Source organism: Crocodylus siamensis, chromosome 10 (genome assembly GCF_052110815.1).
Source record: "Crocodylus siamensis isolate JL-2025a chromosome 10, ASM5211081v1, whole genome shotgun sequence".
NCBI classification, from domain to species: Eukaryota; Metazoa; Chordata; order Crocodylia; family Crocodylidae; genus Crocodylus; species Crocodylus siamensis.
In genome coordinates this window covers 19,015,278-19,299,420 of record NC_143404.1, presented here as the reverse complement: position 1 = coordinate 19,299,420, position 284,143 = coordinate 19,015,278, and the positions used below count along the sequence as shown (strand labels likewise).

The 284,143-nt window shown below is 50.3% G+C and overlaps 6 protein-coding genes across 12 annotated transcripts; 2 read left to right on the top strand and 4 right to left on the bottom strand.

Annotated features, from left to right (window-relative positions):
• Positions 1 to 39,410: 39,410 nt before the first annotated feature.
• IL17B (interleukin 17B) lies at positions 39,411 to 45,182 on the top strand. Its single transcript, XM_090020813.1, has 3 exons — positions 39,411 to 39,465; positions 41,563 to 41,888; positions 42,294 to 45,182. The coding sequence occupies exons 1-3, from the start codon at positions 39,442 to 39,444 to the stop codon at positions 42,541 to 42,543; spliced, it is 600 nt and encodes a 199-aa protein (XP_089876939.1). The 5' UTR covers positions 39,411 to 39,441; the 3' UTR covers positions 42,544 to 45,182.
• PCYOX1L (prenylcysteine oxidase 1 like) lies at positions 45,023 to 50,490 on the bottom strand. Its single transcript, XM_090020810.1, has 6 exons — positions 49,604 to 50,490; positions 49,184 to 49,390; positions 48,693 to 48,867; positions 48,306 to 48,520; positions 47,962 to 48,102; positions 45,023 to 47,150 (listed from the first exon to the last, which is right to left on the bottom strand). The coding sequence occupies exons 1-6, from the start codon at positions 49,695 to 49,697 to the stop codon at positions 46,492 to 46,494; spliced, it is 1,491 nt and encodes a 496-aa protein (XP_089876936.1). The 5' UTR covers positions 49,698 to 50,490; the 3' UTR covers positions 45,023 to 46,491.
• A 1,291-nt stretch (positions 50,491 to 51,781) lies between these two features.
• GRPEL2 (GrpE like 2, mitochondrial) lies at positions 51,782 to 67,283 on the bottom strand. 2 transcript variants are annotated; one of them, XM_090020811.1, is made up of 4 exons: positions 67,078 to 67,283; positions 60,500 to 60,656; positions 59,461 to 59,542; positions 51,782 to 55,930 (listed from the first exon to the last, which is right to left on the bottom strand). In XM_090020811.1, the coding sequence occupies exons 1-4, from the start codon at positions 67,152 to 67,154 to the stop codon at positions 55,575 to 55,577; spliced, it is 672 nt and encodes a 223-aa protein (XP_089876937.1). In that variant the 5' UTR covers positions 67,155 to 67,283; the 3' UTR covers positions 51,782 to 55,574. The 2 variants fall into 2 exon arrangements, with proteins under 2 accessions (XP_089876937.1, XP_089876938.1); XM_090020812.1 differs by having other exon boundaries at positions 60,500 to 60,635.
• A 180-nt stretch (positions 67,284 to 67,463) lies between these two features.
• AFAP1L1 (actin filament associated protein 1 like 1) lies at positions 67,464 to 118,448 on the bottom strand. 3 transcript variants are annotated; one of them, XM_090020808.1, is made up of 20 exons: positions 118,220 to 118,447; positions 93,794 to 94,002; positions 88,018 to 88,146; positions 85,913 to 85,996; positions 85,155 to 85,252; positions 83,865 to 83,976; positions 82,518 to 82,616; positions 80,947 to 81,158; positions 79,962 to 80,141; positions 78,036 to 78,119; positions 77,480 to 77,573; positions 76,923 to 77,075; positions 76,024 to 76,235; positions 73,985 to 74,130; positions 73,148 to 73,226; positions 72,800 to 72,911; positions 71,695 to 71,859; positions 70,504 to 70,682; positions 69,877 to 70,005; positions 67,464 to 69,327 (listed from the first exon to the last, which is right to left on the bottom strand). In XM_090020808.1, exons 4-20 carry the CDS (start codon positions 85,977 to 85,979, stop codon positions 69,304 to 69,306), a joined length of 2,145 nt encoding a protein of 714 aa, XP_089876934.1. In that variant the 5' UTR covers positions 85,980 to 85,996; positions 88,018 to 88,146; positions 93,794 to 94,002; positions 118,220 to 118,447; the 3' UTR covers positions 67,464 to 69,303. The 3 variants fall into 3 exon arrangements, with proteins under 3 accessions (XP_089876934.1, XP_089876933.1, XP_089876932.1); XM_090020807.1 differs by lacking the exon at positions 93,794 to 94,002 and having other exon boundaries at positions 69,824 to 70,005; positions 118,220 to 118,448; XM_090020806.1 differs by lacking the exon at positions 93,794 to 94,002 and having other exon boundaries at positions 118,220 to 118,448.
• A 2,269-nt stretch (positions 118,449 to 120,717) lies between these two features.
• ABLIM3 (actin binding LIM protein family member 3) lies at positions 120,718 to 224,062 on the bottom strand. 4 transcript variants are annotated; one of them, XM_090064871.1, is made up of 24 exons: positions 223,923 to 224,062; positions 223,323 to 223,445; positions 171,175 to 171,315; positions 164,284 to 164,467; positions 161,695 to 161,807; positions 156,222 to 156,348; positions 154,170 to 154,263; positions 145,856 to 145,943; positions 143,403 to 143,461; positions 142,418 to 142,489; positions 141,782 to 141,937; positions 139,280 to 139,309; positions 137,587 to 137,716; positions 136,476 to 136,574; positions 134,600 to 134,650; positions 132,032 to 132,166; positions 131,722 to 131,786; positions 130,851 to 130,998; positions 129,382 to 129,411; positions 127,344 to 127,402; positions 126,530 to 126,590; positions 125,155 to 125,162; positions 124,247 to 124,327; positions 120,718 to 123,476 (listed from the first exon to the last, which is right to left on the bottom strand). In XM_090064871.1, exons 2-24 carry the CDS (start codon positions 223,333 to 223,335, stop codon positions 123,363 to 123,365), a joined length of 2,058 nt encoding a protein of 685 aa, XP_089920997.1. In that variant the 5' UTR covers positions 223,336 to 223,445; positions 223,923 to 224,062; the 3' UTR covers positions 120,718 to 123,362. The 4 variants fall into 4 exon arrangements, with proteins under 4 accessions (XP_089920997.1, XP_089920993.1, XP_089920994.1 ...); XM_090064867.1 differs by lacking the exons at positions 120,718 to 123,476; positions 124,247 to 124,327; positions 136,476 to 136,574 and having other exon boundaries at positions 124,438 to 125,162; positions 132,032 to 132,151; XM_090064868.1 differs by lacking the exons at positions 120,718 to 123,476; positions 124,247 to 124,327; positions 134,600 to 134,650; positions 136,476 to 136,574 and having other exon boundaries at positions 124,438 to 125,162.
• Positions 224,063 to 246,743: 22,681 nt separating this feature from the next.
• On the top strand, positions 246,744 to 273,720 carry SH3TC2 (SH3 domain and tetratricopeptide repeats 2). The gene is made up of 19 exons (XM_090020390.1): positions 246,744 to 247,171; positions 252,893 to 253,012; positions 254,483 to 254,587; positions 255,423 to 255,550; positions 256,760 to 256,865; positions 257,279 to 257,422; positions 257,534 to 257,735; positions 258,998 to 259,071; positions 260,089 to 260,284; positions 261,144 to 261,280; positions 263,014 to 263,055; positions 263,140 to 264,849; positions 264,975 to 265,155; positions 267,533 to 267,683; positions 268,938 to 269,060; positions 270,733 to 270,883; positions 272,415 to 272,611; positions 272,851 to 273,069; positions 273,602 to 273,720. Exons 2-18 carry the CDS (start codon positions 253,003 to 253,005, stop codon positions 273,037 to 273,039), a joined length of 3,846 nt encoding a protein of 1,281 aa, XP_089876516.1. The 5' UTR covers positions 246,744 to 247,171; positions 252,893 to 253,002; the 3' UTR covers positions 273,040 to 273,069; positions 273,602 to 273,720.
• Positions 273,721 to 284,143: the final 10,423 nt, after the last annotated feature.

Here is a 284,143-nt window from a genome sequence, read left to right as displayed (position 1 = left end):
CATCCCAGTGTGGGCAGTGGGGGGAAGCTTAGCCAGTGCTGCATGGTTACACCTGCAGATGTGCTTTGGCAGCCAGCTGGGCTTGGTGCTTTAGTTTCAGAGCTCACAAGAGCCAAGGACTCACCATGGTGTTACATGGGGAGATGAGGCAGACAGAGCTTTGCCATCACTTCTTGCAGTGTGAAGCTGGGGCATCAAAATGAATGACAGCTCTGGAGATGGACTCCAGGGACCCAAGGTGTCATTTGAAGGTTACCACTCAAGAGTCATGTGTCTACCCCAGTTGTTCCCCCTCCAAGCCCAGGCTGCCTGATGGTCCTGACCTTGCAGCGACCTTGGAGAGGGGTCTGAGTCCACTTCCCTGTGGAGGGAGCTCTGCGGTTGGCACAGCTGGTAGGTCAAGGTATAAATGAGCTGTGACTAGTGCCACACTTCACGCCTCAGCCATTGGAGCTCCAAGGAAAATCGGTACTAGCTTCTAGTTAAAAAATAACCACCACAGGCTTTGTCCCAGGGAACCGTGGGACCCAGATACTACAGCAATATGAGAACACATGATTGATGGATGGCTAGATAGATAAATAAGGGTGATGTCATGGGAGGTGGAGGAGAGGGGAGAGAGCAAACAGGCCTGGGTGACGTCCTTCTGGGCTCCTTCCTTCCCTTTTATGGCAGGAACTCATCTCTCTGAAACTGAGCTGGTGTGGCAGTTCCCCTGGGCTGCCTCCTGCCTGGCACAAGCCTGCAGATGGCTAGCTGGCCCCCCGGCGTGGGGCGGACAGGTCTGTGGAGAGCAGTGTTGCGGTTTCCACTGGAAAGAAGCCCATCAATCAGCCCCTCTGAGGCAGACAAAGAACAGGGCAGGCCCCGAGTTCAGCCTGGAGCGCTGTAGTGTGTTTGTGGGGACAGTTGATCCCCAGATTAAGGCTTTGTATGACATTTGTCAAAGCACAGGGTGCAGCCAGGTTTATGCAGGTTACAGACTGAGACACCCCAACCTAAGCCTGCCGAGGTCCAGGGAGCGGTCAGCCCTACTAAAAATGAGCAGCAGGGGAGACAGACAGGACTGGTAGGACTCCCGGATTTGGAGCAAGGGGAGTGGTCGGAGCTGGCACCTGGGAAGCAGCGAGATGCTGAGAGCTCAAGGAAGGTGCTAGCTAGCAGGCCAACCCTGGTGACCCACACAAGCCAGTCTGCTCTGGATCCTGCAGCCATCCTACCGGGGCTTGCAGTGAGATGGCTGAAGGCGCAGACGTAGGGAGCAGGCCTTGGGCTCTCATCTTGACAGGTTAGAGCATTCGGAGACACTCAACGCTGTGAGAGCAAATGCAGTGTGGCCCTGCCCTGCCTGTTCCCATGCAGGCAAGCAGGAAAAGGCTCAGGCACACAAAGAGTTAAGGGAAGTTAAAGCAGCCTCTCTCATCCTCTCCCTGAAGGAAACAGCAGCACCTCTGTCACCCATGGGAATGCACCTTGGGGGCCCAGTTCTAACTTTATCCCCAAGCTCCCTGAGAGGACAAGCCATCCAAAACCTGTGCACTTGAGGGCAGGACCATCCCTGGATACACTATGGAGAACAGCCCCAGGCACTGATGTGTATAGAGCAAGGCCATAGATGGTAGCAACAGTGAGCACATAGTGGGGAAGAGGGAGGAGGGGAAGTGAACTACGCGGGGGTGGGGGAAGGGAGACCAAATCCAGCAAAGTTTTTGCAGACAAGCACTAACATCCTGTGCAATCCTGTGCAGGGTAAACAGAACATCCATCATTACAACATCCTCACGCTGGGATCCAGCCACCTCCGCCAGCCGGCAGCTAGGAACAGGCGCTCAGAACAGCCTGACAAGAAGCAGATGGCAGCTCTCTGGGCTGGCGTCCCTTCCATCCGGCACCCTGGAAGCCTCCCTCTCCCCTATGCTCCATACACAACAGTTGCTTCCCAGCTTCAGATCCACAGGGAAGGAACATACCTCCACAGGCAAAATGCAAACCAGGGTGTAACAGTGGTTGAGTTCTGCACCTCACCCCATGCTCCCAACCAGCCCGTGCTGCTGTGTCTTTCAGGGAATGGGGAAAAGCAAAATCACACCCAAGTTAGTGCAAAGTTGGAAGGACACCCTACAAACAGGTTTTCCCAGCCTTCACCATCAATCAGCAGGCAGCTCGCACCATCAATCAGCAGTCAACAGAGCAAGCATGGATGAGCCCTGCACTGAAAGCAGCCACCATTTTGGACATCAGAGACCCTCACACAACTGGTGAAACTCACTTTTCCCAACACCTTAACCCCATCCTAGCTGGCAACATCACAGACTTTGCCTCTGGTGTCTCTGAAGTCACCAGGCAGAGCAGACAAGACTGACTTACCTACATCAGCTCCTTCAGCCTCAGCCTTGGCATGGCTTGAACAAGTCACTCAAAAGAGAAGGCTTTTCGAACCATTTACAACCACAACATTATCTCCAAGCCCAGAAACAGCTAGGCAAACAAGCAGCATGCCAAGGCCAAGTTTGGAAAGGACCTGTAATGAGTCAGAGACAGGCAGAACAACTGCTGTGATCTAAGCAATTCCTGCCAGAGAGGAGCAAGAGGGAATCAAGGAGGAGACTCCACCAAGGCTCTGGTACCTCTGACACCTATGCAGCTAGGCTTCCAGTTGTTCATGCCACAGTCCTCTTGCCCTTGGCCGGCAGGGAGAACAGCAGATGCAGAGGGATCCCCTGGGTCTCCTACCCCCCAGGTACTCCATCAGGTCCCAGCTCTGCCATCATACGCACCTCTTCCAGGCCAGACTTAAGACTCAGACCATCTGAGACTCCCAGCAAACCTTCACCATATGCTATGATACAAGGCCCGTCGGTGCTGGGGTGGGGGATGCAGCTCCCACCTGCTGTGCAGTAGGGAAACAGATTTACTCAGAACACAAGCAACAGCCATCAGGAAATGCGTCAGCTCACTAGAGTAAACTGTACTACGACAATGCGGCCAAACAGCATACGGGAGCTGCAAGACAGGGAGCAGCGCCTGGTGCTGAGTGGGGGGGGCAGAGGCTGGTTTGGAAGGATGGAGCTTCAGGCAATGCGCAATGGTAATGCCTAAGCAAACATCGACAGGCCTCCCATTGAAACTGCTCTGCTCTGCCTAGGAGGAAGCCAACCTTCCTATTAGGCAGTGAATAAATATTCATAACCTTTTCATGCTTACCTGAGTGTGTCAACACCACATCCTCATTCACCTGCCCACACACAGAGCCGCCACACAATCTCTGTTAGTGTCTAACCAGACTGCACCAAGTATCTGGGTTGGGGAGAAAAATGCCCTTCAGTCGCCCCTCTATACTGGATGATATCACCCCACAGATCTCCCTGGCATACAGCAATGCCCCGCTTCACACCACTGTGCCTACCCATGTTGGTTTGTTGCATCATGCAGGGACTAGATAGCTTGAACAGAACAAAAGCCCCAGGACCCAGAGCTGGATGAGTCTTTCCCAGCATTTGGGAAAGGCTGGTCAGGGCTTCACTGCAGACTTGAGCTCTGAGCTCAGACCCAAGGGGAGCAGACAGATTCAGCTTTGGGCTAAGCTCTCATAAGGACGTGTGACTGGGCCTAGGCACACACAGTGAGGAATGGGCTATAAGCATGGAAACAACAGACTTTGCCTTCCAGTGAGGTCAGTAAAGTCTCATGATCTAAAGAGCAAATCCACAGGCTGGTAATGGTGCTTCTGCGTGTGCGTGTGTATGTCCACTGGTTCATGTGAAGAGGTGCTTGTTGTTTGCCTCTAAGTGTAAGTGTGTACATGTGTGTGTCTGTCTGTCCAAGGAGCATGAATGTGGCTGGCAGTGGGCAATGTGTGCTTTGCCCAGTGCTGGTGCTGTAATGGGAAATCACCATGTCAAGTTGGCCTGGCAGGCTACATCTGCCTGTCGTCAGTCACACAGGGGCTGTGCCTCGTAATGTGGCTGTTTGGTTGCCCCTCCAGGCAGCCTCCAGAAGCGGCTTCCCCAAAGCTGTCATCTGCATGGCCTCTTTGTCTCTGCAGCCCCAGTGGCTAAGCCTGCAAGGAAGAAAAAGAAACCGGACATCAGTAGCCGCCAGGAAGGAGCCCCATCGCACAGGCTCTCCACCTAGACAACAACACTAAGCCAGCTGGCACTCGTAAGTGCCAGGAGTTGGGCTGCTTCTCAAGTCTTTGGCCTTTTATTGCAATTTGCAGCCTTCTGGGCTGGCTGGGCAATACAGTGAGTAAAGGGTGACTCCAGGGAAAAGTCTGAGGGAACAGGAGCTTTCCTCAGTAGTGAGGGGGAATCATTTTTCCAACCAATTCTTAGACTGGCAGATCTCTGGGGCAGGCCTGGTTCCCTGCTCTGTGTCTGTACAGCACCTGGGGCAGTGGGTCCCAGGGCGTGGTGGGGGGTCCCAGGCCAATAGTGAGAGTGACAGAACGGATGGAACCAGGCATGGTAGGATGGCATCACCTGAAACAAGAGAGTGGGGCTGGCCAGGGCTCCCCCAAGGAGACAGAGGGGGACCACACAAAAGAACAAGACTATGAGGCTTTGGCCAGTCTCCATGTGAGCGTAGGGCTGGTCCAGTACTTGGAGGAGCAGACAGGGAGCTGGTTCTGTGCTTAGCTTGGCCTCTGACTCATTGAATAGCTTGGGCAGGTCACCTGTGACTCCTGTACCTCTGTTTCAGCAACCTGGGCATTGGTTGTGGGACACTGGCCAGGCTCCCAGGGGGCTGGGAGGTGAAACCATTCACTCAGCATCTTGGCATCCTCAAAGAGGAGGAGGACAAACAGCAGGTTATTGTTAGATCTGGGAGGTCCAGGACCAGGTCTGGATCTCCAGTCCAGTCTGGGAAGCAGATGGTGCTGCTGGCTGGGATGTGTTAAGGGGAGCTGCTCTGGCCTTGGGTGCATCTCTGAGAGGCTGACTTAAGGGCCCAGGGAAGTTTGCTCTGCTGTTCCCCAAAGGCTGGAAATGCAACAGCAGCACACATAGGAAACAGCCATTCTGGACAAGGGACCCCCCCCCCCAGTTTACAGGGTCCCCCCTCACTGCATATAGTAACACCCGCACAATGTCCACACATATGTAACAGCTGTATGCACACCTCCCACACGACCTACTTACCACTGCACATACAGACTTACACCACTCATACACTGGGTATGTCCTCATGCCTCCCCCTGCATGTATCAATGCACTCCAGTGGTCATGCACACATATATGCTAGCATACCAACACGAAGCATAAACACACGCTCTAAACAGTGACATATAAACACACATGCAAAGTACGTGCATATACTCATGGTACATTCCCACACTCATTTATGTGTGCACCAGTATGTACATCCATAGCGTATGTGCCAACAGGTACTTGTACACAATATAAATGCACATTGTAGTTGCTGACTCGCCCACATTCACAGTACACACCAGTGCATACACACATAGATGCTACCTCTGATCCCCACATCAGTTTAAAAGGAAAGAAGAAAGGATCAGCTCAGCTCAGAAGGACCAGGGCAGAAGAACAAACAGGCTAAGGAAGATGACGAGCCAGGTGAGGGGGAAGCAGCTGGCTGAGGCCTGATGTGGCAGAGCCACAGATTTTCTCCCGGGGCCACCCTGAGAAATGGGGTATCAACCAGTAACCTGGACTCCAGTCCCTGAGCTCCCCGTGCCCCTCAGAAGATGTTTTCCTTCATTTCCTTTTGCTTTCCCCCACAGCAGAGCAGGGGACGCTGCTGTGCTCACCAGGCCTCGCAGCCAAAGTACAGCACATGAGATCCCTCCTGTTGGTTTTCAAATGAAATGTCTTAACACTGAGGCACCTCTGCCCCTCACCATAATACTAATTGCTCCATGTGCAGGGACAAGCTTCAATAAGCCATCATTTGAGCACAGCCCCACAGTAGCACGCATGCCAGCCAGCCAGCCAGCCAAGCCCCAGTGCTTGTGAAGGATCTCCGTGTCTGGTGGGCCCAGCACTCACAACCAACCCTGGGCCAACCAACAGGGCCCATGTAGCCGGGGAAAGCACATCCTTCCTGTCCCCGCCCTGAGATGGCCCATGCAGGCCAAGCGAGCCATGAAAAGCACAAAGGATACTTTTTCTATGAACTCTACTCAGAACGCTCCAGCGTGCTGCAGTGTCTTGTACACAAGCGGCCCACATTTCAAAATGGTGGTGGTGGCACTTTGACTAAAGCCACTGAACAAGCTTTAGTTAAAGTGCCCCCGCTGCCATTTTGAAATGGAGGATGCTGAATAAACTAGACGCTGCAGGCATTTTAATTAGAGCTGCTTCTGAGAGCCACTCTAATTAAAACACCCCCTATCCATCCTGGGGCACATGCATAGGCCCCCAAAGAGACGGTAGGAACTGTGCTTCCACCGTGCTCCAATGCCCAGAGGATGCTCGAAGTCCAGCTAGCAGGAAAGCCTCTCAGCAGCCACCCGTCTCTCTCCTCCCACTGCGGCTTTTGGCCTGGCCCAAGCGATTCGGTGGGAAAAGCCATGGCAGAGCGTTCTCGTCATCCTGAGCCCAGGGCAGCGAGGTCCCAGCTGCTGTCCCCAGGGAGGGGACGGCGGTCGATGAAATGCAACAGAGCGCTCCTGGAATGCGGAGGGCCGCGGGTCCGGCGGAGCCGGGAAGTGGAACATCTGCTGGGAACCGTCTCCCCCCCGCGCCGGAGGGGACAGTGCTGCAGGAAGGGAGGATTCCCACCCCTCATCACTCCACTTAGAGCTCCCCAGTCGCTGAGGAGGGGCATGAAGTGGAAGACATGCCTGGGCCTCCCCTTGCCATCTTCTCTCAGATACTCATTTTTCTCCCTTGTGCCTCTCTGCAGGGAGGTGAGGTGCAGGCCAGGAGGTTCTTCCACTTTCCCTGTTTGCCCCAACTCAGGTACAAGGACAGTGAGCGACTTGGTCAAGGCCATCCCAATCAGCAAGGTCTCAGGCCAGAATATGAGACCTACAGGTTCTCTCCTACAGGGCAGAGCAGCAAATGCTTATCAGCTTGAGACCCCATGTCTCCTCATCAGCCACCGCTGACACCAGAGTGGCACCGGAGAAGAGTAAGGCCCTTTCTGGCAGAGCAAACACACTTATTCCTGTCTTAGATACAGAGATAGACCCAGGTGAGGGAGCTTTCCAGGCTAGAAGGACTTGCAAGGTAAGCAGAGCACTGAGCCTAGCCATAGTCATCACGTGTAGAAGCGCTGACCGTGTACATCATCAGTGATTCATCACATCCAAGGCTCGCTGTAGACAGGTTACAAATTGGGTGAGAGTGGACAGGCCTCTGGGTTGAGGGTCCCTGCCCAGGTCCATCTCTGTGGTGCCTTAAGGACTCTACCATGAATGATACAATGGTGGCACTTGACAGACAACAGCAGGGTGCTCATGATGTGGGGCAGACCCCACTCTGTCAGTGCCAGGGTGTAGGCTGTGAGGAAATGCCCCGCTTCTTTCCTGCGTCTTTCTTTTTCTTTTTAGAAGCCCTTTTCAAGATCCGTGTGGATAAACTCCCTAGGGATATTTTGGGGTGTCTCATCTGCTTTGATTGTGGGGAGAGGGTGACCGAGCTGTGCTGCTCCATCATGACAGGAACGGACAACACCAGCATCTGAGAACACTGTAACGGTCCTGTGACGCTCCTCCCTCTGCTCCTCTTAGCAAGGTGCATAGGTAGTATTGGGCCTGATCCTCAAAGGCACTTGAGCACATTGAAATAAAGGAGAGTTCAGTACTTAGACATTTCTGAGGAGCTGGCTAGCCCTGACACAGATGGGATCACTGAGGCAGAAGACTCACCCAGAGCAGAGCTGCAGGGCCAGCTGGAGTCCTTTGTTCGATCCCTTTCATCAGCAAAAGTGGCTTTTGTTTTCGGGAATGGCTGTCTCTCCGGGCCATGCCCATTGCTCTCATATGCCTGATCCCAAGGCCATGGGATTCTATGGAAAAGTGACCCCGGGTTTTTAAAACTATGGGTCCGTCAGGGGGACTCAGAAGAGCCCGGCATCAGTACTGTTTGCCTTGCCCATTCCCTTTTGTGGTAGCCAAAGAAGTTCTCTTTTGTGAGAGCATTTTTGAGAGGCCAGGTTGTTTCCCTTTGGAATATCTCTTCACTTGGAGTCATTGCTAATGCCAGTGGGATGACACAGAGTCTGCAAAACACCCTCTGATACTGCAGTCAGGAGACTGAGCCTAGGTCACCCCCACCTCCACTCCCCATGCAGGGCCAGGCAAAAGGAGCTTAGTGATGGAGGACCCTTTTTGTCTGTGGAAAACTTGGTACCAGGTGCCCCTTGCCTGCCCAGCCACCCTGGCTGCACCAACCAGAGAAAACAGCCTCTGGAACCAGCAACTTTCCCAGAGCGCAGCTGGCAAGCAGGAGGCGAAGGCGATCTTGCTGGCAGGCTCTCCCAGCTCAGCTCGCTTTCTCTCAGCCTAGCCCATAAAAAGACATTCTGGGCTTCATACAAAGAGATCCGGGATTTCTGCAGGACCTACACACGCTGAGAAACACTCCAGCCTTGCTGCTGACCCCACCGCTGCCCCTGGGGGTGTCTGGGAACAGGGTTGTGGAAGGGCATTTCCCTCACATCTGCCCCCACTCCCCTTTTAAATCAAAGGCTTCTGAGAACATGGAGCGAGAGAGCAAGATCCCAATCTGACTGCAGGCTGATTAACCCCAAGTTCAAACCTGGGCCCTGATGCTCACTATAAATAGCTCTGCCTTTCCTTTCCCATCCTCGATGGGGTCTGAGAAATGCCTGCCCTTTTATGGTCAAAAAGGCCGATTTGGAGTGGAACAGCCCAGCTCTCCCGCGCTGGGGGTGAGCCAAGGGGGCCCAGGCGACACAGCGCTGGGCCTTTGCTGTTGAGCCTCCCTCGCAGAGGAGCTTTGCTGGGATAAATTGTAATCCCAGGAACAAAGAGCAGGTCTGAGAAGTGGAGATCAGCGCACAGGGGACGGGGTGCTGAGGCAGCTAGAAGCAGTGGCTGGGAAATGCCTCTTGCTCCTTCCAAGGCACACAACACCATCTCTTCTCACACACACACACACACACACACACACACACACACACACACACACAGAGCACTGCTCCTCCAAGTGCCCTGAACTGGTGCCCAGGCTTCAAAACTGGGCTCCCTGGGGGTCAGGGCCAAAGGCATTTGCCTTGCAAGAGCTTCCTAAGAGCAGGCCACAGAAAGAACTGTATATGCGTGTGCACAAGTATGCACACACATGTTTGTAATGGGAGGTTTGTTGTGGTGTGCTCATGAAACACATACATGCATGCATGTCCTCTGTGTGTGACGGAGTGTAGGCTCACTAGGGCAAAGGCTGTCTTTCTCCTAGGCCCATCTCACGTCCAGCACACTGGGGACCCCAGTCAGGGCCTTCTGACAGAAAAATATTTGCTGCTAATAATGAAGTATATTTACATGTTGGAGCCCATGCTCTCTAGGAGTCAGCCAGAGCCCAGGCCTGATGAGCAGCTCTACAAAAAAGTAGCTTCATGCCCCTTAATTAGCTAATTTTGTAGATTAGCAAAGAGTTCTGGACCAGCCAAAGTCCTCGGGCACAGACAGATGACTACAGGCACCTGTGTAAATGACACTGGGTTTGGAGCTGGCGAAGACTTTTCTCACCAGTAAGTGGCAGGGCAAACAGCTACCCAAAGTGAGTGTAGACAGATGCCCCATCCTGGGCAACTATCAGGGTAGAGTTTTACCCCCAGTGCTGTCAGCGGTAGCTCCCAACAGACTGAATGAAGTGACCTTGGCATAGGGTTTCACATAATCTATCTGCTGTTTTTTACGCTGGCACGATGCTTATTACACCAATGTAAGCCCTGCCCCTGCTAAGAATGACACACAGAAAGAAAGGTGCAGAGATGTCACCTGCAGGGCTAAAGGTACATACGGGAAAATGGTGCCTCCCTTATGGCAAAGTAGAGAAATGCATCAGTGAGGGTACTGGTGAGTGCAGGGAGGGGAACAGCACCAGCAGGCAGTAGCTGGGTGTCCACAGGCACTTGCAGCTTTGAGGGATGGGCATGGTGAAGACAAAACCCAAAATTTTGAAGGCATGCATTTCGAGGGAAAGGTGGCCTTTGTCCCTAAATCTTAGCCTACCAGGACCCAACTCAGCTTGGAGAAAGACCTCTCACGAGGGCAAGTCAGAGAGGTTGGGAGTGGGGCACGAGGGAATATGCCATCTCTCCCGGATGGGTCCCATTTTTCGGTTTGATGTTTGGGGCCTACCAAGGAAGGGCAGGAATAACAGCAAACAGGATACATGCCCTGCTCAAAGCCAGGGGGCGATTCCCAAAGTGCAGCCACCAATTCGCTGCAGTGTGACACTGTCGCCCATAAACCCACTCCTACCTCCAGTCAGCCTGTTTCCCTTGCTCCCTGCCTCCCCGCCTTTCCCTCGTCTCCCAGCCCAGATGAGCCCCACCCCACCCCACCGTTTCCCACTCTGCTTCCTTTCTGCCCAGTCTGTGTCCCCTCACTTCTCTCGCCGTGCCAGCACATAACCTGTGCTCAGTACAGCCCCCCATAGGTGCTAGAGGGCAAAACCTTAGGGGAAACTTAGCTCTGCAACAGGGATTTTAAAAAGCTTTAGCCCCTGAGTGGGTCAAGGCTTAAGGCAATGCACATGCTGCCTCCTTCCCAATCCACCCCCACCTGCCCCGAGGGCTCTTGGGGCGTGTGAGCTGGGGGCTCCGAGATCAGCACTTCCTGCTCTGTTTACACGTCACATTCTTGGTACAGAGGAAATCACTGGGAGGGAGAATTCCCAAGGGAACGGCTGTGACGGCAGCGAGCTGGCCGGAGCCAGTCCTTCTGGTGGCTAGATCCATCTCACAGGAAGGACTGGAGGGGGAAGAAGAGGCTCAGAAAGGCAGAAGGGAGAGTCCCAGGAGGCCCATTCAGGAGGTCAAAGTCACTCTGATAAAATCCACGGCTATTGATATCCTGCTGCATGGGGATGGCTGAGGCCTGATGCAACTAATGTGCAGCTACTGGTGGGAGCTGCTGTGGGGTCCAGCCCAGGCTCAGCACTGAAAATAAAGCCCCGTGCTCTCTATGTGAAGAAACCTCAGCTGGAGGAAAGCAGCTCTGCCAGCCCATCCTGCAGATCTGCCGGCCTCTGCCCAGGCCTTGCCATGAGGTCAGAGCACAGCTCAGCCTTGACGACTGCTAAGCCACTCAGTGGGGCTGTCACCGAACAGTCAAGGTGGGAAGAGCAGGATGCTCTACCCTGAGGTGGGGATAATAATGCCTGTTACTGCTGGAGCTGTGTCTGAGCGGGACTGGGCCAGTCTATCACAGGGAGGGAGAGAGAACAAAGCAAGATCCAGTCAAAGGTCCCTGTCAAGGATGAGGCTGGTGCTCATTACACTTATCATGAGCAGTTCTTCTCTCGCATGTCTCCGCACTGGCAGGGCCAGCATGTCCAGGGAGAGCCTGGATTTCAGGAGCGAACCACTTCCCTGGTGGGCAGGGTGCTTACTAGCTCAGAGCACTGTGGCTCAGGGGCTTTCCCAGCATTGCCTGCCTGCTCTGGGGACTCTGTCAAGGGCAACGGGGACACCAGAAAAGAAGAGGTGTTGCTTTTGCAGCAGACCTGAGCCCAGAGCCTATCTTCTGCACCTGGGCTGCAACCACAGAGAGCCCCGGACACAGTATATGATCACCGACAGCAGGAAGCCAGAAAACAAGTCACATCTAAAAACCCAAGTTTGTTTTTTTTCCATTAAAAACCATGGATTGGGGGCCTTCTCTCCACCTTCTGGTTCTGAGTCTTCAGGATGCCCTTGGCTCACAGTTTAGGTTTTTTTCACAACTGAAGTGTCTCTCAGATCCAGGAACCGGGCACAAAGAAACCCCCCAAAACAGCAGGAGCTGACATCACTACAAATATCTTCACAGCACACTGTTATGCCTCAAAGGAGCTCTGCCCATGGCAGAAGGTGAACCTAAGACCTTGAACACCAAAAGGGAGTGCATACCGACACCTGGGGAAGCACTCCAAGAGCAGGGAACCAAGGGCGAGCTCCTTCTCCCATTTCCATCCCTCTCAAATGAAAACATGACTCAGACTCCACCAGCTCCCCCCTCCCACATCTCCACATGCCGAGGCTCTGAACGCAAAAGCCTCCAGCTGTCTTCTGTGGGTCCCAGGGAAGCTTGTTATTTTACCTCGCAAGCTAATTTGTTAGGAGGTGTGTGGTCTGCTCCCCTCTGCAATGTCTTCCAGGTCAGGCAGTGAGTTATTGAACACTCAGGCTAGGGCAGCTCATTCATAAACATTCATTCCCCTGACCCAAAGCAGGGGAAGCTCTTGGAAATGGCAGCTTCAGCTTAGTTTGATTCTTTGTGATTGATCCTCCACAAAGAGCAAGGCCTGACTCTATTAAGTTAAAATGATTCCTTTTAAAATGGCAGAGGTTTTTTTTTTTCCCTCCCTCCCTATCTCTATACCTACAGGAAGGGTCTTTATAACAAGGGAGAAGCCAACTCCAGCCCTGCTCTGGATCCTGTGCAGAGCCCCATGTCATCTGGGGACACTGCGCAGACACTACACTTGTTGATGGACTAGGGTCCAGCTGGACTCTCCAGTGGCAACGGAAAGCTGAACACCAAACCCGAGCGAATGGAAAGCCAAGACACCCTTCACTAACAAGGACTCCCAGTAGCAGATGCATGTGCAGTGGTTTCTAATGGGTTATGCTTTCCAAGTTGATGGGATTTCTACCAAACCAGGGATCTAAGGGTTCAAGGTGGTACTGGGAATTAACTGAGGCAGGAAGGAGCTTGCTCTTGCAAAGCAGAAGGCTCCTAAGGCAGAGCTGTTTGCTAAAACCTCCCACTTGCAACAAAAAGTTAGGGCTCACATGGCTGTTCAGCTGCTGTTTGGCTCCAAGAAGCTCTGAGAAGAGGCACAGAGAAGTGTCAGAAAAGGAGCAGAATCAGCCCAAGAAAGAAGCAGGGTTGGAACTGGGAAGGAGCAGCAGGGAAGAGCAGGATGAAACACACAGCTGAGGAAGGAGACTGGCCTGGGGAAGGTTCACACTAGAACCTATTCTGCAAAAAGCTGAGAACTGACAGCTCAGTCCTAGGGAAAGAATCTGGCCCCCTGGAGACCTCCGAGCACCCGCCTGGGCCCAGCGCCTGTGGCCAGTTCCACAAAAAAAATGCTGCTCACTGCAGGACCAGACTTCAGTCTGATGGACAGGCTTGCTGCTGACAGCCCTGCCTCTCCAGCCAGCTGCCATGTGTCAAGCAACAACATCTGGAAAGGCTAAGCCTCACTCACAGAAAATACGCTCGCTCACTGCCCTCAGCACAGGTTCTAGCTGGGATAAACGTCTGTGACCCTGCAAACGTGTAAGCACAGGCTGAAACTTCAGTAGTGGAAGTGGTCCCGAGGAAGTCAGTTAAACCCATGTGCGAGAGTCAGCAGCATTAGGGCCTAAGTGCCTGGTATTAGCATCCAGCTAAGACAGACAGCAAAGCTGTAATGTGAGCCCCTGCAGCCGAGAGCCAGCACAGATGTCTTTTAAAGAGGATACTGACAACGCCAACGTTCTGAACTGGCTCATTTGTTAAAAACTGCATTTCCTGATCAGGCCTCTTTAAACAGGAGGCGTTGAATTCCCCAGACCAACTGCCTGGGAGTAAAGGGGAACTAACAAAGCTTGATCTAGCCAGGTGCTGTCCAGTGCACAAAACCAACAACCCAGCAGAACTGGTGTCAGTAGGTTTCCAGAGCTTGGGTTGGTAGCTGCTACACAGCATTGCTCTTTGATGCTTGAATACTACTGAAGGACTAAAGAAGACCATATCCAATCCTTAATACCAGCAGTAGTTAAATCAGCATCTTCAAAATGAAAATGAAGAGAGAAAAGAACAGGTTAGTTCACCCAGACACACACATTAATAGCTACATATGAGGTATGTGTATGAACACCAATGCCCAAAGATATTTACATATGATGGGGACAGACCACATACACACAGGCTAATGTGCACCAACATTCAGGGTCATAAACATATAAGCAGGCAGATGCACACAAAAGCTTATCAATACACACAGCAGCATGGTGAGATCTGAACACACACAATCACATACACACGCAACTCTCCTGCACATACCTAGACACAGGCCTAGAAAGCCTCGTATAGTCACAGGACCATGCTCCTGTCTACAAATTCACGTGCATAATGTGGACATAAATTAAGCACCCATATGTCAGCATATCATAGATTTCATAGACATCAGGGCTGGAAGGGACCTCGGGAGATCATCGAGTCCAGCCCCCTGCCCAAAGGGTAGGTAGTCAGCTGGGGTCATAGGGTCCCAGCAAGATAAGCATCCAATTTGCTCTTGAAGGTGTTCAATGTAGGTGCTTGAACCACCTCTGATGGCAGACTGTTCCAGACCATGGGGGCTCGGACAGTAAAGAAATTCTTCCTTATGTCCAGCCTGAAACGGTCTTGCAGGAGTTTGTGACCATTCGACCTCGTCATCCCTTGGGACGCTCTGGTGAACAAACGTTCCCCCAGATCCTGGTGAACACCCCTGATAAACTTACAAGTAGCCATCAGATCACACCTGAGCCTGTGTTTTTCCAGGCTGAAGAGTCCCATAGCTCTCAGCCTGTCGTCGTAATGTCTGCATCCAGGCAGACACACAGCTCTCATTGCTCTTAGGCCCCACAGAAATGTCCTGCCCAATCCTCATGTGCAGTGAAAGCATTCACAACCAAGGTATTCATATTTTCCAATCAAAAATCCTGCTTTTTCCATCCAGTTACAGCTGAACCCATCTGGCGGGACTGCTTCCTCCATCTGTACATAAGGGGGTGGCTCCGAAGTGCCTTGCTGGCATGGTCAGCAGCACAAAACACCCTTTCCCCCCATCCCCAGGCAATTAGGGCTCACCCCATACTCCACTTTTCCAGAAGCGGGTACTGGCTCCATCCCAGCCTGCTGGACTTCAGCCCTGCTGCAACTTCAGCTCCATCTGCTATGAGATGGAAAGCTACTGAGCTGAGATTCCTGGCTCTGCCCAGCTTTGTTAGTGGGCAGTCTGAGGGGTTGAGAAGGAAAGCCAAGGCTCATTTCCTTTCTTCTAAGCAGGGTCAGTCACCCGCTTCCTTTCACGTGCATGCTTGTGATCTCCCTTGAGCTGTCTGACAGAGAAGGTCCCTGTCCTGCCTTGGCTTTACCTAGGAGGACTTTTTCATCCAACTCTCTAGCAGCAGCTTTACTAGCTCCTCCAGCTGCCCACCCCTGCACAGGGATAAAGAGCTGTGGGAATAATGAAGCAAATGTATTTGCCAAGGGACTAGTGAGCTGGGTGGGGGTTTCCTACTCAGCCCTGGAAGCTCTCAGGTGTGCAAGCCACCTTCTTGTGGCCTAGGAGAAGCCTGCTGTGTAGGGGAAGGCAGGGTACCTCAGGATGGCATGGCAGATATCAGCACCTCCAGGCCATGGCAAACTCCTTTCCCTACCCTTGCTGCTCCACGGGAACACTGACCTTTATGGAGCATCCTCTTTGGGCCCATCGGGAGCTGATCAGACAGAAGCACAGTGGCAAAAGAAAAGAGAGTTGAAGCATGTGGTGAGGACAGGTAGCCAGTGGGCAGAGCTTCTCACCACTGGGGCCAAAGGTTTCTCTGAACAAAGATACAACCCCAGATGAATGTCCATCCCACATCACAGTGGCTGGCTGCCACAAGACTGCTGCATGGGGTATGCATTTGTCCTGCGAAAGCCCTTGTGTAGGTCATCTCTGTTTCCCCTCTCTCTTCAGTCATGGTTGTGCTTGGTGGAACAGACCCAGACCCAAACGGGACATAATCCCACATTATCCCACCATCTCCAAACAGTATCGGCACTCTCCCTCCATTCACCCATAGCCAGAGACTCCTCCTACACATAAACCATGTAGGGGGGGAGATGGGGGAGGGGGAAGGAAAGATCCTGCAGAAGGCTTTATTTTCTGCACCATTTGGGGCAGATGTTCCAATTCAATGGCATTTTACAGGCATTGTAACCTGCATTGGGGAGAGGAAGAAAGACTGTCACCCTAAAGCTGGAGAGCACCTTCCTCAAGCAAAAGTCCCCCCGTTAGAAAGGAGCTGCTGGCAGGCAACCTGGAACCCCATGGCCTGCTTAAGAGAAAATCCTGAGTGCTGACCAAGTGCATCTGTCACTGCTGGGAATAGTTTATGTGATAGAAGCTGTCCCATGATACCCAGCACCTGTCCTGAGCTGGGGATAGTGAAGGAGTAGCTGGGTCCTCATGACTGAAACCATGACCCCAGCCCCCTTTGCTGTTTCAGTCCTGGCTTCCCAAGCAGGGAGCTCCTCCACGCCCGGCATCTGTTTCTCTTTCCTTCTCTTTGTATGTATTTTTGGCCAGGGCCTCCAATAGTGAAACAGCCCCAGAGTTCAGATTTCTAGCCTCTTGCCTCATTGTGAGCTATGACTCCAGTCCCTAGAGAAAGAGCCTTTCCTTCCTCTCCCCCCCACAGGTTACAATGCTTGTAAAATGCTGACAGATACCTTCTTTTCTCTGATGCCTTACGACGGGTGTTTGTACCTGAAAGCTTCCAATTAAAGAAATTTTTTTGCAAAAATCTTGTTGGTTTAATAAAAGATATCTCCTCTGTCCATGAGCCGGGATTGCTCTTGACAGATACCTCACGCCCTTAATGACCTCCACCACAAGTATACACACAGGGCTACATATTCATCGTGTAGTGCACTCTGCACACCCTACTAATACACACACATTGTACCAAACATAAATGCACATGAGACTATACTTCAACTCTGTGATACACTCTGCACACAATAGGAAAGCAAACATACTAACAGATGCACCCACTCTGCGAGGACGCATGCGGCCTGAAACAAATGCACACACATCCCAACACTTACACACCTGCACTGGCATTAACACAGCCTTAACTACTAATTAACAATTAAGCCATAAATCACACAACACGCCACCCAACATATATAATCTCCTTCCATCCCACATAACTCTTCTCAGTCTCCTTTCTAAAGAGAAGGAAGAGCTGGTGCTAGAAAGCCTGTAAGAAAGCGGGAGAGAGAATGTGGCAGGTTCTGCCTTATGCAGGCAGGGGTGGAGAGGGACATTTCCCTGCATCTCAGCTTTGGGGCTGTGCGCCAGCTTTGCAAGCTATGGTTAAAAAAATAAAAGTTTATTCATCTACAAACAACCCTCTTGACAAGACAAGAGGAAAATGCCACTCCGTCCAGGAGCGACTCAGAACTGCAGCCTGTCTAGACATAGTCTTCCTCTGAATTCCTGCCGATAACTGCTTGGGAAATCTTTGGCCGAGGTGCACGTGTGCCTGTGTGCATGTACTAGAAATGAGCTCACCTCTCAGCATCAAGCTGCAAAGGCGCTAACACCTGCTCTCTAGCACCTTTGGTTTTGAGCCAGAGTCTGCGGTCACATCCCAGTAAATCATGAGCAACTTCATAGACAGGAGTGGAGCTATACCAGGACACAGTGGGTCTGTGTGAGAGCAGAATCAGGCTGCGGCTAGGAGCAGCGTGTCCACAGCTCAGACTGCTTACTTGAGACACTGTCTGGGGGAGTACGAAAAGCAGTAGAAAAGGTTACTGTCTTTTCCAGAGTGCTGCAGCTTGTGTTGCAACATGCAGAAAAGGGATCCATGACCTTTTGAAGGAGATGGGACTCATAAGCTGGTTCCCACACTGAGCAGCAAGGTATAAGGGGGTTTTGGAGTACAAACCATTGCGTCTTCAGCCTGCCCAAACACTTCACTGGAGTGCGACCCACCCTGCCAGCCCCCTGCCCAGTGTCCACCTCTAGCCTATGTTCCAGGTATAGTTTTTGCTCTTATAGTCAAAAGCTCAGACCCCAAGACTGCAAGGCAGGATTCTCTCAGGAGACACCTCAGAGGCAGTCCTGTACCAGCCACTTCTCCCCACTACCCCATGCCTCAGTTCTCTGACATGGGATGCTGCTGCTGGGAGGGCTAGTGGGAGGTACACTGGCTGAAAAAAACACTGACATTTGTTTTCTGTCGACAAAAAGAGCAGCTTAATCAAAACCATTCTGTGGAACCAAGATCACCAAAGTTTTCAAAGGAAAAAAGTAGGAACAAGTCAGGACAACTGCCTCACTTTTACCTCATTTTACCAATATGAAACGGGGTAGAAACGAGTCATTTTGACTCATGCTTCAGCTCATTTTATTTAGACCCTTCTAAGTTATTAACAGTGTTATGCACAAGTTCTCACTGCATGTGAACCATTGATGCTGTAACACCACAGAAAAGTTGAAACAAAACAAATCAAAGCGACAAAGTCAATATGAAAGTCCTGACCTAATGAGAAGGGCACAGTCTTATCACAATGGAATTATGCACCATTAGCAATGCACAATCTTTTGACAGCCTTGAACGGAGATTTTTTGTGCTTTTCATTTTATAGGATATTTGGAATTTTTGGCTCCTTGCCCCTGCTGGGAATGATTTTCGTTCTGATGCACTGGAATTTCCTGAGACATGATAAGCCCTTGTTGGGAGCCCTGGTGTGGGCTGGAGGTAAGCACGTCCTGGGACTGCTTTGGTCCTACTGGCTGACCTTTGGCCTGAGAAACTGTTACCCTCAATGGGAGATGAGGCAATGTTTACTGGGGTTTGCACTTGGTCTCTACCGGGTGCATGACCAGCTCTGGAATAAAACTGCGTTCAGCAGACTCCCCCAATCTGGGAGCGAGGGAAAGGGGCCAGGCATCTTTGGACAGAGTGAAACCCTTTGGATGCTCTGACCAGGGGACCAGCTGTGATCTGAGCAGTCCTGATTGTTATTCCAAGTCTGAGGGGCCCTGCTTCATGTGGGCAAGGTAGCAGAACAGTTTGCTGATACCCTCAGAGACTCAACACAGGTGTGCCAGCCATGATTGTATAGGCACCTCAACCCTGGTGGGGCAACATATTCAGATTCTGCAGCTGGAAATGCAGTGACCTTCATGGAGCAGCCTCTAGAGCACCGGGTGCATTGGTATTTGCTGACCCTTTGACCAGACATCCAAGTGGAGTCAAAGACCATTCGGGGACAGAGAGATGCCCCGAGTCTGGCAAGCCCATAGCACTCTCCCAAACTTGCCCCATGGCTTATCCTCACAGCCCCATACACAGCTCGCCCACCAGCTCCTGAAGGCTGGTGGGTGGGGACAGGCACACAGAGGTCTCACACCTGGGGCAATGCACTCCAGCTGCACTGAAGGCAATAGGATCCCTCTGGATCCACAGAGAAATGGTTCTGCCAGGACAGAGCTAGCCACTCCAGGAACAATGCCCCAAGGATACAGACTTTCTGCCCAGTCTCACACCCCCTGGCCATGGTCTCTTGTCAGACAGTTGCCTACTGAGTTGCTAGTATAAGGGGTTCAGCCATGGCTGCCTTCTTCCCCTGCTGTAATTCTGCTCACCAGCAGCTAGAGAGAGCAGGGACCATCCACTGGGGCCATTGACCAAGGAGCTGTGGAAGCCCCTGCACTTGGGAGAAAGCCAGGACCGCTGTCTGGGGAGGAAAGCAATGCAAGCAGCTGTGGAGGGTCAGGCTGGTGCATGGGGCCCATCAGCCTGTGAGCTGGGACCCTGTTATCTACATACATTCAGTGGGGCACCAAGCAAGACCAAGCAAGTAGAGGCACAGGGGTCCTCCACAGTGTGACAGCAGCCCCCTTTCCTCAGAGGAGCTGCTCTCTGTGAAAACTGGCAGGTGTGTCGCTGGCCCAAGCAACCTGGACCGGCAGAGCTCAGTCTATTGTCATTTTCCACTTGGGGAGGCACAGCGCCAAGCATGGCTGGGATTTCAACAGGCTCCTTATTTTCCAACCTGAAAAAAATGTAGGGCAAAAAGCTCTGAGGAGACGCATCCTGCCTCACAGCAAGCAGCCAGGGAAAGCTGCCTGCAGCCCCAGCCAGGGGGGCTGCCAGGCTCCATCTGACTTCTTCAGAGCTGCAATTCCCAGCAGCTGTTCCAATGAGAAGTGGGGGAAAGGGCCTTCCACCCCAACGCTCAAGCTGCCGGTGCTCAGAGCTGCAGCGCAACCCTCCTCCCTCAGCCGTGAGAACCTCTCCCTTTGCCATAGGCTCTGCCATACCTGGGGCTCTGTTCGCCCTGACCCCCTGGCACACTGCAGCAGGCTGCAGGATGGTGTGGCTAGTGCAGAACTACAAGGAGTGGGAGGCAGAGCCCAGCATCCATCCCCAGGGAGAGAGGGGCTGCCCTGCCCAATCCAGGTAACCCCTGGGCCGTGTTCTGTGGAAAGCAGCACCACCCAAGACTGGCAGCTGCACAGCAACCCTCCCTGCTGCCCACCGGCCGACGCAGGACAGCGGGCAGCCCACCGCCCACCCCACCCCACAATCCTTGGCTGTCATCCGAGTGGGCAGGGAGAGGCCGGCAGAGCCCCCATGGCTTGCTAGAAGAAGGATCCATTATTATTTCCTCCCTACAACCTTTCCCTCCCTCCCAGCCTAGACTTTGGTTCCCCTTCTTGCCTCAGTCTGGGAGAAGTTTGTTGCACAAAAGATAAAACAGCAGCACAGAACAGCAAAACAGAAGCAGTCAGCCTAGGTGCTTTGCAGCATGTACCTGGGGACTGAGACAGCCTGGTATTCCCACGAGCAGAGAATTCAAGTATACGGGACAATTAGAGCTACTGGCTTTAGCTCTGTAGCTGCCTTTCTACTTGTAGCTGTGCAGATGCTGCAAACCCATGTCCATATATATTCACAGCTGAGCCAGTTGGAGACACGAGTACGCTAAAGTACACTTACACACGCACCCCCCCGCCTTGGTCTCAATGTGTACGTACCTGCATTGCATGGGGAGCAGAAGTATTCGCTCACACCTGTTGTATACTAGGCCCCATGGGGGCGTGGAGGGGGGGCTGTCACCTCATCTCTTCAAAATATAGCCTGCCACTGGGGCCCCGGAGCTGCCAGGCTCGGTTTTTTAAGTAGCTGGCATGGGGGTCCTTGGCGAAAACTCCTTCCACGCTGCTCAGAATCTGGAAAACCTTTTTCTTTTACCTTATATGAGCTGAAAAAGGAGGCCAGGCTGCCGACGGCCACATCTGTCAGGGGCGCCGAGGGGAGCCATTGGCTGCAGCCCCATCACGTGGGCCAGCTGCCTTGACCTGCGACAGTTCAGCTGCGTGTTGGTTTTACCCCCTAAGGAAGGAGCGCTTGACAATTTTCATATTTCTTCTAAATTTGGAGATTTCAGACAATGCTGGGAGGCTTGGCTCAGGATGCCAGAGGCCCATGTGGAAGTCATTAAGTCTGAGAGGGAGAGCAAGAGAGAGAAAAAGAGAGAGAAGGAGGGGTGGTGGGGAAAGGGGGGAGGAGAGGGAGAGAGGCCTGTGGCCGTTGCCAGCTAATGCCTGGGAACATAAATGAACTCACTCAGAGAAAGTTGTTTGTAATAACTGACTTCCTCTCCAGCCCTGCTGCCCCATATGGGAAAGCAGAAGAGCCCTGAGAACTGTGCGCTGGAAGGAATAAATTTTACCTTGCCGGTGACATGATCACAGGAGGGAAAAACACTCCTTGGGAAGAAACGAGGGGAAAGATTCCCTAATTCGATTTAGGGGTCGTGCTAGGCCGGTACCTTATGGCAGGCTGCAGCCCATCCTGCAGGGTACAAGGGGAAGAGGGCTGTCCCTGGCCTGTTGTTAAGGTGTCTTGCGATTCCCATTACCTTGAAAAGCTCCATTTGTCCAAGCTGGAAAGGGCGTTAGGGCATGTGAACATCAGGGCACAGGAGAAATAGGTTGACCTGTTCTCAGCATGTGCATATGCCTGTGCACGCCCGCGCGTGCATGTGGTTTCCCATCAGAATACCAAGGGTGGAGCAGGGTCCAGAATCCTCAATTTCCTGTCCAAAAAGGCTGCATCGTCCCTCCTAGCCATGTGGGTCCTTGAGGAGGTCTAGACCCTCAACATCATGCCAGCCACAAGCAGGTTGGGCCAAGCTGCTCTCTCAGTGCTCCAGCCAGCCAGCCAGTGCAGGAAGGTCCCTCCTAACACCCCTGCAATGGCTGCGGCCCACATAGCCTGGCTCTGGTCTTTCAGAAACTCCAGAACAAAGTGGACTGTTGTGAGGGGAGCCTATGTCCCAGAAAGAAAGATGGGGCTGGCTGTCGTGGGGACACAGTGGGGGACTCCTTTGCTCTTGGAAGTATTCACCCAGTCAGTGCTCAGTCCCAACCCCACAAGGCCACGCTTGCTGAGCCTCGCCAGCACACAGACGTGTAAGCGAGTCCATGTATGGCATGCGCTGCTCGCAGAGAGCAATTTCAATTAGCAACCGGTCAACAACTCATGAAAAAAACATTCAGCTTAGAAACAACCCCACACCCGTGAGTCCTGCATTCCCATTCCCCTTGCTCTCCCCATTACTAGGGCATCTGCAGGTCACAGTCTCTTGCATGGAGGGAAGGGGGAGTGAGGGGGAAGGAGAATCATTTGCTTTGGATGCTCATTCCCCCTCCTGCCCCAAACTCCTGAAAGCTATAATCCTATCTCCATCAGCAGAATGGTCGCCTCAGCAATTAGATGCAGCCGAGGATCATGACTCCAAATGAGCAATAAGTAGCGAGCACAGAAGGGCTCCTGAGAAGGGCCTTGGAGCGCTCTGCGATGCAGGGACTGCTTCAGTGGGCTTGATTTATACCCAAGGGCACCGAGACAGAAGTGGTGGAAATGGCTTGGCCCAGAGCCAGGCCTGCCTGACTCCCACCTGCATCACTAGACCATGCAGCCTCCCCTCTAGGTACCAGTGTCCTTTGGCAATTAGCAGGGATAATAAATGGGGAGCTGGGAACCAGAAATGATCTAATGGGAGGAACTGCTGCTTCAAGCTAATGTTTTTCCAGGTGGTGTCAGTAGCTTTAAATAGCAGAGGTCTGCTCTGTGGGACATCTACCACTCCCATTGCCCCCTTGGGATCAGGCTAGAAGTGACTGACAATTCGTGAGAGGGCACAGTTACACATGCTGCGTGCAAAGGAAACCAGTGAGATGCCTGGAAACACAGGTGCAGTGCAAACTACCTACCATGTGCAATGGTTTGAATCAGCTGGGCCCATCTGGACTCAGAGCCCTGCTAGGGAGAGTCTCTGTTCTCTCTCCCTGCCCTCTCCTGACTCAGCAGCCTTAGTAGCAGCTCCAGCAAAGGCACTAGGCTATGTATGTCTCATTGTGGAATCTGAGGAATTATAAATGGGTCATGGCTGCTTTTGCCTTTGCCTTGACACTTGGGGCTTCTTTCTTCACAGAATACATTCCTCTCAGCAAGGCACAGACCATAAACAAGAGCCTGCCGGCACCAGTGATTGAGGCTGGAGACCAAGAAGGAAATGATGGAGGGACTTGTTCATGCTTTCCACAATTCCCTTAGGGCCAAAGAGCTGTTCCTCAGGGCCCCAAGAGAGTTCCCAAGGGGCAGGGAGAGAGGCTGACCATGCACATGAGCATGGATCCCTTAAAGCAGCGTGGACTTCAGCTAGGGATACCAAACCTGATGTGCTGTCTCAGTCACAAGAGCTACAACCCAAAGTCCCAGCTCCTGTAGCGGGGGCCTCATGTTAGTCCATCTCCTGGGACATGTGGAGAATGAGGTACATGCCCTGGCACTAGTTGTGGGATGTGATACGCCCTGTATAGACTACTCGGCATGTGGTATGCTGCAGCGTTTCAGCACAATGAGGAACTGCATGGCTATTCTTCCTTGCCCCCCAAACCAGGTGACCATTTGCATGGCACAGTCCATTGTTTCAGTGTAAAGACCAGGGTTCACTAGCCAATCATGGACATACAACATACCCAGTGCATCCAGATTCAGATTTTCAAGGAGTTTAGACATGCAACAGTGTACAGTGTGTACCCAATTAGCACAACTGCATATGCAAATCAAGCACCCGTAGATGCAAACAACCTAATTTGGCATGACTATGCAAACTTGGCAAGTGTGTACCTGGCTACATGCAAGTCTGGGCCATAAAGATCTGTAAAACATGCCAAGTTTGACAGCTGTCCCTTCAGCTATGAGGCAGTTTCCTCATGCAAAATGATGAATCACAACACCCGGGGAAGAGTGTGTTTCATAGATTCATAGAAGTTAGGGGCTGGCAGAGACCTGATGAGATCATTGGGTCCAGCCCCCCTACTCTTAGAATGCCTTTTAATGAATGCAAATCAAACCCAACTGCTCTGATCTGCCCAATCAGCCTAGAAACATTCACCACGAGGATGAGCTGGGTCATGGAAAAATTCCTGAAAGGAAGGAATTAGCTTAATCAAGTTCTGAATAACTGAAAAAGGAGAGAGGGAGAAGTGAGCCTTCCAGAAGAGCATCCAGGAGCACAGAACTGGAAAGGACCCCCTGGACTACTCAGTCCATTCCCCTGTGCTCACAAGTATTAGCTATGTGAGCCTCCTATGAAATACCCTGCAGAGGCAGCATATTAGTCATCTGGACCAGTGGCAGCCAACCTGTGTGACAGAAATGTTACAAACTAGCTCTCCCATAGGGTGCCATTCTGATACCCTTCACCTGCCTGTTCTGCCTTCTGCTCCCTAGCTTGTGATCGTCTGCCACTGTGCTGCCTGCCTTCTCCTTGATCTGCCACATGCCACACACAGAGGCTGCTCATGTCACTTGTGGTGCATGTGCCACAAGTTGGGATCCCCTGATTTGGACCATCAGCTCGAGAAACACAGGCCTCCAGTGGGCAAAACCAAGGAGCAACCTCCCCAGCTGAGCCACTCAGGACAGCTGCATGTCAGGAGGTTGATCATTCCCTGGTCACAGCCAAGGGTACTCTTGCCATTTAAATAAGGCAAGAGAAATCTGTGGACCAACCTGGAGTCAGTAGTTTCACAAAGGACATATTTAGCTCATGCTGTCCCAAACCCTTCTGAAAGTTGCCCTTCGTACAGTGCTTTCTGGAGCAGAAGAAAGTCTGGAGTGGGCACTCTGCTGTTCATACTCCCCCCCCACTGCAAAGCACTGTGCAGGCCAACGGGACACCTGAATTTGCACTGCAGGGGAGGGGGACAGATGTTGCCCATTAGGTTTAGGTATGGGGGAAGCACTGAGCCTTCCATTTCTTTACTTGACCATCACAAAAGGTGGCAGACAGACTGTGTTTAAAGGTTAGCCCTCTGCTGCTGCAGCATCCCAGCTGTACCAGCTGTGGGGGTGACCAAGTCCTAGCAACAGAACCTGCCACCTTCTGCGTCAAAGAAGAGACCTCCGTCCCTCGAGTCACTTGGTCTGCCACCATTATGAAAACTATTTAGAGAGTCAGACCAACAGAGAAGCTCCCTAATTTCCCATTAACCCAGAGGTAATCCATGCATTTGAATCCTTGTTGACACAAATCCCTGCAGCAGAATAAACCATGAACCAGCTGCTAGCACAAAAGCAAGAATCTGCCACCAGCCCTTCTCTTTTATTCCCAACACACTGAGCCCCATCTCCCGTGTCTCCTTCCTTCCCCCAGGGAAGAGCTGAGCCCAGACAGAACAAATTGGGGTTGGAAAGGGATTTGTGGAGCCCTCTGAGCTGGGCCTCAGGGCTGTCCTTTCTTGTGCTGCTCATTAGCCTGAGCAGTGTGGGGCAGAGCAAAGGACACAGTACAAGTGCTACTGCTTCAGGTTTCCACAACTAATGTCAGCCCAGCTCAGGCAGCTCTCTGGGCTCCCAGACTGTCAACACAGCTCGTGCTTCAGCATCATCCTAGAGCATGGCTTCTCAGCCAGAAGCTTATGGCCTTGGGGGGTGAATGTGTCGGGGGAGAGGTGGCAGGAGGTTATGACCTCCCAGTCGTTTCCATGCCATTGAACTATGAGGGGACCTGACTTGGGCGAGGCTGGAACCACCATCCTACAACGCACTGGTGACAAGGCAGAAGTGGTTAGTGCTGGCGCTCTTCCTTAGGCCCTCCACACCCCTGGGGATGGGGAGACTCTGTTAGCATGAACCCCGGGCAGTGTCCTGTCCTTCCTAGCCTGCACTGCCTTGGGCCTGGCCTTCCCCTCAGCTCTGAGCCTAGTACCCAGCAGACAGCTCCCCTGAGCTCACCAGTCATTTTCCTTTCCTTTCCCTCCCTCCCCTCCCAACTCCTGGCTCCTCCGCAGCGTGGTGCCCACCCCCAGCACAGTCAGGCACACAGCCCCCAGCCTCCTCTTACGCCAATGGGTTGGCTCCAGCCGAAACACAAATAAACTCTGCCATTAAACAAACCCTATAATTAGAAACCAGGTTTCCTAAATGAAGTGAAAAATGTAACGTTACCCTCTGTTTGTTCGCTGGATGCTACAGGCTTGTTCCATGACCCAAGGGGTCGTGCCCTGTGGTTTCTAAGAAGCCTTAATAAGGTAATGTTTAGGAGGTTACTATCTTTACAACGCTCGTCTTATTACAACTCGATAAGAAAAACATTTGGGGCAAAGCAGGATTCCAAAGAGCGGGGTTGTTTTTTTTACTACTTTGCCGAGATGCCGTGGAACACGTCCTCTTCGCAGCAGATTCGGTTTCAGTATCCCCGCACAAACAATCCTTGTCTGCCTCCTTCCACCACTTCACGACCTCTGTCCCCACTGCTGCCTTCACTGGCTGTGAAGCCCTGGGTGGTCCCTATGGCTCTGGGCTCCAAGGCCAGCAGTGATCCCATGTTGACCCTTGAGCCCCTCCCTCTACCCCAGCCCCAGTTCTGGGAAGAGCCCTTCAAACAAAGCGAGGCACGGCTGGCCTGGCTGCAACATGGAAAAGCCCGTCGAGGTCTGTCTGGGAGAGGATTCCTCATTTTCCTTGTGTTTATGTAGCCACTGGTTCTCTGGCCTGTGCATTGCAACATCAGTGCTATGACCCATGGCACACTGTGCTCTTACTCAAGTGTCCTTCAGTCGTGGAGTACGCCCTGGCTCGGAGCATTACCGTATGACCTCCTACAGCCCCCAAACCACCTTGTGGAAAGTTCTTGCTCCTCTGTTTATCACTAGGGAACCTATTGCTGGTCCCACACCACCCATCTGTGCCCACGTAAGAGCCTGCTGCACTAACCATCAGCAGGGAAGGGCTCACATGGACCACGACACATAGCAAACCCAGACGCCAGGAAGGAGGGGTCTGGTGGACAGGCTTGGAGATCTGAGAAGACTGGTCATACCTTAGGGAGGGTCCTGCTTCTAGGTGACAAGCTCACAAGAACTGCCATTTACTGGGTCAGACCGTAAGTCCACTTGCCCCGTCTCTGATTCCCTCTCTGGGCAGTGTCCACTGGCTCCTTGGACTCATTCAGGGGGCAGTAGACACTGTCCAGTGTGCCCTGCTCAGTGCACTAGTTATAAACCTTTGACCTCCACTCCCATCCCTGTTTTGTTATCATTTGTCCCCAGGAATCACTTGCCACTTTCTCAGTAGCTTTCTTTTCTGAGGGGGGCTTATAGTTTCACTTGGTGGGCTTTTTAGAAATGGCAAATAGGTTTGTCTCGCACAAAGACGGAGAATGGATGCTGAAAGGGGGAGTGAACTGCATATCACAGGGGGGCAGAGGGGGTGGTCCCCACTGTTCCTCTCTTACTCGCAGCCTCCAGGATTTAAGGTCTAGGAAGTTCCAGTTCAGAGGCTGTGTCCCCAACTCCCATGCTCAATAGCTACTGATGCCCCTTTCCTCCAAGAACGTGTCCCACCCCTTTTTCAAATCTGGCTAAACCATCAGCTCCCACCACATCTGGTTTCACATTGTGTGAAAAAGGACTTCCTTTTGTTAGTTTTAAACTTATTACTTACTAGCTCAATTCCTTCCAGCCTGGAAATGCCTATAAAGCTCCTGCAAGCTGCGGACCCCTGTGTGAAACGGGCTGGCAGGCCTCTACCCTGGAGCTACTGGGGAACACACCCACCTCGCACACAACCTCTTGCTCCAGCAGCCTCCGGGTTGTCAGAAGCAAAGCCATGAGGAGCTGCTTGCCATCCACCACAAACGCCAAAGCAGGATGGGGGAAGCAGCCCATGCTGTACTTCTCCTGCGGTGTGGTGAAGCACTCATGCCCCTGGTAGAGTCCACCCAACTCCCATCCCCCGGGCTCTATTCACTAATCCTAGGAAACTGAAGAGAAGGCTTCCTGTCCCTCCGCCCCTGTTCCTGGTGAACGAGCAGACACAAGCCAGATGGCGAGCCTTTGAGCAAGGCCAAGGCAAACTCCTGTGTGAGAAGATAATCAGGCATCGGATACTGTGCGTGTGCTCTGAACCCTGTGGTACCTCAGACAACAAGCGCAGACGCTGATAACGAAACGCCCTCTCCAATAACCCTGAGCTAATACACAAACACACCAAATTTACAGCCTTTTAATCTACTACATGACATCAGATAGAGACTGCTTGGAGATAGACTGGAGTTTCTCAGCCCATATATTATTAAAAGCAACAAAAAGCAGAACCTAGCTTCCTTGTTCCTCAACTGCATGTGCCGTTTTGATTACGCTTGTGACAGCTGGCATGATTAATGTGCATGTCAGGGTCAGAGTGGCTCCACAGCGTCATGCTCAGAACAAGCCTGCTCTAGGTTCTAGCCCACTCTGCTCTCTGCAGCGCGCTTGGCAAAAAACATCCTTTCTCTGCATGGCCAGAAGGACATGGAATGGGCATGGAGCCTCTTGCCCTTGGGTCACTACCTTGAATTGTAAATAGCACCAGGCGAGGGTTTCCTGGAAGCTCCTATATAGGCAAGTAGGTAGTCTCAGTCCCATCCACAATCGGTGTCCACACCCCAGTTGATACCCCTTGGTGACTATTCAGCAGATGTTCGTCACCTGCACTGGTCCCAGAAGGGTGTCCGGTGGTATAAGAAAGTAATTTAGTACCTGAGTCTATGACACCTGTGGCCTCTGTTGGGTGTGAAATCAGTGGTTTTCACACCACTAGGAAACACTACAACTGCCCACTCACCCTTTTTCCAAGGAGGTGGCTGAACAGACATTGGCAACGGAGCCAGATTTGAAACAACTCCCTTCAGTCAACAGGCGTCTCTCCATGCCCAGCAGATGTAAACACTGAATGTTGCAAAGAAAGTCCTGCCAAGCTCTTGAGCAAGGGAGCATCACGCGCAGCTCTTCAGAAGGTGGGTGGCTTGATGTGAGGGCAACTGGCTTTCAAGAGAGTTGTAAACATAATGGGGAGAAGCATTGATCAGCCTTTCACATGGACAATCAGGTCCATCTACTTGGTCATTCCTGCCCCAAGGAATTTGTTTTTTAGGCTTCTTGCTTTGAGCCAAAGTCTTCTCACACCATGATGTTTGGCCTCTGATCACTACTCTGAAGGAACGGCTGTCCAGAAAGGGATTTCAGCTCCTTCCTTCTTTCCTGCCAAAGGGAAGACTAGGCCCTGGGGAATCTGTAAGGGTTGTGGGCAGTGTCTGAGGTTGGTTGTGAACCTGCGTTGGGGAAACAGCGGTTGGTAAGTAGAAGGCTTTGGGTCTCCTAGGATGTACAGGGCAGATGAGAGAGAACAGGTCATGCCTAGTGGGGAGCAAGGAGAAACACCTACAGCATATTACATTGAGCCTGACCTGAGGCCTGCCTCTGGAAGGTACTCAGTAGTTAACATGCTCCAGCAACTATCTTGCCAGACCCTGGGAAACCAAAGCTGGCTTGGGCATTGTCCAAGAAGCCAGGCATTGAAGCACTAAAGTGCAAACTGGCTGGGCAAGATGAGTTATAATTGGGACCACTAGGTACAAACCACTCATCAAGAGTTTGCGTGTTTTGCCTGGCAGTAGAAAGTTTAAATAAGAGTGTAACTGTCCATCTCGCAAGTCCTCATGCAAGAACTGAATGGTTTGAAGCAGGAGCCAGGTACAGGCTGAGATGTAAATGTTAGGATGTTTGCAGGCTATAAAATCCTCCTGCAGCCAGAACCTTGGCTGGCGTTGGCCCATTCCATCGCAGACAGCACCAATTAGGGAATGGCTCCGAGTCTTAAAATTAGAATGGCATCCCTGCTGCCTCCAGGGACAGTGCTGCTGGAGATGTGGGTGGCAGCTGGGCCTACATAGGAGCGTTTTAGAAGTAGGGCCACAGGGAAAAGCAAGAGAGCACCTAGCAAATTCCTACCTGCCTGGCTGTGTAGCCACCTCCCTTTGTGGAGGCACAGTACCCCGACACCGAGAGCTGCAAGGGAAGGGAAACTTAATGAGTCTCCTTCCAGTCCCTTGATGACAGGTATCCAAATCCCAATAATTGTGGCAAGCTGATGCCATCTGGCTTCCTAATTTACAACCTCAGTGAAGCACCCCCACACCCAATAATCTTTGAGCTGTCTCCCACTCAAGAGGGAGGCTATTCTGTACCATGCCAGAAGAGAGGCACTAGTGGGGCTGGGGGGGAAACTTGTGCTAATGCAGGGCCTGTTCTGGAGGTGCATAGACAAGACACATAGCACCAGGTACACCTTGCCCAGTGATCTGGGAGCAGGGCAGACACTGGGTGCACACATGCTAACTGCCAAGACAAATGCCTGCAGGATGCGTGGTGCTGCACTACAGGACATGGCAGCAGAGCTCTGTACTGACCTGCTTTGTGCCTTTGGTTTGTTTCTGTTCCCCAGGCACATCTACACATTAATTAATATGCAGCAGTTACTGCACATTTAGTTCAGTACTTGTTTAATAAAGTACTAAGTAAATGAGCAGTAATGAAGTACTAACTAAAATTTAAGCTAGCACTAACACTGACTTAATGAAGTACTAACTAAATGAGCAGTATGCACAGTTACTGTGCAATAGTGCCAGTAACCAGACTGGGGTTTTTTTGTGACACTTACTGCACAGTAGCGTACAGTAGTGTATTAGTACTTTTTTTGCCCAGCACGCTACTGCACAATGCTATTAGGCAACTGCACATTAAGTTTCTCATGTAGACACATCCTCTGTATAGCAGCTGGGTCTGCAGCTCACTGCTGACCTGGCTTGGATCACCTTCCATCCCAGTATCGTAGCACTTGCCTTACAGCCTCTGGGCCTTTCCCTGGGAAAGGGAAAATGGCCATGCAGCCTGAATGGTGCCTATCCCTGCTCAGACCTGCTGCAGCCAGACCAGCCATGCTTGGAGCTGCAGTGGAGATGGGGGCCTCTGCGTGGGTCTCTCCTGGAGATCAAAGCGAAGACGGAGCGCTTGGGGCCCCTGCTGCACTCCTGCCTTTCCACAGCTGCAGTCGATTATTCCCAGGGAACCTGTAACCCGTTACTCCTGGAGAATTAGACTGGGGCTTTGAGAGGAAACAGAACAATAGGCAGAAAGACCCTGCAGCCTTCCCTGTGCCCACACCAGAGAGCCTGCAGCCAGGCCTCACTCTGCATGGGGAAAGCTGATGCAGGGGACCCGAGAGAAACCCCCCAGCTCTGCCTGCTGTGGGAATGGCCTGGATTATACTCCGCATAGGCAGACTATGGGGGGTGATCACAGCATGGGCAGGCCTCCCCGATTCTCTGCCATCTGTGGATCTGGCTTGGTTGGAACAGCTGCTAGCTCCTGGATCAGCCTGGAAGTAGCTCTCCCTTAAATAACCCAAAGCTATTTGCAGTCCATTACCTCTCCCTCTGGGAGGCAGATTCAGGCAAGGACTGTGGTCTCCTTTGGCACTGTCCATGGGGTTCATTTCCTCAGGCCCTTTCTTCTGTCTCCATTGCCACCCCTGGCAATCTCTCATGAGTCTGGGCCCTAGGTAACAGCAGTCTCCCACTTCTTCTTGTGACTGATGGACTTGGCAACCTGCAGCTGCCAAGCCTAGTGCCAGACGGGCTTTAAGCATAACTGCTCTGCTCCTTAGGGGCGCACTGGCCTGCCAATGCTTTAGTGACCAGTCTGTGCTTGTCCAGGGGAACAACTGGGGCCCATTTCATTAATTCTACAAGCCCTTCAGGCTGGTAAGGGCTTCACAACAGTTGCTGTGGGTTATACTCAGCACAGACCCCAGCAACAGCAGGGGCCTGAAAGGCCCAGGCAAACCCCAGGTGAACAGGTTCTCCTTGGCAGCTGCTTGGGGCTGGAGAAAGGAAGGAAGCACAGGGTGTTTCTAGGAACAGGAGTCCAAGCAGGCTTTTTCCATCAGGTGCTCGGCATCAAAAAGCCAAAAGCAAAGGAAACAAAAGGCAGAGCAAAGCAGGGAACCTGCACATCTGGAATTTGTAATGGGCGACATGCTGTAAACTCTGCCACGGTGATGGATGTGCTAGAGCCGTGGCGGCAGGATGTGCTGCAAGTCCCACACCATTGGCCCCGCTCTGCTGACACACTGTTTACTGACAACAGAGACTGTTCATCTCCCTCCGGTTCTGAGAGCCCTTCGCCTGGCCCCCATGTTATGGGGCTGCCAGGCAGGCATGGGTCACGTCAGGCCTGGGCTCCAGTGGAGTTTAGGAGAACCTGATGCAGGGCCAAGATGGTGTCTTGCAGCTCACCCCATAGGAAAGCCATGCACTGGCTCTCGAAGCAATGAGACTTGGCTGTCACCTCACAGCCTTTATCCAAGGGTCTCCAAACAGTTTACAACAACTCATAAGTGCTAGGAATTTCAGGCCCCTTTTACAAGAAGCAGGAGTGCCACACTGACAAATAGAGGTATGGTTTTAAGTGTACAGTTATCCCCAGGGCACTGAGCAGGCTGAGACCCAGAGAGATTGGGCATATGATCACTTATAAAATAACAGAGCAGGAGGGCTGGAAGGGACCTCCAGATATTGGTGATACATTGGAGGTGGGGAGACGCATGCCCCCTGGATTTCTTCATTGATGGTGGGGCATAGGGCTGCAGTGGCATTGCAATTTCTGCACTGACAGTGGGCACAGGGCTGCAGCCCAGACAGAGCCAGCACCCCGCAGGAACAGGGGTGGAGGCAGTATGGAGCGCCCCCCCCCCCAAACACTTACGCAACATCAATGCCTCCAGAGGTCATCTGGTCCAACCCACTGCCTGAGGCAGGATCATCCCCATCTACACCATCCAATACAAATCTATAATCTAGTAAAATTACTGTCAACCCTGCCAAGACACAAGACATAACACCCTAACTTGCCACAGGTAACACAGGGCAACCGCAGCTTCCGTAAAAGGTAACAACCTATACATTCAGATCCTGGGGTAGAGCTGGGCGCAGAACCCAGGAGTCCTGGCTCCCAAGTTCCTCGTTCAAGTTACTAGGCCACTCAGGCATTGCAGCATAAAGCTCGGCCACTCAGCATGTATGCATTAACTAAACAACGTTCTCATAAAGGCCAGCAGTAAAGGAACACTAAATACCAGTGGAAATCACATGGGAACAACCTTCCCACTGCGGGTGGGAATCACTGGGGAATATGCCTCTGCATTCGACGGGGCTTGAACTCCTGCCCTCCACTCCTGACGCACACACAGGGGAGGGCACGGAGCAGACACTGGCCCAGCCTGAGTGCTAGTAACATATTCCCCTCCCCAAATGTCTCTGGATTTATGTAAGGCAGCGCGTCGGCAGAATTAAGTGCTTTTAGTTTTTCCCTTTTTTGAGAACGGGGAGTTCAATTCCCACCAAACAATGTTCTTTTCCAGCAAGCTTAAAATAAGCCTATTTGGCCAGGGCCTCACGCGAGCATGTCAGGCAGCAGTTTGTGCAAATATGGGCTTGAGCAAAAGGCCCCAAGGTCAAACAGGACGGGATAACTGCTACCTGGTAGGGGCAGGGCTAGATGGGGACTAGTATAGCAGAAGAGACATACCCTAGATCTTCCTGACCCCAGGCCCCTACTCTTCATGTTGTTACTCCTTTAAAAGAGCAGGATTTGCTCAGGCGATTGCCGAAATATAATTGTGCTGGCTGGTGGAAAATGTTATTCATGCAGCAGATAATGGGTCCCTCAGTCCCAGCTCTGCAGCCCACTTGGTTTCAGCTGGCTGGTACTGCTACAAGCAAGAGCGAGTTGGGGCCCCTTGTCTGCTGCTCCCTCCCCTGCTTTCCTTCTCATGCATCAGAAGGGCTGGTCTTTTTGGTGGTTTAATTCCTTTATGTAAGAATTGCAGGTTCAAATTTGCACTGGACTGCCATAATATTCAGCATCCAAAGGCCATGGGACAATTCCAGTGTGCTGTCTGAACGCCTCCAAGGGCTTGGGACAGTACTCACAAGAGCAAGGGTTTGCTAAGACTGCCTTAGCCAACACTAGCTCTCAGGCTGCCCCTGTTCTCCCCAGGCAGCCATGCTGGGTGCTGGCTGAGCAGCTCTCAAAGATCCTTCAGCACAACCCAGGCTGCAGAACTGAGGCTCTTCCCATTTGGGGCTGGTTTCACTGTGCTCATCCTGAACGTGGGAGGGCAGCATCTCACTGGCAGGGACACTATGGCAGGGGGCGCCCAGATAGGTACCCACCAGCCTTTTGGGGGAGTAGGGACAGGGGTCACATTTTTGATGGCACAGGTACCGAATGGATATATAGATGGGAAGGAGCCTGGCTTCAAAGGATCCACCCTGCAGTACAATAGGTGGCTCCTTCCAGTCCGCCCTGTCCTCGCTGAGATCTTGATCTCCTGAGACTTCGTGCCAGCCGTCACAAAGCAAACTGTTCTCATGGTGACCTTGGCCATGTCTTTCAAGGTCAGCCAGCAGCACGCTGATGCCTCTCCTCCCTTGTACACACTGTTACCAGTATTTAGTGCCAGTCATAAAACTGTGCATGCATCCCCTCACCTGGACCCGTGTTAACTGCTTGAGGGCTCTCATTAACTGTCTGAGTAACCCCAGTAACTGCACATAACATTTTTGCCCCTCAATGTGAGCCCTCATTACTAGTGCTAAGCCCCAGGCTGGCAGGCACTTGCCAGCCCTGCCCTCCGGTTCGTGCAGGCAGGCAGGCTGCTCCTCTGGGTTCTCTGGCACAGGCCGGATGCATCTGCTCTTCAGCAATACCAGTGCTTTCCTCTCTCGGCAGGTTGAACTCGTGGGCAGAATGAAGGCTATCAAAGGACTGAGAGGACCAAGCAAGGGTACTGCACCCTCCCATGGTGCAGTAAAGACCTTGACTACCCTGTGGTCAGCACAAGGGAGACCCAACAGGAGATTTACACCTAAACATCCCCAGAGCTGGAAAGCGCTCAGCCGGAAGGGTTTGCTTTGGGCCTGTCTCTAGTTGCCCATCACCTCAGACTTTGGTGAAGGAGCAGAGGCAGTGTTTTGTGGAAGAGCTGGGGGGGTAACAGCATGGCCTGGCAGCAGCAAACTGTCCCTGCACATGATACACAATGGCCTACCAGACCTTTCACACTGTGTGCACCCAGCGGCTGGTGTTCTAGTTACACAGCTAATCCCAACCCACAGAGCGAGAGCTCAGATGGGACAGGACCATGGACAATGAGCCAGGATATCACAGGGCAACCACTAACTAAGCCACCTGACCAGGAAGGAACATTCAACTTTCTCCCGCTCCTCCTTGAGGTTGGTTACCCATCTGCTCCCATCCACATTTCATCCTTTCCTTTCCAAGGCAGTGCTGGGCTGGCAGCAGTTTCCACTGGGAGGAGTGGGGCACTGGGAAATTCAGCAGAAAGGGGCAGGACCTGAGGCAGAGCAGGAGCAGGTAACAGTGGACACAGGGATACATATACATATAAACCAAGACCTTCAGAAGGGCGCTGACCCCCTGCTCCAGAGCACAGGCTGATCTCAGATGGGGCAGAGGGAAGCTTTCTGGGCCCTATGCCCCCTAACCAGCCATGGGTTTCTTCCTCTGCAGGAACTGGTACTAGCCACGGGCAGAGGCAGGAGGTCTGATCCAATCCAGCTAGTCCTTGGAGTGGGGGCAATGGAGGCTGTGGACACAGGACTAGGGCAGCTAAACATCTCCAGGGAAATGTGCTGTCATAGCTTGGGGCCACATCCAGAAAGCTGAGCGGACAACAGGTCTCAGCAGAGCCACCCACTGAGGGGTCTGGGCTAGACTCTCCACTGCCCTTAGCTCCGTATGAGGTATGAGGGCTGTGATGACAGAGCCCCCGGCAGATGAGAATACAGCAGTGGAGCAGGCTGTTACTCCCACTTCCCCGTTTCCTGACCACGAATGCTTTGCCCATCACATCGCAAGCCTGCAGAATCCCACCAGCTTGCCCCAGAGCCCCCAAGCCAAATTTAACCCTGGCAGAAGCTGATGCGTCTCCCCTGAATTAGCACTGGCTCCCACCAGCCCTGTCCCTCAGGGCTGGGGAGGGCTGGGGGCTGCTTGACAGTGCTGTAAGCACCGCTGCATGAGGCGCTGTTGACAGAGCGGCCCGAAGCCTGAAGCCACGGCCTCTTTCTCCCTTGGAGGGTGGGGCAGCCGCCTCACCAGCTTATCAAATTTGGCCATGTCTGTAAAGCCCTCACTTCCTTTTCACCAAAAAAGATCAAAACTGGGTAACTGGCTCCCAGAGCAAATGCCTCTGAGCCTCCCTCATGTGTAAACAGCATTTCCAAGCGTTGATACAATGCAGGCTGCAGCCCAGGCACAAGCATCCCAGGCATTCCCCGGGCGCACATGACCCCAGAGCAGGGGCAGCCCTGTGGCTCGGGCAGCGGAGGAAGGGGAGCCGTGGGCACACTCAGCTCAGAGAGCCCCAAGGGCCTTGGGAAGAGGGGATTTTTCCTACACAGTAGTGGGGCGGACCATGGGAATGACTCCTCCTAAACTAGTCTAGGTCAGGACAGGAGGTCAGGATCATGGGGTAGAGCCTCCAGGGGCTGGCCAGAGCCCCACAAGCACTGGGGGGTTCAACATCCTCTTGTCTAGGCCATCATTGCCCAAGTGACCTTTCTGCAACTGCTCCCCTCATCTCTCCTCAAGACATAGCAATTGCCAACACCCACAGTCTGGAAACAGGCAGGGTGCTGGCTGGGAACCAGGGATGGGCAGTGACACCTGATGTCCTGGGGACTGAAGACAGCTCGAGATCCAGATTTTGAAGCCCTCAGAGTCCAGGAGAGTTGGTGCTCAGGCCTCTGGCTCAGCCCACCGCAGCTACAAAGGCTGGTTCTGGTAGAGTTCAGACACCCCCTCCCTCCCCCAGACTCCAGCAGCATTTGAATACTGGGCCTAACGGTTCCCCCGGCTTTTGCGCATCCTGCAACGGTTTGGTACGAGGCAAAGGAGCTGCCCTAGAGTGACAAGGCCCATTTCCGGCAGACCTAGGTAACCACGGTGCTCCTGAGCGGTGCAGGAAGACGGGTCAGAGGCAAGGCCGCATGCCCTGTCAGTGGTGACACACTGCAGTCTGTGTCCCCTCCTTCCCAGCAGGACTTCGAAACGGGCCAGTAGATTTTGGTGACCATGCTCGTGGCTGTTGGGAGTAGCTGGTGCCCTCAACTGGTTGGCATTGCAGCTGCTCCATTTAGTGTCATGCTGTACAGCACCGGGCAAGAGGGGAGCAACACCAGTGCTTCTTGCGAGTTGGGCAAGTTCCACTGTCTTCGGTGGTTTCTCTAAAGCCCCGGCTCCTGGAGTCACATGAACACGAGAATCTCTGATACACAGACACAAAGTTTTCATGCTGGCAGAGAACCAGCTAGACAGCACAGCCCAAACACAGCAAGCCTGAAGGCAAAGGGGAACCCAGTTTTGTCGCAGGCAGTTGGAGGAGGCCTGGCATTTTGAAAGCTCGGAGTGGGCCCTGCAGGTAGACATAGGAGCAGGCTCAGAGCCTGCAGGGTTTGCATGCAGGGACGAGTAGCCCCTGCTCTGCTTGGGTGCATTTGTTGCTGAGGCGTTGTGGGATGAGAAGAGGAGGAACGAAGGAGAGACCCCCTTTCTACCCACCAGCCAGAGGCCGGCCCAGCCAGCTGTCCAACCATTTGGCTTTAGGGTAGCACCACCCTGTGGCAGTGCTTTGACATGACAGCTCCCTGCACGCACCAGCAGCCAGAGCCCCTGTGGGGGTGCAGGGCCCTGCTATAGAGAGAGAGCAACAGCCCTTGTGGCAGGGCAGGTCCAGCCAGGAGCCATGGGCACCCCAGGTCCTGGCCTAGGATTAGCAGCAAGGCCCTGCCACAGGTACAACCCTCAGCACTACACAGCAAGCCCTTCTTCATGAAAAGACAGCTGGGAGGCCCTCTAGTCCTCTCCAACAAGGGCCACAAAACCCTGATGCACAAAATCCAGCTTCCTCCCCAACTCTTGCCTGCACCTATCTCCAGCAACAGGCAGGGATGCGATTCTGGAGCTGTCAAGCCCATACACGACATGGAGTGTGTGTGTGGTGCAAGAACGGGCCAGGAGCACTGTGCAAGAGGATAAAGTCAGTTCCAAAGCCAGGTGGGTAGCTGGCTCCACAATCTCTTTGAAGCTAGCCCAGCCCGTCTGCCCAATGCTGCTGCCATGAGCTGTGTCAACCACTATCCTCCCTGTGACTGATCTAGGGGCTGGTCTGGAAAGCCCTTGGGGCCTTTGAAGAAGAGGATCGAGGGGAAGCCACAAATGTGCATGCGGGGGCAGTCAGGAATGGCACCATGTGGGAGGTAGCACTTCTCTGCATGGGAAGAGCCCAGGGCTGCAACTTTCTATTAACAGAAGAGCCACTGCAGCCTGAGAGAGCATGCTGGCACTGCTCACAGGAGAGAAATCCAGCTGGCCCAACAAGTATCAGTCCTTTAGGGCTGTCACCAGGAGGCACACCGGTACCGATTCCCAGGCACCAGGGACCCCCCCAGTTCCTCTGCTCTGACCAACCCACTGCAAGATGAGCTGATGCTACAGCTCAGAAATTCTCAGCTGGACTCAAGTCCTCAGCCTAGACCAAAGAGAAACTTACTGTTCCCTTCCAGCTCCCAAAGAAGAGTGGTGGCTATGGGGGTGGGAAATCAGCACCCAGAGCCAGGCCTCCAGCTCAGAGCGCCTGCTCCCAGTCCTGCATCCAATCCCTCCACCCACCACTTCCCAAAGTCCAGGCAGGCCCCTCCACGCTGCCTGATGCCTGTCTCCAGAGGAAGCGGCCACCCAAGGAGCTCCCAGGGGACTCTGCTCATGGCCTGCGTCTTTGCCAAGACCGCAGGTACCTAAGCAAACAGCCACGAACTCTCAGTACCAGCAAGGTGCGTGGGGGTCACGGGGCAGCCACCTCCACACACAACCCCAGACAACACCAGCCTTTGTTCCCTCTGTAAACACCCCAGCTGGCACTTGGGGGAAGCTCATTGTGCTGCCAGACACACCTCCCAGGCCATGCAGGCGCTGGGGGCTGGGGCTTTCCTGTTTTAATCTCTGGCTCATCCTGTTCCCTTCACACAGCACTGAGGCGTCTCTGGGCTGCCCTGCGATGATGGACTGGACTCCAAGCCTGGTAGGTGCCTGGGCTGCTTGCTCTGGGGGCTTTTATTATTTACTCTGTATACTGGCAGCCAGTTGGGTTTGTTTGCTTTGGAGCTTGCCTGCCCAAGTTACTATTCCCCTAGCCCAGCTGGGACATGGCCCTGGGGATGAGCAAGAGAGAGAATAGCTTGTGCTTCAAAGAGCTGCTTCCCTCCCCACCATGCCCCATAATAGGGACCCTTTCACCCAGCACTGGAAGGCAGCTGCCTCTGGGGTGGGTCCCAACCAGACAGCATGCAGCACTACTTCACAAGACTGCAAGGCAAGAAGCATGATCCCTGTAGCTAACGGCAGCCAGAACAGTAGGGACCACCACTACAAACAACTTTTACTGTGAGGAAGCCAGCCTGGCCTGTCAGGAGGTGGAGAAGATGCTCCTGAAGGGAGAAAGCGGGGTGGACACTGCCAGCAGCCCCAGAGCCCCGAGCTGTAACTGGAGAGTAGAGGTGGATGGCTAAGGAGCTCAGCACTGGGGCACGCTTGACACAAGAGAGAGCACTTTGGGCATGGAGTGTGCCACAGACAGGGCTGGTACCTCTGTGACCCAGCTCCCAGGGGCTTTGGCCACTGCCTGGCGGCCCCCTCTGGCACTGGAGGGAACAGGCAAAAGAAGGCATTTGTCCATCTCCTTAGCATGAGGGGCACTGCCAGGAGGAGGGGCAGCTTCAGGGAACATTTACATTGTTTTATGTTTCTGCCCCTCGTCCCAGAAGGTCCCTGTGCTCTGCGTGCTCCATACCTGTATGGATGCCCTACGCCCACACTTCAGAGGCGGTGGCATCCCCAGACAAACAGGCCACCACAGAGCCCAAGAGGGAGTGGGGAGGGAAAGAGCATATCAGTCATAGCAGAAACCCTGCTTTTATGATGGCTCTCACATCCTCACATCATACATGCAAGGAAGGAATAAGGAAGACACCCGTGTCCTCCGCATAAAATGGCACCCAGATCACCTTCCCTGGGAGAGGGGAGGGGTCAGCCATCCTCAGCAGGAAGACATGCCACCGTCTTCTTGGCTCCAGAGTCAAGGTAGCTCAGTGAGGACCCTAGAGCTGCAGCCATCTCCTGGTCACAGAGGAGGCTGACTCCCTTCCTCCCCTGCACCTTTCATGAGGACAGGTGCAACTCTGAGAAATGCCCCGAGGATTAGAAGTGCAGATCTACAAAGTGCCCTGTGGCACTAAACAGCCCCTTGAAGTCACCATGCATTCAACCAGGACTTCCCATGGAGAACAGGAGGAGATGCAGGGCATGAAGGGTGTTACCTTCGGCATTTGCAGGCCCCTGTCAAAAGCTCTGTTTTCATTTATCTTGGGGAAAATCTTTCCAGCCTCACCAGCTCTGGCCAAGCCTCCCCACACACACTGTGAAGCAGCAGGTCAGGAGTGAGGGGCACTGGGTCAAGACTGGTCAGTGTTTACAAATGGGTCCCAGTACAAAAAAAGGTTGAGAACTACTGGCCTATAGGACATACCAGCTCCAGGCTCTCCAGATCCTCAGGGCTATTTCCAAAAAGGGCAACACTTTTTTTTTTTTTTTTTTTTGCATTGCATCCACCCACCTAGCTCAAAGCATGTTAGAAGGAGCATCCAGATCACTACCCCTCATTTACAGAGAGAGGAACCAAAGCAAGAGATTCAGGATCCCATAGCAAGACAGTCACACAATAGGGAAAGGATCCCAGGAGTCCAGGCGCCATCTCCTGGCTCCTCTCGCTACAGCAGCTTGCCTCCCACCTGGAGGGTATGAGCCTTGCCAGGTAGAGCGATTCCTACCACTCAGCTACATGCAGCACTGTACCTAGTGTCCTGGCAGCTCTGGGTGAACTTTTAGTATTGGGCCCCCCTTTGGCACAGATAACAATAATAATAACAACAATAAAAAAGTTACCATTTTCAGGCCTCCTTTCTGTCCAGACCCTAGACAGCCACCCCGTTTGCCCATGCCTGTGTCCAGTTTTGGCTACGTGCAAGAATCCCCTCTCAGGCACCCACATCCCAGGAGAAGGGTGGATTAAGCATGGGGTCAACACTGGAAAAGTTATACCCTGTCCCACCTTCCTTTGCAGCTTCTGCTCTGTGCTTTCTCCTTGGCCTTCGTGCCAGCTGCCCTCACAGAAGCAAAAGACCGAAGCAAAGCAGCCAAAGGAAGGAGAGGACAGGCTCGGGACAGGGCCCAGCTCCCAGGGGCCCAGACTTCCCCCCCAGGCCCCAGGCTGAAGGCAAATGGCTTGGCCATGGATGATACATACACCATGGTGGAGGAATATGAGGAGAGCATCCAGGAGATGGTACGCCAGCTGAGGAACAGCTCGGAGCCCCCTGACACCAAGTGCCAGGTCAGCCTGGGACTCTGGAGTCCCAACAAGAGGAGTCTGTCTCCATGGGCCTACAGGTGAGGCTGCAGGGCAAAGCACCACTGGGATGGGTGCTCCCCAGCCCGGGTAAGGCCCTTCTGCACACAGAGCAGGGCTCACAGCTGATGGCAACCCCAGTTAGATGGTGTGTAACCCTACAGTGGGCACTAAGCCCACTTCACAAGCTGCTGCTCCATTGCCACAGGACCACATTCCTCCATGTGTGGCTAGTACAGCACAGGTGCCCAGGCAGAGAAAGCTCCAGCAAGCCCCTTTCTCCATGAGGAGGCTTGCTCCTTGCATACCCAGGTCCTTGCTTGCAGTTATTGTGGCACCCATGCCCGTTTCCTAGGAGGAAAACCCTACCTATTCCCATGAGGCCTGCCCAGGCTGAGCAGTGTCCCTGCACCTACCCCTACCCTGCTGCCTCTCTTCTTTCACAGCATAAATCACGATGCAACACGGATTCCCACAGACATCCCAGAGGCGCAGTGCCTCTGCACCGGCTGCATCAACCCCTTCACCATGCAAGAAGACCGCACCATGGCCAGCATCCCTATCTACAGCAGGCTGCCTGTCCGCCGCTTGCTGTGCCAGCCAGGGGTCAAGGCCCCCAGGAAGAAGAAGGGGTGCCACAAGAAATACAGGATGGTCATGGAGACCATCGCCGTGGGCTGCACCTGCATCTTCTGAGGGAGGACAAGCAGGTCTTCCCAGCTCCCCCACACCCCCGTGCTGAACTAACCCGAGGCCTCTGGGCCTGGAGAGCAGCTAATGTCTAAGCAACCACTTCTCATTACAGCCATTTTGCAAGGGCCTCCAACTGGGGCTCCCCAGGAAAGGAGTTAATAGGGCCTGGTGCACATGGGGAAGATCCAAGTCGGTGGGAAGCAGCTACTTAGAGCCATAGGTAGTTTTCCCCTTCACTCTCACATCTCCCTGCTGAGCCTGGAGCATGACTGCAGCATGCAACCCCCAGGAGCTGGCTTGGTAGGGCAGCCAGCACACACACAGCTCTCAGCAGCTCCCAACACACAGCCCCCTCACTTACCTTTTGGGCGGTGCATGGCACAGCTGAACACCTGTGCTGCTTCCTGGCAGCTCAGCGGCAGCAAAAGAGAGAGGTAGCCAGGATCACGGGGGAGGGCAGGCGGAAACAGCTGCTAGCCAGGGCCCTCAAGCAGAGGGGAAAGGCTTCCAGTCCTGCCAGCCTTGGGAGCTGCAAACAGCACCTGCCTCTTGCTCCCATCCCCTCCAGACAGTGCATCGGTCACGGCAGCTGCCATCCATCTCCCCCAGCTCAGGTCAGGGCACAGGCAGACACTCCTCCCACTGCACCTCACAAAGACATCACCATTTTCAGGCTGAGGGCACCCAGGTCCTACCCTGACAGGGAGGCGGCTTTGCTAACAGACCTTCACCTGCCTCAGGCAGGCACCAGCTCCAGCCCAGTTCCTACCTGCTGCCGGGGTGGGGCCTCTCCACCATCAGCAGCTGGGCTGGTCCAGCCCTCCCCAGGTGCAGAGGTGGCAGCTGACAGGCTGCCTGCTGCTCCCTGCAGCTGGTCCCATAAGGCTCTGGGTGCTGGTGAGAGTATAGGCCAGGAGCACCCAGGGGCAAAGGCTGTTGCAGCAGGGGTGCTGCCAGGAGGCATTTAGGGGAGTGTCTGAGGGAACGGGGCTGGGGACAGCTGCTTCTACTTTGCTCCTCAGGCTCCTTGCAGAGCCTGCATGGCTGACCAGGGCAGCACAGGTCTGGGACCTTAGCAGTGCTGTGAGCAGAACCCAGGCTCCTGGGAAGCCAGCTGTGAAGTACCAGGCCCTTGTAGATGCTGGGCCTGTGGTGCTGCACTCAGTTAACAGGGGCATGCCTTATGCCACACCAGCCAGGACCAGGTCAGTTCACTAGGTTCCGCTGTCCATAGTACCCAGGCTGGCAATATCTGACAGCAGGGTCCTGGATGGAGCAGGAAGCCTGGATGCCTGTCAAGGACTTAAGGACAGCAGGGGACAATCTGGACAGCCCCATGCAGATCTAGGAGGGGCACAGACTCCACCATGCAGAGCAGGCTACAACTTCTGGAAGACACAGGCATGAGAAGCCATTGGGAGGGGGCAAAAAGGCAGCTGGAAGATTGAGCAGAGGCAGGGCATGGGTTTTTCACCCCAGTGAACTAGTCAGGATGCAAAGCCAGGGAAAGGGGTGGGTCCTGGCTGGTCATTGCCACTAGTGAGGTGAACATTCAGCTCCTTGGGTTTTCAGTCTCTCCTGCCCTTGCTGTTGGGAGCCCATCTCCCACACACCAGCCCCTGCCATGCCCTCTGCCACATCCAGACACTACTAACACCATTTTGTAGGCTGCAGAACTGCCCCATTTCCAGCTTCTCAGCCTCTTGAAGGCTCAGGACAAACATAGTGGCTTTTTAATCTGGCAGGGGAAATGCCATGCATCTGTGTCCAAGGCAGTTTTCCTGAACTGCTCTTCTGGCGTGTTTCAGTACCTGCCAAGGTGCAGCAGCTTTAAGTCCAGTTTATGGAAATGGGAGTCTCCTCCCTTGCTTGCTCCAAGGGCCTTATGGCTAAGGGCAAGCAAAACTCAGGGGCATCCAAACCTCAAGCCTCTGGCCTTGGCCCTACAAGTAGGATGCTCACCAAAGGTTTTGGAAACATCTGAAGCCCCAGGTGCGGGTGGTGGATGATTGCTCATGGTAGGGCCACTTACAGTTCTGGACACTTGGATTTGGAATTAGTTTTGGCTAAATTCCAGCTACCAAGGCCTAGGGAAGGGGATCTTTGAGGGAGACTCTTGCTACTCAGTGAGGGGGTCATTTATGACACAAAGGAAATGAACCTCTGGCTGCAGCCTGGTTCAAGCAGCTACTCCTGCTGGGTAAACTTGAGGCAAGCCGGACAATTGTTCAGCACTTCTACAGCACTCTTAGCCCTAACCTTAGCAGAACAGGCCCCTACTGTGACCCCACTATATCCATGGGGACACTGAGGGCCAGACTAGGCAGGACTTCACCAGTAGCACAGAGCAAGACTGAATTAAGACACTGGCTCCCTCTTTTGATAGAGGAAAAACCCATCATCCCACCTTGAACCCCATCCAGCCCTTGTGCACAATGAGATTAACAGTCCATAAACACACACACACACACACACACACACACACAGCTTGGCAGCTTTATTAAGGGGTGGGAGTGACACAGTGGTTCCTAGTCCTTGGCTCTGCTGAAGCACTGGGGGAAGGGAGAAGAGAAGGGGTCTGCTTGCTCTCCTCTGTACTCCAGGCATGCCTTCACGCTGACAATAAAACACTGCTGGTCCCACTCTGCATTTGCCCTGCTCCTTGACCAAGCCAACCTTTATGCAGAGCTCTTCCTCCACATGCTTATGTTGCAGACAGAAGAGGCATGAGCAGCTCAGGCAGCAGGGCCTGGAGTGGGAAGTGCATGTTCTTCTGCCATGGAGATGTGTCTGATTTCTACCTGCAGCCCTTTTGTCAGGGGATTTTCAGTCTCTCAGAGCCCAGTTCTGGCTTTGTTTGTACAAGGCCTATGCTGCTAGCAACAGCACTGTCCTATCGCTGCATGTGCCATTCCAGGAATACATGGGGGCCGTGAAGCTCTAGGCCAGGGCAGCTTCCCCTTTGTTCAGGGAGCACTATATGTCCTCCTGCCACAAAGGCCAGCAGCAACTACAGCTATTCCTGAGCATGTAGTCGTTCTGTTCTCCACCCCCTCCATCAACATTAGCTTTGGGCAATGGGGGTAAGGTTACGTCTACAGGCAAGAAGGTAAATGGATGCACACTATCCCAGCTGGCTGGCAGCTCACCCCCTACCAGCCCCTGCCACCCATAGAGAGAAGACAATGGGTCACAAAAAACCAGCTCTGTAGAGATGCCTGGGGAAAGCCACAAGCCATGCATAATCACAGCACAGACACTTCACAGCTGGAGAACCACTCCTACTCCATGCATCTGCTAAATCCTGAGGACTGGGCCTTACAAGGACACCCACCCACCCCAGCTACACCAGGGCACCTGTCCAGGCTGCAGGCCAGTGGGGAGCCTGCACAGAACGTACTGGAGTGGGGCAGCTGCCTACAACATTAGCGCTCTGTGGTCGTAGCAGGGCATGCAGTAGTGAAAGAGCAGCACCCATCTCTGGGTCACCCCCACAGTCCATGGCCATGTGTTCTAGGTTTAAGATCCCATGATACCCTCCCCTTTGAAAGCCTCATGGGAGCCCATACTCAGGCACCAACAGACAAGCTACCCTACAATGAATCTGCATTGACCATCATTCCCATTGCACAGACCCCATCTCTGACTTAGGCTCTGGAATGGCTCCGGTTGACATTTCCCTGGCAGCAAGCTTAGGTTCCCTTCTCTCCCCTGCGTGGGGCTGGCTGAGAGCAGAGGAAGCCTGGGCATAAATGCTGGTGGCAGGCACTTGGCACCTGACACTGCAAGAAGAGGCAGGGTTGGTGTTACTGAAGGCAAATGATATACAAAGAGCTTGTTAGTGCCAGCTCTCCCACTGCTCCCCCCTCCTCCCAGCCAGAAATCCTCAGGTCTCCCCACTTATAAACCCTCAAACAGGCAAACCAACAGGGACACTCCTTCCCAGCTGCATCACAGCTCTGTTTTCACCTTGTGCATCAAGTCCTTCTGGTCAATCTTCTCCAGGTCCTGGTACCAGCGGTTGTAAGCCAGGAGCGCCACGTTTTTGGCTGCCATGGAGATCATTTCCACGGAGCTGGCCACCCACTCCACACCGCTGAGGTAGAAGAGGTTGTCATGGAGTACGATGGGCGGGAGGGTCTTCGCGGAGTCGTAGTAGGGATATGCCTCCCACTCCGTCACCTGGACCGAGTAGTAGGACCGGAAGAGGGTCTTCAGCTGCTGCTTGTCCAGGGGCCGCTGGGAGAGGACGCGCCAGACAGCAGGCTCCTGGGGCTGCTTCCGCCGGAAGCTACTTGAGATATTGACAGGGCAGATGTTGTCCATGGCATTGAAGAAGAGGTTGGGAGTGTCGGTTGTGAGGATGCTGGCAAATGGGAAGAGCTTGGGGTCCGGGAAGCCAAAATAGGAGGAGTTCAGGTAGCCGTGGACGACAGAAGTGACGGTGGGTTGGAAAGAGCCCAAGAGCTCGGGGATGGGCGGATCGAAGTTCTCAAAGGTAAGGGTGCTCTTGCCGTGGTGCAGCGGTGCAGCAATGACCACCATGTCATAGAAGCCCGAGTCCTGGCCCTGCTCATCCTCGTAGCGCACCTGGTAGAGGGGCTTCCCTTCTGGAAAGGGACAGCAGAGATGCAAGGTGGCTGAATATGACCAGCAGCCACAGGCTGATGGCTTGGCAAGTCACCTTCACTGGGGTGCTGGGAGTGCAAGCCAGAGCACAGAAGTGCCCATCCCAGCCTGCAGCCCCCCGCTGCTCTAGCCCTACAGTCATCTGAGTCCTCTGTGCTGACCTGGAGCCTCTCAGCTTCTCCAAGCCAGCCTCCCTGCTGGGCAACATCCCTGCACCTCCCATCCTCTTTCTGGGGAGCATGATCCAGTCCTAGACTGGAGGCACAGTCATGAAGCAGAGACAAGGCAGGGCTGAGCAGGAGCTGTTTCTTTCCTCACAAGGACAGAAGCAGCAATTACCCCTACAGCTCAGACTGCAGGGACCCTGGCTGACCCTGATGTGCTGGTATCTATGCCCATGCTGAACTATGTCTGCAGTTCAGCACTGCAGACTCAAGGGAACTGCCTCATCATGAGCCTTGGTCTTGGTCTCCCTGCGCCCTCTGGGGTCAGAAGCCTGCATTGTTGCTTTCTTTTTCTCACAGCTCTGCCTCCTATTGCATGGACTGGACCCCCACACAGAAGACTGGGACTGGGTCAGTGAAGGTGACCACAGCCAGGAGACAGAGCCAAGATGGTACACGAGGAGAATGTGCTCCTTATGCTCCACACCCCACACCACTGCAGCCCACACCCCATGAAACCTGAACCCCCCAGGCCATCAGCTGGCAGCATCTGAAGCAGACACACAGGCACCGAGTCCCTGATCACCACTCACCCCAGCCAGGGGAGCGGGAGGTCTGGATGGCTCACCTGCGCTGTGTAGAGAGACACTCGTCACCCTGGCATTGACCACATTGGCTTTTGTTAGCTTCAGCAAACCTGAACACACCAGCTTGTTGCCTCCTTCCACAGCCCACGTGTTGCCCTGGGCACCTGCCAGCGACATGGCCCCTGGAGGGACAGAAGACAGACCAGCGTCTCAGCCTGCTCCGGTGGAGGGAACCCCCACATCCCCAGAGAAGGGTATGCTTGGCTTTCATGCTGGTGCAGAGCATCCATGGAGCAGCACCTGCCACGGGCTCTGAAGCAGCCTCCACAGCCCTTGCAAGGGGAAGAGCTGGCCGATAGCACCAGCACGGCCAGCCAGGCCTCACCTGCAAAGGCGGGCACGAGCAGCATTGACTGCCCGTAGCTGGAGCGTAGGACAGCAGCGATGACATCATCAACGAAGCGCTGCGTGACCCCCGCTTCCAGCAGGGACTCTGCCACCGAGCGCTGCGTCATGTTGATGAAGGCCTCGCCGCCCAGCGAATGCAGGAGCTCCTCCAGGCTGGAGAAGGCGTAGCCATGTGCCTGGTACTTGTAGATCCTGCAGGAGGACGGGGAGTCAGGAGCAGGGCACACACCCAGCCACTCCCCGGCAAGCCCGAGCAGCCAACGAACCCTCCCTCGGCTCTGCCCTGGGGGAGCAGGCAGAGAAGCCAGGCCCAGCATGTTTCTCTCCTCTTAGATGCATAGGTGCCGCTGTGCCTGCCTCGTACCTCATAAACTTCTCCATCACCTCCTCCACCCACATCTGCAGGCGCAGGAAGCTGATCCCGTAATGCCACCAGAGCCGGAAGAGGTTCAGCAAGTACCAGTCCGTCTCCTCCAGGACAAAATGCTCCCCATTGAAAATGGCGCTCTTCCCCGCCACCTCCCTCCGGTGCTTGAGACCTGCAGAGCAACAGGGACACAAGGCACTTCACGTTCCTCCCCGAGGCAATCAGTCAGGGGCGCTGGGCTCAAATGGCAACACCAAATCCCCGCGTCCAGGCGTCCCCAGAACTCTAGTAGGCCTGGAAGTGGGCTGAGCGTTCGTGCACACACAGCCCGAGCACGCGTGCAGCCGCGACAGCCGGTGTTTGCAGAGGGGCACCAAAGCCTCATGCCCGGATGAGCTGGACCCGTCCCAGCCACCAGAAGCGGGAGCAACAGAGGCCGGAGGGTCCCCAGCCCTGCGCTGCTCGAACCCGCTGGGGGCTGCACTCACCCAGCAGCTTGACGAAGTCCTGCATGTGGAGGTTGAGGGAATGGACGGAGGCGCCGCCAGACTCATACTGCTGCTTGTTGACCGTGATGGTGGCCAGCCGCCCGCCCACGCTGCCCTTCTCGTACACGTCCAGCTGCACCCGCGGCCCGAAGTGCTGCTGCAGGAAGTAGGCCACTGCCGAGCCGCCGATGCCGGCGCCCACCACAGCTGCCAGCAGGGAGGCAAGGGAAGCGCGCACATCAGCCCTGGCACAAGGCAGGCTGTCGTCGCCCCAGAGCCCGGCAGCGCCCTCCCCGCACCCCAGGGCAGGGGCCTTCTCGGGCCTGCACTTCCCAGCTGCCGGCCAGGGCCGCCCGGCCCGGCCTTTGCGCAGCGGGGCCCGCGGGAAGGGGCCTCCCCCGGCGCCGGCCCCGCTCCTACCGATCCTGCCGGGCGGCTCCTCCCCCGCGGCAGCGCGGCCGGGCCCGGCCAGCAGCACCAGCGCGGCCAGCAGCCCCAGCCGCGGCCCTGCCATCCCGGCGCTGCGGCTGCGGCTGCGGCTGGCGCGGGCGGAGGCGGCCGATCAGCGCAGCCGCTGCCCCGCCCCGCCCCGCCCCGCCCGCACCTGGCCCTAGGAGCGGGAGGCGCCAGCGGCAGCACGAGGCGTTTCCTCCCCCTTGCCCTCTGCAGGGCCGGCGGCGGCGGCCGGCGGGGCGTGAACTGGACACAGGCCCGAGGCCCCCCCGCAACCCGCCCACCGACTGGAGCGACTCGGTCCCCGCCGCCTTCCGAGCGATGTTTAAAAACAAAAGCAGCATCTGGCGGAACTACACCGCAGCTCCTCGCCGCTCTTCGTGCAAGAAGCTGGCAGGTCGCTGTCCCCGCCAGCCCCTCGCCAAGGCTCACTGCTGCGGGGAAGCTCAGAAGCCCCCTGGGCCCGGGGCCCGGGGACAGGCGCCAGCACGAGCTCCTCCGCACAAACCGCCCAGGGCAGCTCCCGCGGCCTCGCGCATAGCGGAGCCAGGGCAGCCCCTGCCGCCGCCGCCGCCACGACCTTCCATTGCAGGGCCAGGAGCTGGGCACCCTGCCACGTCGGCCCAGCAGGCAGCGGACTGAGGAGCCACTCGAAGCCGTGCAAAACAAACCAGCGCTGCTAGCCGAAGAGGGGGATCCCCCGCCGCCTGCTCCAAGCTGCTGTTGCAGCGCCTCACTTGTGCCAGGATGCAAGCCATCAGCAGGCAGGACTGCTGCTGTTCCACTCCCAAGGAGGCTGTTTGCTATTTGATTTACAGCAGGTGTGGCCAGCCTGTGGCCTGGGCAGATTGGGGAGGGGACAGGAAGCAGGGTGGCAGATAGGGCCTGGAGCAAAAAACCAAGCATCTGATGAGGCAGGCAGCAGAAAGCAGAGCAGTGGCTTGGTCAGGAAGTACAGCACAGGGAGCAGAAAACCGAGGAGGAGCTGGGGTAGGGGAAAGGGACTGGAGTGGCACATCTGCATTCTGCTTCAATGGCTCCCATTTCTTGCTGATATTGGGATACACTTTTTTACTGAACATTTACTGATCCAATTTTATCCTTGCACCCAGGCCACTCTAGACCCAAGCATTCACTTCCTGCTGCTGGTTCCACACATGGGAACAGACTCATGTACAGCCCCTGCAGGCACCCAGTTGATACTGTGCGTCTGGGGGAAAGAACTGGGGTCCCCACAACATGGGAGGCTTCTGCAAAGGTAGGGCAGTGTTGCCACTGTGCTTGACAGCTAGACTTTGTGGAACTGCCTTGCATGTAAAAACCGGGATGTTGCCTCTAATGAATAAACTGGAAAGGTCCCTTTAGTTGAGAACTGCAGATAGATATTCAGCCCTGAAAGAAACAAGAAAGACTGAACCTACTGACATAAAGCAAGGGTATCAGCAAGCCAACATCAGAAATGGAGGGCAAGGTGATCTCATTGCACTGACCCCTGAGTGAGATGGAAATGCAAGTCAGTTACTCTGAGGCAGCTAGAGACAGCCTGGGCTCCTTCCTAGTCAACCCTTTTGAATACTCAAGGGTTTCTGCCAGAGAGGGCAATGCTGAATAGGAAAGTTATCTGAAATGAGTCACCAGGTAAGGAGTATATCACTAGAAACTGCTGTACACAAAAAGGGAAAAATGCAGCACAGCAAAACTCTGAAACCAGATCTGTCTAATGGAGGTATTCAAGTGCATCAGACATTACACATAAGAACAGAGCACTATGCAGCGAAGCATTGCAAATGCTGCAAAATGACCTAGTGCTAATGCAGAGTATTCTTCCGCACAAAAGGCTTAGATAGGGGCCCCCTTTAGAGAAGTCGAATGCAGCTGATGAAACACTGGATAGTTACGATGGCAGCACATTGGATGGCTGGCAGCAACGCAGACTCTTCACAACATACCTGTGGGAGTATGAGAACATATGTGCACATGCATAGTATTTCTTGGAGTTCAGCTAAGGAGTCGTTAAACAAGACCTTGAAGAAAACCAGTGGCTTCAAATAGCAAGAACTAGAACAGCAAAAAACTCTTTCAGCCTTCAATATCATCCCACGTAAAATAGCATTCCCAATGGGTAAAACATTTCAGAAGAAAACCCCCTGTTAATGCAATTTTTATTAGCAGAGGCACAGTATCTGAGCATCTAAAAAGTCAGCACATTCCAGCATTAACTCAAATCTCACTGTCATCATGCCCTACACTGCAGTCTGAATTTCCCTTTCATACAGTGAGTACCTTTGGGTACATAAAAGTACAGAAACAGGAAAACATGAAGTATGTACAGAAGGTTTCCTGCCAACTAAGAGGCCTACACTTTTTGGAGATTAGCAAAGCTTTGTACATTTGCCTTGGCAAGTGATATCAAAACACCTTGTGCTTTAAAATAATAATAAAAAAAATACTAAAATATTCACAATATAAACTTAAATACATTGCTTTTTGTTTTTCTTTTTTTTTAAAAAAGCATGTTAATAGCCATTGATTTATCACAGCAGTTCCAACAGAATCCCTGTTAATGAAGCACTAAGAATGTGAGGTTCACATTTTGCACTACATATGCTCGGAGTTTCACACGCTGCCGCATTAGCATGATTGTGCCAGTGCAAACCTTATAAAAAAGTTCAACTGCAGTGTGTCCCACTGAAAAGATGTGGCAGAGGCATGGGGAAAAAATGCCAACATAAAACAAGGCTGCCACAGACCTACCACTGAGGTCATTTCCACATACTAACACTACCATAGATGGCGATGACTACTGCTTTTGTGACACCTCCCTTCTCCACAAATAACTCTTTCTTAACACACACTTGTATTAACATGAGTCAATCATTGACTACAGTGTCTGAAAAGAAAAAAGCTAATGGGTTAGATTCCTCTCTAGTGTAACACTGCAGCATTACACACCCATGCCAGAGTCTGTCCCATTGTGCATAAGAGTGCAAGCTTTCTACAAACATGGAAGACAGCAAGAGGGCTGGACTTTCTAAAGGAGAACTTAACCCAGCCTAGGACAATCTTGGTAACACAAAGTATAAAATTCATATGGGTGCTTGGAAGGCAACAGGACCAAAGTTAACCTCAGATGTTGAACTCATGCAGTGCAACTCAGGAGACTGACCCCTTGAGTTTTGCTTAATTGCATTCTCACGTTGGGATTAAAACACAGCAGAAGATGAGATAGTGACAAGATCTTTGCCTCCCTCCAGCACGTTTCATTGAAGGAAATCAAAACTCTTTGCACACATTCTATTAATCCTCACAGCAGCCCTTTAAAGTAGGCCCAATATTGGAGACATTTTACACCCAAAAAACCCGAGGCACAAACTGAGGAAATAACTTTCATAACGGGGTTTGGTGAAGAATCAGAAACAGAGCACGGGCACCTTACTGCCTGCCAGGTTCCTGATTAGCCGCAAGACATAGTGCCTTCATGAAATAGGTCCCAGAGAAAGAGAAGCCTATGTGGATCTCTCTCTAAATCCTCACCATTGTGATTAAACAACAGGCCTTAGATTTGCCAAGAAGCACTAATTACTCGGGTCAAGATCTCAAGACTCTGATTGGTCAGAAGTGCACCATCACATTCGGAAACATCTTTTTTAATTCAGAGTCAAATAGCTTGGAATCAGACCTAAATCATTGCTTAAGGCAGCTTTGTGTTAACCAAATGAGAAGAGACATGCCCATCCTTCACAGCCTTTTGGAATAAAAGGCACTGAACTTAATATGCTCTCTGTATATTCTTCTCTCATTAAAGACCATTGGCAGCAGTAAGTTGAGGGAAGGTATAATCTTGAGGTCCATCACAAAGGCAGAGAACACAAGGCTCCAAAGGGACGGGAAAGGAGTGCTTTCTTTTAAGCAGGTGCTGGCATCCCACTAAACATCGTTTTTGGAAGCAGACCCCAAACACTTGCCAAGCCATAAATTTGGCCTGAAAAATTGAGGGGGCAAGAACTCATTCCTTAGCAAGAAGCACTGTAAACACAATTCCCCTCCTCACTTATAAAGCAGACTTGAGCTTGAGGCTGGATGTCACCACCTCCTATGTTACTTCTCCTACTTTTTAAATGGAGTTTGAGTTCAGATTTAGTTCAGACAGGTACAGTTGCTAGCTTCTAAAATCTAATACAGGGAATGAAAGGATGACACCTGCTTCCAGTTTACCCAAAGTGTTCACAAACGAATTACCCTCAACAGAGATGCAGGGGGAAATGCTTCTGCCCTAAGACCTTTCACTACATGGTGCCAGTTAACATGTCTTCAGCTGAGGGGATCCTTCCAGGCCAGCACCCACTTCTATGCTGCTTCTCTTCACTTTCTGGTCACTGTTGCTGAAATTGGTTCAAGGACACTTGGGGCCTTCACTTAAGATAGGGCTGTTCCTTTCTAAAAAAAAAATAAAAAGGCCTAGATTTGGTACCTACAGACAGCCAAGCAGCAGGTGTCCCTGAACTGAAGTGGGAAGTCAGTGTTACGTGTGTATCAACTAGATCAGAGCACCCAGTGCAGGTGTTGGAGTCACCAGCATCTACTGGATGTCATTAAGGGTGCTTGTAAGCTACAGCAAAGAATCCAGGGGTAGCTATTCCACTTCTTCTCTTGAAAGTACAAGTTCCTTTGAGAACAGACCTACAGACTTTAGAACAGTCCCAGCAAATCCCTGCCAGGCATAATCCCAATTTTAACTCTGAAAGCAGGCGGGGCCTCAGGCCTGAGCTAGAGAGCTAATATTGATCTGATAAAGTTTCAACTGGTAGCAGATTTTTTTTAAACCTAATCCCTATTCAAATATAGCTGCTCATGTTGCCCAAGAGACTGAGTCTCCATGGCTGTGTCCAGATGAGTGCAGATGTGTGGTATGTGTTGCCATAGACCCGTCTTCGGCACCACATGTGCAGGTGTTCCCTCTGCTGCAACCTTGCAGCTTGGGTGTGGAGAGGGGAGTTGACCCCAAGATTTCCTGAGGTAAAAAAAAACCCATGCTGAAAAAAGGAGGCATAGCATATGGTGGCAGTGTGCACGCCACCCAAAACTGGAGCCTGGCCAGCCGGAGCCACACTCTAGCTGCCAGGGAGGCTTTGTGTCATGGCTGCAGCCCCAGAAGGACCCCCTGGATCCCAGGTAAGGCTGCTGGGGCCAGCACAGTTGCTGGCTCCTGCCTCGCCTACCCTACCTGGGGTAACGTGCTATGTGTCACTGCTACTTGTCCCCAGCAAAACAAGTGCCCATGCTCGTCTGGATGCAGCCCAGGAGTTTAAAATTGTTTTCAGAGACAGAGAGAAATCTGGCTGAAACTGGTAATTCAAGCATACAGTCTCTCAGATCCCCCTGCCTCTGGGAAGGGCATGAGATGCAACAAAAAAGATCTGATACTTGTTAGCATTTGGAGCTAGTTACCTCCTCAGTGCTTTCCAAGCAGACAGCCTCACAGTACTCTGTGAAATAGGTTAGTATATTTAACAGACAGGGTAAATGATGCACAGAGGTTAAATGACTCACCTAAGGCCATAGAAGGAGTCTGTGTCAGAGCTGAGATTAGAAGGCAGGAGGTTCCTGGCTCTCAGATCCCCTCTCTCTCTCTCCCTCCGCTCAACACTCCCTTCCTCATTCAATTTTTAACAGACTTAGACCAACAAGAGAAGGAGCTATGGTGCCACATAATTTTGACAAACAGGACTCCCAATATTATTTCACATGCTCAGGAAAGTATACCGGATAACTGAGTACCTTGGAATTAAAGCTAGGATGATGGCACACATTGTTAAGGAGCCAATATACATTAGAAACCTAACTTAATAAATAAGCATAGGCATGCAGCCACAATTGCCACTGAGCAAAGAAGAGTCCTCAGCTCAAAAAGGTCCCAGACCACAAAGGACACACCATATCACGCCTGTGACTCAACTGCCACACCAACTAGTGCATGTCTGATGGTGCGGCCATGGAGTTTATAGCCATCCTGAGTCACTAGTGCCACCATGCCTGGTTGCATTCCCTCTGCCGGTACGTGGCAAACTATTTCATGGTCATACGGATCATATTTGTCACCAACAGGGTTCATCTTCTGAAGGCCATGTTTGGCAAACACACTTTGCAATTTGGCCTCAACGAGAGACAGGCCTTCGCAGATCTTCTGGGGGGCTGGGTTGGGATTGCTGGGTTCTGTTTGCTCTGCAGCACTCTCTGTTGTCTTCTCCAACATATCTGCTATCTCAACGAGGTCCCTGCAGAAACTCTGGATCCCTGCAGGCACACACACAAATAGACACGAGGTTAAGTAATACCAGTTCAGCGGCAGGAAGTGCAAGGCTACATCAGTCCTGGGCATGCTGCCACAGGCCTCTGAAAGGTTTGAAAGGTTATGACCTCACGCTGAAAATTGCTGATTTTGGAGCTGAAGGGACTCAATGTTACCTAATATCTCCTCCAGCTGTTGCCCTTAGTATTGTATAATGCTGAAGAGGGAAAGACAAAACTCACAGAGACCACGATGATGATGTGTATAGACACCCAGCCAGATAAAAAAAGGTATGCAACACTCACATTTGGTAAGGCACAGATATTTTGTTTAAAAAACCTCCTAACCTAGGATGTTTCAAGTTAGAACTCAAGCAGCTACAAGGAAACAGGCACAGTGGAAGGATGAAATGTTTGGTGCCATTGAGGAAGCTGGTTCAGTTTGCAAACGTTCCGGGCAGCAGCATGCTCATCTCACAAGACTGTTCTCAGAATAGCCCTGATGCAAGTACAGTACAAAAAACCTGGCCCTCGAAGGTGTCAGGCCTGTTAACTAACATAACAGTAAGGGATAAAATACCTATTGGGAAAAACGGAAGAGAGCAGCAACAATTAAACAATCTACACCTGCACAGACCAACCCATTTATCTGTGAAGAAAGCCATGGGGCACAAGGCAAGAGTTGCACAGGAGCAGTCATGGATCCATCTAATCCAGCAGTCCATAGGGTTATCCCTTGCTTTAGTGAATGCCATGTCTTCCACACTGAGCAGTTCCTAACGTGAAGAGCCTTTGCTAATGCCCTTATAATCTAAAAGCATATAGCAGCACAACACATTGAGCAGTTCAGTAGCAGCAACACCATAAATAGACCTGAATTCAGCACCATTTCAGACCAAATGAGCATGAAAGGAAAATACAGAGCAAAAAAAACTTTAATAACCCTCTGGCAAGTGTTAAGTAATAAGCAGGGATCCTGTTTGTCTCTATTTAAAAATCCAAAATTCTCTGATCAAAACCCCCAAATCCCCGTTTTTCCACAATTAAAATGAAACACCATTACATAGATATATATCTAGATATATCTATCTAGATAGATATCAGTTGAACACAATGTTTTATTTATATATCTACAATTTTCAAGCAAATTGGAAGCCTACCACTGCCTTAATAACTATAATAAAATACATTCTATATAACTATAAATTTTGGCGTTTGATATTTTTTTTTTTTAATCACAGAAAACCAGAGCTCCCTATGCTCCATTTTCTCACCAGGGCGCAGGTGCAGCTGTGGCTGCCCTCCCCACTGCTTTGGGCCCCGCTGAGCAGCCCTAATATGCCAGTGCCCCTCACTCCTAAGCCACAGCCCTGCCAGTGCCCCTCACTCCTGACCTACAGCCCCTGTCCCCACAAATATCCTTCACTCCCAACCCACATCCTCCGCCCCCAGCCCTGCTGGTCCTCACTCCTGACCTACAGCCCCTGTCCCCACAAATATCCTTCACTCCCAACCCACATCCTCCGCCCCCAGCCCTGCTGGTACCCTTCATTCCCGACCGGCTGCCTCCCATCCCCAGGCCTCCCAGGGTGTAAGGCAGGGTCAAGCGTGTGGGGCAAGGGGGGTGCCTGACTATAGGCAACACCATAGGTGATGTGCTGGGGGGAATGAAGGGATACATGCCTCCCACCCCAGATCTGTGTGCCCACAGAGGGCATGGAGCTGCGGCCTGGCTAGACGGGCATGGGCCATTTCTGTGGCCCAATGGACAGGACCTGGGATGGGAGGGTGGGGCGCGGTGGCAAGACTCATTGCCAGCACAGCCGCCAGGACCCTGCACCAGCCATGTGAGGAGTAACGGACCAGGCAGTAGGGAGAGATTAGGGGCGGGGGGAGCTCCACTGCCCTCATCTTCCCCTGTTGCCAGCTCCTCACATACTGAGCCGTGGCTCTACTCTGCTGCCATGGCTTGGCCAGTGCCACTGCTTCCCCCAGACTGCCTATGCTGCCCCCCCACCCAACCTCCCTTCTGAAGTAAAGCCATGGTGGTGCCAAGGCCACGGCAGGCGGTACAGCCATGGCCTGGAGCATGAGCAGCTGGAGGAGGTGTGGGCAGTGCCACCTTCACCATCCTTCCCCGCCCCCCAGTCTGTTACTCCTCACACTGCTGACAGCATGGCTGGTGCAGTGGTCCCAGCAGCGGCAACAAGTCTCGCTGTTGCACTCTGCCCTCCAGTGCCAGGTCCCACCCACTGGATCATGGCGGCAGCTCCTGCCTGTGCCCATCTGACCAGGCTGTAGCCTTTTGCCTGCTATGGATGTACAAATTTGGCACATCACTTATGCCCCCCCCCCCGTCACACCTATGCCACACCCCCATAGACTTACCTGAAGGAAGCTACAGGAGTTGCTCTCCACCATGCTGCCTGGCTGCCACATGCATGTGTGCGATGCATATGCACATGGCCCCTGCCTATGATTACCCTCCTCCAACTCCCCCCCAAGCAGCCCCTTGCAGGCTAGAACTCTGCCAGCCCCGCATGCAAGGAGAAATCCATGGCTTCCTGTATTTTTCCCTTTTAAAGGAGAAAATCTGTGTTTTTCCATGGCAAACAAAACACAGATCCCTGCTAATGAGAAAGCTAAAGGAAACTTCTGAGACAGTACTAGCCATGGAATTTCAGGTTTTAATCAAAGATCAGTTGTGTTCTGGAGTTGCTTTCATTCGATGTGAAAGGAGTTGGTGGACTCAGCCAGGCACCAAGTGGAGTGGTGTCTACATCACATAACACAAGGAGCATTCTTGATGACTGTCTAACCAGAAGTGGGTAGGACTGAATGCACCATGGCGTCTAGACCATCTTCTCTGCCCTGGATGCAGCGCTCCCACAGAAGGGCTACGGCACATTGAAAGGGCAGGGAGGGGTGCTTACACAGCTATTCTCATGTGTACCCACTCTGCGGATAAATCACACATGGATAATCTCCAGGACTATCAATCCAGGACATTTCACCACTGCTACACTTACTGAAAGTATTTCCAGGAAGAGCCCATCGAATTTCAACTCAGGTTGTGCAACATCATTAATTTTAGTGTGGAGGGAATGGGACGAACAGGAATTCAATACCGTAAGAGAGATCACAGCTCAATGACATTGTAGAGAGCATGAAACAAACTCTAAGTGCCAATTCTCAACTAGCATAAATCACAATTTCAATTAAGCCAATGGAGTATGTTGATTTATAGAAGTGGAGCTGCTAATATTCATAGGGTGGAATATTTACTAATCGGAATGACATTATAAAAGAGACTTTTGAAGAATCCGTCATGGAGATAAACCCGTAGGGTGTGGTCAAATATACAGAGGCAACAGCAAGCAAACTCAGCCACTCAGCTCAGGCCAAACAAGGCCTTTACAAATGAAAAAGGCCAGGGAGAAGGGGAGAGTAGGTGATCAGCACTTTCTTCTTTGCTATGCCAGGCAAGCCATGCTGAGGCAGACGTAGCTGCTCAATTCTAGCCTTGCTCTGCTTACCAAACAGTTTGGCATCTTCCACAAATTTCTGGGTCCTCCGCCGCACATTTTCAGAATCCGCCAAGGCTTTCCGGTATCGTTCCTGCATGTACAGCAACAGGCAGAGGCATCAGACATGCCAAATGAACTTACTTATAGACTGTTTAAAATGTATACCCCTCACAAGTTGCAAGCTCATGCTGGCCACCCAGGTCTCACTTGGGGGGGGTGGGGAAGAAGGGGGAAGAGAGACACACACACACACACACGGGCTTCAAATTGTCTGGCAGAGAGTGCTCCTTAGCAAAGTGGCAGAAGGACCCTGAGTAGGCTCAGCATCATCATGCAAAAGACCACCAAGATGTTTTTTCATGATCAGGCTGTTGCTTTTCCATCATTCCATTTACAACACCTAGTTGACTCTTTCCTGGACGTCTTAGCAATGAATGTGTAATCAGCTTATGTTGATAAATTACACTGCTGTCAGGGCAATCAATTCATGAAAAGCCCTGTCTCACTATCTTGCTTTCCTTTCATCTTGTTTATGCTTATAAGTAGTCACCACTACAACTACATTGAATGTCAGCAAAGGTGGGACTCCTATCATGGATGAACTCCCTCCTAAGGCCTAGTAGTCACCAGGCTAACAGGACCATCACGAGTCCCAGAAGACAAAGACAAAACTACTGCATCTCTAACTGTGAAATGCTGAGACCAGAGTCTCTTAATAAGGACACTATTTGTCATCTAGGATCACACTACATTTTCCAGTCAGTTTGGTTTCCTGCTTCCAGCAGCAGCCAATACTTGATGCTTAGGAAAACAGCAACTTTGCTAAATGTGCATTGTCTCCTAGTGTGCATTTGGTATCTGGTCACCACCTTGTTACTTCTAAAAACCTGCATTTCAGTTGTGCTGTGTATACAGTATGGAGTCGGTAGAAATGTTTGGACTGGAACAGTAAAATGCAGAAGGAGAATAAGCCTTCCTACTTTTAAGGGACTAAGCTAAGAATGTAGTGACGCCTTGGCTAATATGACACCAGCTACTGCAAACTCACAGTTAGATCACGGACTTGTTCTTCTAGTTTGATGACTTTGTGCTCTAGGGTGCACTCTGAAAGAGGATGCCTTGGCTCATCACAGGGATCTTCTGGGCCACACTCATCTCCAGTGCTCCTCTGCTGGGCTGCAGTGCTGAAGGCACACAAGGAACCTCTGAAACCAGTCAAAGGGACAGTGAGTTCTGGGTTACTTTCCTTTCTAACAGGAGAACAGATATGGATGGCAGATGCTATACTGTGCATTTAATATGGCATGGACACAGATCCAGCCTCAATGGGGATACATGAACCAGGTTCAAATGTAGTAAGCTGCATCTAACTTGTATAACAAGCAGAAGCAATCTGGGTAGGGGAAGTGAACACCACAACTTCAATCTACAACTTTACAAACTTATAACCACAAAAACCGTCATATTTAGTACCACTAGTATCTTGTTCATACTCCTTTTCCTGACATGTTCTTGGTAGAAGTTGAGGAGAAAATATAAATCACTCTTCTAAATGCATCTGCCCAGTTGCATCTCATTTATTTGGGTCCAATATTTGCTTCCAATTTCTCAGCCTCACTGAATTCAGTTGACTGTTTAAGAATCAGATTTGTTTTTGACAATCAAATAAAGCAGTGCAGCTTTTCGATTGGTCTCCCAGCACAGGTGATTAAGCTGCAGGCATGAATGGGATAGTAAATTCTAATGGTAATTTTTTGCACAGATAGGGGGTCTCATTTCCTTCATTAAACTTTTCTTCTACAAAACAGGATACTGTTTGTGGCTTAAAAATGAACCAGCACAGAAAGCAAGTCAGGCTCTGTTCTCCCTGTGTAGCTTTAAAAAAAAAAAAAAATCTCTCCAGAATAAACAATTGGTATTTTTTTGCAGAATTACTTCAGCTAAGTCTACTTACTCTATTAGCATAATTGTTTAGATACACAATGTCGAGTTTACTGGCTAATTCAGCTTCGAAGTTTACTTTAGTCCAGGGGTATGAGACACAGCAGTTTTGGTTTCAGTACGGATTAATCATATGGTTTATTATGCAAGCCTCTGAACTGTAAGGGTAGGAGAAACTTGTGAGTGAGTTTCTGTCTGTCACTGAGACTATCCCATTAAAGATAAAAAGATAGAAAAGGAAAATCTAAAATTGCCACAAGCATGAACTCGGTCACAAGACTGCCAATAGTACATTATTGTGGGATTAAAAGATGCAAATGCAAAGCTGTTTAATTACAGGTTGTTCTATAAAGAGGTGGTTGCATTTGCTGACCTATTAACACAGTTACCTCCCAAAATCATTCTTCAGATAACTAGCATTTCTGAATGCAATCAAAATTATCAAGCCTATATCACTTCAAAGATACTTGTAGGCACAGGCAGAGCAGAGTGCAGTATTATGGGGGTATGTCTGCTGGTGACCATATACACCAGAGTGCACTCAAGCTAGCTTTCCCATCTATATTTGTGGACTTCAGCCACCGAATCCTGGAGACGAGGATGGAAGTGTATACAGGAGACCCTCGCCAGTCGTGGAGATCCCCACGAATGGCAAAATCCATGAATACTGACAGGGCTTCCTGTCAGACCCCACAGCTGCTCCCTGCTCCCCACCACATTGTTCACGGTGCTCCCTTGCAGTGCCTGGGGACTGACCCCTTTCCCCCGAGCTTCCAGGGGAGAAGATGCCACAGCCACCTCCCTCCACGTCCCCAGTGCTCACTCTTTATCCGCCTCCCAGCTCTGCTCTCCCCCGCAAATATTTGAATCAACGAACCTGGAGTTCATGAATAGCGAGGGTTTCCTGTACATACAATTTTTCCCAGTTCCCCAGCTCTGCTCCTCCTCACAGACGGACTGACTCACTAGCCAGCTGTCTCCATACTTGCACCCCTGTTTCCTTTAGCCTGTTGATCTTCCCAGGGCACCTCTTGGGTACCTGGTACATTCCTTTCCTAAATGAGCCCAACAATGAACAACTTGTTCCACATAGCAATAGCTGCTAGACAAGGGACGGACAATTATTTCAGGTGGAGGGCCGCTTACTGAGTTTTGGCAAGCCGCTGAGGGCCGCACGACAGGCAGCCAAGGACAGATGAGTATTAATTTTCTAAATTTTTTAGGGGCCCCGTGGGCTGGATAGAATGGCCTGGCAGGTCGCATCTGGCCCGTGGGCCGCATTTTGCCCACCCCTGTGCTAGACACTGCCTGGCCTCCAGTTCCAGCCACACAGACAGAGGTCAGTCACAAGCCCTGCACTTCAGGGAATCGCACATAGTGCGTGGGTATCCTGCATGGGAACCTAGCTGAGTCTTAGAGTCTAAAGACAATAGCTAAATTTGTTAAGCTAGAAAAATAGCCTGCCCTTGCAGAGACAGAGGATCTGAATTTGTCCCAACTGGAAGCTGCCACCTCACTAAGAAACCTCAGCTGAACATGGTGGCAATAAGCAGGAATCCTAAGGGCAAATGCAAAGCAAATACTGACCTCAGAATTGAAATGACAGAACTAGTAAGCCAAGGAACTGGGTTAAGCTGTACAAAGATCAGCTGAGTACAAAGAGTTTGGCCTAACACTGCAACTCCCCAAAAATAATTGAGACACTCAAGTTACAAGATATTCAGTATTCAGAAGCAGTCTTCTTCCAGGCCCCAAAGGCCATGTACAGACACTATACTTCTACTGGCACAAGTGATCAGAAACTGATCTATGTGCATAATAGAACAGAATAGCACAAAACTGGTCTTTGCCTGTAACAGAACAGAAGTTTGGCAAGCAAAAACTGGTTTACAATGGCAGAACCCGGTCTAAGATTTGAACTGCTCCCCCTGCCCCACTAAAGGGCGAATGCATGTTCTGTTTGCTACTGAATTAAACTACGCCACTTACAGAAAACCAGGTAATTGAGATCAATTCTGCCTCAGGCTTTTTGAATGTCTGTAACTAGCCAGAGTTCTAGCCTGAAGCCAGGCCCAACTTTAAGCCCATCTTCCTCTCCTTGCCAGCCTACATGGGATTTGGAGTTTTGAGACAAGCCCTAAGAGGCCTTTTCCATTCAGAAAGCACCTTGACAACTGTTAAACAAGACAGCCTCGCTACACATACTTGGAAGGGCTTTAATATCCCTTTTAGTCAAGGGATATTGACATGGTAACTAAAAGCGTCACACTAGCTTCAAAGACCACCAAACTTAACTCCTTCCCCTTCCTTACTCAGCAGGCCCCCTCTGCCACATTTTATTTGTTATGGTCACAAGCTCAATGACAGATATCCAGAATCTCCCTCATTTCTCCCAAACCATCTGCATATCAATACCTGCTAATTAGGTGATTTCAGCATCAGCAATGCACCAATCTGCCTTTGCCCCAAAATACACACCCAGAAAACATCCCAGGAAAAGCTACTGCTGAGTGCTTGCTCTGTGGGGAGGTTTCTTGCATACCGATTTTAACATAAGGATTCAAGAATATACTGCTTGTCTATACTAGGTTGTTTTCCAAACCTCTCCCCAGCCAAAACCCACTGTTGCAGCCCCCTCTGTGAAAGTACCAGCAAGCTTTTGAGTGGAACCCAAGCTTGGGTATTTCCAAGATACCGGCTGCTGAAGTATGCCAGTCAAATCTCTCTATGCCAATGATGGTTCATCTCTGAGACATAAAAAGTGAAGCAATATGAAGCTTAGATATGTTCATGACAGAATATTCCATGGAAGGATGAGCTGAATAAACGGATGGGGGGTCTCATTTCCTTCATTAAACTTTTCTTCTACAAAACAGGGTACTGTTGGTGGCTTAAAAATGAACCAGCACAGAAAGCAAATCAGGCTCTGTTCTCCCGGTGCAGCTTTAAAAAAAAAAAATCTCTCTAGAATAAACAATTGGTATTTTTTTGCAGAATTACTTCAGCTAAGTCTACTTACTCTGTTAGCATAATTGTTTAGATACACAATGTCGAGTTTACTGGCTAATTCAGCTTCAGAGTTTACTTTAGTCCAGGGGTATGACACAGAGCAGTTTTGGTTTCAGTTCAGATTAATCATATGGTTTATTATGCAAGCCTCTGAACTGTTAGGGTAGGAGAAACTTGTGAGTGAGTTTGTCTGTCACTGGAGACTATCCCATTAAAGATAAAAAGATAGAAAAGGAAAATCTAAAATTGCCACAACCGTGAACTTGGTCACAAGACTGCCAATAGTACATTATTGTGGGATTAAAAGATGCAAATGCAAAGCTGTTAATTACAGATGTTCTATAAAGAGGTGGTTGCATTTGCTGACCTGTTAACACAGTTACCTCCCAAAATCATGAGACATAAATGGGAGAGAGAACTATTAACGTACCATGCACACGTGTGCATGCATGAGAAAGATCAGTTGCAATAACAACCTTTGGGTATTAAATGATTTTATTTACAGAACTTCACTGAGGGACATTAAACAGGCTGGAAAATAGCCTTGAAATAAAGCCAAGGCAACAAGCTTCCCTACACCTTCACCACCATGGAGCCTAGCAATTCAGACACCTGCAGTTTGCGGAAGCTACACAGATAAGTTTAGCAATCATTTACCTTGAGGAAGCAGAGCTTAGTGAGTTGTTTCCAGCTGCATGCGACTCATGCTTCATATATGTACATATTTGTGCATGCACCCAAGCAAAAGGGGAATGAACGAGCTAGTGGCGAAGTCAGAGGGACCTGCCTACGTGAAGCAGAGAGCTGTCTGCATGGATTCCTTTCCCAGCTAGTGAAAAAGCAGCCAAGTCACAAAACACACCCACCCCCAGCCTATAAATTTCCCCAGATATCACATGTTGTTGGACTAGCCTGCCTCATACTGCGGACAAGAAACCACAACCCTCTCACAAAGTCAGGGTTAAGAACTACCACGCAGATTTGGACATAGAGGAAGAAGCAAAGGAGGCAGCTTTTTTCCAAGAGATGCGATGAGCATTTTACCAAGAGAATGGAGAGTGATCTACTGCAGAGGGCATAATGCACGCAGAGCATACAGATATGGATTTGCTGCAGCTGCCCCTACAACATTGAGAAATTGCATGGGAGGTGGCTGGGAAATTCCCAAGTGAGGGAAGTGGAGAAGTCTCCAAGGGTGTGAACAGGTTACATACCTAAGCTAAGGAGGAAACAGACATGGGAGCCAGTGTCACAAAGGGGCAGATTGGAAATGAAATACAGAACTTTATCCATGCAGTGTAAATGACATATCCTTAAAACACCTTTCATTGCTTCAAGCCGAATAGGTCTGAGATGATGCATACAGCACTGTTTCTCCTACAACATCCTCAGGCTCTCTGAGCCCCTTTCCAAACACCCAATACACCTGGGTCACCTCTCCAATGCTCCTCTTGGGTGCCAGGAGGTTCTCTCTTCTCTCTGTTATATGCCCCAGACTCTCCTGCAAAGTCCCACAGGCACACACTCCAGTCTGAATGATAACTTCCATAACGGGATCATCCACCCATCGGTCATCATTATTGGCACGATACAACCTGCAGTAGTTGGACAGCCAAGTATTTGAGCCTAGGGGCTGGTTTCACAGTGGCCTGATCATCCATCATGAGCTACCCATTAGCAGTTATTGAGTCACTACAGACCAATGGGGCTCTGTGTTCCCTATAGGAGCTGACATATACAGTGGAACAAGGATACTTTTCAAGTACATAAAGCACGAGTGAGGGGGAAGACATCTGAACCCAACCACTTTTTTAAAAGTAAGCCATAAAAGCAGCAGCCCCACCTATGCTTCTGGATCTCTCTACTTCACTGTGCTTTACTCCTCTCCCCATTTCCCCTTATCGCAGTAACTCTAGAGCCAACCTTACTTTGGACATAACTAACCAAAGGAGTGGTTTCTAGTTGCCAGCTGCTTCTTCACAGGCTTTACTCCATAAAGGGGGGTTGGAGCCACAGGGAATGGACATTTCACCCAGCCCAAGTCAAGCCCGTCTCTGACCACCTAACACCCAGTAAGACAATGGCTCCAAACAGACGTGCTGTACAGCAAACCCAAAATGTGCATTAAGAGGACATTGGTCCATACACGTGCAGGACAAAGCGGCAACCCTGACGCTACCCAACAAATGGAGAAGCTTTTATGAGCGCTCACTGGCTCGCGAAGAGGCACTGAGCAGTTCGTGGAGGGCAGGGGCAGAGCCGGGCTGGTGGCATTAATGTGGGGCAATGGCCCCAAGAGGGGGTTCATCTCCTCTGGCACTGGCTCCCTCGCGCTGGGCCAGTGGAAATCCGTTACCAGGACAAGCGCTTTCTGTTAGGCTGGGGGGAGCCAACGTTTTTGGAGGTTGCGCAGCAGAGAAAACCCCAAAACCTCCCCGAGTGTCACTACATCCCCTGCCCAATCCATTGCTCTGCTTTCTCCCCTTCTCCAGCGCTCCCTGCCCGACCCATTGCTCTGCCTCCACCCTGTTCTATCCATTGCTCTGCTTTCTCCCCTCGCCTCATGATCTCTGCCCAATCCGCTGCCCTTTCTCCCTGTCCGATCCACTGCTCTTCCTTCTCCTCTCACCCCTGCACGATCCGTTGCTCTGCCTTCCGCTCCCCCCCACCCCTTACCTGCAGGGCCGCCGGGCGCGCAGTGCGAAGAGCGGGCTGAGAAGCCGCGGAGCCGTCCGCGCGGAGCCGCCCGCCATGCTCCGACTACTTCTCCCGCCCCACGGGGCACCGCACCTCCCATGAGCCCCCGCGCCACGGTCGGGGAGGGACTACGACTCCCAGCAGCCCCCGCGCCCCGCTACCAGGGAGGGCGTGGAGCTGCTCGGGACTACAACTCCCAGCAGCGCCCACGCCACAGTGAAGCGGGCCGGAGCTGGGACTAGAACTCCCAGCAGGCACCGCGGGAGTGGGGCGGGGCGCGCGGTCTGCGTGACCTCCGCGTGACCGGGCTCCAGGGGCCGGGGGCGAGTCCATGACGTATACTCTCCTCTGGGCTTGGCTCCGCCCGTGTTGCGTCATAGAGGGGGCGTGGTCGTGGCTGGGCTCCAGGGTGCGAGCTGCGCGGGGTCCCGCCCACGGGGGAGGCGGCTCGTGGCAGCCTTGCGACTTGCTCCACGTTTTTAAGGGCAGCACGAAGGCGACGTCCCTTCCTGACCTCCAGCGGAGACGCTGCCCCACCGTCCATGGAGCAGAGCCGCCCTGTCTCCCATCCTCTTTCCACCAGCACCCGCTGATCCAGACCCCAGGGCGAGGCGATGCTCAGCCACGTTAGCGCCAGGCTGGTCATGGGGGGAGCGAGACCCACTCGCTGTTGCAGCGCGGGCGCGTGGGCCTGCTCCGAAGCCAGCCGGCGCTCTGGCGGGCGAGGGCGGGGTGGGGAGCGCCGCCCTGAGTGAGCGCGGGAGAAGTAATCGCTCCTTCGGCTGTAGCGCTGGTAGCAGCCGAGGGTGTAACCGGGAGCAGCCTGGCGGCCGCGCTGTCCTGTTAGCGTCTGAGCAGCTTTTAAAGAAGGACAAGGCAGACGGTTCCCAAGAGTAGCGACGTTAGTATTTACAGTCACGGATGGCTCACACAGACTGGCCCGTTGCAGGATGGCAGGACAGCAGCGCTTCCCCCCTCCGCACTCCCAACACACACACTAACATTAATCAAGACTATTTTCTCCCCGCCCCCCTCAGCATCTTGTTCTTCTTTATTCCCCTTTCTCTGTTCCTTCTCCATTTTGGCTATACCCTCCAAATAACAATGCATCCTATCCTATGTACAGGACGGAGAAAGCACCACTGACCGAAAATACCATAGTCTCCGTTTCCCTCTCAGCTCTGCATCTGATACTGGCTCAAGGAAGAGCCAACATGGCTATCTTCACTCTAGTTGCTTATAGCCTCTCCCAGATACTTGGCAAGGCCCCAGCTGGCTGCTAGCCATTTGCTTTCCAGTGTTGGCACTTGAGCTCTGGTTCATCCTCAGCTGATCCCTACTCTTTGCACCCAAAAAGAGTGTGGTTGCTTTTGAAAGTGTCAGCCACAGATGACTGCACAGCCTCCACCCTCCTGATGCTACTGAGCTTACTTGGTATTAGAAAGAAAACCAAAGCATTTGAGAAGCTGCTGTTTGGCTGAGAGCACCCCAGTAAGCCACTGACTAGGTATCTGGAACCCAACACAGGGCACAGGAGAAGCGCCAAGGGGAGTGTCACCTTCTTTTAGGGCCTCTGGACTAGACTGCTGCAGAGGCAAGACACGTGCTCTCTGATCCAGTTTGGCACAAGGCAAGACCAGACGCTATGTCAGTGGTCTGGTCTGGTCTAGCAGAGCAGGCTCGAACATAACACTGGCTCCCAGGAACTTCCATTTCATGCCTGTGATGAAAGCTCATAGCACCCCCTGGCTGAAGTATCCTGCTGACCCATGCTTAACAGATGGCAAAAAATGGAGGCACGTGATGTAAAGCACAGACCCACTGACAGAATCTGGACTATAATCCAGCAGCTCTGGCTGCCAGTTTGTTATTTGCCAAGAAGGAAACATCCTTCAGGAGGGCTGGTGTTCCAGTCCTGTTCAGGGTGCTCCTTCCTCAGAGACGGGTATTCCAGCAGCATGCGAATCTTATCGTTGAAGGATTTCCCCCCTCCCCAATACCCCTCCCACTCCCCTCCTCCCCAGCAGTTCTGTCATCATCTTGTTTGCTTGCCAGACGTCAGTGCAATTGGAGGGTGGGTGCTTCTCTTTGCACCTCTCCCCAGCACCCTCTTCCAAGGTCCTTGGGGTAAAGGGGCTTGTGGCTCTTCAGTATATCCCAGTGTCCAGTGGGTTCTTGGCAGGCTGTGAGGGCTCGCTGCTCTGCTTAGGTTTGTTTCATTTCCCATTCCTGCAAAAAGAAGGAAAGAGAGAAAGAGTCAGTTTAAGAGCCTGCTAGCAGGAGGACAGCACAGAGAGATCTGGAGCAACTTTAGGCCCCATGTTTTAGACACCAAGACCTGTACTGGGAATGGGGCTCTAGCTCCGATCAGGGTCCTTCACCTCATGTGGGATTCAGTGGTTGTAGATGGACAGAAACCTGATGAGGCCTCATATAGCTCAGCCTTCCCAGGGCTAAGATAAGATGGCAAGTGCTTTGGCCAGTGTAGCTCAGCCTCCTAGTAACAGTTACCACCACCTTCCTGGGAATCAGGCCACAAATTGCCACTTGAACGATCTCCAGCCAGGCAGCCTGGCATCTTGCTAGTTTGAAGGTTACCTGCCCCTTCGGCAGGCAGATGTTGTGCTTTTGCTGGGGAGGCATGTAATTCTCCAGCCTCCTGGTCTGGGGAAGGTTAAGTGTCTGAGGATCTGATGGGGGTGGGATCAAGGTGTCAGCTTCATACCTTGTTGGCAGGGAGCGGGGGAAGGTGCTCCTAGGCTGGGAGCACAGCTATACCTTGGCCTTCTGCAGCACGTTCCCTTTGTTGGTAGGAAGGAGGGAAGGACTCCTCTTCCTCATCTCTGCTGCACAGTTAACAGGGACCAAGTGCTCTGGTACATTCCCATTTGGCTTATTTCCAGTCTCCTGTAGAAGAGGAAAAAACAAATGTTTAGAGACCCAGGGAGTTGTGACAGCAGGAGATGGGGATGCAGTGAGAGACACCAGATTGTAGTACAAATTGGCAGCTTCCCCATGTATCAAATGAGCATTAACCATCCGGTAAGGGGCAGCTGGGCAGGCTAAACTGCAACAGGCAGTGGCAAGGCTGTGTGGGGAGCCCAGGACTGAAATAACTGGGGGGGCTGCAGGTCAGTTCTTAGGTGCCTCAGCAGAACAAAGGACAAGTCACCTGGACTTAAATGGCCTAAGAGAAGGACAGTGAGGATGCAGGACTTCCTCAGCTTCAAGGTTGGCAAAGCACAGGGGAAGGTGCAGTCTCAAGACCAAAGTGAGTCTAGTTGTATCCCTGCACTTCCCACCTGCCAGCAGCAAAAGGAGTCATCCTAGCTCTGCCCCAGTGCAGCATAAGTGCCCCAGCCTGTGGATGGATGAATGGATGGATGGTAGGTAGCATCTCCATACCCCATTTTCGGCCTTGGTGGTCACAGCTAGCCCCAGAGCAGGCCCTCCAGCTAGCGACTGTTTCAGCCTGTCTTTCACCTCTGTCAGCTTGAGCTCCAGGTCCACGCGTCGCTCCTCCTTCCCCTTGCATTGCTCTTCCAAGGCCACAATGCGCTCCTCCAACTCCTTCAGCTTGTGCCCTGCTCCCAGCACAAAGAAGATGGGTCAGGCCCCATCAGTTCAGAGATGCCTGGAGGTTGCAGGCTGCAAAGGGGGTTCAGGGGTGGGTCTGATTCATCCCTCCCCACCTGAAGATCTGAGTATTTCATTTCTGGGTGGCAAGAAGGGTTGTGGTCCCAGCTGGGGATGCTCTAACACTTCTGTCTAGGTCTGTTTCTAGTGTCATAGTGCTTAGTCTAGCCATGCAGGGCATCAGGTTCCCACCTTTGCTAGGATTTATTAGGAGCTGGTTTTCTGCTCTGACTTTTCAAGCTCAGGAACTGAGCGGGAAACAGTTACACCCACTTTGCTGGGGAGTTGCTCATGTTTTGGTCACTAGGTGACGCTGTTGGTCAGTGGTTGCGGCAGCGATTCCCAGCAGTGGAAGCAGCAGTCTGCTCCAGCCTGCGCTGACTCAGCTCTGCAGCTGGCACTTCGCATCTGACCTAACTGAGTGGAAAGAAATAGCCATTTTGGCAGAGGGCTTAAAGCGAAGCCCCAGCTTGAGAGGGGGAAAAGCCAGGAACAAAGAGTGTGAGGAACAGCTCCAGAGCAGAGCAGTGCTGAGGCTGGACCAACTGGGAGTCAGCACTGCCCAATCTGGAAGACACAGGCCCAGAGGGAGTTGGGTTGCTGCCAGGTATAACCTGCATGGGACCGGGGTCAGGAGCGGGAGCTTATTGGCAACTGTGCATGCAACTGGCAGAACTGTCTGCACAACCAGGCACCCCAGGGATGAGGAGCCGGTAGGGGAGGCCTGTGAGGAGGCTCTGCAGGTGCAATGCCAGAGCTGGGAGCAGGACTGCTGTTGGGGAAGATGTTTGCAGGTCAGGCTTGGCAGGACTAGATGGAGGACACATGCAGCCACCCTGACTGCTGGGCATGAACAAGCTGTGCCCAGATGGAGACCACAATGTCCTTGCACACAGAGGTGAGGAGCAGCTCAGAAGATGTACATTTCTTCTCCTGGCTGGTGCTGCAGTTGGCCCATACCTGTGCTGCTCTTCATGGCTTCCCGGAGCTCCCGCTTTTCTTTCTTTAGGGCCACCAGCTCATTCCTGATAGAGGATTTCTGCTTCTCCAGCTTCTCCTTCTCTGTTAGAAACCTCCTGGCATCCTCCTCAGCCCGGTTCTTCCCATACCTGTACTGGTTGGCATCTGCAGAGACCAGGATGCTGGCTGTCAGGTGAGGGGCTTAGGGTTGGCACAATGGTCTCTGCCTCTGTAAGGGACAACTAGGATACCAGCTCAGGAAGGCAACAACAGGACTTACCTGGGATGAACCAGGTCAGCTCAAAGAGGCTAGACAAGGACATGGGAGGAAGGACGACTCCCTGAGCAAAGAGTCAATATGCCAGCCCACCCCTCTCCCAGATGGCACTGGGGGTCCTGTCTGGGTGCTATACGGATTAGGTTGAAATGAGTGTCTTGGTCCCACACCTGCTGGCTTAGGTCAGGCAGTAGGTGCTGAGGAGAAGATCTCCCCATCTCTAGGGTGCTACTTTGGCTCAGAGTTTATTCCCATAGTGCGTGCCTGAAAAGTAGCTCAGGTGGGAATTGAGAGCACCACACCTGTTTTGCACTCACTCTCTATGTGGGCTCTTGCCCCTAGCTCGGAGTGCCTCTGTGTGGTTTAACTTAGTCTGCTCTGGAAGCAGATGGAAGCTGCAGTCTGTGTGCCAGATAAGCAGCTGCCAGGTGTTGGTACAGATATTACTGGTAGTTATTTTCCTCCATGTGCAGACAGGCTGTGAAAGGCAGGGACTCTTTGAGCTTCCCCCCTGTTGCATCCTACCAACATGCCAGACACTGGCGAGTTGAAAAAGCACATCCAGTCCTGGGCCTGTCAGACTGATCTGATGGTCAGCCCCAGCTGGGACAATGCTGGAGTCAGGTGGCCATCTCTCCTTTATGGACCGAACTAAGACCCCACCTCATCTTACTGAGACCTTGAACAGGCAGCAGCTGGAAATGACTCTCAGCTTCAGTGACTTGGGGCTAAAGAGGACCTGTTGGCTCCAAATGGCAAGCTTCAGCCCCTGGTCCATCTGACACCCTCCCACAGGAAAAAGATCCGGATCCACAGCCCCAAACTTACTCGATGCGTGTCTCTTTACTTTGACTTGTGGGTCCACACGACGTGACTTCTCACTACAGGAGGAGGCATGACGCTTCACCTGTGCCCCTGAGGGCCGTGGCAGGTCCTCAGGCTGGACAGAATAGAGACGGGTGGACACACTGAACTCATTTCCATGCATAGTGCAGCTCATTGATGCTGGACAGGAGCTGGAAGTCTGCACCCACAGCTGTGTGACTGCCTAGGAGTCATGGCCCCCCAGCAGGCCTGGGGTAAACAGGGTCCTTTCCCTCCCTAGAATTGTCCTGTGGAGGCCACAAGATGGAAGGTGGGTAAGGAAGAGTTGGACAGAGCATGATCCAGTCTTACCTGCACCTTTTCATAGGGAACATCATCATACACCACCCGGGACAAATCAGTCTGGCACTCATGTGAAGAGCTGGCCCACCTGGGGAAACAGAGAGGTGGAGGCAGAGCACATTAGCCAGCATCTTCCCTTCCAGAACAGCAAAAACTCTTCAGTCTCACCTAGCCCCTTCTATCCATGGAGCTCAAAGCACATTGAAGGCATTCATGACTTCATAGCCTAGCCTATGCAGCATGCCAGCAATTTCCAGACTACTAAAAGCAGAGACCTGCTTCAGGAGATCTCTCCCCACTCCTTTAGACCTTACAAAGGCTTAGCATCTTACATTTACAGGTCTCCTATAACTTGCAAAGCAGGTGCCCTGCACTTAGAGGAACGTTGGAGTAGATGTTATCTTGTCTCAGCAATGAGGTACTGAGAGATGCAATGACTTATTCCAGTTCCCAAAGCAAACCCCAAACTCCCAAGTCCCACTCTGGGTCTCTAACTATTTGGTAGCTTGTAGAAGGCATACATAGCCTGGAGCCCCACAAATCATAACCCCAGATCTACTGGCCCTATGGCATATCCCTCCTTCCTTCCTTACTGATACTGAGGGTTAGGATGCTTTGGAGGCTGTGGGAACTGCCTTGGGGCCCTCAAATTTGGCAGCAGAGAAACAAGAGGGCCTCACTATGGATGACTTACCAATAGCCTTAAAAGAGATGTACTCTACAAGGCCCAGCCAGAGCAGTAGTGGGTTGGTGCCAGGCAAGCCTTAGCTAATGTGGGATCCTATAGGGAGGCCCAGCCATGCTGTCCTAAAGAGTAGGGGTAGGGTGAAAGAGGGAGCCCCTTACAGATAGGAGTGTCTCACGGCAGTGACTATGTTGGCAATTGTCTCGACATCCACGTAGTCATAGTGCAAGGCCTCTGGGGTTGTCTTTGAGCCAGTCTCAACCAGCAGAAGGCCAAGCCAGCGGCCGAGATCTTCAGAGCAGTTTGCCTGGGGAGGGTGAGAGAAGCATACCATGGCCTCCGGATCTGCCACAGCTCTCTCCAAGAAGCATTAGATAATCTTAATACTTGTGAGCATAAGGAATGACAGGGAATTATTCTTTCTTATTCTCCTTGAATTGGATCTCCCACACAAGCTCTGTGACACCATCCCACACAAAAAAATGCACGCTTTAGTAATGCACGCCACACATGCATATTGAAATAGGGTTGGTTGTCTGAAGATAAAGTGTTTGTAGTAAGGAGCTGGGAAAAGTTATTCTCCCTAGTGAATCTCTCATGTACCTGAATCCACATCAAATTCCCACTCCAATTCAGACCCCATCATGAGAGCAACTATACGAGTCAAATGTCTTCACTTGTCCCATTCACCCAATTCAGCAGTCTCTCTGCATCAATTCTATAAATGCCTGGGTAGCTGCTCTATAATCATTTAGACCCCAAGTGAAATAATTCAATGAATTTAATCAACAAAGGGGAGAAAGGAGATTATGAAACAAATTAACAGGGACAACCCATGCATGTATGCTTTAATCAACCACGGGATAAAAAATTCACATCTCTTAAGGGATCCTACAAAGATAAAGATTTAAAGAATCCAACTCCTTTGCTTGTGTCAGGAGTAATGACGGTGATTATTAATGTAGAAGCTCATTTCCTCATCAATTCATCTGATCTTTTGCTTTTGGTTGATCTCATACACGCTTAGCAAACTTTCAGATGACACCAAGTTGGGTGGAATTGGGACACTCCAGAGGGCAGGCTAGGATCCAGAACGGCCTGGATAGACTGGAGAAATGGTCCGCAGTCAACCAGATGACATTCAACAAGGACAAGTGCAACATTCTGCACTTGGGACAGAATAACCACATGCACAAATACAAACTGGGGATTCAATGGCTAGGCTGCAGTACTGCAGAGAAGGACCTGGGGTTTACAGTGTACCATAAACTGAATATGAGCCAACAGTGTCCTCTTATTGAAAAAAAACCCATCAGCATCCTGGGTTGTATAAACAGGAGTGTCACTTGCAAATCAAGTGAAGTGATTATTTTTAGCACTGGTGAGGGCACCTCTGGAGTACTGCGTCCAGTTTTGGGCCCCACACTTTAAGAAGGAAGTGGGCAGTTTGGAAAGAGTCCAGCACCTGGCAACAAAAATGGTTGGGGGCCTGAGAGGCAAGACTTACGAGGGAAGGCTGAAAGAACTAGGGTTATTTCGTGTGGAGAAGAAAAGACTGAGGGGGGATTTGATAAGTCTTCAAATACCTGAAGGGTGATTATAGAAAGGATGGAAATGGGCTTTTCGTTGTGGCTGTAGGGGACAGGACTAGGAACAACTGCCTCAAGCTGCAGCAGGCAAAATTTAGGTTGGAGATTTGGAGGATCTTTCTGATTATGAGGTGGGGCAGGCATTGAAGCAGGCTACCTAGAGAAGTTGTGCATTTTCCATACTTGGAAACTTTCAAAAGCAGGATAGACAGACACTTGTCTGGGATGGTTTAGTCAGGGATGATCCTGCCTTGAGCAGTGGGCTGGACTAGATGACATTGTGAGGTCCCTTCCAGTCCTACTTTTTTATGATCCCGTGCAGAGAAACTCAACTGATCCACTTCACTTTTTGATCTGCTCCATATTGCTTCTCTGTTCCATGCGCTAACCTCACATGATTGTCTCAAGTGTCAAGCACAGTAGGGGAAGGGCTAAACTGGATGATCTGCGGAAGTCTCGCTTTAAAATGTAGGACATTTCCCTGTTTAGCTCGAGGTTTGTTGTAACACTTGAGGAAACAGCAGCCCAAGCTTTGGGCCCAACCTCTACTCCTTGAATGAGGCAGGGAATGCTTCCTTCACTCCCCCAGGCCTCAGTGAATGAATGCTCACCTCCAAGGCAGAGACTTCCTGGCCATTTCGAAGGATGCGGAAAGCAAACGGGTGCTTGGGGCCCAGCCCTGGAACCACCTCACAGCCGCGGAGGACAACAGCGTTCACGTGTGTGCGTAAATCAGTGCGGTCCTTGTGGAAATAAAGGGTGTTGCCTTTTAAGCGACACCAGCGCTCCTTCCAGCACTGATTAACCAAGACGTTCAAATAACCTGCAGGGAAAGCCAGATCCCAGACAGAAGTCAGCATCTCAGTCAGTGCCTAACTGGCTGGACCTAATTAACTGCCATGCATGAGGTAGAGAAGAAGGCGGGTAGTAAGAGGCACCGGGGGGTGTTTTCTGGAGGCGCCAGTCATGCAACTGAAAGGTCATCTGCTCTCACTCTATCAGTCTGAAGTGCTGCTGCGCTCCTACTGCTGTGCCTGTCAGCAAATCACTGCAGGTCTCCCTACCTCTGCCATTCACCCTTAACCAACTTGTGGCAGCTATTTCCTCACAATAATTTCTTCAACAGTAAAACCCCTACTGCAAAACTCCATGAGGTGTCTGGATGCTCCCTCTGTGTGGAGATCTTCCAATTAGAAACACAAAGCTATTAGTCACTGGGCCCTCCTGCTTGGTCGTTACTGAGATCATGCTCAGGAAAAATCTCCCCTGAAGCCAGTAGGTTTGCAAAGTGTTTCTACATTTGGGCCACAGAAATGGAGTCTTGAAATTCAGAAGCAACAGCAAAATCCTCAGCAATTTGGATAGCAACCTCTCCACCCCACTCTACCCTTTCCACTGGGGCAGAGGAGGACCTGTCACCAAGTCCCAAGGCAAACTTCCCTCTAGACTCAGTTCACCAGGAGTCCCTGTTTGTGCTCCTGTCACCCTCTCCTATCAGTGTGGTACAAACCACAGCATGGGATGTCCTCCTCAGTGGAGGAGGTCTGTGTGTCCTCAGGAGATGCCTTCTTCTTGGAGAAGCTGATGATCCTGGTAATCTTCTTCCCAGCTGCACGGCTCACCGAGCCCTTCAGTTCAGCCAAGCCACTCTTCTTGCCTTTCCCTGGGAACAGGATGGAGTGCCAGCTCAGGAGAGGGCATCTTCAAAGCCAGCCAAAGCACTGCCTACCTCAGGCAAGAGCAGTTTTTCAGGGGCTGGGACAGTTGCATGTTGGAGATATGCTGATAGGAGCTAGAGCAGGCCGTTCTCAACTCCCAACGACTCTTGTACATTGGGACAACAGAGTTCCCAATGACTGGTGTGGAGGGAAAACTCAGGGATGGGGCTGCCAGCTCTGTGGAAGGAGCCTCCTATTACCAGCCATGCAGCAGGGCCTAATGGCACTAACAAAGAGTGTGTGAGCAGGCCAGCCCCTTCCCATGTTGCAGCAGCTAATGGACACCACTGAGCTGAGGGAAAGGGAGGGAGGGCTGTTTCTGCAGCTGCAGAGGGGCTGGTGCTCTCACCATGTTCTCGGGGCTCCCTCCGGGCCAGCGGTGAGCAGTTCTCTCCTGTCACCACGCTGTCCGAGTCAGAAGTCTGTTTGTCTTGTGATAACCTCTGTGGGGAAAAGGCAAGCATAGATCAGTGCAGGTCATGGGGATCCTGATGGTAGCAGCTACCCACCTCACCACAACACCCAAAGAGCTTTAACCCTTTCAGTGTGAGCCTGGAATGACCACCATCAATGACAGCTCTGCAAATGTGGCAGGGTCCCAGTAGCCTCATACAGGCTCCCAGTAGCCTCCATCTAACACAGCAGAACAGGAAGGGTATGTGCCCCAGGCCACTAGAAGAGTCTACACCTCCAGCTCAGGCCGATCTTGGATGTTCTTTGAGGGTGCCTTCAGGAAGCCTTTCACCACCTACTACCATGCAAATGCAGGAAAGCAAGCCTGCTCTTCAGCACTCCCAGTCCTTCAGTCACTGTGACATCAGGGTAGGCGTACTTCCCTCCTCCCATCCTCAGCTCAGTCTGACCAGCAGCACAATTTGGATGGCGGAAGAGAGAAAACGGGTTACCTTGTCCAGGTCTGTTTTGCACAGTACAGGGGATGTAGAGGCCTCGGTCCCTCCTGTGTTGGGGCTGCTCGCTTCCTTTATTGCCTGTGACAATGACAAAGCCTCTTAGCAACAACATCTCAGGACCCCGTTCAACTAAATGAACTCCAAGACTGGCCACGCTGCCATGGTCTGACCAGAGCAAATGGCAGTTTGGGATTAGTGACCATACTCCCTTCTGAACAGCTGCAGGGAGTAACTGGCACGTTTCTCACTGGAAAGTTTCCTCTAAAAAACTTCCTCTGCCCAGTCTCATTTGACTTGCACTTAATGAATAGGGTAGCCATGGAGTGAACTGATTGAAATACGTCTCAGATTCCCATTTACAGTCCCAAAGAAAGAAGTCAGAATAGAGTCTAGCCAGCTGACCTATGAGGCTTCAGTGGCAGACAGACTGAACCACTACACGAATGTGGCTTCTGTCAGTTTAAGAATGCCTGAACATAATTCTTCTTCCAACACTGTCAGAAAGGGAAGTGCTATTACTCTGGTTATACAGATGGGCATAGAGGGCATGTCTACACATGCATTTAAGTGTGCCAAAACTGAATGTGCATTAGCTTAATGTGCATTAAGCAGGTTTAAGCTGACGTCTACATGTGAAGGCATTAAAGTGCATTAACACTGCGTGTGGACTGATTTGGGACTAACTTTAGTCCCAAGGCAGTCCACACACACAGCATTAATGTGATTTAATACATCTACATGTTTATTAATGTGCTTTAACTATTCATGCCCACATTTGATACCTGCATTTGCAGGCATCAAATTTAGATGTGAATACCCTAAATTCTCCATTTTAAAACACATTACGGGTGCACACATGCCCTAATGGGCTTAAATTTAGGCTAATGCACCTTAAAGGGTCTCACGTAGACATGCCCTTAGAGACTACATCACTTGCCTAAGGTTACACAGGAAGACTGCAGCAGAGCAGGAATGGGAACCCAGGATGCCTGAACATACATGCAAAGTTTGGCAGGCTGGGCTGGGACAATGGCGAAACTGGCAAACTCCCATCAGGACCCACCCTGCATGAGGGCAGTCTTTCCTGAACTACTTCAGTTTGCCTGTGAAGCAAAGTACTCAGAAATCATGATCAGAACTTCCATGCTGAATCAGCCTGGAGATGTGCACAGGGTTCCCGCTCTTCCCCAATCCAGCACTTAAATGCAGGTCCATTTGCTATCCAGGATGTGATGGCACCAGTTGATCCACACTGCACTGTAATGGGGTGGGATAGAGAGGGAGATCTGGGGCAGGACCGGCACACCAGTCTCGAAGCAGTTGATCACCCTATCCTACCAGATTTAAAGTAAGCAGGGTCAGGGGTTGTGGCTCCCTGGGGTAGAGGTGGTGGTGCTGCTTAATACCCTTATTTCATGTCCCTTCACACACTGTCAGCTCAGACACAGAGTTAGTGACTTCCCCCTGCAGCTTCCCACATACAGACCAAGCTACCCACCCTCCTTCATCCAAAACAAAGGCAGGAAAAGGGGGGAGGGCAAGAGGAGGCCCTCCCCCATAGCCTGTGTGACTCCTGGCTATCAGAGCCAGCGGAAGGGGAGGACACTGCCTGGGCAGGCTGTGCTGGCTGGAGAGCTCTCCTCACAGCTGGAGCCCCAGCTAGACAAGGGGTGATAAGAGATGTGAGGAAAGCCCTCTTCTCCATCAAGATAAGGCAGCATGGAAACCCTGGCCTTTTCCCATGGGAGCCAGCCACCCTGCCTACTACTGGTTTCAGACAGGGATCATGGGAACCAAGCTACATGCAGAGATGATAGCATCAGAGCCAGGAGGATTCACTGGAAAGGTTCCTATAACACAGAGCTGGTGACAGTCCCTCAACATCACTGAGCCAGTGACACGAGGCAGAGACAAGGGTACCTTAAGCCACTCCTCAGCCTGCTCTTTGCTCTGTACTGCCAGCACCAGGGCCTCGGCCCCTGGCAGGGAGAAGCGCAGCTCGTGCTTCTTGCGGCGTCCATCCTTGGGCACGTAGATAACATTGCAGGCGCTCAGGGGCACCTCTAGGTGTGGCTGCCGATCCTTGGAGCTTTTGTAACACTAGAAAAAGAAGATGCAATAGTTATGCTTGTAGTGGAAACCAGCCTGTATCTTCTGCCAATGCTATGGGGATATGGGGAGAGGGAGCATGTCAGCCCAGTGGGGAACATCTCTGCCCAGGTTCTGGCTATCTGTTATATGAAGCGTTATCCGAGACCCCAAAGCAGTTTACAGAGATTGCAAAGTTACAGTAGTCTCATGTGACTGCTCCTCAGTTTCCCAACTGGGATAGGAAGAGTGACTCAGCTTAAGTCACAGAGGAATGGAGGAACAGAACCCAGGAATCCCCACTCCTCTGTCCTTCTCCTACCAAGACCACAAGTCCTCTCAGAGCTAGCACAGAACCTGAGGAATCCAGCATCCTACTGTGTGGGCTGTGCTGTGCCTTTAACCTGCCTTTCAAACTTTGTCCATCATGGTTGGCATGATGGTGTCAGGTAGTAAACACTCAGGTGAACTCTGATGGCTTCTGCTTGGAGACCTGGGCTATGGGTCTTGGAGGGGGCAGCGTTATTTTGCACAGCATATGTGGGTTTAGATATATGACCTTACAACATCACAGAGATTCCCAAAATCCGGCTTATACCTGCAGAGATGATGCACAGGAGACAACCCCACATTTTGCTCTTCATCAAGTGGTTAGACAAGCTTGGCAATTCTCCACCAAAGTTAATCCCAGCTTTGGTGCTCTCAAGCTGAAGCCAAAGGCCGCTCCAACTCCACATGATGCTGCCACCTTTCTTCAACCTAGACCCTCCCTGAAACCCCGCTGCATAGCCCAGTGCTCAGCCCACTGCAGCCTCACCAGGAGTCTGTTTTCCTTGATGACTGTCAGCTGCTTGGCCCACTGCCCAAAGCGCTTCTTGCGCAACAGGAAAGCGCAAATCCTGCAGTCCTTCACCAGGTTCATGGAAGCTTCCTCTGACGGCCACTGGTGTGTCAGCTGCTGGCCCTTCCCTTCCTCCTCCTCCTCATCATAGGACTCATAGGAGCTGCTCATTGCATCGGAGTCATTGTCTAGAAGAAAGCATAAAAATCTGTCACCCCAGGATACCACTGAGAACAGAGCTCCAGTGCCTTACATCCAGAGTGGGACTCCAGCCCAGAGGTTTCCCTCTCTAAGCAGTTCTTGGGGAGAGAAAATTAGAGGGAGAGACTCAGGGTCAAACTCGGAACAGAAGCAGTGACACTGAGTTTCCATTTTCCCCCAGTTACTTTCCAAGTCCACCCCTAGTGTTGGGAGGCCAAGTGCCAGGCCTACTTGGACAAGAGATCCCTCTGTCTGAGCCAGTGGACTGGCTTAACAGATTCCAGGTTTGTGAGCATCTGACCAAAAGCTGCAAGGCTGAGAACTAGCCAGCAAAGTCATTTCTTCTCTGTGAAGTGGGGGATCTCACACACTAACACTTCTGCCCTGACCCTCCCAAATATGGCCGGGGACAGCAACTGCACACTATGGAACATGTCACTGTTTTTATACTACGTGCCAGTCTATTCCCTGCACATGGGGGTGGCTCCCTGAAGGTTCACAGAGCAATGGAGGAGCTGGCCATGTGGGAACAATTGCCTACTCCTGAGAGCAAAACCCACCAGAAATGTCTCTTCCTGAAGTTGGGGACTGTGGTTGGTGCCAGCAGAGCTTCACAGTGAGAGGGCCCTATGCATTGGCCAATGTTACCCTAAGCCTCTTCCAAGTTGTTGAGGACAGAGTCAGAGGCAGGGACAGGTCCAGATTTCTAACCTGCTTGGACATTTATTACATAGATGAGGCAGGGAGGGCTGTAAACAACCTCATCTGCAAGAGAAGCTTTCAGTCTTAGATGGAGAGTCTCGTTCCTAGAGAATCAATGGCTTCTCCAAGCACAGCGAGAAAGGTCAAGGCTTGATAGCCCATGTTAGAGGTACCATGCATGCCAGGAGTTGCCAACTGCCAATATCCAGCTTTGCCCCAGTGGCTAGTGAGGTAGGGTCCTGAAGAGCAACTGGATGAGGAAAGTCCCAGCCCCTGAGCTGTCCATAGATGGATTTTTTCCACGCAGGGGAAGGGCTAGTTTGTCGTTAGTGTATTGCTTCTGGCAGGGGTTCCCAGAGCAGCAGGTGCCCACTCTTTCCATGGGGGCTAAGTTGCAGTAAATGAATAGAGGGCCTGGCTCTTCCTCACTCCTCCAATTCATCTCTGCAACATCCACCTATGAAAGTCCTGGAGCTCTGTGGTCAACCATAGGTTGTGTGTGCCCCTAGGTAACTTTGCCTCGGGGTAGGATTCCCCATCTCCAGGCCACAGCTCATCCCCTCTGCATTTGGCCTAGTTCATGCTGGATTCACTCCTGCCCCGTGAGAGTGGCTATCTTGAAGAGGCTCTGCCCTGTTACCTACAGGAGTTTTTCTGCTCCCCATTCACCCTGGTAACAGGGTAGTTGCTGTCTGCATCCTCATAATAGCCATCCTCGATTGAGTTGGGGGGACTGGAGCTATCTGCAGAGAAAACAGAGAGTACATCAGGCTTTCAGTAAAGAATACTCTGGCTCAGGGTACTAATGGGGCACAGTGGATCATCAAAAGGCTTCATCTGAGGGCTTTGCTGAGCTAAACTAGGCCAAGCCTTGCTGCTCGCATTAGCTCCAGCTCAGCAGCATGGCCAGCCTCAGAGAATTAGACATGCCTGCAGTTACTGGCAGAGGTGAAGTATGCGTGACCCAAAAAGGACACAGAACTTTATGTACAGGATCTCTGAAAGAGCCTCAGCCCCAGAAGGCCTCCCTCTCCTCCATACCCGCTCTCTGAGAGCCACTAGACACCACAGCCCCTGAGAGGAAAGATGCTATGTGGGGGCTGCCAAGTGACACATTTTGGGGGCCCAGCCTGGGAAAAGTTCTCTGGCATCCAGCTCCTTTCTGAAAACTTCTCCAAGGTCACTGCCACTCTGAAGGAAGCCCAGCACACTCCTCCTTCAGGGACTGTTCCTGGGAGTCCTTCAGCCTCCTCCCTTGGCTGTCCCTCACATAGACAAAACTCAGCCCTACGCACCCAGCAGCTGGGATAGGAGGGAGGCAGAGGCCAAGGCACTGAATACCCCAGCACTGAATTTCCTGTGAAGTGCCAGAGCCCCTAACCAAGCAGCTCCACATGAAGTAGCTCAGGGATCCCTCTCTCCTACAAGGCCCCACATTCAGGATAGGATACGATTCCCTTGATGCACCTGTATGGTCATTCTCAAGCTGACCAGCCACCAGCACTACTGACAAGTCACCCTCAGTGATCGACCTCTTCATTTTCTCCCCACACAGCAGGAGCTTGGTTTGGCATTGGGGAAGATACCACAAATGAAATCCATTGACTGCTGCAGATGAAAGCTCCTTCACATTGAGTCCCTTGTCTCCAGCCAGCTCCCTGCGCTCCCTGAGCCGTTGCACTGGCTGTGGGCGAGCATCTTCTCTCAGGCTCTGAACATGCCCAGTCACTCAGTTCTGACCCCTGCATCAAAGCAAACCTCCTCATGTCACATAACTGTGGGATGGGAGGAAGCAGAGAGAGGAGTATCACTGCCCCCATGCTAGAGCACTGCCTTCCCTGAGATAAGCTAATGAGGAGCCCAGTGCGAGGCTCTGAAGAAGGTCCCTTGTCTACTGTGTCAAAATCAGGGCCCTGAAGCTGCAGAAACATGCCGGGACCAGCTGACAGAGTACTCAACCCTGCTCCTTGTCTACACAGTGTTCAACTTACTGCGGGAAGTGATGTACTCTGGGGCCTTTCCAGGGCCCAGAGGCAGGGCCTCCTCATAGTAATCTTCAGGTGGAGGGGTGGTGGGAAGTGGGGGTGGAGGGTCCCCAGGAGCCTACATGAGATAGAGAGACCAATGTGGATTAGACATGCAGAGGGAAATGGGGCAGGGCTGAGCTACAGGCCCGTCAGGGTGTTCAGAGAACCATCAGTGAGAGCTGTCACCATAATAACCAGAAAGGGAACCCCAGTTCCCGTCATCCCTCTGGATCTGCGCCCCTGGATGTTTGCTATACTCTTCAGGATTGAAATCGCTGGCTTCTCAAAGCCTGAGTGGTTCACACTGAATGATCCACTTTCAGAGGCAGCGAACTGGCTTGTGATTTGCATCCTTACTTGGCAAATACTCCAAGCTGCTGGTATCTTAATGATGAACGTGACTGAGTCTTCTTTGGGCATTCTTCCAGAAAGGTGTTGATCAGGACTGAAGAATGCCAGGATGTCCAAGGAGGAGAATATTCACCCCCAAAACACGCTTTTGACACCCCAGCCTCTAATCTCCCTTCCCTACCATCTCCACCCTGGCCATGGTCCCAACATGGATTGCGCACCAGAGGATGAGAGCCACTTTCAGCCAGCAGCTACATAGTTTCAAGGGGAGCCGGATGCCCTAAAGGGGAACTAGGTGGATCCACACCTGGGGTGATGCTGGATTCTCCTGAATTTAAAGCTGCACTGGGTAGGAGATGCACCAAATAACTGCCTGCCCCAGCCCTTATGAGCTTTTATGATTGTGCTAGACTGGGCAACTGTTTACGAAGCACAAGACCCAGCTGCACAGGGCAGGAGTTGCCTGAGAGCACAGAATGTGACAGCGTGGCTTTTTCCAGTCACAGGCAAGCAGCACCATCCAACACAAAACACAAGTCACATCCACTCCATTTGGGATTCAACCTAGCTTCAAAATAGTATTCTTTTTTTGACTTTCACTTTTCTTGCTTCCCTTCTAAAACTTAGCACCAAAGCCTAAAGGTTTATCTGGTATTGAGTCTAGCCTTGTGCACTCTGCAACCTTTCATCTTTCACTGTTGCTGCCTCTTGGGCCTTGGCTCCATAACAAACGCAGCAGCCCAGGGCATTTCAGTATGTGGAGTCACAGCATCAGTCTTGCCACTGGACTACAACCTCAGAGTATAGCCACAGGGGTGTCACTGGCCTGCGAGACTAAGTCTTGTCAGAGTCAGCATAAGGACCTACCAATGGTGAGGGGCACTCAGAGGTGGCTGGACTCACATTTTTGACTGGCTGACTCCTTGCAAGGTCCAAGCCGATGCCCACACCAGTGTCTCCATCCTCCTCCTGCATGTCCTGGAGATCCTGCAGGTTGCAATCTGGAAAGTATTGGAGTTGTGAGGCCAAGCAACACTGCAGCACCAGAAACCAGGCTTGTCAGACAGACCTTCAAGACAGCTTTCCTCTTTAATCTCACAGCCCTAGGCACGAAGCCACTCCACCCTACTGCCCCTTATCAGTCATTCAGCTGCCACAAGAATGTTATCTATCAGCTCTGCAGTATCACAGCAGTGCTATAAATGTAGCCAGCTGTGGAGTCCTACAGGCCCTTTCCTATCTGGGTGCTTCCAAGTGCTTCATGGAACAATGGGCTCAACTTTGGGCAAGGGTGAAGAAATAAAACAGATGCATGTGACAGCCGTAATTTACCCTCAGTTTTGGGCAGCAGGTCGCAGGAGCTTTACTGACTGTCAATGTCTGTTGTTACATTTGGTTTTTACCCTGCTTTCTCTACCATTGTCCCAGCAGTTTTAATTGCCATTTGGGCATGTAGTGCAGAACAAATTTAGGGTAATGAGTGGTCCAGAGGTCAGGGCTTCACCAGCCGTGCTGACAGAGTTTGTGCTGGGTGATGCCAGAATCCTGGGGCGGGATAGGACCTCATGGCCTTCTTGGCCAGAGGAAGTTGTGCCAGGTCAGCTGCATGCCAACAGGGATTGGAGGATTCTCCAAATTGGAGGTGATCAGCTGGTACATACCAAACTCTTCAAAGAGGGACTCCACAAAGCTGGTGCCATTGTGCAGGGTCTCTGTGTTCACATACATATAGTCCACATTCTTCCCTGCAAGCGATGAGTAGGGGAAAAATTAAGCCAACTTCTGAACGTGGGGACAGGTAGGCCAGCACACAGATCTCTTTGTCGGTGGTCCACTCCCCAGGCAGTCACACACCCCACTCCCTGGAAACTGGCGGGGAACCCAAGGGACCACTGCACCCAGAGATAACCATGCATGGTGCGGTTAACCTGCAGCACCTGTCACAGTGACCCCTGGCCCCTAAGGGCAGCAGGCAGAGGACAGGGAGAGAAACAGCTCTGTAACCCCAGCAGGAAAGAGGTGGGGAAGCAGGAGAGCACCAATGACGCATGACAAGCACAAGGAAACAGAGGGAAAAGCTACAATCTCCAGCTCAGTGAGGCCCCTGCTGAGAGCTGTTCCAGAGGAAATGGAGTCTCTAGGCGACACTTCCACTCTGCCCAGGTGCTGGGGGAGGAAGCGGTGAAGCTTCCAGGTATGGAGCTGCTTTGCCCTTCCCATGGAAATCCTCCTCCCACTCAACAGAGCCGGGTAGCAGGAAAGCCCGTGGGAATGAGCGTTTCCACAGGAAACGCCAAGCAACTCCAGTCCAATCACAACATGGCCACATGCTGTAGGCCCCATTCCCTGGGCTGGGCTTGTTTGTACAGGAGCCAACTGGTGTTAGTGCTTCACGTGCCAGGCAGCCTGACGTACACATGCTGCGTAACTCCGGTGTGCGGCAGCTGGGGCGAGGGGAAGGGAGGTCCCCGGGAGCACTGCTGCTGCAGCAGAGGCCTGCCAGGGGTTATACAGTTGATTAGCACTGAAAGGAGATGAAGCAAGTGTTTCAGCCCTGAATCCAGAGGCACTTGCCCCCTAGAACATGGGAGCTTTCCACCCCAAACTGCCTGCAGCTCCCATTGCAAAGCAAGTGAAATAGCAGTAACTGATAAGAGAGTCCGGAGGGCCTGGATAAATCAGGAGAGAAGAGCAGCTGGATCTTGCCAGCTATATTGTTTTATACCTGCACCTCTGCTATTCAAGGTCAGCTGGAGGACTTCCTTGGCATGAATGTGCCACCAGAGGGAGTCAGGAGTCTCTGTCAGTAACCGGGGCAAGGCAGGTGGCACAGCAAGTGTCAGTCTCCAGGGAGAGATCAGAGGCTGGCAGGGAACCTGGGGGATCCAGCTTCTCAGCTAAAACCTATGCCAGGCGGGGGCTAAGGGAGCAGCAAATGCTGGTTCGTTCCTGCCAAGGCAGAGAGCTGTTCCCCCTGCCGCCTTCCTGAATTGCATCCCCATCCGATTGTCTTTGCAATGGATGTCGGAAGCAGCAGGTTCTGCAGCTCCCATGCTGGTTACTCTGAAGTCCCTGCCAGCTGCAACCAGTCCAGGCAGTGTCACTACAGCAGGGGTGGGCAAAATGTGGCCCGGGGCCAGATGCAGCCTGCCAGACCATCCCACCTAGCCTGCGGACACCCTAAAAATTTAGGAAATTAATTAATCTGCCCTGGACTGCCTGTCATGTGGCCCTTGATGGTTTGCTGAAACTCAGTAAGTGGCCCTCTGCCCAAAATAATTGCCCACCCCTGCACTACAGCCTCCACGGGCAGTGACACTCTTGGCTGCTCACCAGAGATTGTCCCAAGCAGAGAGGACCATTGATCCTCCCTTCCCCCAAGCCAACCCCACAAGATGCCAGGCTTAGACATACAAGTCCTTTAGAAGCCACTCCTCACACTACTCGCCCCCACAGCCCATAGGCTCGGGGGGGGGGCAGGGGGGTGCGAAGCCTGCCTGAGGAGGGGCCCTGATCCACACCCTAGTGTACAGCTCCGCCGTTCCGTACCCTTCCCCCCTCCCAATTTGTAATGTTGTAAAGCTAACCAACAACATGGAGTGAGCTCTACCAGGACTGCAGGGATGGGGGTCAAGGGGTAACACCCCCTCCTGTAGGAATAGAGGCCTCTCTGTTATTGGCCAGCCCTCACCAGCACAGACTAGAAAGGGGAGAAGCAGTGGAGGGGAAGGGTAGAGCAGGAGGGATGACGAGTCAGCTCACTGACCTGTGGGGGGCTGCAACTTCTGTAGGATGCTGGAGACAGCCAGCTTCTTCTCCAGGGTGGTGGAGCTCAGGTACTCATGATCCAGCAGCTTGAGCAGCAGACTGAGCTCTGGGAGGAGCTGGTCCAGCACTAGGGAAAGCAGAAGAGACAGCTCAGTCAAGGGAGGGAGCCAGCTGGGGAGAGGACCCGAAGGCTTCACTGCTGCACTCCTTCCTCGCCATGGATGGGGTGATGTTAGCAGTGGGGCTCACCAAGAGATGGAGGGAAGGATAAAACAAGAGAGTCTCAGGAGCATACAGTATTTCATAGATTTCGTAAACATTACAGCTGGAAGGGACCTTGGAAGATCAGAGTCCAGCCCCATGCTCCAGGGGCAGGAAGTCAGGTGGGGTCATAAGATCCCAGCAAGATAAACATCCAAATGTCTCTTGAAGGTGTTAAATGTAGGTGCTTGAACCACCTCTGATGGCAGGCTGTTCCAGACCTTGGGGGCTCAGACAGTGAAAAAAATTCTTCCTTGTGTCCAGCCTGAAATGGTCTTGCAGGAGTTTATAACCGTTAGACCTTGTCATCCCTTGGGGCGCTCTGGTGAACAGACGTTCCCCCAGATCCTGGTGGTCACCCCTTATAAACTTATAGGTGGCCACCAGATCACCCCGACCCTGTGCTTTTCCAGGCTGAAGAGTCCCATGGCTCTCAGCCTGTCATCGTAAGATCTGTTTTCCTGACCTCTGATCATGCACGTGGCTCTCCTCTGCACCCTCTCAAGCTTCTCCACATCCTTTTTGAATTGTGGAGCCCAAAACTGGATGCAGCACTCCAGCTGCGGCCTCACCAAGGCCGAGTACAAGGGGAGAATGACGTCCTGGGATTTGCTTGAGAAGCATCTATGGATGCAAGCCAGCGTTTTGCTCACTTTACTAGCCACAGCATCACATTGAAGGCTCATGTTCATCTTGTGGTCAATCATGACCCCCAAGTCCCTTTCATACATAGTGCTAGCCAGCGTAGCACTGCCGAGCCTATAAGCATGCTGCAGGTTTTTCTTCCCAAGGTGGAGAACCTTGCATTTTTTGGTGTTTTCCTGAGCCTGTCAAGGTCAGCCTAGATCACCCCCCTGACCTCAAGTGTGGATGCTTTACCTCAAAGTTTGGTATCATTGGCAAACTTGTCCAGTCCACTTCTGACTCCAATGTCCACATCATTAATGAAGATGTTGAACAATACAGGTCCAAGGGCAGAGCCTTGTGGTCCCCCACTGGTCACAGGGCACCACGACAATTTGCTTCCATCAACCACCACCCTCTGGGTACGACCACGGAGCCAGTTTCCTAGCCAGCAGATCGTGGTGGACCTGAGGCCGCAGTTGACCAGTTTTGCCAAGGGGTGATCGTGGGATACCAGATCGAAGGCTTTTTTAAAGTCAAGATAAACGACATCAATCTCCTCTCCCTTGTCCAGGTGATAGGTCACCTGGTCATAAAAGGAAATAAGATTGGTCAAGCAACAGCTACCCGCAACAAACCCAGGGGAGGGGAACTAGGAAAAACGACTGTCAGAAACTAAACCCACTGAGGGAGCCAGGGAGCAATATACAGACTTCTCCAGCTCTGGATAGTACCATAGGAAGGCCCATCAGAAGATACAGCACTTGAAGAAACACTGATCCTGCCTTCAGGCTGGGTACCCTGGTGGCAGTCCCTTGGAGTGTCGCAGCCACATACTAGCCGGGAGTTACTACACACTTTAAATGACCCCCAGGGGTCTGGGGTCACAAAGGAATTTCAGATAAAATGTCCTCAATCAAGTGCATTTAGTATTGTCTGAGGCACAGGGTAGGTCTACACAGCTGGGTTGCAGCCCAGGTAAACAGCAGCTGTGAGGACTCTGGAGACCCTAGTCAAGGCAATAGGGGAGTAGAAAGGGTAATTTACCCTAGGTTATCATTTGCTTAGGGATTGCCCTGGTGGCTCTGCTCTTCCTGAAGGGCTAAACATGACTGGGATCATTTAAAACCTGTCTTGATTCTCCCTTGGCTTTTGGGGCTTCTGATTTCAGCAGACCTGACTGGTGAGAGAAACATATCTATGCTGCTGAAGCTTCTCCTAGCCAAGCCTGGCACACAGCAAGATCCAGCTGGTATTGTTGGAGGTGCTAAAGAAAAGATGACAAAAGGTGGGAAAAGAGGCAAGAGAGGTGGGAGAGGAAGACACTATGCAGAGCATCTTGTACCATGCAGAGTGGCTGTTCTCCTATCTAGACACCTCTGGACAGCACTACTGTGCAAGCACACATGAAACTCTTCTGCCCCTAGATAACAGGCAGGAGACAGTTGATCACCTGCTGAGCCCAGTAATGGAGAGCCACTGGTTCCTTATTCAAACGGCTCAGCAAGACATTAACCAGCTTCTTCTGAGCAGATCGTGCTGATCGCTTCTGATACTGTCTGTCACCCATACTGTAGTGCCAAGTGGTCCCAACTAGGCTGAGGGCCCACTGAGCTGTACAGACCACCTGACAGTTCCTGCCTCAAAGCGTTTATAATATATAGACAGATACAGTGAGCAACAGGATGGAAGTGGGGGCACTGGAAGCTAGACAGCAAAGTTGGAATCTAGTAAAAAATGTCCCAGGTGATACTCGGTCAGACTTATTTCAGGACACAGTAAACCTGGATGACCTCTTCCTGCCTTCTGATTAGGGAATTACATCCACATTTACCCTGCTGCATTCAAAACCAATGATCACTACTGCCCCATCCTCGCTCCATATAATCACAGGAGTGAACAAAAGTGTACTGGGATGGGTTGGGCCCTTCCTTTCAGACAAAGTTTGAGAGCTCTCATGGGTAGTGGCTCCCTTGGCTCTAAAAGGCTTATCTGGAAAGTCCCAGAAGCCTCAATCTTCTCCCCCAGACCACTCCATTTCTCTCCAGAAGGCTGCTGAGACCGTGGCAGGGCATCACTGACTCCAGCCCTATATCCCCTTGCTATCAAGTGCACTCCATCTCCCAGCTTTCCCCACAGCTGCCCCCAGAGAACAGCTTGCTGAAGAACAGCCAACAATAGCTCAGTTTGGTCAAGACTGAGGCTAGGCACTCAAGACACTGGATACAAGGGAAAACAAAATGGCATCAAAGCAATAGCTTCTGCTGTGAGTTAGCACCAACTGAAATGTAAATGCATTGCTGTCAGAAGATGCTAGCTAGATGACTTCTGAACTTTAATGGAAACTAATGCAATAGAAGTCCATATTGCTCTGACTACGCTACAATTTTAAAAGACGTGAACTCACACATCCTATTATAATTATTATTATTGTTATTATTTATTTGAGTCACCTTGCATCCTAGAACACCTCTGAATCTTAGTCAGGACAAACCCCGTAGAAGACCCTCTTTTATTTTAATGGGTGAAAAGGGTGTCCACCTCTGCCTGCAGTTGGTGAGAAGATTTGCATTCCTCGAATCATCAGAGTAAGCTCTGCATTCAGGACTTCTAGGCTTGGCTGCTATATTTTGCAGGGGTGCACCAATACAGATTTTCTTGGCCAATACCAATAGCCAATTAGTAAGCAGCACATTGGCCAATACTGATCTGATAACCAATATTAACTGCAGGTTGAGTCATACTGCAGGTTGAGTTACACTGGGCTGGGTGAGACCAGGCCAGCCAGCTCACCTCCACCTGCCCAGTCACTTCTGAGGCATTAGGCACCTCTTACAATGCCTGCCCTAGCCCCAGTACACAGTCTGTGCTGCACCAGGCAGCTGCTTCACCCTAGCCCAGCTCAACCTGTTGGTGAGGGTATGGGGGTATATCTGGGGTAACCCTGGCTTGCAGGAGGGAATGCAGGCATTCAGGGGCCCCAGCCAAAAGGCATAATTAAATTGGAGAACATTATCAGCTACGATGGCCAAAAAAAGCCAATAGCTAATAATGTAAATCTCCCTTTTATTAGTGCTGATCCAATAGGTGACAGATACATCGGTGCACCTCTAATATTTTGTATCTAGGAACAAAATACCAAGCCCTCTGGTCTCGACACAGCACCATGTCTGTTGAGTAGCATGGGTTGGCATAAACCTGCTCTCTACAAGGGCTCCCCCTTGAATGCAGAACAAGGTTCAAGGTCTCTATCCTGGTACTCAAAGTTCTCCAGGGTTTTAAGGTTCTGGGAAGTGCTCAAATAATAAATTAAGGTGAAGAAGCATGTAAAAACCTACATAAACAGTGAGGGATGCTTGATTAAACACATACACACTGAGTAGCTCTGAGAAGCCAACTTCTCACTTGATTTCCACCGTCTCTAGGCATTCTCTAACTGCATTCAAATGTAACTCCCAGCTTTCATAGCTCTTCATACTTCAGTACTGCTTTTCTGAGCCAATGTTCCTGAGGCTGAGGAAATGACTTCCCCACAAACCCATCATATGGGCTGGGGAAACCCATCACAGCAAACATCTAAGGCCTGAAGGACCTAACTGATCTACCCTATTGTATAAAGGGCTGGAGTCCCCCAATATGTCACTGGGCTTTCTTCATGCTTAGTAATCACAGGATCAGGCCCTTATTTTATGCATATCAACTCAGTGCCCCTAAGCACCAGACAGACCCAAATTAAACACAGCCTGAATAGACCTTTTGAAAGTTAAGGTTGTCCCCTCTGCTTAGTTCACTATGTCCTTGTGATCTAGTTTCAGTGCTAAGATGCTCAGTGATTGAGCCATTCTTGCTGTAGGACCTGCAGATGCCTCAGGAAAGCACTGTGCAGGGGGCAGCATACAGACAATATGTTTTCCCAGGGGTAGCTGATAAAAACAAGTAGGAATGGAAAAGGATGGAGCCAGTTCGACCAACTTGTTGGTCTTCTGACCCATTTGCAAGCAACAAGCGCCTCATGAGAAAGCTTCCCTACAAAGAGCTGCAGCCGTGCTGCAGGTTCTGGGAGGTCTGGAAACATATCTGAGCCCTGGCAGCTGAAAGAGAGTTAGTTACATTAGGATGTCTGTCCATCACTTGTTAGGCCCAGAAGAAACCGGCAACCAGGCAAGTCTGAAAGCGCAGAGGGCAAATCAAAGGAACAGGAGTACCAAGAAAGAAAAAGCAGCAAAGCAGCTACCAGAAACAGCGAGGATCTTTCCCAAGGCACCTTATCAACAATACCTGCACACCAGTAAGTGTGCTGATGAGGAAGAGGCCCCTGTTTAAATCCCAGCTGAGCCAGCTGCTTGGCATTCTCTGACTTTAGAGCAAGGCATGCAGCCTCCTTGTACCATATTTACCAGCTGGGAAAAGAGGAAATAAAAAAATTGTCCAGCATCTGAGTCAGGATTTGCTGGGGGAAAGCACGAAGGAGGAGAAGGGAGAAAGGCTTCTTGTCTGTGGCTTGCTCAGAGCTGGGAAGCAGCATCCTCAAACCTGCAGAGGGAAGTGCCCAAACCTTGCACAGATTGTGTGGTTCAGCAACCCTTCCCCTCCCCACCAGGATCCAGCATGGTCCTGCCAATTGTCTTTTCCTCCTCTCTTCACAGCTCCCTCAGCCTTCCCCTTGGGAGGATCGGTCTTCCATCAGTAGCCTGGTAACAAGACACCCCTGAACTAATTTACCCCTGGTGGGATTGGTTTTTCAGCTGCTGTAACCCACCCCCAGCCCCAGGTCATGTCTTGCACATGGGAGGTCAGGAGACAGAATAAGACAAGAACAAACTAATTTCCAAGCTCAAACACCTTTTTAATGTTATCGGGGGGCGGGGGGGGGCAATACAAATCCTTACCAGCTGGGCTTCACATGATGCGAGAGCAGGTGAATGCATAAGCAGCGGGTGTCAAACCCCCTCAGTCATGCTCCAAATCTCAGCATCACCCTAACTCTGTCGGCACAGATGTGCCAGGACCCAAGCCCATTTGGATAGTAGGGCTCCAAGAAGCCCAGCTTGAGGAGTGATGAGAGAGACGCCCAGGTCAGAAAGTGATGAGATCTGCTCTGAAAGGCAAAGACAAAGAAAAGAAACTGAAGCCAGAAGGATAAGCCAGATCCCTTCCCTTAGAATGCATTTGCTGCGAGTCAGCATAATATGACCAAGGTGGGGTCCACAGCTGGCTCTGTGTCTCCAGAGGCCAAGGGGTGGGAGGAAAGTTCACAGGGCCGACTGCAGAGGGAATTCTGATGTGCTGACTAACGGAGATGGTTAGTAATGGGGGGAGGGAAGAGCCGGCCAGCATGTTCACGGCCAAGCTCCACGGGAACAAAGAGCATCAGTTCTCACTGGAAGTGCTTTGTGGGAAGCAAGCGGTCCAGTTCCTAATGAGGTATTTGCCCCCATCAGAGGATGCCTGCATATCACCTTCAGCACAGCCCACAGGCCTCAGTGCAGGGAACTGAGCACACCAAAGACTGGGCAAGTGAACCACTGGTGGTAGGGCCACTTATGGTTCTGGACTTTTGGATTTGGAATTAGTTTTGGCTAATTTGGCTGTGGATACAAATTAAATAAAAAAGAAAAAAGTGCACTGGGCCCATGGGATGCTGCTGCTGCTTTGGGCAGGCTGGTGAGTGCAAGGGGGGCATCTGTACTCAGATGAGTTGCTCACGCTCCCTAGGACCCAGGAGCTCCTCCCCCACTCCCAGATAAAATAAAAGCCGTGCCCCAGCACACTGCTAGAGGCTGATGGCTGGTACTGGCAAAGAAAGATCCGGATCACTTAGGAGGACTAACGATCTTCCTGCAGTTGATTGGGACCTAACAAATAGAGGTGAAAGTGAACAGGACGCAGGAGTCTACGCTGTCCAAATTCCCCACCGAAAGCTTCTGTGCTGCAGCTCTTACACAGGACTCCCCTCCCCATTGCTGTGATGTTGCTATAGGGCTGTTAAATGCTGGCTACTTTCCATCTCAGAAGCAGCTGCATGTCAGAGCTTGAGGACTCCTGCATTTGGGGACAGACTGTGACTTTAAGCTACTCTGGGATGAAGTAGGGCCAGCACAGTCCCCCTGAAGCTGCTCTAAGTGACAGTGTCCTTGCCCAGCTGGCTAAGAGCTGCTCCGCAGCTCTACAGAGCAGAAGTGCCCCTTGATGCTGGGGCTGTGAAAGGAATGGAGAAGGACAGTTTACAGCCGCTCTCTGTAGCTCCTGCCCTTGGGGAGCTGCACAGAGGCCATCCTTGACCCTTCACACTGCAGGAAATCTTGCAAGCTCTTAGGATAGTTCAGCTGCTGGTGGGGAGAACGTCTCCAGCTCAGTTGTCAGCAAGTTATGTTTTCCCCACTCGGTCCAGGCTTTCCTCCCCGGGAAGGGTGGAAACAGAGAATTAAGCAGGGGTTAGCACTGGGCCAAGTAAAGAGGGAGGGGGCCTGTGAAGACATCCAACTTCCCTCCCTCACATGGAGCAAGAGACACTGGCTCCCTCCATATCTGTCTCTTAAAAGTCACCCGTATCAAACACAGCTTCTCTCTGAGCCTGGTGGCTTCACCTGCCCTGACAGCTGCTGTGATGAACAGCACAAAGGGCAGGATCTGACTAGCCCCATTGTCCTGCACAGGCCTTTGCCAAAACGGGAGCAGGCAGCATTGTTCAGTGATACTAAGGAGGCAGCCACAGCCTGCTGCCAAGGTGAGACATGGCAGCTCTGGTCTGGAGGTGGTGGTATTGTCACAAGTCTCATATTAGTCAGTGTTTTCTTAAAGTCCCAGCTCCTGATTGCAAAACAGAAAAAGCAGAGATGCACATGTGAAATAGTGAGTTTCTAGCCTCCCTGACTGGAGATATGCTTGCATGTGCAGGTAACCCGCTGCTTTACAAATCTCACAGTTGGGAGTTGGGGGAGGCTGACTTGCAATCTCGATCTGCAAGGCTGCAAATCTGGAGCTGGTGCTGACTCAGAATCTGACAGAGATGAGCCCAGACATACCACAACCCCCACCCTGCTCCTCCCCACCTACCTCTCCTCTGCCTAGATCTGAGGCCCCTTGCAGCTCCTGGTCTGGGAGCAAGCTCCTCGCCCCAGGTCACTGCCCGTCCAGGATGCAGGCAGGATGTGGCCCTCACAAGCCACTTCCTGCCTCCTGAGTTGATGAACTTCTATCTCCAGAAACCGTCTGTTTCCTCCTCCCTTGCCAGAGCCAAGCTAAATATTAACCCTCCACCACGTGGTGAAGATGGATGTTGTCAGTTCCTCTTGGCCTACCACCCTCCCTCCAGAGGACCAAGAGATGCCTCTCCCCACTCCTGCTCTCCAGACAACCAGAAGCTGGTGTCAGACTTCCACACCTCTCACACCCAGCCAGTCTGGGCTGGGAGAAGGAAACCTGCTCTGGGGAGAGACCATGGCTCCTGTGCAACATAAACAGAGCTAATCCTCGCTGACCTCTGGAGCTAGAACAAACAGGGACACCAGACCAACCTGCTTCCATGTCGGTTACTGGAGTCTTTTATAACTGCTCCAGGGCGAAGTGGCCTGGGGCCCATATGACAGCAGCAAAATATATGGAGGTTCCCCAGCCACAGAATAATTAGAAAGTGGGAGAGGGTGGGTGAGGGAAGTGTAATGAGCTGGGGATACTCAGCTCCCTCCCAGTCCACCTTTCAGTGTCCTCTAGCTAGAAGAGCCTGTGGATGGGGGGGGGGGGGGGGGGGGGGGGGGGGGGGGGGGGGGAGTGTCTGCCAGTGCGATACCCCCCCACAGCATCTGGAGGCGATGCACTCCTGCAGCATAAACGGCACTGCACAGACAAGCTGCACCAAGGCGTCTGCCCTCAGAAATTCAGGATTGCTCCACAGACCACAAAAGCAAACCACCCCTCAGGTGGAGTATCTATGCACCACTTGGGCAGGATGACAGGCTGGGCAGGCATGTGGAAAACCACAAACTTTCCATGTCCATGGCCACCTGTCTTGGTTGCCCCCAAACCTGATCAACATGACTCCTAGACAAGTGGAGGAGGAGGCAAAACTCATATTGCCCGTCTCTGCAGCCATCCTGAAGGATGAGTCATCTTCCACCCCCTGTGCCCCACAAAGTAACACTGGCATCTAAGAGCCTGCCCGCCCAGCAGGCCCGATTATAATCCTTCCTCTTTCCTCCCATTCTCCCCTCCTCCCAGTCCCATGCCCTGCTATCGCTCACTCCATAGATTAAAAGATCTAGGCAAAGTAAGAAGGTAACACTCAAGTACGTGCTCAAGAACCCATCACTCCAAGCAAACACTCTTTCCTTGCTTACTTTGAGCTTAGCTGATAATGGCATAATCATTTAAAGTGACCTTTATGGGTTCCTTGAAACTATGAGGAGACATACCATTCCCTATTCACCCACACTGTCCCCCTCTCCTTCCACCAGCCTGGGGGCAAATGGACCTGGAAAGTCAGGAAGGCGCAGGGAATGATGCAACCCAGAAACAGACACCTCTGGCTTCCCCTGCTGCAGAACAAGCCCCATTTCGTCCAGAGCCTTATTCCCAATCCATCTTGCGGCAAAGTGAACCATGATCACTGCAGTGTGCAGCTTCTGCCTTGCAGCTTCCCATCTCCTCAGCTCAGGTACCCTGAACCAATATCCATGCCAGGTGCTGGGCAGGAGGGGGGGTCTGCCTCTGGTACTTGCCAAGGCCTTTCCCTTGCCTGCCTCAGCATGTGTGGAGTCACAACCACCAGCTCCTGTTTCAAAGTCTCCACAGACTAGCTGAGGGCAAAGGGGTAAGTGGATCACCTATTAATAGACACAAAGCAGGCGCTATGCAGTAGAGGGTGACAGGGAGGGGCACAGAGACCCCAGTGCACACAGCAACTCCAAGCTACATTTACAGAAGAGGCAAGAGTCCCTGATAAGCAGGGCTTGTAACTCGGCATTGCAAGCCAGTGAGCTCATACAGTGCCGCCTTGATGGATGGCTCCGAATTGGGGTGCGCAGCACAGGGATCCGTGCAGGCACTGAGGGCTCCTTTGTTTTCCCTTCAGCTGAGCTGTCCCCTCCCGTCTCCCTTGTTAGACACACACCAAACTACAAATTGAAGGGGAAAAAAAATCCAATCAAAGAGGCCTGTGATCCAAGAAGGAGGGGAGGGGGTGCGTGCAGGCTGCTCAGCCGAATCTGCCCGGGGGAGGGGAAGGAATTAATTTCCGAACTCATTAGGCTCCCAGCCCAGATAAGGTTAATGCGGTGGCTGCAGGAAACGAAAAAGGAGACTGCTTGAAGCTTGGCGTCTCGGGGGTCCTCCCCCTGCATGCTCACCCACTGCAATCCTGCCATTTTGCCCATAGCTTGTGGTAGGTAGAGCTGGGGGAGCTGGGCAGAAAACCCAGCTTCCATTTAGACTGGATGCATCTCCCATCATTTCCCATTTACGCTGGGGCGGGGAATGGTGGTAGCAAGATGCCAGAGCATTGTTTAGGACCTTTCTGGACCTCCAGAGGCCCAGCCATGCTACAGGGCACCCTAGGACATGGGGCAAGAGATGGCACACTCTGGTGGAAGAGATATCAAGAGAAGTCCCAGAGAAAGTAAGAGCATAGGGGTGGACCTAATGTCTCCCATCTCCTTTCCAGATTAATGTAGAAAGGTGCCCTGCAGTGCTGTCTCTAGTGTGTTCTCTAATCTAAAACGGCTCAAGAAACAGAACATCTACCAACCACGGGATAGGTTTCATGTTGATCATGATCACCAAAGCTTTTGCCTCCCAGCTTGTTGGGGCCCACACACCTCATATTAATGAGGAAGAATGCCAGGACTCTGTTCACCACACCGCACACTCCTGGAAACCCTGCTTCTTCTGAAGGGTGCCCTTCTCTACATGCTCATTGCTTTGGCATCTGAGTTCAGAATAAAATCGCCAAATAAGTCCCCACAAAGGGATGATGTTCCACTCAGCACCATGAAAGCACTGGACAAATTCCTGAACAGGAGAATGGAGTTTGGGCTAGCAGCAAGGGACAGGACCTTCCAGTTAGCAGGTACGGATATTACATTAACAGACCTGAGTGCCCTCTCCTGGTATTGACATCCAGCTGACCAGCTAGTGACCCTGAAAACACACCACTTAATGGCAGGATGTTAACAAGTTTCCCAAGAACTACCTACAGGAAATGGAGGTTTAATTTTTTCCCCCCCATACATAATAGGTTGTCATTTTCTCTTCTTCAGGATCTTTCAGGATGCTAAACATCTTTTGTTACTCCTTTTGCAATCCTGTCACAGTCAGCAGATATTTGTCTACACATTTCCCTGCTGGGTAAATAAGGTGCTCAGATCAGGGGACCTAGTCAAGGTCACATGGGGACCAGTGGCAGAGGAGGAGTAGAATTTAGGAGGCCTGACTCATCTGACCTTGAGGTCATGCTCCCTCCTAGATACTGAAGGAGGTCAGCAAGCAAACATACTCCTCCGAGATCTCTCTTTGTCCAAGCGGTTAAAGACTAACCAGATCACAGGGGAAGACACTATGCTAGTGCTCCCCAAAGGGCCTGACATTTTGGGCTTTGGATGCTGAGAGTGGCTGAGCGTCTCATGTTCTCTCCTGTGGCAGCTTGGAAAGCATTGGTGTCAACAAACAATTCTGGCCTCAAGGGCTTGATGAACTGCAACCGTGAAACCACAAAGCCCTGGAACGGAAACGGCAACTGAGACATCAAAGGGCATCTTTGCTCCTGAGAGGGGGAACTCAACTCCACATCAAAGCAGGCTGGAGGGTCTGAGCAGGTGAATGCAGCCAAAAGGAGACTCCCACACTGCTCACTGCCTCCCCTGTGAGCAGCATCCTAGAGGCGGCAGGTCTGCTGGGCTCCCTCCATGGTGCTAAGAAATGGATCTCACCTGTTTGTTCCTTCAAGACTTCCCTAGACTTGCTATTGCTTCACATTCAGCCTTAAGTCTACTGGATCATTTATCATTAAAGCCTTGGGAAGCGGGTGGGCTGGGATGGAACGACCAAGGCCTTTCTAGTTCGTGCACATCTGGTCCTTCCTACATTTCCAATCTCGTCCCTGAAGAAAGCTTTCTAATCACTCCCGTAGAGTTGGGGATAGGGAAGATGAGAATGTGGGAGGGATTTTTAATTTGGAGAGGTCAAGGCTTGCGGATACAGCTAGTTTGGTGCTGACTGACTGGAAGGAGGCTGTAGGTCAGGCCTGAGGAGACCCAGCACAGCTGTGTGGGGACTCTGAAGCAGGAGCAGCAGTTGTTGCTGCTGGCAAGGGCTGAGGTGTGCTGGCACAGCCAGGGGGTTGGGGGCCACATCTGTGCTACCACTAGATCATCATTTCCCCAACCCTGAGATTCCCACAGGGTAACAAAAGCCTCCCTGCTGCCAGCCCAAACCTTGTGTCCTTTGGGTTGGCAGGTTCCTGTGCAGTGAGGCAGGGCCCCAGTGATCCAGCTATGGTACATGCATCTCCTCCTCTGCTTGTGTTTCTCTTGAGCAGAGGACTCTGTTTTAAGTTTACTTTCCCACCAGGGGCCCATTTCCATATTGACAGGCCACAGACATGGTTGTTCGGTAGCAGTTAGCTGCAGCTGCTGGGCTCCAGCACAGGAGCAAGAGGCGTCTGCATGGGCTCCCCTCCAAGGACTAACAAAGAGGAGAGAATAGCGGAAACTTCACAGGAGTTTCCAAACTTCTGGAACTTGGGAAGTGACATGTGGAAGGGGCCACGGTCCAAGGGGCAGCCCCAAGCTGTAGACTGGGCTGATGAAACCACCACATGACTATGCCTGCGGCCCAAGAGCAGAGTGGTGATGCCACCATCGCACGCAAGTCCTATGGTGGGAGGATCATGGAAGTTGGGTAAGGAAGCATCTCGCAGCCCCCTCTCATGCCTTCTCTGTGCCTGCACCTCCATCCCATGTCTCATGGGAGCACCACCACCCAGATGGCGGGGGCCCTGACATCCCTTCCTTCCTCTGGCTAGACATGTAGGAGCATTTCCTTCCGATCCCAGGTGAAGGCCAGGAGGAGGGAGCATAGGGAACGATGACCATTGTTTGTAACTAAAATAAAAAGCTCTTCCTGTCACTGCAAGCAGGGCCCCAGGACACTCTGGCTGCCTGGGGAGGGCTGTTTAGAACAGCAACCAAACTCACAGCAAACAAATATTTATAGCGCTGGTAGCTCTTGGGAGGCCATAAATAGATGAGGCATGACCAAGGACTACAGTGGAAGGAGGTGCCTGCAGGGGAGAGGAAATAGCCTACTACATTTCTTTTTTGCAATAGCCAAGGTATGAACTCACCAAGGGTCCTGTATATCTCTAAGCCACCTCCCCTGCTGCCTGGGCCCAGCATCATTCAAAAAGGCTCATTTGAATGTGGTTTGGACAAGTTCACCCAACTTCAAGTAATTTCCCTCCAGTGAACAATTCTGCTAGCTCTGTATACAGGTTAGTACCAACCAGCTTGAGAGCCAGTGGGGGAGTGTGAGAAGGCTTCTACTGCATATTAAAATGGATAAAGGCCTGTCTGGGTAGGCTACACTGAGGCTGGGGGCCTACCTTCCCAAGTCAAGGCACCAGGGTTATTATTCCCTGGTCTTCTGGAAATCACACTGTGATCTTTGGTTGTCACCTAGACAGCTCCCCAGAGAAGCCTAATCCATGAGCATGAGAACCCCTGTAGTCCACTCCCACTTTCCTCCTTAGCTGTTCAGGGCTGTGTTCCCTACAATACCAATAGATATGGACACTGCCGTCCCTGCCATCCTCCTCGAGCAACCTTTCAACTGCTGACTTACAACCAGATTAGTCCAAAAGATGGAGTTCATAGATTCATAGATGTAGGGTCGGAAGAGACCTAAGCAGATCTTCCAGTCCGACCCCCTGCCCTGGGCAGGAGAGAAACTGGGCTCCTACGACCCCAGCTAGGTAATTGTCAGCCTCCTCTTAAAGACCCCCAAGGTAGAAGCCAGCACTACTTCCCTTGGAAGTTGGTTTCAGATCCTAACCTCCCTGACTGTGAAGTAGCGCCTCCTGATGTCCAGCCTAAACCTACTCTCAAACAACTTATGGCCGTTATTCCTTGTTACTCCAGGAGGTGCTCAGGTGAACAGGGTCTCTCCCATTGCTTGCTGGTTGCCCCGGTAAGTTTATAGACAGCCACCAGGTCTCCTCTCAGCCTTCTCTTGTGGAGGCTGAACAGGTTCAGGTCCCGTAGCCTCCCCTCGCAGGGTCTGCCCTGCCGCCCCCGATTATGTGAGTGGCCCTCCTCTGGACCCTCTCAGCGCTGGCCACATCTCTCTTGAAGTGCGGCTCCCAGAACTGGACGCAGTACTCCAGCTGCGGCCTGACCAGTGTCACATAGAGGAGGAGGATCACCTCTCTGGACCTGCTCAAGATGCATCTGTGGATGCATGACAGGGTGCGGTTAGCCTTCCTGACCATGTCCTCACATTGGCGGCCCATGTTCATTTTGGAATCGATAATGACTCCAAGATCTCTTTCTGGCACTGTGCTTTCAACAAAGGAGTTCCCCAGCCTGTAGGCATGCTGCTGGTTCTTACTGCCCAAATGCAGTACCCTGCACTTGTCAGTATTGAATCCCATCCTAAGCTCATTCGCCCACCCCTGTAACCTGTCCAGGTCCGGTTGTATCCTGTCCCTCCCTTCTAGCATGCCTTCCTCGCCCCAAATCTTGGTGTTCTCCGTGAATTTGAACAGGGTGCTTTTCACCCCCTCGTCCAAGTCGCTAATAAAGAAATTGAACAGTGCAGGCCTGAGGACCGAGCCCTGGGGGACTCCGCTGCCCACATCCCTCCAGGTCGAATATGACCTGTCCACCACCACTCATGAAAGGGACTTTATCATAGAATCACAGAATCACAGACAATTAGTGTTGGAAAGGACCTCAGGAGGTCATCTAGTCCAACCCCCTGGTCAAAGCAGGACCATCCCCCACTAGATCATTCCAGCCAGACACAAGAGCCAGTGACATGCCTTTATGACATGGCTGCCTGTGAGAGATCTGGATTCAGAAATGTAAAGCACTGCACTGGAAGGGCTCCTTATTTTCTTACCCTAGCCATAGCCCACATTCAAAATCTTTATTCCTTGTAGGGAGGTAGTCAGCCATGTTAGTCTCGCAGAAGGCAGGGCAGGGTGGCACCTTAGTAGCTCATTGTAAAAAGGTACAGGCCTTCATAATAACATCTGATGACTGTCACGAAAGAAAGCTTGTGCCTTTTTGAATGAGTTAGTCACTAAGGTGCCACTTGGCTCTGCCTTCCGCTTTTATTCATTGTTAAAGGCTGCAGTCACTGAAGCTGTTTGATCAGGGACTGCGCTAGCTCCCGAGGCCTTTTCCATTCACAAATTACTTTCTTTTCAATGGGGGAGGAGGTGAGGGGAAAAAAAATAATTAAAAAAAACTGGAAAACAGAGGCTGTATCCGACCAGGAAATTCCCTCTGGTGGGGAAACTCGGCTCTCCCAGAATTGTTCCTTTGTGTTTGCTCTGTACTCTCAAAAGAATCACTGCCAAATCTTGGAAACTAAAGTTTCCTCCCTGACCTCTCCTCCTCCTCCTCCAGCAGGGTCCATTGTCACATGCTGATGAGGCTTTGGACAGGGACCTTTGGAATGGGGGCGATGTCCTAGCAGGGCCAGATGCTCACCCTGATGGGGAGAGGAAAATGGCAGCAGACTCATATTCAGAGGTAATGGATGAAGGAGGGATTCTCAGAATCCCCCACCTCACATGTTTTCATTGTGCTTAGCTGAGGTCAGGTAGCCTTATGGATGATGAAGTGATCTTCTGACCAAGTCAACTTGAGTATACTGTATTTATCTTATTTGGTTAGGCTATAAGGTGCACATTTATCCTGCCTTCAGCCTTGTGGCTAGCAGGCAACAAGGCAGAGCACTCTGGCTGCCAGCCTTTGCTCCAGATGTGGCGGCATTTCAGCAGCATTGTGCTCCACAAAGCATCCTGGCACACACTGGGACTAAAAGGGTCTAGGAAGAGAGAGCCAGCTCCTAAATAGTCTACATCAGCTCTTACTGAGATCTCCAGACCTGAAGATCTGAGGGGTCTCATGCCCATCTAGTGCATCATGCACTCACAGATTAAACCATGAAGTGGCCACAGGATGAGTCAAGATTCTTCTAGCCTTTCAACATTTGAGTGCTGGATATTGTGATACCCTCTTCCTAGGACTGAGGCACCAGGAGCTGATTGCCCTGAAAGAGTACCCATCAGGCAAGTCTGCTCCTTGTGTAGCCTTGATCCAGACACAGTGGCATTTCTAGTTACTAAACAGGAGCCAATGCTCTGCTCTCCCATCACCCACCCAGGAGTTTCAAGCCTTGGTAAACAGCCTCAGTTAAGAATTTCCCCTCCCTTTCCCCAGCATTCAGCACTGTAATCTCTGCAATCTCCCTGCATGGGAGGAATTCCAGGAACAGAAAGGCTGGCTTCACCTCTCAGAAAGGGTTAAAAGTCATCACCATGAACAGAGATCATAAAAGCCAAAGCAAGGATGTATGTGCCTCTCATGGAGCTTTAGTCAATGCAGCTTCATGGTGATTAATACCCTTATCTGATAACCAGCTTTGGAAGATAAACATGAGACCCCATTACTTAAAAAGGAGAGCAGGGCGGGAAAGCCCCAGTTTTTAGGTCACAATTTAATTTCCAGTCTGCTCCTTTTACCACAAAGGAGCCTGCAGGTCTCAGAAAGGGCCAACCGTCTCCTTGTCCTATCCCAGGTCAATGGGGAGGGGATAGGCAGAACAGAGGGGGTCAGAAGTATTACTAAGACAACTGTGCTAGCAGGGAGCTGCTGATCCTTCCTTATCCCCCATCTACTTTAGGAACATAAGCCACTGCTGACAGTATTTTGCTTTCATAAGGGTAGCAACTGCTCTTCTGAAAGCCAGACATTTTCATCGTGGTTTCATATCCCCATCTCATCCAGCAGCACGGCCGAGGTCAGAGCCCCAACTGGGCAGAAAGGAAGAGCCAAAGAATAATGAGAAGACAGGCTACTTGTGGCTACTTGTGACCCAGGAGCCAGAACACACTGGATGTGGAGCAGCGCAGCTCCACAGAGTCTCTCCTGACGTACATCAGTGGCAGTGAAAGGATGGTCAGGCTCCAACTGCGCCTGATGAGCTTGGGGAGACCATCTGGCTCTTCACCTCAAGCACAACCAAGTTTGTTTGATGTGCTGTTAGCTTATACAAACAGGGAAGAAATAATGCATGAGCTTAAGCCCATAAAGCCTCTTTCCTGGTATGGCTAGATTTGGAGAGCGTTTTGGAAAGGCCAGGCTCTTGCTGCAGCTACCTGACAGTCCACTGCTGTGCAGCTCAGAAGCATTTGTCCAGTCTGTCCTCAGCTTTGGCAGGGCTCAGAAAGCAAGGCTGCACCTCTCACTTACCTGTCGGTGGGCGTATGTTATTCTTTAGCTATGTCACTTACTACCTTAATCGGTACATTTATGGATGGAACCTGTACATGAGCCCCAAGGCAGATCTGGTACGTTAGAGCAGATGGAAAAGCTCCCCTTGACTTTAGGGATGTCTCTGCTTCTAGCAGGGCTGAACTAAAACCCAGGAAATCTTCTCCCACAAAACACATTCTGCCAAATATTTGCAGCTCCAGGAGTAAACCTTCAATTGTCCCTCGTCCCACCTTTGCTTGACTACAAGCAGTGCTGGAGCTTTGATTGAGCCTATGGAGGTATGTCAGGCATGCATTTGGTCCAAGGACTCATGTCAAGGAGCTTTAAATATTCCAGCTATATTTTAAACAAGCCGAAAAGCTTCAGGCCCGAAGCAGCCCGGAAGGAGAAGATTGCTACCCAAAGATTGCTACCCTTGCAGCAGAGTAAATAAACAATGGCTCTAACCAAAGAGATTCAAACTCTACCCCAACATTTCTTGCATCTTCCTCTGGAGCGGATGAGGATGCTGCCGAGGGAAGGTCTCTCACCAGGTTCCTTCCACTCAGCACTGCGCTTTTTATAGAGTCTGGGCTCACCTCATGTAAACAGAGCCCTTTGGAAACGGTGCTGCCATTTCTGCCTGTATTTATCCGGCTGTTGTTATCTAGTGCAGTGGTTCTCAACCTTTTTTGTACCAAGACCCATTTGCAATCATTGATGGCCAATCCCAACCCAGTGTCCTTCACTCCTGATCCACTGCCCTCCCAGCCCCCGGGTCCTGAGTGTGTGGGAAAGGGGGTGGGTGTGTGGCACACTGGGTCGGTACTGGCCATCCATGTTTGCAAATGGGGCTGTGGACAGCTGGAGTTTGAGACCACGGGTCAGGCTGCAGATCCCATTTTGCATGCAAGGCCTGGTTGCTATGCTAAGGTTTGCTTCCAAGAGACAACGAAATCCACTGCACCACGCATAGAGCTAGTAACAGAAGATCCTCAAATGGAGCAAGGGTATCAGCTAGGGCAGGGGTTCTTAACCTTTTTTGTGCCATGGACCCCTTTGGCAGTCTGGTAAAGCCTATGGACCCCTTCTCAGAATAATGTTTTTAAATGTATAAAATAAAATACATAGAGGTTAGTGAAAATAAAGATGTAATTTTTTTCCCACCCAAGTTCACAGACCCCCTGAAATCTATCCGCAGACCCCTTGGGGGTCTGTGGACCCCAGGTTAAAAACCCCTGAGGTAGGGCAAAACAGCTTTTCAAGTCTGGACCTTAGCAGGGTGGTAACTAGCCACCCCCTAGGGTGTCTGTTCAGAGGGTGTTAACTAACCAGCAGGTCAACTAAAGAGATAGATGAAGGGGTTACCTGGAAAAGGATCTTTAACCAGCCATTTTACAGCACAGAAGGAAACTATGGAGACAGACACAGACTCTACATTTTAGAGAAGCCATGTGCACATGGGTAAGGGAAGAATGTGGGGCACTGTATAATTAAAGGCTCTTAAGGGAGTGATTTGGAACACAATAACAATGCAGGGCACCTCCAAGACTAACTGCGCATTGTTAGGTAGGTAGCTGTTACAGGCACTAGAAATTCTGTGTTATGTTCATCTTGCAGTTGGGATATTTGGCTGAAGATGCAGCAAACTATCTGGTTGGAGCTGGTATAATGTTGCACAGTGTTGGAGCTGGCTGCTGTGCTGTGCGGAGGCTTGTGTTACACAATACTGCTCTGTTTGATTTTAAACACTGGATGTAGTGGACCTCTGCCAGGCACCTTGGTTCTGAGTGATTTCTGAACACCGCAGCATCCTTGCCACCTCTGACATAAGCCCAAAGGGTACTCAAGAGAGAGGCATGGGACCTGAGGCACAGAGCTGTGTGTAGGCATGTGTTATTTTGTTCAGAGCTGTGCATTGTTTGCCCAGCTAAAGTAAAAAAAAAAATGACAGTTTTTTGAAACCCTTACAGAAACCTGTGCATCTTCTCCACTTTTGCTCTCATCTCTCTGAAGAGGTGAACTGTAAACCAGATGGCAACTCTGGAAAGGGAGAACTGAAACTCCTGGAAGGACAGCACTGGTCCCAAGAGCTAATGAATATGGTCAAGAGACCAGGGCTGGTACCTACTCAGACCAAGGGAAGTTTAAGAGCACCTAGGGAAATGGTTCAGATCGACATAGAAGCCAGGAGGGCAGTGAGCCAAGGGAACCCTATAAGGAATGTACAAGACATCCTGGCTACTCAGCAAAATGAAATAATTTCAGTCCAGCACTTGCAGCAGGGGCCTTAAATTAGGATCACTAGGTTCCATGCCGAGTTCTGCATTTGGCTCTGTCTGTGGTCTCGGATGCTGCACTTCCTTTTGTGTGCTTCAGTGTCTGTTCAGAAAGCACAGTACTGTACACTTTACAGCCATGTCACAACATATTAGTGGAGGGGTGTCAAAGGTATGGTCTACAAGCCACATCTCTCCTGCAGCGCACTATCATCCAACCTGCTGTGCTGGCCATGGGTCTCAGAGTTGACCCACATACAGTATGTGGCACACTGATTCTGATCTACGTGCTGTGGGGTTGATCTATGAACCCAGCTGGCTCATGGACCAGCTCTGTGCCATTCACCCAGCTCACAGGACCCAGTGAGTTTGACACCCCTGTGTTAGGGAAAGTCTAGTTGTACTTGTCAGGGCTTTCAGCATTAGGCATGAGTGTCACAAACAGACAGACAGGATCCAAACACACATACACCACTTAAAAAAAAAAAAAAAAGAGGTTAAAATTAATAGTAGCTGTTCTGCAATTTACAGTTAATCTCATGCAAAAATACAGATCTCACAAAAGCTTGTAGTGTTATCTAGTCCACGCCCCAGTCATTGGAGGCTTGTCACCTTCAGTATATTCTCACTGTATAAGAGCTGCACAGTGCAAGGCACGACGTGTCCACATGATGATTAACAAGACATTTAAACCCACAGCATCACTGCCAGTAACTGAACCGGATTTTAAAAATTAACTTCCCACCACTCTGCCACACAGCTGGTTACACAAGGAGGCTGCTGCTACTGCTGCTGTAGAGGGGTTTTTAATGCTGTGCTTTGTGTTAAGGCCCTTGAACTCTGAGGATGAGAAAGCTCCAGAGACTGGTCATAACAGTTTCTGAAAAGCATTTCTAAAATGCCTTCTGTGGTTTGCTCCTACTAACCCAAAACAAATTTGGACCTCCTGAAACTGAAAAGCTGCAGCTGTCAGGGGTCTGCCCAGGATGGAGGTTTGGTTTGGGTTGGGTTTTTTTGGGGCTGAGCAAAACAAAAACAAAACAAAGACACTGCAACTGTGGCTTGTATTCACAAGCAGCACTGGCATTCCTGGCCCCTGGAGCATCTGGCCCACTGTGCAAGGCAGAACAGGCCAGCTCACCAGTTGTGCAAGACCCTGGCAGAGGCACAGTGCTGCAGGTAGCTCCAGGAACTCTGAATTGTCCAATATTGATCAGTTCCCATGACACCCTTTGCTTTGTCCCTCTTAACACATCTAATCTTCCAGATATAGGTAGAGCTAGGCAACAAATCTGGTTGTTCCCTAACCCAGTTACAAACATGGTCTGAGTCTGTAGCACACAATGGATTTTTACCGTGGTCCTTCATTCTACAGCTACTGAAGAAACAGATGTGGCCAGGTCTTTTTGCTTCATTTAATTACAAGCCAAATTTCAGTCTCATCTATATCACCATGGCCTTTTGAAGTCAGCAGCATCACTCCAGCACAAGCCTGGTACAATGGAGATCAGAGATCTGGGTGTGTAGCAGCAGCCGCTCACTTCCAAACAGACTAGGAAGTTTTAAATAATGTATGAAGACAGAGGATTGAGATGCCCTTTTAAAGGAATAGCTAGGCAGGGTCCAGCCCTGCTGAGTAACATCTAAAAACAAACTTTAAGACCAAAGGAAAGAGTGTTTGGATTACTCAGAACCCAGAGGAAGCTTCACCTCCATGCCCCCCCAGCAAAAATTTGGTGTCGGTCTCTTCAAAACAAACTCAGCAGCGCGTAGAAAGCAGCAAGTTGGCCTGGCCTCAGCACATGGCCATCCCAGTAGATAACAGACAAGGAGATAAGGGTTTCTGGGACCCCAGGACCAGCAGCAGAGATCTGGAAGGGAAAGTCAACGCCAAGAGCCAGCCCCCCTGCCCACCCTTGCCTTTCTTTAGAGGACTTTTCAAACCCACAGCTAAAGCTACCCTCCTGCTACAGGCAATGCATTTCCTGCGCTGGGATTCTCTTTACCAGATTGGTGTTGATTTTGGGTAACAGTGTGATGTGAACAGTTCATGAATAAAACCCACAGACAATATGGCTTCAAAGGTCTCCTTTGGGAAACTGCAGCCAAACAGACAGGAGAGATGGTCTAACACCCCTCAGGGAAGCAAAGGACAAACACAAACAGGAACAGCATCATGGGGCAGGGATAGGCTATTTATACCTTTCAAAGCACTGCAGAAAAACCAACACCGCCTATAACTCTTGGTTTAATAAAAGGTATCATTTTGGAACCAGCTGGGAAATTGCAAGGAAGTTGTCCTTTTCTGCAAGCTTTCAGGATCAAAGTCCCTTCGTCAGACTCTGGGAAAAGTACAGATGGTACAAGATGGTAAAAAGTCCCCATAGGCCGAAAATAAACTTCATTTTTGCACAGAGGGAGCTAAAGATGGAAGGCTGTCCCACTGGATCCATGAGAATGTTATTTCCTACCTATGGGGACTTTTTAGCATCTTGTACCATCTATACTTTCCCCAGAGCCTGACAGAGGGACTTTGATCCTGAAAGCTTGCAGAAAAGGACTATTTTCTTACAATTTCCCAGTTGATCTAATAAAAGGTATCATTCTAGAACCAAGAGTTCTAGGGGTTTTTTGTATGTCTTTTTGCTCAGACCAACACGGCTACCAAGCACACCCCTTTCAAAGCACCGGACATTCACCAACTAATGAGCTATCACATTCAGTATCACTATCCTCAAGCTAAGGATGGAGAAACTGAGGCAGGGATGTGTATGCACAATATTTATGCTAGGGAACAGTACAGGTGTCCTAATTACTGGTGCTCATGCAGGAATATGGGGATGCCTACCCCAAAAGGAGCACTCTGTGTGCTCTTCAGAAGAACATGCTATAGAGTTGGAGCTAAGAGATCCATTTTGGCACCAACATCTGTGACCCAAGCTGGGCCATGGAAGGCAGTGATTTGCTCATAGAAATGAGCAAATCATCTCTATAGGCATTGTGAGAACCTGGAAGCAAAAGCAGGAAGGCTTTCCCCCCAGCCAACACTTCCTAATGCACAGAGACAAACCAGAGCTATTAACCCAGTGTTGGGAGAGCATCCAAAATACACTGCTGGGTCTTTGCTAAGTCACCTTCCTGAAGTCCTTTGTCTCCACTATTCCCTACCCACAAAACCCAAGGTCCAGGGCAAATATTATTATGGCCAATTGCATTCACTGTGGTGGAAAATCTGCACACACAGCACTCCAGCAAGCACTACAGATGGCTCTGTGGCATTGCCTACTGCTGCCCTATGCAGAGACAAGGACATGGCCTCTGTGGCTAGAAAGCTGTAAAGGTGGGTGGGTCTCTAGACAGTACATCCCTACAAATCCTATAGGGCAGGGGTCGGCAAAATTTTTGGGTAGAGTGCCAAAAACACCCTCAACCTCAATTTGTAAGATGTTGGCATGCCAGGGGTCGATGGTGCTGGAGCCGTGAGGGGCCCAATCCCCATTGTGGCAGCGCAGCCCCTGCCTGTCCCTGCCATCCACTCTGAGGCACGTGTGCCAAACAAAATGCCTTTGCATGCCATGCTCTGGCACCTGTACCAACAGTTGCCTACCCCTGCTATATGGCCTGAATATCCTCTGTGAAGAGCTAGAGCAGTGGTTCTCAGCCTTTTTAGACTCAAGGCTCCTTTTTAGACTACTTGGAAAAGGCCAGCTCTTAGCTTTCACTCTTTTTTGCCTACAAAAAATAATAGAGAACTTTTTCTGTTGTGAAGTACTCAGAAATAGTCCACAGCTATGGATTTCTACTTGAAATCTCTGAGTTTATGTTGTGAAGGACATTTTAAACTCAACACTGCTAACATTGTGTGGCACCTCTTAAAAGGATCAAGGCATCCCAGGGTGCTGTGGCACCTTGGTTGAGAATCACTGAGCTAGAGATTCAGCTCCCGCTGAGTCAGTAACAGCCAAAAACCACTCAGAACCATGCACGATGGCCCATATCCATCTCTCTTGCATGTAACACAAACAACTGTCTTGGTGGCCATCCTACCCAGAGGGCATCCCCAGAATGCCAAGAATTTGTAATCCAAATGCACAGAGCAATAGCAGAGGAAAGGGAAAATAATGGCACATGGGACAAGAGTGTTTCAGGTGAGGTAGTGTCATGATACAAAGGGAATACAAGGGAGGTTTTTCCATATTTTATGAGCTGCAGAGCTGATAGACAGAAAGGGGGTTATCAGAAGCCAAAAGCAAGATCTAGTCCTTGAGGTCAGTGGCAGAAAGCCTATGACAAGCTTCAAGAATTACATAGGACAGTTTTAAACTAGATCTTGAGAAAGCAGAGGGAGCAAGGGGGGCTGTACATGCTATGCTCTGCATGCAGCAGCCTGCATAAAGAAATAAGTGCTGAGACGAGGACTCTGCTAAGCAGCACGAGGGGCTGTGGCTCAGTCGCCCTCCCCGGCACATACTGGCATCTGCTTTTCTAAACTGAGTAGGAAGCAATAACCCCCTCAAACAGCCCCTGTTCATGTGACATACAGCAGGCATGTGCTTCCAGCATCAGGTTCATTAGCAAGTCAGTAGGGCCCAAGGGCCACCCTGAGTTCCCCCCACGTGCTTTGAGAAGCAGAGTACAGACAGGTTGCCTTGAGGAATGTGCAGGGGTTGCACTTCAGCCCCTGGCAACGCACAGTTGTGGTAATAAACACCGACTTTCAATCAGGGGCACAAAAAAAGCAGACTCCCGTGCCGGGGACAGCTGTGGAGTAAGGAGAGACTCCTGTCCAGACTCCTGCATGCAGGGACGGGATGCTGTGCGTAGTGAAGTGTGCTCCTAGCTGGCTCCTTCCAGCCCAGCTGAGAGCAGGATAAGGGTATTTTCTCAGCTGAGACCAGCCCTTCCCGTTTCCGCCCATTGCTGAGCACCATCGGGAGAATCAGGTGCAGCACCAAGGCCACCGTTGTGACAGCATTTCCTATCAGTTTAACCCTTCCTGTTCTGGAGGGGCCAGAGGAAAAACCCACTTAAAACATTAACCAAGATAAAACCTGACAACCTCAGCTACGTGTGGAGGGGGCCGATTAGTCATCAGCTACATCAGACACATTCTGTAAAAGCCCAGATCCTTTTGTCATCTCCACGTTTAATTTTAGCATATAGTAGTCAGCTCGGAAAGCAGAAATTAAAATAGATCTTTGGGCAGCTTTTATTACTGACTCTTTTCTAACCTAAACACATCTCCATCCCACTCCATGACCCATACATTACACAACACTTGGAAAACACCAGCAGTGGCATTTGAGCCCCTTGCAATAGGAGGTTGTCATGTTTTGGCTTATTACAGCCAGTGGGTTAAGTTTTAATGAAACTTTAATTACTCAAAAAGTTGAGGGAAAAAATCCACATACCAACATAACCTTCCTTTCTAATGAAACTCCAGGATGCATCTACGCTTCTAGCTGACTCCACTGGTTCCTCATTGTCAGAGAAAGGTAGCTAGCTGTATTCTGATCGTCAGAACACATCAGCATTTTAGAAGATACCAGCCAAACTGGCCCAAGGAAAAATTATATTCAACCTGCAAAGCCTGGATATCAGCAGCGATTCAGTGGCAGGGGGGCTTCTGCAGTGATTCAGGAGTGAGGTAGGTGGGGGCGAGGAGAGAGGAAGTTCACATGTGCTGCAGCAGCAGCCAGGTCAGAGGCACTGGCTTGCTATAGAACAAGAAGTGTTATTTTGGCCCTCTGCTCCTATGGGTTAGCCCATTGCAGTTTTGCTTTCAGGATTATTTCTGCATGAAAACAATCCTGCTGGAGGACAAAAATCTTGGCTTTTTACAAAAAATTTCTAATTTCAAGATTCATTCCAACAACCCTCAATTTCCATTTATTTCTATACAAAATGTTTCATTTACAATAATTATACATTTGAGGGGGAACAAGACAAAATTATGGGACCATGAATCTCAACAGTTTCTACAGGATGAAAAATCGGTTTCCCATCTAGCTCCAGGTGATAGTAGCTGGGTTTGCATCATTGCCTGTTGCTGCTGACCAATGGAGAGCTCGAGGCCTCAAAGCTACCAGAGCACTTGCTCTGGAAAGCGGCATTTCCAGGTTACAACAAACTCTGGAAACAGGTGCATTTTCCCCACCACATGCAATGCAGGACAGCCCAAGAGCAACAGGAGGCCTGGTGAAGGTGAAAAGGAGGAAGATATCAATTGCTAGGTCTGCTCATCCTGGTTATTTCCTTCCCACATGACTGCCCTGTGTAGATGGTTCAGGTACCAAATATCCAGACTGAGGTGCCAGGGAAGTCACCCCATCACTAACATCACAGGAGTTTGTTTTAACCTGAAATGGGCTGGAAATGGAAACCCCCATGTGCACAGTCCTAAACTTCCTGCTTCTGAGAGTAGCTGAGCAGGGTTGTGTGTCTGACTACTATGGCTCACCTGCACCATCTCATATGGGAGGAGAAGAAACCAAGTACCCATATTGTATGGGGATGGAAAAAGAGCCCATCTACAAATGTTCAAAACTAGCAGGAGGGATCTGTCTGAGGACAAAGCTTCTGGGGTTTTGTACCTAGGCCCCACTCACTGCCTCTGCTTTTTTACTGTTACAGTACCCTGTAATTTTTGCTCCCCAGGATGACACTGAAAACGGAGATAGCCATCTGGGATAAAGGAAGATCACCTAAAGGAAGATCTTCAGTACTTGTTCTCTATTTTATACTGAGCTATAAAAAAGTGTTGCCTTATATTCCTGTTAGAACAGCAGCAGCTCAGTTTCCAGGGGAAAGAATGGCTGCAATGTGGGGGAGAGCTCTCCACTTGCCTTGGAGAATAACAGCTGGGATGATCCTGTATCTCCCCACCCTTGCCCTCTCCTCACACCCTTCCACTGGGCGCATTCTAGTAGAGGCTGGGATTCCTGTAGCAGAGTTTTAGGCAGCAGATCAAGAATGATTCAGGGTCCCTCCCTCCCACCCACCCCAATATCTCCTCATTCCTGTGGTGAGTGGAGCCAAATTTATCCCTTGTGCATCTCCCCTAGCTTCAGTAGATTTAAGCCATGGATGAATTTGGCCTGAAGACTGATATTTAAGAGAAGCAAAAGGTCACCATAGAGCAAGCAATGGCAAGAACAGTGAGTCCAATCAAGGCTTTATTCTTAGTTGTTTAACCTAATGCCCACATTAATGAGAGGCAGGCCAGCACAAGCAACTGAACTAAAAGGCTCTCTCTTCACATCACTCATGTACGATTTGGCATTCACAAGCCATCATGCATGCACAGGAAATAAACTCTCACAGAAAGCCAGTGCAACAGTTCAAGTTCCACTGCTCAAGAGATCACAGGAGCAGATGAGAGGGCTGGACCATTGCTGGGGACAGAAATGCTCTGCCATTTGCATCACCAGAAGCATTTAATGCAGTGAAAAGAGGCCTAACAGGGGCCAAGAACCAGATAAGCATTAAGCAAAGATAAAGGCCTGGTCACATGTAGTATCAAAGCCACACCAGATGCAGATAAAGGCCAGGGTCTAGGAAGTATTGGAGGTGGGATGTGACTTCCCTTTACCAAACCTTGCAGGTAGGCGAGGGGCCCCAGTACATGCCTAAGGTTTCCCTTTAAGTGTTGGTGCTTATTCCAGAAACCAGAGAACACACAGAGGGTTCCCAGAGCCTCTGCATGATAAACAGAGGGACAGCAGGACGTTTACATTCGCATGGAGCAGTCCGGGTGCCAACAGCGATTTATTATAAACATTACAAGCAGTGAGCATGACTGTTGTGCGAGTTACCATAGAAGGCACCTAGGAAAGAGGCAGCAAAGCAGCTCTCAACACAGGCGAGCCCCAGCCCTTATTCGGAGAATGAGGCTATGCAGAATGGGTAGGCCAGGAGGTAAACAGATCCTGCTATTCTTACACAAGCTACTGCTAAAGTAAGTGTCAATCCCCACTCTGCCCTGCTCTCCAGAAGTTGTCTTTTGCCTGCTGTTTTACACGTGGATATCCCATTTTGCTCTGTTGAGAGCCTGTCCTGGATTTCCAGGGGTGCACCAGGCAAGGGGCTAGCCCAGGCCAGCCTATTGCAGCTTGAGCACCAGTCTTAAGACGCATGAAGAAAAAAAAAACCAGACTGAAAGCATCTCTGAATGGACACCAAGGAGCAGGGGCCACTGTTGACAGCTTTGTACTTCAGCCCTTTAGTCTGATGCTCTGCTGGTCCCAGGAACGTGAGTGTTGATGAGTCCCAGGGTCCCAGCAGCATGCCAGGGGAACAGGATTGCATAGGACTCGCTTAGCAGGGGAGCGGGACTCTGACACTGCTTGTGTGAAGTGCTGGTCCTGGCTTCACAAGACCACATCAAAGCACTGCGTGCACAGGGCGACAGGGACAGCCATTTGTTAACTACATGTACCTCAAAACCCCTCTTCTCTGCTAGGCTGGTATCACCCTCACCTTACAGGTACAACGGAGGCAGACAAAGGAGTCTAAATTAGTGGCAGAGCTGGGAAGAAAGTATCCAAGTCTTGGCTTCTAGTCCCCTGCTGAGGTAGACATGCAGTCAGACCAGCCAAAAGATGAACAGTTAGCAATAGGCTCAGCGTCATGCAGACCTCACCTACAAGTCCCTTCAACAGCCATGGCAGGCCTGTAAACCAGAGGGCTGGGCAGCAGAGAGATGACTGGGTCAGTTAGTGCGGCAAAGAGCTGCTGCCTTCCTCTCTCAAACACCACCCCCCACTGGAAGTGGGCACTCATCTCTAAACGCTGAGCAGCTCCTGATGAGAAAATATCCCATACACATTTCCACTGAGGAAACACCACCCATCCTTTCACATAGGGGAAGAGGAACTCTTCGCCCTTCAGAGTCTGCCTAGTGCTAACGCAGGGCTGAGACTCCGGCATTGTTTGACTAAACTCCTGGACTTCAGAGCATTCTCACCTTACCAAACAGAAGTGACCCTTTGGGCAGCTCTTCCTCCTATTTATTACTGTTACCATTGTCCTTAGGACCTGCAGCCCTGGGCTAAGACCCCACTGTGCTAGACACTGTTGCACCCACCAGCCCTGGCTACATCAACTTCATTTACATCAAAATCATCCCTCCCTTCCAGTCCAGAGATGCTCCTCCCAGATCAGAAAGAAGCGATCAACTTCAGTAGTGGGATCAAGTGTACAGCAGGTTTATTTATAACTACAAATCAAAGCCCAGCCACTCTGCAGATGGGCTCCACAAACTACAGCCGTGTTCCTGGAATGCGTGTCCATGGCAGTCCCAGACAGGGTGATCATACCCCCCAGTACAGCTCTGCTGCCTGCCCCTGCTCGACTGTGGTGTGTAAGATGCCTTTGGCAGAGCAGCTCTCCTGGGGATCAACCCAGCGAGAGAGGTGTTGATCGCTTCTTTTAATTGGTACTTTCGTTATTGCACCTATTCTCTCAGATCCTTAAAATGCATGGGAGTTGTAGAAAACGAATCTTGAATCTCTGAACTTGGGCAGCAAAGGAAAGTCCCAAGTCACCCACTTCTGCTTCCAGTCCAGGTTGCTTTCACCTCCTCTGCGGCTCAGACAGTGCCCTGCTGCCCAGTGGCAATGCATAAGGGGTGCACAGGGGTGAACATGCACACAGGTGTCCGGGGGGGGGACAGGTGAGAGTGCTGGTTCTCTCCATGACAGTGCCGGCTGGGGAGTGGGGGTGCCAGGAGAAGCAATCTCCATGGCCCCCCCGCAGCTGATCACGCTGATCTGGAAGTGTCAGTGGCACACTGCTGCCCCTTCCAGGTCGGTGGGATCGGTCGCGGTCGGTGGGATTGGTTGCAGGGGGACTCCCCTCAGCTGCTGACTGGCTGCTGGGGGGGCAAGTGCCCCCCCGGACTCAGGAGACACCAGTCACCTATGTTGCTGTCCCTCACCTCCTACAGACGGGCCTAGTAACAGACCTTGTAACAGGCGTTCGGTTCCTCCCAGCAGAAGGAGGCTCTCCCAGGAGAGACCACAACCGTCCTCATGGCCGGGCTTTTTCTCCCAGGGTAAGAATGGCTGCTCCAGGGAGAAATAACCGGGGAAGAAGCAGGGTTGGCTTCCCCTGGGAGAGCGATGCCTGCACCCCCTGGTCAGCGCCGCCGTGCTGTCCTTCACAAAGGCTGTCCCCGTGGCTGAGGCTGTTGGGCGCCGGAAGCCAGGGTCCTCACGGGATGGCCACGTTCTCCGAGCCAAGGTGATCTCTTTTATTGGACCAGCCGCGCAACACCCGATATCACATCTGCTCCGCGAGCCCTGCCTGCCTCGGTCCTTGGACCAACAGGGCTGCTCCCGCCCGCCCCACAAAGGGACAAGCGTTCAGGTGACAGCAGGCTGCTCGGGATCGGGCCCCTCGGGGACGAGCCGGGCGGACTGCAGCGGATAAGCCAGGCGGGAGCCCGGGCTTGGAAGCGCTGCTGTGCGGCCAGGGGCGCCCGCGGACCCCCGCAGCCCGGCGCGGGGCGCACCCCGCAGCCGGGTCCCCCCGCGGCACCTGCCGCGCCCGCGCTCACCGCTCAGCCGCTCCATGCCGCCGCCGCCGCCGCCGCCCTGGGGATGCCCGCGCCGCCGGGCCCGTGCAGCGCCGCCCGTGCCGCCGGGACGCGGGGTCTTAGTGCCCCGCTCCCGCCCCTCGCCGCGATAGGGAGGGCCGCTCCCGGCCAGGTGCGCCCCGCCCCGCCCCGCCCCGCGCGGGGGGCCTGCGGGCGCCTCCAGCCCGGCTGCTCGGCGGCCGACTCGGAATCCGACGGACCCTCCGCCCCCAGGCCTCCCTCGGAGGCAGAAAGGAGGGGCCGCGAAGGACCGGTGGGTTGAGGAACAAAATGACTTTTCCCCCGGCTCCCCGCTGCCAGGCCCCGGGCTGCGAACAGCACCTGCGGCCCGGCCTCTGAGGGAGACAGGCCTGTGCGAGGGGCGCTGAGAAAGGGGCTCTCCTAAGTGACCGCACCCCACAGTACGGCCAGGGCAACCCGGTTCAGCGTCCTTCCTCCCTGCTGCTGCGCCCGGGCCCATGCAAAGGTGCCGCCTGTGTGCATGACTTGGAGCCGTCACCCCCGCCGGGGGCCCGCGGCTCCCCGCGCCTTGTGGGGATGCGGCACCTCACACAGCCGACCCCCCCGGGGGTCCGCGGCACTCGTTTGTCTGCATGGGGACAGAGCGGCAGGGAAGCGTTCCGGCCCCGCTACTCGCTCGTCTCTGCAAGGAAGAGCGGAGGGAAAGCTTGAAGGACTCAGCCCTAAGGGTTAGGAATGAACAACTGTGAGGTCTCTGGGCTGAAGCAAGGTCTTTTCTTCCCTTGAAACAAAGGCCAACCCATCTTCCCCCTCCCAGCTCAAATTGTGGTTAAAGGCGGAGGGACAGACTCGGGCTGGAGCCTACAAAGCAACTAAAGGAATCACTAACTAGGCTCCATCTGGCTTGTGGTTGTGCCTGCAAAGCACTAAAATTAGCAGATTAGAATCGGCCAGAACAATGGTCTTCAAGCCGAAGGTTTTAGTGCCCCAGGCCCCACCCCTGCTTGATCCTGGGGGAGAGAAGGATGGGAGAGACACTACTTGCCTGCAGGGACCGGCTTTCCTAAGACCTCAGTGGACTTGCCTAGGGAAAGGAAGGACTGGTGTGAATGTACCTTCAGGTGCTATAGACCTGGGAGCACACAGATATGGATGTTAGAGAGACACAGACAGCCTATATGATGTCTACTGTCCCCTTAAAATATTCTAGCATGTACTAGCATATACCATAGTCCTCTCCCCATTTTCTCCAGTCGAAGAAAAAAAAAACCCCTTTTGTGTTTTGGGTAAATCACTTGGTTCCTTTAGGATCGTTTGCTTCTGAAAGCACCAGCAGGCATACCGAGAGAGCAGCCTCCTCCAAGTACCCTTTGCTTCGTAGTTAGCTGCTGAATCTCTTTTCCTGCCAACCTCCCCCAAGCCTGCTCAGTAGGAGTTTTATTGTTGATTTTAACAGGAGCTGGTTGACACACCTCTTGCTGTGGGGTGCATATGGGTAGATGGGGTTAGAAAAGTGAAGGAAATTCACTTTTTTCTTCTTTAGGATCAGGGCATCCTGTCTCACATCAACCCCCCCCCCGACACCTCCCTTCCCAACTCACACTTAAGCTGGATGTTTTGACCTGAGAAGAGAGCCCTTTGTCTCCCTTACTGTGAGCTATGGAGTAGAAATCCCAGCGGCACATGCATGCATCATACTTACTGCTATGAAAGTGCATTAGGACTTTAAGCTTGAAGGGTAAGGTGGCAAGATTTTGGGCCCCAGGACCTCAGAGCATCTGCTTTACCCATCCTTCTGGAAGATCATCCGGGAGACTCTAGATGCCCCAGGATAAAACACCAGGGCACAACATGAACAAATAAAGCACCTCGAGCACATCTTCCTCAGTCAGAACCTTCACAGGTGGTAGCCCAAAAGCTTCCCCTCTTCTTCCCTACAAGCCCCCTCCACCCTGCTCTTCAAATTCATCCAAAAAAGAAAATGAAAAATCATAGCTGCCTCTCCCAGTTAAAAATATTCCTAGTGAGGCTGGATCCTGCCAGGATCTCTCTGGAAGGACATATACATTACTGTATCCCCGCCCCAAAATAGGAAAAGGCCTGCTAGGGATGAGGATTGGCAACTATGTTATATTCTGACAGGTCAGACTACTGCAATGATCTCATGTAATGTTACTTAGCAGCTCTGTGCCTCAGTTTCCCCATCTTTACAATGCAAATAAAAATACCTCTTCTATTTATGAAGGATATTTAGATAATATTTGCATAGTGCTTTGGAAATTAAAAGCTCTCTAAGTGCTAAGTGCTGCTGTTATTGTTAGTGTTATTATTATTAACATATTGGGAGTCCTGAATCCCCTGGGGGTTATCGTCGACACTGCTGTTTAGGACTGAGGTTCCTTATAGCTCCAAACAGCTGAGTTTGATTTAGGGAGTTGCAGTTTTATATTATGAGGTGAAATCATTATAAATACAATTGGCCGCATTTACTGCTGCACTAAAGTAGACAGAAGCAATTACCAGCACAATATTACAATCTTCACTTCATCCCACAGCTGATTCCACACTGGCATAAAAGCTTAAAGAGCCACTGCTGCTTGCTGAAGAGTGATTTTCTTCCCGCTGTTCCATCATCATGGTGCCAACTGGGTGGATCTGCAATGGTGCCCTCTGCCAGCAAAGCAAGGCTATGGACTAGGGTGATTCCATAGCTCCTGACTGCAGTTCTTTGTGCAGTGAGTTTGGCATCTTCACCTTAGAACATCCCAAAAGGCACATCCTGCAGCCTCTTCCTGGGGACCCTTTGCCATACACCTGAAGCTGGCCTCTGTGGTGGTGCTAACTTGATGAAAGGGACAGAACCCAGCTGATGAAAAAAACCAAAGTAGAAAATATCCCTTGCAGATTTTTAAGCTGACCAGTGTAGACAAAAATTGAAAAGATCCATTAGCTCATTAATTCCATACCCTTTGTGAAAGTAGAGCATTACTCCACTCCCATAAAAGAGAACATACTGACTGATTCAGTACTGGGTACTGACCCTGCTTTGCTAGCCACAGACTGGAGTGCCCAGTTCTGAGACCTTCCAAAAAAAATCATGCCAAAGAAAGCACACAGGAAATCAGAGAAACATACAAGGCAGCAGGCAAATGCATTTGTGTTGACATAGCATATTAGTAAAAAAACCAAACAAACAACAAAAAACCCACAGTTTCCCCCAGAGTTAGATGAGAGTCCTTATAAAATCCTTTATTAGCCCCTGCAGAAGACTGCAATACTGATTTGATCTGGAACAGGATACCTCTGGTCACTAAGCAACCCTGGAAAAATCTAGCAAAAGACATAAAAAAGGGAGACGCTGCTGAGATTCAGCTTCTAATAACCAAATGTAATATGTCTCCAATCCCTTTGTACTGAATTGCCTTACAACTTCCATAACCAGCTATTTGGACAACTGCTATTAGGTTCCAAATAAAAAGGATGTTGTACAGACTGTTGCCGTTCAAGACAATGTCTAAATGGAGAATCTAAAGTGCGGCCCACAACATTAAAGCACCCTTCTGACTTCTCCAAGGCTCAGGCCTAGATAGTTATGGAGTTTGGGTTCAAGGCCACTTATAACCCTTACAGCAGCAACAGCCCTCTGCACACCTGATGGTTGGGAAAGAGCCAACCCAAGTCCAAGGCCTGTGTAAAAGGCCTGGGAAGGCTGGGGACTGAAGGTGACAAGCTACTGTTCTGGCACTATGGGAGGTGAAGCTGGCATTAGTATGGATAAGGGGAGCAAGGTGGAGCCATGCTGGTGGAGCCCTGTGGTGTGGAAACATCAGAGTTAGGGAAGCATGTGGCACAACTAGAAAGAGCGTGGCCTTGGATCATGAGTCTAATCTCTCTGTGTCCACCTGTTGTTAAAGACCTGCCAGAGTGCTTCCTGGGAAAGTGCAGAACAAAACTCAGCCCAGAGAGAGCTCTACTGCTAGCTCTTGGACTGTCTTTCCCCCATGTTTTAGTGTCTGGAGGTTGTTTTCCTACTGCAGGAAATGGAGAGACCCAGTCTGTCCTTTATCTTTCACCCATTTGTTCGTTACATTACCAGGCACAACTGCAGCATTTGCATTGCAGGGGGTGAGCACTTTCATCACCAGGATCTCTACAGTCAGAACCGGAGCATGTTCCATGCTCCCAACCCTGGGGAATGTATGAGGCTGAGAGCCAGGTGGAAGAGGTACACCTATCCCAGACTCTGAGTGGAGCATCCTGTAACAACCTTCATAGCCTTCAAACACAATGCCCTCTTCGGCTTTGCAGTCCCTGAGCTGCACACAAGTATATTCATTGCTGGCAGCTGGGGAAAGGAAAGCAGAACAAAACTATCACTGCTAAATGGCTGTCATGCGCCGTGCCATTTCCAGCAGATACCAATAAGGGCTGTAGGGAGGGCATGGGCGGCCCATGTCACAGGGGAAGAGGTAGTTTAGGCCTGCTCTATTCACCTTCCTCTGCAGTGTAACCTCAGCTCCTGGGGCTGCTGAAAGAGGAAGACGACAGCCCCTCCCACACCAGTAGGTGGTTGGAGAATACCAAGAATCCTGCTGCTAACAGGAATTGAAACAGGTGCTGAGGGCCTGCCTCAAGGGAGTTGGGAGAACCACAGGTGGCAAGGGGAGGGTTCCACCCCTTCCCTAGGAGCCTGCCACGAAGCAGCAGCCAAGCCTGGGGTGAAAGGGCTGGGGAGGCAAGAGGAAGGAGAGTACCTAAAACCTGTCACTGCATGTGTAGCAGATACCCGTTCTCCCTGCCACCACAAAGGTAGAGCTGGTATATAGACATGAGTGCTTCTGAGAAAGTGAGGCTCTGAGGGAGGCCAGGCACTCAGAAAGGCCAGAGAGTTTACTACAAACCAGGCTTCCACCCCCAAAATGTGGCCTCTGAGGCCCCCAAACTGTATTCAGAATAAAAAAGAAAATAAAGGAAACCAAGAGCATAAAAATATCTGTGAGGCTTCAATTCACTCTACAGGGTTCCAAGGAGAGGGGCCGCCGCCTCCTATGGTACAATATAGAGAGAGTTATACAGAGCTTCAATATAGAGATCTTTCTATATATATATTTATAGGTATGTATATATTTATAGTGCAGTGCATTTAAAACAGCCGCGCTTGCTTCTTCAGCTCATTCCTCTTCCACAGGGCCAGGCGGTCAAACTCCGCAATGGTCATGCCGAAGATCTGGTAGAACTCTTCTTGCGACAGGTGGCGCTGGGGAGAGAGCAGAGAGGTGCTTGGTGGTCTGTGTGCATGACGGTGGGGACCAAGGCAGGAAGGGATGGGCCCAAGTGGCTGTTCACAGGCTCAGCCTGTGTAAGAGGGTAAGGTATGACTGTGGTCATGTGCAAGTGTCACTGAGTGTTGCTGTTTGTGCACATGTGGTTGTAACTGACTGCACACAACTGTGACTCTTCAGGAACGTGTGCGACTGTGACTGCCTGCACACATGATTGTGGCTAGTGTGGGATGTAGCTGTCCATTTGTGACTGAGGCTGTGTGCATGTGTATCACTGTAGGCATAAATGACCCTCTCTCTGAGCCTGGGGCTGGGCACAGATCTTGCCTGCCAGTACTGACCCTGGAACACTGCACTAGTGACCCCGCACCTTCCTTAGATTTGGCTCTTTCTGCTGGTTTCATGCAGCCAGGCCCCGCCATGATTTTCAAAGGAAACTTCCCATGAGAAAAGGAGCATGATGCTGGCTGGCATCTGCAGGGTGATGGCTGGGGTAACAGCAACAACCCCTGCTCCATCTGCAGGGACCTCGTGCTGAAACACATCAGGACTCTATGTTGGGAGACAATGTCTCACAGGCACGAGGGCAGCTCACTGGCCCCACCCAGCCCAGCCCAACCCAGCCACTATTGTGAGGCTGCTTTGAGGAAGGACTTAAGTCAGTCTGAAAGCAAGTCTCTGTGGGGGAAGAAAGGACCAGGCACAAGCCCTCTCCCAAGGACATTGTGCAGAAGGCTTCACTAACCTCTAACCGAGTCCTGTCCACATCTTTGGGCAGCCGATTCCTTCCCCTGGTGGTTACCAGAAGCAGCTCATAGGGATATATCTGCAGAGAGAGATGGGATGAATAGGTTCTTGGACCTGAGAGACAGGGAAACAGGCTGGGGAGAGGGGAAGTGGGGTCAAGAGCTGAGTTATCTATATCAGTTAGTGGATTCATAAAGCTATGGGTCTACAAGGGCTCACAGCATAGTGGCTAGTCCATGATCAAATCCAGTGTTGCTCATTGGTGCTGTTCTCTCGGTGGGGAGAATACAGATCCATCTTCCATAGCATAACTTTAACCTCAGGCTGAGCTTCTAGGCAGGCATGCTGTGCAGGTAGGAGGCTGACTTCCAGAGGTGACACTAAGCTAGCAGGCCTTTTGCACTCTAGTAGCTCTTCAGGCTGAAGCTGATGATCTCCTGGCTCTTCTCACAGAGCAGGAAAGGAGCTATCATTGTGCCCCACATCCCCTCTCTGCACAGAATAGGTTGAAGTGCCCAGAGCTTGTGTCTGTGGTGACCCATCCTATCACTACCCCCACCAGCTAGTGTGCTTGTTTGCTGGGCAGAGCATTTTGAGACAAAAGCCACTCCAGTTTTGTCTGAGGTGGCCATACACAGGGAATGGGGTCATGCAGTACAGAGCCAAAGGGATAAAATAAAAGTAAATGCAAGGGGTTTCTGTGGGAATGTAAAACCTCTGAAGAGGCCTCTATCCAGCCATGGGCTTTGGAGACCACCACAGGGGCACAGGAGATGGAAGAATGGGATATTGCCCATGGGACAATGCCTTTGGGATGCTGCCCAGATGGAATTCAGGGATAAGATGGCATTGCTGGAGATGGGAGCTCTGATGAAAAGGAACATAGCCTCTTGGGGATAGTCTTACCTTATATTCTGTAGGGAGAGAAAGAAAAGGGTAGAGTCAGAGAACTGAGTCATCCAGAAGCCTCCAGCCCTTGGGCACCAGGCAAGAGCCTCATCTTCCCTAAGAGGCACTAGACACACTGCTTCACTCCTCCCTGCTGTCTGTCCTGGGCCCATGGGCTGCAATGCCCAGCCCCCTTCCTCTCACTTACAAAGCTCCTGGTGCCCCAGCAATGTCTGGAATCTCACCCACTGCTCTTAATGCAGCCTAAAATACCCTTGCCTCTGATGGTCCACAGCCTGGATGATGCAGCAGCAACCTTGAGGATGTGCCAAGGCCTGAGCCCATGGGGCACTCTGAAGCTATCACTAACACTAGTTTCAATGGACCAGCTGCATGGGGTATGGCACCTATCAGAGTTCTTCAGCCCTGAAAGATTCTTGCTGCTTTAATATCTTTTGAAAGTTTTTTTCAAAGCACAGTGGGCCAGACTCTCTCCTGTGCTGGTCCTAAGCTTGGCCCAGGGCCTGGGTAAAAGGGGGCAGAGGGGGCTCTACTCCTGGCCGCTGAGGGCCACTGTGGAAGGCAGGAATTGCTAGGGCACAATGGTGGTGATGGAAGGATTGGTGAAATGTCCTAGAGGGGTTTCCAAAATTAAGGGTCCAGCTGGGTGAAGGGGCTAGACTGGCTCCAGGCTAAGAGGAGGGTAGGGATGAATCCCTCAGCCCTGCAGTCTCTCTTTGGGAGATGAAGTGGCCTGATAGTAACAGAGAGAGTTGTATTACACAGCATTTAAATTGCAAGGGGAACAGTGCAGGAGGCTGGGTTTAGCCCTTTCCTTGCTGGGTCTGCAAGCTTATTGCTACAGAAAACTGCACATGGGAATGTGGACCTAACTGGCCAGAGCCTTAAAAGGCAGGGTAGATTTGCACCTTCTAGATTAACTAAAGTATATATTTATATAGCACACGCTTTCATGGGCTAGAGCTCACTTCAGACGCCTTAAAAGCCAGAGTGATGAGGACCAGCCCTTCTTCATTCCCCAGTCAGGTAGAAATGTCAAAGCAGAGGGAGGATTGTGGGGACTGTTATATTAGAGGCTTTATCTGCAGTCCTTCAATCTCAGGCTTTTAACCCTTCTACAACCCATCATGTGACAGTGCCCTTTTTATCTGCTGCTGCAGGGCCAGCCCCGGGTGGTACACAGCAGCACAACACATTGTCTCTTGTGTAGGTGCCACACAAATAACGGCCATTGTATTCACTGCAAGGAAGCTGCCTTTGATATTCTGGATCAGGAGGAGAGTATTGGGCCTGCCAGAGGGCCCAGCCCTGGGGTCTGGGCACAGCAGCATTTATAGCAGGACTTGCTAAGGCTTCCCACTGCCCCGCTTACCTCTCATCCCCCAGTTGACGGCATTTGTGCTGTCATAGTGGAAAAGTTCAGCACTGGGAGGCTGCAAGAGAAATGGGAACGTACAGGGAGTCAGCAGAAGGGGATTTGATACAGAGGCTTAGCCCCTGTAGGGGTCTTTCTATCTGGGGATCTCAGGTGCTTTAAAAATCTTAGTTAACCAATCGACCTAGTACCCTCCACAGTGGTATGGAATATGGGGAAGCTGAAGCACAGGGTGGTGATGTGACTTTCCAAAGTCACAGTGTGAGTCAATGGCAGGACCAGAACCCAGGTCTCCTTCCTCCCAGCCCCCTGCAGTGATCACAGGCTATTTCTTCAGCCTTTGCTATGTGCTAAAATGCCATACTGGAAAGTGCACACATTCCCCACACCCCAAGCGGAGACCAGATCCTCCAAGATCTGAACTCCACGATTACCAAGGGATTTTTGCCACAGCTAAATCCCGTGGATTGGATGGCACTTTTTTGGCCTCAATCCCCCAGTTGGAATCCACACAGAAATACTCCCGGGGATCTCTCCCTGTGTCTCAGTGGAGGATGCAGGGCCTGGCAGCAGGGCAAGGACAAGGGAATGAAGGTACCTGTAGAGAACCACTCCCTTTCCCTCCAGTCCTGAGGATCCTCAACTTCAGCAGGAGGGTTTGGAAGCCAGGCACAAACGGGAGGTCATCCCCATGAGGCCACTGGCCTCCTGAGAACTGCTCCGGGCCCCATGCCAAAGGAATTCATGTCCCAGATACTCCCCCTGCAGTAATATGCTAGAGCACTGGCCCTTGCCAGGTGGGCACACTTACCCGATGCAGCCCGTTCCGTCTGTAGGCAGGAAGAGACGCAGATTTAGAAATGAGGGGATCTGGAAAGAAGAAAACAAGCTGCACACCCCAACAAGCAGGGCCTGCCCCAGACAGAGCACAGGCTGAACCACAAACTGCTCCCTGCTTCACGTGCCCCAGGGATCCTACCCTATCCTCTCTCCTTCCCTCCATACCCTCTCAGTCTCCCCCCATGAGAGAAACATGCTTTTTCCTCACATTTCAACCCCCCATCTCCTTTGCTCCACCCCCCTACCACCGTGTCACCCTGCTCAGTTCGGTGCACCCCAAGTGACAATGGCTGTCTGGAGTTCCCCTCCTCTGATTCCACCCTCTGGCCCAGCTACCACTCTTGTGTGCCACTGAAACGATGACTGCTGATGTCTCCAGTGACCCTCTTCTCTGCTCAGGAGCAACACTCCATTATCATGCTCCTTATCCTGTCCACTGCCTTTGACACCCTTCATCCTGCCCTTCCTCCTGGTTTCAGTCCTTCCTTGGCTTTGGTGTCTCTACCCTCACTACCCCCCTCCATCCTTCTTGTCTCCTTGTATCTTTCTGTGGGTATTCCCAAGGGCTCTGTCACCTTCTCAGAGTTATCCCATCTGCAAACATGCATTTAATTGCCATATCCATGAAGAAGACTCACACACCTCCATCTCTGCTCCAGACCTGCTTTCCATCTGTACTAAAATCTTGGTTTGTCTCTTAAACTTCTCTTCAAGGTTGTCTAGCATTCAGCTCAAATTCAACAGGGCTAAAGAATGGCTTAATCTTTTCTAGTCTCCTACCTTCTTTCTGAATCATTACTGTCTATAGCATCTTGTGGCCTGTTCCTCAGACCCATAGCTTATCTTCTACTCAAGCCTCATCCCGGGTGGTAGCATCCAGATTGTCCAAGTCTTGCTGAATCTTTCTGCATTAACATTGCTAAGAAATGTCTTTTCTGGTCCATCCATTCCCTCATCTCCAACCTTGATCACTGCCACCCTCTTCTCTGGCTTTGACAAACGCAGCCTTGGCCTGCTCAGGTCCAACATGCAGGATGCTGATGCTGGGGCCATTCTCACCCAGCACTTTGACCACAGTACTGGATCTTTGCATCCCTCCACTAGCTCTCCCTTTCTTGCTGAATGAAACCCCTGGCTTATCTTGATCTTCCAGGCTTTTCATGGCCTTTCCTACCCCATCTGTGTGTCTCATCTGTAACCAAGAGGCTCTGAAAGGGCTATGAAGCTGGTCTCTACCTCTGCTTATGTAATTGTCAAACTAGCTCAGAACTTTCTCCCCTGCTTTCTCTCCATCCTACATATATAAGATGAGCTCCACTCAGCCAAACCAGCTGATGAGCTTCCTCCAAGTCTGCTGAAGTCTTTCCCCTGTTGCCTACAGAAAACCTGGCAGTAGCTGGGATGCTGGAGCACTGCAGATCATTCTGGACATTGCTGTCTCACGGTCAACTTGCACTCCACAATTTGTCTGGCTTCATTTATCCTCTCTTGTCTTCTACTCTGATTGTGAGCTGTTTTGGGTGAGACCATCTTTCTGTTCTGTGTTTGTACACAAGGGCTCTTGACCCACATACAGGGCTCCTTGACACTTCAGTAATGCAGATACATGCATGACAATGCAAACAGGAAGGGGATATACAGGTTCTGGTCTGTGGCGGGCAGTTTTTCTGAGAATCCACAGGCATGTTAGAAAACAGAGAGTCACAGCTCTGTAAGGGTCTGTCTTGGACAAACAGGATCCGTGCAAGAGTCTCATGGACCCTTTCCTTGTTAGACTGTAGCCAACATGCCCTCAGCCCTCTGTATCACCCAATCTGCTCCTGCAAGGCCCAGGGAATTTCCCTCCCCAAGGTGGGGGGGACTAGATGCTTTCTGGAGCCTGTGGACTCAGTTCTCTAGCAAGGCTCCTAGTCCAACTTCCATTCCTGCTCTCACTCCCAGACCACTCCCTTGATGGTTTTGAAACATGGAGAAGCACTGAATGCAGGAGAGAGGGGAGATGCACTTACCGCTGTCTGCCAGATAATGTGCACGGGGAGCTGCAAGCAGAGGGAAAACTAATGGTTAGCACAGCTTGAAAGCACCGCCAAACCTGAGAGCCAGGTTTGTCCACCACACATCCACCATGTCCCTGCCTTCCTTGAGGTAGCCTGGCCCCTGAGGCTGTGTGTAGGATCCACCACTCACCCCTGTGCAAGCTCACACCCCACTCCACCCCACCCCACCCCAGGGCTTCTGTTCCCACTGCATGGATCCTGTACCCTTTATGGCATCTTCTGCTAGGGTCAAAAAGAGCAACTCCTAAAGCCTGGTGAATTAAGCCTCCCAGCCCCCAGCCTTGCACAGCCATTGCTGCGGGTCTCATTATGGAGCAAGGACTTGACCAGGCTGCTCAGGCAGTCAGTGACAGTGTCCCTGCTCTGACCATTGGACCAGGCTCTGCCCTATGCAGGCCTGTCATGCAGGAGCAAGACTGCCTCTGAGGTGAGGCAGCCGGGGCCCAGAGGGTGGAAGGAGAGTGCAGGGAGAGGCGTGGAGGATGGAGCAGTCTGGGGCACTGCCCAGCTGCCCCTTTGGCCCACAGCTCCTCTGGCCACAGAGGGGTCACCGAACCCACTGTGAATAGCAGCAGCCCCTGCAACCTCCTGGTTACTATTCACGGAGCTCACAGCAGTGGCACGGCACCTGCATGGGCGGGCACCACAGCAGCCTGGGGTCACCTCCATACCCCATCACCCACTCACTCAGCCTGGCCTAATCCAATTAGACCACTGGCTTGGAAAGCCACTAGCGGTGCCATCTGGTGGCCAGCATGTGCGATTGCAGGCATGTACTCAGCAGGCCTGAATCCCTCCACCCGAAGAAAATGGAAAAATGAAGGTGGCATCATCTCTGGGCCATCAAAGGTTAATGCAAAAACCTTTTGAGCTATTAGGGAGTTCTGGGAGATGCTATGGCCTGAACAGATGTGTGTAACAGTCACAGACACAAAGTGGAGGGGTTCCCATGGAAACTCAAAAATGCCTAGCATCTTGAACATACATTTGTCTTTATGTTTCTCAGGGAGGGGTTTCTAACTCACAGAAATCATTATGGATTCAATATGACATGACGCCTGGTCACCTCATGGGTTCTCCACCTTCTGGGAACACAGACGCAATGAAATGCCAATCAGAATAGAGGAGAAGGTGGGAAAGCCAGTGATTTGATATGAGACTCACCAGCTCATTTCACGTGGAGGCCACAGAGAAGACCTCTGTGGGAAGGATTCTTGGACTGCCAGTGATCCTTCCTCTCTTACACTGCTGGATCTGATACAGCCCAGGCAGACCTGGCCCCTGAAGCAATCTGTATCTCCTCCCCTACTCCAAAGGTCAGTGAATTCCCAACAAATTATGAGCCACAGACATTTTGCCTGGTGAGAGCTGGAAAGCCCCTCTCCCTCCCCCACTAGCACCACGGTCATGGCACTCCTTACAGCCGTTCAGAGAGCTCTCATAACCAGCTGTATGGAGGGCTTCTCTGCTGCTGGCTGAGCTGCGGGGCGGCGTCCAAGGATCAGCGTAAGAGTTGGATCGTGCCTTCATCTCCTCCTTCAGGATCAGCCTGCCAATGCCACTCTGGATCTAGGCACCAGAAAGACAGAAGGAAAGGAAGAAGCTTTATGTGGGGCAGAAAGGTGGCAGCAACAGCTGCTTTCCTCACCCCAAATCAGCTTCCCTCAGTTAGCACCGGCAGCATCACAGATGATGGTCACACATCATCTCCCAGTGAAAATGCACAATGCCACCAGCACTGGAATTGACTGGTTCTGCCCTGAGACCTGCAAGTCTATATGGTTGTCCCTTCCAATGTGACACACACACTGCAAAATTGAGGAGCTCTTGGTGTTTTATGGTGAGTGAAATTGGTTCCTCCATTCCCCAAGCAATGCCTGTTCTCTATGGCAGGGTCAGTTTCCCTCTCCAGGTACATTTCAGAGGTGGGGTACCTTATCCAAGTTCACTACATCTGCCAGTCCCTGCACCAGGAAAGGGAAAGAACATGGAGGGCTGGAAAGCATCCAGAGAGTGATCCCAAGCCTGGAATGCCTGGAGTCCAGCAGAAATCCCTTCTTGCAGGGTGTGGATGGGAACAGTCCCCACCCATTTGACAAAGGAAGGCACCACATTGTAACAATCACTGAATGAGATGCTGGATGGAGTCAGCCTGCCTCTGCCATGATTCTGGGCAAGGTATGTGACTTAAAATGGTTTCTAACAGCCAGCAGGCCTCTCCCCTCCTTTGGCTGAGGGCACTGAGAGAAGATGCCAAAGGATGGGGTGAAAGTGATGGAGACCCTGGCTCACCTTGTGCATCCCCCGGTCATACCCATCCTCTTCTCCTCCTGATGAGAACCTCCGGGCTCGGGGCACTGCAAGAAGGCACAGGGAAGAATCAGATGTGGCACGAGGATGGTTGCATACAAACAGGTCCCAAGTCTGGAAATAAATGGTAGTCACCCCAAGATTATGGCACTGAGGGCAGGGCCATGCTCAGCGTCATCGCTCTGCAGTCATTGCCCATCCCCTCCCAGGAAATGACCTCTGCTGAGGTTATTATTGGACTGTCAATGGTTTTGGCTGCACCTTTGACTTGGGCCCCAGGAGGTGGCATTACCTTTGGGGGAGCTCTGGAAAGACCAGTACTCTGACTCTGAATGGTAGTAGGGGTCTGGAGAGTAGGCAGGGCTGTATTTGGAGGACTGTGCAATGTCTTCACTGGTTTTGCTTTTCGTGGCTGCAGGCGGGTGGTCTGCAAGGGCAACAGGTACAGTGCAGCTTAGAGGGAAGCCTGAGTCCTGGAGTCACCACAGCCCTCCCAGGAAGATAGGCAGTCCCCTCCTACCCCCAGACCACTGCTAGGTGAGCTTCTATTGGGAGACAAACAGCAGCAACAGCATGATATGAAGCACAAACTGCTCCTGAAGAAGTGGGGGCTGATATCATTCCCCAAACCAGAGGGCACCAGGGCAGAGCTGTGAGTAGGGCAAGTCTGGTGGGTCCCACTCCACCTGGCCCTCCTCACACCCATCTGAGTTAATTACTAGACAGGACTCTGGCACATCCTCCCCTCTCTGCCCAGTGGCTTCCCAGCCCTTCCTCATTAGTGCATAGACAAAAGCCTACCCAGACTAGACACTAGCTGGTGGGACCTCACATCCCCCATCAGCTTATTTTACACCAGAGGCACAAAGAGACACAACTCAGCACTGGGCACTGAGAGGTGAAAGAACAAAACCTGCTGGCTCCTTGAACCCTGAGCCATGCTCACGGTGGCTCTGTGCAGAATGGACTGGAGCAGGAGCTCTCTAGGTCTGAAGGCTCTGCCTCTGCCTGCCACCAACCTTATAGCAGCAAGGGGAAGCAGAAATCCCAGTCCAGAGTCCACAACGGTGTTGGCTTGTGCCCTCTCCTGATTTTTGCTTAATCTGTAATGTGTACTCCACCCACTGAGGCTGAAGGGAGATGCTTCGGGAATACAGAGCAACAAAGGACTAGATAGGTCCTCTTGGGCCATCAAGTCCAGTGCCCTGGCCATCACCAGAAGAGAGGACCTTAGGGATATGGCAGCATGAGCAGATGCCCATGAGGGAAAGGACTGAGGAGGGAGCATGATCCCAGAAGGCATAATCTATAGGGATGGGGGAAGTGGATGTGGTGAGTTGCCTGCGTTGGCCATTGGAGCTGCGAGGGTGTGTGCGCCAGGGAGAGGAGCCAGAACATGAGCCCCATGCTTGCTATCACTGTCTCTTGCTAGCACCCTGCTCCCACGCTGCAAAGCTATAGTTTGCGGTGGCTCTGGGGCCGGCGTGCATGCCAGGGTACAGGCCCCCTCAGTTGGCTTCAGGCCAGTTGGCCAAATCTTTGAGGCTTCTGCTGTGCTGTTAAGAAAACAAAACGGTGGCCTGTTCTCTCATCCCCAGTGAGTGCATGAGGGCAGCATGTGCCCCCCGCCAGGCTTGGCCTATGATGAACCCAGGGAGATGGTGCCCAAGCCAACCCCCTGCATCTGAGACAGCTAAGAGCAAGCAGACCCCTTCGGTAACTAACCATGGCAGCCACAGAGAAGGCAGCAAAGGCAGCTACTTACAGTGCAGGGGGCGCAGACAGTCAGCAGGGGCAGTAGGGGAGCAAGGTGGACAGGAGAGAGGAGATTCAAGGGAGAGAGAAGGAGACACGGGGTTACTGATGCACAAGGAAAGCTGCTGCACCTCAGCAAATGGAAACAAACTGGGGATGTAGAAGGAGCCCTCCTCCACCAGCACCTGGCCTGTGACATCCCCCTCCCACACCCAGGCACTTCCCCAGTGACCCTTCACACACCTACCCACAGGCCAGCCCTGACACCTGCGTCTTGAGTATTGGCTCTTGTCCAGTCTGTGATGTCTGCAGGGGACAGTCTGAGTTTGGTCCCTAAATGTTCATGTGAAAGCTCGATTCCCTTTTCAGTTCCATCCATCCAGCTAAATTATGGTAGTGTCCCTACTGCTCAGTGTCTTTTACTGTCCTAGGCCTGCAGCCTCCTGCTGTCCCAGGCCTCCCTGCCCTCTGCTGTCACTGCCCTCCACTTTCTTGGCTTGCAGCCTCCTCACATCTTCACTGTTCCCTTCTCACCCCACTGCTGTGATGCCATCCCTCGCTCCTGACCTCCAGCCTTCCCACCTTGGGCGAGCTCTGAGCCCTAGTGACAAGTCTCCGTCCTTGGGATGACTGTGTGGTGGGGGCTGAATCCTGCTGCCCTAAAGTGAACAGCAGGTGCAGCAATCCTTGGGATCCTCCACCCACCTTGGGACCTGCCTCTTTGCTGATCTTGATCTCAGCCTTGACCTCAGCTCTAAAGTCCTACTCCTGAGGATGGGAAGCCCCAGCTCTGAGGTCAAAAGCCCCACTAGAAAATGCAGCCATGACCCTCCTAGTGCCTCCAGCCTTTCTTTCTGCTACTTGCTCTTCAGGTCCCTGCCCATAAGGTACTCACACGGTCCAATTCCCTGTTTTCCTGAACTAATCAAATCTCACTCCCAGGCAGGCATAATCTGTAGTAACCCCATCAAAGCCCCTGCAGCTACTGCTTGTTCCCAGCAAGGGGTCAGAAGGCAACATCTGGCCCCTCCTTTCAGCCCTGCTCTCCAGACACCAGGACTACTGAGCCACTGGCAACCACCCCACCACAGTCCCCACACGATACCGTGTCGCTTATAGATGGGAGGTTTCCGGTAGATGTTACTCTCTCCAGCAGCTGGCGGAAGAAGAAGAAAGAGAACAAAAAAGAGAGAGGAAGAGAAAACAGAGAAAGGAGGGTGAGCTCAGTGCAAGTTTGCAGGAGGCTGAGGTCGTGAGGCAGGAGAAGCAAATCCCATGTTGCTCATTTGTTGTATTTGGTATTGTTCATGACCATGGATCTTTAAGTAAAACAATGCACTCAAGTTCCAGGGAGCTGGACCAAGTGCCAGGTGGGGTTTTGAGATGGAGAGAAAAGGCCTCAAGCCTGCTTTGGAAGCTACGTGCCTAGATGCTATGGTGATGGGCACTATAGAAAACCCAATGGAAGAGAAGTAGAGTGTGTGCGTGTGCATGTGAGGACATGCAGCAAGCATGCTCGGTGGTAACATGCACTGTTGGGATGGCAGATGCTTCTCCTTGTGTCTCTTGGCATTGGGGCTTCCCAAACTTGTCTGGGAGAAGGGAAGGGGGCACATGTAGACCATGTCTGGTGGTCCCTCCCTGTCTGTCAGCCTCACAGACTGGGCTGTTACTGCTGGGTTTTCAGGAGTGGAACACTGTCTCAGGGGAGATGGAGCTCAGAAGAATCATCCACAAGCCACCAGAGAGCAGAACAAAACCAGCCAAAGCCTCTTTCAGCCAGAAAGAAAAAAGCAAGCCAGGAGAAGGAAGCTGCTTGGAGACTGTGCCTACAGCTACCGCCCCAGAGCTGGGCCTAGCCACCAGCTGGCAGAGCAGGGAGGGGGCCATCCATAAAAGACATCAGCAAGCGGTCCAGAGCTCCAGCACACTACTGTGCTTGAGGGGTAGCAGGATGGGGATGGGGCCAGGCAAGGCTGCTGCAGGGAGCCTGGAATCCCGCGTGTGTCTGTATAATTGATAACTGGCATCATCTGCGGCTGTGGGTAAAGCCAGAGAAAGTGGCTGTGGGGCAGCAGCTCTAATCCAGACCCACCATACTTCTACCAGGCCTGTGTGTGTGGCTGACTGCTTTAAAGATAGACATCAAAGTCTGGGGGACCTTGGTCCCAGAGTGTTACCACGAGGGGCTGCCCTGGAGATAAAAGCCAGGTGCCAAGTCAGGAGCTTGTGTTCCAAGCTTAGACCCTACAAACGTTTGGAGCATGGATCCAGCCAATCCCAAAAGTACCGTCAAGGGCTGGGGAGGAGAGAGGAGGAAGAGGAAGGGAAGAGTAGGTCAGAGGCCTCTAAAGCTCATTGTAGTGGGTTGGCTTTACAGGGACTTGAGAAATGGTTCAGCCTGTCATGGTGGCTGCAGTGGGGAGAGGATAGGCATCCCTTCCTCCTACTCCCTGTGTCTGGAGGGGGGATGGGTGCCCGTTTCCTTCCAGCCCCCCAAAGGCTGTGCATAGATGGGGGGAGGGCAGTGGGCCTTACCTGGTGGCCCCCTGGAGTCCCTTGTGGAGGGAAGTAGCCATCGGGCAAGCCCAGAAGACTCTGGGGGAAGGGAGCAGCGGGCCCTAGGGGGAGTATAAAATACATTGTGTGTAAAGAATGAATGTAGAAAAGCCCCTCAGACAAGCTTTGCCTTGTGATCCTCAAGGGAGGAAGGGCAAGAGGGATGGCAGTGGAGGGGGCAGGATCCTTGTAGGGAACTTGGCTTTGTGGAGAGCAGGGGGAGTGAGTGAGTGGGGACTTGCAGGGAAGTGAAGGGAATGCTGCAGGTCTGGTTTATGGATGGCCTCGCCCAGGGGATGTGTCCTATCGCTTACCGGCTCGAGGTAGGTAGTGGCGCTATTCATGCGAGACACACATACAGCACATGCAGGCATGCCACAGACACGGGGCTTCCCACAGGCCGGGGGGGCTCCAGAGCCTACCTGGAATGTGGAAATGCTTGGGAGCTTGGTAAGAGGTTGGAGTAGAAGACCTCACATCTAACTGGCTATAGTAGGGGGAGCTGCGCCCACTCTCTGTGCCTGGAAAGTACGGAGCGGAGGAAGCGGCAGTGACCGAGAGAACAGGAGGCAGAAGAAAAGTGGTGTTAAATGCAGCTGTGTTAGAAAGCAGCAAACCGCCAGTGAGCCAATGGCTGTGGTGGAAGTGAAGGTTTTCTATGCACCATCATGAAGGGAGAACTCAGGGAGGCAGAGGCGAATCCACAGGTGCCCACTGTTTATGGGCCTGGCCTGGCCCCATTCCAGGGGAACCAAACCCTGCCTAAGGTCTTTGTCCTTCTTGAGCAAAGGCAGAGTCTTCTGCCCTGCAGTAAAGGCTGTGCAAAGGGCTTATTGAAGGGGCAGGACCCTGCTGAGTGATAAATTGGGAAGCTGTAGGGCTGAGGTTTTGCTAGACTCCCTGGCTTTGGGTTTACCTGCCCATCCCCAGCATTCAGGGGATACTGCCCAACTGCACTCCAGTTCCTCACCCCCAACAAGCTAGGCCCAGGCTGTGTGTGTGTGTGTGTGTGTGTGCGTGCGTGTGCGTGTGCGTCTTTGCGCATGCATGTATGTGCATGCATGCATGTGTGGGGAGTTCACTTGCAGCCCATGCATTCCGAAACACCCAGCACTGCTCAAGATACAAACAGAGGAAACAATTTTCCTTCCACCCCTCATCTCTGTCATGGAGCTTTCCTCTTGGTTTTTCCATGGAGATAGGGAGAAGCTTTGAACAAGCTCCTTCTTGAAACAAAATGAAGCTCCCTTAGTCTGCCCCTTTGCCTCTCACCAGAGAAGAATTAGCTGACCTGTGCTGTGCATAAGCATCTCAAGGGAAACGAGTCACCCCATGGCCCTAACATCCTGACTTTAACTCATCTCTGTGCACAGTCAGGCTTGCCAATGGAACCCATACTGCTGGCAAAGGGATGTGCTGAGTTTGTGGAGGCCACAGGGAGAGGCCCATGTGTCCTTGTGACTGGTGTTGTGCTGGTCTCTGCCAGGGGCAGAAGGGATGACCTGAATGTAGTGGTGCCTTTGGTGTCCTTACCTGAGCGGTAGTAGTGAAATGGGGACCGTGGGATGGTGGGGGACATGCCCTGGCGGCTGTAGGTAGGGGAGTCAATGTAGCCTGGGCTGGAAGCTCGTCTCTGCCGTATGTCAATACTTTCATAGATGTCCTAGAAGAGCAAAAGAAGAGGTGAATAACAGGCCTGCAGGGTCCTAGGGCTAAAACACAGCAGAAGCAGGACAATGATGGTGTTTAGTGTCTCCTAAAGGGCTGATTGGGTATAGGGGGATGTGCATAGGGACAGAGAGAGAACCAGGTCACTTCACAGTCTTCCTTTTCCTCCAAGGGAATACCTCCTATCCCTTCAGTCATGCATGTACCTGGCAGCAAGGGCACCTCTCATCTCAGCTGGGAGCAAAAAGTCTATGTCATGGCAAGGGCATGTGTCCAAAGACATACGCTCTAACAGACAGAGGATGTGTTGGAATTGCTTGGCTGTGTATCGATTCCCTCTTTCCCAGCAGCACTGCCCCTTCTAAACATGCTAGGTCAAGGCCTGTCTTTGGGAACTGAAAGCTGTGGGGGGTCTGATCCTAGTGCACAGCACGTGTGGGTGGCTGGCAACAGCACTAAGTACAGACATATGGGCTGAGTGGGCGGTGGATAGTACAAAGCAGCAGATATCCAGCACTTGGAGATACATGCTCAGCTTGTGCCCATGGAAGTGCTGCTCTCCCAGCAGGCTGGGAGCTCAAAAGCAATGGCTCCACTGCATTCTTGTGCCTGCCCGCAGTGGAGCCTCTGGGAACAACCAGATTCCCCTGGCCTCCACAGCTGAACTGTTTGAAGAGCTCCCCATTCAGTCCTCTTATACCATGAAAAAAGGGGTCCTCCTTCTCCTCAAAAAGGCCCCTTCATTTCTGCTAGGGCAGGCTGGACACAGCTCTTTCCAGAGCTCATCAATGTCACTCTGAGACTCAACTGATGAGCCCATCACTGCTTGGTGGAAATGACAACACAGGGCTGTAAGGGACCCTTTGGGTCACTGAGTCCAGTCACCTGTGATCCCAGGCAACAAGGGGATTAATGGCTGTCTATAAAGTTTACAAGAACATCCATTCTGGTTCAGAGGAGAGAGAAGCACAGCTTTGTGCCCAGGGCAGCCACACAGCACCCAGAGCAGCACCAGCTCCAGCTGTGCCTATCAGAGTGGTCTGATCAGCAGTCACTGTGGCAATGGCTGTTCCCAGGGCTTCTGCCCTGTCTCCCCCGCTTCAGTTATGCTACCGCTCTGGCCTGTCCCACACACCACAGCCACAAAGCATGTTCTGTCAACCCGATGGCCCTTAGTACAAATGCACACACATACTCTATGATGTTCCAAAGGACAAGGGCAGGAGAGACAATGTCTCCACTCTCCTCTAGTCCACCCATGATGCACGGGCAGAGCAGACAGGCCTGTGCAGTTGACATTAAAATTTTTACCTGCACAAAACTACATCCACATAGTTCCAACTAGTTCAAGCAGGCCATATCCAACTCTGCAGTGAGTGCATTGACTTCTGGGGACTTACAAGGAAAAGAGCAAGAAGGCATTCAGCCAGCAGCTGTACTGATTTAAACTCCCACTGTTGGCACTAAGAGTCACCTTGGTCCAGTCAGGCCTCCATTTATAAATCTATTTAAACCCTGTCATCATAGTCCGAGAGGCGCTGGAGCACTGTGTAATTACCTGAGAATACGGAGACAGTGTTCCAAGGGACTGGAGGTGCCAGGAGGCCCAGGAGGGAGAGGAGACAGATCCCAAGGGAGAGAGGACAGGAGGCAGAGAAAGGGAGAGAGATGGGACATGATTAACAGGAGACATGACTGGCCAGGATCACAGAGCAGTTCATTTTCTCCATGTTACAGTCCACTTAGCAGAAGCGCAGTCTCATTAAAGCTGTCAGGCACTGAGCAGAGCTTGTAGAAGAGATGGCTCCATTGATGGGAAACAACTAGCAGCCTACCCCACTACCTCAGCCTGGTTCAAAGAATAGAGGGGGAGCACTGGTCCTGCCTGGTTACTGCTCCAGGGGATATGCCCAGTGGAGGAGACCGATGAAGCAAATGCTTTCTCCCCAGTCACCTGGGAAAGGGGAACAACAAGGGGGAGAGGGAGCCCCCAGATCAAACCCCTCCTGGAGTCCTCTGTGTTCAGAGTACCCTGGGCTGCACACTTGCATCAAGGCTCCAAGTATGATGTTCCATCAAGGAGGGTCCTGTTTCTGTCCACACTGGCACCTAAGGTCAAAGGGGACTTCTCTGGATTCAGTTTCAACCTGAGGTTAAGGCTGATGTTGTAACAGCCACGGGGTGTGCAGTAAGGGGCAACACCCAGAGGGTGAGAAAGGGGAACAGTGGACTGAACCTGAGAAGCTCTATGAGGTCTCAGAGGTACTAACAAGGCTCCTCACAGGTGCTTCCCTGGGAGCTGAGGAAGCATGTGCAGCAAGACACACCTAGGGCAGGAGATGCCAAAACCTCCAGGGCTCTTCATAGCAGGCTGGAGAGGCACCTGACCTAGAGGAGCTTCCCGTGCTACCTTCCAGCTGCAGTCTCCATGATCAGCCCCCAAGCATTGGAGGTCTGGGCCACTGCAGGCCAGCTCTGCCTGCAGCACAATCCCCACACAGCACTTGGCATTCTCTGTTTAGGGGAGGATCATTTCCACTCACATGTGGATCCAGTCCACAGATCCTCACGGGGCGCCAAGCTACAGAATGAAAGTGTCAAGGCAGTGGTCACTGTCTATTATGCTCACAGACTGACCATTACTGGACAGCAGACAGACAGCCCCCAGCGAGGGGGCAGAGATGCAAGGCAGCTGGGGTCTACCCTTAGTCTCCCAGGTCTTGTGCTTATCCCAGTCAATGGCCTGATTCGCTCTTTGCCTATATCAATGTTATGCCAGACAAATGTCGACACCTTCATTGGGATACACTTTGATTTACCTGTAAGAGAAGAATCAGGCCTGCTACATCTTGGTTCCTTGATCTGAGCCCAGGAGGAGGCAGACTGAACCCTCATGACCTGGCAAGAGCCTCTGAAGCTCTGCTGCGAGGCACAGTCACTGCTCCCCTGTTGGCATTGAGGTCATGGACCACTAAGGGGCCTGGACAAAGCAAGGCTGGACAACTGGCATGTGAGGAACCGTGACTCCACTCTACCTGGGAGATTTCAGGGCATTTATGGGTAGCAGTTACAAAGGCCACTTCCAGAACCAACTCAAAGGGCCCAGTCCTGCCCTCAGTGCCTGCTGATCCTAGTGGGAATTGTGGACACAGGATCAGGACCCTGGTCAAGTCCTCTTTTCTCCCCTCCTTCCCATTTAGCTAAGGGTGAAATTGCCTAGTAGCCCCAGCTTGTACCAGGAGGTGAGGCAGGGGCTGCTCCATCCTAGGTGTTGCCTCAGCATCACTCCATAAAGTGCTTCCTAGTGATCCCACAGACATGGCAGGCACCAGGCCCCTCCATCTGCATTCTCCCCATCAGAAGAGGAAGCAGCAGATATTGGCTGTCCTACCCCGTCCCTGGCCATCTTGTTCTCTCTCATTTAGAACTGGGCACCTTGGGAAAAATAACTGCAGGGAAAATAGGTGTCAGCTCCTTAACAGCCAGCTTTTCAGCAGTGCCATTGGTGCATAAGGAGCTCAGCCAGGCACAGAATGACCCTGCTGGAGATCTGCCCATTCCCCATCCTGGGATGGGGCTGGTTATAGGGCTTCCCTTCACTCATTTCATGGCCTGAAATGCCCTGGGATGCAGCTGAAGAAATTCCCTGGAGAAGTCATTCCTACAGGGAGCCCTTCCTCTCCACACCCTGTCAGTTGCTAAGTGCTATCTATGCTTATCCTAAATGGCTTCTCCCAGCTCAGCCAGAGCCATAGCTGATCCAGATTGTAATTGTCTGATGCTGTAGCTGATTTCTGGCTTTCCTTCATCTGAGCCACAGTAGCACAGGTTGTCACCAAAGTTGTTCCATCTGGGCCAGTTACCAGATGACAGATCCTCATCAGAGATATCCAAGGTGAAATCCTTCTGTTTTCACTAGGTATAAATCTGAAGTGACCCCATTAAAATCAGCAGAGTTATTTCAGATTTAGATCTGCTGAACCACATTTATCTGTGTCCCCCACCACCTCAGTCCTTGCTAGACTCTGAGGCCCTCTTTGGGCATGCGGAGACTCAGTACCTCCCCATAGCTATATCTCTCCAGCGTCTCATCCGATGTGTATCTGTGATAGGGCTCGTAGGAAATGAGGTCAGGACGCTGCACCTCGTAGATGGCTTTAATCTTGGGAAGAGCTGCCAGGTCTTTGTAATTAAGGATCTCATTATCCACTTTAGCCTGAGGAAAGGGAGAGATGGAGACAGAGACAGAGAGAAAGATAAGGAGAAAGGGAGGAAGAAGGGGGAGGCTGGAATACACAGTGTGAGGCTAACAGACCAAAAAGAACCAGTGTGCAACCACAGCGAAGGGGGAAGGTCAGGAGATGTCTTCACAAGAAGCCATAAGTTCTCCCAGGAGAGAAAAGAGGCACCAGTAGGAAAGGGGCTGGAAGGGTAATGGTGGTGAACAGCTGTGAAATACTCTTGTCTTCAGAGGTCCTGCTGAGGCTAGGAGCTCCCCATAGCCCAAAGACTGGCCTGACCTCATGGGTGCTCCTTGCACTGCAGGCTGGAACTGGGAACTCTGCTCCCAGTTCTGAAAAGACATCTAATCTGCCCTCACCAGGGCATGCATAATGCCACTCCCCCAGCACACCAGAGACTCGAGGAGGGGGGCATAGTCACCATGCTCTTTCTCCACCAGCAGACCTGTACTTACGCAGATGACTCTGTTGGGGGAACCAATACTGGAACCAGGGGGTGAGATGGAGGTTTCTGATGTTCTTCTGTGCTGTGTGAACATGAAGGAACAAAGTAGATCAGAGGTCAAGTGATCTGTGGCCTTCACTCATACCACGAAGACAGGAGAGGGCAAAGAGACAAGGCCATTCTTGAGGTAAGGAGTCAATGGAGTCAATTTTGCCCAACATCTGATGACAGGACACTAAGAGGGCACTCCCAAGTCTCTGTGAGCATGCATGTGCACACGCGCGCACACACACACACACGTACACACACACACACTGGAACTATACTTTGCAGTCATATCCTGGAATGCGACTGTGAAGCTGTCACTGACAGTGCGGGGAACTGCGGGACTGTTCTGGCTGATTTCCTGTGTCTGGAAAGGTAGGAGGGCAGACAGCTTTGATGGACCATCTGGTGACTGCACCCCTGGCCTGGAGCATTTCTGCATTGTGTGTTTACTGTTTAAAAAGTGGGAACCAATAAACAAGATACTAAACTCAAATGAAAACCTGCCAAAGCACTGAGCCTGGCTGGGCTTTCTGCTGGGAGGATCTCAGTCTTCTCAACAGTGCCTCCTGAAGACAGTTATGGAGCAACCACTGGCCTCCAAATGGAGGCCTGTCAATGATTTCCTGTGGGCAGAAGGATGGTGGCTGCAACATGGAGTCTCTGAAGGAAGACAGGGCATCCTGCAGGTTATGACTGGGTTGCAGAGTGCCCTTGCCATGGGAAGCAGGAGGCTGAGAGTGTGCTGACACTTGGACCAGACTCTTGTGGTAAGTTTGGTGCAAAGAGTGGCTCTTGATTTGCATGCCACCCTCACAACTCATCTCCAGACATGTGCTAGACCCCCCAGGGCAGTGTCAGGGGTATTTGTCTGTGACCCTGCACTGTACCCCGCTGCCCCCTCACCTCTCACAGATACCCCTTCATGCACTGTTAATGTTCCAACTTACCTTCAGTTTCTTCTCTGCTCTTGCTGCCTGTTTACAGATGGGGTGCCACACTTCAGAGCCTGAAACCCAGCACAGCACAGGGTCAGCAGTTTCTAGCTCTCCAGGGGACAGCCCTAACTATCACTAGCAGCTGGAGCCAGACTTACCCCCATCACTCCCTTCAGTCCTGACCAGCAGCCTTGCCCTGAACCTCCACACATCTCAGTTTTGCCCTAAACTGCCCTGCTGTTCTAGCCCTGGGCCCCTCCTAGTGCTGATCTGCTGTGCTAGTTCTTGGGAGCATTGAGTTGCATGTCATGCATTGTTTAGCCTGTAAGCTGTGGGGGGCAAGGCCTGTGTCTCATGCAGTGCCAGGCACACTGTCAGCACCCAACAATGAATGATGGTGAGAATGGGCCTTTGAGGCCAGCGTGGGACCAGCAAATTCCTCTGGCCTGCAACGTAAATGCGGCTTATACCCAGGCACCATCCAGACCTTGCACTGGGGCTTCCCAGAAGGGACTGCCTTTTGAATAAGAATTTTGTCTGCTGCATCACAGGCAGCTCTCCAATCCCAGTACCCAGTATGTCACCATGCCTGCTCCCTGCACTAGGTGGGAGTGCCAGCCATGCTGCAGTCTGCTCTTCCCGGAGTAATAGAGACTCTTGAACTCATGCCTTGGCTTGTGTGGCTGAAAGCTCACCCATAACATAAACCCATGCCCACCCACTCTGGAACTGAGCAGCAGAGCATCAACTGGGAATGCAGCTTGGGCACATCCCCCTTGCAGCTCCTCTGATGCTCACCTCCCAGTCCGGGAATAAACTGTGAACTGTCAAAGCCAGAAAACCAGCCCCTGTCCTTCCCTGCCCTCCCTCCACCCACCTTTGGGTGGCACCTGGTGGGCCCAGTGCCCTGCAGTGACGCTGGGCTGTCACAGGCCACATGCTGGGAGAGACAGCCAGGTGCACAGCCCTTAGATCACGCCTCTGCCTCCCCCACCAAAGTGACAGGGCCTCTGCCAGGACCACGCCAGCTGACAGTTCAGTGTGACACTAATGGCACAGCCACGCCCCAGCGCTAAGCGCACAGAGGAGTCTGTCAGTCCCCAGCAGAGGGCTCCTGCCATGAATCCTGCGGTGCGAGGGCGGGAGGCACCCAGCCCTGCAATTACCCCTGCGAATCCACATCGGTAATTAATGACTCAGGGCAACAGGCAACTGCAGGTTAGCAAAGAGAAAACAAACCCTCCCTCTGAGCTCGAAATAGCCCCACAGGCAGCTCTAGGCAGGGCTGAGATCCTTCAAAGGCCTGTTCATTTGTTTCTTTCTAACCCAAATACCCATAATGAAAGCCTCAGTCTCTTCAGGGCTATACTCAGTACAACCAGGAAAGAGAGGGAGGTTAGTTTTCTGGTTAAGGATCTAGAGTGGGGCCTGAGACATCAGGGTTCAGACACCAACCCCGTCACAGACCCACTAAGACAGATGGGGCACATCCTGGGTGTTGATTGTCCACATTTGCTTCTGAAGTTGGGAACCCAAATCTGGCCGTTACTTTTGAGACCATTAGGCTTATTCACTCTGTACTTCAGCTTACCTTTCTATGAAATGCGGCTTTTTTGTTCCTGACTTGCCCTCACAGGCTCATTCTATGAAATGCTTTGCATTGCTGGATGTCACAGACATTCCTGGACAGACACGATGTGGTTCTTCAGCCATAGGTGGGAATTCCTGGTATGTATGTCTACTGCACCCTGGCAGCACTCATGAGGTTCACATGCAGTGTGTGAGGGCATTGCTGAAAATGACTTTGAGTAAGGAAGAAGTTGGCCAAGAGGAATAACATTTCCTCTAGTAAAATGTCTCTGAGAGGTCCTTACTGTTCTCACAGCTTTTGCTGGCTTACTGAACTGGAAGTGGAGGAGAGTGGTGATGAGCACGGGCTCTGCCTGGGCCTGGATAGGCTGCTCCTTCCTCACCAGGAGCAACATTTTGTCTAAAGAGATAACCGCCAAGTGTCACTGGGAGACTGCTTGTGTGCCTGGAGATAGCAGCACCTCTGCACTGCTGGACTTCAGGCATAGTGAGGAGGGAGCAATAGCCTATAACTGAGCAGTCTGTGGGGTGAAGAGGTCTAATCTCCAGGGAAGAAATCCAGGCAGGAGATTCTCTGACATATTATGAACACAAACAACCTGCATGATCCACACCTGAGCTACCCATTAGCTGGGCCTGGGCCTAGTGGTATAGCCACAGCATAGGGCACTTCCTATGTTACCACAGGCATTGCAGTTTCCTCCACTCATGGAGTGAGGAGACTTCCCTGCCTCCCTGCACTGCATATTTAAACCACAGCTTCAGTGACCATCTGCCAGGGGAGCCTAGCACATGGTTGTGCTCCCACTCCTGACATGCCCTGGGATCAGCAGATTGCCACACGGAGACAGTGTTCATGGCCAGCATGTCCATACCTGTGAGATACATCTCCTCCCCTTCTGTGAACATCTGGTGGCAGCGGACACATCTGGCACAGGTTGGGTGGTAATGTTTCCCTCCTGCCTGCAACAAGCAGAGAAATCAGGCATCTAAATGGGCAGAAATTGCTGAGCTGCTTTTTCTGCTGTTCTCCTGGGTCTGAGCTGCCCAGTATCCTTCACACTTCTCACAGGAAAGAAGGAAATGGCAAAGTAGAGCAAAGGGCCTTGACAAGTGACCACACAAGTTGACCTAGCCCCAGGGATGTTTGGGAACTATCATCCTCCTAACCATGATGCATGAAGGGAACCAGAGCCCCAGGTCCCATTTCCTCCAATCAACCCATTCATAAGGTACTCGGGTAGTGTGCACCATTGCCAAACCAGTCTGCAGCCTTCCGCACTCGCTTGGCATTGTAGGAAGTGACCATCCACAAAACAGGACTGCAGAAAATCAGGGCCAGCAAGCTCAAATCCGACTAACTAGCCACTCCAGACTTCAAATCTTGACTTTGGCAAGTGTAGTGAGTAACTGGTAATGACTTATTCTTCAGCTACCGCATGTAGGGAGGGATCCAGGGGCTTCCTTGAGGGGTCAGAGATTTCATGTGGGGATTGGTGGAGCTTCCTAAGCACTGCAGCCATCTTTCCCAGTGTGTCTCAACATAGCACTCCTTTGGTGCTGCAGGGATGTTTTGTGTGTCCAACTTCCCAAAGTATCTTCCTTGTATCTGTCACCTGTCCAGCCCCAAGGGGGCTGCACTAAGGGGTCACAGCTATGACCTATCAAACGAAAGCCACAGGCTTCTATTTTGCAAACCAACCCTGGGATTTTGACTACCTTCTGAAAGCAAGCAGGCATCTCACAGTACAGAGGGAACCCAAGGCTTCACTTCACAGCCCCCCTTACCACAGGAAAGCCAAGGTGATTCCCACTTGATTATTTCTCCCCTGCCCTCATTTCTCAAGACTCTTCCACCAGAGAAACTTTCCTGCCCCCTTCTGTGCCGACCGTGCCCAAACTTCAGCTGCAGCAACCTGCTATTTCCCCAGTGGCACACTGCTGGGCTGTTCCCCTTGCCCTTTGACAAAGATAATAGGTTTAATTGGTAGCTTGTTTCCACTCAATGTGTCTGTTAGAATTTCAATTACAGGCTCGTTTTCTGGGCGCTGGAGCTCACAGGCCGCAGTTGGCTCCAGGCAGCACTGAAACCCGGTCTGTGCTGTACAGTGCGTAACCCCTGAGGGACATTTTATGATAATAATATAAGAGGGTGAAGGATTATTTAAAGCTGTTAAGGGAATGAAGGATGGGGAGGAGTCTGCAATTTTCTAGGGGCACAGTTAACTTGGATACAGTATCAGTCTGAACCTGGGAGAGTCCAGGGGAAAAGGGAATCATTTGCTACAAGGGGGGGATCAAGAAGAGGACTAGTGAGATTATGAATGGGGAACTACTAATCACACGCAGAGCTTTTCATGGCACCGGCTTAGGCTATGGCCTCCTGAGGGGAGAAGCAACGCTTGAGGCATAAGCCTAGAACACGTCATACCCGGGCAGCTGCAGGCTGTGCACTGACAGGCAGGCATCTGAGAGCGTGAGAAAATTGCCCGTGATTCATCTGGGGTAAATTTGTTACTGTTTGGGGTGGGGATACATCACTTCAGCATCATGTGCTTGCATCTTTTTTAGCCTGTGGCAAAACAAGCTGTCCTGATGTAACCCATTTGTGTGCCCATGGCCCTACCTGGGAATGCGTTCCCACTCAATGACTCCTAGTTGCTCTGCAAGAAATCAGAGGGTGATACAGCACTGCTTGGCTGTCCCTGCATGACAGACTCACCCGTGTGCCACATAGACCAACCTCTCCTCAGCAGGGGAAGATCAGTAAGTGTTGGCAAGAGCCATGTACGGGAAGCACACTCTGCTGCTGTTCGCACCGCCTGCAATCCATGGAGCTCAGTGGGTGCGAATGCACATGGAGCATCCATTTCTTATCTATATCACGTTCACTCCCAAAGAAAAAGACAGGTAGAAAAGCCACTTGTAGGACTCACTGGGGAGGACGATCCCACACTCACAAAGCAAAAGAACTAACAGCTTGCTCTAGTTTTCATCGAAGTTTGTGAGACTTTCCATTGACTTCAGTGGGAATTGGTTCAATCCCTAAGAAAACAAGGATAATGTATGCCCCTGATGAGATTCCACCACAAGGATTTTGTGGTCAGTATATCACATTTAAGCATATTGCAAATTGGAAACAATCTCTTCAGTTGTTCCCAGATTATACACGCTCTCAGCCTGTCCCACTTCTGAAACCACAAATCTACCCCTTTGGATCTGCCTACAGCTTGAGCTGCATTTCCCATTGTCCCTAAAGACAGCTCAGTTTACTCCAGGCACTTTGCAGGGGATGATGGGAGGTTGGGAGGTGGGCATAATTCATCTGTGCAGATGCAAGAAATACAGTCAAAGAAGGCCAAGGTACTCACCATCTAAACACTGGTCATACCATGCTGACCACACCTTTGGCTGCTGCAGTGCTATTCCACCATGCCCCCTCCATGACAACAGATCACAATGATGGAGCTTTAGATAGTGATCACAACCCAGGGTGTAAATAAATCATTTGAGACATCAGCAACCATAGCAACTCCCTCAATATTTCCTAATGACAATTTTCAACCAGGGATTGGACCTCAAAGTGCTAATCCCTGTAGCCCATGGAGTTTGCCCAGGGAGTTCGACTGTAGAAGGATCAGGCTGTAATTATCTACAGGTAGACAGGTATGACATCAGCTGATAATAGGCCATCCTTTGATGATGACCCTGTGGTGGTGTCAAAAGAGCTGGCATCACAGAGGAAATGAGGCAGCTAATCCCATTGAATGGAGCTGAATTTTTACAGGCTTTGAAAACATTAGGGGATCAAATGCCTGTCATTTCAGGTGTTTCCATCTGTAGATAGTTTCATAGTTTCATAGTAGCTAGAGTCGGAAGGGACCTAGGTAGATCATCTAGTCCGACCCCCTGCCTTAGCAGGAAAGAGCACCGGGGTCAGATGACCCCGGCAAGGTGCTCATCTAACTTCCTTTTAAAAATCCCCAGGCTAGGAGCCTGCACCACTTCCCCTGGAAGCTGGTTCCAGGCCCTAGCCACCCTGACTGTGAAGTAGCGCCTCCTAATATCTAATCTAAACTTACCCTCCGCCAGTTTGTGACCGTTATTCCTGGTCACTCCTGGCAGCACACGGGGGAACAGGGACTCCCCCAATACCTGCTGATCCCCCCTGACCAGTTTGTAGCAGGCCACAAGGTCCCCCCTTAGCCTTCTCTTGTGGAGGCTAAACAGGTTCAGGTCCCGTAGCCTATCCTCATAAGGCCTGCCCTGCTGACCCCTGATCATACGAGTGGCCCTCCTCTGAACTCTTTCCATATTGTCCACGTCCCTCTTGAAGTGTGGCGCCCAGAACTGGACGCAGTACTCCAGCTGCGGCCTGACCAGTGCCGCATAGAGGGGGAGGATCACCTCCCTGGACCTGCTCGAGATGCATCTGTGGATGCATGACAGGGTACGGTTGGCCTTCTTGACTGCCTCCCCACACTGCCGGCCCATGTTCATCGTGGAGTCAATGACGACTCCAAGATCCTTTTCCGTCTCCGTGCTGGCAAGAGGAGAGTTCCCCAACCTGTAAGTGTGGTGCCGGTTCTTCCTCCCCATGTGCAACACCTTGCACTTATCAGTGTTAAACCCCATCTTATTCTCATCCGCCCACCGTTGCAACCTGTCAAGGTCAGCTTGTAGCCTACTGCACCCTTCTAGTGCACCCACATCCCCCCACATCTTAGTGTCATCAGCAAACTTGAACAGGGTGCTTTCTACCCCCTCATCCAAGTCACTGATGAAGATGTTGAACAGTGCAGGCCCGAGGACCGAGCCCTGCGGAACCCCACTGCCCACGTCCTTCCAGGTCGAGAAGAACCCATCCACTACCACCCTCTGGGTGCGGCCCTCCAACCAGTTGGCGACCCATTTGACCGTGTGGGCATCGACACCACAGTCTCCCAGCTTTTTGATGAGGACAGGGTGAGAGACAGATGCCTGAAGTCATCTAAAATTACAGACACCCTTTGAAAATTATGACCTAATCTCTTCTTTGTCAAGGCCAGGGAAGGTCACAAAGGAGATGAGTTTGGAGTTCTGATCTTCTCAGGTAATAGATGATTTCTATAGCTCAAAACCTTCCACATTCTGGCTCATTGGCTACTACTATACAGGAGAAATGTAGGACTGCTATGACAGAGTGACACATTTAAGGACAGATGCATGCTGGAACAGCTGGGGCAGGGTGGGCTAGAAGAGGACATGCCCTGGTCAAACTGGGTTAGACCCCAAGATGGGAACGGAAAAGGAGAATGCAGTTTGGGATTGAGACAGCTGTGCTGTGTGGGATCACAGGACTGACAAAGGCTGGAAACCTGCAGGTCATTTGTCTGGGAGTACCTACACTGCACCCCACAATACAAACCATCTCCACTGAAATACTGCCCTCAGAAAAAAGAAGCCTCCTTTCCTCTTCAAGGAGAGGAAATTACACTTCAGAACCAGATGCAAGCATTGTTTGCTTGTTATTGATTAAAATTACAGCCCCCATAAAAGCCTGAGAGATGCTGTGAGTGAAGAGACCTGTTCATTATTACCCGAGGTCCCTTAAAGACTCATTAATCATTCAAGGCTGACTGCACAACTCCTAGTCATTTGGAAACCCAAAGGCTCATGGGATAGCATAAGAAAGCTCATTAAGACCTAAAATTATTTAAAGGAGACTTCTGTTTCAAACCTTGTCAGAGAAGACAGCAAAAGCTGAATGCTTCACAGGGAGGAATTCAGTATAGGCTCTTGAGTGTCCACCTTAACCTAGTGTGATTGCCACTGCCTATCCAGATGGCCAGGTCGAGTCTCTTCCGAAGAGACACGGGATCGCTGGGGGGCTGGGGTCAGATTCCACAGCATGACTGAGCTGGTTCCCTGGGATAGGCCAATAATGCCATAGGGTACATGGCACCTTCCTCCCTTTGCTGCCTTCACTGCACAGTTCATCAAGCTCCATTTCAATACCTGGAAGAAGGTCACATGCAAAGTCTACCCAGACATGCTCAAAGCCCAAGTGATTTATGTCCAGCCCATTTGCTTTCTGGCACAGGGAGATTCCCTTGCCTAGACTCAGTGTCACCACTGAGATCTGAGCTAGTGAGACATATGGCTGACACTCAGAGACCTGCATGACATTACAGGATTCGTTTTCACATCTTGCTGTGGGGCACAAAAGGATGCTGTGGGGATGCTGAGGCATAGACTTGTGGTAGAGGTGGATGTGAAAGGTGGCACTGGTTACTAATAGATGACATGGTGTAACGGAACAAATGTAGCCATTAAAGAGGGAGTAGAGAGGAACTGCAGCATGGAATACAACCCCTGGGATGGGCGTTAAGAAGATGGAAGTTAAGGCAGCCTCTGGTTCTCTGAGGAATCTGGGTAACAGGCTCCAGAGATGATGGATCCCCCTCCTTGCAAGACAGTGAACTAGGTAATGTATGGTCCTATGCTGGCTACAACCTTTCCCTCCAGCTCAGTCCTGGTGAGAGGAAGGTACCCAGGAATGAGTCGACCAGCCTACAGTCCTCTCAGCTCCATTTCCCATTCAGACACCAGGACCCAGAAACATTACAAGAATAGTTTAAAATTGGCCATGGTGTCTGAACACCACTCCAGAATTACCTAAAGATCCCAATGTTTTTCTTCTCGGGTAGGGGTTTTTCTCTTTGCCTTCTGTGCCCTTCGGTTGCTTTTGGGTTATACTTCCTGGGTTTCTTCTGAAAGTTCAAAGGCTAGAAACCTGCTTTTGTTAAATCACTGGAAATCAAGATTATCCCAGAATCCCATGACTCTAGAAATGGGGGCATAAGGAAAAACACCAGAAAGTGCAAGGCTGCCAACACCAGAACTGTGCACAAGACACTCCCTCCCACTTGGGGATTTAGTAGGCTGACCATGCAGGCAGCATCCGATGGTCATACCTATCACAAGGGAATACTAACCACGGTCCTGCTGGGAACTGCTGTCATCTCAAAGCGCTCAAATTGTGGCAGGCCACAATTGGTACCTGAATGAGGAAATCCAGCTGTAGATGGACAGGGGCTTGTCCAAAGCTACCAAACAGGAGGGTGGATTTGGCAGTCCAGCCCCAGCCCTAGTCACTGTGTGTTTGTCTCATCCCAGCTAGTCCTTGATTTGCCTTCTGCACTAGCGGTGCAACCTGAAGAATGGTAGGAGATCGTTAACCACTGTACACTGCCCAGTGTGTTCTAGCGCAGGTCGGCCTGAGGCATCCAAACAACTGAAATCCCCTTCCATGATCAGTGCTGTCCTGTTCATGCCAGGCAGGTGGGACCCAAACGCCTTCCTGGAGATGCCTCCCCCTCCTTTCCTGCTTTGCACAGCCAGCTTGCTAGGGTGACAGAAGGAATGGGAGCACAGAAAAAGGAGCCACTGGGATCTTTCTGTGGTTGAGTGGTACTTGCACCAAATCCCCATGGAAGTGGGGGAGGGATCTGTCAAAGGATCAAACCCAGACTTCAGCACAATTTGGCCTACTGAATCCCTGTTAGAAGAACCACGTAGCACTGCTCAGATACCTTGGGCTCTCTCACATCATTTACATGCACTGCTGCTGCACCTCTAGCTTTTCCCTGACTCCCTGACTCCCCCGGGTGCCTGCAGCTGGCTCATTCCACCCTCCCAAGAGGGTGGCTAGCAGGATGCTTGGCTCAGGCCCTGGTATTGCTCCTTGCAGACTGAGCACCACAGCTTCTTTCCTCTACTAGCACATGACCAGCAGCCGTGTTGGATTTGTTGCCACGGCAACAGACAGGGTGGGTGGGCAGGCTCTGGAGCACTTTAGGTGAATGTATTGGGGGAAAGCATCTGAGAAATGTGCCAGTGTCATAGTGTCACCAGGAGGGCAGGTGCTGTAATTGATGGTTACGATGGTTACAATACACCACTGCAGCTGAGTTGCATCCGTGTGGTACCTGGGAGAGGAGATGTTCCCTAATTAATGCCAGCAAGGAACCTAGTTTGCAGAGACTGGGGAAGGTGGATTCCCTTGAGGATAGCACTGAATTCTAGCCCAGGTTCAGGGCAACGCGCTTTGCAGACAAATACTATGCTGCTTCTGTCCATCTGTTCATCCAACTACCCGTCCATCTATCTGCAGAGCTCAGACAGTACAGGGATGGCTATGATGCTATTGAAGAACCCGCACAGGTCCAGAGCAGCTGTAACACCCCCTGCCTGCACATGCCTGCAGACAACAGCCATCTGGAAGGAAAAAAACAGGGGAACTTTCCCAGTCCTGCCACTTGGGCTAACACAGTAACTCTCTCAGCTCTGAGTAGCAACCTCCTACCTGCTAGATGTGCACATGATCAAGCATGCTGAAACCTCTGGACCCAGTAGCAGTGCCAGGTTACCCACCCAGCCTCTTATCACCTCAGCCACTTATACTGCCTTCCTGGCGATGCTTCTGCTTCTGGTCCCATGACAGCCAGGGGAAGGAAGGGACTCCAATTCCAGATGACAGTGCTTCTCTTCCCAACCACTTCCTGTTCAGTCTGTCTTTTTAGCACTTTGGATGCTAAGTTCAGGCATATCTAGAGCCCTGTTTTATACGTAAGGAAACTGCAGGAAGAAAAAGCCCATTACCACCCCACCGCTGCAGTGACTTTCATAGATTTCATAGACATTTGGGCTGGAAGGGACCCCAGAGGATCATCAAGTCCAGCCTCCTGCCCCAGGGGCAGGAAGTCAGCAGGGATCATAGGATCCCAGAAAGATAAGCATCCAAATGGATTTTAAAGGTGTTCAAAGCGGGTGCTTGAACCGCCTCAGGTGGCAGTCTGTTCAAGCACCCACTTTGAATGCCTTCAAAACACATTTGGACGCTTATCTTGCCGAGGACTAGGATCCAAGAGCTCAGTGCCCCAGGGCACTGCAATGGACCTAATCACATAGCCTGTCTGTCATTTGTGTCACCCACACCTGTGACTGGTGGACCTAAAGATTGCACAGGGTGGGATTTAGGGAAAAGCCAATGAAAGTGGGCCAGGCCAGAGCTTCAGCCTAAGCCAGGGCTCCCTGGGGTGGTCTTGACAGCAAGTGATTGGCTTGCTCTTTGGTGGGTGAGATTCACTCACCCTGTTCCTCAGTCACTTGAAAGAAGTGAGCAGCCCCCTAGCTGCCTTGACTCACCTCTAGGACCCTGCCGCTGATGTACCGGTCGCAAGTCTCGCACTTAATGCCAAACTGGGCATGGTAGTCAGATTCGCAGTACGGAATGCCATCCCTGTGGGGAGGAGGGAGACAGAGCCCATGAGAGGGAGAAAAGTAGAAAGGAAGGAAATAACCAAGACACAAAGCAAGGTAGCCAAGACACACACCCTCCCCAGCCTGTGCATGCTACTGGCTTTCCAATGCATTTCTGCTGAGATGCTGCCCTCATTAGACTGACTAGCCCACTGAGATGTTTGCAAAGCGGTTCCCTTGCTGAAAGAGAGGGAATGAGTGACCCATGGCAGGTGGGTGGCAAGCCAAGAGCGCATCTTCTCCATTGCTCACTCAGCTTTTCCACCCCCCATCACCATTCCCCAACTTTTCCCTTAGGGTGTTCTCATGCTCTTCCAGACCCTTCCCGCCAAGGCCCTGTCCTCCAATCTTCCTCCTTTAGGCTCTTCTTGCCTGGTTGGCTCATTTTCTTCAGGCTCCTCAGCATTGCTCACTCTGCACAGGGGCAGGGCAAGGACTCCATGACAGGCTTCAACTTCATGCCTCAGTGCTCCCCCACTCTGCTCCAGCAGCAAGGGAGCAGCTCAGAGAGAAGGGCACATTTTCCTGAAAGGCAAGTGCCCGATTCCTCCACCTCAGGAGCCAGGCCAGGGCCCTACCCACAGGAGGGGACTCATGGATTCATTGCTCACAGACTCCCTGTCTGAGGGCCCCATACTGACTTGCTGTCTCCAACTTGTCATAACTACAAAGCTCACAGCCAGGTTTTGGGCTGCTGGCCCTTGATCAGCTTCAGAGCAAGGGGCAGAGCAGGCTGGGCCAGGCCAGGCCCTGGGGACAGCTGAAGCCCATGTACTGGGGCAGAAGGAGTGAACTGAGGACACAAGAGAGTTGTTCTTGTCTGCTAATGTGGCTGAATCTGCCTGTAGTGCCCTAGGGGGACTGTGGAAGCCTGACGGCAGGCGGGAGTGTTCATGAGCCAAGGCCTGAGTCAGAAACCCTGCAGCCAGCTGGCATGCCAAGAAAAAAACCCTTTCCCTGCCACTTGCTCTGGGCCTCAGAATTAGATATACAGTTGGTGGTCCACACCAAACAAGCCCGTGGCTGTCAGAGCTCCAGCATTACAGCCGTGTGCCCAGTACCACAACTCCTGAGGGCAGAGGTCCAGCTCTCCTGGTGCAACACAGCCCACACAAGCTATGGGAATCCTTCCCATATGTGGCAATTCCAGGGTGCCTATACAAGTACATCGAGGCTGCTCCATCTTGCTGTAATTACAGTGCATCAGAGCAGACTCGATTAATCGTGGTAATTACCACGCTCCAGCAGACTCCAGAGTCTTGGGTATCAGTGTCCCCATGCTGAAAAAGAGTGGTGGAGGCACTTTAACTAAAGCTCTTTGAATGAGCTTTAGCTAAAGAGCCCCCAGCACCATTTTTCAGCAGGGGGACACTGACATGTATGATGCTCCAGATGCTTTAATTAGAGCAGCTGTGGAGACACTCTAATTAAAGCACCCCACCCCCTTGCCTCCTGAAGCCCAAAGCACATGTATAGACAACCCCAAAGCCTAGGACACCTGCCTGGCTGGGTCTGACATTTCATCCAGAAGGAGCATCTATGACACGTATTCACCAGTCAGCAGTGGTTCCTCCAGCGGGGAGCAAGTGGGGGGAGTGCTGTCACAATCTGCTTCACAGGCATGGCTAGATCCTCCTCAAGTCTCCCGAGAGATGCATCTAGCATGCCCTGCCTGCATCCCTCCAGCCAGCTGTGGTACAGAAATAGGTGACCAGCTGGTTCCTTCCCAGAATCCACCTCTGGAACAGGGGCTTCTGCATCAGATCTGTGCCTGTGGTATCCACCCATTGGCCTTCGTGCACCAGGCAACACAGCCCACAAGTCCCAAGTCCTACAGCAATAGTCTTTGCCCTTCCCAGCCTTGCTCTGCCTCACTCCCTTCCCAGCAAGTGGCTGTGATTTTGGGAGGAACAAGGGGTAGAGGGGCACAGTGCTCACTTGCTGATGTACTCTCCGGTCAGAATGATCCCGCAGGTTTGGCACTTGAAGCAGCTGACGTGCCACTGCTTCTCCAGGGCCAGGAGTGATTGACCTTGCTTGATCTCCTCTTTGCAGCCCGCACAGTCTGGAGAGACAACGGACAGGAGAGAGCATGAAACCACCACAGCTTCCAAGGCAAGGGCTCAGCAACCTGAAGGACCTGGAAAACTCAGGAGAAAATCCCAAGGGTTAGCAAACTTCATGGTCTCCCAGGGAGGCCCCACTGCCACTTCCTTCTGCCTACGGTAAGACCTAGGACACTGTGCTCTAAGAATTAAAAACTCCACCCGCACTGGGGCAAATAGTGGGGCAGTGTCTCGACTTGCCTAAAATTTCAGGGAAGTGTACACGGGATTCCTAGTCTGTCACTTTGGCAGGGGGCTGTGCTCTCTTTTGAGCACCCCAGCCAGTCCTTAGAAGCCCCATAGCCCCTAGGTAGCAAACAAATCAAAGAAGCCAACACAAAGCCCTTGTGCCCTGTCCCAGGCCCTCTAGAGGGGCACTCTGGCTTTTGGCTCCCTGCACAGCACCTGGGCTTGTCTTTTAGCAGGTAGCTGCAGGCACTGCTTGCTTCCTCCTCTCAGACTATCCTTTCACAGGCTTCTCTCTCAGCCTAATGGGACAATACCTCATTATTAGAAGGCCCACAGCTGAATGCCTTTCACAGGACTGACTGCCCCTTCTTAGGGGGACAGACAACCCAGTTACAGGGAGGTAAAGAAAAGTCCCATGGGCACGAGAGAATCAAAGACACGTGACATACCCACCCCTCCAGACACTGTGTACAGGATAACATGGAGATGTGCACACACTCCACGATCTCTCTCTCACACACACGCACACACACACACACACACACACCCCTTCAAACAATTCCATGCGCGTGCAAGAAGGGAGGCCTCAGCTGAGTTATCCATTTACCCCAACACATTCTGCATTTTCCTTCCAGTGGGAATATGATTCATCAGCATATTCCCTAATTAGTCCCTGTGTTTTGCCTTCCACAGCCTGAGCTGAGGTAGAGCTGGGCTTCTCCTCCTTGGAGAGCAGGGTGGCTGGGCCAGGAATGCAGGATGCAGACCACATGTGGGCACAATGCATGGGGACTATGCCATGAACCTACAGCACAGAGCAGCAGATGCCCAAGCCTGGCCCAAGACAGAGGGGTCACTGGGTGAGTGTTCAAGAAGGGGTATCATCTTGAACCTGTTACCAGCACCAGTTCAGCACCACCAGTAGGAAACCCAGTGCTGAGCAGGGTTTACCCCTGTAAGCAGGGGGCCCAGAGGTTAAAATGACAGCAGTTTTTGACCCATGTCTGAGTCCCCACACATGGCTTCCACTAGGAGTGGGGGCTAGTGCGAAACACCTGGCAGCACCAGACTCCCTTCCTTTCCTGCTTTCCCTGGCTCCCACGGAGGCTGGCAGCAGGAAGTACATGGGTCTGAGAGCCCTGACCTTGACTCCTCTCCGCTGTTCTCTCTCCCCCCCAACAGCCCACCAGGGATAATCTAGGTTTTTCAGGGCAGCTGTCACAGGGGACAAAGGATTCCTTTGTAACCCCTTCACTGCCATTCTCCAAAGGGATTTCAGTCCTGTCCCTTGCACTGAATGCCAGGCAGTAGCTCATGGCAGCACTGAGGGTGTGCTCCATTCGGCTCACCTCAGGGCTTCACGGCTGCACTTCACCCCCCATGTCTCCAGTCTCCTGCTACTGTTGAAAGGGTAATTGGACCTAGTACACAAAGTGGCAGCAAAGCAGATTAGTTAAGCCCTGCTAGGTAGGACTTGATCCCTGCTGAGCTCTGGCATCTCCCCCCATACATTTGGTGACCGCTGCTCACCTGCTTTCCAGGGAACTGAGGGAGCCTCTCAGCAGCAGCCAGTGGCCTTGCTTTTGGGGTATCTTTGCCCTTGAGCTATTGAGCCAACTACTTCCACAGTGTTTCCCTCACTTCTGCCAGGGGTCTGTGGCCCTGCAGCCTGGGTGATGACCATGGCTTGGGACCAGAGCAAGGGCAGATGTCACCCTGGCCCAGGCACATCCTGGATACTGTCTGCAGCTGGCTATGAATAATTCATGGTGCCCACAGGTAACCTCAGCTCCACAGCCTGGAGAAAGCGTCTCTGGGAGTGGATTCCAGAGGAGGATGTGGTCACCTGACTAGGACGGGATGGAGAAATCAGAGGGAGGGGGAAGAGTTAAACACTCATGGATTCCCTTTCCTTTCCCATGGCCAAGAGCAGGCTAAAGGACACCAGGGAACAGCGACTCAGTGCTCTGCACTCCCCTGCTTTGGCTCTGATACACCTGGCCTGGCTGCTTCCAGTGCTAGCCTCTGCTGCCTGTCATGTCTGAATCCAGCAGGCATGTCCCAGCTGAAGCGTGGCTTTTGCTGGCCTCTCCTGCCTGTGCCAAAGAGAGTGTAGTATAGTGGGATACCACCATTAGAGCTATGTGTCAGGGTCACATATTTAGATCAGTGGTCCCGCTAGACTAGCACATGCTCTGTGACAACAGCCAATGCCAGACACCTCAGGAAAACCCCTGAGATGCACCATTATTGGAAAACCTGCCTGGAGGGAATCTTTCTTCATAAACCCATTAGCTAGTAGCTGACTCCTTCCCTGAAGCAGGAGAATTTTGTTTTAAAATCCTAACCCATGCAACTCAGGCCTCTCCACTGACAGTACCAGGGTAGTGAAGTAGAGACAACAGCAAACACCTGACAGAGAAGGGGGAGGTTTAGCAGAAGGGGCTGGTTCTATTAAAGTTACAAGATTCAAACAATAAATGGGATTTTGCCTTCCCCTGCTCTTCCATCTGAGAGGTCACTGAACCTTGCTGAGTGATGTTTGTGATATGGATCAGACCCATGCTGGGAAAGCCCATAGTTCAGGGCCCCAGACCATGACCAGAGGCATCAGGTATGGAAGCAAAAATGGCAAGCGCTGGCCCCCTTCACATGATGATAACAGGTAGCCAAAGCTTTGGACTCTGCCTGTTCCTACTAAATCAATACTAGGACTTTCATGTGGTTACCACAAAGGTTTGGGCACACATCCAGTAGCATGACCAGAGTTTGACTACTGGGTCATCAGCCCCAGGTGCCAATTTGAGCGGGCACAAGAAAAGCAGTCTAGAGCACAGCAACTGCTATTTCCTTGCTGAATTCTGACTGGAGAAAGAAAAAAACCTGATGAAAGCATCATTTTCCAGAGAAGGTTCTTCTAAGCAGACAAATCCACCCCCTTTGGTGTGGTCTCCTACTGCTGTCCATTGCAAATGTGCTTGCAGGCTCTGGCACTAATGCCATTAGGACTTCTTTCACTACCTTTCCTGGCTCTTCCTAGCATGGCCAGCCTGGCATCTGACTGGCACAGCCATGATGTGCCAGCCCTTCTTTTGAACACCTGCTGAACAGCAGAGTATTTGGAGTGGGTCTGTCTCACTGCCATGGTCCAAGTCACGATGGGTTTATCCTGGTCTCAGCTGTGACCCTTTCTGGTGCTGCAGAGCAGGAAGAGTTACCACTGAGATGGCGTGTGCCCTGACCACTCAGCAGCTGGGTCCTGCTGACATGACAGGCGCTTGGTCACCAAGGTATGGCATGGTTCCCAACTCCTTCAGCCTTCTGCATGAGAGTTATGCTGCCACAGTTCTCCCCAAAGACTTGGATCGCAACAGACACTGTTCAGGTGGGCGCCAGCAAAGCACAGGCTGGTTATTAACTCATCGCAACTTCCTTCCTGCTCCCTCAAGATGGGCTCCTACTAACAGCAGCATGAAGCTCAGGGATTACTAGAGCTAAGCATCAGACATTAGGCTGGTTTCAGCTAAGATGCAACCAGCCAGGAAAATCTTTACATTACAGGCAGGCAGACTCCAGGGACAATGGGCACATCTCTAACGCTCCTGCGGCTTCACGAAGGCGCCACTGGAAAGCACGGCCCTGCCCGGCTGAGCCAAATCCAGAAGCGAGGCAGCAAGGCTGCCCTGAGGGCCCCCTCAAGCTCTCTGTCTCCAGCGGACTCACGAACTGTGCTCTCAGGGTGACTCTGCTGCCTCGTTTCTGGGTTTGGTGCAGACTGAGTAGGGGCAGGTGAAGGGAGCGCGCTTCTTGGCAATGTCTCAGGAGAGCTGTGGAAGCAGCTCGGACAAGCCAAAAGAGAGAGAGGCAAGAGCTTTCAGAGCCAAAGTGCGGCACCATGGACACAAAACAGACCGAGACAGAAAAAGGGGGGTGGGGAAGAGGCAAAAGGAAGAAAGTTACAAATAAAACAAACACTAAGAAGGCCTGAAGTCAGAGCCCAAGCCCATGAAAGCCAGCGGGGCCATTCCACTGCTCTCTGGAAGCTTTGGACCAGGTCTTGTATAACGGGCAAACCAGGCCTGGCTTTTCAAGACCAGCTCTCATAGTCAGGTACAGGAAATAAATAAACACCTGTGCAAGTTGGTGCTCAGGTATAGAGGGAGAGAACCTGGAGCTCAGTTCAATTCCTATGAGCTGAACTTGAAGAAAGCAAGCAAGCAAGCAGCTTTCTTTGATGGCCACCCTCTTTTCTTGAGCAGCCAGAAGCACTGGGTACTAGGCCAGGCACTTTCCTGTTGCCTATTACAAGTGAGCTGAGCCCTTTTCTGATGCTGCTGAGCTGTGCACCCATTTTTTGATTTTCCTAAATGAGACTGTCCCTGGACCACCTGCATCAGGCCTGGTAAAGCCCAGCATTCACAGTGGGACCATGCCACTCTGCCCTGCCACTCCTTACTGCCAGATAAGGGTTTGGGTACTGTCCCAGCAGCCTTGTGCTGCCTTCAAACCTTCCCTGAGACAGCTTTGGGCTGCAACAGGCTCTCCTTGTTCATTAATAAATGAGGGAATTCTAGACATCAGCGGCAACCTGCAAAGCCACAGGAAAATGGCTGGTGGAGCTGAGACTGCCTCCCTTACTAGCCCACAAATTGACTAGAAACTATGCTGCATCCTAATGCAGGAGCATTTCTTATGATCACCCCAGGGAGAAATCTGGTGTGAGACACACATGTAGCACCAGAGGAGCAACGCATAAGACTGGCCGTTCGCTAGGGCAGATGTCTGTTCCAGTGCTGCCTCTGGCTGCTTCTGTGGCTAGGAAAGCATGGGTTTGTAACTGCGTTAGGAAGCACATTTCTCCCAGCCAAGAAGTACATTTAAGGAAACAGCAGGGAGCAAACATAGATCATGCTGTCTACAGTACAATCGGATCCAGATCCAGCCGGCTCTGCCTGCCACTGCTGGATCTTGCACAGGCACAGTCCACCCCAGCCACAATCACTTAGCATGGAGCAGTGGCCACTGCAGTCACCTGAAAACACCATCTGCAAAGTCATCGTTCATTAACCCTTTGTAGCCATTGCACAAGAGAGTGAGATCAAATCTGTCTGACTTACGGCTTGGCCCATGAATCTTGATGGGCTTGGTGCTGATCAGTGAATGGGAACAGTTTTGGCAGACACAATCTTTCCCACTGAACGTCACTTTGTCTCCAATGGGGAACGGCTTCCTGCAGCCAAGGAGAAGGGAGGAAAGCATGAGAAACACACACTGCCTACTCAGAACTTGTCCCAGGCTCTGAGGTAGCTTCCCAGGTCAGGCTGTCATCCTGATCCCTTCCATGGGCCTCTGCTTCTTCCTTCATGGGGCAGCCACTCAGGGTAAGAGCCACTGGCTGCAGTGGGATTAGTCCCACTGAGGAGTTGGACTGCAGAGGGAGGAGCAGCACTATCTCCTGTCTGCTAAGGGCACAGGCTGTGCCAGGGAAGTGGGGAAGGAAAAAGGAGGGCAGCAGGTCTGGGGAGAAGCAGAAAGGGCATAAGAGATGTGAAGAACTGGACATGCAGTGTGTGTATATGCTTGGAGAGGGAAGTAGTTACAAAGCAACAGAATGATATGGGGGAGGGCAAATTATGTAGGAAGCGTCCATATGAATATGTACAGCCAGAGAATGAACACACGCACACTTCTGCACCCAATCATTTCCACCCACCAACAGTCCCACACTTTCAGATGCACATGCCCAAAGACACAGTGATGCACATGCACAAACGTGCAGAAACACAAGAATGCGAATGCACTAATGTGCATGTGCAAACACAGTAGTAGAGACCACACATGCACTGACATATGCAGTCATGGTGGCCATCTCTGTTGTGCTCCTTTGCCGGGGTGGCAGGGAGCATACCAAGCTGTGCGACAGAGTGAGCAGTGCTGCTTGGATACCAGCACACAGAGCCCAGCAGCTTTCTACCCAGAGGCAGCCACAGACCCAGGATAACTACCTGCCCTGAAAGGCATGGGGTGTGGCCCACACCTGGAGGGCACCTCCTTTCTGTATCCTCACAGACTGTATGTGTGCATGCAGGAGCCCAGAAGCAGCGTCTTCTAGCTGGTTTTTCTTCAGCATATGTCAAATTCCCTTCTCCATGCTGCTAAGCCAGGCTTGCTCACAGCCTGGGGCACTGGCCCCTGCCTAGTCCTGCTGCCAGTACTCCAATCCCTGGGGAGTGGCTACCCTGTGCTAGCCTTGTTTCTGATGGTTCAGGAGAGCTAGTTTCTTGTTGTCTGGATTCAGCGCCCACAGCTGTTACCAGGGGAGAATGTGAATAATGGCAAGCTCAGCTGTGACCCTTCTTTGGCACATAAACGGGTGCCTCAGTTGAAGGGATAAGGTAAGAGAGAGCCCGTTTGGATTCATGCTGTGTCCAGGCCCCACCACAAAATAAAACATGGAGGTCCTGCTGGTTTCAATAAATGGTGAGTCTGAGGGGTCCTCAGCCTGTGTTCTTAGAAAGGCGCCTGTGTCCCAGCCCCCTCACCCTCTTCAGAGCAGCTCTGCTCAAAGGAGGCCCAGAGTTGAAAGAGTTGTGGGTGGGCTGCAGATCAACCCTGCAGCTGGGCTGTGGCGGGGGTCCCTGAACTGGGAGAGCAGGGGTAGAGGCATATGAGTCAGGAAGGAATAAGACCAAGAGGATATCTAAGTGGCTGGTTCCATCCACTCTGCTCATTAGCAATCCCTTAATTAACTCACAACATTTTGAATGGCAAAATAATAGAGCTGTCCCCTCCAGCATTACTGAGAGATGTGCTGGTGGATCCGAGAGTTCATCCCAAGCAGACAGATTGTTGTGACACTAGTAACCCTTGAACTTCTGGTCTAACAGCTCCCCGTGTTCACACTAGCCACCAGTGACTCAGCATGTGACATTTATCCCATCCACCATTAGCCCTCCTTGTTTCCAATGTGCTCTTCATCCAGCTGATGTGCCTGAGCACTAAATCACAGCCACTGTGAACAGGGAATACTGCGGCAAGTCAGCTCACTCCCTCCCACACACAGGCTGGCTCCCAAAGACCCAGGGTTGTAAAAATCTTAGCATCCTGTCTACTCAGGAGCAGGCTTTCCCTGCTCATTTTCCTCCCTGTCTCTCACAAACACATTTATGTGCAACATCTCTGAGCATGAGGGTCTGGATAAGCTTCTCCCACACAAGATGCCCTGCATCTCACCCTGAGCTGCAGCCCTCAGCTGCTCCATTCTGCCCCCCACCCCCTCGATCTCTTGATGCCCCTCACTCCAGCCCTGCAGGTCTCCCCCCACTTCAGCCCTGTCCCTGTTAGGGGTGGATAGCTTTGATTTACTGTTGTGCATTATGCAAAACCAGGGGGCAAACCCACTTTCACCAGTAAGGCAAGATAGGACTGGAAGCTCTAATTTACTTCAGTGCCTCCCTGGGACTTCCATAAAAGCAGGAACTGGAAGACATGTTTATTGGCATGCCAGATTTAGGAGTGTGGTGAGGAGATAAAGACCAATGAATTTATACCTGAGCCCCTCACACCTTGCTCCAGCATCCTTGGTGGGAAGAGCACATTTTACTACACCTAAAGCACTCATTAGGGCAGTGCAAAATTTTTTGCTCCAAAGCTGGTGCCTTCCCCATGTCCAGAGTAAGCATGAGGCAGTCACACCTGCAACTCACCTGCATGTGGTGCACACAAAGCACTTGGGGTGGTAGGTCCTGCCCAGGGCAGAGATGACCTCTCCAGTGATGAAGTCCCCGCAGCTGTCGCACCGAGTCCCGTAGAGCTGCTGGTAGTCATGGGTGCAGATGTACTCTTGGTTCTTGAAGAAGAAGCCTGACTGGGCAAGGTCACAGCCGCACACTGGACAGGGAGGAAACATACCCATGAAGGAGAAGAGTCAGCCTGCCTGGCACTGTTCCAAGCTGGACATGCTTCCTCCATGAATGTCTAAAAGGGGCAGTCCAGGGAGACCTTCCTGGGTCAAGGCAAATTGACTGAGGAGTCCAGCAATGCTGGCATAGTCAAAGCAACTCAGAAATGTTCTGGGAGTTTGCTAGTGCTTGTTGCATCCCAATTGCACCAGCACAAAAGGTGTGTGGGTTGCAACCCTCACCTAGGCACATGGGAGCTTGGCACTAAGCCGCAGAGAATAAGCATGAAGGCACTTTGCTCATCAAAGCCAGCTGGGCTGGATTTCTCTACACAGCTCACCAGCTGTGCCCTAGGATACACAGGTGGGTTGTAGGTAAAAGGATCCCTTAGCAGTTGTTTCTCAATACGATTCTTCCAAGGACCTGACCAAGAGCCTTGGGGGTGGGAATCTTGCTTAGCTACTGCTGATATTGCAGCTGGCTTCTTCCACTACACAGCCAGCCAGCCCTGCAGCAGTAACAACTGCAGGGCCACTGGCACCTCCTTCAGCCCCACAAGATGTCACTGTTGGGTCACTGGCAAGGTCCAGGATGGAGCTCCAGGATTTGGGAGGGCTGCGCACTGCTGAGAGGAAATTCCAGGGCCGCGAGGGGAACTGCCGGTACACCGCACCCTTCTAGCCTGCAGAGCGCTAAGGCAGCGCAGCCTGGTGGGAACGGACATGAGCTGGGCCAGTGTGGGAGCTTGAACTATCCCCACCAGACCCACGACACCTGGAGAGAGATCTGCTCCACCTCGCTCCACACATTTTGCCTTCAAAAAATTAGGAAAGGCAAATAAATTCCTTCCATGCTCAGGAAACTGAAGGCCTCGTCATATTGCTAGAGCTAGGCTTTTCCAGGGTGGAAGCCATGCAAGCTTCCACCACACAGACCCATTAATGCCCCCTCCCCATCTCTCTTCTAGGACTTAGGAATGACAGCCTCTTCCTGCAGACTAGGAAAGCTGCCATGTTACCATAAGAGATTCCCAGTGGCTTTAGGGCGCAAGCCAACCAGGAGGTGGGCAAGCTACCGTGCCAGGTTTGGAAAGGTGGGTAGCAGCTAGACTCCACATGCTGGTACAGCACGTGCCATGCAGATTATTATTTTTTATTTAATTTGTATCCAAGACCAAATTAGCCAAAAACTAATTGCAAATCCAAGTGTCCAGAACCATAAGTGGGTCTACCACCAGCAAACATCCTGCACCTGCACCTGGGGTTTCAGATGTTTCCAAAACCTTTGGCAGGCATCCTACTTGCAGGCCCAAGCCTAGAGGCTTGGGGTTTGGATGCCCCTGAGTTTTGCTTGCTCTTAGCCATAAGGCCCTCGGAGCAAGCAAGGGAGGAGACTCCCATTTCCTTAAACTGGGTTTAAAGCTGCTGCTGCACCTCGGCGGATACTGAACCATGCCAGAAGGGCAGTTCTCCTGTGAAGTGGTTCAGGAAAACTGCCTTCTTGGACAGAGATGAGCCTGATTTCAAGTCATCTCACACTGGCCTGAAGCAGTGGTTCAGCCCTGACTGCTTGGCCTCTCTACCTGGGCTAACAAGGTGGCCACGAATGCTGGCTTGTGTGCTACAGACAGGGAGTCACCAAACACAGTTTACACAGGCTACAGCCTGACCATATGATGGTGATACCAGGAAGCTGCTACTGAACTGGGTCTGAATTTAAATTGCTGAACTGAAGATGAAGGACTTTGAGATGAGTGACTAGAAGCTCTTGTCTTCCCATTATCTTCTCAGCTATGGCAACGCCTGCACCTCATTATCATGCTCTAATCCAGGTGTGTCAAAGATCCATCTTGTGGGTTAGTTCAGGCCCTGGGTCTTGAGCTGACCACATGTGGCACATGCTGGACCATCCCTGCATGCAGGGCCCTGGACACATGCATGCAGTACCCACTCCAGGACCGACATGCATGAAGCACCCACATGGGGACAGTATGGGACCTCCCCCACATGCTGCTTCTGGTGCCCACAGCTGGTCCAGGATTACATCACATGCAGCACCCACTCTGGCCAGTCCGGGATGCATGCACCATAGGTCTGGACTGGCTGGAGCAGATGCCGTGTATGGTGTAGTCCCAGATGCACCAAAGTAGGCGCTGCACGCAGCTTGCATCCTGGACCAACTGGAGTGGGTGCTGGGTCTAGCATGTGGGGCATGGGGAGTCCATGGGCCTAATCTGGCCTTTGGGACCAGCCCCGCACCATTTATCTAGCCTGTGGGATTGAATGAGTTTAACTTTCTTGCTCCAACTGTTACAACACAACAGGAGTCCAGCCTGCACTCAGTGAGGCTGGGGGCACTTAGAGCGGCTGGATGTGAATGGCAGACTCCTTTGGAGGGCCTCAGAAATTCAGCAGCCCTTGAGATGGTGCTGAAACTAAGCAGCTCAGTGCCCTGCCAGCCTGGGATGGGAGGGGGTGTCTCCTCTGCCCTGCCAGGAACTCCCCTCCCCTACAAGCTTCTGCCGAAATGCCTCCAGCCACGTGGCTCCACTCCCCATCTCCCACCTCCCACATGTAGCAGCCTTTGGCAATGCCCTCCTTCTCCTGGCGGGGCTGGCAGTGGCCCATAGTGAGAGGAGGGGACTCGAAGCAGCCAGCACTGCTGCTTCGCTGGCAAAGAGCCCTTGGGCAGAACAAAAGAAACCGCCTCCTCATTCCTCTTGCTGGATTCTCCAGAGACTAGATACCACCATGACGAGGACAGATGGACAGAGAGGCTTCTGCCATGGCGCAGAGGCAAGAACATCACAAGCAGGCTTCAGCCCTCTTTGCACCAGCAACTTGAACTACATTATCAGCGACAGCGTTCAGCAATGGCTGTCAAGTGCTCAGGGTGGAGGGGAGGGAGGGGGTTGGGGGAAGTCTTCAGGGGGAGGAAGAGACAGGCTGGAATGGGAGCTGGGGGAAGGTGAGGAAGGAGGATTTCCTCTCATTATTTATTCCCTTTCACTTTGAAATGAGACGGAGAACACTGCCAAGCTCCCCCCTGGTGGCTCCGTATCCCCTTTGAAGCTGGAGACAGTCTGAGCTCTTTGTCTGGAGGAAGAGTTTTCTGCTCCTGGCAGATACCGTAGCGGGGGGAGGGGTTTCTCCAGCCACCCTCTGTGCACCTGTAGACCAGCATTGAGAGCGCTGGGCTGGAACCAGCGTGTGTGTGGGAACATGCATACGTGAGCTCCCCATGTTTGTACACGCGTGCGTGCATACATGACTGCAAGAGATAACATAGGCACAGAGGGCACTTGTACACGTGACAGCTGTCACGATGGTCATGTGATGAAAATATCATTTGTGTGGCTTAAAGCCATCACACATTACACATGCACCAGTATGGAGGGTTTTAGAGGAGTTTGCATCATTGCAAACTAAACTACATGAGGATGGGGTGCTTGTATACACAATGGGGTTTAGACCTCAGGGTTTTATTTTATGTCCCCTAATTGAAACAGTGGGTTTTTAATTGAAACCCGCCATTTCAATTTTTCCGTCACATTACAGCAAGGGGTCTATTCCCTTTTTTTCTGTCAGAGCCAGAGCCTGCCCGCCGCTGGGGGGTGTGCTGCTGGTGAGCTGAATGGCCCCAGAGCTGCAGGGGGGGGCCCCATCCTTCCCTTTGTGGTTGTGGCACTCCCTGGGGCTGCCCAGGTTGGCCTGCTAGTGGGCCAGGTGCTGCCCCAGCTCGGAGGCACTACCCAACCTGATCCAATTCTTCCTCAACCCTGAGTTTGGACAGCACCCAGCCTGCTAGCAGCCTGCCCAGGCCACCATGGAGGGAAGGCCCACGGCTTCCCACAGCTCAGGGGCTGCTTGGCCCACTGGCAGCTCACCCTCCAGCCGGGGAAGAGGCAGGCAGGCTCTGCCAGAAAAAAAGAGGATCGGGCCCTGCACTGCTTCTGCCTTCAGCGGATTCCTGTAGCCAGCAGGATGCCTGGAGTCACCCAGCAATGGGCTGGCTTGCCCCTGGGGCAGCACAGAAAGGTGGCAGAAGGGCAGCTGGGTGTGCTGGCAGCTGGAGAAGGTGGCAGGGATGGTACAGGGGGTGCAGGGCCACATGGGCTGGCTGCTAGCTGTCCAGGTGCTGCCCCAGCTCAAAGGCACCTGATCCAACACTTAGTCAAGCCTGCCTGGGCTTCCAACGCCCCATGCACCATCCCTGCCACCTTTTCTGGCTGCCAGCACACCCAGCTTGCCCCTGGGGCAGTGTGGGCAGGTGGCAGGAGGCAGGCTGTGCTGGTGTCCTGAGACACGAGCAGCTGGGGGCTGAGCTGGGGGGTGAGACATCTTGCAGCTGGGGGGTGAGCTGATAGCTGCATCATTGCAATTTGCAATGTTGCAAACTAAAGTACATTGGGATGTAGTTTAGTTTGCAATAATGCAAATTAATTTAAATTAATTTAAACCCCCCAAAACTCTTGCATATGTAGAGTGTGATGCCATTAAGCTACAGAAAGTGACATTTTCATCATGTGTACGTGATAATGGTGTCATGTCTACAAGTGCCTATGTTAGTGAGGGCTTGATCCTTTTTTTTTTTTTTTTTTTTTATTTAATCGGAGCCAGAAGCTACCCACGGCCAAGGGTTGAGCTGCTGCAGGTGGGCTGAGTGGCTCCTGAGCTGTATGGGGCCCCAGTCCTTCTCTCCACAACAGTGGCAACCCCCAGGGCCACTGAGGTGGGCTGCTAGTAGGCTGGGTGCTGCCCCAGTTTGGAGGGAAGGACCGGGGTTCCCCGCAGCTCAGGGGCCATTCAACCTGCCAGCCGCTCACCCCTCCCCGACTGTGGGCAGGCTCTGGCTCCAACAGCAACAAAAAAAGAATCAGGGACATCACTATAACATAATGGAATAATTGAAACCGTGGGTTTCAGTGAAAAACCCACTGTTTCAATTTAGGGGGCATAGAATAAAACTCTGAGGACTAACTCCGTCATGTGTACAAGCACTGACAGTACATGTTGGGGTGAAGGGTGGTTTCTAATTGTAGGAGGGACCGGGAGAGCCCTGGAGCAAGACTTCCCCACCTGAGGGGAACCTGAGGGTAAATCTAACTTCTCCCTGGGTGAGAAGTAGCTAAAAAGAGGCCAAGCTGAGGGTGATTTATGCCCTGGTTAGCATGAAGTGATGGGAACTGGGAGGAGCAGGGGCCTTTAATAAGCCCTAGCAATTCTGTGCTTTACAGGGTATAGATTGGTCCACATAAGAGTGGCTATTTTAATAAATGTACTAAGGAGCCCTTAAACATCTGTTCTGGGCCATTAGTTTTAACAGCTTCTCAGCTCTGCTCCCCCTGCTTTTATTCGCAGGGTCCAACAAGAGACAGAGTGGCCCTTGCTACTCTCAGTGCCTACTGCAAACAGCCCAGGGGGAGCACAAAGGCTGGGGTGTTTTGGAGGCGAGCAGTGGTGGTGGTCGTTATAAGGTGCAGGGGGGGGCACGGGACTGCCACTTCCAGGGGGTTAGCTCTGAAGTCGTACCATGTGTCAGGTCCTTGGTGGTCCTACGTTCAGGGACTCAGGGTCTCAGCACAGTTCCTAGCAGACCAATAAGCACATCACAGGAGCTGCCAACACAAATCATCTGCATCTCGCCTCATTCCCTGAATGCATCCCATGGCTGAGGCAGAGGGAAGCCCATATTCCTTTAGGTTGATGGGTCTTGTAAAATTAATGAATTACCACAATTACCCATTTACTTCCCTCAGCTGTAAAGGCACAGGAGGCTCCACAACCACAGATGGGATCAGACTGCTCCTCTGTGAGGGGCATTGGGCTTCACTGCCCAGCTTGGCATTTGTGTGCCTTTGCCTTATGAAATGCATTCAAAGGGCCTCTGAAGCCCAGCAGCGGCACGTGGCCCAGGTGGAGCTGGATGCATACCGGGCATCTGCTTTGATCAGGGTGTGTGAAAGCACCTCCAGTTCAAAAGCACCATAGCCCAGGAGTCCCCGGAGGGAGGTTAGTCCAAGCTGCAGTACATGGCATCCTGGAGTGCCTTGATTTCATCCTTGCTTCCTATCACTTGACTTCATTACCCAGGAATTAAGTCAGTTGCTAGCTGAAGACCCCATCACATGCAGCTCCAGGCCTCTCCCCTCTTTTCTCCCTGCTTTATCTCAGCTGAGGCCAGTTCCCCTGAAGGGAAGCCTGGGGGCAGCAGCTCAGAACAGCTCTTCCTTTCTCCCCTATCTCTGAGGGTAAGAGGATTGAGGCACTGCCTGCACTGCACCAAAGCAGAGACACTTCACTGGAATGCACGTAGGTGTCTGTAGCTCATGGACACGGGACAGAGAGCGGGCAGGGGCCAGATCCAGGATTAGAACAGCGAGAGGTCTGTGCGGGGGTGGGGATTCAGATGCACTGGAAGAGTTGAGTAGAGATGCCAGGACCATGCTAGCAGGTGTGCATCTCAGCATCAGGAAGGGGCAAAACTGGCTTGTCACCTTCCCATACCAAACCTGGCTGCTCCCTTGTGTGGACATTAAACCCATACACAGAAACAGGATCAGCCAACCCATGTGAACACATATAGGCTTCACTGGGTCTCAACAGGGCTGACTTACCCTGGCATTTTGGCTTCTGGTCCTGCTCTGAGGTCAGCAGAACAGCTTGAACAGGGACACCAAATGCTCCAAGCTCCTACCTTGGCATGTGAAGCACCTGATGTGGAAGTGGTTGCTCTGGACACGCACCACCTCTCCTTTGCATGTGTCCCCACAGCGGTAGCACTGGATGACGGTGGAGCCACTCCTGGAGCTATAGGGGTTTTGTTGATAGGGAACTGCTGGGGAGAAGGAGAGAAAAAACACCAGGTTTGTTATCTTCAGGAAAGCACTGCCTGGCATGCGGTGAATCAGCAGCCCAGTGCCAAGCTGGGTGAACAGCAACTATAATGGTGAAACCCTTCAGCAAGCCCCTTTCTGCAAATCTACCACAAGCCTCAGACAAGCCTGCCATTAGAGGCAGCCTGTCTGAGCAGGGCAGAGGGCTGGGAGCTGTCCAACCTGCCTGATGCAGTGCATGAGCTGGGGCAAACAACTTCCCACTGGGGCCTCTGTTTCCCCATCTGTATAATGGGAATAACATGACCGACCCAATAAACTCTGTGTGGTCCCAGGGTGAAAGGATCTAGATGTGGACAGAGTAATACTCCCTGTCATCATTCCTGGGAGCCAGACTGCCCTAGTTTTACACTGCCCATTTCAAGTAAACGACTGGTTGCACCCAGCAACGGTAAGATATGCCCACATTGGGGGTAGGCACAGTGGTTTGTGAGCCACACGCTGGCTTCCCTGGGAGCACACACATAGAGGGGGACAGTGATAACTGGGACTGGACATTGAGTCTTGTCTCTGCCCTGGGTGAGCCATCTGGTTCCACGAATTTACTGCTCCAGATAAGTTCAATAACACCATAGGCCTGGAAGCTCAGGAAAAGGAGAGACCATGGGGAGAAGGGAACACAAGGAGCCATGTGCGGTTCCACCAGACTTAGCCACCCTCATCCTCACAGGTGGGTGGAGGTGCCTGTCAGTGCCAGGAGCATAAGTGGCACTAGAAAATATTATTTGGTGGGGCTAGGCAGTGCACCCACCTGATCCTGCCCCTCCCTCCCGCAGGGCTGTTCTGGGGCCTGTGCACACTGGTACTGTGCGTGCAGCGGTGGAGGAGCACATGGCGGGGGCGCTGGGCATGGTGCTGGGGCCGCTGTTGCCAGCCCAGTTGAGGGAAGGGTGCAAAGCCCCATTAGCTCCGGCCTTCCGCCACCTACGGCCAGGAGGTCTCTGGTTCTCTGAGACACGACGTTGCATGAAAGCTACAGGCCTGCTGAAGCCTTCTCCATGACCCTTCCCATCTCTTTTTCTCTCCTGCTATATTCACTGCCACAGCCAGGCAAGGGCTAGACAGCTCACACACATCTGCTCCCAAGACCTCCGAATTGGAGGCGCTGCCTGAGAAAATGCACCCTAGTCCAAGCACTAACCTCACTCTGGCAGGGCCTGCATCTGCTTCCCAGCTGTGGAGTCAGCCAAGGTGCCTGCTAAACATCTAGCTCAGCCATGAATAGCATCCTCATGCTTCACACACCAGAGAAGCTCCTTTCCCCAAGTTCTCAGTGCTGACCCTGATTCATTTTGCATGAAGCCAATAGGTCACTTTGGCTTTCCTTTACTTTAAAGGGAAACTAGTGCTGGAGAAAGGTCTCCTAAAGTCTTCTTAGAAGTAGGAAGCCCCTTGATCCTATGTCTCCGCTGAGCCTGCCTAGTGCCAGAGAGGAGCGGTGGTTTTTGTCATTATGTTTGCACTAGTGTCATTAGGTGTGGGACTAGATGAGTTCGTTTCATCCAGGTCACTGGCTGTTCTCAGGGGTAACAACCTCCTGTCCATCCTGACCCAGCCTGGAATCAAATCTGGCACCTGGAGATGGTGGGCTCTGGCTGGAACATTAACTCCCTGGCCTGGTCTCCCTCAGCGGGATGGAGCAGCTCCCTGGCTGGACTGCAGTAAACAGGAGCAACCTGGGTGTGTGCAGCCTCTCTAGAAAGACCTTGGGATGTCCCAGAGAGACTCTCCCTGGGTGACAGAGGTCAGATTCTTCCAAGTCATTATTCTATGGAGCAGCCTCTCTGGGAAATAGTAGAAGCTGAACCACTTAAACCATTTGACAAGAAACTGAAGAAAGCCCCAGAGGGCACAAACTCATTTCCCCTCCTAAGCCTCCTGCCCTCCCTGCTTGCTCAGCAGCATCCATCACTCAGCAGGTTGGTTGCCAGGAAGGACTCTGCCTGCCACAAGGTGCAAACTCCGGGCTCCAAGGAATGGGCTGTACAGCCTAAGTGGTCATGCCACTGCTGACTGCTACAGACAAATCCTCCTCCAGAGCACATGGAAGGCATTTAAAAGGTGCAGGCAGGTCTAGATCCTTATGATTTCATAGAACAAACCACTTTGGGCATCTCCTCTGCACAGTTTGCAGAAGCTTATGGACACATATCACTGGCTTTTACACCTAAGCGGTAAAATAAATACTGCTTGCTGTTAGAAATAAGCAAAACAGTTGGGCATGGGCAAAATGATCGGGAAAAAGGTGGGAATGTCAGTGAACCAGAACTAAGCCAGTGATAAACTACTTCCCTGGGAGAAAAGGAAATTGAGTTTATTGAAAACTTGGTCCATGAATAAAGGTTGAGAGCATGAGTGAAGGGACAGTGAACAGAAGAGATCTCTCAGAAGAGAGATGCCATTTGTCGCGGGGACAGGACTACATTCAGAAAATTCTGTGACAGAGAAAAGAGAATCGAACCATTGTTGGCTTCACTGCTAACAAGTCAAAGCAAAATTAGAGAGTGTCCTGTGCCAAATCCCATCCGATGTGCCAAAGTACAGATGATTTGAGCTGTTTTGTTGGTCTGTGCAAATGTACAGCAGTGCCCACAATTAGTGACTCTTAGGGTGTGACGCCAATGTTAAGAGACAACCATACCTTCCCCAGACAGTCAATCCATCCTGTGCTATTTACAAGGCATCCTCAGAACGTCAGAGATGTGCTGGAGCATGCACAGAACTGCCACTCATTCCAGCGGGGGCTCAGCCTGTTGACGGTGGCAGGATGAGTGCCCAGGCCAAGGTCAGCCAGTCACTGCTAGCTCCACTGTTTGGCCCTGGATCTGAGCTTCCTTGAGCTCCCAAATGTTAGGGCTGAGTCCATTTTTTATTCCAGCAGATTAAATTGTTACAAAATGAGCCGGGGTTGCTGATGTCTGAACCAAGCAGAGCTGCCCTCTGGCAGCTGCAGGAGTGACAGTGCAGGAATCCCTGAGTTCTGCCCGTATCCCACACAAACCAACAAATGCTAACAACAAGAGCCATGCATTTGCTGGTCGGTCACCCATCCAGAGATCCAAAATGTTGACAGGGTTTGAGGCCCCAATTCCAACCACAAAACAAGGCACTAAAATGCCAACTAGTGAGAACAGTGTGACAGGTAGATCCCCTCCTCCTCTTTCCACACTGGGGCAAGGGAAAAGTCTGGGAACTTGGAGACCTCTACTTTCAGAAAGTACTTGAGGAAGGAATAAAGCCTTTCTGCACAGCCTTGGCTGACTTGAACAGCAACATTTCCCTGGCCCATAGCAGGACAGGCTAGATAAGTCTTGTCAAGCCTTCATTCTGGGGTGTATTCTGTACACTGGAGGTACAACTTAGTGCCTTGTAGGCTCAGCAGGATCCCCTGGGGGTACACAAAGTCCTGAGACAATGTCCTGCTGCCATAAATGGGGAATAGCGATCACTTGTGTCAGAGACTCCAGCAGAGCAAGAGTTACAGCAATGCAAACGTCCTCCCCCATCTTCTGCCTGCACCCAGTCTGAGAACAAAGCAGCATCCACATGTTGGGAGTCAGCTGTGCCACTCTGCAGGGCCTTGGCCAAAGGGGGGTGGGGAGAAGATGTGAGCTGAGGCATTCATCAACATTTAAATAAACGTTAATAAAAATCTGTGTTGGAAAATTCATCCATCAATTATTCCGGGCATCTCTTGTCCCTAGGGGGAACTTCTCGGTGTCCATAGCAACCTGTCATCAAGCCCCTGTTGACAGTCTGGGAGGGAGGGCGGGAGGCAGAGGCAGAGCGGGAGGGAAGGAGGGAGGAAGCTCTCATGGTCAGTGAAGTCAGGGGCTCAGTGACAATCAGCTGGACCAAGGCAAGTCCTGAAGTCAATGGGGTTGTTCCAGATTTACACCAGTATCACTGGGCCAGGAACCTGGTCCAGGCAGCCATCACCCCCTTTATTCAGTATCAAGTGGAAAGCTTCCCCTAATGTGAGATTAACCTCAGGCTCTCTAGAAACCTTAATGCATTGTTGTGTTCTGCTCCCACTTGTTTGCGAGAAGCTGGCAGCTCCCTCCTGGCCCGGCACAGGAAGTATTACACATCACAACACCCCTTTGCAGAAGGACAGCCAATTTGGCAAAGCTCATTACACCCAAATAATCCAGTAATAATAATGTAAGTAGCATTAGGGGCCTCGTAGGCTCAGATGTGATGGTTGGGGCAGGAGGTGGAGATGGGCTCTAGGAATGGCTTAATCTCAGGCTTGAGCACTCCTGGGATTCGTGGTCATGCCCAGCAATGGTGTCACGATGGTGTCACAAGCTGAGCAAGGCCGAGTCTGGTCCATCCTTGGATGGGAGGTCTCTGAAGGAAAACCAGAGGCAAGCAGCTGATGGTGCTCTTCCTTCAGTCAGCGCTGTGGGAGGAAGCAGCTCTGGGACATGCCAAATAACTACAGGGCTGACTATTATCTACTCACTAGGGGCTCATGGCTTTCCCTATGAGGATGTGAGCTTCGGAGTTCCTGGACAATTGGCTCTTTCCTTCCAAAAGCCCCTCTGCAGTCTCAATAACATCAACTGTCCTTCTCCTTTTCCTGCCACATCCTGAATTGCCATGTGACATTGCTATGCACTGTGAAACCACTGCTACCTTCCTCCTCTGAGGCAGCTGGATTGGAACGGAGGGGAGAGCAATCCTTGTGGGGCCTACAAAGTGTCTGGGGATCCTCTGGGGAAGAAGACAAAAGCACAAGAGAATAATTATCTTCATCAAATACATTGCAGTGTGAAGCCTCCACAGCTAGTGAGAAGGCAAAACCCATCTGTTTGGACAGCTCTGAGACCTGCTGTCACCACTGCAGCCTGGTACTGCAGTTGGCTGTGTCTAGAGGCACCACATGGTGCTGCCATGAAAGAGATCAGTGCCTTGGTACAAGCTGCTATAAAAGTGCTGGTCAGGCAAGAAACTCAGTGAGCATCACCTCGGGCAGATTTGCACTGCCCCCCTGCCTGCCCCAAGGGCTGTGGGCTGGCTTAGGGGACTGTTATGACTAGCACATGAACGGGTCTTCAGACTGCCTTGGTGCTGTGACCACAAGAGCCTCTAAGCAGAGACAAAAAGCACTGAATCAACTGGCGTGTTGCAGGCACCGTTTTAAAAGGTGCGACATAAACAGAGCACAAGCTGGTTTAAAGGTGTTATATAAACAGATCATCAACTGCCCTTAAATATGAGATAAAATCAGTCACTCTGGGTGACAGGAAAGTTTAGGAATTGGGCTGGCTTGGCTAGCCAGAATTCTAGTGCCTGCATACCCTGATAAACCCTGCATGCTCTGCAGCAACTGGGTGTTTCAGTCTCAAACACAGGATGTTGAATCAATAATATACCCACAAAGAGCAAACTAGGTACACTCGGTGCACGTGAGTGAAAGGAAAGCCAGGGGCTGCTGGAGACATTTTATAGCAGCTGGAAAGCAAGCTGGAGGGAACAGGGTATTTCTGAGATCATTTTTCACTCTTCTTTAAGAGTGCAGTGCCGTGATTTCACCACTGCCGTCCTAACAGAACTCTGCACCCGGTCTTATCCCGTTAGTGCTACAGAGACAAGCCAAGAAAGGAAACTGCAGGTCAGATCATCACAGGAAGGAGGATGTAACAGCAAGCAAACACATCGTTCTGAGACCCTGTCTCAGTGTAATGTTTGACAGGCGTGTGTTTGTGATCCACCTACTCCACAGGGGCACAGGAAAACCCAATTTAATTAATTAACAACCTGTAATTAATATTTGCACAATGTTTAGGGAGCCACAGGTAAAGGATGTCATAGACGTGCAAAAAGCTTACAGCTCATTAGCAATAGTATTACATCTTGGCGTCTGGTGTGAAAATGTGTACAGGTTGAGCGTGATATAGATGTGTGATATAGGTGTTCAGAGATGCCCGTGACATGAGTGCACAGGTATAGAGCAGCTGGATGTGATGGTTTGTGAAGTGCGCATCAGGCAGATGGGTGCCATGTGTGTGCGAGTGCACAGATGTATGTGGAGATGCATGATGGGGCAGGTGGGTGCATGCAGTCTGTGTGTGCTGGCAAGGGCAGGAGGCAGGTGTGCTTCCTTTGCAGGATGGGAAGTGATTGTGGGTGGGAGCGCAAGGGGTGACTCAGACATCCCCATCACTCTGGAGGTTCAGGCCAAGAGCTTGAAACTCTTCGACAGAACCAGCTCTTGGGTCAGCAGCGCCCCAGGCCAATAAAACCCCCACGACCACTCCTCTAACTCCCTTCCTGTGCTGAAAGGAGCAGAGGAATGATTAATCACATTAATCCTCTGCACATTTCCTGCAGTAATTGGCCTGTAAATCATCCTCTTGGAAAAATCCACACCATGCGGTGGTTGCCAAAGCCAGGGGATAAATAACAGGGTAGATTTTTACGGCACATTGGCTCCTACAGCTGGTAGCATTTCTCCCAGGCACCACTGAGGTGAGAAGGAAGCACTGAGTGGTACTGGCAAAGCTAAGAGAGGCAATACTGGAATGGGTGGCTTTGGCAGAGCTGCGATGGGACAGTAGGTCACACAGTGGTACGAACACCAAATCAAAAGAGCATCAGGGCACCCAAGCACTTGCCTTTCAGCTGAGCAGCGCTGAGTAAAACATGTCAGAGTTAACCTGAGTTAACCTCAGACTTATTCCTCACGCAGTGCCTGGACCTTGGGGATATGGAGGGAGCAAATGGCAAGTCTGTTACTCTTCAGCCCCTCGGTGCCCTATAAGGGAATATGATGCTTGCTCCTTGCTTGCCATCTTCCCTGCAGGCAGGGTGCAGTGCATGCGCCAAGCACTGCTGGCAATTCTGCGATAACCAAAGGAACTGGAACAGGCAGTAGAGGTAAATAGCTGTAGCCCTCCTGGAAGGGGTTAACTGGGTGTAACTGCAGGGCAGGAGCTGCTCATAACCAAAGGTAGCCAAACCGGACAACACCAAAGCTATAAGGTCATTAGAGCAGTGAGACCACTCGCGGCTGAGTCCTCCCTGTGCTGAGCACTCATCTAGTGAACACCCCAACCAGAGGCAAAAAAGGGTCTTAGGAGCTGAAAGATTAGTCATGCGCTTCGGCTTGTACTGGCAGTGGCTTAGGTAAAGTCAGCATCCAGGAACTGGGGGAGAGAGAGAGCCCACTGAAAAACCAGTGCAGATGAGGCCAAGAGGTGAGGACAATGGTGCCCAGTCCCCAAACATGAGGGGCTGAGTTTTGATACGTTTGCAATGTATCAAACCTATATACTCTGCTATACGTTTCAGAGTCTGGGTTCTGCTCATGAGGTGAGTTATCCTGCACAGAAACCTTCCTGGACTCACTACGGAGCAGAACTGGCTGTAGTCCTCTCCCTCCCACAGACTCACAGGAGCGTTTTTTCTAAAGCCTTAGCCCAAATTCCACATGGGATAAGCCCAGAAATTTCACCAGCATTCAATGTGGCCCAGGGAACTACATATAACTACGCACTTTCCAGTGAGGTAATGGAGTAATTTATGAGACTACTGTGATGAAGGAAAACTCAGTGCTAAAACTCCATCAAGAAAAGGCACCCAGCACATTTCCAAATCCGTGCCTGGCTCTGGGGAGACTCAGTGGCAGCTACAACAGATGCTGCAGCTTTACTGCAGTTCTGGGATGCCTTGCCCAGCACTAATCAGAGAAGTATTTGTTCAGCTTGGAGTTAATTTATCTAGATCAGAGACAAAATGTCTCCTCTTAGTAAGGGAAGGGCATCATAGACTGCCCCTGGTTGAGAGCTAGGACCTGTGCCTCTACCTCAGATTTCCACCCACAGCTCTAGCCAGAGTTAGATCAAAATTCAAGCCAGTAGTTACTCGTGTGGAGGACCAGCCAGCAACGGCATGGAATCCAAGGCATGGGTAGTTTCAAGTAACTCTTCCCCTACTATCTTCCTTCTCTCCAAATGCTTTTATTTTTTGAAAAGCAAATGGAGGGAGCAGAACTGAGTCCTAGTGCTTGTGGTAGACACACTGAACTGACTTAGGACCTCATTCCCTGTGCAGACAGTTACTCTAAGTCTTAGTTTTCCCATCAGCACATATAGGGAAGGAGGATTCCTCCCTACTTTAAAGAGGACTTGTGAAGCACAGAAATCCCTCCAGAGACAGAAGTAGAGAGAAAAACCTTCAGCAGTTCTAAGCAGGCACAAGGAAGAACCTTCTCAGAGGAACTTCATGTTGATCCATTCACCCAGCGGGTCAAGGGAATAAACCAGTGGAAGGAATCACGAGACACTCTTAGCAAGTCATACTAGCCTCTCCCTGCCTCTGATCCAGTTCCCAGTAACACAAGCACTTCCTTGTAATCTCCAGCAAGCCCCTCATGCCTGTCTTGACTGAAAGAAGGGGATAATCTTATTAACCCTGTGGCCAGCACTGAGTAGGTCACAGATTGCAGTGCATATGGTGAGGTGTCTCATGTCAATAGAAAGGTCTGGGAAACACAGCTCTAGACTGCCAGTGCTTTGGTATCGGGGACTTCCCTGGGCTTGTTTCAGAAAACTGATCTCCCTAAATCTGGAATTGTCAGATCTATTCCCAGCGCAGGATGGCTTTGCCGTTTGGACACAGGGCATGAGGAGATCAAAGCTTAGATCTTCACTGGAAGCACAAGAGGTTGGCTCTTGACCATTTCGAGCATGAGGGCATCCTGTTGATGCCATAGAGAGGGATGCCTATACTAAGAGGCCTATACTGGCAAAGCTGGGAGAGAAGGAGGAAGGTAGTACTGGAATGGGTGGCTTTGGCAGAGCTGCGATGGGACAGTAGGTCACAAAGTGCCACAAACACCAAATCAAAAGAACATCAAGGCACCCAAGCACTGCACTTGGCTTTTAGCTGAGCAGTGCTGAGTAAAACACATCAGAGTTAACCTGTGTTAACCATGAGAAGCCTATACTGAATAGAGTGCTTGCCTTTCTCACTTGCCTATACTGAATAGAGTGCTTGCCTTCTCACAAGCGTCAGGGAGCCCATAACGATGTTCCTCACTTACCTTCTCACAGTCATCGCCACAGCATCAGAGATCAGAGACTGTATCTGAGAGTGGATAGCACCCATGCTCAAAGGCAGGTGAACCACAAGTAAGAGACTCTTGTGACCATGACCACTCATGCTCAGTGGACAGTTTGTCTGGCCAAATATTTTTAGATGTTCACACACCTCAATCCTATTGCTTTGCAGTAGTACTAATAACTCACAGCTCCAGCTGAAGTCAATGTGACCCGGAAGCACCTGATGCTTCTGAGAATGAGGCCAAACGGTCTCGAACACAAGGACACCCAGAATTCGTATTGTTTGAAAGCATGAGGGGAACTAAGCAAAGTGGCCAAGCAAAAAATAAGGGAAATGGCAGATGTTGAGGCAGGGCTGCTAGAAGGATGCTGGAGCCTTGGGCAGGAAGAACCTGAGATGAAGAAACCCACCAGCCTCTGTCCAGCCTGGCTACATAAATCAGTGATATGACACTAGGAGAGCAGAAGGGGGATAGTGGTACTCAAAGCCAGAGGAAACCTGGCAAGTATAAAGGTCTGTGCTCACAAAGAAGCTGGGTCTAAAAAGGGTTGGACTGCACACTAGCTATACATGTTATCTGAAACTCACTCCATCCTTGGGTCCATAGCCATGTATTAGTACACATGCAAAGTACTTCTCAAACTTGCCAGAAAATTAAGGTCCTTACCTTGAGAACTTTATACTCTAATTCAGATACTCAGGAGGACAAATATCAAGGGAATGAGATGGTCAAGCACTCAGCATTGCACCTGAAAGTCATTTCACAGCATAACAAGGCAGGTCGATATTATGATCATACAGAGGCATAGTTCACCGGAGAGGCCAACCCCAGCTTTGCTAAAACTGGACCCCTTAGATATAGGTAAGTCGGCCCACAGATACAGAGGCAAAACTGCCAGTGAGATTTGTGCCTGACAGCAGAGTTGGGCTCACATGATGCAAGAGATAACATCTAAAAAATAAGAGTGTCCAAGGGTAATTCTCGTACCACAGTCCCACCACAGAACTCCTGTTAACTGCAGTAATTGCTGGACGACCCGATCAATGTGCACAAACCTCCCATGCAGTGGGGAATCCTCTTCCTTGCCCAGCTGCACTGGTTGTTTAAGATTGCTTCCTCAGAGGTGAGATTGCCATACGCCAGGCTGTCAAAGTAGCAGCCTGCTGTCCCCTGAGGACTGCACGAGTAACCTCACATCAAAGAGGCTGTTCTGCTGTGTGGGCCTGAGCACGCACCAGCTGAAGTTCAATGCTACTCACACAATAGGCTGCTGTCAAGTAGACAATGGTAGGGAAGAGTGTCAGGAACTGGCACGAGGCTGTTGGCCAGCTGACAGTCTGGCCTGAGGGACAGCACAGGCAGAAGGGAAAGACTTTTAGCCACTGCAGCCAGCTGAGAGATTCTCACCCCAGCCCACAGCAATCCGACTCACGGCACTGGCTGCCATACAGCTCTCGCTGGGTAAAATTGAGTTTCTGGAGTCTCTGGGCTGTTGGTCAGCACCCAGCACAGAGACAAGAGAGAGGTATGGGCGGAGGAACTGCCTCTTGAGATGGATGCCCCAGACCAGAGACCGATGCAAACAGGCACCAGGAAACAATGGTGCACTCATATGCCCTGCCCTGGTTTCTCCTGCTCCCTTCTCCACATGTACGTGCCCAGTACTGACTTCCCTTGGCACTGATACTGCTAGTTACAGCCACAAAGGTTCAGGAGTTTACAACAGTCATTAAAATATACCAAGACAAACGGGCTGAGGGTCAAGTTGACTTTCTCCTGCTCCAGCCAGAGAAGATCTGCAAAGGAACTAGCCCAAACACCAAGGGTGAGGAGTTGCTCTGCATCTCCAGCCCATACTTAGGAAAAACCTGGTTCACTGACGGTGAGTTTGGGATCGGACCTGGGACTGCTGTCAGGTTCAGGTGCCTGCTGTCAGTTCTCACATGTTCAGTCAAGTTTTCAATTTTATTCACGAAACATAATTTAGACAGAAGATAGGACTGGGACCAAAGACAACATGCTCACAGGCCATTCTAGTTGGTCAATATTTCTATTTTTTCCCCTCAGACAAATCCCAGAATTTTTTCAGTTCATGTTTTTTTGAGTTTTGGTAAAAAGGTTCAAATTGTGATTTATGAAAACCAACATATTGTAGCAAAGCCTCCTGTAGCAAAAAAATGGGTTGCCAAAAACTGACTGTTTTGTTTGTCACCAAAAAACCCTGGGGGAAAAAAAATCAAATTTTAAAAAATGTACAACAAATACCACTGGCAACTTTTTGACCAGCTTTAATGTCAATTCCTGAGCATTTTGAGATGTGGTTATGTGGATGCCTTCAGGGTTACACTAGTGATGGGATCTGGGGAAGGGCCAGTTGCAAGGCATTTTCCAAAAAGTCACAGAGTCAGCACCTACCAGAGCCTGGATTTATCTCCCTTCCCAACAGGGTACTCTCTCCCTTTCACCCATCCTCTTGTTATAGGAGGAGCGCAGATAAATGATCACTTTTATCTTCTATTCTAGTTGAAATATTTCTAGTTCAGATGAGACTGGCTGGGATGTTGATTTGCATATTTCATTTTGTTCTGCATGCATATGGCATTTTATTGCACGACAGTATTTTATAGGGTTGGGTATTTGACCAGTTAAATAAAGTTTGATCAAACAGCAGTCAAAAATTGTAAAAAAAAGCCAATTGGTCCTAATAATACACAGAAAAAGTATACATTTCCCATTAAGAAATGTGTCAAAAACAATAACAAATCATATTTCTGTCAAGAAAATTATTTTTAAAAATGAAGGTGTTTTTTTTTTAAATTGCCATAATCTTTGACCAAGTCAAAAATATGCAGTCAATTGACTGGTCAACTGACCAGCTTGCCAACCATAGTGTTTTACTGTGGAGGCACCAGAGCCAGACATGAGTGTTTAACAAATGAAAATTAAAAAAAAATCATTAAAACTGCAAGGGGGCTGTGGGCCATGCTGAGGTGCACCAGCAGACTGAGCGTGGCAGCCCTGAGCAGGACAGTGAGCAGGGCTGGGGCTGTACATGGAAAGTGAGGCACCCGCGGGAGCCCAGCCCTGGAAACTAAGACCACAAGGCAGGATTTCATAGACTTGACAGGACTCTTTGGGGGTCAGCCCCAGGTCAGGACTGAGGTATTTCTACCCTCTTACATTATGCTCGAGTTAGCTAGCGTAGAGCACAAGGCAGACAGGATTACAACTTGAGGCAAGTCCATGCTGGCTCTCCTCTCACTTCTCCCATCAGAGCCATCTGCAGTTTACAGCTAAAATGTCCAAACCATGCCACTGCTCCTAATCCGGCCCCAGGCTTCCCTAATTAGATCACAACCAATTATTGCTTCCACCTGCCCTGTGCTGTCACACTCTGTAGCTGTCACCAGGAAGCTGTCACCTCCCTCCATGTGACAAGGGAAATAAACACGATGTGGGTGCTCAGGACGAGAACAGCCAGCAGAGCTGAAGTGGCAGATGCCCCGTCTGGTAGTATCATGCCTGCAATGGCTGCGGGGTGGGCCTGCGAGAGGCAGCCAAGCATGCACCGCTCAGCTGGCACTTGCAAAGGGCCATGTTTATTTTGGGTGTAGCAGGGAGGAATGTCATGAATTTTAATGCTGATGGATAGCAAGAGGGGTAGCACTGGCTGGACCAATTATGGCTCAGCTCTACGCGTCCCTTCTTCACACTGCTCTGTCAACACTCCTCATCCCTTACTTACCACCAGAGCCAGGGCCCCACACAGCTGTGCTCTGGCAGACACGTCTACCTCGCAGCACCCTGCCAGTCCAGCTCTGGGCTTGCCCACAGCACTTTACCATATGCTGCAATCCTGACTGTTGGCCACTCCTCTCTTCCACTCCAGGGTCTCCCTTGGGAAGACTGGCAACTGGGCTAAATGTTGTGATAGATTTTTAATGAGCACAAATGTGCTTCATGGCTGTGATCCAGCCCACCAACCTTGTGACTAAATGCAGAGTTGAACCCAGAAGATAAAAAGCTAGTGCAGTGACCCAGGGGGTCAAACACTCCACAACATGCCAATCTGTCATGGTGCCCCCTTCCCTTTTCACTAAGGAAGCAATGTGCTGTTGAAACCTTGTTGCTCCTCAGAAGGAGTCATCAGACCGGGGCTGGCACCGGAGGGGAAATAACCTTCCACGTGGGCTCTGCAAAGAAGCTGGTTGTGTCCATAATATAGAGGGACCTGTTAAGAGTCAAACAGACTCAAGATGCTGAAGCCACAGCTGCTGGCCGGTCCCCCATGTTACTAGCCAGGGCACATCAGCATCATGTGCTGATTTATACTTGGGGAGGAGCTGGCCTGAAATAGGAATACACCTTCCCTCCAAAGGAAGATGGAGTAAAGGGAGTGGAAAAGAGAAAAATGAACTGGGGTAAAGCAAACCAGAATGAGAGAAGAAAATAAGCAGAAAGAGGAAGAGATAGGACTGAAAGAAGAAAAAAATAGGATGCAGGGAAAAGTTTCTTTACTCTGAAGAGCACAATTAGTTTCTGGCTGGGCTTATGGAAAATTATTCACTAAACTTGAACGTTAAAGGAAGCCGGTGATTGTCTCTGGACACTGAGTAACCCAGCTACCTGGCAATGCAGCCAACGGCTGTAACAGCATATTTGCTATGCGCAGGATGTTTGCTTCCTGAGAATTTGGCAAGTCATATAAAACCATAATATACGGGGGGCAACTCTCGATCCCTCAGACTGCACCAAGATGTGCTGCTAAGGATGCCTCCCATCTCCCTACAGGACAGGAGCAGCGTGAGAGAGCACTGTCCCATCCTGATAGCGCAGCCTTGCTCCAGCCCATAACACCTCAGCCATCTCAGCTGAAGTAGACAGTGGGATTTTTTTTCAAACTCAGATTCATATTATGGGATGTGCAAAATGGTATGGCCACCTCTCACAGTATTCTGTAATTTTCTTGAAGTTCCAGATACTGAAGTCATGGTACAAAACACAAAAATCTCAGCTTTCACTAAAAAAAAAATCTTTCCAGAATGTATAGCTGTGGAATAAAGCTTGAAAACCTAAACCCTGAGTGCTCAGAAACCAAACAGCAAATGACTACTTCCCTAAGTGCTGTCTTAAATCTCATGATTTTTAAGAAATCTTCCGACCTTTCTGAGCCTGACTCATGATTTTGGAAAGATGGAGCTGTTTTAGCAACAGCTATTTTGCAGAATTCAGGCTGTGGTATGTACAGCTATCCATCAGGAGGTTAATGTGCTCTCAGTAGTTTCTGGGTAACAAAAGTCAGCTCTTAGGAACAGTGATCAGCCAATAAATGTTTACTCTTGTGCTATAATACTTCTTTTTGCATTTCACTAGCTGAGTGTAGTGTCCATCAGGATCTTGGGGTGAGGTGCTTGAGTTGAGATGGAAACCACTGGGTAGTACACTTGATGGGCCAGATTTCCAATTGTAATGGGGTCCTTTTATACAGTTCCTGTGATGCAAAGGGGCAAGAATCCTGCAGAAATAGCCCCAGAAGGGAGGTTTCCAATGGTTCAGGAGCTCTGTGCCCATTACCGATATTGATGTGGGCATCCCAAGAGTATGTTGGACAGAGGGCATAACTGGTATACTGGCTGTTCACCTGATGAATGACCCCAGTGCTGCTCTAACATGTATCAGGGACTGGGGCAAAAGTACCAGATACAAAGATGCCTTAAAGCAGAGCTAGAAAGAAACCAACATCCTATGCCCACAACCCTGATAAATAACATAGATGAATTTAGGAGCTACTACGTAGGAGTTGGGCAGTGGATATATTTTCTAACACATCCCAAGTGGCCACTTGAGAGTGATGGCTGCAGATATAACAAGGGAAGCATTCACCTCACCCAAGACCTTCAGGAATAGGGCAGAGAATGGAGTTGACTGGTTCTCAGAGCAACACGTTCCCCCCACCCGCCAACAGGACAAGGCTGGGCTGCCTGAATCTGCAGCTACTGCTCAGGCACTGCAGGCTCCTGCTAAATTTGTGGCAGTTTTTGAGAGTCACCCCTACAAGTCTGACAATCCAGAAGGCCCCTCTGACTGATTCAGCTCTGGTCTGTTCCCAGAGGTTCCCCTCAGGTTGGTACTGAGACAGCAAGGAGTGGTTTTCCCAGCCCACGAATCCTATCTGGGGTGGTTCAAGGGGCAGAGGGTTCACCCAGCCCTACAGACAACCCTGGCTGTGAGCCACTGCAAATGTAAGCAAGGGGATGAACTAACTCCCCATGGGACTGACAGAGGGTGGCAAGACTGAGTTGGCTTGAGGATCAAGCCGGTTCAGTGACATCAAACAGGCCCAAATCCCTTGCATCCTTTCCATTAAATCAGTCCTTTTAAGGAGCAAAGCCTCAGCAATATTCTCCTTGCATGAGCCATGGGGGCAGGGAGCATGGCCCAGCCAGATGTCAGAGGCTGGCACCCTGTGAAAGGGAAAGCAGCTTGAGCAGCAGGCAGGTGCAGGCACCACTCAGCTAGCGTGTGCTCAGGGCCTATGCGGCCTCTGGCAAAGCTACTTAAATCAATGAAGACGAGCCAGCATGTGGCATGGCATTAGTGCCCTCCTGGCATGCAGAAGCCTGTCATGTGTGTTGGTATACAGATAAGTGAGTGGAGGGAAGGGGCAGGGAGCTTTGCCTCCAGCTACCTTGCTAGGGATGGGACTCCCAAGGGGACAGGAACCAAGTGTCACTGTGTTCCTCTATGGTGGCATTCCCCAGGCCAGCCCCCTTCCCCCAACTGCATGTCACCTGGGCGCACCTGTATGTTTAAGAGCCCTCACAAGAATCAGTCACAACCCAGACACTTTTGAGCGCTGAGTTTAGCTCTGTAGGGTTTCTAACAGCCCTCCTCCCAGTGGGGCACCGCGACTCCAGCCTGCAGGCCGTCAGTTTCTACTGCTGTCATCTACAGACTCCCAGGGGAGAAGCCTCCCCATTCCTTCCTTGGGGAGCTCCTTGTAAATGTTGCTCTGAGTGTTTTGCTTCCAGATCTGCTCTCCCTTTTCTGCACCAGGGAGTTTTCGGTCTCAGGAGGAGAAGGCTTTGCAAACACAGCCTGGGCACGGGTGGCAGATTCGTACAATCTTCTTCATCCCCAGGGCGAAGATCCCACAGGAGAAGTTCTGCCACTGGTGACCCCCAGTGTAACCCCACTGACATGAACAGAACTGCCCAAACACAGGTGGGGCCAGGCCTTGTCTCTGAGGTTGACACATGGCTAGAGTTGGATGTGGCTTCCCCCTCACTAGCTAAGATGCTTCTACAGTCATGCAAAACTGTAAGGGACCTGCTAGTCCCCAGAGGCAGCTACACTCTTCTGTGTCTCACAAGCTGCTGAAGAGCCACTACTACAGAGCCAACTCCCAGAAGAGAGCCAGGCTTTAACATTTAATCAAATAGCCTTGCATTCACTTACCAAAACTCCTAAATAGATGAGGAGGGAAAAGCTCTTGGTGGCTCAGGGCTTCCTGTCACCTGGCTAAACTAGCTTCTCTCCAGAGCTGCTGTTTATTATCTTCAGTTTCCAGCAGAAGGGCCCTGCCAGGAGCACTCTACCTACTCCTGCCTGGAATGCAGAGCATGTGCATGTGCAAAGGCCCAGGGAGATTGAAGGTGTGCAGGTTATGGGGCATCTAACTGTGAAAGCATGCATGCTGGAATGGGAGCGTGTTTGTGCATGCTAGTATGTTAGGGAGTTAGGGCATGCATGCTACATCAGGATGCATTTTAATACATCAGTAAACAGATGCATGCAAATACATGCTAACTTAGGCAGTATTAGCATTGCATCATGTGTTAGCATGTGTGCATCACAACCTGTAATCCTACCCGGCATAGCTCTTTCTTACCTCTAACAGATATCTCAGATACCTTATTGTGATGGCAATAAGATCGCCTTGAACTGAACTGCTGTAGTAATAAGAGTGTGTGTGTGTGCATACTTGCCTGTACATATTGTGTCAACATGTGCCAGTTGGCAGATATTAGTGTTTGTATCTCCATTATCACGTGTATTCCAAGAAAGAGGAGGAATCAGTGAACACACAGAATAGCTCCCTGGGATCTGCAATGATGGGGGAGTGTGTATGTGTGTATGTGGCCATAGGTCATGGACCCCAGAGGTAGGAGGATAATAGTCTTACAACAGCTGGTTACAATTTCTAGGGGAGACATTTACTTCTGCCTCTGAGCCAAGCTATCTCTGGAATTGGACACAATTTGGGTGGGGCTTGATTTCCATTTGCAGATCAACAAACAGCTCCTGCAAATGGCTGTGGGAAGCTCAGCCATCCTTCCAGACAGCTGGAGGCTCCCTGCACTGGCCCTGCCCAGCCCTGGTGCTGGGACTGACTGTCTCCAAGCTCCACAATGGGATTTTCATGGAGGAAATGAAGAAGTCAATGAACTGTTGTAACCAAGGGTTACATGTCTGCATAGTGGGAGAGGCACCCCCCCCTTCCTCACCAGCAGGATGCAGTTTGGGATTCTGCTCACCCTCATGCCTTGGGCAAAGGAAGCCAGTGGAAAGCACTGACAACTGCAAGCAAAATCCTTGTCCCGTCTCCTCATCCTGTGGTTGTTGCTCTCTATCATTAAAAGGGGAGCCAGGCTCTGTTGGAGGAAGAAAAATTACAGCAGCTCAGCAGGAAACTTTCTCACTTCCCCTCAAACTGGCCAAAGGCTGGAGAAGCTCATGTGACTTGATGCTTTTCTAAAAAATGATCTGTTTTAACAGTACAATTCTTCTCATCCTGACGTGGAGTGTCACACACAGGGCTGCTCTGGATGCAGATATCAGATGGGTTGTTGGTGGGTGTATTCTAGATGCACATGGGTATGTATATGAATGGTGGTACATGTTAGAGATGGAAGAGGCATATTAGACCATCCAGCCCATTTCCAAGTTACCTGTGTTCATATACATTTCCATACAGGGGCTTACATATCTGCCCACCTTAAATGACTGCATGCTTTGCTAGTGCATGCAGTACATGCATGGATTCCATGGGTTGTATCCACTGCTGCCTATGGTTGGCATGGATTCATATATGAAATAACAGGCAGGGAAACATATACCTCCGCTCACAGTCCTTATTTTAAACCAGTCAGGTTTTACAACGAATGGTTTATTCCCTTCTTGATTAGATCAGAAAATATTACCAGTTCCCAGTGTCTCTGGGAAGGGGTAGGAGAAGACAGATTTGTTTTAATTAGGGCTGGGGGGGAGAGCAATGAAGAGCCAGAAGCTGAGAGCTGAACTGAAATATGAAAGGGCCAATTCAGTGGCATCTCTAGGTAGGTATTAATAGTGCTCTCAGCACAGCCTTGCAGGGCAGCCTGGGGGAATACCTGTGCCCAGCAGCTGCCCCCCAACTGTCCCCAGCTGGCAGCATGGGTGCTCGCCTCTGTGAAAGCCAGCCTGGCATTCCCAGGGCTCCCTTCATCTCCAGGCACAAGGGAGATGAGGCTGGGAACCACCTCCCCAGTCTGACATGAAATCAGACTGATGAACAAGTCCCAAAATAGCCCTACTGAAGAGGGAGACGCCCTGATTCTGACTCTGGGGTGTGGCTGACATCCTAAGGGCAGCGAAGGGCTCAGCCACAGCTGTGCTGAGACACACAGCACTAAGCAGCCCTGTTTCCCCAACTCTCTTATCCCCAGTCTGCAGCCACAGGAATGCAGTGTCCTATTGCAGAAGAGACAGTGCATGGCACAGAGATGCTTTTGGGGGAGCTGATCAGCCCTACAGGTCCCCATAAGCAGGGGGACTGCTATCCTCACCAAAGACATCTGGCCTGGCCCTCCGGCTTGGGGAAATAATGTGGTCAGAGCTAGAAACAGCCTTCTTGCCCAGACTCCAGCAAGATGCACCGAGTGACAGCTCACCCAGCTCCAACATGCCTGTAGAGAAGCTTTACATTCCCTGAATGTGCTCTGGCTGGACAGTCACACGGGGTTACGAATGCAACACAATTCATGGCAACTACATGTGCTGTCACCTGCTAAGCCAGCCAAGGAACAAGCACTTCTCTGCTTCCTCCAGTCTCCTGCCACTCTCAGCTGGGGTGACCCAACGCACGGGAATTGTAGCAACAGCTTAAAGCCTCAGCGGAGCTGAGCATATGAGCAGAATAAGATGCACTACTGTGACTTTAGCTACCTCACAGATATAGCATGACCAAGTCATTCAGTGTTGGCAGGTATATCAGGAGCACCCAGCAAAATGCACTCTAACAAGCAGAGCAGCTGTGGCCAGAGGTTGTAAAGCATCCTGGTCACTGCTGTCCCCCACTCCTGGTTACAGCCACCCACACCTCCTCAGGTGGGTTCAGCATGTCCAGCAGTTGTTTCTTCTTTCATGCCTATTCAGTCTCGCCTCAGGGCCTAGAGTTGGGAATATGTCTCCTGACTGACATCTCTCTCTGCCCAAGGTTTTTTTTTTTCTTTTTCTTGAAATTTCACGTCTCAAGCCAAATTAGTTCTGAATTCTATCAGCTGAGTGGAGCTCAATCGTTTAAGCCAGTGTGGGGCTACCGCTGGTAAGTATCCTACCTTCCAGGTGTTTCAGCCCAAATCTGTGGAGGGCATCCTATGTGTAAGCCCCAAGCCTGGAGGCCTTGTGGTTCAGATGCCCCCTCATCTCGCCTGCCCCTAGCCAAAAGGCTGAAGGAGCAAGCTAGAGGAAAAGCCTGAGAGCAGTCCCTCTTCACCATAAATCGTGTAGCTAAGATCCTCACATTTGGAGGCATTTGTAGACTCTCACAGGGATCAGCCTGCAAGGGACAGTGCAAGGGACAGGCCTTCACCCTCTAAGTACACAGAGTCATTCAAGGCCAAGAAGGGTATCTCTCCTGCTAGGTATGCAAATAGCGTACTGCAAATACAGGTCTGTTCACAGCTCACAAAGCAGAACCTGGCTTCCCGTGTAGCCTGCTCTGCCTCCTTTGCTAGCTCACTGTAAGGAACAGGGCTCAAGAGCTCAGTGTTGCTCCCACAGATGGGTGTGTGCGGCAAATTCTTGGCCCACAGACTGAGAATCAATTGGCCAAGAGACATTATTTTGATGATGAAAGCTGGGCTCTGTTTGGCAGCAGCTCAGATGCAGCTTCACGGGAGGCTTACGTGCTTGCTGCAGGCTTCCCTGCACCTTCCCCTGGATCTGGTGCCAGCCACTTTTGGATACAAGAGACCAGACTAGACTGACCATGAGTTCAGCCCAGCCTGGCAATTGCTGTGCTCTTCATACAACACATACACAACTCAGATAGCTGCATACTCCCCTTGAGGCATTTACGCTGTTAATTATTGTAGGGTGGTGCCAAACCACTGGTGCCAGCTGCCCTGCAGTTGATGAGCAATGGGCCATGCATATTTGTTTGTTGCAGGGTTCCTGGAGCACTGGCCATGCCCTGGTTTGCTATTGCAAGCTGGTTTCCTTCTGCTGGGAGATACCTCTTGGCATGTTATTGTAGGGTTGCTCCTGATCCCTGAGGTATGTGCCCTGGCATGCTGCTAGCCAACTGTATCTGGGGGCTGAGCAGCATCCACTGTTTTGCTATCCAAAAGCTGCTCACAGGAGCTGCACTGCTGGTATCGATTTTCCTTCTTTTCAGGAAAGTGGAGTATTGAATCATTGGGGGAGGGGAGGACAAGAAGAGGTGGAGACAGATGTGTACAAAGGCATTAACAGGAGGTCAAATTCCAACTGAGCCAAGCCCCAGACCAGTCCTTAAGTGCAGGTGTATTCTAGATGGGAAGGACTCCTCAGGAAGCATTTCACCCATCTCTCTGCTCAGCCCCAAGCAAGGTGCTAAGGGTGCCTTAAATTCTACACACGCACACACACAATGCGTGCATGTCCCCTTTCCAATTTAGGTGGCTGTCATTGATAACAATCTGGACTAGCTCGCTAGCATAGGTATTTTTTGAGAGATTACAAAAGGGTCGCTCAAGACTTAATACGTCTAAAGAAGCAAAAATCACCCAGTGAGGAAGATGTTCTCCTCTTAGAGATCCTGCTTGAGATCATCAACCTATTTCCCTATGGCCCCAGCAAGCCAGCCTCCAGCCTTTGTGATTAGATTGCACAGATCGTTCCCTGACGATTCCCAACAGTCCGGGCCCCTGAAAAGTGACCAAAACCCAGATGCTTCCAGGCAGAGGCCAAAATGTTAACAAAATCCCTACATTGCATTTGCATGTGAGCCACCTCTACCTGCATGCATCAGGCTTTTAGTGATAGCAGTGTGGCCTGCTTGCTCTGGAACAGGAAACCGTGATGGAGTGACACGGAGATAGATGCAGGGGTCCGAAGCAAGTGATCAGTCTCTTCCACAGGCTTCTGCTTACAAGTGACTATGAAAAGGGACCTCCAGGCTCTGCCCACCTACCCTCCATGAGTCCTGGGGTCAGGCCTCCTGATGTTAGGGCCAAGAATGCATTGAGATGCTGACTGGCTCTGAAGGGTACACAAAGCCAAGAAGCTCTCCGCCTGTTTGTATTCTGGCTTGTGCACAGCCAGCAGTGATTGCTTTCTAGCCTGTTGAAAACAATGGGATGGCAGAGGCCTCACTAAGAGCATCATCTGTTAACAATGGGTTCGCACAGGCCTCACTGAAAGCAATGTTTGTCCTGCCTTACTGAGGGCAACTTTTACCCTATGACAGGGAGGATGTTTGAGAAGGAAAGAAAACAGCTGAGCTCTCCGAGCCTGAGGTGATCAGTTGAACTGGCATTTAGAGAAAGCATCTTTTCACTTGCAAGAGCAGACCTAGACTGGGAGCAGCTGAGAGCTGACAGCTGCGATTCTCACTCCCATTACTAATGTATCAGCCACTTCTCCATCCAGACTGATCTCGCACGAATTCCCTGACCCTGGTGGCAATTATGCTGCTGCTTACTTCACTGGTTTCTGGACATCACTCCTGTCAGTCTGCCACACCCTCCCCAGGCAGATGTGCAACACATCCTGAGTATTGCACATCCCAGTATTTTGGGATGAGGGCAAGTTTATTTGAGGAGGTCTGGAGGAGAGTCCTGCCAAGAGGCTGAAGATGGAATTTCATTGTCACATCTGTTTTGACTTAGAAACCTTCCCCAAGCAGTTAAAGATACAAATAATTTCTATATGCTATGAAGGGGAGGGGTGAGAAGCAGTACAGAATTGCATTCACCCCTCCTTCTCTAGCACTCACAGTGCTTTGAACTTGTGATGGGACAGGAGTCAGAGGATCCCCTCCTCTCCCTTCTTACAAGAGACATCAGGATTAGAAACAAAAAGAGGAAGAGCCCAGAGATGGTCAGACACAGCTGTCATCCATGGTCATTCTCCAATTCCAAGCCACAGCAGGAATGGCCATCAGCCACATCCTCCAGAGAACAGGATGCACTATAAGACTCAGCCAGAATAATTACACTAGGATCTTCCACCCACCATTCATAATCCAGGGAAACAGAAATGAAAGTGCAATGAAATGCAATAAAGGCCCAATCCTGTAAGGCACCAGGTACCCTCCACTCTTGATGAAGTCAATGGATACTGAGGCCATTCAGTACCTCATATGTCAAGACTCTGGATCATCAGAGACAGCTATGAGTCCTAACTCTCCAGTGCCCAGCATCTTTCATTGCCATTCACACAGAAGAGCTGCTGTGAAAATGCTACCATGTCAGAACAGTGGCATCAGTGCCAAGGCAGAGCAGAGAGCACCCCAAATCAGTTGCAAACTGTATCTACCATTTGCTCGTCATCATCGAGCATTACCTGGCACTACTGTGCTGGATCCCATGGGAATGTCAAAGTAGAAATTCTCCCCCCAGGCCAACATTATAGTGGTTTACCAGTCCTTCACTGCCACCTCACCTCCATCCTTCCCACTTTCTGAGCAGCTTAACCTTCTAATCAAAGTAAAAGGTACCAGGGTAACTGTAGCTCGCAGACAAACAACAAGTATAAGACTCAATCCAGATGGTCTTTGAATTCCTCATAATAAGCCGGTTCATCCTGTGATAGCTGCATCTAACCCAAAGGTTTCCCTCAGGGCTCTTTCCTCTGAGGAATGTTAGCTGTGACACCCAGCAGACTCTCCCCTAGGGATACGGGCAAGTCAATGAGTTACAAGGAAAGCAGTTCTGTTCTGGATGCTGGGAGTGGTACCACTCCCAGGGGGAGGGGACAATGGTCTCCCTGAAAGCCAGGGGTCACCTGAATGGCAGCCTGGCTTCTGTACATGAGTTGGGTCAGGATAAAGATGACATTCAGCATGGAGGGGAAAGAGGAAGCCAGCAGAGTAGTCCAGCTGGCTTAGCAGGGAGATGCTGTCCAAAACACATCTCCTCCTCCACTCAGGAGAGGTTTTCAAGGGGGCTGACTACAGCTAGGGGAACAATACATAAAGTAGTTTCAGCCAACTGACTGGCCCAAATGACTTCTTCCCCCTCAAAAAACTTCCCCAAATAGGCACCATGTACCTAACCTGTATTTCCTGTATAGAATTGGACTGGGCTAGCAGTCCCTTGCTTCATCCTTTTATCCTCTACCACTGGGGAAGGATGGGGACCAGATGGGGTCCAAGTTTTACCCATCTAGCACAGCCTCACCTCCATGCTGTAAGAAATGCATATGGTCACATTGTCCAGAGCTGGCTGTCCAGGCCCAGAAGGCAAGGAGGGTCAGTCTGTTCCCCTGTTTGAGCCTCCGTAGCATGTATTTGTCTCCAGGTACAAATACTCAGATTGCTCCCATTTTATTGTACGTCTCCCAGTCTCTATGTCGGGGGTAGGGTGGTTCCTACCTCTCAAAGCTTTGCTGGGAGGGAGACATTGAAAGGCAGACAGAGCACTGAGGATGAGAAAGGGTAAAGGCGCTGACACAAGCACAGATGTTTTCAAACACAGCACCATCTCACACTGGGCCCAGGGGGTGGCTGCAGTGCTAGTGCCAGGGTACCATGGACAAAAACTCACACCCAGGCTGGTTCCTTCCATGCACATGAATGTGCCAGAAGCATCCAGGACAGAAAGGAGCCTATTTCTAGCTGTCTGTTGTGTTTGGGGAATTTCTGTTTGCTGCTGTATTTTGTATTGGTAGTTTCCCATATGGAAGTACTCTGTCCCGCTAACCTCTGCCCATCCACCCACCAGCCCCACGGATCTGATGCATCCTTTTGAAACATATGGTGCATACATCAAAGCCAGAGAGGATGCTATATTTAAAATATCACAAAGCTAGCTGAAAGCCAATGTGTTTAAACTAGGACACTGTTTGAGAGACAGAAAAATATGAGGATTTAGGATTTGCTGGACCAGATCAGAAAAACAGTCCTTTAGACTAGAGAGCGTGAGAGAGACTGAGAGAGAGAGTCTGGTTTCTTGCCTGCTGACACATTGCATCAGACCATGTACTCTGGTATCCCACTTCCTTCTACAGCAGCTGCAATGGTTAGTCCATTTAGCCTGGTAACCTGCATCCTGCTCTTCCAGATGAGATGGCCGGTCCTTCTCACTGTAGTCTCTAATCTCCTGCCACCCTGGATCAGGCAGCTCAACATCATGCCGAAACTTGACAATATGGTGTCTACTTTAAAAAGGCAATCAAAACCCAGTGATGCTCTAAGCCTTCCTGATACCTTTGTGATCACTGGATTCCTGCAGCACAAGCCTGCATCAATCCAATCTCCACTGTGTCACCCTATGCAGTTTGCTTGGTCAATACATTAACCAGACCAACACGAGCAATATATGGAAGCAAACTCCCTGTCCTTTACAGGTTAGCAGAATACAGATTCCTTTCCTTTCCAAACCTTAGTTTTTTTCCAGATTGAGATTTGCTCTCTCCTATCCCAGGGTCAATCTAATTTACTATAGTCCGTTTTAAGTCTCAGTCACTTGGGCATTGAGATTCCAGTCTGGAGAGCTGTGTAAGAGCCAGGGAATGAGGAGTCTAATATTTGCTAATTTTAACTCATTTTGCTTCAGTGAGAATTGAAATAAAATCTCTGTCCAGGGATATTATAGATATCAGAACAATGATATGGAAACCTGGCCAGCACGAGACAGCTGGCCAGCACAGCTCTGGCGTCTTACAGGGGGCATGCAGCCCTGGTGTCTTACAGGGGCATACTTCCCATAAATAGGATGCAACTAGGGGTGTGCATTACAGGGCCACGGATGAACACTTCAGGCTAACTGAAAGCTGGAAGGGTCAAGACACAACAACAAATAATCAATCAGAGCTCAGCTCCCAGGTTATGGCTTAATGCTGGAGTCTAAAAATGTACAAGAACTTTCATGCATAAATTCCAAATTCCATCATTTAGCGTTACTTCTTTAAATACTGGTTGGTAAAATCCAGAACTGAATCACCTGTGCTTATCTATGTTTAATACATGTCTGTGTTGTCTGTACACTGTGCAACTTAGTCCTAAGCCTCTTTGGTAGATAGTGTCTGGATGGAGTGCTGCAAGCTACCAAATACATGATTGGAGCTAATAAATGATAGCATAAACGAGCATGGGAGTATTCATAGGCCTGAATTCTGTTCTAAATTATGCCCACACAACCCTCATGAAGTCATTGGGGCTGAATGGCTTTTATGTGGCAATTGTTCATGTCTAGATCTCTAAGCACTTTACAAAGAGGGTGAATCTCACTGATCTTATTTTATGGATGGGAAACTGAGGCACAGGAGCGCTTCAACGTTATCCAGCAAGTCAGCAGGGAACCCACGATAGAAGGCAGATCTTCTGAGTCCCAGCTCTGTTGGATTTCCCAGACTGTGGAAGTACAGGTCTTCTCAGGAGCCTTCATTCAAAATAAAATGAGCCCCGGGTGACCGGTATTTGGGGTGGGGTGCGGGGATGGTGCAAGTTCTTTCAATCACATGCATATGTCAGCGTAAGTATGTGTATGATGAAGAATATGCCTGATAATGAAAGACAGAGTGTGTGTTTACTTGCCTTCTTAATCTATGTAATCTCAGCAGTAATTAAGTTAAAGATAGAAAACGGAGCCTTTAATTGGCCATAAAAAGATCATATCCCCTTGTGAACTTTAAATTAGACACTTGAAGGTGTACTCGGGTTCTGGAGAGGGAACACTAACGGACTCCAGCACTGCTCTAGTAATGGGGTGGAGATGGGGGTTCAGACCAGTTGACAAGCATTCAAAAATGCAGTAAATACTACAGGATGGGGGAAGGGGCTGGCAGAATCACTAACCCTCTACCCCTTGACAGCTACCAGCTGTGCTCATGGTCAGTTGAGAAGACACAAGCTTCCACTCCCCTCTTGCTTGTTTTGTTCACCTGCTATTTAGTGTTTTAAAACAGATTATAAACCATCGAGGGAACACTGTTTTTTGCCATCTCTGTCCAGCACCCAAGACCATGAGGCTCTTAGGCATGACCGTAACACAAATAATACACACATGACTTGCCTAACTGCAAAAGGGAGCATATCTGTCTTGTGTAGCTTGATCATCATTTCAGCAAGTGCCCCTTTCTATATTATGAAGAACCTATTGCTCTCCTTGCTTGTTCCTGCTTTTCCATGACATGGAGGAAATGCTGTACTCTGCACAGAAAATAACCAGCCATTTGCACTGTTTCCTGAGCCACCTTGGGGCTGGGGACTTGCTGGCAAGACCTGGAACCTTTTCATAAACAAACCTCCAAGCACCCCAAGCAACCAGCACCCTGCGATCCCAGAGGGTAGACGACAAACACTGTAATGGATTGACTGGAGAGCAGCAACCTCCTCTGGAGGGAGCGGATTGGATTTGCTCAAGTGTTCATTGATTGCTTCTGCAGGAGACCCATTTCTTCATCTAGATGCTTGGCTGGAAGAGTCAGAGGCTGAAAGGTGTAGGCTTGGCCCCACTCTTGCTTGATAGCTGGGGTGTATGTAGTTACCAGTGGTCCCAGCTCAGCCCTCTCTATCTTCAGCCACAGGCTGCTGCTACACAAATGCTAGTGCATGCTCACTGACAGACAGAGAGGCAAACGTTAAAGTTAGAAAGGTGCTCATCAGGGAGCTTCTGTTCACTGATGATGCTGCCGTTACAGCCCATGACAAAGACCTACTACAAGAACTCATGGATCGCCTCTCAAGAGCTTGCCAGGCATTTGCTCTCACCATCAGTATAAATTAAACAATTGTGCTAGGACAGGGAGTTTTGCAAGATCCATCAATCACTTTTAATGAGAACCAGCTAGAAGTAGTCCAAGGGTTCAGCTACCTAGGCTCCACAGTGACTGCCAACCTCTCACTGGATGAAAATCTTAATGTTTCCATTGGAAAGGCTGCCACCACCTTCAGCAAACTAATTAAAAAAGCATGGAACAACTCAAAGCTTATCATCAAGACCAAAATGCTAATGTACAAAGCTTGCATACTCAGCACTTTCATGTGTGGTGGGGAAATATGGACAACTTATACACACCAAGGGAAAGGGTTGAACAGCTTCCACCTGCACTGTTTACACCACATACTCAACATCAAATGGCAAGATAAAGTTACCAACACAGATGTTCTTCCAAGGGCAAATTTAACAAGTGTGACAGCCCTACTCAAACAGAGACAACTGCGCTGGGTGGTCATCTGAACAGAATGGAAGATGGATGGATACCAAAGACATGCTATACAGGGAACTATCAGAGGGAACAAGAACAACAGGACATCCCAAGCTTCACTACAAAGACACATGCAAATAAGATACGAAGGCATTTGGAATTAATCCTGACCAATGGGAAACCTTGGCAAGCGATTGGCCCAAGTGGCATTGCCGTCTCCACCGGGGCATTAAAGTCCACGACAGGAATGGGCTTCAACAGCTTGAAGAGAAAAGAGTCGGGAGGAAGCAAGCAGTTCGTGTACCACCCAATCATGACACATACACTTGCAACCACTGCCACACATCATGCAGATCTCGGCTTGGACTATTCAGTCACATGAGACACTGCAAACCATCTCCCCCATAGGTTTCACTGTCTCTTGCAGATGAAAGGATACCAATCGCTCACTGACCTACAGAGAGGCAAAGCCCGTTTGTGGGCTTGGCGTCCCTTGCCTGGACCTCCAGCACTTCTGAGCAGGCCGGGGAAATGCTCTAGTCAAGCCTAGTCCAAAGCTGCTGGCATTTATCTGCTGCCATGTGTCAGTTGCAGTTGGCCGGAAACAAGGCTCTAATATTGAAAAGACAGCAGTTTTTGTTCTTCTTGCCATCTGCATGTTTGTGTATTTCCCCTACCAAAGTAATTAGCAGGCTGGGCCCCTGCCAGGCTCAGGGTGAGCTCTTTGCAGACGCCTTCCATCCGTTTGAGCAGCTTTTCATTTCTTAATGGCTCCTCCGACACAGTGTCGGCTCTGAGATGTGTGGGGATACTCTAGCTGCCATCTCTGTTACTCCTGCAGGTAGGACCTGGACACCCCACTACACACAGACAGCTCAGCATGCCCAAGTGAGAGTGGGTCCCCCTAATCCTAAATGCAGGGGCACTGGCAGATTTCTGTGGGATTTGGACTCATCTTAAGGAGACAGAGCACAGTGCCTGGGGGGGCCTAGCAAAAAGGAGGAAACAGAAGCAAAGGGTGAAATCCTGACCCCATTGGAGTTAATGGGAGTGTTACCACTGCCTTCAGCCCTGCTGGGATTTCACCTAGGACTGAGGCTGTTTTCTCCTGTCTGTCTACACTGGTCACAGTGCATCTCATGTTCCAAGCTAGGAGGCAGGGAGATGTGAATCCATGTCAGATATGCCCATGTATTTGTGTCCTGTGCTCTGCCTGGCATTTTTGCAGCCAGTAAGAATCAAATTCTCCTGCCTCTCCCTTTGTGACACCTGCCATTTCCTTTGCTTGCTTATTTTAATGTTTAACCCCCCAACTCCCCACACACACACCATCCCAGTGACGACCATGGAGCCACACCACAAGCTTGGAATCTCCCCCAGGCTAACAAGGAATCTGGCAAAACTCGTCCTGCTCAGATAGGGCCATGCAGCATGCTCTGTTTAGCTCAGCAGTTCCCCAACTCTGACAGATGACTCACCACCAATTTAAAATGATACAACCTTAAGTACCACCAGCAAATTTTTGTCATATAAAGTAATTATAGTAAATCTGGTAACACATACCACTGACAGGTTGTCTGCATACCACTGGTGGTACCCATATCACAGATTGGGAACCACTGGTTTAGCTCACTCCAGACCTCTTTCCAACTCTTACCCAAGCTGCGGCTTAAAAGGTGATTCAGGTTAGTGCAGGACTAACCAAAGTCCGACAAGATGTTTGCATCAGTGTCTTGTGGGTTCATCAGTATAGGAGCAGGGCTATGTCTAGCAGATATAACACGACCATAACACAGGAGTCATATCCCCAGCTCTCCCCCTACTACTGCTGTGATCTTGAGTGCATTCCTCATGGTAATATTTTTTAAGATACCTAAGGGATTTGGTGCAGAATGCCCTTTGCATTGGAATGGGAGTTGGGCATGTGACTCCCTTTGAAAACCCAAGCCCACACATCTTTGCTTCTGTTTCCCAGCCAAATGGGGATAAAGAATGATACCCCATTGCTACTGCTGAGGCAAGGGGGTTTGTGTGGCCCTTGATAAGGCCCTTTGGCTCCTCTATTAGGAGGAGAGAGGAGAGTGTTACTGTTGTGCCGGGGAACTGTTACAGCCAGTACAGTTCCCTGCCTGTACAGTCGCTCCGCCTTGGCAAGCTCCATCCTGGTTTAAGGTTGTCTGGTAAACAGACTTGCGTTAGCACATACACAGACATCTGCCTAAAGCAAACAGCAGTGTAGAAATGTACCAGGGAATTTGGCAATGCTTAAAGTGAGTTAAATGTGCATTTAATTGAGATTTATGGGGGGGGGGTTGCACTAGCAATTGATTATCAAAAACACACTATTTATGGGGGCTTAGCCACTGTACAAGAGATTAATGTCACTTCCAGAGTTAATCCCCATCAAATATAATTGTTTTCAGTAATCAGCTAGTAACATGTCATCCTAATGATCCCATTAACGGGACACAGCAGCTCTGGCAAACACTTAAATATATATTATTGTCTGCAAAGCATCACTGCAGAGTCACGCCCAAGCTCTGCCCATGGATATCCATACATAATACACATTGGACCAGATCCTCAAGAGGTACAAAGTAGCATAATGCACTGATGTCATTCATTTACATCCACTGGTCCTTTGGCCAGGGGGCTGGACCCGATGATCTTTCGAGGTCCCTTCCAGCCCTAATGTCTATGAAATCTATGAAATCCATGGTGGGGTCTGAAGCACGGACTTTGATGGGAGTCACAGAACATGGTCCCTAGAGATGCTGTCCTGTGGCTGGGGATCAAATTTGTTTTTCCTGTCTGCGTTCCTTCTGTATTCATTCATTAATGAATGACTCATAAATTGAGGCATAAACTTTCCCAAAGAATGCTGCTGGTTTCAACTTACATTTAACATACAGTTTGCAGCATCACATCATCTCATGCGACCATGGACTGACAGCATGGCTACCTGGGGCTCGTTAGAGAGGAAGAGGATGCCTGATGCTATGCAGATTTCTTGACAAGCTAACCTGCTCAGTGCCAAGGAAGAGGAGAGGCAGAAGAACCCTGTGTGACTTAATGGGGTTTCAGTTAGGTATTATATGGCTCTATATTAGCATCTGCTGGTGGGTGGCTGTGGCCCATTAAATCTACAGAGACAGCCCTCGCTGCTGTAGTTACTCTATGATACTTAAATACCACTTGCTCATTAAAAACATATTTATTGAAGATTAACAGCTACAGCAAGGGGAGGCTAGTGAAGTCTCGCTGGGGAATTAACTTCACATTGCCAGCGCCAGCTCGTTCCCTGGTCCCGTGCATGTCCTTGTCACTACAGTACCAATCTCAGCCACCACCAGACCTCAGTCTGGAGCCAGGAGGGGGATGGGGCCTTACCCCCCACCTCAGGGGCTATCACAGGCACAGGCCAGTCTGAAGAGAGTAGAGCACCTGACCAGCCCAGAGTTTTAGGTATCTGGCTTCACTTGAGAGTCTCCACTGTGTCCTTGGAGCAGCAGCCTTCCTGCAGTAAGGGCATATCCCACTCCGAGTCGGCAAGCTGGCTTTGCTTCCCTACTCTGCACCTCCTGGCTCTCCCAGCCCCCAGCTCAGGCACACGCTAGTGCAACAGAACATGGAAGATCCCAGGGATCGCCTCCGAAACCTTAAACACTGCAGAGCTTCGTCAGAGTCGCCATGGCAACCCCCATATACAGCCGGGCTGAACAAAGCAGAGAGGATAAAATGGGGAAGCAGCTCCCCACACAAAGTCCTGGAGTGAAAGGCAGGAAAGAGGTGAGATGGGACCTCCTTTACTGCCTCTCTAGTCTCTGTCACCTCCTGAAGAATCCCAGCTTCCTCCAACAGCCTCACCTTGGCAGGCCCGTCTGGGAGGTGACCTGGCTAGGATCTTCCCATGGGGATACCATAGCTTGGCTTCAGATGAGTCTAGATTTAATCTTTAGATTTCTTTGACTGAACATATGTTTGGGGCAAGAGACATCCACTTGATCTGTGTTTTTGTCATGCCCAGTAGAGTGGGATACTGGCCGTGGCCTAGGACTTCTAGACGTGATAGCCGTGCCAGTGGTCACAAGGAGGGTGCTGCTGAAGGATGCAGAAGTGTCTTAGGCCATGGCAAATGCTCTATCGGAACTTGCAAATGTACTGGGACCTCCCTTTGGAAGGGCTCTTTACATTGGCAAGGTCAAGATATTCTGGAGACTCTGGTGTCAGGAGAAGCTGCCAATGCAGGGGTGGGCAAAATGTGGCCCGTGGGTGAAATGCAGCCCACTAGGCCATTCTATCTGGCCCACGGGGTCCCTAAAAAATTTAGAAAATTAATATTTATCTGCCCTTGGCTGCCTGCCATGCGGCCCTTGATGGCTTGCCAAAACTCAGTAAGCGGCCCTCTCCCCAAAATAATTGCCCGCCCTTGTCTAATGCATATATGGCCCTAGAAATACCCTTGAGGCCTCTGTACAATGACACCAAAGGAGAAACCCTTAGAGCAAGCATATCAAACTCATCATGCCCTGCAGGCCAGATGAATGACATGGGACTTGTCCATGGGCTGGACCAGACCCAAAGACTGGCCCCACACACTGGATCCAGCATGCCACTTGCAGCATGCACCCCAAACCAGCCCTGCACACCCCAACACCAGCCCCACGCACTATATGCAGCATGCATGTGCAGTGTCCAACACAGGAAGATGGGACTGATACACACTGCATGCAGCATGTGGGCTGGTCTAGGGCATACCACATGCAGCAATCAGGTTCAGTTCAAGATCAATGGGCACCACTGTGGGCTGGATGACAGGGTGCTGTGGGCCAGATCTGGCCTGTGGGTTGTATCTTTGACACCCCTACTTTCGAGAAAGATAGAGGGGATGTCCTTACTCCACTGCCCATGACTATGGACCACAATCTTTCTCTTATTAAGACAGAAAAGATTGAAGCCAGCCTTTGGGACAGAATAATCCACATGGTCCCCACCTGATTTGATCTTGATGGATTTAGGCCCATGCCATAGGCCCAATATCCTGGAATATGGGCAATGTTTGGATTATTCAATTTGCATTTCAGGCACCTCCCTTTTCAACTGGGCCTAGCAGTCTGACCTGTTGGTCTCCAAACCAGAGCTGGGCTGAGTGCATTCTGCACCAGAAGGAGGTGTTTTGTGATCTCTGTACAATGTTCACAGTGAAAGCTTCCTGCATCACAAAGCTGGAGGATTTACAGGTGTAGTGACAAATTCAGTATATGGGCCAAGGTGCCTGGAAGTATCTGCAGAGTCTGCAGGCCTCTGGGGCAATGCAGGGACCATACATGTTGGGTATAAACTAAGTAGATTCTGTGCTCGGGTGTGATCTGAGAGGGGCAGAAAGGCACTGGGATCTGGCTACATTTCATGGGATGGCTTGGGCTTTGTTTGACTCATCTACTCAAAGTGGAGGCAGGAGGCTGGGATGCGCCCAGGAATATACTGGCCCAAGCAAAACTGCAGCTTCTCCCACTCCTTATCAAGCTTCAGTAGTATAAGTGGAGTTAAAGGCAAAGAGAATTAAACACATAAATTAGGTTAACATTGGAAAACAGAAGATACAGCATCTCTCAGCTGGAATAGAAAAATAACATCCCGCTTGGCTGTTTATTCAAATGAAACAACAAGTCCCAAGGGAAGTTCCCCTTGTGCTGAGTTGCCCTTGCAGTAGCCGAACGCTAAACAGGAAAACAGCTTCTTGCACTGAGACAGCAACTGCCTCGGCAGCGAAGCCTCCAGCCCTGCTGCATGTCTCTGGCTGAGAGAACAGCTCAGGAGGAAGAGTATCCTTGGAGGGGCTGGTTGCCTGGGAGAAAGCCCAGCAGAGCCCTGGGAGAGTAAGGCAGCAGCTCTGAAAAACTCCAGAGGAAAGAGCTGCTGCCCAATAATAGGTGCGGGTGAAATCTCTCAGCCATTTTAATGAACAGAAATGAGAGAGAGAAAGAGAACTAGCTAAAGTAATTAGTGTGCATTCCAGATGACTGGCCTGGGAACAGGCAGGGACACGTGAGGTGGCAGAGGACAAGGACTGCATCTTCCAAGGGACGCTGAACATTCTTTCCCGCGCCTGTCGCAATGAATTAGCCCATTCAGGCTCCTGTTGCTGGGACCGGGGGTCCAATCTTGCTTAGCCTGGGCCTCACTGTGGTGGTCAGAGGCGGAGAGTCAGGATGCTTGGGCTCTATTCACATATCTGCCATTGACTTGCTGTGGGACCTGCAGCAAGGCTTGTAGTAGAGGTATTATATGGTCCTCAACACTGTAGTATCATATAGAAATAGCCCTGGGGCAGGGGCTGGGATTCAAGGTTCTCTCCCTTCCCTTTCTTGCTGTCCTTCTGGCCCTAGGAAGTTTTACTTGAGGCTGCCCAGTTGGGCAGCTTCAACAAGAGGAATGGCCCTAACCACTGGACTGGTTGGCCTAAGGTGGTTGGGCTCTCCATCACCAGTATGCTGCATGTATGATCTCACTGATGCAGTGCCACCTTTGCAGAAAAAACTTGAGGGGTTGTGGTTAAGAAGTGTATTCACGCTGGTCATTTCTCCCAAGCAGAATCATACTGATCATACACCCCACAGCAAGAGGATTCAAGCTGATTGGCAAGCAAACTGAGGTGCCTTGACAGAGCAGGGTGGAGAGCCCAGGACTAGAAGGAACAGGGTGTGAACCCTGTCAGGACTATGGTACATTGATGGAGCTGGGTGGGGGCCCAAGACAAACTGGGTTGGGCTGGTCATGCAGCCTGTCAGCATTCAAATGCATTGGCTGTGCTGGGTGGGGAGCCTGGGGCTAGAACCGCAGGGGATACAGCAGTGGCAAAGCTGGCTTGGCAGGATGGCAGGTCAGGGTGCACTCACCCACCTGCACAAAGGAGCTTTACATGGCACCTGCCCTCCACAGGCACTGCAATTTAAAAGCAAACAAATCATATTCCTTTCAGTTGAGTTAAGTGGCGAAGAGGCTGAGAAGAGAGCATTTGGATCATGGCAGTGTTGTGACAAAGGCAAATGGCAGAGCCTGCCTGGAACAATAAACTCCCACATATTTATGCAGGGGTTCCAGGCAAAGACGTAATTCTCTCTCCCCCTCCTTCCCACTCTCTCTCTCTTTCTCCTTGGCTTCTGCACACGCCCAGAAGTCTGACTTCAAAGGAGAGGGCTTGTCAGTGTGGAAGTGGCAGGCACAGAGACATTTCTGTCTGCTGTTAAATGCCCTCACTGCCTTTCATCACCATCAGGGGAAAACATTACCCAGTTGGGCCCTTGGGTGGAATGCCAAGGACCACGGCCAAGCTCAGCTGTCATGCAGCAACAGCCTCGCGCTTCTGATCGCAGGGGCCAGCTCCAGAGAGCTAAATGAGCTACAGGGGTTTTATTCCCACCCCCCATCTCTTTGGAGTACATACGTAATCAATCCATCTGTGTACAGTAAGCACTGGAGATCCTCTTAACACGCTACGCTATGCACGGCAGGGAGAGCTAAGCATAGGCTCAGAGTACAGTAGATACAAGAATAGAGGGATTCTCCAGTAACAAATCCATCCCAGCAGCTAAAAGAGTAAGCGCTGAGGTCAGAGCTCCCCTTCCCCTCCCCAAAGCCAGAATGAATCCTCTGAGTGGTGCTCGTCTCCAGTGGAAGTGACATACTGTCCCCAATTGATTCTGGGAGCGGAGTCTTCCATTCCCTCATTAGCAATGATTAACGTGTGGTCAGCTGGCCAGGCTGAAAGGGCATTTTCTAGAGAACAAGAACCTCTTCAGGGAAAAGAATGAAGAGGACACCAACACTGGTTGGTTGTTCTAGTTTGGGGTTTAAATTGGATTCCCAGGAAACGATTTTTTTTCATTAATCAGATACTTTTGTGCTACAGAACCAATGAAGGGGGGAGGAGACTGCCCAGCCTAGAATTCAGGGGAGCATCTGATTAATCCACTCTCATTAGCCATTTATTTTATTACCTACCTGCAAAGGGCAAAGGAGAGAAACTCCAGTTATGGGTACTGTGGGGAGCATGGGAAGGGCTCTCACATTAGCAAGTTGCACAAGCTAGACAGTAATTTCTCTCTGTGTAGGGGCAGAGGTTCCCATTCATGGACAGTATGAACAGACCAAGCCCCACAAGCTCCATACAGGATGTTTCACAAATAAGAGAACAGCAACAGCACAAGGCATCAGGAGAAGGGTGCAAAACAAGGGAAGCCAGGTAAGATAAAGAGGACGGATTGTGTGGCTGGCTCAAACTATGCACAAACTAAGATTCTCCTCTCACACACACCCTGATCCAGAAGGATCCACCACTGCCTGCTACTGTACTTCATGGCTGATGTCATTTAACTGTGCCTTTTGGCCTGAGCTCCATTAATTAGCAAGCCGTTAATTGGAGCAAATAGTTGTCTTGACAGCTGGAGCTGTGACCCTAAGTCCTCCCTTCATATCACTGCCCAGAAAGCTCTATCAGGCCCTTCAGACACAGCAGCACCTTTAGCTGCATTTGAAAAGTTAATCAAAGATGTCAGAAACCAGTAGACTCAGCAACGGGACATGATGTTGGTCGCAAGGACCACTGCCCCACTCACCAGGGTACAGAGATCAGAGTGAGGGAGCAAGTTCTTTGGCAAGAAACTCTGCAGAAGAGACCTCAGAGGATACATAAGTAAAGTCAAAGCTAGTACTGGTATATTTTTAGACCCCTGCCTAAGTGATGAACTGGGAGCTGGAGCTGAAGTATTCTGCAAAATGGCATACAAATGACCACCATTCTTTTGCAAGCGAGGCTAGAACAAGGAACTGAATGCACACATTACACCCGAATCCCCCATTCTCCTATAGTCAGCTAGGCAGCATTAGTCCTTTTCCAGTTCAGGTTCCATGTTTTCCAATTACCCTGGCCTAAACGGATGCAAAAGGAAATAAAAAGTGAGCATGGGAGCAATGACCTGTATTTGACAGGTTGGCAAGTTTGACACAAAAATCTTGTTAGCAATGATCTCACTGCTGTTCCCAGTAGTGAGAAAAGGCTGAAAATGCCTCCCAATACCCTGTATAAAATATGGTTAAGTGAGCCAGGCTTCTGGCAGGTGGCTCTGTGAAGTTTTAATTGTTGGTAGTGCAGGCAGGGAGGCGAGAAGCAATGATAGAGGGACTTTGGAAAGCAAGGTTGGAAAATGCAACAATACAGACATCTACCACTGAATACTTTCACTAGATTTTTCTTTTATAGGCAAGTAAAATATCCTCTTTTTTCCACCACCAGCTATGGCAGAGCACCAGTGAATTTCTGGGCTGGTGAGTTCCTCTGGCAATATCTTATGACTGCTACTTCCTATATGTTTGCTCTGATGGTTCAGAAAATATACAGCAGCAGACAAGAGTCAATGGCAGTGTGATCACCTGAGAGGGTGGTGCTCTGAATGTGTGTTAACTTGTGTGTTAACAGTCATTAACTCTGACACCTGCATCTGCTGCAGTGCAGGTTGATACACATTTCCTGGAAGAAATTGCCTCAGATCTTTCCATACGCTCAGGGGGTCATTCATACATGTCATTGCCCACCACCTGGAAGGGGGAAGATACCACCAAAAAAAAAAAAAAAGAAAAAGAGAGAGACAGACAAGTATTTCATTGGCAGCCTGATTATAGCTCACATATAGGCAATGATGCCCGTGGCATTAAATAGACTGCATCATACCTGCTGTTACAGGAATTTTGTGTCACAAGTGTTCTTACACCCAGCCAGCCACTATGTTCATGCCTGGAGTCCAACTAATAGTGGAGGCTGGAGGTGCTAGGATGGTGGGGGAGGGGAGGGAGGGGAGGAAGGTGGAAGAGGGTGTGTTTGGATTTGGCCCTACATTTTGGGTCTTTGTGTTACAGGGAAGTCACCTACAGGATTCAGAGATTTTCCAGCTTGCCTAAGAGATCTGAAAATGCAGCGTGTCCAAATCCCTTGGCTGCCAGGCAAAATCAGAGCCAAACCCATTAGCATTTAGTGGAAATGCTCTGTGTGTCCTTCCGTCAGCATTGCTGGTGGTGGAGACTGCCGGAACCACAGGAAGTCAGTGACAGTTGCTGGAATCAGCTCCGAAACTCCCGTGTTGGTACCAGACAGGATGTTCCACTGAGGCAGACTTGGACCAAGCAGATCTTGTCTGATGGATGGAGATGAACCCTCCTGGGATGGGCAACAGCACTCCATTGGTCTGTCATGTGCGTGCTTTCACACCCAGCTCCTTTGAGGCCATGACACAGGAATTTCCACGGCAGCAGAAAGGGCCCAAATCAGCAGAGCCCTGCGGCTCTGGGCAGTGCACCCTGGCAGACAGCAGCCCATACCTGGAAATTTACTACGCAAGCTGCAGCTTCCATTTTGGTCACACTGCGGAGGCTTTTACTTCTAGCACCTGTGCCTCCTGTGTTCACATTCTTCTGTGTAGTTGTGACCTATTTGAGTGGAGGGCCACATCTGTAGATGGACTGTGCAGCTCTTTTCGGAGGCCATCTGCTTTATGGTCAGTAGTGAGCCAGGAAGCGGGTCTCTGTGTTGGACATAGGATAAGCAGAAATAGATTCTCCTGCATTCGCTTGGACCTTCCCTTCGAGGCTGAAGGAGTGATAGTCACAAAAAGGACACCATAGAAAAAGAACCTGGATGAGTTTCAGCTATTTTATATGGCTACTTATCTCTTAAGAACAGGGAGACATTGTAGCAGAAGCAGTGTCGGCTAGCTCTGACTTCATGCCTCTCTGGGACATGCTCAGCTTGCACACATCACATTCCAGCTCTTTATAGGATTCCTAGTCATCCAGGGGCATGTGGCTTAGCCGCATGGTATGATTACATCTCTCCTTCCCTACCCCTGTAATCATTCACGTGCCTTTCATGGGAATCTTTCCATTAGCCCACTGGCTCAGTTTCCCCTTCTTTCCTTATTAGGTATCACCCACCCACCCATCTTATCTCCTTCCTCACTGTTAGCTATTTTTAAAAGGTCATAAAAGCTTTTGACTGATAACATCCTTAGGGATGGGAAGTATTTTATATCTAGCCCAGCAGGACCCGTAGATAGGCGGGGGGGGGGGGGGGGGGGGTGGCTAGTTAGCAAGCTGACAGAGAGAAGTGGGACACAGCATTCCCAGACAAGTACTCTGCCTGAGAAGCCAAGCCACTGCCTAAGTCATCCAACGGGCCAATGTCTTCACTAGTTCCTTTTCAGGATTCACAATAACTAGTTCTCTGTGGCCAGAGGCTTTCACACAACCCCATACCACACTGAGCAGGACCCGGTACAAACTAGAAATCTCCCTTTCTTTCTGCTTCCCCTGGACAGATTTTGGAGGGCCTTCGCAACATATGCAAGTCACACACAGTTGGTTAAAGTTTGATGCATCCCCATAAGCAAGGGGTGTTTGGAGAGCACTAGAAACAGTTTCTAAGTTTTATCCTACTATCCTATAGAAGCCAATGGAGCAGAGGGATCTGGCTACACTTAAATTTGTGTTCTTAGTTTCTATACTGTGCATTACACAATGTAATAAGGGGGCTGCTCTGTCCATCCTGGTCCCAGTACATTCTTTGGCCAGACACCTGCTGTTCCCTTGGGGTAGTAAACAGAAACGCATCAGTGCTGTCATTACTGAGATCGTGTGGTGCACTTTTTGGCTTTTGCCATACACCCAAAAGCTGTAAAACTGTTCACATTCCCCACCTGGGGGAACTGCAGCACAAGGGGAGGCAGGAGATTTTTCAGTGTGGTATGAAACCTTCTACCTCCACCATGGACAGAGCTAAATATTTTTAGAGACCTCGAGAAACTTCTGCCAGTAGAACGGAGGTGATCTGAGTTTCTTTTTAAGTTGTTTCTTCTTAAACGGACCGCTGCTCAGTGGATACCACAGCAAGAAGAACAGAATGCCAAGAAAGCCCATTTCAAGGATGCGTGGAGGAGCCAGGAATGGGACAATGCAGATAATGAGAGACAAGCAAGTCAGAGTCAGATATCTGAGGAGGAAGCTTGCATTCAGCATTTCATGAGAAGAAGCAAGAACATAGGTCAACGCTGGATTGTAGCTATGCCTTCCACAAATAAACTGAACCGAGGAGGAGACTGAGACACCCTTCAGTGACTATGCAAGCATCTCATCAGGGCCATTAGCCCTCTGGGTTTCACTCTACACCTGTGATTCAAGAGCAAAGCAGCCATTTTGCCAGTAATGGAGCCACTCAGTGACTGATCAGGAAAAGGCCGTGGCCTTGGAACGGACATGCATGACAAAGAAAGAGCCCCTCCATGTGACATTTTCTGGCCCTTGATGGCTAAAGCTAATGGAATGCTGATAAATCCTTCTTCTACCAGTGGCAAAAGGCTCCCTGTTGCAGTCCATCTGGCTCCCTTTGCCAGCTATATGTTTGCACACTAACCTAGCGGCAGGAAGCCTGCCTCAGCTGTTCCTGGATGGGATTACACTATGCATAACCCGATAGGTGCCCCACAGTGTGCTAATGTAATGACACTTTTAGTGTCACAGTCAGGACCTGCAGTTCTTTTCCATCCAATCGAATGATCAAAAGCTCGGTGTGTCTGGAAAGAAGAGCACCATTTGAGAAGAGCCCTGACCAGATCACGTCACACATGGATATTTATAGCACCTAAGAGGCTAAAGAGAACTCAGCTTACCTTGCCTTACCTTCTTCATCCCCTGAAGAGTTGGATCTGGTACAGAAGACACTGTGGCTGATCAACAGTAGTGTAATGAAATATGAAAGGATAACCCCACTCTCCTGCCTGCCCACACGCTGAGTGGGACAGTGTGGAGCATGGGGAATTTAGACAGGAAGAAAGGGGAGGAGTTTGCTGTGATATTCGTTGTGTGTAGGGCAGGAGAGAGAGGCGGTGTAGTGCATAAACAATGTAGTAGGATGCTCACGCTCTGTCACTCTAAGGGCTCTGCTGTGAAATCAGGAGAGAGAGAGAAAAGCTGGAGCAGATCGGACAGTTCAGACACTGCCATACGTTGTACCGAGCACTGCAGCGAGGGGCAGGGGAGATTAACCTGCGCCCCAGAGCACGGGCAGGCAGGGAGCTTCTGTGACAGAAGCAGAGTATCAAGAGCTGCTAGATTAACAATGAGAGGAATTAACCACGGGAACAAATTAACTAGGGAGGCAGTATATTCCTGATTTCCTGATTACTTCTAGCTCAGACTGGCGCTCTTATTGGAAGATCTGCCCTAGCTGAATACAAATTATTGGGCTTCATCAAGTGGTATGAAAATTAATGGCCTGAGATACAGAGGGGGACAAGCTACCATAATTCTTGCATACGTCATTCATCTTTCCTCAAAATTCAGTTTTTGGAAATTTCAGTGTGCATTGCATGCAAAAAATACAGGAAGAGCCATTTCTACCTTACTAGGCAAAAATAAAGTAAAATCTGCTTGGGACTCACAGAGAGCAGAACAACAAACAGGTTTGGCTCCCTAGTTGCTGCTGCTCAGTTACTTACCAGGAAGAAAGGTTTTTTTTTTTTCCTTCATTCATTTAAAAAACAAGTGTGTATTTTATTTTGAGGCATGTTGTATGCAAGAAAATATGGTATGCGGGGCGCTCTTGGCCTCATCTCAATACATCTATGAGTTTGGTGATTCACCATGAAAGAAATGGAATTGGAAAGCCTAAGCCCTAAACAAGAGGTCTCCTTTCCAAGAAGGCCAGATGCCTGCTCTACCCACATTAGCACACTCAGAGCCTAAGCAGCTTTGGGACAATGAATGCTTACTGGTCCATATGCACAGTGGCTGCTGGCTCTCACAGAGTTTTTGTCTCTCTGTCTCAGAGAGTTGTTCTCTGTCTCTGCCATGGGTCATTAAGTTGTAAATAGCTTACTAAATAGTCTGACTGGCAGAATCTCCAAGAGCAGTAGGGACTAGGAGCATGTCTCAGAGTCTGACTGTCTGCCTTTTTGGAAAGGAGCCAAATAATACCTCAGCCACTCACCTGGGAGTAGTAGTCTGTGTATGTGTGAGAGAGAACGTGGGACTAGGTGTGTGGGTAGGTGTGAAAATGACTCTCAGAGAGCTCAGTTCGAGAGAGCGCCAAACAAAGCCTATCATAAACCCATGGCTCAGAGCCTGTCAGGACAATGCAGACTCAGCTGCTGCTGAAGAACAGTTTGGCCACATCATCCTTCACCATGATCACGGAGCTCTGGGGAGAGAACTTTGCTCTGACTTTCCCACAAATCATTTGGATGTTGTGGCTGAGCCCTGTTGCTGAGTCAGGATGGGCCATGGGACCTCCTGATGACTGCATGTGACTGCTCATTTAGTTGGGATTGCATAACACTAGGTCTCTGCTTGCTTCACCCCTGCCCCCTGCCTTCCAGGCAGCGATGGCCACTGCACAGCAGCCATGCTGTACCCCAACTGAGCTCTCCCCAGTTTCCAAGATGTCACCCCCTAGCTATCAGCTGCTATTCAGAATTTAAAACAGTCTGTTTTTCACTTAATAGCCCACAACAAAGGCAAAGAAAAACTACTGGATCTTCAGGAGAACTCCACTATTAGCCACGGTGATGGCCAACTTGGTTGGAGGATTATTATGGCTATTTTATGATTCAGAATGGCATACAATGGGCTGGCCATTGGTGACAGACAAGTAACTCCGGAGCCACCCACCTGTTTGGTGGGCAGAGTTCCATTCACTTGGGTCACGGGGAAGGAAAAGCTTTTCATTAGCAAATCCACCCTTCTTAGATGATGCATCCACCTACCCTATACTTGCCTTCAGATTTATAATGAACCCTGAATTGCAATCACAGTTGGGTAGAAGCTTTCTGACTTTTAGGAAAAAGGATAGAGATGAGTTTCATGCACACTTCCCTCTCTGTCTTTCTCCTTTTTTTAACCTTGTTAAAGGTTTCAGCATGGGAAAGTCCTTGACCAGGGCTTGAAACTCAATCTCACTCCTCTCCCCAGTCTGTCACCCTCCTCCCCTTCCCCCAACTTCTCTTCTGAGAATCTGCACTTTACTGAGAACAGCTGTGATGCCAGGGGATTCTAGCCTTGAAGCTTGACGTGTTCCAACAAATGCCTCTAACTAAAGGAAAGAAACCACCACCAACCCAGTTGGTTTTAAAACCACTTTCAAGTTTATTCTCATTCACAGGAGACTCTTGGACTTGTACTCTGTCTGTAGACCCCACAAAGACTTCATCAAATTGGCCTACATCCCTACATCAAGACACATCCCAAGAGAAAGACAAGTTCAAAGAACTGTAAAATCCTGAGGGGTGGCAGGTGCAGCCCAGAGAGGAAGGATACATAGAGCACCATGAATGCCTCCTTCCCAATGAGGGATATAGCTAGTACATATAATATAGCTATGTTCTTCACTGTGGAGTATAGGGCAGAGCTGGCCTTAGGGGTGGGTGAAATGGGCAACTGCCCAGGGCACCATGGTCAGGGAGGCACCACCCGCACACACATACGTGCAGACACACACATATGCTTGCATACACACAGCAGCACTGTCTCCCTGCCCCACCCCATCCCACCCCAGCCGATAGGTAGCTCCACCTCCTTGCTGGATTGTACCCCATGCCTCTGCCCACCTGCCTCTGCCTGCAGCAGCACTACTGACTTGGGAGGGGAGAGGGGCACATGCCAAAATACACCTTTGCCCAGGGCGCCACTTTCCCTAAGGCCAGCTCTGTCTCTAGAGGACCATATACTTTGGAAGGACCTGGCCTGGCCTTTGTCCTGCCTTAGACTGTAAGCTCTTCACAGACTGGGACTTTTCCATCATGGCTCAAAGAGTAGCCCCATTTGGATCCCTTTAGTAAAAAGAATGAACCTTGCAAACTGGATGAAGAGTAAAACACCAAGAATAGAAAAAGGGGCAGAGGAAAGACAGGGAAAAAAGGAAAGGGGTTAGAGGAAAGACAGGGAAAAAAGGAAAGGGAGATAAGGACATACCAGCTAATACACAAGTTACAGGTCATTCTTCATTTTGAATCGGCGGCCCCTAACGACAAAGAAAGTAGGCCTTTCTGCTGCACAACACTTTCAGCTCAGGGTGCACAGTAGGATGGCTGATACTGAAGTGTTTAAGGGACCAAGACCACACAAAGAAAATATCTCCATTAACTATGACCTGCTGAGAAGCTACAACATCATCAAGGGTCACAATGGACTCCAGGGCCTCAACTGGCCGACACATGTGATTGGTTTTATACTGCTATTCTTCAGACAGCCCTGGTGCAGAGAGCAAGGCACATCCGTCTGGGATATGAGTCACAGCACTCAGAAGCTCTCAGGATTTCTAGAGATCAATGGTGAGCACAAAAGGCAGAGGGGAAGGTAGCTCAGTACCCAACAGAGAGATTCAGAGCAGGTGGATGGAGACAAGCTGGCTTGCCTGGCGCTGTTCACCACATTTTTATCGCTGTAAGGCATCCCCTCCTTTGCTGTAGCTTCCTCCTTTCCCGTCATGCCTTTTTTTGCCTTTCTGTAACCTGCACACGGTGTGAAGGAAGAAGCATTAATATGCCAGATTTCCAGTTGGACTCTGCCTCCCCCAGTGCTGAGGCACTTATTGTTTGAACCTACTCTTCCAATGCACCCCATCTTCCCCATCACGCTCCTGTCAAGCTGCTCTGTCAGCTTCACTGTCTCCCAGATGCTCTCGTGAGGTACTGCAGTGCTCTCAATGGAAAGGCACTGATTTAGTTAGTCTAAAAATATCTAATTAGATGTTCCAGGCACTTCATTATGGCTCCAGCATGATAGGACTGTGGGGTCTGGCAGGAACTTGGTGGGCTTGTCTTCTTTGCTGGAGAGAGCGCTGGCAAGCCCCATGCTGTCTACTTGCTGATAACAGGACAGTCTATCATTAGTCCAGCCTGCTGGCATCGCAAATATAATTATCTGGCTAACCTGATCGTAGTTTTATCATTAGGAAACTTGTCATTTATTGTGCAAGAGCATGTTGGGCACTTGAAAAAATTCAATTGCTGTGACTGACTTTACAGCCTGCTTTTCATCAGGCCTCAGGGCTGGTTTGGGCGGCTTGTGTTTTCTGCCCTCAAAGAGGTATGTTGCCATGCAAGATGGTTTGGAAGGCAGCTCATAAGAAGTCTAGTGACACATTATGGGATGGAAATCTGCACACAACCTCTAGAAGACAGCAGCTGACTAGGATCAAAATCTGCTGGTCTGGCACCACGTGAAGTGAAAAGAAGACAATGACATCTCTTTCCCAACATGCACTAGAAAGAGCAAGGAGGTAACATGCTATCGGAAGTCTAGGATGAGGGAGTCTACTTACATGTTAAAAGGAAGCATGTGTCAGTGGAGGGCTCTGTGAACTACACAAGCCTCGCAATACTGCTACTCCACTGAGTGCTCTCGGTGAGTGTTTGGATACCAGATACTTTGTGGATGACAAGAGACAAACATCTTGAAGGTAGCTGCCATTCACTTCCAAGGCCATATATATCTTTGTCCCTATCTGTGCTTTTCTTTCCCAGGATATTCCTTTCCTCCTGCTTATGATCAACTCATACCTCTCTATTTAATCTCTCCTTTGGTGTCTTCCATCTCCACCTTCAGGCCGTCACCCATGTCACACCTGAAGTTCCCATCTCCTGGTGCACAGCACTATCTCCCTTTGACTCATCAACAAAAGATCAAAAGTCCACCTGAGCCTAGCGACTAGTATGGGCAAGTTTCTGTCATCAACAGCAAACAAGGGAACAGTGGGTCAGCATCACATCTGACCACCTTTGATTCCCATCCTGAGTGACCAGGTGCCTATTTACAGCTGGGCCAACTGGGGGCAACCTTTACTATGGATCTAGAGCAGGACTCGAAACTCCTGCCTCTAGAGGTGTAGCAAGACACCTCAAACAATCTGCCACTATAGGCCTCCTTACAGCTCATCTCTCTGTCTATGAAACTTTCTGATGTTAACCCACAGGAGAAAGAAATGTCCTGCTTAGGGGTGAGCCTGTAATTAAAACATCTACTGTAGGATATATCTGAAGAGTCTGTATCACTCTTCTAGCATCTCTTGAGAGCTCATCAGGGCAGAGAGTGAAGAACTTGGGGCCATGTTCAATAAACCTATGATGGGATGGAATCTATCACAATGCTAAGGCTCTGTGGCGGCATCGTTGTTCTGCCAGACATCGTCTCACCTTGCTAGGCATGCCCCATGTGGAATGTTTTAGCTCCCAGTGTGCTCCATGCATGCTGCAGAGCTGGAGGCTACAAAGGATCCCTGAATATGCAATGGATGATGCAAGGGCAAATCATCACAGGGCAAAATGAAATGCTGACAGATGTCGACCGTGAACTGTCTGCATTGAAACAGCTGGCGCCCAGCTGAATGACTGTGGACAGGTGCAGAACTTAGTTTATCATGACCCTGATGACTGGCGCCCTGTCTGCAAGATGTGGAGCTTCTTCAAAGGGCAGAGACCTCACACATTTTCAAAGGCTTTCTGCTCTCATAAGCGAGTCCTAAGTAGGCACCACCCTACTTGAACGGGTGAGCAGGAAGAGGGACAGTGAGTGTCCCCCTATGTCTCTTCTGTAAGGCAAGGCTGGAACGCCCAGGGTCATACAGCACTATGTGACTCCTCTTTAACTGCATGGGGACTTCATAGAGTTTGCTGGTAGACACCTTGTCACTGCCTTGGACATTATGGCATAATTGTACTTAGTGGATCACCGCATAACTGGGATTCTGATTTCAAAGACAAAAATAACCATGCAGTTGTCTTGTTCCTATGAGGTACTTGCCATACAATGTTCTTGTCACAATCTAGTACTTCCCCAGTCATTCAGCAATCAGCTCTTCCTAACGTCTCTTTCCTAGACTTCATGAGACAGACAGCTTGGCTAGCAGACGGTCTGAGCTGATATTTTACAGGCAGAGCAGGGCATGACAGGTGGTTTGAGGGAGATTTTCAGCCACCACTGCAAAGCCCTTTAAAAGGCATCCCCTTTCTGCATGGCACATGGACATGCTGCTTTGTGTGATATAGCTAATAAGTCCCATTGTGTCTGGAGAAAAAAAAAAAAGGTGGCGGCAATTTGGTTTCTTCTGAATTAGAGGCAGGGTCTGGTTTTCTGTGAGGTCCCCACTTCCGAAATGCTCTCTCTCAGCTCAGTGAGCTGAGACAAAACAAGACTGAGAGACTTACTGAAGGTCTGCTGTGAGTCAGTGGCTTAGCCTGGATTAGTCCCTCCTGGATCTCTATTCTAACCTCTGAAGCACTGACTGTTCCTTCACTCCTGCTGTCCAGGTTCAGAGTAAGGTGAAATGGTTTTCATATGCACCACTGGCCCTGCCTTGGATTTACTCTTCTCTGGGAGGATTATCACTCCTGTAGGGTGATCATATTATTTTCAAGAAATCTGGGACACTGCCCCACTGCCCAATCCCTGTCCCAGGCAGGAGTGATGCCCAGGCAAGCCTGCCCCCACCTCCAGCCACTGCTCAGGAGGAGCCAGGCCAGGCAGTGTGGGTGGGCAGAGTGGCGCTGATCTGGGACTTTGGTTTCTTTTTCACCAGCTGGTCGAGACAGCCTATGAAATGCAGGACTGTCCCTGCCAAACCAGGATGTATGGTCACCCTACACTTGTGTCTCTATTCAAAATGAGGGCAACTTACAATGACGTGTTGTAATGAACTAATGGCTTGCATTAGAGCTGACAAAATAGGAATCAGTAATTGCCAGTAGTTATCTGGAGCAAGATATTGAAAGATTTTCATCTCATAATGCTGTTTTTTTCCATCATTCCAAGGCCACTATCTCCACAAGACCAAGAAAACTCACCTGGGACTCTTCAATGGCCTTGGGGGATATAGTATAGAGCTATGAAAAACAGGGCTTCACTGCTGATGAGGAATCCCTGAAAAGATGGAAGGGCCAAAACCTGTGCCCACTGAAGTAAATAGCAAAATGTCCAGTGGTCCCCGGGACGGGATTTAGTCTCGCTCCCTTAGAGCTGTCCAGAAAGAAATTATAAGAATTAACTCAACCACATTCTTCTTGAAATGCTAAAATCCAGTTCCTATTTTCTATGCTCCCTTAAGGAACAGGATACACAACTTCCATGAATTTCAACAGAAGCCATGCATCAAAACTCCCTGGACAGCTGGACAACTTCAGCCCTTACTCCGAGTGAGAATCCTTACAGCAAGTGGAAAAACTATGGATGCAATCACTGCTTCATTTGCAGTGTGGCTATATACAGGGGTGAGCAGTGGCTCCTTTCCACATACATAGCCCCAGGAGGAAGCTTGGCTAATCAGTATCTCTAGTTGGAGAAATTTTAGAACTGGTACACAGCATGTCCTTTTAGGCAAGGGTTTGCATCAAAGGATCCAGCTTTAGTAGGAACACAGAGAGGCACTGATGTACCTATTTATAACCTTATGAATCCATTTATAATCAATTAGCAGTACTAACATAGGGAGAGGCATAAATAGCTTAACAAATATAAGTATCTAGCCTGCAGTCCTTGCTCTGGTCCTCTGAACTTTCCTTGTGAACCCAGCCTGTCAAAACAGACAAGGACCCTTTTTTCCCCATGCCACAGCATCCTCTTAGCTCAAATCCCTGCATCTCTTGAATCTCTTGCCTGTGGTGGCAGTGGAGGGCGGCACATATGGTATCTCTTAAAACAGGCTTCATTCAGCAAATTCCCCCTTTTCCCTATGGCATGTCGTGGGGTGTTCTTGGTGTTTTGGATATTAGTTGCGTGTGAAGATTTGCAGGTTGCCTGAGAATGCAGAGGCCTGGACTCGTTGCCCCAGAAGTCCCCTTTGAGTCCTACACCTCGTGATTACCCGATTTTGAGAAGCCCGTGTGTGATTCCATGAGCTAAGCAAGGCGATGCACGGAGGAGGCTAAGGCCAAAGGCAGGCACAGAGCACAGAACACCCTGTGCTGAGCTCCTGGAGACCTCTACATTAGTCAGACCCAACAGGATGACTGCCCTGGACTCCAAATTTCCTGGCTCCTGTCAGTGTCAGACAGGATCTCAATGTCATTGTACAGCACAGCACAGGAATGAATGGGATTCTCTGGGCCAAATCCTCAGCTGCTTTCACTGCCACAAGTTGAATCAGCTACGGTTCTGACCTGTTGTCTCCTGATCTGCAGTCCTTACTCTGTCTTGCCAAAGAAGAGACCCTGATGTGGTGCTTCATCTTGATCTCACAGCCCCTGGGCTGGAAAGGCTTTGCCTTGCTCTGTACCACATGGAAGTTCAGTTCCCTGTTATGGGCAACAGCTGCTTCTTGTGTGAGCGGACCAGCTCGATTCCCAGACCTTGGTTCTTCCCAGCAGGGCATGAGCACAGGAGCAGGGTGCCAGCACATCTGAGCCACCTGCACCTCTGGCAACACTGCTGAAGGGAACTGAAGGCCAAATGTGTAAGTGAGGCCCAAGAGGCAGCACGCATCACCAGCCCCTCCTCTATCCAGCTAACAGGTGGTGCTGAGGCCTCTCTGCTGCCCTCAGGACTGCTGTCAGGAAGCACATTGTGCCCACTTGCTCCCACCCCACAACCACTGAATCCTGGCCATGTAGCTGGGATTTGGTGTGCAGGTGGCTGGAGGTTGTTCCAGGGGTGTCCCAAGCATGGCACAACTTTAGCCCTCTGAATGGGCAGCGTTTAGTCAATGGGGTCCTTTCCCATGGTCATGGCCAGAAGCATGGTGGGTCATGGTGGGGCAGCACTTTCAGGATTAAACTAAAACAGTCTGGAAGGCCCAGCAGGGTACAAGTTTCCTGCCTCTCCTGCAGCAGGTTGTGTGGCTTTGGACTCTTTGGCCATGGTGAGCATTCACATGGCTGCTTATACCGTAGCCTAAGGAGCAATATTGTCTTCTGCATTACAGCCCTCACCTTGCACACAGTCATATGCACCTCCAGGTGTATGCGAGATAGGAATAATCTACCCAGATGAATGGCCTCCTCTTCTGCCCTCTCCTCTTACCTATTAAACTAAATCAAAGGGGAAGCCAGCTCTGCCTTTTGAACTAAGCCCTCATCTTCTCAAGCCTTGCGCACACCAGTTTAATAGACCTGTGCATGTCCCCAGGACTTTCAGTCCCATACCTAGCTGAAAGGTCAATATTACATAGTAAGCTCTGTGGGGGCATGGGCTGTCTCTTACTCTGTGATTGTACAGCACCTAGCGCAAGTACAAAGACAACCTGATCTCAGTGGTGACTTCTGGCTGCTACCAGAGTGAATGATAATAAAACCCATGGTAACAGATTCACTAAAAAAAAAAAAAGGGAGGCAAGGAGCACCCTCTTTTTTACCCACATCAAGGGCACCAAACTCTTTGATGAAAATAGCAAATGAATAGAAAGTGTTAGTTTTCAAACTGTTATGAATCATAGTACTGCTGTAATACTAGTATCTCTATTACAGCAATAACAGCAGCACATGGTACCTTTCATCCAAGGATCACAAGCACTTGACAAAGGTCAATACATATCCTTGTCCCCAGCTTCATAGTCTGAAAACGGTAACCAGAAACATAGCGGATAAAGTGCCCAAGGTCACACAGGGTGGCAGTGGCAAGATCAGAGTATATCCCAGGTCTCTCTGCTCTCACCCACTGGCCACGCTGCCCCGCCTTTGCCTCCCACGTGTTATATGGCTTTCACAAAGAGTTGAGGTGCTAATTATCGTATTTGGGTTTGGCTGGCACCTCTGCACACGTGGGGGCTTAGCAGCGCAATCAGATATTTATGAAGAGCGGGTTCTACAAACAGTAATTATCAGCGCCCAAGCTGGTTATTAAAAGCTGGAAGCAAATAACCAGGAGGAATTGCTATGTATTTGTCAAGACTCCTTTAACGACAAAATCCCTTCCCATTCTCCCTGCTTGAATCAAACCCTTTGTGTTCTCAGCTGATCACGCAAGTCCAGCAGGCACTAAGCAGAGTCCCAGCCCCTCCAAGCCATTTGTGTACCAGCCCTGGAGTTTCTTTCCTGCAAAGCCCTGGAGTGTAATCCTCCATCCATCCAGTGAACGAAGAAGGATTTGATCCTTATTGTTTCCTGTAAGAGCATCCCCCCCATACACCCCTCCCACCCCCAATAGCGTGTTGGCAATGCACATACCAGGTGTGGCTCATGTGGTGGGCACCTGGAAAGTTTACTTGCCTATGACACAGCCCAACAAATCTGGAATCACCTGTTCTGTCGGCTGCAGCAGGCCAAGGAATTATGCCTTGCATTTTGCCTGAAAGCCACAGCCAACACCTTATATCAAGAAGACCAGTGCTGGATGGGGCATGGAAGTCAGGACGCTCCAGTCTGTGAATGGGAGTTCTCTGCCACGCGTGAAACCTTTGGAACCCATGCTAGCCAGGTTGCCACTGGAGACACATCCTTGGTGGGCGGCTTATGCTGATTTGTTGAGGTAGGCGACAGATTGGGGGGCATTTTTAATGAAAAAGGCTAAAGTCCCACTAATGAGGTACATCCTAACAACAACAACAACAACATGGAACAGAAATGGAGAGGAACTTGAAGCCACCAGTCCACCTCACAAGAATCTGCAACTGAACCACAAAGGAGGGCACCATCCTGACTGGCAGTAGGTGCCTGTACTGATCTTATGCAGCACATTTACTAGCTGTACTCTGCTTATTTGGCAATTCATATGTAGTGTGTGTCGCTGTCTATGTCTCTCTGACACACATACAAAGAGATACCTGCTAACCTGGATCAGGGAGGGGATGCTTGCTTCTGTGTATCACACACACCAGGCTTGATTATATCATTCCCTCATCTCTCTCCATTCTTATCAAACTCTGCCCTCCCCTTAGCTATATTATATCCATTTCTATCTGTACATAGGCGGTGGCACTAGCAACTGAGTCTACAGCTCAGAGAGCATGTGTGTGCACAGAGCTTTTAAACCATGTTGCAGAAAGACAATGCATTGCATGCACAGCTGTGACACAAGGATCTAGCCCCTTCGTGGTTCTAGCTGTATCTCTCTCCATATAAAATAAAGAGACTGAGGAAGTCATGGCTTGTCAAGAAGGAAGAGGAGGAAAAAATCTACCCCACTAGGTTTGTCCACCCTGATGTGACATTTCCCTTCCTCTCCCTCCCAGGCGGACCCCATGCAAAATAAGCCCCTGTTCCCATAGCAAAGGAAAGGCAGAGCCGTACTTACTGCTAGTGCTCATGCTGCTGATCCTGCTCTGTCCTTCTCATTCAACAAAGAGAGCAAACCTGCTCTTTAAAGCCTCCTTCTCTGCCTTCTTCCTTGCGATGGGAGTGGGTTTTCTCTTCTTTCCTTAAGAAGAATATTTCCCCGTGATTGCCATCTAATTCATGCCAAGGTGTCTCCTTGATCCCACTCTACTGCCTCCTCAGGCTCCTGCCTTTGCTCTTAATAATAAGGTCAAGGGTGGGGGGGAAGGAAGAAGCAAGAAGCAGGGAACCTAGGAATAAACCAGGGTAGGGTGTTCCTCTCTCTCTCTCTCTCTCCTCTTCCCAGCAACAGATCCACAGTGTGAAGCACACAGACCAGGCAGATGACCGACTCCTGCTCAGGGCGGCTGAGTCCTATGGAGAGGGCTATCATGCAATGCAGACCAATTCCAGCTAAAGCTCTTCTTATAGCTCTAGGGGGGTGTGGACCACAGCAATGGGGGGGGGGGTGCATGCACAGAGCTTGCTTATCAAAAGAAGCAGCTACTCCCTCTTCCCGCAGTTCCCATTAGCTATTGATCCTACAATGTGCCCAAGATGAACCCCACCTAGTGCTCACCTCCCCTCAGGCAAGTTTGTCAGCAGAAGCCTCTTCCAGATGCAGCTGGAGGAGTTTCATTAAGGCAGGGCTGGGTTGGAGAAGGAGAACTGTGATGAAAAGGGAGAGAAGGGAGAAATAGCTCCATTGGGCAGGGTTTGCTGGGCTTGATCCTGCTGGCAGAATGGGATGTCCCGCCTGCCATCTGCTGGCTGAAATGTGCCAGGGCTTGTTGCATGCAATGCATCAAGTTTGCAAATTGAGAAGACAAAGTCTGTTCATTTCCCAATTCTTCTGCCCTAGTCGGTATGTTCTCGAAATCTTTGCTGTAGCTAGGAGCAGGCCTCCCTTTCACCCCCTCCCCTCACCTGTCACACTTTTGCCGGTCATCAGAGTCCTGCCCAATTCTCAGCAGGGCCGGGCCACAATTTTTTGGGCCCCCTGCAACATATAGTTTTGGGGGCCCCTGATCCATTAAAAAAATCAAAATTGCAGTTAACTGTGGTATAAACTCACTGAAATAAAATAGTCAGGGTCAGGCTGCACGCATGTGGGCTGTGCTGCAGGGGGGTGCAGGGTGGGGACAGCACGTGCTGGGGGTGCCTGGGTTTCCTCCGCAGAGCCGGTGGGAGCGGAGCCAGGAACTTCTCTCTCGCTTGGCCAGAAATGGGCTCCCTGCCTGCAATGAGCCCTTTAAACATGTCGCAGGTGGTGGGGGCAAGCGGGGCACAGCCCCTTGGCTGCAGGACCCCCTGCAGTCGCAGGGTCTGCAGGATAGGACGGGCCGGCCCTGATTCTCAGACAGGGAGAGTTGGCCAGGAGAGCCTCCAAGCCTCTTCACTAGCTGAAGGAGATGTCCCTGGCAGGATCTGAGCACACAGCCCTCCATCTCCTGTCCCTCTCCCTTGCTCTTCCTTATGAAGGAGGACCCTCCTTCATTTGACCCACTATACCAATGTCCCGCAGACCCCCACATAGTACACTCGTACCATCATACATGGCGTACTCAAGAAATGCTTCCTGTGGGAAATACTATCTATTCTGGAGAGATAGGTTTTTCCTTGAGCTAAGATTCCCATTCCAATAGCTGTTGACATTATTATCTGAGGAAGTGGTTTTGGTAAGGACTGTGCAAGAACAGAGGGATGTTTGTATCATACCTGGCTTGGTGGATGGAAAGAAAGCTCTGCCCTGGAAATCAGCATGGAGTCTTCTTTGCAGCAACACAATCAGAATTGCTTGAAGAACTTCAAAGGTATTAGCTCTTTCTTTTGTTTGTAACTAGGTATCTACCAGAATAAAGTGCCACCCAACCAAGCTGCTCATTGGGCTCAGTCACCTGTGATATAGGACCCAAGACCTGACCCGCACATAAGGGGAGTGGAGAAGCTTTGCTGAGATCCAAAGAAGTGAGCAGTGATCTCGCGTCTAATGAAAGGGATTTCTTTATGTGGCCTGACAGGCTCTGCATCTCTTCCTTGCTTCTTTGGCTGAACTGCCTCACAGGCAGGGCCTTTTTATGTTTGATTTGGGGAAGCAGATGCTTACAGTGACATAACAAGACAGGTAGTAGGTCATGTGAATTGTGTGCGTGCCTTTGGTTAGACAGTAAATTAACTAGCTAAATCCTCCAAGTGTCTTGTTCACTTATGCGCTGTGCATGTAATCAGCTCATTTGCACAGAGGGAGGGGACCAATAATGGAAGGAGAGGGAAGGGGGTCAGGGCCCAGAGGGGAGGTTCAGAATTGGCAATCTTCATTGGAGAGAAATGAGGGGAGAGAAGAAAAGCAGTTGTGGGTCCTATAAATAAGGAAACAATGCAGCTAATGAGCCCTAGTCCATCACCCTTCAACAGGCCACAACTTTTAGACTGTAAATGCTGGGAGGCAGGTACCCTTCTGGGTTGAATGCCTTGCATATTGCTTTGTGGATCCCCAAATAGTGATACTACATGTTTGCCTTATCAATAAACCTGTTGCTCAAGTAAATAAAGCACAGGCAGAGGGAAGAGGTCCCCAAGGTTCAGTGAGCTAATTAAGCTTCTTAGCTTGACCTGCTTCCAAAATCTTGTTAACTTACCATCCTCAGAACAACTCTCAATATCCATTCAAGGGAGCACCATACCTAGAATTCCAGGGAGTCCTGCAGATGAGGACTGAGGTACCTGGGCAGCGTACAAGATTAAAACAGCATGAGGTAGGCCAGCAGATCAGGAACGAGGTGCATTCATGGATCTGGGCAGGGACATGACAGAATCATAAAAGCAAAAGTGCATAGCAGAATGGTGTGTGTGTGTGCGTGCGCACGTGTGCACGCATGCACGCGTACATGTGCACTTCAAAAGCTTCCACAGTACCTGCATTCATTGCGTCTAGCTGGTTTGTGCAGCACTGGGAAGATGTAAAATGCTAAGTATTATTTCCTATCAATATCAGTCCTTAAAGCTCAGCCCCACCCTGAAAAAAGACTGCTCCTTCACACTTCTGCCTCCCAAGAAAGCACCAAGACTGGAATAGCAACAGGTGCTACATAACAGGATGGATGTACATAGGCAGAACTGTGTGAAAGGTCCTAGACTGAGACAGTGACTTACTGTTGTTGGTTGTAGCCATGTTGGTCTAAGGGCATAGGCAGACAAGGTTCTTTGGGTAGATGTGGTATCTTTTATTAGACCAACTAAATAGTTGGAAAAATTGTTCTTCACGAGCATTTGGGGACAAACTTCCTTCATCAGGCATAGGGAGAGTTTGTTGGTATATGTGTGTTATCCTGGGTAGGACAGAAGCCATGGTGACTTAGTGGGATTCGGGTCTTCGCGGGGTACAGGCTAAGAGAAGTTTCCTTTCTTCCATCTGCCAGCCCTGCAAACACACTCCAAGTCAAACTGGATTATTTCCTTGCCATGAGTCCCAAGTGATACAGAATCTATAGGCTGAAGGTACAGTGATGCCTATAATTAAGGTTTCTTTAGAAGACCTGGTTTAAAGTTTTACCAAACCTTAACCATTTGAACTGAAATTGCATCCAACTCAGGATGATGATGATGGTGACAATTTCTTTCTGGAAGTTCTGGCAGAAGCCTTTCAGCCTGGGAAAAGGGTGAGGTGAGGGGCAGGAGCATTTACTGTATTTAGTTTTTGTGAAAGACATTAAAGGAAATATGCTTGATAATAATAAAATTGCATGGCCATTTTACTCTAGTGCCTTCTGGCTTTAGGAGGATGAACTTGGATCTTGATGCTTATATCCTTCTTGGATCAGAGAGGTGCCTTTGACCTTTGTCATGAAAATCCACATAGGCTAGTCTGAGTGGTAAGCTGCTGAAAAATATCACTTCCACCTGCACAGGTAGAGGTTTGCCAGGGACAGGTGACCAGGGTGGACAACTGGAGACCCTCAGGGTTAAAATCCATGGGGAACACGGCACAGGGAACACAATGGTGGGAGTCTACTACAGACCTCCCACCCAAAGTCAAGAGCTTGACCAGGAGTTCGCCTGGGAACTGGCTGAGGCCGCACGCTCCAGGACCATGGTTGTCATGGGTGACTTCAGTTACCTGGACATCTCGTGGGAGGATCACTCAGCCAAATCTGAGCGGTCGCAAAGCTTCCTATTGTGTGTGGATGACCTCTACCTGACTCAAGAAGTCTATGGGCCAACAAGAGGCAAGCGCTGCTTGACCTGGTACTGGCTACTGCGAATGACCTAATTGGCGACCTAGTGATCAATGGGAAGCTGGGTGACAGCGACCACGAGCTGATCACCTTCACCATCTGCTGTAAAGCTGGCAAGTCAATCAGCAACACGGAAGTCCTTGACTTCAGGAAAGCCGACTTTGAAGAGCTCAAGAGGCTTGTCAGTCAGGCCCTAAGGAACCACGACTCCAGGGGGAGGGGAGTTCAGGAAGAGTGGTTGCTCCTCAAGGGAGCAATCCTCAATGCACAAGCTAATTCGATTCCATCTCGGAGGAAAGGCAGCAAGAGGGCACAGCAGCCCCCCTGGCCCTCCAGGGATCTAGCAGATCTCCTGAGGCTAAAAAGAAAGGCCTACAAAGGATGGAGGATGGGATTCACCTCCAAGGAGGATTATTCTGCACTGGTCCAGTCCTGCAGGGAGCAAACCAGGAAAGCCAAGTCTGCAACCGAACTCCAACTACCTTCGAGCATCAAGGACAATAAAAAGCCCTTTTTCAGATATATGGGGAGCAGGAGGAAAAGCAAGGGCAACATTGGACCCCTGCTAAACCAGATGGGACAACTGACAACTGACGCCCAGGAAAAAGCCAACTTTTTAAATGGGTTCTTTGCATCCGTCTTTCGTCAGTCCCATGGGACGCCTATGCCCACTACAGGACAGGGATCTCCGGGTGAGGGAGATCCCCTGCCCTCCATTAATGCTGACCTTGTGAAGGAACACCTAGAGAGGCTGTATACCTTCAAGTCAGCCGGCCCTGACAACCTGCACCCCAGGGTACTCAAGGAGCTGGCGAGCGTCATAGCCCAGCCCCTGGCACGGATCTTTGAAAACTCCTGGTGGTCTGGTGAAGTGCCCAAAGACTGGAAGAAGGCCAATGTGCTGCCTATCTTCAAGAAAGGGAGGAAAGTGGATCCGGTTAACTATAGGCCCATCGGCCTGACTTCTATCCTGGGAAAGATCTTAGAAAAGTTTATTAAAGAGGTCATCCTTAAAGGACTGGCTGACACTAACATCCTAAGGGATAGCTAGCATGGGTTTGTTGTGGGTAGGTCTTGCTTGACCAATCTCATTTCCTTCTATGACCAGGTGACCCATCACCTGGACAAGGGAGAAGAGATTGATGTCATATTTTGACCTCTAAAAAGCCTTTGATCTGGTATCCCATGATCTCCTCTTGGCGAAACTGGCCAATTGTAGCCTTGGGTCCACCATGATCTGGCTGGGAAATTGGCTCTGTGGTTGGACCTAGAGGGCAGTAATTGATGGAAGTCAATCGTCATGGTGTCCTGTGACCAGTGGGGCCCCCCAAGGCTCTGTCCTTGGATCCACATTGTTCAACATTTTCATTAATGATGTGGACATTAGAGTCAGAAGCGGACTGGCCAAGTTCGCCAATGATACCAAACTTTGGGCAAAGCATCCACACCAGAAGACAGGGGGGTGATCCAGGCTGACCTGGACAGACTCAGCAAATGGGCGGATGAGAACCTGATGGTGTTTAACACTGGAAAATGCAAGGTTCTCCACCTTGGGAAGAAAAACCTGCAGCATCCTTATAGGCTCAGCAGTGCTACGCTGGTTAGCACTATGGAAGAAAGAGACTTGGGGGTCATCATTGACCACAAGATGAACACGAGCCTTCAATGCGATGTTGCAGCTAGTAAAGTGACGAAAATGCTAGTTTGCATCCATAGATGCTTCTCAAGCAAATCCCGGGACGTCATTCTCCCCTTGTACTCGGCCCTGGTGAGGCCACACCTGGAGTACTGCATCCAGTTTTGGGCTCCACAATTCAACAAGGATGTGGAGAAGCTTGAGAGAGTGCAGAGAAGAGCCACGTGCATGATCATAGGTCAGGAAAACAGACCTTATGATGACAGGCTGAGAGCCATGGGGCTCTTTCACCTGGAAAAAAGTGCAGGTTCAGGGGTGATCTGATGGCCACCTATAAGTTTATCAGGGTGACCGCCAGTTTCTGGGGGAACGTTTGTTCACTAGAGTACCCCAAGGGATGACAAGGTCGAACGGTTATAAACTGCTGCGAGACCGTTTCAGGCTGGACATAAGGAAGAATTTCTTTACTGTCTGAGCCCCCAAGGTCTGGAATAGCCTGCCACCAGAGGTGGTTCAAGCACCTACATTGAACACCTTCAAGAGTAAATTGGATGCTTATCTTGCTGGGATCCTATGACCCCAGATGACTTCTTGCCCTTCGGGTGTGGGGGCTGGACTTGATCTTCCGAGGTCCCTTCCAGCCCTAACGTCCATGAAATCTATGAAACAGTCATCAAACCTTCTATCCATCCTAAGTATGCTCCAACTCAGGGCAACTGATCCTCCTAGGAGCTGCTGTGGCACTAGACACTATCCCTCTGGCCCCCTGAAAGAGAAAGAAGCAGCTTGATTCATTTAAAGATTATTGGAAGGAAAGATGGTTGGACTGGAACAAGGTGTTATCTGGATAGGGATGGATCACCATGGTCTGTAGCCACCATAGAAACTCCTGGAACAGAATTCAGGATTGAATGGTGGTGCTGGTGGCATTTTTGAAGTTAGCCAGCAAAGAAGGCTGTCTCATGTCTCTGGACAAGATGGCTGAGATCTATACTGTGGATAAATGTTCAAACCCTGGTGATAGTCCATGTGGAAGTCAGTCTAATTCCATTGAATGGAATTTTGATTTATTAAGTTTGATATTTTCCCCAGGTATTTTGGAAACCCTATATAAAAACCATCCTCTGTGAGTGTTTTTGCTACCAATTAAAAAATTCACTGTTTGAAGATTTCAGAATTCAAGTTGCTTTTGATGCCTTACTTCTCTCCCACCTATTGTGCTATGGGACAATTTGCTCTTTCCCTGAGCATCCTCTGCACTGAACAAGGGAAAGCTCTTGTGGAGAAAACTGGTGTATAACTACAGAATTTCAGAGCTGTTCAATGAAGATGGCGCCTGTTTATTACTCTCCTTCTTAGTGCAGAAGGTGAGTACTTGTGAATAAGAAGGGGACTGCAAGAAGAGGAGAGATTAACTTAAATTTTAGAAGCTTGAATGCTGCTCAGAGGAACTAGGTCCTGTCGCTGCTGCTGTCACAGTCCCTACATAGTGCTGGGCAAAACACTTAGGCCAAACTTTTCACAGGGGGGCACTGACTGTGCATTTCTCTTTTTCTAGGTACCTGATCTGACACACCTGGGGTCTGATCTGTGGAAACACTGGGCACTCATAGCTGCAACTGAAGTCACTGGGAGCTGTGCTTTGAACATATGAAATGCCGTGGAAGTACTAAGCACTGTAAAAAAGCTGGTCCCAAGTGTCTTCCCCAAACATCCAAAATTAGTGTGGATGTGATCATTTTGGGCTTAATTTCTTCATTTCTCTTTCCTACTTTGGGCACAAATGCACCCCTTATTCTCATAGGGGTGATGTAAAGGTAAATCCATGTAAGGGCAGAGTTGTGAGGCAAGTAGATACTATAGTGATGTTTTTCATGGGAAAGCCCAAGAAGAAATTAATCATTCTGGATTCCATGCAGGGTTTGGATGACGTGCAATAAATATGACACTGTCATATTTAGTACATTGGGTGAGGCAAGGGGTTTGGTATGACTATACACAAGTATTTGGTCATGTAATTAGAGACTTCATCAAGCTGCATGTGTGCAACGGGGCTGAATTAAGGTTGCTTTGACAGCCATAATTTTGGCATTTCCTAATTTCTGAATGCCTCGTTTGCAACCTTAACATCCCATTGGAAATAGTTATGTCTGCACATGCCTAACTACATATACAGAGAGAGGACAGCAGGTGGAGATTTCCTGTAGATTCCCTCAGCCTTGGAACATGCAGCCCTTCCCTTTGGTCTGTACTAACCCTAGCAATTGCATTCAAGACTCACTGTAGGGCCCATCTGTGCCACTCGCTGGGGAATGGGAAGCCCTTGGTGGAAAGTCTTAAACACATTTCCTGTTGCTGAATTACTCTGGATCCCTGAGAAGGGATAAGGGTGGTAGGAGTGTGTATTCAGTTGTTGTGAATAGGCTCTCCTTGTCTCAACAACACCAATGCAACACCCACAGTACTGCGGGTGCAGCCTGGCTTTCAGTGCAGTAGTGAATTAAAGTGCAACGGAGCAAAATTCTGACCTGGTGGAATTTTGTGAGAAACCTATGACTGTAAGTTAGTTGGGCAATAGGTTGATGCTGTTCTCAGCAAAACGAGCATAAAGCCAGTCACTCCTTTGAAGCAATCAAGTTACTTCACATATAACTGAGAACAGAATTTGACCCTTGGAGCTCATGGAAAATCTTCCAGCCAGGACAAGGGCCAGTGAATATCTGAATGACTGTAGAAGCCAGGAGCCTGGGCAGTTGCACAAGAAGTGGGTAGAGCACTCAACTGCTCCATCCAGTATAAGACCCTCCTTCCACCCCCAGCCACATCACCTACCAAGCCAGTGATTTGGCTCCTCTCCGGTTACAGCCCTTCCCAGCAATTCCTAACATAGAAAGGAGGAGAGACAGACAGAGGGGCAGATGTTCCCCAGGCTGCTTGCATTAAAGTGATAATCAAATGATAGATTATATTCAAGTAAACTTACATTTTCAGACATTAATTTTGGAGCTCTGCAAATGGTTGGGTTTTCAGAGGATATTACTTAAAGCATCCGGAGAAGTTGTGGGCTGGACTCGGTCCAACCAGCCATGGAATTCAGTTCTGAGAGACTCTGTCAGACGCAGCATCCTGCAATATTCAATATGTATGTGCTTAAAGAGACAAAGCTTCTAAAAGCATTTGCGTGCAACGTGGACAAGTGCCAACGGACAGCACCCGAGCCATGGTGCTAAGTATATAGACCCAAATAAGGAACTGGATTTGGTGCTGGGAGTATGGCTAGAAATCATTCCTGAGTTACCACACGGCCTACCTCTGTGGCACCAGGGGACTCTCCTGGACATCTCTGGCCAGAGTCTGGCCCAGCCCAAAGCACAGTTTGTCCATGCCAGGCTGCCAACTAACAGTCTCCCCATGCCCACTGTACTAAGTATACAGGCTCAAATAAAGAATTTATTTCGGGCTAGGATTAGAGGTGGAAATCTTTTTTGGGCCACCCCATACCATGCCTCTGTGGTTTTTCTAGTTTTCTGGTTTTCCTGGAACTGGGCTGTTTTTTGGGCTAGGATTACAGCTGGAAATTCTCCCTGTTCCAGCCCATATGGTCAGGGGTGTCCAAGAGAGTCCCCAGTGCAGCATGGCATGTGGTAGCCCTAGCTCTGGGGTGTAATAGCCACATATAACACTGCATGGGAATGGCAGATATGTGCCCAGCTTTTGGGTGTAACAGCTGCATATAACAGTGTAAGGGGAGGGCCGAGATACACCCCAGAGCTGGGTGCAATGGCCACATATAACAGTACAGCCAACACCATACACTGCCATGGCCCTTCACTCCTGATCTCCAGCCCCCTACCCTCCCAGGAGCAGGTTCCCCTCACCTCTTCTACCGCTCCCCACTAGGGTGCCTATGCCTCAAATTTTGTGGGATCTGGTTTTCATATTTTGGGAAACCCTGTATTTTATATTTTGTGAACCCTGAGCCTCAAGTCTGTTGTTGATTTGTCTCTGTTATATGTGTATGTTCACCTAAAATCCCTTTAACTCCCCTCTGCTCCTCTGGTTCCCCCAGTCTCCCTGGTGCCCGGGGGGGGGGTACCATTATCTCTCAGGGTCCCCTTGCCCCCCCCAATATATGTTATATTCCACACTGTTCTTTCGCTATTAAACCCGTATATGGTTAAGTTCCAATTGGTCTCAGCTCTACTTTATAGGGGATAGGAGGAGATGCTCCCTCATAAACACCTACCCCTCCCATAGCACACTAATACCTGCTAAATCCCTTCAATTGGAAAGGGGGTACCTCATCTAAATACCATCTAGGTTACATTTACCACCTGGGTTACCCCTACCCTCCCAGCCCTGCTGGTCCCTCTCACTCCTGCCCTGCTCCACCAGCCCTGCCAAACTAAAAACCCAGTCCAACAAAAAGTATTTTTAATTAGCCTGAGTCTTGAACTGCCTGACCCATAACAATTTGATCTCTGCCACGAAGTACATGCAAACACAGGGAACATTTTTTTGGAATCCAAAAAAGTTGTATTTTTCATTAATCTAAACCTTGAACTAAATCACCAGTAAAAATTTGCAAGATTAGCCCCTGGAGTCTTGTTGAAATATTACAGTAGAGATTGAATGGATTTCCATGGATTACTGAGTGAACCCAAGAAGCACCCGGTGGTGTAACAGTTGCAAAGCAGGGAAAATCACATTTGTGGGCGTAAATCAGATCCACTTTGAAAATTTAACATGATAAAAAAAACCCTCATGGAAGAAATTCAGGAGCCAAAAATAAAACAAGTCAGAGGTGTTTTAAATTGTCACGATAAAAAAAAAATCAAAAACAATAAAATCAGCTGACAACGTGGATACACAGATGCTATTTAGCTAGCTTAATAGCGATTTTTGTCATGTGGACACAGGAAAAGTGTAATGTGGTACCAGGAGAGGTGTAACATGGACAAGTGCCCCAGGATCTGAACTCTGATCACTGAAGCAACTGCACCTTCTTTGACAGTGACTAGCTGCCATCCTGCCTGAGCGAATGTATTTCCCAGGTAAGCAGTGCCAGGAGCCTAATAAACAGTCCAACAGCAAACATACCTGTGAAAGGAGGAAATGTGGCTAAAGAGAAAATTAGTAGGCCGGGAACTCAGACTCTTGGAGAGACATGTTTTGCCTTCTGTAAGTTTTCTGTGCCTCTGTTTCCCCATCTGTGAGATGGGAGTAATACTACATAGCCCCCAGCAAGGGAATTGTGGGATTTAATTACATGAATTAAGAGCTTTACCTTGGGGAATGGACAGCATTTTGCTCTAAGAGCTGCAAAGCAGAAAATACTTCACCTTTCAGTCTCTAGTTTTCATAAGTGTTTCTGGGAAAGTAAAGAGCCCTGCCCAGAACCTGTCCCTTGGGTAGCCCATTATGTGATCAGCATTTCAGAAGGGCCAGGTTGGGACTTAAGATAATTCCCTGAGAAAGGAATAAACCTGTTACAGGAAATGAACATCCACTTTACTGAAAGGAAGCTGGCACTGAAAATTAACCATGCACAAGGCAAGAGGATAATTGTCCATTGCCCTGGCCCCAAGAGAATTCCTCTAGGGATGCTTCAGAGCCCCTGCACTTGTTCAGTGAAGAGGCTTTGGGTGTGCCACTCCACACTCTAGCTGCTGTAAGCACACAGATATCGGAGATGATGTCTGTTAGAGAGACAACTCTGATGGTAGCATTTCCTAGCAATGGGACAAGAGTTGGTATCATTGTTCAGACATGTCTGGTTTTTCATGTGTGTGCAGCTTCGCAGGTACACATGCACTATGTCTCATGTGTCCCAGGTAACAGAGCCCGTAACTTAGGTTCATCTGTCCCAAGAGAAGAATTGCGCATGTGCTCAGTTACACACACTCACAAGTGAAGGCCACCTTGAATGCCAGGCTCTGATGTTGAACAGTTCTCAGGTCGGCATAAAGTAGCGTCACAAAACTGGAGTCAGTGCAGAGTTCTGCCAGCTGAGGGATCTGCCGCGCTTCCAGGTGGCTGGCTGTGTGTTAGGCCCCTCAGACCACAGGGAATTCATGGTAATGTTGCTTTTCTCTTTTCACTTATCCTGAAGCAGTGAGGATCGACTGAGGGAGCCAACACCTCACTCCCAAAGGTCCCAAGATGTGATCAATGGTGGGTCAGAGGCACCACAAAAAAGGCCTTGGATCTTTCTTTTTTCATGGAAACTTGTTGGCTCTTCCCCCTGGTCTTTCCCAGACCTCATCAGGGAACAGAACATACTTGTATTCAGAAATAAGAGCCATTTAGCCTTGGCAAAGGTTTCTTTCTTATTGCTGGAATTGCTTTATCACAAGTCCTTGTTTTTCCTTTTGTTCCTCACATTGTTTCATGGGGAAATTCAAAATCAAAGTGATTCCTGCCCAATGTGGGGTGAATTTCAGGTCTGGCTCTGAAAAACTCTTAGCAATAGCTGGCTGGGCTTGGCAGGCACCATGGGGGTTTTCCTCGGCTCCCGTCAGCTCTGCCAACCTCAACAGTGACCTGAAGGACCCTTTGCTTCTCTAGACTGCCGTTTCCCACATCACCTTACACACTACCCTAGTGGCAGGCAATTATTTTGGGCGGAGGGCCGCTTACTGACTTTTGGCAACCCATCGAGGGCTGCATGACAGGCAGCCAAGAGCAGATAGATATTAATTTTCTACATTTTTAGGGGCCCTGATAGAACATGGCCAGATAGAACATGGCCCATGGACCGCATTTTGCCCACCCGTGCACTACCCCATGCACCTCGGTCCTGATCAGCAACTGCCTCATGCTCAGCTATCACAAAATCATGACTCTCAGCTTTCTCTGTTGTGCCCAATGTAGACCACTTCATAAAGCTGTCTAATAAAAAAAATGACTGGAGATTAAATAAGCGTTATGTCCAATGGTTAGTGCACATTATGTCTACACCCCTGAACTGCCACACACATTTACTCTTTTGCCTTAAGTCAGGAGTTAAATCTAAGCCTCCTGGGCTAAGCGACCAGTGCAGGAAAATTAAGATCATTGTCACTGAGTAGAAGATTAAACTATGTAGTCAGTGAAATCAAGTTTCCTCTTAGAACTCGAGGGATGAGAAATACATGCAGATTATTTAGTTCCCATCCAGGTCTATTCAGTCTCTTTTGAAGGACACACTTTTTAATTTTTCCCATTCTGAAACAGAATAAAAACAATTTTGAATGTGAAAAAAGGTTTTAATGACAATTTTCTGACTAGCTCTAATAATAAACAGTTTATTCATTTAATTTTGCCACTTCCTTATTCAGAGGAATGCCTACAAGCAGATGGTGATTTCTTTTTCAGAATTATTGGTTCATCAAAATTATTCAGTGATTATTTTTCATAATTTTCCTTTATTATCTTGTTTCATAATCTAAATTTGAAACCTGAGTAGTGGCACTTAGATGCAAATGAGATGTCTTTTAGTCATACATTACTGTTTGGGTTTGAATTAATATAAGTCTTACCATTTTTCTGGAATTAGCATGCACAGCAAGAAAATCTAAAATTTGTGTCTTGTTAGTAGTTTAATGTGAAACTTAAAAGTCACTTAACATGAATAACTCTAACACTCATGTTAAGTGAAAACTGACATATGTAGGATGTAAACCAGAGGATAATTAATAACCTAGGGCTGCTTGCACTTTTGAATGAAAATTTTTCATTCAAAGATGGCCAAAATTAGACATTTTGGTGGGGAAAAAAAATTCAAAATTGTAAATTTTTTATTAAGTTAGCATGAGGAAAATAACACTGTTTTTGGTTTGTTACTTTCTCTTTTTTCATTCTTCCCCTCATTTCCATCCCTAACCCTGTGACAAAATAGGAAAAAGAGTATGAAAAGAGGTGGGGAAGAGCGCAAGAAAGAAAGATAGATGAGAAAAGAAGCAATAATAGGCAAACGAAAAAACTAAAATTTTATGAAAATAACATTTTTGAAAAAAAAGCATAACATTTTTCACATAAACAAAAACCATTCCTTTTTTAAACCTGTGAAATGAAAATTACTTGACAGCATTTTACAATTCTTTAGATTTTCAACCAGGTCTAAAAGTGACAAAATCTGAATGAAACCGTGCAGAAAATCCTGTGCTGTGTTTGCATGATGTGTTACCTGGCCCACAGCAGAGAGGCAGGAACATAAAACTTGTCATTGAAAACAATCAGGGCTTTTATTGGCTACTCATTATCTTATTGCATGGTGGGTGATTTTTGCAAGTTAGCAACAAACAGTTTTTGTGCCTGTGTGTTTATGGCAATTGCTGAGATGGGATGAAGTCTACTAGTGAAAAATGTCATCTGGCAACTAACCAGCGACCAAACTGATTTCACTTGCACTCCAAAGCCAAGTGGCTTGAGGTGAATGCACAAGATGCTATTTCCCTGTGCCACAAAACTTCCCCTAAATTTGCTCTCGTTTCCATGCTTCCTTATAGCTGCAGGGATTCCCAAATTGAATTCACTGACCCTGATCTCAGTATTTCCCCCTTGGGTCTGCACTTGGTGAAGTACAAAGCTGTTTACTGTGTGGGGCTTGCGGCTGATTGCTTAACGATGCTTTGCAGTTGGTCTGTTCTTGTGACACTGGGTTTGACTTTGAATCTTCATTGGTTTCATTATTAAAGCAGTGGGCTGGAGCTGGGACTCCTGGGCTCGATTACTCACTCACACTGACTGTGACCTTGGACCAAGTCCCTTCTCCTCTCTCTGCCTGTTTCCTGAGACCTTGATAAATTAATGTGTATAAAGTGTTTCATATCTTTGGCAGAAAGACAGTAGTGAAAAGCAAAGAATTAGATTGCTGTCTGGAATCCCACTATCAACAGAAGTTTGAAACTATGCTTTCCCCTCTCTGCTCCAGAAACCTCAGTCTCTCTCGGAGGGACACCACGTGTCTTGTGGTAGCTGCACACTGTGACTTGATAGGCGTAATCCCATCTCATCGCTGAGGCAGGCCTTGCTTTGGAGTGAGCCGCAGTCTGCATTTCCCTTATGTGGTCTTGCTCTCAGCACAGCTCTAATATGCAGAGAAGCTGATTTTTATGGTCTCCAGGGATGTAGCACTCACAGTGCTATTTTGGCTTGATCTTTGGTGGGACCTGGGAAGTTCATGGTACAGTAACTGCTGCCACCTATTGGCTACAACAAAAACCAGTCACACTTGCATTTTTCAGCTTCAAAGCAACTTCACAACTATTAACTAATGAATCCCCACACCCCCCTGGGAAGTTGGTGACTATCATTATCCCCATTGTACAGGTGGGGAAATACAGGTAGAGAGGCAAAATGGGTCACTCCAGGCAACAGAGCCCAGAGCAGAGGTTCCTATTCTTGTACTAAGGCCACTTATTGGAAGACTGTCATCCTTGTATAGAAGGACTGACAACAATGGTGGTAAGCAAGGCTATTAGAGCACTAAACAAACTACCTGCTATTTTTTTATCTCAGATTTCTACAGCTGGAGAGATCATGCATCTGACTGTGCAACCATCAATGACCATCTGTGTCCCTTGAAGATCACACCTGAGGGCTGTCCAATGGGCTTAGGTGACTTGCATGCCATGCCACAGGTCTCAGTCCAGCAGCTGAGGCATCCTCTTAGGACACCCATGTCCTCAGTTGCCTCTGCAGACCAATGATTATGGGAGGTGAGCTCCACCTCTCAGCTCTGGAGACAGATCTTCCAGGTCAGGGTTTGGACAAAGGCAGCATGTCCCCCCATTGCCCAGCCCATACCCATCTTGTGTTACTAACTACGACTCTTGTCCTGAAGACTGTAACAGGTCTTAAAGTTTCCTGAATCTTTCACAAGTTAATTAAAAAGCCGCCTAGCCAAGACCCTTGGTTCCATTTCAGAAGCCATGCAAGGCTTCAAACTCCACAATATCTTTTTTTTTGCACTGGCAGAACTGGAAACTGAAATTCAATTCAGAAAGTTCTTCTCAAGGTTGTTTGTGAGTTTTGTAGCCAAGGGCTGACTGCGGGGCTCTGATACTGCTGGGTATGGGCTCCTCAGATGTTGTGCAGGAGGAAGTGAAACAGCTTTTTTTTGTCCTACAATATGAGTAACAATGGCACTTTTGATTGCCTGCCAGTGGATCTGGGCAGTGAGGTGAGCTGAGGGTTTATCAGGCTAATTTAATGAGTTTTGTCAGTGTCCCTTATCAGAGTTCCTGTCAAGGTATGTGCGGGGAGCTGCCTTCAGCCAAGTGCAGCAAGCAGCCAACAGATTCCCATTCCCCTTAAGTCTGGTTCATTGTAATCAGCCCACCAGCCCCTCCTTCCCTATATAGCAGGAGCTCCTCCTTAACAGTCTGCAGTCACGATAGTTGCATTCTGTGATGTCCTCTTATGCTGTTATTTCAGGCTGCACTGTGCTTTGAGGCAGCAGTAAACACTGTGCCCAGAGTCTCTGGCTGGGACTAGATAAGTGAGGAAACAAACTCTGGTTGGGTCCAGGCCACTTGGGATGCCTGGCTATACTCCTGGGAATCCAGCCCTGGTGGGAAAGCACGGAGAGCCAAATGCAGGAAATGGCAGGTAAGTGAAGCAGGACCCAATTTCTCAACAGTTTGTTTTCAAATGTAAATTTGTGCTTGATGGTCTTTCACTGGTTCAGGAGCTGAAACAGCTAAAATGCTCTGCCTTTTCACCAAAAGACCAGGAGCCCTTTAAGATGAGCCACTTCTAAAAGAAGCCACATGCACACCCACCCATTCACAGTTTTACTGCAGAGGAGTTCTCATAACCTAGACCACTTCTCCATACTTGTCTCAGGAATCACATTATCCACTCATTCTCACCCGCCCTCGCTTCCCCTCCCAGTGTGACCATACAAATCTCTTTCTCCTCCCATTCAACTGGCACAGACCATGCCTCTGCTTCCTCTCCTGATTGTTTATCTGGCCTGAGATTACCACAGTGTTCTGCGATGTTGAGAAAGTGTGTGTGTACTTTTAGATGTCTAAAGTGATGAGTGTACAGCCTTTTTGTAAAAGCTTCACTGAATCTCTCTGCTTCTTCTTGTTCTTCATTTCAAACCCCCTCTTCCCCCATGTTTGCTTTAAATTAGGAGAGCTTGTCCGTGTCCTCAGCCAGCTCTTGGCAGAGTATAAGGCTAGGGACAGACATTACACATAAATGGGTTTAAGTGACCAGAAACTGGTTTAAATCTGTAACAGAACAGATGTTCAGTGCACATTAACCAGTTTGAAAATGCCTGAAACTAATTCGAGATAAATCTGGTTGAATGTAGTATCAGACTTAACTAATTTGGGTCAAACTGGTTTATGCAATGTCTGTCCCAGACCCCTTCTTGGTTTAAGTTAAATCAGAGTCCCCCAGCATCTTGACATGCTCTCTGGGCTGGGCAGGGCTCTCTGCTCCACAGCAGGGCTGGCCTCTTCCCTCTGCTCCCTGGCTGGAGCTCCGGCAGAGACTGCACATACAGTGGGGTCTGCCTGGCTTCCCCCTGCTCCCTCCCTCCCCCTCACCACTCTCTGCTGAAGCAGGGATTCTCCCTCTGCCTTAAACAGATGTCTCTCAGCATTAGGTAGCAGACCACATGCTTGCTACAGTCTGTGCTGTGGGAGACAGGACAGTGTCAGCTTAGAGCTTTTTGGAGATAATCAGCAGGTAGCTGGTAACGTCCCTCCATTCCTTCTTTGGAAAAAAGATGTTTAAGAAGAGCTTGAACTAATGAGAGAAGCTTTTATTTTCTTAATGGGCTGATAAACACTGAATTAGGGGTGACAAACACTGTGTTATGAACTCCCTGCTGGGTTGCTAGAGCGAGGAAACCCTCCCTAATCAGAGCACCCTGCTGGGACATGGCCCCCCTCAGCTCAGCATTGGGGAAAGGAAGAGAGGGCTATAGCACCCTCCAGCTTCTAGCCTGAGCCACTGCAGGCATGTGCCTGCATTTCTGGAATGAAAATGCAATGTCTATCCACCTTCAAATTGATTCAAGCTTTGCAGGTTAAACTAACTTGCAAAGATTGAATCAGTTCAGGCTCAGGCTTTTTGAATGTCTGTCCCTAGCCCAAGTGACCAATGGACCATAGTTTGGGAATCTTGTATCTCACAGAAAGTCAGGCAGGAGTTGCTGCTTGCTTAGCTATGTTACCCAAATGAGCTCTGAGCAGTGACTTTGCTAATCTTGCGGTAGGTGCAATGGCTTCTTCCTTCCATTTTACAGTGACTGTGATGCTCAGGAGAGGTTCTATATGGGCAAGTCTGAATGTCACAGGCACAGTATCATAGGCAACCTCCAAGAAAGCTCTGCTCCACCCCAAACTGTATCCTTTGCACTTGATCTGGGAGTTTACCTTAGAGGGATAGCAGGCAGACATTACTTCATGACCCCTTCACTCCTCAGCCTCATTGGACAGACTGACAAGGAACTGCACAGGGTGATAAGAGTGCCTGTCAATTGGGTCAAACCCATTTCACATCAGTCAAAAAACACCTCTCTGAGAGGGGTGGCTTTTGGTCCCTATTTGCATCAGCTGGCTTTGAAATGGGAGGTAGACATAAAAGACCCCCGTTCCAGTAGGAGCCCCCATGTGATATCCAGTTGTCTTGTTCCAGTTTTTATCTCCACCCTTGCTCTTGTACTTAGAGAGGGTCAATGTAGCATCTTATCAGCTGGGCTGCCATCTACATGCTACCAGCTTCAAAAGGCCAGGCCATTGATCCTCTTGAATTATTGATAGGGTTAAGGCCACTTAATGCTGCGGACAATACATAACTGCAATTTTTCTAACACAGGATAAAGGCAGGAATAAGGAGCTCAGGAGAAAGGAAGAAGTGAGTAGGTCAGTACAATAGGGAGAGGTAGGGCCAGTTGACCTCTTCACAGATGCTACATCAGCTATGGGATATCAACAAGCCAGGAGCAATTCCCCTGCCAAAGGGTATCCTTCTCCTAAACAAAGAGGGGAGTCCTCTGCAGTCTGCAGGGCATCAAGGCTCTTTCATCCCTGCAGCAACTCTTTCTGGCCAGGAAGTCAAAGTCACAGAGAAAAAAGCAACACCAGAGGAAACAGGACCTCACCCTACTGTGGGAGGAGGAGATCTGGCACTTTGGTTCCCAGCACAGGCAAGGCTGTGAAACATCTGTATCTGTCACTGTACTCACATGCACGTTGATTCCCTCTGTGCTTCTGCTCCTCCAGCCTACCAGCATCACCATCCAGGGATGCAAGACAGGCTGGTGGCTTTGCAGCTGAAGTTAGTGAGTTTGAATCCTAGGATGAGATTCGGCCTGGATGTTGTATGCAGAAGGGGTTGGAAAAAATGATGGTTGGCAATTGTAGCTGGAGGTGATGAACAGGTGTCTGGAGAGGGGAGCAGCACATTGGGGTTGTCCCCCGACACCCACACTGTCCAAAATTGAGCACGGAAGGTGGTGGGGAGACTAAATCTAACTCTTGTTCTGCTGTTGTAGAAATGAGGGGCTGGAGGGATCACATGAAGAACAGTCTTTGTTCCACTTGAGAAGAGTCAGTTGGCAGCCACACAGCTTCTGGGACTGAATTCCTTGTGGACCCTGAGTCTGACTAGAAATTGCTGCAGAGAGCAATGTACACACTTGTGTGCTCTCATGTTCCTTTGTGCTCCTATGAGTCCCAATGTGTTCTTGAAAGGCTCAGGGTTTGGATCTTAACACAGGAGTCAGGGGAGTCTTTGCATTTTGCCTCTTGTTAGGGAGAAGCAAGAGGGAGGTGGGAGAATTGTCCTGGGAATGCCTGTGATAGGAGCGGATGAGATGCTTGGCTCTTGTTATGTGTCCTGGCAAAGGACCCTGTGTGTGGGAGGGACAAGGTAGATCTCAACTCCCTGAATATGGAAATGGCCTTAGTTTTCAGTGGTAAATGGTGTCATAGGTTCATTCTACCATCTGGAGATGTTGCATCCCTGGATGGTGATGTTATTTCTGCCTCTGCAGTAGGTAACTGCATGGAATGGTGAACCTGATTCTGCAATAAGTTATTCCAGGGTGTAAAACAACCCATGACTAATGGTGCTTAGATTGTTAAAGCATTAACTGTTATCTGAGAAATGAGATTAGACATACAGGCCTCTGAAACATGCTTCTACTGCTGTTACTACGCTCGCCTTCTTACCCTTTCTTTCACCCACTTCTGTCTTGCCTAGAAAATATGTAAGTCTTTGAAGCAGGGGCTGTCTTTGGCAGTATGCTCACACAGTGGGGTCTTCACCTTTTGGAGAGCTTTGGATACCATCACAGTTCAGAGAAAAGTAAATAATAAAGAGCAGATTTGCATAAAAATAATAGCACTGAACGGAGGAACTTATCCAAAGCAGAATTGCCAGGTGGGATGTGTAACCACAGGACTTTGCAAACACATAAGCTCAGTGAAACTGCTCTAGTTCTTCTTTTCTCCTCTCCAGTTCTTATCAGTGGCCTTCACATCTTTGTTTCTGATTAGTCCAAAAGCTCTGCTGGGCACTGCCTGGGTCTCCATTTGTTTTTGAAGCAGCAAGGCTGCTCATGAAGTTCCATACCAGAAGCAATAATAGTAATTAATTAATTAATTAATAGCCCAAATGCCAAGGAATGATAGATACTTCAAGAAAGGGAGGAGAGTGGATCTGGCTAACTACAGGCCCATTAGCCTGACTTCTATCCTGGGGAAGATCCTAGAAAAGTTTATTAAGGAGGCCATCCTTGAGGGACTGGCCCAGGCTAACATCCTAAGGGATAGCCAGCATGGGTTTGTTGCGGGTAGGTCTTGTTTGACCAATCTCATTTCCTTCTATGACCAGGTGACCTATCACCTGGACAAGGGAGAAGAGATTGATGTCATATATCTTGACTTCAAAAAAGCTTTTGATCTGGTATCCCATGATCACCTCTTGGCCAAACTGCCCAGTTGTGGCCTTGGCTCCACCACGATCCGCTGGCTGGGAAATTGGCTTCGTGGTCGGACCCAGAGGGTTGTGATTGATGGCAGTCACTCATCATGGTGCCCTGTGACCAGTGGGGTCCCTCAAGGCTCTGTCCTGGGACCCATCCTGTTCAACATCTTCATTAACTATGTGGACATTGGAGTCAGGAGTGGACTGGCCAAGTTCGCCAATGACACCAAACTTTGGGGCAAAGCATCCACACCAGAAGATAGGCGGGTGATCCAGGCTGACCTGGACAAGCTCAGCAAATGGGCAGATGAGAACCTCATGGTGTTTAACACCGAAAAATGCAAGGTTCTCCACCTTGGGAGGAAAAACCTGCAGCATCCTTATAGGCTCGGCAGTGCTACGTTGGTTAGCACTACAGAAGAAAAAGACTTGGGGGTCATCACTGACCACAAGATGAACATGAGCCTCCAATGCGATGCTGCAGCTAGTAAAGCGACCAAAATGCTGGCGTGCATCCATAGATGCTTCTCGAGCAAATCCCGGGACGTCGTTCTCCCCTTGTACTCGGCCTTGGTGAGGCCGCAGCTGGAGTACTGCATCCAGTTTTGGGCTCCACAATTCAAAAAGGATGTGGAGAAGCTTGAGAGAGTCCAGAGGAGAGCCACGCGCATGATCATAGGTCAGGAAAACAGATCTTACGATGACAGGCTGAGAGCCATGGGGCTCTTTAGCCTGGAAAAGCGCAGGCTCAGGGGTGATCTGATGGCCACCTATAAGTTTATCAGGGGTGAACACCAGGATCTGGGGGAACGTCTGTTCACCAGAGCGCCCCAAGGGATGACAAGGTCGAACAGTCACAAACTCCTGCAAGACCGTTTCAGGCTGGACATAAGGAAGAATTTCTTTACTGTCCGAGCCCCCAAGGTCTGGAACAGTCTGCCAGCGGAGGTGGTTCAAGCACCTACATTGAACACCTTCAAGAGTAAATTGGATGCTTATCTTGCTGGGATCCTATGACCCCAGCTGACTTCCTGCCCTTTGGGCAAGGGGCTGGACTCGATGATCTCCCGAGGTCCCTTCCAGCCCTAATGTCTATGAAATCTATGAAATCTATGAAATACTGTCGCAGCAGCCCAGGACGTTTGGGTTCCAGAGCTTCAAATATTCTCTGCATCTTAAACTGCTTTGTCTCTGTATCAGTTAATTAAACAAGCTTGCAGGCTACAGTATTTGTTGCAATAGCATAGCATTGTTCCAGGGAGCTTGTGGACACTAGACACACAGTGGACATGCATGGTTGTGGCCTGATTTTTCAAAAGAGCAGACTTCCTCTAGCTTCCACTGGAAACAATGAGGGCTGGGGAGGAGGCAGGGTGCAGGGCCTCTGAACAGGCAGCCAGTGGGGAGTCCAATCTAGTTCTCTTTTGCTGTGCTAATTAACTCATTTGTTGCTGCACCGGTGAGCATTCCTGTAAAAAGGACAGTTTCAGTTTAACTCCATGTCATGCACTGAGGGCAGAGAGGGGAAGTAAGCATCTTGCTTGGTGTCATATGGCAAGCCAAGGCCAGGAGCTCAACCTATAGCTCACGGTAGTGATATGATTGAACACCTAAACTATGAGAAAACGCCACCACACTTCTCCACGTAGCTTTGCATTCATTGTGGCTCTCAGGATCTCAGGCCTGAGTTTCCACTTTTCCATTGTAGTCAAGCCATCCTCGATGGGGGCCTGGGGCAGAGCTGGGCAAACAACAGATTTCTCAGCTCAGGATCTGAACCAAAAAAATTAGGAGAAAGTGGTTTGTATTTAATTGGAAATATATATGCATACCCATACAATACAATGTGATATGATGCAATGTGATTTGTTCCCAGCAAAATGAAAAAACAAAAACCACTGCATTTTGGGTCAACCCAGAATGCTTTGCTGGGCCCAGCGCAAAATGTGTTGTTTCATTCTGAGAGTTATTTAGCCCTGTATTATTTTTTTACTTTAAGTCGACTTTAAACCCTATTTCAGAATGACAAGTTTTTATTTGGAAAAAAGGTCAAAATGGAACACGCCAGTGTTTCCAAAACAAAGAACCTTTTCATTTTGAAAATAGTGAAATGAAACATTTCAGCATTTTGGAAATATTTTCCAGCATATGTGTGTGTGTGTGTGTGTGTGTGTGTGTGTGTTTTGCCAATACTTTTCAAAGAATTTTCTCCAAATTCACATCTAGTTTTGCTACTTCTGAAATGCCACTTGTCAGTGAATGTAGTATATGTCCAATAAAAATGCCCTGCTTTGATTCTGAGCACCTGTGGCCGGTAGCCTGTTGTTAAGGCCTGATGCCACAGGGTAGATAGTCCCTTTCTGTTGGGACTTCGCTGTAGCAGTGAGAGTTGATATGTAACCAGGGTTAAAACTTCTGAACCTCAAGGACACAGGATGGGGGTGGGAGGGACAGGAGGCAGAACTGGGCAGGTGGCCTGGCCAGGACAACTAGCTTGTTGCAATAGCAGCTTGAAAACAAGACAGACAAGCTGCTGGCCCAGTCCCTGCTGATACTGATCTGGCTGAAAACAACCCAGACCTGTTTTCACAGCCTCAGCAAACAAGCAGCCTCTGGTGTATATACTTGCTGGAGGTATTTGCTTCAGCATTTGTGCTTCCCTCCTGCGAGCAGGGAGCATGGTCTGTTTATGGCACAGCTCCTGGGTAACTCAATGACTTCACCATTCACTTTGCTGCTGGGAAACAGAGGTTCCCTGGATGATAAGCAGCTCTCAGAAGAAATTCTTCTCCTTGTGCGAGGGAGTGGCTGTGTTGTGCCTGCTCACTTGGCTCACAACACGTACACACACACCCATGCTCTCCGATTCCTGGAAGCTGGCAGTACTGATCTCCTAAGGCACCAGACTGTCCGGTCCCTCTGGAATGGTCCAAACTGCAAGACCAAGACCTTTCGGAGGGGGAGGAGTCCCCAGGAAATTATGTTGGGGACCAGCGTGAACTTGTGCTGATGTGTGAACAGGTCAGTACAGCAGCTTGCGCCTTCTGTTTGCTTTGCATGCCTGGTCTAGTGCGTGGTGCATACCTATGAGCTTCTGCTCAGCTGAGCAAACATAGGTGGGAAGCAAAAGCTTGCAAGTATTTCTGGTAGCTGGGTGCTTGGTATGCAGGCACATGGGGGAAATGGGGCTGGGGTTTTCAGTCTGGACTTACTGGGGTGCTGGAGTGATTGGCACAATGTAAGGACAGAATAAGTTTTCTTTCTTAGTTGTTCAGAAATCTCATAGTTGTGATCATGAAAGGGGAAATGCAGAACAGCAGAGATGGCAACTGCTTAGGTTTGACTAATGTGAATTCAGTGTGGGTGAAAGGGGCCAGCATATGGCAGCCCTGACAAATGAAATCTGCTGGGTTATTATCCGGAGGATGGCCAGCAGCTGGAAAAACTCCCTGCCCCAGGCACTGATATGCCTCACTCAGCCCTGGCCCAGAGGGTGCGTGGGGGGAAGTGACTCTCAGCCAGTGGTTCTCAACCTTTTTAGACTCAAGGCACCCCTGGATAGATTCGAGGCACCTCATGGAAAATGGCAACTCTTAGTTTTCACTCTTTTTATGCCTACAGAAATATAATAGAGCAGGTTTTCTGTTGCAAAGAACTCAGAAAGACCACAGCTCTGGATTTCTATTTGAAATTTCTAGGTTTATATTGTGATTCATGTTTCACAGTGCTAACGTTGTGCAGCACCCTGTGGCACCCTTAAAAGGATCTCAAGGCATGCCAGCATACTATGGCATCTTGGTTGAGTATCACTGCTCTATGGTCTACTCAGAGGACCCCTTTCCCACTGGGAACTAGGAATGGAGGCTTCTTACATGGAAAAGGTTCCCACAGGGAAGTCTACTAGGGACCAGGTATGAAGGCCAACTTTTATGGATGAGTTGGACACGAGTCCAACAGAGGGCAATGAAAATGGTTCAGGGGCTGGGGCACATGATTTATGAGAAGAGGCTGAGGGGACTGGGTTTATTTAGTCTGCAGAAGAGAAGACTGAGAGCAGATTTGATAGCAGCCTTGAACTACCTGAAGGGTGGTTCCAAAGAGGATGGAGCTGGACTGTCCTCCATTGTGGGAGATAACAGAACAAAGAGAAATGGTCTCAAGTTGCAGCAAGGCAAGGTTAGGTTGGATATGAGGAAAAACTCTCTCACTAGGAGGGTGGTGAAGCACTGGAATGAGTTACTTAGGCTGTGGAATCTCCATCCTTGGATGTGTTTAAGGCCCAGCTTGACAAAGCCTTGGTTGGGATGATCTAGTTGGGGATGGTCCTGCTTTGAGTAGGTCGTTGGACTAGATGACCTCCTGAGGACTAGATGACCTCCTTCCAACCCTCATTTTCTATGATTCTGTGCTTCTGTGGTTCTACGTTTCAAAGAGCTGGCTCTCACTAGATTTCTGTTCCAGTTGAGCTCCCCAAAATCAAAGCAGCTCAAGTCATAGACTAATGTATGTTTCAGCACTGTTGGTTGTAGCTATGTTAGTCTAAGGACATAGGCAGACAAGGTTCTTTGGGTAGCTGTGCTATCTTTTATTAGACCAACTAAATAGTTGGAAAAAGTGTTTTTTGCAAGCTTTCAGGCATAAACACCTTTCTTCAGGCAGACTCTCTCCAATGACTCTTCTTTTCTTTAAAATTTACTAAAGCTCTGCTTTAAAAAAAAAGCAATCATTCTTTAAAAGCAAACAGAATAAAATCAGCAAATTGTGCGTAGAAAATGTCATACCAACATTTTTGACATTTTCATTTTTTTTAGTTTCTTTGGCTAAGACCATTCACAATGTGTGTCAAATGTGTTGAATAGTTTTGGTCAATTCAAGTAGGCATCTTCTGGGGGGAAAATGGTCTGAAAAATGTTACCCTACTCTAAGGAGATCTTTGGAAAATTTGACCGTAGCATGGCAGCACGTTTCTGTTAGAGTTATCCCACAACCTGGATCTGTATGCACCAGATATTCCAGGGGAAGCTGAAATCCACACATGGATCTGAATTTTGCCAGTGACTCCTAGATTTTTAAGATGGGAATCCAAGTATCTTGTGCTTTCCCTGTTCTGAATTTAGGAATTTTCAATGTTTGATGCCAAACTTTGTGATTTGAACCCATTCGTAGTGCCTCTGTGTTACAGGAAGGAACAAGCTCTTTTGTTCTGAAAGGACCAGGACACTGGGGAATGCAGCATAGTTACATCCAAGTCCACATTTCTGGTCCCTTTAGCTATACAGATTTGCAGAGATACCAGAGAAATGGGGCTTGCTTGTCATTTGCCAGGCCAGGGCAGGAATAGGAGGCAGTGGCATAATATTTGGAAGATTTCAAAGGAGACCAGTTAGCTGCTAAAACAAGGTGTCAGTGAGAATTATGGTCCCAATTCATAGAATCCAGAAGCCAGGCACTGGTGGATATTAGAAGTAGAGCTGGCCCCAGTTAGAAGTACTATGGGCTGGGGGATCACTGGGCAAAATGTACTAGTAACCCGAGGCAGTAACAGCAGCTCTTCCCGGTAGGACGCAGGCACTGCTGGGCACGTGTAAATAGGCTACACAAAAGCCAATGTCCCCTTCCATCCCCAGTCACAGTGTTAATTATTACCCTTTATAGGTAGTATTTCAGTAATACCTATGAGCTGGAGTCATTCTCCAGTTATGCCATTGCAGCACATTATGTGGCATATAGTGCTATGCTGTAGCTTCCCCAGGAGAAGCACAGGCCCCTCTCTGGCATGGTTAGTTGTATTTTAACTTTGAGGAAACACCTTTAAACAAGAGCCTGCTCCTTTAATTCTCTCTTCTTGGCTTCTTGTTCCTTCCAGCTGTGTCATGCTCCCTTGCGGCCGGAAGGATATGATGACACAGTTATTGTAGTAGGCACCACATTTCATTTGAGCTGGTCTTCCTTCAATCTCAGATGCCTCATAGAAAAACCACAGCAAGCTAGTTATCCCTCAGCTATGGCCAGGCAGCAAAAACCCTTCCTTAAAAGAGTACTCTTTCCTCTTCTCTGAGCACATCTGGAGGTTGCCTGATAGGTTGAGACTAAACTGCACCTTTGGTGGAGATATTTTGCAGGGACCTGCTACCTCAGTGCACCTGCCCATTGAGGAGAGCCCCATGGAGCTTACCCTGTTAGTCTCAGGCCTGGGAAAGGAGACTGAACATTTTCATTGAGAATTATGAACAGTTAATTCCCAGCAGTTGTACAACATGTGCTGTACAGGAGACCAGGTGAGGTGATCACAGTGGTTCCTTCTCAGCGATCTGAGCTGAAAATCCTATCTGTACCATTTGGTTGTATTTTGTGCTTATAGTGCATCTCAGGGATGTCCTCAGGAGGGGAGTGCTAATCACTGGAGGGTAAAGGCCCGCTCCTCATTTTGTGCTTCATGGTGGTACAGGTTTTGAATTAGACTTCGACTCTTGGGGGGTCTGCAGCAGTGGCAGCCGGAAGGACCTGCCACTGCTGCCACATGTGCTGCTTGGAAAGACCTGGGGCAGTTCTCATCTCTTATTGGAGTGAGGGGGGACTCCCTCATAATTTGAACCCTGTGTCTGCACTGCAGGCCACCAGTTCATCTTGGGTACCACTAGCCGCCTGGACGGAGCATGTTGTGGGTTAATTTAATTTGCTTATCAGGTGGGTTTTGAAGCCTGTTCTGAGCTGCCAACCAGCACCAGATTGCTACTGTACAATGGGGAAAACAACACCTCCCTAATCCACAGCAGAGGTTGGGAGGATTAGTTCATCAATGGGAAGAAAGCAACCCTGGATGCAGGGAGAGAGAAAACACTAATGTAATTACCGCTGGTGAGACATGCTTGTCAGAGTCAGGACTCTGGATGTCTCTCGCTGTTCAGGGTGGAGAAGGATGCTGTTTCAGTGTGAGAAAGTGTACTGAAGCCTGACAACAGACATAGGGGGCCCAGCTGGCTGCCAGGGATGCCCAAGCAAAGGCCACGAGCAGCTTTCCCTGTCCCTAGCTGAAACACAGAATGCCAGGAATGTGCAGCCTGGCATTTGAGATACAATCTGGAAAGAGAGAGAAAAGAACTACTGGAGTCAGAGGGCTGGCACTGGGCAGCCGCACCGGCCTGGGAGATGGGCCCGGCCCCACCCCCGCTTTGCAAATGCAGTGCAGCGGTCAAAAGATGCATTGTGCATTGTGTGTTGAGAGACTGAGTCCCAGGGCTGGTAGGACCGACAGACCATTGCAGGGCTGGGGAGTATCAGACGCACTTTCTGCCGTTAGAAAGGACACCAGCCTTAGGGCTAGGTGGGATGGTGGACACATGGGTTGCTGCTGTGGAGCCTTGTTGCAAAGGGACCTTTCATTATGGTGCACAGGTAAGTGATTGGCAGGGGTCGCAGCCTCCCTGTTTGTCCTGGTCAGTGGGATGAAGCTGAGCTGTGAGTCTTTCACAGTGAGAAGAACCCGGATGGACACGTGTCTCATGAATCTTGCATCTGGTCAGCGGGTTGGACTAGAAGCCCACAGACAGAGGTCTCTTCTAGCCCTGTGATTCTCTGCTTCGCTAAGCTTTGCTGGGAAAGGTCCTAGTGGTCAGGACTGGTTCAGTTTGGCTGCTCATCACTCACATGGAGATGTCTGTTGTTATTTTTCTGCAGCCTCTCCTTCTCTCACCAGTGACTTGCAAGTGCCACTTGGCTCTCAGCTGCAGCTTCTGGGCATACTCCAGAAACCAGTTACAGGGACAGGCAGGCGAGGGAAGGATTCACTGAATCAGCTCTGTGGAGCTGTCTTCCAGTTCCCTACAGGAGCCTCCCTCCCTCTATCCCCGTTCCTGTCCAGGGGCTCCTTACAGCTATAGCAGAGCTCACAGAAGGCCTCATCTGACAGCTCATAATTTTAGGCCCTCATGCACATAGCAGGCCTCTTTATCTTGGTGCAATCAAGCCTGGTGCCCTGATTGGGCAAAACCACCTCTCTGGAGGAAAGAGATGAGCACCGACCAGCATGAACAGAGGCCCCATGCTCTAATGGGGGGCTCTCTTCCCCTTCTGTGAGCTCCCTGCTCCTCTTCACTCTGGGTTCTCTCTCACCCCACAAGCAAGGAGGCAGGGGGCCAGATCCTGACGCCAATTATATCAGCATAAATCTGGAGTACACTCTGGAGCAGAGCAGTCGCTGTGAATTTCCACTGCTGCAGCTGAGCTGGAAATCCAGCACGCCATTCCCTAGATAGGACCTGTTGCTGGCCAGGGCACAAGCTCTGTGCTGGGCTTTGTACAGGAGAGCTGCTGTTAGCAGTTACAGGATATTTCGGCAGCAAGGCCCCAATGAGTCACTGGCTTGAACTGCAATGAGACCTGACAGGCAGTTTCAATTCATTTATCAACATGCTCTGAATTCCCCTTTTGAGCTGGCAGGAACAAAATTAAACGCAAAACAAATGAGCGCTGGAGAAGCAAGCCCATTCCTCCGCTCATCCGCACGCTGCCGCGGAGCCCGTTGGAGATGAATGTCCCCGGTGATATCCCTCAAGAGCGCTTTGTCAGACAGCAGTGACAGCAGTGTGAGCAGGGCCATTATTTGCACCGCAACACAAGTGATTTCCTCTGTTATCGCTGTTGCTATTGTTGCTGAATTGGAATGAGACCCTGTGGGGACCCAGGGCTAAGAGGACCCTGCTTGGTTTCTTATCAGCTTGGCCTGCACCATGTCTTCTTCAGGTGACGAGCAGGATTCCTGCTGTTCTGCTGCGCCTGTGCTCCTGCCCAGCTGGTCCAGTCTGCAGAACTACACAGCTGAGTCTCAAGGAAGATGTTTTCAGGAGGAGACCATGGCATCAGGTATTTGAGCATGCAGGGAAGGAAAACACCCCACTCAGTCTGAAACACATGGGTGCTTTCCTGAGGGCAACATTCTGCCTCCTTTAGGCTGCCGGCCACACATGCGTGAACAGGGATGGGATGAGACGGGGCAAGTGATGCAGTTGCCTGGAGTCTGAAGCTTGCCAGGGGACCCTGTTGCATTACAGTTCTGCATTTGTCTGGCTCTGTAGCAAAGGACAGGGGCCCAAAATGAAACTTTTATAAGGAGTCCTTGGAAAGCAGATCCTCCTTGCTAGAACTATCATACCAGCAAGAAGGATGGAACAAGGAAAGAACAGATGAGGCAGGGAGTAGGCTTGTTGAATAAATACTAGCTAAGCCCTGGTCTAGGAAGTAGGATCTAGCAGACAGGACTATACTGATGGTCAGGAGAATTCATTCTAGTTTAGGCTTTACCACTGACTGCCTTCATAGCACTGGGCTAGTCACTTCACCTGTCACTGTACCCATGCCTCTGTGCAATGGGGATATAGTTACTGACAGGCCTTCATAAAGCATATTGAAATATAAGGTGAAATAAAAACATTGAGAGGCTTTTCTTTGTAAGCAAAGCCCACTAATGAGAAGCCTCAGGCTTGCATTTTTCTATTGCTAGCTATAACTATGGTTTAAAAGTCTGTGTGCAAATTGCAGTTTAGTTTACAGGCTAGAAAAGCTGACTGAATAAAAAGAACATTAACGTACAGCTACAGTCAGAAAAGTGACTTATAAAAGCCGTTGCATTGTTCCAGCCTCAGATCTCTTGGTGCTTGTATGTCTTACAAGACTTGTCTGATTACTGACAAGAATTGGTTTTTAATCCTGTTACCCTGAAGAGCCAATACAGCTGTGGAAGAGCAAGCTGGAGTTCACTGTGCCTCAGGCATCATTGACATAATTGCCAGCTAGAGTTCCAATTCCAGGATCTTTTATGGCAATGGTTGATGGTGTGTGAAGCAGAAAGGATGCAGCCTGGTTTTCAGATACTGGCCTGAGCTGGCAGTTAGGAAAATCTCATTTCCACTGGCAAACTGATGAGCAAAGAGTTATGCAAATTATTCAATTTCCTGGACTGAAGAAGGGTAATAATTACAAAACTTGCCTCAAATGTGCCTTTTCTAGACTTTTACTGCCCAGTTCAGCATGTTAAAGGTCTGAAAGCAAGAGGGAGACTTCTCCGCAGCTCAGGGCTACCTTGGCATAGTGTCATAGCCAGACAATCATTAAGAGGCATCCTGTGGGGCTTGTAGTTAGATCTTCATAGTATCATTGATCTCTCCCTCCTCTGCTTATGATTTAAGGTAACATCAGTGATTAAGGTGATACACTTCTATTGGGATCTGTCAAAGCACAACATTTGTTTTAAGGGGCTGTTGTAAGGGTAGAATATGCTGTTATCTCCTCCATAAGCATTGACTACAGCTCTCTGCCTCCATGATGGCTTGGTAGGTAACCCTAGGGAGCCGGAGCCAGGAGATCAGCCTGCACAGTTAGCAGAGGGCACTCTGGAGACCAAGTCTGTGTCACTGGCTGTAGGAGAAGGGTTCCCCACTGGTAAGATACTGCCTTGTCAGCTGCTGGGGTTTGTAATGCTTGTAGATAGCAAAGAAGCTATAATTCAATGGTTCACTCCCAGGCTGAAGTTCCCCAGATGGATATTCTCATCCATCACATGCATTTCTTGGCTTTACTCTTAGTTTCCAGGGAGAAGAAGCTGGTGTAAGCACTAGATTGACTCGAGTTATTTTAGCAATGTAGCAAATGAGGGGTAGGTGTAAGGATGGGGCTTGGCAAAGCAAATTCTGTGCCTGTGGGTTCATACATTAGGTGTTACAGCAGGACACATTAAGGATGGCCAGAGGGAGTCTCCAGGTCCCCAGACCACAATACCATACTTGCTTTCTTCAGAGCCTAATCTCCCCTCTTGGCATGTCAGTAATTCCCAGTGGCCTATTGGGAGTTGGTAGAAGTGAGACTCCAGGAGTAGCAGATGGAGCAAACCATAGCAACCTGCCCCCACATGGGCCTGACCCCGCACCCAGTGTGTTGGGGTCTCAAGTTCTGCACCACACATCTAGTTGTGTCCCAGAGCTCGACCAGTGCAGACCTCGACTAAGATGCATGGCCCTTAGTTCTCGCCCTGGAGCCCATCCTCTGCAGAGTCTGGCTATCAGACTGCTTCATACAGAGCCATGGGTCTGCATGTGGAACACCCTTCTGGCAGCAGCAGCCTACCATACTCATCTTGCTTGTCGCATAGCTCAACCCTATTCAAGGTTAATGCGTGAACTAAACCTGGGGGAGGAAGGTGTTCAAGCTGGGGAGAAGTAGGGACAAATTTTGTATATAACAGCTTCTATCCCTTAACCACACATGTTTCATTTTAAAGAAATTTCGCTCTCCTTCTCTGTTGAGAGTCACTCTTCTCAGGGCGTCAATTCCCAGCTGCAGGAAGCAGCAAGGAAGAAGCTGTGGGCCCTGGAAAATGACGAGAAGGATGTCTGTGCTCTGTTCAAGGTGAGAGTTACAGGCGCAGGTATGCCAGAGAGATGGGAAAGGTGAGCTGCTTACATACACCTCATTGGGGTTGGTTTCACAGTGTGTCTTCCACAGACCAGACAGAGACATCTGAATCATCCAGGGTCCTACCACCAACAGTGTATGTCAGCACACCATCCTCTGTAAGAAGGTGTTCCCATAACTAGGCTAGCAGGGAAAGGGGCACAATAATCCAGTATGCCCAAAGCATATCTTCCTATCAGGAAGGGAAAATGAACGGAAGCTCCATGAAATCTTCAAGGGACTTTGTGTTGGAGGTCTGGGTTACTTGGGAAGCACTTAGATAACACACTAGTATGAATCGGAGGAGCCAAAGCAAGGTAGGATTTTCAGAAGAGTCTAAGGGCATTAGGTGCTCAACTCGCACTGGAAGTCAGCCTAGGCAGGCAGACAGACAGATAACCAACCACTTTGGAGACAGGACAATTTCCTTTCATTTTGTTTCAGCCGAGATTCACAGATGCTGTTAGGATGTTGTAAAATACCGTGTAGTAATTCACTGCCTTGAGTTTTCCTTCCACGCTGGCTCTTCACGTGTAAGGGCATCATAGCTCTTTGTGGATTCCTTAATACTGGTCTCAGCCCCTCTGTATCTGGAAACCTGGCAGAGTATGTGAATACTGCTGCTGGGGACATCTGTTTTATTGTATGGAGGAGAGATCCTGCTTTCAAAGTCAGATGATCCCTTGGGTTCAAGCCCCTGAGTTCTGGTTAGGATATTGCCTCTGCCGTTATTAAGCATTTTCCGCTCGCTATTGACCACCGCAGATCCTCAGGATTTCATAAGCAGAATTTCACTGGCCTGCACAATAAGGAGGGGAAAAGATTTTGTGGGGAGGGTCAGTTCTCTCCCACTCACTCTGCTGTGTCAGAGCATCTGCAGCTCAGACGAAGAACTGCAGAGGCTCAGCGCTTCCTTGCTGAAGGAGCCAACAGTTATGATCTCTGGCAAGTAACAAAGCTCTGTAGCCCTCCAGGTCATGGATTCAGAGCTCCAGCCTGGAGGACACCAGAATCCAGGGTCCATAGCCCGGTGCCAGGCCCTTCCACTATAACAAGTGGAGTGTTGCATGTACCACTTTTTGTATTCCCTCTCACAACAAAGTAGCTGGAGTGACCGAGGACCCCAGGACCTTCTCACACATTGGCCCTTTCTTTGGTTTCCAGGAGCTGTCAGCCAGGTTGGTCTGCATCCAGGCTCAGGAGGATCGGTTCCTTCTCACCTTTAAGACTACAGAAGAAATCTGGAAATTTTCCACATACTTGGCTTTAGGTAGACTATCCACCACATCAGATGGGCATGGGGGCATTGGGAATGTGAGGGCAAATCAGATGCTCCATGCCACAAAATACCTAGAATTAGGTATTTAGCCACACTAGCAATATAACTGGCTATTGGGATAGAAAGGTTAATGAGAGCAGTAGGGCTGATGGCACAAGAGCAATATTTGGCATGGTACCCAGCCATATTCATGGCACTGTCTTCTAGCTCAGTGCAGCAGACACAGAGGAGGCTCTACTAACTTCTCCAAGGCAAGCTGCTGACCAAAGTGGTCACTGTCCAACTGTAGGATTGCAAAAAGCTGATCTGGATGGCGCTGCAGGCACAAATGCTTTGTCTTTTGCTGGGAGGAAGCACGTGGAAAAGGAAGAATTTTAGACCATGTATTTTTCTTATTTTATTAGGCCATGTGGCTTGCTGTTTGGAACAGCTTCTCTTCGACCAAGTGTACTGGCTGAATTATGCTCTGGTGGAGGACACCAAGATCAGTGTTACTGTCAATGAAGATCGCCTGGCTACCATATATCTGGGTCTGCTTATCCAGGAAGGTTAGAAGCAAGTGCCCATCTCGGGATCTTCTCTAAATCATCCCAGCAGGATTTCAGGTTGAGCTGGTCCATAACTTACATTGGTAATGGCTTCCTTGTTTCAATCTGCAGGTAACTTCTTTTCCAGAGCAGTGTTGAATGTTCTTCAACTTGTGGAGGAGGCAGAGGGAGGCTTGAGGTTCTGCAAAAATGAGCTACTTCACGTGAGGGACATCGGAGAAGAGTCAAGATGGGAAGGGATGTCCTTGTTGACAGGTCAGAGAGGCCTAGTACCCGTGGCAGCCATAGAGCCTCTACCCCATCCATTTTACCAGTAAGTAGATGGACAGTGGTGTGCATTACACAACTAACATTTGTTCCTCGCCTGGAACATTCAGGTTCAGAGCAGCACCAAATTCAGGATGAGGAACTGCTGTCCCTTTGGATGGTTGTAGGGGCTGCCCTTTGTATCTGAACAGGAGAGGCCTGGAATTCCAGCAAGTTTGTCAGGCTATACCATATATACCACAATGAAGGTCAAAAACCAATTCTTGTTCTATTCCCAGAATAGGTCAAGGATTTAATTCTGATCTCACTCTGGTTTTATACTGATTTAATCCTCTGACTTCAATGGAATTACTTAGGGGCAGGCAAAATCCAATTTGCAGGCTGGATTGGGTCTGCAGTAGACTCCATTTCCCAGCAGCCCCTGTCTGCATTGCTGTAACCAGTTTCCATGGAGGCCCAAGGAATGGTGGAGCTGTGACAGTGTGGGGCTTGGGTTTCCATGGAGACAGGCCCCAGCAGCACTGGTCGGGTGTGCAGCTAGCAGGGAGCAGCTCCGGGGCCAGGATGTTGTGGTGACAGTGTAGTCCAGAGCCAGGGCACAGCTACAATCTGCTGCCCATGTGCCCCGGGCAGGGGCATGTAGGCAGTGGATCCTGGCTGTGCCCTGGCCCCAGACCACACTGTCACCACCGCAAGATCCTGGCCCCAGCCCTGGAGCAACTCCCTGCCCAGCCATGCACCCTGCCAGTGCTGCTGGGGCTGGTCTCCATGGAAACCCTAGCCACATGCTATCATGGCCCTGCTGTTCCTGGAGTCTTCAGGGAAACCGGCTGCAGCAATGCGGGCAGGGGCTGCTGGGAAATGAAGTCTGGCTACCAGCTGCATCTGCCATTTTGCCTGCCCCTGGTTTACACTGATGTAACTGGAAGGGGAATCTTAGCCCAAGACTTATAGAAAGCCAAAGGCTGGTCCAGTGATGCTGATGAGGAATTATAGTTCTTCAGGTCAGATACTTAGGTCAGCCATGGTGATAAGAACATCAATCATATTTCTTACTGAATTCACCAGGGAAACTTCCTTTCACACCCTGTGAAGTTCATCATGTTTTTAAGGGAGTGGAATTTGATGAGATACCCAAGGGATATTCAGATACCCGTGTGCCCAGTGAGCAAGAGCTCAATGCCCAAAATGGTTCAAATGCACATTTGAGCTTCCCCGGTCTGACTGATGCCCTGGGGTATTGATACTTTTCAACTGAACAAATCTTTGACCATATTAATGCATCTACGCATGGCTTCTCCTTTGCAGATGGTTTCTGAAGAAGTATCCAGTGAGCTTCAGTGTCTCCAAAGAAATTAGTAGTCCAACCGCCCAGCCAATTGGTAAGTGTCGCTGGTGTAACAGCCTGGACTTTCTAGAGCAAAGCCACGACTCTTACAAATCCATGGGAAGGGCTATCTAGATGCTTAAGGCACTTCCCTCTTGCTGTATATAAAGCACTTGATTTAGAATCAAAGAATCATAGAAAAGTAGGACTGAAAGGGACCTTTAGAGGTCATCTAGTCCAACCCTCTGCTTGAAGTAGGATCCTCCCAAGTGGCATCTTCGGACCCTCTGGAATCATTCATACCCCTCATGGGGTCTTAAGGCACCAGGCACAGTGAAAGCCCAACTCGGAGTATGAAAAGTTGCCAGCACCTTGCATCATCCTCTTTTTATTTTCCTCTCTGCATTCTTTTCCCCTATTTCCTCTTCTCTCTGGTGCCTGTCTCCTTTGATCCTTTAGGGCCTGCATTTTAAACAATTAGACACACACAAGTGAACATGCCATTGCATGCCGAGCTGGTGCTGGCAGTCTTTGCAGCCCTACACATTAACTGGGCAACCGTGTGTACAGTAGCCGTCCTGCGTATTGGCCAGTTGGGGATGGAAGGTAACTGCACATACAAATTAGACACACAATGGTGGGTGCAATTATATGCCTGACTGCAAATCAACCCATTAAAGATTCATTGGCCTCTCTGGCAAACTCTGAGCGGTATATGGAGAAGCAGTTCTGTCCTGTGGTACAGTGGCCCAGGTATTTAAATTTTTCTCATGCTTAATTATCAGAGGGTTTTTGAGGGATTTCAGTCTTTGTCCATGAGGAGCCTTATTTGTTTCTGCTGCTTATTCCACCTTCCTGATATCACGGTCATCTAGTCTGTGAGGACATCACACAGAGGAGTGTGGTTCCATGCAAACAGCAAGTAACAGGAGAAACTCTCCAAGGGATGAACCCTCTTTTCATGCTAAAACCATCAACACTTACTGGCTGCCCCACTTCCAGCCAGGGAAGGTTTGGTCATACTTAAAAGGCCTGGTGCATTGAAATTAAGATGTTTCCCTTTGCTTCTCAGGAAAGGGTAGGTGCACAGCCATAGAGGATTACCGAGGCAGAGGATGGGATGAACTGAGCTTCTCCAAAGGAGACAGCATAGAGATCATTGGCTTTCTTATACCAGGACTGCAGTGGTTTGTGGGAAGATCCCTGAGCCTGGGGATGACTGGCTTTGTCCAAACCAAATGCATAGACCCCAAGACATATGAACCTCTGTAAGTACATTGCGATACTCCAGGCAAGCTCCTGTGGAGGGGAGAGGGAAGGGCAGGCTTGGAGTTTGTTTCTGGCAGGTGAACGAATCCAGGGTTTTGCAGACGGAGATCACGCTGCGATTCCAGGCTCTCTCTGGAACCAGCCGGCTGGTGGATTCTCTGCCTAAAGCAGGCTTAGCTGTCAGCTTTTACTCATCCTAGGTATTTTGCAGACTGGAAATTACAGCCCGTAAGAACAGATACAGCACCCTGCCGGGGTTCATTTTACTGTAAGGCTTGTGTGCTCAGTGTGTCTATGTCACAGAGCAGCTGGCTTATCCCTCCCATTTTAGTTTTAGTTTTAAACATTCACTGGCTACGTGGTATTGTTCAGGAGGCTGCGGACCCCCAGTTGGTGAGGCACAGTGTGCCCGAGAGGAGCTAGTACAAAACAGCACCATCAGAAAGACAGGGCAAGAGCCACTGGATGATACAGGAGGTGACTCCCTCATACTGTGAAGCCCTAATCGTTGTTTCAGTTGTCAAGCTGGTACTACAGGCCCCAAGTAGGTGCACATCCTCTGGTGGTGCCAGAACCTAGTTTTGTGGGGGGTTTCATAGGTTTTCTAGTACCTCAGTTGGCCATTTCTGGGCCAAAGCAACTCAAGGTCTTGTTGCTTCAGGGACTTTCCTTCCTGAGGTGAAAATACTGTGACAGAGTTATGTTGGGTGGGTAGCAGGAGTGTCTACCCACAGCAGGGTTCTGGCTATGTGGGGCTGGGAGCCTGGAAGACCAGTGCCTTGTCACAAGACAGTTGTTTTGGGGTGGGGAAATACAAGCTGCACTGACTGACGTCTGCTGGTGCATGCCCCAACACAGGGGAAAGGGTCTGGAGTTTCTCAGTGAAGAAGAGCAACGCTCCCTCCTGCACCTCCCGTGCAATGGCAGCGAGCAGCACTACACTCGTGTCCTCAGTGACCTGGCGCACACTGACATCACCTCCGTGTACAGGCTGGGTGAGTGCCTCTGCCCCTCACTGCTCCTTGGGGCAGCCGCCTCTTCAAATGGAGCCCCATCCAGGCATCTCTAGGGAGTTCCCTGCCTTATATCCCCAGTCAGAAGTTTGCAGGGTGGAGAGGGGTTGGGAGGAGTTACTAGGTGCACTGAGTAGGCAGCTTGCACCTGAAGTCCTCACCCAGACCCTAAGGGGCATTTTTACATGTGCAAGCACCACAGCACCTGGCACTCTAAAAAGCACCTGGTGTTGCAACACTTGCAGTTGTATAAGCAGCAAAATGCACATCAGCGCTGAGAAAATGGCAGCAGCGTGCTTTTGAACTAAAACACCTCAGAGGTGCTTTAGTTCAAAAAGTGCACCGCTGCCATTTTCTGCACACTGACACACATTTCTCCACTTATACAACTGCATGTGGCATGGCACAGTGCACGTCAACTTGCATGCAGAGCAGACTTGATTAACTGAGTCTGCTCAGAAGCTGCAGATCTCCAGTGCCCGGCTGAACGAAAAGGTGTGTGTAGAAATGCTGAGCTTAGTGGACTTTTTGCTGGGCTCCAGCCACCCCAGGAGTGTTTCCTCTGTCTGGCTCAAGGCTGGCTCAGCTGGAATTGCCCCAGTCCTTAGCTGTATTTCACCATTTAAGTGCAATGCACTGAATGGGTCCTGGGCTCAGGTAGCCTCCCTGAGACAGCTAAATGCTGTCTTCTGGCATGTGATAGTTTGAAGCATCTCTGCTGTGCTCCCAGCAGAGGCTGCTCCCTTGGGAGACTGAAGAATTAGTTCAGCCTTTTGCAAACATCTAGATGCAGAGAAGAAAGAAAAGAATTCAAAGAATTTGCTTGTCATATGAAAATTAACTACATGGCTCCCCTGGATGGGCATGAGCAGAGATGATCACTCTCCTGTCTCTAGCCCATCATTTCGGGGCTCTGGTTGAGATTCTGAGGCAAATAAATTATTAATCTGGGAGGTAATATTGTCTGCTTATCAAAGGAAGGCCCTGAATCCAAAATTCCTCGGTTCTGTTCCCAACTGTCCCTTTCTTGCTCAGTGGCCTTTGGCTACACAGAGAATGTTTCATCCTCAATGTCCCCATCTATGGAACAGAGATATAATAATCTAGTGATAGCTCATTGGTGCCGAGAAGTTCAGATTCTTGATGTTAGCAAAAGAGTTTAAGATGGGAAGAACAAAGGGGATGTGGTGATACAGTGCACATTCCCTTGCCTCCTAGCTTTGTGCTTTGAAAGATGCTTTCTACCAGCCATGGCAAATGGCAGTTGCCTGTATATGCACTACCTGTCATGTCTGGCACATGTGGGAAGGAATGTGAAAGGCAGGGCATATAGGAGTCCTAGAAACTCCTCATCAGATGTATCATGAAAAAGGAGGCAAACTGGTTTCCCAGACAGTACAGTAACTCCCTCCCCATTTCCTGGGTGGGTGTGATCTTCCCAATACCCAATAAAATAGCTCTACCACTGACCTGCATCTGGGGACAACTGCATGCTCTTGCGTTTATCCCAACCACCCCAGAAGGGAGGAATGCAAGTTCTAGCCTGACTGTGATGTGTAGGACTGTAACCTTGTTAAGCCAGACACTCAGGGCTTATTGGAGAATCAGAGGGTGGGTGGGGGGAGGCTGGTCCTCTCAGTATGGGGCGTTCAGTTATGCTGCTTGCCTCTAGCTGTCTGCTAACAGTGGCCATGTTTATTTCTCTTGATTTGTAGATGGTTTTGAATCTGCAGTCATGCTCCCCAAAGTGCCATCTGGTGAGTCTGTGGAAGGGGAGATGGACATTGTTCAGCTGAGTGGGGTGACGAAGGTCTTACTTGTGGTTTGCCTGTCCCTTTTAGAGGCTCTTCTCCGAGGATGTAAGGATGTCCAGCTGCTCGGGTCATGGGAGGAAGCTGCTATGAATGGCTTGGCCACACCTAGTGTCTCAGAGCAGTCCAGCTCAGAGGGGGAATTGCTCCCTGCTACCCTGGAAGACTTTCTGCTGCAGGAGGCAGATGACTTTGATGACCCCAAGTTCTTTATTGACCTGAATGCTGGGCACATGGAGGATGCTGAAGTCTTTGACCCCATACTGACCTTCCTTAACCAAGGTGGCTATGTGGCCCATTTTCAAAGTCTCTATGACCTCTCTTTCTCCTTCCTCAATTCCACCTTCTATGGCTTCTCTGATGAGGATGAACTGATCTTGTATCTTGAGACCTCTAGGAACTGGGCCAAGAGGACTCATTTGAACTGGGCTCATATCAGGGTCTGTTTCCTGCTGGGCAGGCTCTGCATCAAAAGGGTCAAGTTGTCCCAGGCCCGAGTCTACTTTGAAGAAGCCATAAATGTAATGGACAACGGGTTCAGGGACTGTCCTCTGCTGGCTGCACTGCATGTGAACCTTGCTGCCATCTACCTGAAGCAGAAGATGAAGCTCAAGTTCTTCTCCATGCTGGGGAAAGCTGTGGCCCTGCTAGTTTGTTTGCCAGGACATGGCTTCAGTTCTGAGAATGAGCTGGAAGTTGTGAAGTACATCCTGAGGGATGCAATCGTGGTGGGCAATACCTCTTTGGAGGCCCGGGCTTGTTTCCTTGTTGTCAAGCTCTTCCTACAGTTGGGCAAGTATGATGAGGTCCTGCCCTTTGCAGAGCACCTTCAAATCCTCTCCACCAACTTCTCTAGCCAAGATTCGAGTGCCACATTGTTGGATACCACCCCCATATTGAGCTATTTGTATGACAAGAAATACTTGCCGCATATCACATTGGCATCCACCCGGCGGTTTGTTCCCAGTGGCATCAAAGGGGCACCAACACCTATATGGAGAGCTGGCTTAGTCCTCCAGAATACTGCCAAGCTCCTAGGAAGTCAGCTGAACAGAAGCAGCATCTCAGTACTTTCTTGCTTCTGTCTCAGACATGCATTGACTTTCTCCCATGAAAGCGGTGCTGTGTCTACTCAGAGAGCTCTGTGTGCCACCTTGTCCAGAATGTACCTCCAGCATGGCGTGTTGGATGGGGCAGTTTGTTATGCAGCCAGAGCTGTAGTTCTTGGCAAGCTGATGAGTGAGGAGGAGGCCTTTGAGTCTTCCCTCTCTTTGGGGTGGATGCATATCCTGAACAGCCAGCCAGCTAAGGCTGCAGAGATCATGCTGCAGCTCCTGCAATCTCTGCATGAAACGGACAGTGTTACTCAGGGTGGGGCAGTTCACAACCTCCTGGCTATTGCCCTCAAAGGAGAAGGCCAGGTGCAGAAGGCAGCAGTAAACTACTTGTGGGCCTTAAACAAAGCCAAGGAGACTGGCAACAGGAGGAACCAGGCTATTGCTCTGGCCAACTTGGGACACCTGACTCTCTCACACAGGGCCAACCAGCTGGCTGAAAGGTACTTGTTCCAGTCTCTACAGCTGTACACTGAGCTCCAGGGTAGTGAAGACTCAGAAATGGAGCTGGTGCAGGTGCTGCTGTGGCTAGCTCAGGCAATGGTGGGCAGGCACAGGATAGAAGACAGCAAAATCTTTCATGAACTGGCACTGGTGTATGCTCTGAAGTCCCACAACATGAAGAGTGAGTATGTTTCCTGGAGCCTTGTTGATGTGAGCATGTATAGGGAAGGGACTTGCCTATATGTTGCACCTTCTTAGATCCCTAATGTGGCCATTTAACCCTACCCTCTTCCCCATACCATACAGGTCAACTTCATATCACTGAGTCCCTCTGCCATTTCTACAGTAAAGTGTCCCCGAATCCTGGGGCCTGCATTACCTACCACGAACATTGGGTATCCCTGGCACAGCAGCTCCAGGACCGAGAGATGGAAGCACAAGTCCTACAGACCCTCAGCCAGCTCTACCGGAGTCTAGACACATCCAAGTAAGTCACTCCAATGCTTAATCACTTAATCACTGGGCAGAGGCTGTTGGCCAGAAGTTTCCGTTCACCAGGAAGCAAAAGCAGCAACTTCCAGGGCTGTGGGACAGAGTCTTCAGAGGGCCACAATCACAGGTGTATTATAGTACCCATTGTACTACCCATGCTGTACACAGCACAAGTCATAAAAACTCTTTACTGCACCATTTCCATGAACAGGGGTGACTAGTGCCTCCTGAACCTGGGGGCGCACAATTGTGGGTGTGCCTGGGGGCCCATATCCACTCTTATACTCCTGTGCCGCAGCTTAATGCCCCCCTCCCCCACGCCACTGGCCTGCATGGCAAAAAAACTGCCCTGTCCTGAGTGGTACCAAGTCGGGGGCCAATCTCAGGGCCCCCCTTGTGCTCCCCGTACCAGTTGTCTGTGTCCATGAATATCTTCTGTTGCAGATCCAGAGGGAAATCATTTGATTTCCTTTACAAACATGTCATAACTTGGCAAACACCAAATGTTTAATGGAGACTATTGTGCAGTAGGCTGTAGAACAGGCAATGGTTTCTGAATGACATAGATATGCACATGGCAACTCATCTCCTGTGTAACCTGGGGTTGCAGGAGCTGGCAGTCATGCACTGATCTGTCACACAGGAGACTGGGAAAATGTATTGTGCTCTGTTTATTCCGTTAATGCATTAAAGGTCCCACTGCTGCTTCTAGGACGCTGAGAAGTGAAGAAAAATAGGTGAGTTATAGCCAACTGAAATGGCCCTGAGTCAAATCCATCCCTGCTCCACTGGCTCTGATGGACTCACTCCCATGAATTTGACTTGGTGTCAACTGAAAAGGACTCCCTCTGGTAATAGGAACTTTGCCTCTGACCACTCTAGTACCCTCCAGCAAAAAATTGATGGGCCTTGCAATGTGCCAAAGAGATCACCTGGCCAATGGTGGCTACACTTTCTGGAATACACATCTCTTACTAGGAGAGAGTCTGACTACCAGTGCCGCCTGATGCACTGAGCTAGGAATTATCAGGGAGGCAGCCTGGGAGAGGGGGCATCTCTGGCAAGCACAGACAAACACATAACCTGGTGCTAGTTCTTTCAGTTTTTGCTTACTACTGTAAATTACACTAGGAAAAGGAACAGGCAGTCAGCCATTCTGGGCTGGCTCATAGTATGCAGCTATTACTTAGAGAAATGACACCTAAATGAGAGTAACTTCCACTAAGGGAGTTTTCTCTCTGATTCTTTTAAGGATAACTCTGCAGTGGATTGGGCAAAATTATTTCAGTTTAGGGATTTATATAATCTATCTACCACACTTTTATAGCAGTGAAATGCCAATTATACTGATATAAGAGTGTTGTCCATCCAGGGTCTTTAAGTTACCAGGAACCAATCTAAATCATCTGTAAAGCAGATGGGACAAAGGCCTATTTGTAATGTATATTCTGACTCCTTTCTACAGCACTTTGCCACCAATCAGTTTTTGCAAAACCAGTTCCAGTTTTACATCTTTCTAACATAAACCTGAGCTGCCATTCTTCTGGGATCACACTAATATGGTATAGGGGTTTGGCTTCCAGCCATTGGTTCTCATTATTCCTTTCTCTGCTAGCTAAAAGACCCTTTTTAACCTTGTTTTTTCCCCAGGAGGTCACTTATATGCCACAATCATGTCACCTCTCAATCTTCCTTTTTGATAAATTGGAGGTAACCTATCGGGTTAGGCCAGAATGGAGTCAAGGTTTGCTATTAAACACCACAGGCAAAGGAAGTGTTGTGCTTTTTAAAGGCAAACAAATGCCAAGTACTGGTGAATTTGCTCTGAAGATCCTGGAATGGCATGTAAGGTCACGGTGAATTCAGGGGGAAGGAATTTAGGAAGCAGCCATCTGTCATGTGAGCGGTGCTATTTTGGATTATAAAGGCACCCCACACCCTCAGCCAGAAGGACAGCTGGAGTCCAGTAGCTTTAAAGACAACCTGCCAAAGGCACAAACCAACCTGAAGGCTGGTTTGTCAGTGGGTCAGTGCCCCCTGCTGGATGCCAAATGTTGTATCACATGGCTCACACAAGTAAGTGCTGGTCATTTTGCCTTCTAGTGCCAAAAAAATTAGGGTAAAGGCCCAGGTACTGTTGCTAGTAGAAGCTTCCCTATAGATCACATGACAGAGAGAGACAGAGAGGCCTGTTCTCGCACGGGTTTCACTTTTGAGTTAGCTGATGGGAGCCAAAAGGAGACAGATGGTTCACAATGGGCCAAAGCAACACATACATGGAGGGGCATGCAGAGTTGTTCAATGAAAACTTATCTGATTTCTGGGGGCATCATCTTGTGCTCCATAGTGATGATTCCCCGTTAACCCTCCAGGTCCCTGAGACAATCCCTGGACTGTACCAAGCAGAGTTTACGGATCTTCATTGACCTGGGGGAGCGAGTCAAAGCAGCACAGGCCTGGTTGCAGGCTGGCAGGCTCCACTATCTTATGGAGGAGGATGAGCTGGTGGAAATGTACTTCCAGGTAAGGCAGGGGTGGGTAGTGCAAGTTTCTGCTGTCTAAGCCTCTGTGAGGTGACTAGATCTTTTCACCTCCCGAGCCCTTTCCATCACTAGTATTTGGGAATCTATTGTTTTAGCTGTGAAGGGGAGAAAGGAAACAATAATACCTGGTGCAAGCATTAATCACAGAAAGTCATCTTCTTGAAAGCGAGAGGGCCTTCCATGAATTGCAGGTTATTCAGAGGAGAAGGCTGAGTTGGTTTGCTAATGGTGTGAACCACCAGGGTTTACAGTAAAGTAGCAACCTGGATACACAAAGCTTCTATTTCAAGCATCAGATACTGTAAACTGGTGTGGCTGGGTAAGACAAGTAGTTAGGCTCCTGCCCTGCTACCAGCCCTTTTACTTGTACATATTCAGCATGGATCTAAATCAAGACAGTAGGGTTTGGAAGTTATCAGTTATCCAATGGCTGCTCATTGACCTGTGTGAAGTGAATTGGTGGTCTTGATCCTAAAAGGAAAATCTGTAGCACTCATTACAGATGGTTGTAATTAACTCTTTAGCTGGTGGTTTCAGCACATCGAATGTATGAACACCAAAGTGTTACCATTAACAAAGAATAAGTATAGGCCAAATCTCTCTCAGATCTTCCTAGCAGGGCTTGCCTGCCCGTCTGAGGAATATCTTCAATGGGAATAGAGTTATGATAATGAATACACAATAGGAAATGATCCTGCTTTGGCTGGGAGATGGCTTTAATAGGGCTTTTTGACATAAGTGACTCCTGCACTATTGAAAATGATCTGTGTATAGCCATTTGCTCTAGCTATGGGTTTGACCACTCCCCCCATCTAGGTTTTCAAATCCCCTTTTCATACCCAGAAGCAGTTCTCCCAAGTACTAGGTGAAACTTGCACAGCCAATGGTTACACCACTTTGCTGAACAATTGTCACATGCTTTTCGACTAGCATATTGCATCTACATAGAAATTCACTCCCTGGTCCCGGTGTCCAAACTGCACGCACATAAATTGCAAGTGCAATTACCACAATGGTGCATGTATGACAGTACCTGTACATTCAAATGCAAATGATCAGTTGGTCTTCTGATTACTAATTTTCGTCCATTGCTCTTAGAACAGAGCATGCAAAATATGTTTGCACCATTCTGAAGATTTGAGCTTGTGTTTATTGTTATTTTATTAACAAAATCATCTTGGAGTACATCTATGGTGCACTCTCAGGTTCTCACCTCAATTCCTTCTCATTCTAGGCAGCTATACAGACTGCACTGAAACCAGGGGACTTCTCCTTGGCCATGGATCTGTATGAAGAGGCGGGGGATATCTTTTTTAATGGCAGCCGAAACAGACACCGAGCAGTGGAATTTTATAGGGTACTGGAGCACTCCCATCAATGTACTCCTATCATGCAAACAGCCAAAGTGAGCTCTCCAGTGGAGGGGCAGGTTTGCTGGTCAGTCAGAAATGGCTATGCAGAGGCTGAAAAGGAAGTGTTGGTGAAGTGATGGGGTGTTTAGGAGCATGAGAGTACAATTGCTGCCACTGCACCTGGAGTCAGGATACTCAGGACAGTAGCTGCTGCCACAGCAAGGGCTCATCTGAGAGAAGTGACCGTTCCAGAGGAAGGCTGAGTGGTTACTTTTCTGGGAACTAACACAGTGAGTTGGTCTGAGTGCCTGAGATGGGCTCTGCACAGAACAGCATTGAGATAGGGAACTCCAGTTTGAGGGTGGCAGGGTACAGGCAGGGAAGAGCCTTTTTGCTGTTGGGATGCTTCATGGCAGACTCAGTGCCAAGAGTACTAGGAGGGGGCAGGAGCTATCTATCCTGTAGGACCAGAACTTCAGGCCCAAAACTTCAGGGCACCTCACAAGTCTTTTGTGGACTTGTCCTTCCAAACACTTCTGTGAGGACTGAGGCACAGAGATGGAAGGTGCAGTGCTGAGCACCTGACTCTTGGTGGGACCCCCAGCCCTGAGTTAGGGCCCTAGGTTCTATGCTGTGCACAGGGGAGCTGGGTCCCTTAGTCAGGTGGGGCTTACAAGAGCCAGATCACCAAGCCTGGAGCACCAGAGCTAGCTCAGAGGGATCACTAAGTCCTGTCTTCTCCAAGGCCTGTGGGCCAAACCTCCCTCCACTCAGGGTTCACAGCCCTGCACGCTCTTGCTGGAGTTAAACAACTGCTTCTTTGCTTGTCTGAAGGAGAGCAGAGGCCACTCCTTTCAATGCAAAGCAGTTTCCTGTGTTTTGTGTAGACCTTGGTCCCATAGCTCAGCAGTTCTCAACCTTTTTAGATTCAAGACACCCCTCATAGACTCAAGGCACCCCTCAGGAAATGCCAGTTCTTAGCTCTCACTTGTTTTTTGACTACAGAAAAATAATAGGACATTTCTTCTGTTGCAAAGACCTCAGAAAAACTACAGCGGGTCGGAGTGGTTTTAACACTGGGGATTCCTATTGAAATCTCTAGGTTTATCTTGTGAGTCACAGTTGCACATCTAGTGGTGATAACATTGCATGACATCCTGAAGCACCCTTCAAAGGATCTTGTGGCAACCCAGGGTGCCATGGCACCCTGGTGGAGAATCATTCCCATAGTTGTGAGCACACTTGCCAAATGCTTGAGCAAGACCAAAGTTGCTTGGCTTGTGGGACCCCAGGACAACCACAACCTGTTCAGCATTGACTAGGCAAGCCATCCCTCACCCAGGGGGCTTTCCTGGTGAAATATAGACAGGGACTTTGAGGATTACACTCTCAGAATTGGATACTTGAATCCCACGTTAAAGTATCAAACTTCTTTTGAGTCCAGGCCTAACTGACTTGCTCAAGTCACACAGAAGGTTTGGGGCAAGGCAACATTTGAACTTGGGTTAGCAGCATCTCCTGCCAGCACCTAAACCATTGCCTCTGTGCCATCCCTAATGTCAAGCCGGCAAGTCAGTGCTGTGTGTTGCTGCTTATTTGCCCTAATGTGAAGCATGGGTTTTGAGCTATAACTGCTAAGTAATCCCTTTGGACTTACTGTCCCCCCCAACTGCCCAGGGAGGTGCTGTGCCTTTGGCCAGGAAACTGAAGGCTACCAGAACAGAGCTGCGGTTGTTCAATAAGCTGGCAGAGCTGCAGATTGGACTACGGGGCTATGAGAAGGCGCTAGAATTTGCCACCCTGGCAGCCAGGCTGAGCACCAGCGTAGGTGAGTGGTTTTGCCTCCTTGAGAAACAGCAGCTATTCCAAATCTTCTCCACACAGAGTGGGTGGGTTGTCTCCTCAGAAGGGAGAAAACTTCATTGCCTGATGGGAAGATATTTCTGACATAATAAAGATGCTGGATGGCCTCTTATTATTGCATGGGTTGTTCTCATATCCATCATTTTGTCAGATGATGGGAAATTAGGAGTTAGACTGCGGCGATTCCTCACTGCTTTACTTCTCTGATGACACTGCTCACAACTCTGCAGGTAGATAGTTTCGTTAGGTAGGATGCTTTGAGGACAATGCCAGTATACAACTCTAGGTGGGACTAGTGAAACAGCCTGTGCAGGCCTGGTGCCCCCAGAGACTCTAATGACTAATACTTGCCCTTTAGTTCTGCCCTGGTGCCCATCATGACATTAATCCTGTTGTTGGCTGTGTCCCCACTGGACCATCCTGATGACCATGGAGATTCTCAGCCATCTCCTGAATCATAGGGGTCCCTGCCTCTACTCCCTGAGTGCATCTACACATTCAATTAATGCAATTTAATAAACTCTGGAGCAGTTTGAGCCAGAGTCAACTTTGCCAAGGCGCAGCATGTACACATGTGCCCGGGACATCAGCAGTTTGAGCTGGGGCAGAGCAGCCCCAGGCTGGCAGCAGGCTTTAGGGATTAGCCCTGGGCTCCAGGTGGCAGTGAGGCTGGCTGGGGCATGAGGGTGCAGAATCTGCAGCTAGGCAGCAGGCAACCCCCACACTTCAGCACCCTCATGCCCCAGCCAGCCCCTACCACCATCTACACGTGTGTTTCGTCACACTTAATTACTCCACCATAAGATATAGTTAAGGGGTGGAGTACATGACTTATAAGAGGTTGAAGGAACCAGGCTTACGTAGTCTAAAGAAGAGAAGACTGAGAGGGAATTTAATAGCAGTCTTCAACTACCTGAAGGGGGGTTCCAAAGAGGATGGAGCTGAACTGTTCTTAGTGGTGGCAGATGAGAGAACAAGGAGCAATCGTCTCAAGTTGCAGCAAAGGAAGTTTAGGTTAGATATTAAGAAAAACTTTCTTACTAGGAGGGTCGTAAGGCATTGGTTACCCAGAGAGGTTGTGAAATCTCTGTCCTTGGCAGTTTTTAAGACCCGGATAGACAAAGCTTTGGCTGGGATGATATAGTTGGGGCTGGTCCTGCTTTGAGCAGGGGATTGGACTAGATGACCTCCTGAGGTCCCTTCCAGCCCTCATTTTCTATGATTCTATGACTCTAAGATAGCACTGTTGGGGACCGTACTATCTTACAGCAGAGTTAATTAGTTTACTGCACCTTAATATCTGTGCACGTGTAGACTGTGACACTTTCCTGCAGGGTTAATTAGTCAACTCTACAGTAAAGTGCAGATATAGATGCATCCCCTGACTATGAAGCAAATACAGAACTTGAGCACTAGCAGGCCCTGGACTTAGTAGTATTGGAATGGGGATTAATTAGCAGGTGACAGTATTGCTGTATCAGCACTTCTTTTTCCAGGAGATCAGTTGCAAGAGCTGGTTGCATTTCACCGCCTGGCTTCAGTGTACTATTTCCTGCAGATGTACGAGATGGCTGAGGACTGCTATCTGAAGACACTCACCTTGCGCTCTCCCATACTGCAGTGTGCCGAAGAGGCTATGTACTATTCTAAGATTTACTGTCACCTTGGCAATCTGACCCTGCACAAACTGAAGGTGAGGAGCATCTTTCCATGAAGTGCTCTGTGGAACATAGTAGTTTTGCTGGGGAGCCAACATAGCACAAATCTCAGCCTGGAATGCAGCTGCTAGACCGACCAGGGGTCTCATTTTAAATGAGTCAGGCATCCCAGGGGTCTCCCATGAGATGCTAGGCCCTTGTCCAGTTCCAGCACAGCCTTTTTTGCCTTCATTTCAGCCGGTCCTTAACATTTCCCTTTGTGCTCTTTGGTTAGGATGAACAAGATGCTGCTGGCTACTTCCTGCTGGCCCTGGCTGCAGCCACACTGCTGGGAGACAAGAAGCTACAAGGTGTCATCTATGCCAAGCTAGCTTACATATACAGCATGCCCCTCCAGTCCAAGGCTCTGGATGGCTGTGCCACATATCGGGCTAGGTGGCTCAGCGAAGGAGGACAAGTGTGACAAACCATGGTGGGGGGCCCACATAGCCAGGTTTGTGAGACAGATGATGACAGATCTTCATACCTCATTGAAGAAAGTTGCCCACATGCCTTCTGAAGCCAAAGCAAATGGCACATGGAAAGTTCTGCCTGTCAGCCTGAGAAAAGCAGCCTGTTGTTGTGCCATGTTAGCTTTTCATTTCACAGAGGCGGGCTGTCACATCAGGTGTTTGGGATGTGACGTTTTCCTCATAGCTTGCTCACTGACTTTCTTCTTGGATCCCTTGGAAAACTAAACCCTTAGCCTATCAGCAAGCACAATGCACATATAGAGGAGACACTCCTGCCACATGTGCCCCAATGTCCCACATTCAGAATGGGCACGCTGCCTGTGTGTTACCCCACAGGGCAGCTTGGGAGCTCAGTTCTTGGCCTGTTCTGGGGTGGAAGTGGTTTCCTGTGCACATTATTGGGTCTTGCCACTAGATGGCACTCCAAGAATGCAGCTGATCAGATGAGGAAAGCACTGCCCAAGTGTTGGCAAAGTGTTGAGCTTGGTCATTAGTCTGATGCTTATTTTACAGAATACCATCTCCTTCCTGACTGCTCACAGCCTTGGGCTGCGCACATGGATTGGTGGAGCCAGCGGTGAGGTCTAAGCTACATTTTAATTAGTCAAAGAACATTTTTTTATTTATTTCTATTTGGTTTCACTTGTGTGTTTGTTTTGATGGAGTTGGGAGGTGGGGGGAAAGGGAGAGGCAGGCAGGGTTTGGTGGCCTGCTACAAGACCACCGGGACTGCCTCTGAGGCATTCACCATTACAAAGCACCATAAACTCCATGAGGAAGAGATGAGAAGGGAAGAAGTATGTGCAAAAGGCCACTCCATGATCTGTGTGGATGGTGGGAGAAGGAAAGGCAGGCAGTCCCTTGTGAGGAAAGGGAGAAACTGTCCTCATTAAAGCCACAAGCAAAGTAGTAGGGTACAGTCCTGCCTAGCTACACACAGCTGAGTGCCCTGGGGCTAAGGGCAGACATTACACATAAACTAGTTTAAGTGATTAGAAATGGATTTAAACCTGTAACAGAATAGATGTTCAGTGCACATAAACCAGTTTGAAAATGGCTGAAACTGGTTTGAGATAAACCTAGTCGAACAGAGTATCAGATTTAACTGATTTGGCTCAAACCACTTAATGAAATGTCCTTCCCAGACCCCTTGCTGGTTTAAGATAAACCAGACTCCCCCAGCATCCCAGCATGCTCTCTGGGCTGGGCAGGGGTCTCTGCTCCACAGTAGGGCTGGCCCCTCCCCTCTTCTCCCTGGCTGCAGCTCCCCACCTCACCCTCACCACTCCCTGCTAAGTAGGAATTCCCCACCTCCCCTTTACCTTGCCGAGGAGGTGTCTGTGTATTAGCTAACAGACCACATGCTGGCTACAGTCCCTGCTGAATCAACAGGTAGCTGGTAATGTCTCTCTGTTGTTTTCTTAGTGGGGTGATAAACACTGAGTTAGGAGTGATAAACACTGCTATCAATTCCCTGCTGGGATAATGAAAGCATCCTTCTGGGGCCCGGCCACGCCCTCTCCCTCCCTCCCTCAGCTCAGTGCTGTAGAAGGGTTGGGAGGGCTGCTCTAGTGCCTTCCAGCTTTTACCTAACCCACTGCAGGCACATACCTGTATGTCTGGGATGTCTGTGCAGTTACAAACCAGTTCAGCCTAGCCAGGTTAGACTAACCTGCAAAGACTGAATCAATTCAGGCTTCTTGAATATCTGTCCCAAACCTGGGAGAATAGCAGTAGCCTTGATCTGCTCAGCCATGGAGACTGCTCAGCAATAGTTATTGCTTCCACTTTGCAAAGGTGCAACCAGGAAGAAAGATGTCTCAGCCTTTTAACCAGCATGAGTGCTTGGGTGATAGCTTTGGCTATTGCTTGAGTGCATGGGGCTGCTGCCTTGAGGATGGGCTGCACTGTTAGATACACAAACTGGGAGCACAGACTGGCATTCTGGGGCCTGCCCTCAGTTACTGATGGTGGCCCCTGCTGAGGGTTGGGGCAAAAGGGGCTCTTTGCCTCCTCTTTTTTTGATCCATTCAGCCCACCTGCACAGGGAGCATCAGAATCATATTCTGGAGGGAGTTCGCTAACATGGCATTGCCCAGTCAGCAGCCACAGTGCTAGATGCCCCCTTATTCTAGATCGCCCCCTATTCTCATTGCTGGAACATTTCAAAGGGAAAGAAAACAAATGACAAATCTCTGCTTTTAATGGTTCTTTTCATCCACCTCCTCACTGGTCACACAGCCCTTTCAGCAGAGAAGAGCTCCCAAGAACTAGTGTTTTGCATCCCAGCTCACCCCCTTGAGGATGTGGCATTTAATGGGATGGAAAAGAGCAGGAAGCTAGGTCCATTCATGGAGTGTTCGTGAGCAATGGGGAAGGATGTGTGAGAGTGGCAGGAGAGTGCCACACACTTTATTGCCTCCTTAATGTCCGAACAATGTTTCCATAGTGCCTGGAATCTCAGTGTGCATCTCAGACACTACAGACAGCCCACAAGCCCGACATGGGGACACTGGTCATGACAGTCATAAAAGAGTAAGGCCCCAGTGGTGGGGAGGATGATTTGCCATCCCAGCAAATCTCTGGTCAAGCATTGGACCCCTGCCTCCTGCCTGGCAGGTGTGTGTGGATGACAGTCCTGTCATGATGCAGGATTGACCACAGGTCTTCCAAATGTCAGATGGAAGAGAAGCCACAAAGGTGTGGTGTCAGACAGCTGTGCCCATGGATTCTCAAGGAGCACCCAGAGGCTTCTCCTGCAATCTGCTTCACAGTCCATTGGGTGAGTAGCTGGGGGGCTCATGACTGTGGTGAGGGAGGAGGGAGTTTGCCTTGTCTTTGTGAAGACACCTGCTCCCTGTTGCAATAGTCAGCATCTCTGTCTGTCTTCTATTAGAGCAGTATAATAGATTGCATTTTGATGCTTTGAGGAATATTTGTTGCTGGAAAAATAAGAATGGCCTTTAGAGAGAAGATGCAAAGGAGTGAGAGCGGTAAGTGCCACATGCACACAATGTCCCTAACACACCACAAGAGCTGGGCCCTGGCAGTACAAGGTTGTACCACTCCCTCTATACCACTTCTTGCCACTGGAGGGCAATAACTCACAGCACTTCAAGCCTGACCCTTGGGAGTCCTGACTCCAATTAGAAAACCAAGACTTCCATGTTTTTTAAATTGATTTGACTGAGGAGCATGTGGTTGTTTAAGGTGCTGAGGCTCAGTGTCCGAGGAGAGAGACCTCCAACAGATGCTCCTGAAGCATTCCAGGGTGCATATATGCAGCCTTGCCTCCAGGAAGGGATCTTGCTAAAGGGCATTCTCCTGTTGTCTGTAGTCCCCATTATTTGTCATTCCTAAAAATAAGGGATATTTCCCAATGCTCTTAGTAACACCTTAAATCCATGTCCCCATCCAAGCTGTATGCTGTGTGCACAACAGTGTGTAGTTTAGTGCTCAGTTTGCTGAGTATCACTAGTCACCCACTGGCACTAGAATGTCAGTTGTGCCCTGGGAATGGGCTCGGAGAAGAAAAATCTTAATCCTATTAGAAGAACTGCATTGTTTTGGAAAAACCTTTACCAAACAAACCTCCTCCTCACTTTGCTGCTCTTCCTTCATGCTCCATTTTTACTTCCTACAAAGTAGAGCTCACAAACAACAGCACAGGGAGACATTAGGGGTCAAGTTCTTTTCTTGCTGCTAGAAGGGCAGAGACCAGTGAGTGAAGTCCTTACTGATCAGTGAGTGAAGTGCTTCTTTGTTCATGAGGCCAGAACGGTGGGACCTGGGCAGACTACCTTTGTGTGCTGGGTCTGAAGGCCAAAGTGTGTATATGAGGTAAGGAAATATTCTGCCTTGGGATGGTGGGCCAGGTACTACAGTCATCTTAGATTCATAGATGTTTGGGTCAGAAGGGACCTTAGCAGAGTGAGTCTGACCCCCGGCCCTGGGCAGGAAAGAGCACTGGGGTCGGATGACCCCAGCCTGGTGTACATCTAGCCTCCTCTTAAAGACCCCCAAGGCAGAGGAGAGCACCACCCCCCTTAAAAGCCCATTCCAGAATCTGGCAACCCTTACTGTAAAGAAGTTCTTCCTGATGTGTAGCCTAAATCTGTTCTCCATCAGTTTGAGGCCATTGCTCCTAGTTACTCCAAGGGGTGCCCTGCTAAACAGAGCATCTCCTATTCCTTGCTGCCCCCCCACGATGAATTTTTAGGCAGCCACAAGATCACCTCTCAGCCTTCTCTTGTGGAGGCTGAAGAGATCCAGGGCCCTAAGTCTCTCCTTGTAGGGCTTTGCCTGCAGGCTCCTAACCATGCAAGTGGTCCTCCTCTGAACCCTCTTGAAGTGTGGCTCCAAAACTGGATGCAGTACTTCAGTTGCAGCCTGACCTTGGACCTGTTTGTCATGCACCTGCTAATGCATGATAAAGTGCAATGAGCTTTACTGATCACTTTGTCACATTGATGACTTATGTTCATCTTGGAGTTAATAGTGACTCCAAGATCCTTCTCTGCAGCTGTTCTTGTTGGAGTCTGGCAGTGTTAATAATAATATTAGGTACACATTGAAGGTGCATGAGACCAATGAAGACGAAAGGTTTTTATTCAGGTGTTTATTCATGGCAAAGAAATTCTACTAGTCAACATCACAGGGCCAATAAGAAGGATCCAGAGCTCTCTAGGCTTATTGCACAAAAATATAGGGCTTGAGACTCTCTGATGGTCATTGGAAATCATGAATGGCACATGCCCCCAGTGGCTGTAGGGGGTCACAGCCGTGCTGGTGGTGGGAGCATGGTGCTGGTGGTGGGAGCCCGATGGCAGCAAGTGTGGAGCTCCTGCAGACTCCACCGGCACTGTTGGCAGTGTGGGGGCGGGCACCTCCCACACATCATAGATTTCATAGACATTAGGGCTGGAAGGGACCTCGGGAGATCATCGAGTCCAGCCCCCTGCCCAAAGGGCAGGAAGTCTGCTGGGGTCATAGGATCCCAGCAAGATAAGCATCCAATTTACTCTTGAAGGTGTACAGTGTAGGCGCTTGAACCACCTCCACTGGCAGACTGTTCCAGACCTTGGGGGCTCGGACAGTAAAGAAATTCTTCCTTACGTCCAGCCTGAAACGGTCTTGCAGGAGTTTGTGACCGTTTGACCTCGTCATCCCTTGGGGCACTCTGGTGAACAAACGTTCCCCCAGATCCTGGTGGTCACCCCTGATAAATTTGTAGGTGGCCATCAGATCACCCCGACCCTGTGCTTTTCCAGGCTAAAGAGCCCCATGGCTCTCAGCCTGTCATCGTAAGATCTGTTTTCCTGACCTCTGATCATGCGTGTGGCTCTCCTCTGGACTCTCTCAAGCTTCTCCACATCCTTTTTGAATTGTGGAGCCCAAAACTGGACGCAGTACTCCAGCTGCGGCCTCACCAAGGCCGAGTACAAGGGGAGAACGACGTCCCGGGATTTGCTCGAGAAGCATCTATAGATGCACGCCAGCATTTTGGTCGCTTTACTAGCCGCAGCATCGCATTGCAGGCTCATGTTCATCTTGTGGTCAATGATGACCCCCAAGTCTTTTTCTTCTGTAGTGCTAACCAACGTAGCACTGCCGAGCCTATAAGGGTGCTGCAGGTTTTTCCTCCCAAGGTGGAGAACCTTGCATTTTTCGGTGTTAAACACCATGAGGTTCTCGTCTGCCCATTTGCTGAGCTTGTCCAGGTCAGCCTGGATCACCCGCCTATCTTCTGGCGTGGATGCTTTGCCCCAAAGTTTGGTGTCATCGGCGAACTTGGCCAGTCCACTCCTGACTCCAATGTCCACATCGTTAATGAAGATGTTGAACAGGATGGGTCCCAGGACAGAGCCTTGAGGGACCCCACTGGTCACAGGGCACCACGATGAGTGACTGCCAAGTCAGGCTAATGGGCCTGTAGTTAGCCGGATCCACTCTCCTCCCTTTCTTGAAGATCGGCGCCACATTGGCCTTCTTCCAGTCTTCGGGCACTACACCAGAGCGCCAGGAGTTTTCAAAGATCCATGCCAGGGGCTGGGCTATGATGCTCGCCAGCTCCTTGAGTACCCTGGGGTGCAGGTTGTCAGGGCCAGCTGACTTGAAGGTATCCAGCTTCTCAAGGTGTTCCTTCACGAGGTCAGCATTGATGGAGGGTAGGGGATCCCCCTCACCCAGATTTCCCTGTCCCATAGCAGGCATGGGCATCCCATGTGACTGATGAAAGACCGATGCAAAGTACCTATTTAATAGGTCGGCTTTTTCCTGGGCGTCAGTTGTCAGTTGCCCCATCTGGTTTACCGGGGTCCAACATTGCCCTTGCTTTTCCTCCGGCTCCCCACATATCTGAAAAAGGACTTTTTGTTGTCCTTGATGCCTGAAGCTAGTTGGAGTTCAGTTGCAGCCTTGGCTTTCCTGGTTTGCTCCCTGCAGGACCGGACCAGCGCGGAGTAATCCTCCTTGGAGGTGAATCCCATCCTCCATCCTTTGTAGGCTTTCCTTTTTAGCCGCAGTAGGTCTGCTAGGTCCCTGGAGAGCCAGGGGGGCTTCTGTGCCTTCTTGCTGCCTTTCCTCCGTGTTGGAATAGATTTAGCTTGTGCACTGAGGATCACTTCCTTGAGAAGCAACCACTCTTCTTGAACTCCCAACTCCCTGGGGTCATGGTCCCTGAGGGCCTGACCGACAAGCCTCTTGAGCTTGTCAAAGTCGGCTTTTCTGAGGTCAAGGACTTCTGTGTTGCTGACTGACTTGCCAGCTTTACGGCGGATGGTGAAGGTGATCAGCTCGTGGTCGCTGTCACCCAACTTCCCATCAATCACTAGGTCGCCGATTAGGTCGTCCCCCGTAGCCAGTACCAGGTCAAGCAGCGCTTTGCCTCTTGTTGGCCCATAGACTTCTTGAGTCAGGTAGAGGCCATCCACGCACGAGAGAAAGCTTTGCGCCCGCTCAGATTTAGCTGAGTGATCTTCCCACGAGATGTCCAGGTAATTGAAGTCACCCATGACAACCAAGGTCCTGGAGCAAGCGGCCTCAGTCAGTTCCTGGGCGAACTCCTGGTCAAGCTCGGGACTTTGAGTGGGAGGTCTGTAGTAGACTCCCACTGTTGTCCCCTGTGCCGAATTCCCCATGAATTTTTACCCAGAGGGTCTCTAGCTGTCCATGCCGGTCGCCAACATCAGCTTGCAGGGACATGTAGCTTTCCTTGACATAGAGAGCTACACCCCCGCCCCTTTTGTCAACACGATCCCTCCTGTACAGGGTATAGCCCTCTATCCCCGTGGTCCAGTCATGGGTGGAGTCCCACCAGGTCTCCGTTATCCCAATGACATCATATTTCTTTGCCCTGAGCAGGAGGACGAGCTCGTCCTGCTTGTTGCCCAGGCTCCTGGCATTAGTGTACAGGCAGGCAAGTGTGCCCTTGGGGGCTCTTGCCTTGCCCACAGATTGTACCAGGGCTGGGGCAGGGGTGGGCTCCCTTAAGTGCCCCTTTAAGTGCCTTGGTCCGCTGGCTTTGCAAGGGCCGTTCAGCAGGCCAGCAGGGGCAGTAGTCCCCCCATCCCCCAGCGGGCTTAGTTTAAAGCCCGGTGGAGAAGGTCAGCCAGCTTGGCTGAGAAGAGCCTCCTCCCCAGGGGAGAGAGGTGGAGGCCATCTCTTCCCAGCAGCTCACTGCCTCTCTCTCCAAAGAGCGGGCTGTGGTCATGGAAGCCAAAGCCTTCCCAATAACACCAGCGCCGCAGTCTTTGGTTCACCGTGTGGATCCTCCTCTCCCTCCTCAGCCCATAGCCCGAGACTGGGAGGATCGACGAAAACACCACCTGAGCTCCCAGACCCCTAACATCACCTCTGTTGGAAATGGTTTTATTTTGGCTCCTCATCCAGTACATCAGAGCTCTCCTAGATGATTAGCTAATGAAATGCAAGTCCCCAAACATCAAGAAGTGCTTGAAATGATGCAGTATTTAGATCTTGGGGCTCACTGGAGGTTGGAGCATCCCAAAGACTTATAGGACCAGATTCATATTTACATCAGCGTCTCTTTACATGTCTCTAGCAGTGAAAGTGCAATATTAAATCCTTTGGTAAAGAGGCCCTACTTGGTCAGGATACTCTCTGTCCTTGGTTTCAGCCTGTTACGCCCCAAGCAAGAGGCACAGCATGGGACAAAAAACACCCCAAATGGGAGAGGCACAAGCAGCATTCACACAGGAACCTCAGAGGCTGTGGACTGCCTTCCTTTAGGGCAAATCACTCCTTCTGCAGCCTCAGCTTTCTGGATCTACATTTCTTGGGTTAATCAATGTCAGCCTTTGAGCAAGAGGAAACCAAACAAGAAGGCAACAGAGGGTGAGGAGAGCAATGTCCTTCAAGGTGACGGATGTGCGAGTGGTCAGCCCTTTTGTTCATTTTTGACTAGATTTAGTCCAGAAGTCACAATAGCAAACCTCAGCTCTTGTGTCATCTGGTAGGAAAGGCTCTGGCTCTCAGTGTTTTTTACTACTATTGTTGTTTTATGATAGTGCTCAGACTCCACTGTTAGAGTGTGGACAAACAAGCTACAGCATTTTAAAAGGCCCCCACCCACCTGGCAGCACGGGCAAGCTAAATCACAGCAGCGTCGCCTGTTGCCAGGGGGCGGCTGACCCGTGGTAAGCTTCCACACTGCTCACCTTGCTGTAAATTGCTTGCTTGTCCTTGCCTGTAGACATGGGGGGTGGGCATTGAGCGAGACATCTGTCCTAAGCGGGCCTCAGTCCAGCTCTCCAGATATCGCCATCTGACTGTCATTTCTAGGGCCAAAGTTGAGGAAACCATAGTGAAGAGTAAATCCTCTTCTTGAAAATCCTTTCAATGACAATCATCTAAGCTCTTATTTACAACTCTGGTGTGGAAGCTGGTTTGGTTTAAAACACAGAACCATTTCCCAGGCGGGTCTAACTCAGTGTCACTCCACTGGAATGGATGGAGACTGAGCTGGCGCTGGCTGAAGAGCTGGCCCCTGTTTTTTAACCTTCTGTGGCCCCTTTAAATTAGCAGCAAATAAATTTGTGCTGCCTGGGAAAAGTAAATAAACAGAGAGAATCTCTTTTTGGGAATGTCCCATGCAGAATTGTTTCCTTTCCCTCTTCCCCTGACAAATCTGGGCTCTCTTCCTAGTGGGATGTGAGGTCATCCTGGCCAGGGATAATTAAACTCAATAATACTTGGAAATAAAGTGAAACTTGGAGTGGACAGTCACTCCCTGGATAGACTGTGTGCCTGCTACCATGCTAGCACCTGGGCCCATGCCCAAGGGATTGTGAGGATAGCGTTCCTCCAGCCGTCAGCTCTGGATCGTGGGCAATGAGATGCATCATGACTACCACACTGAGCAGTGGAGGTGGCCAGTCCTCCAGACTCAGCGCGGATTCTTAGCTCAGCCACCAGGGAGAATCAATGGGGAAGTCCCACCCAATGTGGAGGAAGCCATCCTCCACTGCAATATAGGAGATCCACCACTGCAATATAGGAAGACACCAGTGGAAAGGATGTCTATACACCAGGTTCAGGGAAGTGCTGCAGTCACAGTCCTTTGCCATGGTGTCCTCCTGTCAGGTCACTGTGAAAGGATGGGGTATAGGCATGCATTTCACAACGAGGCCCAATGAAGCAGTGAGGGATTGCTTGGAGCAGGGAGGAAGGCTGTCAGGAGGAGAGTGTTGCCTCTCACTCAGAGACAAGACAGGGCTGACATGGTTTGAGCATGGGGGCGAGAGTGGCATAATTAGGCCCCCCCAAAAGTTGTCTTTTCCCCCTCTCTGTCATAAAAATTAAGTTTGGATTCAATAATTTCTTACCAGAAGAAACCATCAACTTGCCTTGCTATGGGCTTGGATCCCAGCACTACTCAGTACATGATGGCCAATCACTCCTCAGAGAAATTAGTCAATTATCTCATCAGCAAATGGCTAGAAAGGTGCAAGGTACACTGTCAAACAGCTCCATGCTCCTCCAGTTACTGCACTTAGAAGAGTGCTATAGAAATCTTCCTCTAACAGCAGTTGCTAGATAGGAGCATTGGTCTCATGCTTGTGTTTCCAGAGAACACTCATGGGTTTGATTTTGCTCTGTTTTATGCTAGTGTAACACCATTCATTTTTATGGAATCACTCCTGATTTCTACCAGTGCCGGAACAAAAGCTGGCACACTGAGATATTACTGCGGGGGGCGGGGTACCTTTTATATTGATATTCTGGCTCCTTTTTAAGTCACTTTGTTCTCTTGTCACTCTCCTGTTTTATAATTTATTCTGCTCTTTTATTACGAGCCTTCCTGAGCATTATATGAATTGAATAAATGTTTCTTTCATTTAAATGTCCCCAGGAACTATTTATGGGTGTGGGATAAGTGGAGCTTTGATTTCAATGTATAGCAGTTCTCGGATAGGGTAAACACCATGAGAAGAACAGCTCTTAACTTACGCAAGCCTGAGAACTGGTTTCCCAAGCCTTAAAAAAATCCCCCTGAATAAAATGTAAATAAAGATATGAATAGAAATGCAGAGATAGCTGGTATTGTTTGGGTTTACACAGACACCACTCTTTACTATGGAAGATGAGTGCCCAGCAAACAGGAATAATAATTATGAGCAAACATCCTTAAACATTCCTTCACTGCGCAGCAGCACAATCATTCAGAGTAATGACAAGTCGGGGCACCAGGAAGAGGGAACTGGGCTGGAAGTCAGGCCTCCCTTCTGCTCCCAACTCTGCCACTTACCATGGAAGATTTATTTTTCCACACCCTGCCTGAGGCAGGGAAGAAAGTGGCTCAGTGTCATTGGGTGTGTCACTGAAGGGCCCTAAATTGAGGCAGTGGGTGATAAAAAACATTGCCTCAATTTACGGCTGATTAAACCCCCGTGTTGTGCACACCGCCCCCCCGATTTCCCTGCCTCTCCGGCGAGGAGGGGAGGTGAGCTGCTGGTGGGAGGAGCAGTCCCTGGGCTGTGGCGGGGGGGGCAGAGTTTCCCTCCATGGCAGCAGTGGCCCCAACCAGGAGGCACC

Excerpts from the sequence above, each read along its gene's own strand:
- IL17B (XM_090020813.1), top strand. The coding sequence starts at position 39,442 with ATGATGGACTGGACTCCAAGCCTG. Across the intron at positions 39,466-41,562 it reads TGGACTGGACTCCAAGCCTG|CTTCTGCTCTGTGCTTTCTC; the intron begins GTAGGTGCCTGG and ends CTTCCTTTGCAG. Across the intron at positions 41,889-42,293 it reads CTGTCTCCATGGGCCTACAG|CATAAATCACGATGCAACAC; the intron begins GTGAGGCTGCAG and ends CTTCTTTCACAG.
- PCYOX1L (XM_090020810.1), bottom strand. The coding sequence starts at position 49,697 with ATGGCAGGGCCGCGGCTGGGGCTGCTGGCCGCGCTGGTGCTGCTGGCC. Across the intron at positions 49,391-49,603 it reads GGAGCCGCCCGGCAGGATCG|CTGTGGTGGGCGCCGGCATC; the intron begins GTAGGAGCGGGG and ends CCCTGCTGGCAG. Across the intron at positions 47,151-47,961 it reads TGTCTCTCTACACAGCGCAG|AAGGGAAGCCCCTCTACCAG; the intron begins GTGAGCCATCCA and ends GTCCCTTTCCAG.
- GRPEL2 (XM_090020811.1), bottom strand. The coding sequence starts at position 67,154 with ATGGCGGGCGGCTCCGCGCGGACGGCTCCGCGGCTTCTCAGCCCGCTC. Across the intron at positions 60,657-67,077 it reads CGCGCCCGGCGGCCCTGCAG|AGGTTCCTTGTGTGCCTTCA; the intron begins GTAAGGGGTGGG and ends GACTGGTTTCAG. Across the intron at positions 59,543-60,499 it reads AACAAGTCCGTGATCTAACT|GAACGATACCGGAAAGCCTT; the intron begins GTGAGTTTGCAG and ends CTGTACATGCAG.
- AFAP1L1 (XM_090020806.1), bottom strand. Across the intron at positions 83,977-85,154 it reads GGAGTCAGCCAGTCAAAAAT|GCTCCTGGGGACCCTCCACC; the intron begins GTGAGTCCAGCC and ends TATCTCATGTAG. Across the intron at positions 70,006-70,503 it reads CCACCAAGGCCGAAAATGGG|GAGACTGGAAATAAGCCAAA; the intron begins GTATGGAGATGC and ends CCTCTTCTACAG.
- ABLIM3 (XM_090064871.1), bottom strand. Across the intron at positions 161,808-164,283 it reads TTTGTGTGCACCACATGCAG|GAAGCCGTTCCCCATTGGAG; the intron begins GTGAGTTGCAGG and ends CCTTGGCTGCAG. Across the intron at positions 139,310-141,781 it reads AGAGATATAGCTATGGGGAG|TCCCTTGGAACACTGTCTCC; the intron begins GTACTGAGTCTC and ends TGGCACCTCCAG.
- SH3TC2 (XM_090020390.1), top strand. Across the intron at positions 256,866-257,278 it reads TTCCACATACTTGGCTTTAG|GCCATGTGGCTTGCTGTTTG; the intron begins GTAGACTATCCA and ends TTATTTTATTAG. Across the intron at positions 259,072-260,088 it reads TCCAACCGCCCAGCCAATTG|GAAAGGGTAGGTGCACAGCC; the intron begins GTAAGTGTCGCT and ends TTTGCTTCTCAG.